General features: G+C 47.3%; 6 protein-coding genes, 2 long non-coding RNA genes and 2 pseudogenes across 33 annotated transcripts; 7 read left to right on the top strand and 3 right to left on the bottom strand.

Annotated features, from left to right (window-relative positions):
- Window positions 1-5,289: 5,289 nt before the first annotated feature.
- ZNF84 (zinc finger protein 84) lies at window positions 5,290-50,122 on the bottom strand. 12 transcript variants are annotated; one of them, XM_079149431.1, is made up of 7 exons: window positions 49,093-49,865; window positions 48,562-48,716; window positions 44,167-44,364; window positions 34,237-34,363; window positions 33,271-33,366; window positions 17,986-18,138; window positions 5,290-7,157 (listed from the first exon to the last, which is right to left on the bottom strand). In XM_079149431.1, the coding sequence occupies exons 3-7, from the start codon at window positions 44,179-44,181 to the stop codon at window positions 6,019-6,021; spliced, it is 1,530 nt and encodes a 509-aa protein (XP_079005557.1). In that variant the 5' UTR covers window positions 44,182-44,364; window positions 48,562-48,716; window positions 49,093-49,865; the 3' UTR covers window positions 5,290-6,018. The 12 variants fall into 12 exon arrangements, with proteins under 12 accessions (XP_079005557.1, XP_079005558.1, XP_079005550.1 ...); XM_079149425.1 differs by lacking the exons at window positions 5,290-7,157; window positions 17,986-18,138 and adding exons at window positions 26,088-28,403; window positions 49,968-50,122 and having other exon boundaries at window positions 49,093-49,258; XM_079149430.1 differs by lacking the exons at window positions 5,290-7,157; window positions 17,986-18,138 and adding exons at window positions 26,088-28,403; window positions 34,967-35,130 and having other exon boundaries at window positions 49,093-49,855.
- Window positions 50,123-65,047: 14,925 nt separating this feature from the next.
- Window positions 65,048-127,487, top strand: LOC306667122. Its single transcript, XR_013765451.1, has 2 exons — window positions 65,048-66,153; window positions 125,134-127,487. It is a non-coding gene; the product is annotated as an uncharacterized lncRNA (long non-coding RNA).
- Window positions 66,176-94,437, bottom strand: ZNF26 (zinc finger protein 26). 2 transcript variants are annotated; one of them, XM_079149440.1, is made up of 4 exons: window positions 94,182-94,437; window positions 73,652-73,778; window positions 73,291-73,386; window positions 66,176-68,291 (listed from the first exon to the last, which is right to left on the bottom strand). In XM_079149440.1, the coding sequence occupies exons 1-4, from the start codon at window positions 94,212-94,214 to the stop codon at window positions 67,594-67,596; spliced, it is 954 nt and encodes a 317-aa protein (XP_079005566.1). In that variant the 5' UTR covers window positions 94,215-94,437; the 3' UTR covers window positions 66,176-67,593. The 2 variants fall into 2 exon arrangements, with proteins under 2 accessions (XP_079005566.1, XP_079005565.1); XM_079149439.1 differs by having other exon boundaries at window positions 66,176-68,295; window positions 73,292-73,386; window positions 94,182-94,436.
- LOC306668923 (mucolipin-1-like) lies at window positions 75,943-78,080 on the top strand (annotated as a pseudogene). The gene is made up of 2 exons: window positions 75,943-75,987; window positions 76,087-78,080. The product of its transcript is annotated as a mucolipin-1-like (transcript).
- Window positions 85,422-87,546, bottom strand: LOC306668350. Its single transcript, XR_013765850.1, has 3 exons — window positions 87,233-87,546; window positions 86,999-87,037; window positions 85,422-86,961 (listed from the first exon to the last, which is right to left on the bottom strand). It is a non-coding gene; the product is annotated as an uncharacterized lncRNA (long non-coding RNA).
- On the top strand, window positions 99,495-119,818 carry ZNF605 (zinc finger protein 605). 2 transcript variants are annotated; one of them, XM_079149434.1, is made up of 7 exons: window positions 99,495-99,716; window positions 100,042-100,231; window positions 103,513-103,631; window positions 103,899-104,075; window positions 111,288-111,408; window positions 111,620-111,712; window positions 116,322-119,818. In XM_079149434.1, the coding sequence occupies exons 4-7, from the start codon at window positions 104,061-104,063 to the stop codon at window positions 118,100-118,102; spliced, it is 2,010 nt and encodes a 669-aa protein (XP_079005560.1). In that variant the 5' UTR covers window positions 99,495-99,716; window positions 100,042-100,231; window positions 103,513-103,631; window positions 103,899-104,060; the 3' UTR covers window positions 118,103-119,818. The 2 variants fall into 2 exon arrangements, with proteins under 2 accessions (XP_079005560.1, XP_079005559.1); XM_079149433.1 differs by having other exon boundaries at window positions 116,190-119,818.
- A 3,200-nt stretch (window positions 127,488-130,687) lies between the features above and the next one.
- Window positions 130,688-159,232, top strand: CHFR (checkpoint with forkhead and ring finger domains). 5 transcript variants are annotated; one of them, XM_079149418.1, is made up of 18 exons: window positions 130,688-130,823; window positions 130,945-131,085; window positions 136,758-136,857; window positions 138,953-139,062; window positions 139,890-139,949; window positions 140,120-140,293; window positions 142,672-142,839; window positions 145,247-145,406; window positions 146,078-146,232; window positions 146,354-146,516; window positions 148,293-148,438; window positions 149,992-150,111; window positions 152,225-152,308; window positions 152,832-152,902; window positions 153,702-153,789; window positions 155,898-156,005; window positions 156,427-156,499; window positions 158,138-159,232. In XM_079149418.1, exons 2-18 carry the CDS (start codon window positions 130,956-130,958, stop codon window positions 158,178-158,180), a joined length of 1,953 nt encoding a protein of 650 aa, XP_079005544.1. In that variant the 5' UTR covers window positions 130,688-130,823; window positions 130,945-130,955; the 3' UTR covers window positions 158,181-159,232. The 5 variants fall into 5 exon arrangements, with proteins under 5 accessions (XP_079005544.1, XP_079005543.1, XP_079005541.1 ...); XM_079149417.1 differs by having other exon boundaries at window positions 140,084-140,293; window positions 148,221-148,438; XM_079149415.1 differs by lacking the exon at window positions 130,688-130,823 and having other exon boundaries at window positions 130,836-131,085; window positions 140,084-140,293; window positions 148,221-148,438.
- A 5,035-nt stretch (window positions 159,233-164,267) lies between these two features.
- Window positions 164,268-206,390, top strand: GOLGA3 (golgin A3). Of its 7 annotated transcripts, none has more exons than XM_079149410.1 (25): window positions 164,299-164,401; window positions 169,055-169,115; window positions 169,657-169,968; window positions 172,297-172,575; window positions 175,620-175,732; window positions 179,887-180,536; window positions 180,899-181,010; window positions 182,653-182,959; window positions 185,308-185,510; window positions 187,078-187,215; window positions 188,870-189,031; window positions 189,342-189,710; window positions 191,389-191,466; window positions 192,372-192,635; window positions 193,657-193,751; window positions 194,714-194,930; window positions 197,025-197,168; window positions 197,967-198,164; window positions 198,956-199,072; window positions 200,994-201,133; window positions 201,775-201,907; window positions 202,222-202,344; window positions 202,812-202,973; window positions 203,757-203,920; window positions 204,524-206,390. In XM_079149410.1, the coding sequence occupies exons 3-25, from the start codon at window positions 169,764-169,766 to the stop codon at window positions 204,693-204,695; spliced, it is 4,545 nt and encodes a 1,514-aa protein (XP_079005536.1). In that variant the 5' UTR covers window positions 164,299-164,401; window positions 169,055-169,115; window positions 169,657-169,763; the 3' UTR covers window positions 204,696-206,390. The 7 variants fall into 7 exon arrangements, with proteins under 7 accessions (XP_079005535.1, XP_079005536.1, XP_079005537.1 ...); XM_079149412.1 differs by lacking the exon at window positions 164,299-164,401 and adding an exon at window positions 164,910-166,359; XM_079149409.1 differs by lacking the exon at window positions 169,055-169,115 and having other exon boundaries at window positions 164,268-164,401.
- Window positions 206,391-212,900: 6,510 nt separating this feature from the next.
- On the top strand, window positions 212,901-243,927 carry ANKLE2 (ankyrin repeat and LEM domain containing 2). Its single transcript, XM_079151790.1, has 13 exons — window positions 212,901-213,116; window positions 218,409-218,882; window positions 220,991-221,197; window positions 222,183-222,376; window positions 222,477-222,665; window positions 225,382-225,504; window positions 228,607-228,673; window positions 237,671-237,843; window positions 238,896-239,002; window positions 240,057-240,223; window positions 241,750-242,389; window positions 243,215-243,346; window positions 243,702-243,927. The coding sequence occupies exons 1-13, from the start codon at window positions 212,936-212,938 to the stop codon at window positions 243,922-243,924; spliced, it is 2,877 nt and encodes a 958-aa protein (XP_079007916.1). The 5' UTR covers window positions 212,901-212,935; the 3' UTR covers window positions 243,925-243,927.
- LOC306668922 (heterogeneous nuclear ribonucleoprotein A1-like) lies at window positions 235,808-236,884 on the top strand (annotated as a pseudogene). Its single transcript has one exon. The product of its transcript is annotated as a heterogeneous nuclear ribonucleoprotein A1-like (transcript).
- Window positions 243,928-245,709: the final 1,782 nt, after the last annotated feature.

Here is a 245,709-nt window from a genome sequence, read left to right as displayed (position 1 = left end):
TGACTCAGGAGGCAGAGGCAGAAGCGTCATAAATTGGAAGCCAGCTTGGCAAATAAGTCTCAAAATAAAAAATAAAAGGGCTGGGGGATGTAGCTCTTACAGCCATAGCATTTGTTCCTAAGAAGGGAATGGAGGTATTTTGAGCACAAATAGAGAATTGGTGTTTGCTACCAGAAAGGCCACTTCCATAAAGGAGGCATGTGGCGCCTGGGTTCGACTACCTGTTTACTCGTATCTAAGTTAAATGCTGGGCTGGGGATATAGCTCAGCTGGTTGAGTGCTTGCCTCCTAAGCACATAGGCCCTGGGTTCAAATCCCCAGCACCACACACACAAAAAATGCTCTGTATTTGGAGTATTTAAGTATATATAATGCTGGTTTTGTTGTTCATTTTTTTGTTTGTTTCATTTTGGGGGATGCTTTACCACTTAATTACATCCCCACTCACCTACCCCCTTGTTTGAAACAGGTCTGAGTTGCTTAGGGCCTTGCAAAATTGCTGAAGTTGGCCTCAAACTTGCAATCCTCCTGTCTCAGCCTCCTGAGTCTCCAGGTTTACAGATGTGAGCCATCCCTCCCAGCTCATTCATCATATGAGTACTTTCTAGCCCCTGTGTCAGAAACTAGTAGTTGCTAACTGAAAATATACTTCCTCCTCCTCTTTTAGTGGTGGAACACTGTTTTGTTTACAGTCGCATTGTGTGCAGTCCCAAAACTCTATCCAAGCTTCCTTGTGGCCAGGAGAGGCCTTGTGCCCTCTTCCTGGCTGAAGAACATAAGCATGGGGTAGTAGGTTTCCTGGAACAATTATCTGCCAAAAGCAAGGAATGAAATACGAGAGAGCAGCCAGGAAGAGGAGAAAGTGGTATCGCCAGAGGCATGCACTCCAAAGTGGATTCTGTAAAGCTGCAATGCTCAGAAACAACGTCCGGAGGAAGGACACTGACCCCTTCTGGTGAAGCTACAGACACACGAAACATATGGGAATGTGGACGGCCTTTGGGCGTGGTGGTCACCAGGTTGCGTCATCTTTCTCACGGGAGACAGCCGATGAGGAAATGACAGGAAAGCAGTTGACATTACGGGGAATGTCAAACACCGTGGCCAGCCTCCAGAAGGGCTGAAGACTGATGAGGCCAGAGGGGAGTGTGCCAGTGAAAACAGGATTTAGAGGGAGGAGACATAAGACCCCGGCAGCTTGTAAGGTTGTGGACACTTGGGTCTAACAGGACTCATACACAGCTTGGAAGGAGAGCCTGCAAGCATCTTGTGAGATCATGCTTTCCTTTGTTCATGAGGGTTAGCAGCCTGGTGGGTGCAGCAGCAGCCGTTGGTATTTAGCAGATGACCCAAATGCATGCGGTCCGTGGGTACGGCTGTCTCTAGTTCTCAGCAAGGGCTGTGCTCTGCTTGGTTGGGAGTTTGTACACCAATTCTGGCCCAGTGACCTCGGTGCGGCTGCAGCTAGACGCACCCAGCACGGCTCACCTGAATTTCATTACAGCCTCGTAACTAGGTTCCCTGGCTACAGTTCTACTTTGTCCCACTGTTTTCGACACAGCTGCCATGGTGTACTTCTATTGTTAAAATAAATAAAACTGGCCTGGGGTTGTGGCTCAGTGGCAGAGCGCTTATCTAGCACATGTGAGACCCTGGGTTCGATCCTCAGCACCACACAAAAATAAATAAATAAAATAAAGGCATTGTGTCTGTCTACAACTAAACAATAAATATCAAAAATATTTTAAAGAAAATAAATAAAACTTCTCCAGTAGTTTTTAATTATAAAAGTAATACATGCATGAGACAAAAATGTAAACCTCTACCTTAACAGAGAAATGAAAGCTTTTCTTCCTCAGATTTAAAAGAAAAAAATTTTTTTGTAGTTACAGATGGACAGTATGCCTTTGTTTATCTCTATGTGGTGCCTCACACAGGCCGGGCAAGCACTCGGAGCTACAGCCCCAGCCCCTCTTCCTCAGATTCTAATGCCCTGGAAACCAAACACTGTAGGCGTGTACTGTCAGACCTTATTGTATGTACATGACGTTCTCTTGATAAAAACTGAGCATCTATTATTCCATGTTTTTAAAGCATGTGGTTCTAGGTTATCCTACAGCACACCGCACTGCAGCACACACAGTGTGCATCTTCCTCCTTCGCTGGTTTGGTGCACTGCTCCCAGGCGATCCGTCTGAGGTGCTAATCTGATCATATCCCATTTCCCTTTTAAATCCTCCACTGACTTCTCATCAGATAAACTCCTCGGGCAAGACCTGGCCCAGAGGCCCACCTACCTTTTCAGCCTCCGTTTTCACCCTCCTCCTCTCTGCGCTATCACCCTTCCCCAACCCTGGCCCCAGGTCCTCTAGATGTTGTCTCTCCAACAGCTCGCCATTGCCTGCTCAGTTATCTTGCCCTCTATTCTGTAAGTCATGGTAAGACAGGAACTTTGTGCAACTTGTCCACTGCTTAACTCTTACATCTTGACCAAAGTAAGTGTTCAATTAAACATTTAGGGTTTTGTTTTACTTACTACTGTAGCAGTCTAGCTTCACCTTTTAAGTGAATGTCTGAGGTAAAATCGTATGGAATTGTTATCACTTCCTAAGCACTAGAGTCACACTCCACACAGCAAGATGTCCCACCATGACAGGCAAACGGAAACCAAGACAGTCAGAAAAGTTCAGTGGTTTTCCCCCTTTCCTAGCTCCTCTTCTCTTCCATCACCCCACTCACCCCTACACTGGGTTCTGCAGTTTATTTTTCATTGGTCACGTTGCTGTGTTATGTATTATGATATTAGAAGGAATGAGCTGACCAGCACTGGCAAATGCAGTGTCCTCCTTTAGGGTGTCAACGGAAGCATAAATTAATCCAATACTCCTCCTTTACTTGCAGCTTTGGTTACCTGCATTCATCTGTGGTCTGAAAATGTCATGTGGAAAATTATGGAAATAAACAATTAAAGGTTCTGTTCTAGGTTTTCTCTTGTCACAGTTGCATGCTGGGGGGGAGCCTAGGGCACTACCACTGATCCACACCCTGATCCTTGTTCATAGGTGTTGAATCGCAGTGTTGAGTGGCCTGATCCAGCCTGGGACGTGAATCGCTCCTCGTCCAGCACGTCCATGCTGTGTGCGCCCACCCCTTAGCTGCTTTAGCCCTCTTGGTTATCAGGTGAACTGTCATGGTAATATTCAAGAAACCCGCATTTTCCTCAGTAAATGGTACGCAAACACAAGAGCCATAATGCTGGCAATTTTATTATGGCTGTAGCTCAGTGGTTGTGTGCCCCTGCCTTCAACACCCACTACAAAAACGGGTGAGGGCAGTGGTAGTGAGAATAAGCCAAGTCTGGCCTGCAATCCCAGCTCCTTGGGAGGCTAAGGCAGAAGCATGGCAAGTTCAAGGCCAGCCTCAGCAACTTAGCTCAGCCTTAAGCAACTCAGCGATACTGTCACAAAATAAAGAATAAAAAGGGCCAGGGAGGTGGCTCAGTGGTTAAGTGCCTCTTTGCTCTGATACTTCTTCCATCTCTTCAGAGGGATTTCACGGTTTTCCTGTCCTTGGCTGCACATTTGACTGATGAAAGCTCTTTTAGGCATACCTAAGCAACAAAATTTATCCCACTTTCATGTTTGTGGGTTTTTCAGGTCCCCTAAAACATTTGGTTGCTGCTTTCCAAGAAAACATAGAAACTGGGTCATTACCACACCACCAGCATTTACTTCACTCACTGGATACATTGTTGCTCTCTCCCCTTATCCTCCTGCTTTCAGAGTAACTTCCTGTTTCAGTGCTGAAGCTTAGTTTAATCTTCTTTTGGAAGACTTGTAAAAACTAAAACACAGTAACACAGGGCAAAGTGTAGTGTCTGTGAATTTTCTCCAATAGGACACACCTACTCACACTGCCCCCAGATGAGCAGAGAACCCAGTCAACACATGCTCCACTTCCCTGGCACAGCAAGGACCCCACGCTCTTTATTTAGCACCCTCCTCCTTGTGCTGTCCCATGCTTCTTTTGTTTCACTTACATTCTAAACTCCATATTGAGAACCAAATATAATTATTAGTATCATTAATATCAGAATTGACAAGTTTTTTATGAAGGTTCAGATACTAAACATTTTAAACTTCACAGGGCATATATAGTCTCTATTGCATATTCTTTATCCTTTCAAAAATAAAAAAAATAATAATAAACAGACATTTAAAAGTGTGAAAACCATTCTTAGTTCACAGGCCCTGATCAGGCCATGGGCCACAGTTCCCAGCATTTGACTATATTTCGTACAAGTCAGATCCCACTAAGCAGAGAGAGCAGGGTGGATCCTGGATCTGGATGAGACAATGGAATATATTTAGTATACCCTTAAATAAATAAAACATCGACTTAAATAATGTGCTTTCACGTTCTCCCTAATACTGACACCTCGGGTAACCTGATTTTCATCCTATTTCAGAATACCAACTACCTTAGAAACCAAGTACAATGCTGGGCACCCATTTCTGTCCAGGCATGCTTCTCTCAGTGTTTGAGCCACACTACAGTTAAGATCAGTATCAGCCTCTCCTAAACAAATCTTATGCAAAGCTTTGGGAAACTTCGAAATGTGTATACAAAAATGGCACACCTGACAAAACCTTCCAGAAAATGCAGCCCTTCCGAAAATGCACACTAAAGTGTAGTGGCATGTATAAATAAATAAATACTTATTTATAATAAGAGCCTTATTTAAGGCTCTTCAGGACCAGAATTATTCCAGGTTTCAGCTCCTAAAAAATGACTCTGAACTGAGATATCGAAATGTGTCCCTGACAGTACCTCCTACAGACGTGTGCTCGCTGCAGCCACTGCAGCCTCCGTGCTCCAGGAGGTCCCTCCTGCTCACTGACTCCTTCTACGAACCCGCTTACCTTGCTGATCGAAGCAAACTTACCCTGAAGGGTGAGCTGTGCCGGCTGGGCAGCTGATAACGCCAAAAGGGTCTCACACGCACCTGCAAGAGAACTGTGCTCTCTGAAGAGGAACCAGAAAGGAAACTGCCTGGGCAATCTGCTGTGTGCACCTTCCACGTCAGACTGTCTTCATCAGATTCGAGGATAAACATGAATCCGCATGACTTTAAACCCACTCTCTCTCTTATCTCAGAGTTACCACCAGAAGACGCCTCAGGCTTCTGTTTGTAGGTGTTCCTATGAGAGCACAGCACTCTTCCTTGCGAATGTCAATACTGCAGCAGTTATACTTTCAGATTCACACACACCGTGGAAGACGAGCAGGTACAAGATGAGTCAGTATAAGACAAAAGGTTTATTCATTCTCTTGAGTTCACTTTTTTAAAAATCCCATCTCCCCCAAAATGAGACCCTTTCCCACACTGATTCTATCCAAGATGACTCTGCTCACTATAATGGTAGTTTTTCAGCATAAGTCCCTCATCTGAGTTTCAGATATTGCATCAAGTCACCCCACAGTCACTGCAGAGTTGCTTTCTCTCCTTCAAGAGTATTTAAAATTTCAATAAATAAATATTGCATAGAAAATACAGGAATTCCCAATCACTGTGTTTCTATGCATCACTTCATTTTATGTATTTTCTGATGTCCAAAGTGCCCTTTTCTAAAGCTCTTTTCCTACCATACATCTGTCCTGGCTGAACTAAGATGAAGAATGAGGACTGATAGCTCAAATAAAAGCTTCCTCATATCTTAATAGGAAGGAACTTATAAATGTGGAGTAAGAGACTCTTACCGAATGAAGAGCTTTCTCAGTGTAATCAAAACTATCTCCTCAATAGTGATTTAGTCTTCTGATGTTAGAAAGAGAACGAGCAGCTAGAATGGCTTTCCCACATATTCCTGGGACTTTTCTTCAGGATGGTGAACAAAGCGTGGACCACATCTTCACATGCATGTAACGTTTCTTTCCAAGGTGTCGGAAGTGACAGTGAGGCATTACCTTTTGCTGTTTACGGATGCGTAAGTTCTCAGGTTTTCTTCACAGTGTGATTCACTGGTGTTCAGAAAGAAAAGAGAGGTAATCACACGAATTCTCATGATCACTGGGGCTGTCCAGTGGGTGTGTTCTCTGATGCGTAGCAAGGTTCGAGCTCCAGCTGAAGGGCTTGCTGCACACTTTGCAGACATATGGCTTCTCTCCGGTGTGAGTCACCTGATGCAGGATGAGGGAGAAGCTCCTGCTTTGTCCTCCTTTGTCGCACTGGGCGCAGGCACAGGGCTTCTCTCCAGTGTGGGTTTTCACGTGCTGCATGAGGGACGCGGGCCAAGTGAAGACCTTACCGCTCTCGTCGCACTCGAGCTTGCCTGCAGCGTGGACTCTCTGGTGTCTCCTGAGGAAGGAGTGGCAGCGGAACGCCCTCCTACACTCGGGACACTCAAAGGGGGTCTTGGTGGTGTGGACGCTGTGATGCCGAGCGAGGTGCGAGGAACGCCGGAATGCCTTCCCGCATTCGGCGCACTCGTGAGGCTTCTCAGCAGTGTGCGCGAGCTGGTGGCGAACAAGCTCAGATCCACTGCCAAAGGCTTTCCCACACTTCCGACAAAGACGCTGCTTCTCTCCTGCGTGGACGCGCTGATGACGGGTGAGGTTCGAGGCTCGGCTAAAGGCCTTTCCGCACTCGGCGCATCCGAAAGGCTTCTCCCCAGTGTGTGTCCTCTGGTGCTCCACCAGGAAGGAAAGGTAGCTGAAGGTCTTGCTGCAGTCCTTGCACTCGTGGGGCTTCTTTCCAGAGTGGGTCATCTGATGCTTCACCAGATTTGAGATCTGGCTGAAGGTCCTGCCGCAGTCCTTGCACGCGTAGGGCTTCTCTCCGGTGTGCGTCCTCTGATGCAACACGAGGGAGAAGCGCCGGCTGAAGGCTTTCCCGCACGCGTGGCACCCGTAGGGCCTTTCCACCACGCTGATGCGCAGGGGTCGCGGCGGGGCTTCCCGGGGAGGGCCTGCCGCTCTGCGGGCCCGTCCCTGACGTCCCTGCAGCACGCCAGCACCACCCCCGCACTCCCAGCGTCCTGGGACGCTGGGACGCCCGGGGCCCTGGCTGAGCATCCCTCCCACCACCCAGCACTGAGAGGAGTTGTCCTGAGTGACTTCTGGAGGAACCTCTCGAACCTCTCCACTTGACTCTGACTCTGAAAGACATAAAAACAAAGCAAATAAAGCACTTTTTTTCTGTTTTGAGTAAATTTAAAAGCCATCCCTTTTATTTATTTACTTATTGTGAGATAGGGTCTTACTAGGTTGCCCAAGCTGGGCTTGAACTCATGATCCTGCCTCAGCCTCCCAAGTAGCTGGGATTGCAGGCCAGACTTGGCTGGTTCTCACCACCACTGCCCCCACCTGTTTTTGTACTGGGGACTGAACCCAAGGGCATACGACCACTGAGCTACAGCCCCAGCCCTTTCTATTTCTTATTTTGAGACAGGATCTCACTAAGTTGACAAGGCTGGCCTCAAACCTGCAATCCTGCCTCAGCCTTCCTTTCGTGCCACCAAACCCAAATCTGCCATTCCTCCCTTTTGATGAGAGAATTGCAGGGGTGGGGGGGTGAGTAAAAACAAACTCAGCAATTCCATGGTTTTCATAGAGGCCACACTTAACTGTGAAGTCTGAGCGGTATGCCCAGAAATTTGGAAGAGGCATAAAAAGAGAGATGTAGTTGCACAAGGGGAAAGACTGCATGTAAGTAACAAAGGAGAGGGGAACACAGACACGACTGTCAAGGGGACAGGTGATCACGAAGGACAGGGTTCGGCTCCTCTTCTCTATTCAGACTGCATTTGCTGCCAGAATTGTCTGAAAAGTGGCAAGTTCATAATGCTGCTAATAAACACTGCAAGTGCTCTTCAGGTCCCACGGGACGCCCAACAGTTAGGTTAGTGCCTTTTGGAACATCACACAATAGTTATGCTAAGTGGAAGGAAAGAAGAGGTTTCTCTGAGAACTGCTGTCTCTGATCCTCACTCTGACTCTGCATTCTGAACCGATGGGAGGCTCAATTTGGGCGCAATAGTCTTTCCATCCAATACCTTTCACAGACTAGCACAGGCTTTGATTTCCTCAAGGCTGAATTTTAGGAAGTGACTTCATTTTTCATTTGGAACAAAATTTTATAACATAAAATTGTGTCTGTTATGTTCTTTGCAGTCCTAGGGACTGAACCAAGAGATGCTTTACCACTGAGCTGCATCCCCAGTCCTTTTTATTGTTTGAGACTCATTATGTTGCCCACACTGGCCTTGAACTCACCATCATCCTGCCTCAGACTCCCAGGCTTCTGGGATTACAGATATGCACTACCAGGTTCAGCTGAAGGGGTTTTTAAACAGTACATTCAAATCTTCACTGGGCATGGTGGTACACGCCTATAATCCCAGTGTCTCTGAAGCAGGAGGATCACAAGTTCAAGACCGCCTCAGCAACTTAGTGAGACCCTGTCTCAAAATAAAAAACAAAGAAGACTGAGGACATGGTTGAGTAGTTAAGCACCCCTAGGTTCAATCCCTGACACCCAAATAAATATGTGTGTGTGCATGTGTATATACATATACATACATATACATTCAAATTCTCATTCTTAGGAAATACACAATTATGTAAGACTGTGATATGTACAATTTATTCTCAAATGTTTCAGGAAAAATCGTAAACCCAATGATAAGGCAAGTGTGGTCATATGTGAGCAGTGTAGGCCAAGGGCATGCGGGCATTCTTGGTATTATTCTTACAACTTTTCTGTAATTTTAACATTACTTCTCAATAATACAACAACTTTTCTGTAATTTTAACATTACTTCTCAATAATACGATTAAAAATGCATCATTCTCCAGGGCTGAGGCTATAGCTCAGAGGTAGACCACATGCCTATCATCAAGCATGAGGCCCTAGGCTCTATCCCAGCACCACAAAAAACAAAACCAATTCATTTTTCTTTTGAACACAGTTTGATACACTTTGTTTGGGAAGGAATGCTATTCCATATTATCACTCTAAACTTTTAGGGAAAAGTAAACAGACATATGTCTTTAATACCTACGTTAGTAATGAATCAAGATCTGCACCTATGCAGTAAGCCCACAGAAATACAGGATGATTAGAACAGGGCGACAGTGATATAGCTGCTAGAATAATGACCTCAATAAAGAGAAAATTAAATTCCTTTCCTGCCTCTCTCATAAGCCAATTTCATATCTTCTGAGCATCTGAGTAAGAGCCCTAGGCTTATTAACAAATTCTCTTCAGGAGCCGAGAATATCAGTAAAGAGAACACAGAAAAAAACATTAGCTAATGATATAAGACCACTGCCACAGAAAAGGAAGCCTTCATCAAGGAGACTAGTTGGAGCCGAAATTCCAGAATAAATCTGCACATTTAACAACACTGGAAAAAGCTGTGGGTGTTAATTGCATAGATCTAGGATCATTTTTGCCTTATGATTCCCCAGAACATTGAGTAAAAAACACAACCAAGAACACCAGGTTCAAGATATCAACAATATTATTGAGGCAGGGTAATCCCAGCTACTCAGGAGGCTGTGGCAGGAGCACCTCAAATTCCAGGCCAGCCTAGGCAACTAAGCAAGACCTTGCCTCAAGAAACAGAAAGGGCTGTGACTGTAGCTCAGTGGTGAAGAGCCCCTGGGTGCAATCGCTAGTACCAGGGGAAGGGGAAGTGTCAAAGAAAAGAAAAAGAAGAATGCGGAAAGAAAAACCACGCTAACACTAACCAGATGAAAGCAAGAGAAGTTACAATAATTTCAGATAAAGCAGACATCTAAAGGACAGTGCATAGGGATGAACAGTCCTCGAGGCTCGGGTGTAGGCAGAGCACTTATCTAGAATGACGAGGCCCTGGGTTCCGGCCCTGGGACCTTAAAAAATCGTTAAACGACAAAAAACAATACTCCTAGAAAACATAACAATTCTCACTGTGTAGTCACATTACAACAGAAAATCAAAATAGGCGAGGAGTTTTAGAACCAAAAGGAGAAATAGAAACAGATGAATCCACTATCACAGTTGGAGACATCAACACCTCCCTATCAGAAATGTACAGATCCACAGGCAGAAACTAAATAAGCACACACACTCAACGACACACACTCGACCATACCTTTAACATACTAAATATAACTGTTATACCGTTCATGCAAAAACAGAGTACCATTTTCTCAAGCTTATGTGGAACATTCACCAAGGCAGATCACAATCCGGATCATAAAACACACAATGCATTTGAAAGGATGGAAACCACAAAATGTATCCTCCCAAGACCACAGCAGAATTAAATGGAACAAAAATCAGCGGAACAAGAAATAAATAACAAGGGTTAAATGGAAAATTCCCAAATACATGGAGACTAAACAATAAACTTCTATAAAAACACAGGGGTTAAAGGAAAAAAATCTCAAAAAAACTTCAAAATATTTTGGAACAAATGAAAGTAAAAATAGAACCTACCAAAATCAGTGGAATACTGTGAAAACAGTGTTGGAGGGAAATACATAGCAATGAATGCAAACATGTATTTAAAAAGAAAGATCTAAAATCAATCCACCTTAAGAAGCTAGAAAAAGAACAATATAATCCAAAGTAAGCAAGAGAAATAAAAATTGGAGCAGAAATCAATGAAATCGAAAATAGGATAGTGGATAGGGAAAATAAAAAAGATAAATAGAAAGATTCTAGCCATGCTAACCAAGAAAAAGAGATATGATACAAATGACTAATTCCAGTGGTGAGAGGGCCACTTCAGGTCCCTGAACATCACAAGAACAGTGAAGACTATCGTGAGCAACTCTGTGTCGATGGATTTGATCAACCCACATGAGACGTCCCAATCGCTTAAAAGACACAAACTGTCAAAACTCACACAACTTGAATAGGCCTTTATCAGTTAAAGAACTACATCAATAATAACCTTCCCAAACAGAAAGCACCATATTCAAATGGGCTCACTGAAGAATTTTTGCCAAATTCTATACAGTCTATTTCAGAAGATAGAAGCAAAGGAAATGTTTCCTAACTCATTCAGGAAAGTCAACGTTACCCTAAAACCAAAGATGTTAGAAGAAAAGAAAACCATAAGCCAGTGAACATAATGTAGAAATCTTCCAAAGTAGTTGGCTCTCTGAATCCATTAGTTCCACATCAATAGATTCAACCACACATCAAAACATTCAGGAAAAAATTACTGAACACATACAGACTTGTCATTATTGCCTGAAAACAGTACAACAAAGGTTCACATAGAATTTGTATTGTATTAGGTATTATAAATAACTTAGAGATGATTTAAAATATACAGGAGGATGTGCACAGTTCAAACACGATGCCATTTTATCGTAACAGCCTTAAAAGCATCTGCAGGCAGTTCCTGGAACCAGCCCTCCATGTGTCTGAAGGGATAACTATATCAGCAAATCAAATCCAACAATGCATAAAAAAGAACCGCACCCCAGCACCAAGTGGGATCGACTGCAGACATGCAGGGCGGGTTCAGCATTTGAAAATCAATTACTTTAACCTAACACATGAAGCAGACATCACACATCAATACATACTAAAAAGCATCTGCAGAATCCAAGACTCATTCAGGATAAAAAATCTTGGCAAAACAGGAATAAAGGGGAACTTCTTCTGCTTGATTATAAATAATCCACAAGACCCTATCGCTGACATCACACATAAGCAACGGTGTACCTCCGCACCACCACTGTCCAACAGGACACTGGACGTCCTAGCCAAGACAAAGAGACAAAAACAGAGTGCAGTCACCAGAGTCCACAGGACACTGGCTCCAGGACACGCTCTGGACAATAAGATCCACGGCAGCTCAAGTGCCTTCACATACAATGTACCAGTGGAGCAAGGGATGCCACCACAGGGGAAGCTGTGTGTGAGGGGACAGCGGGATGGGACGATTGTATGTTCCATGTTCCACTCGATTTTGTGAACCTAAAGCCATCCTAAAATACAGCTTATTATTTTCAAAAAATCCTTTCAGTATTTACAAGAAAAAAATCAGTCTAGAAAGGTTTGGGGTGTTTTTATTTCTACAACAAAGTTTAAGTGATATAAATGCACAAACTCACTGGCTTTCCTGTAGAGAAGCAATATAACTTGGTAGAAAAGAATCAGGAAAACTGGTTAAGGAAAAAAACTCAGTAATAAGCACACAGGGAAGGCTGGGGATATGGCTCAGTTGGTAGAGTGTTTGCCTCCCATGCACAAGGCCCTGGGTTCAATCCCACAGGGATTTTACAAAGAAAATTCAAAACTTTAAAAAGCTCTCCAGGTAACTCCTAAGTATCCAGTTTAGCTCAACATCAGCAGCACCTGGTAATTTGTTAGAAGTGAAATCTGGCACTCTACCACAAACCTAGTAACAGAATTTGTGAGTGATGCCCAGGAAAATGGGTTTGATAGTTCTGCAGATGGCTTTTGTGCAGACTAAACCTTGAGAAGTATTATAATACCTTTCTCCAGCTCCAGAAGTGATACTCAGTTGCCCAGTGGATTTATACACTCACTATCTCACAGAAAACCAAAACACAAACCGATACACCCTTTAACCCCCTTCACAAACTTGCTCATCATTCCTTCTTAGGAGATAGTAATACCAAGCAAATGAGTGATATCAACCTTCTTCATGTCCAGTCATGCTCATCTAGTCAGTTACTATGTCCTCTGGGTTCTACATCCTTAATTTGTGACCAATCTGTCTGCCTCCCTCTACTACCTAGACATCCTGTTATCATCTTATTAAAGCTAGACTAGGTTATGGCAAAAACTTCTAAATGTAAAGTGTTTACTTTAGCCAGCTGTGGTGGTGCTTGTCTGTAATCCCAGTGTCTCAGGAGGCTGAGGCAGGAGGATCTTGAGTTCAAAGCCAGCCTCAGCAACTTAGCGAGGCCCAAAGCAACTTAGCGAGACCCTGAAAAGGGCTGGGGATATGGATCAGGGTTAAGCGCCCCTGGGTTCAATCCCGGTACAAAAAAAAAAAGAATGTTTACAATTATACATTATTACTGTGTGTGATATTTCACAATAAAGGGTTTCCAAAAAAAGATATAGAGCCAGGCATGGTGGTGTACACCTATAAATCCTAGTGGCTCAGGAGGCTGAGGCATGAGGATCCCAAGTTCAAAGCCAGCCCAGCAACTAGTGAGGCCCTAAGCAACTAAATATAGGGAGACCTTGTCTCAAAATAAAAAATAAAAAGGGTTGGGGATGTGGCTCAGTGATTAAGCACCCCTGAGTCAATCGCCCCACAAAAAAATATATACCGGAAAAGCCAAATATGGTGATGCACACCTGTAATCCAGATCACTCAGGAGAATGAGGCAGGAGAATCACAAGTTCAAGGCCAGTCTAGCCAACTTTAGTGAGACCCTGTCTCAAAATAAAAAATAAAATAAAAGACGGGGTGTAGATCAGTGGTAGAGGACTTGCCTAGCATGCTCAAAAACAGGGGTTCAATCCCCAGTACTGGAAAAAAAGACAAAGTTCCCAGGAGCTGTACTTCAGTAGTAAAATTGGAGCAATTCCCCCATGCTTTCCCTTTTTCTTACTTCCCTAATACATGATCCTATTGGTTTTGGTTTTTCTGTTTGTTTTTATTGCAGAAAAGAAGACAGACCGGCACATGCCTGTCATCCCAGCCGCACAGGAGGCTGAGGCGGGAGGACTGCTAAAGCCCAGGATTTCCAGATGAGCCTGGGTAACAGCAAGACCCTATGTTAACAAATAACTAAAAGAATGAAATCTTAGAAAAGGACAGCTTTACAGTTCAACTTGAACTTGAATAGTCTCCTCTGCCTGGTCACCTCTTGGCTTCACACACCGGTCCCTCCTCCTAAGGCCTTCTCTGTGCCTCAGGCACTGACCCCACCCTCCTCACAGCCAGAGCTGTTTACTACTGCTTCCTAAACAGATGTTCTTCCTTTTTCCTCAACAGGAAAATTCTCTAAAGGTCACTGTGCCTCTAGTAGACCTGATTCAGCACCAGCTACAGAGGTCACAGAACTTTTTCTAAACATATACAAATATAGATTCATAGATTTTTTTCCACAATGAATTTTCAGAGTGGGGCATGGCCATAGTTATTTTTAAAGAGTTCATCAGTCGGGTATGGTAGCACATGTCTATAATCCCCGTAGCTCGGGAGGCTGAAGCAAAAAGAATCACAAGTTCAAAGCCAGCCTCAGCAACTAGTGAGGCCCTAAGCAACTCAGTGAGATCCTATCTCAAAATAAAAAATAAAAAGGGCTGGGAAATTTGGCTCAGTGGGTATGCACCTCTGGGTCCAATCCCTGGTACTAAAAAAACAAAAACTAAAAAAGAGTTTGATAGCAATTGCACTGTCATCCAAAGGTGAAGAAGGTTTTCAGATCAATTCTCAGTTGATTTTATGGCTTCGATTTTTGCTTCTTAATGTAAGATGCCTACATCTACATCTCTAACCTGAACTTTTTTCTAAGATACATTCCAACATCCTGTTGCTAGACACCTTCACTTGAAAATACACCCTCTAATAACATCAAGTGTATTTAAATTTATTTGTCATCTTTTTTTCTACAACCAGCCATTTTCCTGTCTTTTGTTTTTATTTCTATCCCTACCCAAATTATTCAGGCCTAAAATACCAACTGAAATTCTTTTTCCCTCATTGTGGAATTGCTAATCTGTAACTAAAATTCTTTAAAAATACACAAAGGCCATAAATTCTATGGTAGTTACTACAATTTTGTATGTCCTTTAGTCTCTGTATTGCCTAAGAGAAAGTCTTGACATGATTTCAGTAAACATTAAGATGAAACATAAATAAATGAATAGATCATCAACTAGCCAAAGAAAGATGAATCAATCTTTCTAAGATGATCAAAAAGAGCAGCACTAAAAACTATACGTGGCATTTAGGCAACAGAAACATGCACTAATTTGAAGAGAGGAGAAACCGACATGGAACCACTGAGCTAACCATGTGGATCTGTGAGGGGGTGGGAGAGAGCACGGGAGAACTGGGGCTGGGCCTGTGGGCAGGCCCGGGACCCTAGCGGCCCAGCAGGCAGAGGCAGAGGAGGGTGAGTTGGAAGCCAGCCTCAGCAACTTACCAAGACCCTGTCTCTAAATAAAATTTTAACAATAAAAAAGGGCTGAAGATGTGGCTCAGTGGTTAAGTGCCCTTGGGTTCCACCCCTGGTACCAAAAAATAAAAATTAAAAAATATGTATATACATAGAAGAATGGGTCCCTGTGGCGTTGTGAGCAAGACCTCATTGTGGCCACACCTCTGGTATGTTTGTGCAGGTTCCCACGAGCACGTGGAAGTATCTCCTTCTCACTGGCTCGCCAATGCCCTTTGAGGAACTCTCCCTGTCCGTCTCTACCTCGCTCACCTGAAGGGAGATCTCTGCTCACGTCTCCTTCTCCCAGCCAGGGCTCTTTCCCTTGTTCCAATAAGGAAACCACATCTGGCTTAGAAATGGAAAGACCTGCTTACAGAAAACAAAATAAATGCAAAATCAGTCCTTAAACACCAAGAAAAAAGTGGCCACTAAAATAAATATCAGGGTTGGGCTCATGGCTCAGTTGGTAGAGTGTCTGCCTACCATGTGTTGAGGCACTGAGTTTGATTCTCAGCAGCACATAAAAATAAATAAAATAAAGGTACTGTGTCTGTCTACAACTAAAAAAAATTAAAATTAAAATAAGTAAATATTAGATTGCAGTATGAAAAATTTCTGAAGATTCAACTATGTTCACTCCCCATCTTAAGAACTAATTTTTAGGGCTGGGGAGATAGCTCAGCTGGTAGAGTGCTTGCCTCGCAAGCACAAGGCCCTGAGTTTGATCCCCAGTACCGCAAAACAAAACAAAACAAAAAAACTAATTTTTAAAACCCATTTCCAACATCCATCCTAAAGATAAAATCACGACTTGATGGCGACCCGAAGAACACTCACCCAGGGAAGACAGATGGCGGTAGTTCTCCAGCATGACACATCTATACAGATCTCTCTGAGTAGGCTGAAGCCAGCTCCACTCCTCCTGGGAAAAGTCTATGGCTACGTCTCTGAATGTCACCGATCCCTGAAATGACATACAGATATCTGCATACCAGGACCTATGCCTCTGAAGTCCCTGATCACAGAGTGAAATGAGCCTCGGTGTGGAGAATGAGCAACATGCACAAGTAGTGACAAGGAGAGATTCCAATTCTAAGCAAGTACTACACAACGAACAATCTGGCCCCCCACCCCACGCGAGGGATCCAACCCAGGCTTGAGCATGCCAGGCACAAGCTGCACCATTGAGCTATGTCTCTCAGACCTTGTTACTTTGAGAAAGGGTGTTGCTAAGCTGCCCACGCTGACATCAAACTTAGGATCCTCCTCGGGTTCAGCTTCCTGAGTAGCTGGGATTATGGGTAATGTCTGACTGTGCCGAGCTTATGTATTGTTTTGTTCAAAAGAAGAAAAACCGTAAGTGATTTGTCCTAAGATGATTTAATTTTGTTCAAGATTTAGGGCTATACATGTGAACAATGAGATTCTAGTTGAAAAAAATTCTTAAGATATTACATTTTATGCTGGGCACAGTAGAACACACCTGTAATCCCAGTGACTCAGGAGGCTGCAGCAGAAGTATCACAAGTTCAAAACCAGTCTCAGCAACTAGTGAGTCCCTGTGCAACTAGCAAGACCCTGTCAAAAAAAAAAAAAAAAAAAAATTTTTTTAAAGGGGGCCTGAGATGTAGGGAAGTGGTTAAGTATCCCTGGGTAAAATTTCTGCCTCCCCCACCCCCACAAAAAAAAGACATTACATTTCACGCAGAGTATCAAATAAACAATGTATGTTTTCCTTAATAACAGCCTGTATTTTAAGATGTTGTGGTCAGCTTCCTGGTAATAACTGGCTGTAGCACATAGCCGCAACACTTTTGATATGGGACATGTGCACTCACAAGTTGTGAAGCATAACAGCAGTCTTAACAACATCACAGAACAAGCAAGATAAGCAATGTACAAAGAGTTCCAGGAAGGAGCCTAAATTCCTTCCCTCGGGGTTGGGAGAATAATACACAAGCCTCTCTTTAGAGGCTGGTTTCACACTACTTAAGTGATCCACATAACTACAAAGTATGAATGAGAATTTAAAACATCCCAAACTAAGGGCTTGAAATGGAGGTCAGTGGTAGAGCAGGGCCCTAATATGCGGCAGGGCCTTAGGTTGAATCTCTAACATAGCCATAAATAAATAAATAGATTCGAGAACTACTGGCAGCACCAGATTTATGGCAGTTATTTCTTAGCTTTAAAGTTTTAAAGAGTGATAAAAGGTTAACTCATAAAGGAAACAGTAACATCTGCCAGATGGCCTCTGGATTCGGAGCAAATATAACGAAAAGTAGGACAGACACGTGGGAGCGAAGCCTGGTGCACTCATTTGGAATGGCTGACCCTGTTGTGCCCACCCCTGTGAAACGCAATAACCAGACAAACGTTTGGCCCAAATGAAATCAAAGTAATCAGTGTTTTTTGACAAAGACACTTAATGTCAAATCTGAGAAATGAGTTCCGTGGCTTCAGGAATTTTGCTCACTGCTCCATCCTCAAGGCAGGAGGGGTCGTGCGTTAGAATCGCAGACCCGGGTTCCTGATGCCGAAGGGAGAAGGAGACGTGAAGGAGACGTCCCTCCAGCAAGTACCGGGTCCCACCGGAGCCACTGACGAGCTGCTGAAGACGTTCGCTGATGACATGGGGGCACCCGGGCGAGCAGCCGCTGCAGGGCTGCCCCAAGGCACGCGCTCCTGCGCCAGCTCCTGCCTCTCCCCGCCGCCCCGCCTGCAGTGCAGGAGCCCGCCAGGGCACAGCTGCCGGTGCTTCTCCGACTCTCCGCAGGCGACCCGAGTGTGAGCCCGTTGCGCACCCGAAGGAAATGGGCGTCAGCTTACCACAGACATGGTTCAAGAAGGGCCGGGAAGAGCGGTAGAGCGCGGAGCGGATCCGGTCGCTGGCCGCGGGCCTGAGGCCGGCGGGTGCTCCTTCTGCGCAGCAGCCTAGCCAGGACACTGCTCCCTCCGCTGCGGCGCAGCGCAGTCTTCCGCCTGGAAACAAGGCCAAGGGGACGGGTCTCCAGCAGGACAGCTTTGCAACAACCAAACATCGGCCTTTCCAGCACCAGCACAACCACAATCAAGTCTCGGCTTAGAGCCCACCTCTTAGAAGCTCTACTACGACTCCCAGCCTGCCCCGGGCCCTACCAGGAAACAGGAGCCCAGAGGCCCCGCCTCCCATACGCCCTACTACGACTCCCAGCCTGCCCCGGGCCCTACCAGGAAACAGGAGCCCAGAGGCCCCGCCTCCCATGCGCCCTCCTACAACTCCCAGCCTGCCCCGGGCCCTACCAGGAAACAGGAGCCCAGAGGCCCCGCCTCCCATGCGCCCTCCTACAACTCCCAGCCTGCCCCGGGCCCTGACAAGAATGGAGACCCAAGAAGCATCCTCTCTGAGGCCCCCTCCTGACCCGGGGACCGAAAGCCAGAGCCCAGAGGACCACCCGCTGAGGCCCTGCCACAGCCGCCGCCTGCCCGGGGCCGACAGGAGGCGCGGCAGTGAAATCTGCTTCGCCCTCGGGAGTGCAGAAGCGGCAGACTCAGGCAGAAGACAGGCTGCGTGCGACCTGAGCGGCAGGGTGAGTCGGCATCGAGGAAGCTAGCGGCGGCCCGCGCCCTTCTCTTCCTGGACGCTTACGCCGCGGAGCAGGCGTCCGCCTCCAGAGCTGCCTCCCGGCCACCTCCTCCTTCCAGGAGGGAGTTTTAAATTACACACAGGAGGCGATAAAAGGGAGGACATGCACCTCGTTCAGAGCACGCACAAAGAGAAAGACCTCGAAGCACAAATGGCTCAGGCAGTGAAGGAAGACCCAGCTCGCGCAGGACCGGTCGGTGCCACGACCTAAGCGCTGGGAGAGAAACACGGCACAGCTGGACTGTGAATGCGACGACATTTTTGATGTTTCTGCGTCAGTGAAGAAAGCAGGACTTGACCCTGCACAGCTGGGGAAAATGGAACTGTATCCGCCAAACAAGTTTAATTATACAGAGAGAGAACTAAAGTATCAAGTGGAACGTGACTATTTTAAAATGAATTGAAAATTTCCAAAGCACCATCAATCTGTCACTAAGTACAGATGGTCACACTTAATCTCTTCTGACGTTCAGTGGTGTTTGCTTATGTTCTTGTAATATTTTTTTAGTTGTAAATGGACACCTTTATTTATTTATTTGTTTGTTTATTTATATGTGAGGCTGAGGCTCAAACCCAGTGCCTCATCACATGCTAGGCAAGCGCTTTACCACTGAGATATGACTCCAGCCCCTGTATTCTTGTAATTTTAAGTGACAGGATAGTGGAATGAAAGTTTTTTATTCAGAAAAAAAAAAAAAAAAAAAAAAAACCTGGAGGAGTGCTTGTGGCTCTGTACTCAGGGTCAGGCAAGAGGACTGAAACAGGAAATTGCATAGAGAGAAGTTTAGTGATTTGAGGGCTGGGCTGTGGCTCAGTGGCAGAGCACTGGCCTAGCACATGCAAGGCACTGGGTTCAATTCTCAACACCACATATAATTAAATAAATAAATAGATGTCCATTGCCAACTAAAAATTACGAGCTCGATACTCAGATGCTCCTGGAGAAAAGAAAAAGGTGACAGAGTGGGAAAAGTTGAAGTGCTAAAATCTTTGTGGAAGATGGGGTAGGAGGGAGGACAGCCCCCTGGGAGTGACCAAATTCTCCTGGGGTGTCCTCAGGGCCTGACAGACATGAAATGCCCCACCACAATACACCAAGTGACTTGGCTACGACTGCCCGTGAGGGGCTGAGCCAGGCTGAGCTACACTGAGCCCACAACGTCCACAGCTGCACTCTTGTGTCACTGATGGCCGTTTGTTGCCCTGTGCAACTGGTCAGACAGGACAGCCTCAGTTCTGCATAGAAGTGAGGCAGCTCACTTAAGGGTGCCTTGACAACCTGACAGGACAGCACTCCTGGAGATGCACGTAGCTCTCCACCTGTGGAAGGAGAAGCGGCCCAAGGCGTGAACACACATGGACTTGGGTACACAGTCTAGCTGGCTGGCACAGGGCCTGGAAGGGAAAGGGCCGACTGGGGCTGCAGTCAACAGACCACATAGGTGGACATGCGTGGAGGTCTTCATGTCACACACAGATGCTGATCGGAGAGCACATCATGGAAGAGGCACCAGAAAGCCCTGAGAACAAGATCTGGCCAGGGGCCTGCCACCATAGCACTGGCCCAGCTGGCTCACAAAGAGGCAGCTATGGGGCAAAGATAGGGCTTTTGTGCTGGTGCACCAGCAGAGTCCTGCTTTCCAGGGCTGTTTTAGCCACTGTCAGCAATGAACATCCACCAGAGACCATGGCTGTGCCCTCAGAGGCACCAATCCTCAAGGACACCAGTGGACAGCAGCCTCAGGTTGGCTGTTTTGGTTGAGAAAAACCAGTAGTTTGTTCTTATAGGTCAGATTCCAGGGAAAGGTTTTCTTCCCTGAACACTGGGCCAATTACAAAGCCTTACAGAGTGCTCCATCACCATTTTGGGGACCCAAATAACAGTGCATCAGATGAGGGGATCCATGTTGAGCAAAGGAAATGCAAGACTATGCTCAAGACCCAGAGTCCACTGGACACAGCACACTCTCACAGCAGCTGCCAGTGTTCTGGAGTGGTCTGTGGAGGTGTGCCCACAGCAACGGGGCAGGCCAAGGACAGCGTGGTACTGCACTCTCAGAAAGAATGCACAGGTCCCCACACACTTGGCTGAGAGGAGGACACCTGCCTCTGTGACCACGGACCCTCTGGGGAGTGTTGTACTTCAGTGACAACTGTGGGCTTGTGGGGCTCAAGTTCCTGACTCCCTTGCACCACAGGTCAGAGCAAGTATCGAAACCATGAACTACAGAAACAGTGGGAAGTCTGTGCTCCTTGTGACCAGGACAGGCAAGTCTTGCAGGGCTGCTTGACACTGATCATCAGGAGGTTCAGCAGCTGTCACAACACAGCAGGAGCAACAAGACTGGATCAGGACCCCCCGGAAACCTCTTGGGGCTTCCTAGCTAAACTAAAATGGTAAATGGCCAGAGACAGCAGCTTGGGTCAGAGAAGGGCATGGCTCAGACCCTGCAGGGATTAGGTCATGCCAGAGGCCATCATGGAGCGCGTAACAGAGACAGCAACCACAGCAGGAGGAACTGTGGCTTGCCTACTCATCCTCCTCAGTCTGGGGTCAGGGCCCCACTGGAACCCTCGAGCACTTGCTTCCAGAGCTGACTTAAGATAGGGGGTCTAAGCAGAGGAAGGACAGACTGCAGTCCCCAGAACCCTCAAGGAAGAATGTGCTGTCGAGTGGCAGAGGGTGCTGTCAGCCAACATTCTACCACCTTGTCCAGGTCACCTGAGGGCACTAGGGCAGCCTGCCCCTCATGAGGGCGCTGAGCTAGGCCTGCCCACCTTGGCCCACGAGGACATTCTGCTGGACATTTACTCTAGGTTCCATGGGCTTGGGACAACCTAAAGTGCAGTTTGACTTTTTCCTCTATTTAATCCTTTCTTACTCTGTAATTTTGCAGCTGTTAATCTCAGTGAACACCTTGTACCCCAAACTCAGTGCCTGCCTCCAGAGAACCCACCTTATGACAGCCTGACCTCCTGTTAGTGGGAATATTTGGATGTAAGGAAAAACACAACATGAACCAGCTAAAGCAAACATGAGGATTTATTAGAATACTTGGATTATCTCAACACTCAAAGCATGGAAAGGGCAGAATGGATCTGGACATCAAGGCAAGGAGAAGCAGGTACCAGACACAATCAGGACGCTTTCTGGGCCGTGCTTCCAGGCAGCTTCATTCTTCTCTACTGCAGAGCACATTTCTCCATGGAACAGACAACAGCCACTGTTAAATATTATAGCTCCAGCAGCTAAATGTGTATAGACAAGAGTCATAGCTTTCCAGAAGCCTTCTAATGGAAAAGATAAAACATACAATGATTACATTGTCACAGTAAGAAATACCTGAACAGGTTCATAAGCATATGCATGGGATACTGGATACGCATTAACAAGGAACAACAGCATTTTGTTTGCAATATATTTGCAAAAACAAAAAAGAAAACAGAATACGGAAACCTCAAGGAACTGCACATGGTTCAACAAGACCAGAAAAGATTGCATAGTAGGAAAACAGATGCTCAGAAAGGATAAAAAAGATAGGCATGGGTTTGTATAAAAGTCCTGGCATGCTTTAATAGGCATGGGTTTGTATAAAAGTCCTGGCATGCTTTTATGACACCATGAGCCCACAATAAGACACGCACTATTTCAACACGGGAATATGTAACCAAATTTGCATTAAAATAATCACTACATCTAAGTGTGAAAATGAACTAAAAAGAATGAAAGCAAGGTGCAGAAAATACGCATGCAACTGCAAGGGCTCTGGATAAATTAACGAGCACTTAGAACAGTATTTTCAGGAGCTATGCACCTGAAAGCCTGCTGGTACCATACGTGTAGACTAGCAAGCCCACTGAGATTGACAACCTGGACACATACTGCTGTAATAAATAACCAAATGACTGAAGAAGTCTTGAGGGTGGATGCCAAACGCCCAGTGTTCTGTACTCTGCTATTCATGATAAAGGCATTGCTAGATAAATACATGTAGTATTTCGTCTCAGGCAATGATCTTCCAATCAGCATCAAGAACTTATGGTTCCTCAGATAACTGTGGCAAAGCCCACCAAAAAAGTGCCAAACAGAAGGCACACCCAGGATAGGTCTCAAAATGCAGACTGGCCCTCCAAAGAGCCCCATTCCTTAGCAAAAAGAGTACAGTATAAATCGTTTTTGTAGAACTGCATACAATTCCAGGTCTGAGGAAGAACCTGGTGACCAAAGAGGATAAGAACAAGCAATGCGGGACTGGGGTTGTGGCTCAGTGGTAAAGTGCTTGCCTAGCATGTGTGAGGCACTGGGTTCAATTCTCAGAACCTTATATAAGTGAATAAAAATAAATAAGTAAAGGTCTGTCAACACTTAAAAAAAAGAACAAGTGATGCTTTCCTATATTTAGTATTCTCCATCAGTATTGCTTATTGTGTTCCATGAAATCACAAGTATAATCAGTTTAACATTATTATTACTTATTATTGTTTTGAGCTGGGGATAGAACCCAGGGGTGCTTTATCACTATGCTACATCACTAGTCCTTTTTTGAGACAGGGTCTAGCAAAGTTTCTGAGGCTGGCCTCAAATTTTCAATTCTCCTATTACAATCTCCCAAGTAGCTGAAATACCGGCCTCTGCAACCATGCCCAGCAAAATTTCCTTTTTTTAATAGCTTTGTTTTATTTATTTTTTTATGTAGTGCTGAGGATCGAACCCAGTGCCTCACCCATGCTAGTCTCCCAGATTTCCTTCGTGATGTGGGGTCTACAGTAGGAGTCAATGAGGGAAATGTAGAGTGATGTTTTTGTAGTTAAAGCATTGGAAACATACACTAAAATCTCTAATTCCAGAACTGGAGCTCCACAGGGACACAGAGAACGTGAAGTGCCCCAAAGAGGCCTCACAAAGTTAACTGGGCACACACCGGTGTCCTGCGGACCTGGGTCAGCATCAGCCCTCCCAATGACTGCAGCCTGACTCTTAAAAAGCTGCGGGGTTGTTCTGGTTTTGGACCGTCAATCAACCGGCTAGTGCTGAAGTTCCACTACCGAGTGAAGGGTTAACTGCTTAATAGTTTATTAACTATTATGGTTAACTACTGAATAGTTAATGGAATGATCTAGAAGTAAAATAAACAAACTTAGGACAGACTGCTGACTCAGTCGAAGACCTAATGAGCCAATTCCTATGAGTAGGAGAGACCAAGGGGGATGTAAGGGAAAAGAGGGAAAATCACAAAGCAGAACATCATTCTGTTATTATTTGTCTATTTACAAAGGTTTGTCTCTCTCCTCTGGCAAAATAACTTTCAGGCATTAAAGAGAAAAGTAAGAATGACATAAACTAGAGGAAGAATAAATCAGGAAATTAGATACTTTAAAAATTACTATCGACCAGGAATGGTGGTACCTGCCTGTAATCCCAGTGGCTCAGGAGGCTGAGGCGGGAGGATTGCAAGTTCAAGGCCAGCCTCAGCAACTTAGTGCCCTTGCAACTCAGCAAGATCACGTCTCTAAATAAAAAATAACAAGGGCTGGGGACATGGCTCAGTGGTTAAGCGCCCCTGGATTCAATCCCTGCCCAAAACACACACACACACGAGAGGGACTGAGGTCAGTATAGCTGAATGAAAGAACATCTGCCTCTCATGCCAAAGGCCTTGTGTGTCAATCCCCAGCATCACCAAAAAACAAACAAACAAACAAAAAATTACTATGAGAAAAGAGTGGGGACTATTTGGATGTTGAAATTCTGTTATGTTGGTTTAGAAATTTACTCTCATTTATCTAATGTCTTAACTTCCCAACCACATTGCAAAATTGGTAATTAAAAAAAATATGATTAGAATTGAAAGCACATAAACTATACTGATAAAAACAATTTCTGTGTAAGAGAAGTCTTGAATTTCCCAAGTTTGGAATCAAGCTCCACGTCAGACTTTTCTGAACATTACAAAGAGAATGCACTACAAATTCTAATTTAGCTAAGGGATGCTAAGTTCCCACAGGAAGTTCCCACAGAAATAATGGAGCTGGTGAAAGAAGGTGAAACACAAGTATGGCAAATGCAGAAGTCACAGAAATCTTGTTTCCTAATACTTGTCCAGTCGTCACAGAAACATGCAGGAAGGCAAAGGCGGCTTCCCTGAATGTTAACAGAATATTTCACCACAAAATTCTTTGTATTTTACATCTTCTCAACTCTCACTCTTAAATAATTATTTCTCCAACTAATTTTTTAAAAATATTTCTTTAGCTGTAAATGGACATGGCATTTTTATGCATTTACTGTACGTGGTGCTGAGGATCGAACCCAGTAGGCAAGTGCCCCACCACTGAGCGACAGCCCCAGCCAAGCACCTCACGAGGTGTCCTGTGAAACACCAAGCACAGCCGCAGCACAGCAGCCATGTGTCATCACAGCGGGCTGAAGGCACGTTGTGCCTGGGCTTTGCAGCACTAAGCAGGAAGAAGGGTGGCATCCCACCAGCACTGGGCAGAGCCTGACACAGCCGTCCTTCAGGAGCCTGCGTGCCCAGGACTACAGCTCACCACCCTTTCTTCAGCATCTTGTGCCACTACCGCCACTCTTGGTTGCTGCCTCTGCATGTGCACTGACGGGATTTCATATGAACTGTTTCTCAGATGACGAGGGCACTGGAGACCAATGAGATATCCACTTGCTACTGAAGAGGGAGGTCAGTATTAACAACAGATCCCTGCAGATGCCAACAAACAGTAAAAAATAAGTGTATTATTGCTGCCCAATCTATTGATTCTAGCAAAAAGCCATGTTAAATCAGTTATCCTTTTCACAGTGTTCAGAAAAAAAAGCCAGGGATATGTAGTGTCTTGACACACATCAGAGGCACTATAAGCTATGATGCTTCATGCCTCCAATTACATAAAACGACTACCTGCAATGCCCAAGTACAAAGTGTCACATGACAGGACAATGAGTCATGAACACCACTAAGAAACCTCCTATTCAGATGTTTCAATGATTCAATTTATTCACATATTTTTAAAACTTCCTACTTCAGAGGAAACACCTGTCATCCACTTAGAACTGGGACTGTTCATTCCCATGTCGTAAGTGTGAGGTTTCATAACAACATTACTCCAAGGGCGCACGTTTCCAAGGTCATTCTCGGGCTTATCTACAACATGGACTCTCTGAAGTACACACTGTGTGGGTGCGTGCCCCACAGACAGTGATGTCACAGAAATCCATTCCTGGGGGCATATTCTCGTGCACAACAAGCTCTTGTTCCTCCATGAAAGTACTGCCTCGCTTGCTGTACCCCAGTGGACTGTTGAACAGCTGATGAGATCTGACCTCTGGAAGGCTTTCTGATATCATGGGATTTCCCTTGCTGGGATTTTCCACTGCACAAGGCTTGAGCACTGTTTGGGAGGTTTTTGTGACTCACTGCATTCGTAGGTTCATTCTGCTCCATGAAGGCTGGTGTGCAGGCACGCTCGCCTGCTTCCTGCTGAGGCCTTTCTCTACGTGGCTTCGTTTACAGAGTTCTGATCTGAAGGACACTCTGATGCATAATGTGATGTGCCTGTCATCTGAAAAATCACTATAACTGCATTTTCTGAAGTACAATGAGGTGAGATCTGGGGCAGGGGCACACCTAGGTCATCCTCACTGTGTGAGTTCTCTGATGATTAATGAGCTGGGACTTCTGTGGGAAGGCCTTCCCACACTGACTGCACTGGTAAGGCTTCTCTCCCGTGTGGATTCGCTGATGATTAACGAGCTGTGACTTCTGAGAGAAGGCTTTCCTACATTCAGTGCATCCATAGGGCTTCTCACCCGTGTGTGTCCTCTGATGTGGGATGAGGTGTGACTTCCGAGAGAAGGCTTTGCCACATTCCCTGCACTCGAAGGGCTTCTCTCCTGTGTGTATTCTCTGGTGGTTAATGAGACTGGACTTCTCCCTGAAGGCTTTTCCACAGTCACTGCATTCGTAAGGCTTCTCTCCTGTGTGAGTTCTCTGATGTCTGATTAGCTCGGATTTCTCAAAGAACGCTCGCGTACACAGACTGCACGCGTAGGGCTTCTCTCCTGTGTGAGTTCGCTGGTGCGTGTTCAACTGAGACTTCTGGGAGAAGGCCTTTTCGCAGTCTCTGCACTCGTAGGGCTTCTCTCCCGTGTGAGTTCTCTGGTGAGTTGCAAGACTGGACTTCTCACCGAAGGCTTTCCCACATTCTGTGCACTCGTAGGGCTTCTCTCCTGTGTGTGTCCTCTGATGTGAAATGAGATGGGACTTCTGACAAAAGGCTTTCCCACAGTCGCTGCACACGTACGGCTTTTCTCCAGTATGAATTCTCTGATGATTGGTGAGACTTAACTTTTCACTGAAGGCTTTCCCACATTCGCTGCACTCATAGGGCTTTTCTCCAGTATGAGTCCTCTGGTGCCTAACGAGCTGGGATTTCCTGCTGAAGGCTTTCCCACATTTACTGCATGCAAAAGGTTTCTCCCCTGTGTGTGTCATCTGGTGTGATATGAGGTGTGACTTTTGGGAGAAGGCCTTCCCACACTGGACGCATCCATGTGGCTTCTCTCCAGTATGGGTTCTCTGATGGTTAATGAGGCTTGACCTCTCTCGAAAGGCTTTCCTACATTCACTGCATTCATAGGGTTTCTCTCCAGTGTGCACAGTCTGATGTCTGATGAGTTCTGATTTCTCAAAGAACGCCTTCCTGCAATCAGCACACCCATAGGGCTTGGTTCCCGTGTGAGTCCTGTGATGGGTGACCAGCTGCGACTTCCTGCTGAAGGCTCTCCCACACTCCCTGCATCCGAAGGGCTTCTCTCCCGTATGGATCCTCTGGTGGTTGATGAGGTTTGACTTTTCGCTGAAGGCCCGCCCACACTCGCTGCACCCATAGGGCTTCTCTCCCGTGTGCGTCCTCCAGTGAGAGATGAGGTGCGACTTCCGGGAGAACGCTTTCCCGCACTTGCCACACTCGTAGGGCTTCTCTCCTGTGTGTGTCCTCTGGTGGGACGTGAGCTGAGACTTCTGGGAGAAGGCCTTCCCACACTGGCTGCAGCCGTAAGGTTTTTCTCCTGTGCTGGTTCTGTGATGTGTGACAAGCTGTGCCTTCTGGGGAGAGGTCTTGCCGCAGTCGCCACAGCCGCAGGCGGCCTCTCTCACGTGTCTGCTCTGATGTTTAATGAGGCTGGATTTTTTACTGAAGCGTCTCCTACATTCACTGCATTCATAGAGTTTCTCCCCTAAACGAGTTCTATGGAAAATGACAATCTGCGACTTTTTAAAGCTATCATTACCACATTTATCACATTCATAGTATTTCAACCAAGAATCAGCTTCCTCAGGTTCAGCGCTGAGAAACAATTTATCAAATACGTGAAAGTCATCTGATTCCATTCTTCCATAATCTGCTTTTGGAATAAGCAAATCTAAATGATGTCTTAAAATCAATCCATCTAAGTCACTTCCATTGTTTGATTTACTTAAAGGAACAAAGTTCATGCTTGGATTGAAATGTTTTCCAAATGCATCCCATTCGTGACCTCTTTTCACATTTCTGAGCTTGTCTTGGTCGTCCTGGTGCCACACCATGTGCCCACCTACGTGCCAGACTTCTATAAAGGAAACAAAACACCCGTTTGGTTGTGCTTGACCAAAAAACACCAAAAATGTTGTGCTGACTGCTTTGTAAGGCTGAGCTTCTGAGTATGAGATGACTCCCCAAATGGAATGCTTACCCTCCAGGTACTGAAAAATACAGGAAGCAGTGAAAACAGAACAGACCTACACTTACCTTTGGCTCTTGCCAGGCGTAAGTTTATCAAAGAAAAACGTGAAAAGTGCAGGAAGACCCAGGCGTGGTGGCGCACGCCTGTGATCCCAGCAACCTGGGAGGCAGGAGGATCACAAGTGTGGGGCCAGCCTCAGCAATTCAGCAAGGCCTAAACAGCTTAATGCGACTCCAAAGTAAAAAACAGAAGAAGTGTGGCTCAGTGCTCAAGCACCCCTGGGTTCAAACTCTAGTACCCCACCACCACCAAAGAAACATGCAGGAAGAGCAATCAGAAGTAAAGACGGGAGGCTGGAAGAAGCACCTCACTCAGTGCTCACTCATTGCACACCGTGGGACTGCAACCCAGAAGAACCATTAGCAGGAAAGACAGGGAACAGATGATACAAAACACAACCAATGATGAATGAACTGGAGTGACTGCCTACAGCCACTTCAGGCTTTAAGAATGGGAAATACTGCGTGTATTTTCCCCCTCTGCAGGTGCTCTGGAAGTTTGATTTAAATTTGCCACACACATCTCCCACATTACTACCAACAGACACTTGTTCCATTCACCACATTTCAAAACACGCCCACTTTCAGGCAAACTCTCAGGCACAGAGCTTTGAAATCCACACGACAGCTCGCTGATATTGCCCCAAGACCTGAGTTCCCATTTTTTAGAATGTTCCGAGTTGGACAATAACTTTTTATGTCGCTCTATTTCCCTTATCCTCATAATACAACCACATAATGTAACACTCATTGCTGTAAGTGCTCTTCAAAAGGCCTGCATTTCAATAAAAACTCAGAATTTCTGTGAGGTCAATTGAGTCGTGAAACACAATCAGTAATGTGAAAACTTTGGTTTTTTTTGTTGTTTGTTTGTTTGTTTTGGTACTGGTAACTGAACCCAGAGGCACTTTACCAGAGTCACATTCCCAGCCCTTTCTGTGTATTTTATTTTGAGAGGGCCTTGCTAAATTGCTGAGGCTGGCCTCAACACTCTGATCCTCCTGTGGGATCACAGGCATGCACCACCAGCAGGTTTTACCATCTTCTAAACACATCTTCATCTCATTACATCTTCCAATCTGTGCACGGACTGAACTTTCAAAAGTGTAATGAGGTAATTTTATTTTCATTTAAAATTATGAATCAATCCTAACTCCTCTTGAGTGCGTGTGGTCCTGGGAGCTAACCCAGAGCCTGCCACAGAGCAGGCGAGCACCCCACCTCTAGGTCACATGCCAGCCCTCCCAGCTCCTTTATCGTGCCTGAGTGGGCTGGCTGCAACTCAGTGGCAGAGCTCTGCCTGGCATGCTTTATCCTTGATTCCACCCAGGATTGTAAAGAGAAAGACAAAGAATCACTGGAGAAAAAACTTTCACGATCACTGCCTCTAGGTAGACATAGGCCCTGGTCTCTGCCCTCCCGGTCACTCTAGGGCTCCCAGAACACTGGCCTCCAGCCACACGGGCTTCCATGCTGTTCCTTAAAGTCATTACGCCTCTTCCTCACCTCCGACATTCCTATCTGTCATTCCTTTTGGGGTCAGTTTCCCAGTCTTCACACAGCTTGCTCATTTCACAGTGCTCTTGTCTAGACCCAGCTTCTCCACATTCGTTATTCTGTCATGGACTACAAGTTATTCCCTCAAAAATCATATGTGAAGCCCCCGCTGTGTCTGCATTTGGAAAAGATGAAGGTCAAAGGGGCCAAGAGAATGGAACCCTGAACTGACAGGATCAGTGTCTCCATAAGAGACACCTGAGGGCTGGGGCTGGGGCTCAGTGGCAGAGCGCTCACCGAGCACATGTGAGGCACTGGGTTTGACCCTCAGCACCACATAAAGATAAATAAATAAAAGTGTTGTGTCCATCTACAACTAAAACAATATTTTTTAAAAAGAAAGAGCAGAGAGCACTGTCTCCCCACCAGCATGCACTGAAGAAAGGTCATATGCAGCAGACGGCAGGTGTCTGCAAGCCAGAAAGACAGCCCTTGCCAGAGAGCTGGCCCCAGGATCTTGGATTCCCCACCCTCCAAACTGAGAAATGAACTTTTTTTTTTTTTTTTCGGTATTAGGGATTGAACCCAGGGGTGCTTAACCACTAAGTGGCGTCCTCAGCTCTGTATTTATTTTTTATTTTGAGACAGGGCCTCTCTAAGTTGCTGAAGCTGGCTGCAGTCCTCCTACCTCAGCTCCCAAAGTTGGTAGGATTACAGGCATGCACCATCACACCTGGCCCAAGAAATAAACTTCCAATGTTTAAGTCGTGGCATTTAATGTGGCAGCCTGAGGAGACTGATACATTCTCTATTGTGAAATGTAACTGACTTCCACAGCAGCCATGCCAGGGTCTGAACTTGACCTGGGTTATTTGCTCTCCTGTTCTTTCACCTTTCCACTACAAAGTGAGCATTATGCAAGGAGGAAAAGCATCCCTACTGCCCCTACTGTGCCCAGGGCATCTGGCTCAGTGCTTAAAAAGCGGCAGAGACCAGCAGGTATTCAACGCAGAAAAGCGAGTGCTCTCCAGAGAAAGCCTGCCTACACAGTTGGCCCTCGGCTACTGACTGAGACCGGGCTTGAAGAGTGTTCCCACCATCTGTAACTGGCAAGAGGCTCACGTGCCTGGACACACACCTGGAGTTAAGACTTCTGGGTCTGTGGCAGAGGGCGTCAGAGCAGTGCCTGCCAGCTCACAGGAGACCACACGCAGTGAGGCCCTCAGGGCTGCCCTAGGCGGACAAACTGGACAGTGCGATGTATGATCACCATGGGGGTCATGGACGCTAGTACACTGGTCCCTTCAGACTGCCTGGGCCTCTTCCTGTGATCCAGTCTCAGTAAGGTAGAGAAATAAACCACAACCATAGGACAACTACAAGCTGGGTCCCTGGAGCCCTTCTTATGACTGAACACGGGAGTGGTCTGTGGACACCTGTAACCAATCACTGTTTGCATAATTAATCTTGACAATTAACTTTGCACTGCACTGCAAAACATGAACATTCAATGTTTAAATGCTGAACAAAAAATTAAGAAAACAAAAGCCAACTGCAAATGTCTCATCTTCTTAACTAAGGGTATGGCTTGGATCTGGAATGCCCCCAGTCTTGTGATGGAAGCATGGTCCCCAGTGTTCAGAGGTGGGGCTTTGTGGAGTGACTCTGACGTCATCAGTGGAGTAACCGCTGGGCGGTGGCCCTGGCTGAGAAAGGAGGTCTCGGGTGCCCTGAGCTCACCTTCTCCTCAGCCCCATCCCCGTCTCTGCTCCCAGCTGCCACGAGCAGAGCTGCTTTCCTCTGCACACCTGGCACCATGACGTTCTCCCTCACCTCAGTTCAGAGCAATGGAGCCAGCCCACCATGGACTCATTCTGGAACCCTGAGCCAAATAAACCAGTCTGGGGTTGGCTTGTAGCTCAGCGGTGGAGTGCTCACCTGGCACTGGGTTCCAGCCTCAGCACCACATAAAAATTAAAAAATAAATAAATAAAGGTACTGTGTCCATCTAAGATTTAAAACATAAAAATAAATAAATAAAATAAATCTTTCCTCCTCTTATTTTTCTCGAGCATTTGTCACAGCAGTGCCAACTGACCAACACACTAAGCTCTACGTTCTGGAATTGTTTCCAGTGATCATTAAAGTAGTGGGTCTCAACTAGACGTGGCAATAAAAACTGCAAGAGATCTCTCAACTTACAAATACTGATCCTACCACACCAGATTTAAACACTCAACTGAATGCTTTTGATATAGATTCATGATACCAACAGCTGGAAAAAATATCCAGATAATGTGCCAGTCTTTCCTCTGTATTAAAATAATGCTTGTGGGATAGAATGAATGGATACTGTGCATTAGTAAAGCAGAGAAACAAAATTACAGATCTTTGCATATACATGTACAAAAAAACCTCAGGAACCAACCAAATAAAAAATATTGCAATACTGGGACCAAGTCTGGGATGGGACTTCAGAAAAGGGTGAGAACAATGTAGGCTGGAGTCCAGGAGCATTTTGCATGAGGAGAGTACACACTGTTCCTGCAGAGGACAAAGACAGCTAGCACAGCACAATCCAGAGTTCAGATACAGAGAACAGACGTTACAAGTCTGCAAACACTAAGGAGTGTTTCAATGGGGCTGCCATAAATTTGCAGGAAAAGGAGAAAACAGACCAATGACAACATGCTGTCCTACTGGGGAGGCCCTCAGAAGTCTGTGGGAAATGCTACTACTGCCTCACCCACGCTCCTCGGCCAGGTTCAGAAACACCTGCGGGGTGATGGCTCCATTGTTTAGTACAGTGATTCTGAACTCGGGGCTTCACAGGGTGCACCCATGTTGAAGGAAAAATTAAAGCGCTGCAATGCACAAGCAGGTGTCTTTGACCACAGGGGAAGGAAGAAAAGATCCCATGTACGAGGGGAGAGCAGATCAAACGAGTAAAGACCTGCGTTCAAAGGCAGGGCATAACACCAGGGCTCTGAGGAGGAAGACAGGTCTGATCCTAAGCTGCAAACCAAGAAGCCACTTCTGACTGCCATTCACCTGAGCAGCTGATGTCAACTGCTCCCAAGCACCATGCCAGTGTAGTGATTTTGAAAAGAGCAGGTTTCGAAGATGCCCAAGCCAGCACTGCTCAGCTGAGGCTGGACTTCTACTTCTACCTGTCCTCCTGGCTCTCTCACGCTCACCTGGAGAGTCTGGATGAGCAGTGTCTCCATCTCCCACCCACGGCTCTTCGCCCTGCTCCAACTTGAAGATGACATCTGGTTTCACAACTTCATAGCCTGTTGGGGGAAATCATGAAGGCCATGGGTCTGGCTCCTGGGCTTTAGAGCCTCTGGAGAAGCAGCAGGGCTTAACAGAGAGTCTGCATCTCAGAGCAGGCAATTCTCAAAGTCAGTGGCAGCCCTGCAGCTAACAGGCCTAAGGATCTTTGATTTCTATGATCCAAGTTCAAACCATTCAACAGTCTTGGGAGCCACAATGCAGGGTTCAACTCCAGCCTCTTTTGACTACTAGCTCTCAGTCCCTGGGACAGTTAATTAACTTCTCAACTTCCCTTTGTCTCAATTTTCTTTTTCTTTTTTCTTTTTTTTTTTTTTTTTTTTTGGTGGGGGGCGGGTAACTAGGGATTAAACTTAGGGGCACTCAACCACTGAGCCACGTCCCTAGCCATATTTTGTATTTTATTTAGAGGCAGGGTCTCACTGAGTTGCTTAGTGCCTCTCTTTTGCTGAGGCTGGCCTTGAACTTGCAATACTCCTGCCTCAACCTCCCGAGCTGCTGGGATAACAGGCGTGAACCACCTCACCCGGCTGCCTCAATTTTCTTATCAGGAAAAAAGGATCCTCATGGTATCTGCCACACAGGACTGCTCTGACGACAAAGTGGATGGGCTCCCTGCAAAGCACACGGGGCCTGTGCGGTGTGCACTGCAGCCCACCCAACGATGTCAGCACTTAGGTTCGGAGGCTGGTAACGAACTCAAGGTTTCATTAGAGGGATCCAGACACTTTCTTGCTGTCATAGCCCCAGAACTTTAACTTCTCAAATTCTGGTCCAAAATCATTGAAAATTTCAGAAGTTTATACCATTAAGAAAAAAGAGAAGAAAAGGCTTGGACATACTCTGAGGTCCCTGAGGAAGCTTCTTACCCAGTGACACGAGGATGCTGTAGTTCTCCAGCATGACGTCCTTGTACAAGTCCTTCTGATGGGGACCCAGCAATAGCCATTCCTTTTGGGTGAAGGCCACAGACAAATCTTCAAAGGAGAACGATTCCTGAAAGAGCACGATCCTAGTAAAACAGAGCGGCCATCACCGCCTGATACAGGAAGGATGTGCCGAGGCCCTGCACGCTGCTCTCATGGCTGCGTGTCATACAGACAACAATGGCTTTTTTCTTTTTCTTTTGGAGGTGGCAGGTGGACAGGAATGATACCTAAGACTGCAGTCAGATCCATGCATTCTAGGCAACTGCTCCACCACTGAGCTGTATCCCCGCTCATTATTATTTTACTTTGAGACAGGGTCTTGCTAAGTTGCTGAGGCTGGCCTTCAACTTATACTCCTCCTCCCTCAGCCTCCTGAGTTGCTGGGATCACAGGCCTGTGCCACCACAAAAACCGTTCCCTCTGCCTCGTATCTTCTGCGATCAACGTCATCAATGAACATGCACCCTTTCATCTACATGGCACAGGCAAACTAGAGAGGCGACCATTATTTATTTATTTTTTGTGATGCTGGGAATCGAACCCAAGGCCTCCCACATGCTAGGCATGGAACAGGTGACTTTAAATTACCAGAACCACACATCTTATGTGAACCTCAAATGTGGCACTGGATGAGGTGGCAGCAAGCGACAACAGCACCCTCAAATACTGCCTCACTGTACAGAGGGCTGCAGCACCTTCACCTGCGATGGAACAAGCTGTCCTCATAGTGAAGCAGAGACAGAAGGGTTCACGCCAAGTAGAGCAGGAGGTGCCTCTACTGACTGCCAACCTGGCTCCCTGGAGCAGGTGAAGCTTCACACCCATTTCAGGAAACTAGTAAGTGTCCCCAAAAGACAGGGGTACAGAGGCATCTTTGGAGGCAGCAGCCCCCACACAGGAGAAAGCACTGCCTGGGCCCAGCTGTGGGGTAAGCTCAGGTAGAGCACCTGCTTTGAATGTGAGGCCCTGGGGTCGATGCTCAGCACAGCCAAAAAACAAAAACCAAACCAACCACTGGAGTTGAGGAGCAGACACTTCAGCAGAGTGGGAGGCGGGCACAGGACAGTGACTGGAGGCCGCAGTGGAAGGGGCACCAGGGTCAATAGGAATGTGTGGTCTTGCCACTGACAGTTAGCCATGAAAGACTTTACAGGAAGGGAGGTGACACTGTCAGAGGCAGGCTTTCAAAAGGTGACTGATACTGTACCAAGATGAATTTGTCCCAGTCTCCTGAGAGCAAAAGAAAACACAAATTTTAAAAATAAAGAGTCGCATCAGAAAAAAAAAATTTAAAACCCGAGAAGAGTATCGCCAAATGCACACTGTTCACCTTGAGAGTATCAGTGAATCTGAAGACAGATCAACAAGAACCAATCATTCTGAACAACAGATGGAAAAGGACTTAAAAATTAACAGAGCTTGCCAGGTGCAGGGGGCATGCCGTGATCCCAGCTACTCGGGAGGCTGAGACAGGAGGATCAAATATTCAAGGCCAGCCTGGACAACTCAGCTAGACCCTTTCAAAAAAAAAAAAAGGGACTGGGGATGCCCTCAGGGTAGAGGACCCCTGGGTTCAGGCCCGGCGCCACTCTGCCCGCTACACTGGCAGAGCCTGGGAAGCAGTATGAGTGCCACCGGAGTCCCAGAAACAGAAAAGAGCACCACAGATGAGAATTTCCAGAGACGACAGCCACATGCTCCCTAAAACCAGCCAAAGGTGTAGGCCTAGATTGAAGCAGCTCAGTGGACTCCAAAACAGGTAAACACAAACAATTTCATGAAAGAAAAATGTGGAACCATTCACAGGGAACAGCAATTCCAGTAGCTGCAAGTTTGTCTTAGAAAGCTGAGGCCAGAAGGAAGTGGAATATTTCTTTCTTTTGAGGAGTGGGGGTGGGGTGGGAGCACTGGGGCTTGAGCCCAGGGGCACTTAACCACTGAACCACATCCCCAACCCTTTTAATCTTTTATTTTGAGATGAGGTCTTGCTAAATTGCTGAGGCTGGCCTTGAACTTGCAATCCTCCTGCCAGCCTCCTGAGCTGCTGGGATTACAGGCGTGAGCCCCACCACACCCGGCCGGAAGTGGAATGTTTCTAAATGCAAAAAGGAGAGATCTATAAGCACAGAATTCTATCCCTAGCTTAAATACTCAACAGGAATAAGGATGAAACAACTTTTATGAAAGAAAGTAAAAGAATTCAAACCCAACAAGCCTGTTCTGCAAGAATTAGCAGTGAGAGATGCTCAGAAGAAAGGAAAGGGTACCAGTGTGACTTGGAAAAACCACACCTGGCAGAGATCTGGGTGAATACAATCCACTGTTCTTTCAAGTTCTTTAGCATTCACAGATGACTGGAGGGGAGACTTCAACATCCTGACAGCGCTGCTCACACACAGACGCGACGTGTGGAGCGCCTTGTGTAAGAGGGAAAGCAAAGGGACTAAACCATGGCAAGACCCTAACTTCCCACAACGGCAGTGAAACAAGATGTACAACATTTACACATCAGAAGACACAAGTTCAAGCAATTTAGTGAGACACTTCTCGAAATAAAAAAAATTTATTTTTAAAGGGCTTGGGGTACAGGTCAATGGTAAAGTGCCCAAGTTCAACTGCCAGAACCCTCTTTCCCTAAAAAGAGAGAAGAAAAGACAGAAATGACAAGACACAGTCTCCAGGGGAGTTGGCACACAGATTTCTAACAAAGAACCTGACCCAAGCAATTCTTAAACGACAATCCCATTAACAGAGAGGCAGAATGTCCAAATACAATTCATCAAAAATATGCGGGAATGGCTACTAAACACACAAAGCAGTCATAAGGGAAATGCAAAGCAAAAAACCCTAATAAGACACCCTCACATTCCCTAGAATGGCGGTAATCAGACACCAAGTCAGGGACAGGATGTGGAGAAACACCACGGACCATGGGCTGGCGGAATGGAGGATGCCAGGACATGAGGAGCCAGGCTGCTTCCCACGAGGTACGGGGATTCTGCTGCAGGACTCAGTGCTACTCTCGGGCCTGAACACAGGAGAATGAGGACATATGTCGACACAGACACCTACACATGCTGCTCATGGCAGCACACGCACAACAAGAGCTGAAAGCAACACAAATACCCACCAAATGGTGAATGGATAAAACTATGTAAGACGCTACCACCCGTCAATTAAGAGATGAATTTCTAACATGCTAAAACATGGGTAAACCACAAAAGCATTAAGCTAAGACACCAGACACAAAGACTACACATTATGTAAATCCATTTACATGAGCTGCCCTAAAAAGGCAAATCTATGTAGAGAGTAAGCAAATTAGTAGCTGCCTAAGGTTGTGGAGAGGAATGGAAACTGCTAAAAATGTACTCAGAGTCTCTGGGGTAATGGAAAACTTCTAGAACTGAAGTGTGATAACGGTTATACAACACAAATTTACTTAAAAATCACTCAACTGCACACTAAAGTGACTAGATGCTACTGAGGTCATAGATCAGCTGTTAAGAAGATATTATGAATAAAGCTATACTTCCCAAGAAACAATGCACCCAAAATGACACACAAAGAAACAAAATCTGAATTAAGCCTTTAATTGTTAAAGAAATTGACCCCACAATTTAGAACCTTCCTTCAAAGGAAACTCAAGATCTAGATGGCTCCCATGGCGAATTCTTTCAAACATTTAAAGGATATATTGATCTTATTTTTTTCAGAGAACATAGAAAGTACAAACTTCTCAACCATTTCATAAGGTCAGCAGACCCTGGCTCCCAAACCTGATGAAGACACAAGAAAGCAGCATTACAGGTTAGTAACAGAATAAAAGTTCCTAACAGAACAGGCACTGCAGAGCACAGAGCTGCACAAGGCTGAAATGGGAGGATCTTTGAGCCCAGGAATTTAAGACCAGCCTGGGCAACAGCACAAGATCACCTCACAGACAATGGAGAGCAACAACAACATATACAAAAACTGTATTCAAAAAGCACAATGTGGTCTAAGCAGACAACCACCAGGACCCAGCAGAGGGTCGGGTACACCAGAGTCCCTGCTCTCACACAGCCATCAGGACCCAGCAGAGGGGCGGGTACACCAGAATCCCTGCTCCCACAGACATGCCACCAGGACCCGGCAGAGGGGTGGGTACACCAGAGTCCCTGCTCTCACACAGCCACCAGGACCAGGCAGAGGGGCGGGTACACCAGAGTCCCTGCTCCCACAGACATGCCACCAGGACCTGGCAGAGGGGCGGGTACACCAGAGTCCCTGCTCTCACACAGCCACCAGGACCAGGCAGAGGGGCAGGTACACCAGAGTCCCTGCTCTCACACAGCCACCAGGACCAGGCAGAGGGGTGGGTACACCAGAGTCCCTGCTCCCACAGACATGCCACCAGGACCCGGCAGAGGGGTGGGTACACCAGAGTCCCTGCTCCCACAGAAAAGCCACCAGGACCCGGCAGAGGGGCGGGTACACCAGAGTCCCTGCTCCCACAGACATGCCACCAGGACCCGGCAGAGGGGCGGGTACACCAGAGTCCCTGCTCCCACAGAAAAGCCACCAGGACCCGGCAGAGGGGCGGGTACACCAGAGTCCCTGCTCCCACGCAGCCACCAGGACCGGCAGAGGGGCGGGTACACCAGAGTCCCTGCTCCCACAGACATGCCACCAGGACCCGGCAGAGGGGCGGGTACACCAGAGTCCCTGCTCTCACACAGCCACCAGGACCAGGCAGAGGGGCGGGTACACCAGAGTCCCTGCTCCCACAGACATGCCACCAGGACCTGGCAGAGGGGCGGGTACACCAGAGTCCCTGCTCTCACACAGCCACCAGGACCAGGCAGAGGGGCGGGTACACCAGAGTCCCTGCTCTCACACAGCCACCAGGACCAGGCAGAGGGGCGGGTACACCAGAGTCCCTGCTCTCACACAGCCACCAGGACCAGGCAGAGGGGTGGGTACACCAGAGTCCCTGCTCCCACAGACATGCCACCAGGACCCGGCAGAGGGGCGGGTACACCAGAGTCCCTGCTCCCACAGAAAAGCCACCAGGACCCAGCAGAGGGGCAGGTACACCAGAGTCCCTGCTCCCACAGACATGCCACCAGGACCCGGCAGAGGGGCGGGTACACCAGAGTCCCTGCTCCCACGCAGCCACCAGGACCGGCAGAGGGGCGGGTACACCAGAGTCCCCGCTCCCACAGAAAAGCCACCAGGACCCGGCAGAGGGGCGGGTACACCAGAGTCCCTGCTCCCACAGAAAAGCCACCAGGACCCGGCAGAGGGGCGGGTACACCAGAGTCCCTGCTCCCACACAGCCATCAGAACCTGGCCAAGGGGCGGGTACACTGGTGACCCATAACAAACACAGGCATTCCAGAGCCTCATTCTGAACTTCCGTGATGTTGGAATCAGCCAACCCACAACACTGCGCCCTCGGAGCTTGGACAACTCTGAAGTCAACTTGGATCATATAAACAACTCTTGAACAGAATGGTGACTGTCAACCCAGAAGCCCACACTGTCCCCCAATGCACCTGAGGCCTCCATCCAAGGGTTCCAGGCATAACCTGGAACCCGTCCTCCCCTCACTGCTCTCCTGGCTCTGCTGCACTTGCTTCTCTTGCCCTGCTCACCTCCAGCACTGTCAGCTACTCCCTCTCCCACAGCTTTCACCTCCTCCCCCCACCTCAGGGAACTGCCCTCACTGCCCACCGGCCCCTCCCCTCTCCCAGCCTCCTTCCTTCATCTCTGTCCTTCTTCCCCACTCCCCCATATGTCCGAACTCTCTCCCTTCTCTCTTTTAGCACTCACTCAAGGACACAGTAAGTTTACTAAATTTAACTACTAATTTTTTGACCTGTTCCAGAACATTATTATGTTCTGGATTCAAGGAACCCCAGAGAACAACGCGGCAGGTTTTTGTTTTTACAAAGTTTAAGTGCGAAGTGCGAGGCTTGATCAGAAGTGGGTACAGTAAGTAGGGCTCAGTGGTATCTCTTCAAGTGGAGCCGATATTGGGATCAGCCAAGGTCACACACTGAATTAAAATATCATTATCCAGACAGCCACCCAACCCAGGGCTCTTAACCCAAAGAAGTTCACATAGTAATCCTTCATTTAAAAGAAGTCCGAACTACACTGACAGATGGACAAACACACAAAAATGTGAAAAAGCAGGGAACAGACTATCCCAAACACTCCACAACGCTTCAGCAACAGGCTTCACTGACACCACAGTGCAGGAAATGTCAGAGAAGGAATTAGAAAATTCATAGTTAAACGGTTCTATGAGCTAAAAGATGATCTAAGGAGTAAAATCAGACAGGAAAACACAGGAAGCAAAAGATCACCTCAATAAAGGGAAAGTGATTCTGAAAAGGAATCAGACAGAAAGCCTGATGAATACAAATGCAGAAATTCTTTTTTTTTTTAATTTTTTTGTGGTTATAGATGGACAGCATACTTTTATTTTATTTTATTTATTTTTATGTGTTGCTGAGGTTGGAGCCCAGTGCCTCACACATGCTAGGCAAGTCCTCTGCCACTGAGCTACAGCCTCAGCCCCAGATGCAAAAATTCTTAACAAAATACTGGCAAACTGCACACAAAAACACATCAAAAAGATAGTGGACCATGATCAAGTCCACTTGGTTCATCCCAGAGATGCAAAGTTGGTTCAACATACAGAAATCAATAAACAGACTGAAAGACATGATTATCTTGATAGATGCAGAAAAAAGCATTTGACAAAGTATAGCACCCATTCATGTTTAAAACCCTAGAAAAATCAGAGATAGAAGGACTTACCTCAACATTGTAAAGACTATATACAACAAATCCAAGGCCAACATCACTCTGAATGGAGAAAAACTGAAAGCGCCCCCTCTAAAAACAGGAACACGATAAGGATATCCATTGTCACCACTCCTGTTCAACATAATTCTGGAACCTCTAGCCAAGTCAATCAGGCAAGAGAAAGAAATTAAACGGATATGAATAGGAAAAGAAGACCTCAAATTATGTGTTTGCAAATGACATTATCCTATATTTAGAAGAAACAAAAAATGCCACCAAAAGACTTCTAGAGTTCACAAATGAATTTAGCAAAGTAGCAGGATATAAAATTCACACCCAGTAAATCAAACATGTTCCTATACTCCAATCATAAATCTGCTGAAAAAGATATTTAAAAATCTATCCCACTCATAATAGCCTCAAAAGATAAATACAATATTTGGGAATCAATCTAACAAAAGAGGCAAAAGATGTCTACAATGAAAATTATAGAACACTAAAAAAAGAAATTGAAAAAGACCTTAGAAGATGGAAAGACCTCCCATGTTCTTGGATAGGCAGAATTGATATAGTCAAAATGGCCATACTACCACAATTGCTATACAGATTCAATGCAATTTTCATCAAAATTCCAGTGACGTTCTTCACAGAAACAGAAAAAGCAGTCATGAAATTCACTTGAAAAAACAAGAGGCCCAGACTAATCACAGCATTCCTTGGCAAGAAAAGCAAAGCAGGAAGCATCATAATACCAGACCTCAAATTATACTACAGAGCTACAGTAACAAAAACAGCACCAAAACAGGCATGAAGACACAGACAAACCCACACAGAGTTATCACATTCTACACAAAGGTGCCAAAAACATACCTTGGAAAAGATAGCTTTGTAACAAATGGTGCTGGGAAAGCTGGAAATCCATATGTAATAGAATGAAATTTAACCTGTCTCTAATCCTGCATAAAACTCAACCCAAAAAGTATCAAAGACCTAGGAATTAGAACAGAAGCCCTGTGCCTGCTAGAAGAAAATGTAGGTGGAACACTCTAACACTCCAACTCTGACTTAGCTGACTCTGAAGTCAGCTCAGGAACTGTCTTCCTTACAAGACTCCTAAAGTGTAAGAAGTAAAATAAAAAATCAGCAAATGGGATGACAAATCAAAAAGCTTCCTCACTGCAACGGAAACAAACAAGATTGCAAAGAGAGAACCTACAGAATGTGAGACAGTTTTTACACCAGCTCCTCAGAGAGAGCATTAATAACCAGGGTATATAAAGAGCTCAAAAAGTTAACACCAAAAAAGCCCCCAAAATAATCAATAAATGGGCAAAGGAACTAAACAGACATTTCTCAAAAGAAGAAATACAAATGGTCCAAAACTATATGAAAAAATGTTCAACATCTCTAGCAATTAGAGAAATCCAAATTAAAACTACACTGAGATTTCACCTCACTCCAATCAGAATGGCAATTATCAAGAATACAAGTAACCATAAATGTTGATAAGGATATGGAGAAAAGGGTACATTGTTGGTGGGACTGCAAATTGGTGCAACCACTCTGGAGAACAGTATGGAAATTCCTCAAAAAACTAAGAATGGAACCACCATATGACCCAGCTATCCCACTGCTCAGTATATATCCAAAGGATTTTAAATCAGCACAATTCACAATAGCTAAGCTATGAAGTCAGACTAGATGCCCTTCAACAGATGAACAGATAAAGAAAATGTGGTATATTTATACAATGGAGTTTTACTCAGACATATAGAAGAATGACTTTGTGGCATTTGCAAGTAAATGGATAGAACTGGAGACTATCATGCTAAGTGAAATAAGCCAGCACAGAAAGGTCAAATGTTTTCTCTGATATGCAGAAGCTAATCCAGAATAAGCAGGAGGGGGTGCTTATAAAGAAAGAAGATCATAGGAGTAGACAAAGCGGAACAAAAGGAGGGAGGAGGGACAGAATAGGGAAAAACCTTGGAATGAATCTGATCTAACTTTCCTGTGTACATATATGAATATACCACCGTGAATCTCACCATCATGTTCATCCACAAGACACTAACAAAAATAAGTAAATAGGGGCTGGGGTTGTGGCTCAGTGGCAGAGTGCTTGCCTAGCACATGTGGGGCACTGAGTTCCATCCTCAGTACCTCGTAAAAATAAAATAAAGTAATTCATTAAACAGTTTTATATTTATATTTTTTTATATGAATTGGGCTTCATAATTTAAACAGGCAAATGAACAAAAAAAAAAAAAAACCACAGTTGGCTGGGGATGCAGCTACAAGTACAGTACTTGCCTAGCAGGCCCAGCCAGGGCTGGACCTTAGCAATCACTAGTCCTGCTTTGGCACTCTTCCCTCAGATCATACTCTGAGCAATACTATGAGAAAATACCCCTGGTCAGTGAATGCTGGGTGGGGGCTGTAGCTCTGCAAAAGGCCCTGGGTTTAATTCCCAGTCCTCAGAACAAAACAAAACACCCCCATGCATTTATTACACTGTTTCTATTGGGAACATTACCTAGGATATTATTTATTTAAATACTTCATCAAGGAAAAACAAACAAAAAAATAGAAACCTAATGATCGAGAAATACTTTCTATGTAGCATCTGTTTACTTTTTCCTTTGAATTGTGCAACTTATATAAACAATCATAAATCTTTACAACTGTCAAAAATTTGAGAGCCAATTTTGCAATTCAAATGCAATAATCATACAGGGCACTACAGTGTATAAATATTAAAACCTTAAGACCTTCTGAAGGCCCTACAGTTACTATAGCACTGCTCCAATTTTACCCCATCCTGATCTTCTATCCTAAGACTACTTCCCCCCTGATTTCTTACCACTATTTTTTTTTTTTTTTTTTTGCAGTGCTGGGGATTGAACCCAAGGCCTTGTGCTTGTGAGACAAGCACTCTACCAATTGAGCTATCTCCCCAGGCCCCCCCACCCCGATTTCTTAACAATTCATACTTCTCTTTTTACTGGAAGACTTGTACATCTCTTCTAATCCCCTGGAAAAACAATGAGGAATGAATAAACAACCCACCTGTACTGTGGTCATTTTCTTTTGCCTGTGGAAGAGGATTCACAAGTGTGAGATCTGTTCTGTTCTGGTCTCTTCTTCCTCTGCCCCAAAACTCTGGGGTGAGTTCTTGGCTAGGACTTCTACACTGTGAGTGATTTCTGGCTCCAGGAACTCCTCTCTTAGCTCACATGAGCAGGCTTAATGGTGGGGACCCGGGATCTGTGGATGCAAAGACAAATGCGCTTCAACTGGAATGTTCACCAAATGCATTCTTTTGGTTAGTCTACATCATACTTTATGCAAATATGTTCTTCCTCTGCTAGGAACTAGGAATAGATGACCATGTAAGGCCAGGTATGTTTGCTGTACAGTTTAAACTGGTCTCTCAGGAACACAAGCAGCACACAGTAAAATATATCAGAAGTCTGTGTTTCTGCAAACAGACAAGAAATATCATAAATAAAATAATTCTGAGATTCATTCAAAATTCACTTGGACACCAAAGTGCAAATCACATTCAAAGATGCTATTAAAAAAAAAAAAAAAGAACGGGGCTGGGGAGATAGCTCAGTTGGTAGAGTGCTTGCCTTGTAAGCACAAGGCCCTGAGTTCAACCCCCAGCACCCAAAAAAAAAAAAGACAACTCTGTTTTAGGCAGATAGAAATTTTCAAAGCTTATGTGATTTGAATTAAAACAGATCTGACTCTTAATCAACTCTTTCCCTTTACTGGTTATGAGAGTTTTACAAAAGAAAACTTCACCTGAGCCTTGGTTCCCCTGAAAATCCTCTATATTCTTCCTGCACTCCTGTTTTTGTCTGTAACTGGTATCAATGTCTGAAAAAAATGTGTTACAATCTCCAAATATGGTAACTGGCCAGCTTCTCCTAGTGATTCTGCTGATGTCTGAGTGCTGTGCTTAAGGCTATCATCTGATGCAGAGGCCGTGCTTCTGGGAGACACTACTTCTACCCGTCATGACACTCCATGTCCCAGATGTGCTCTGCCTGGTCATTTACGTCACTGGCAGCATCATCATTCTTTTGGTGAGTCTACATCACCCTTCACGCAACTACATGTAAGATCTCAGCACCATCTGTTCCAGCAGCGCAGAGCTCAAATTTGTTGTTTGATCCAAACAAATAATCTTTTTTCCTGATAAATTCGACACATATTTATCATGGTTATACTTCCTATTCCTTCGTTTTTTTCCTTCTGAGCCTGCCTGGTGAGGACAGAGCAGATGTGGACTGACAAAGGAGATAGTAAAATGAAGATGAGGGCTGGTGTGACAGTAACGGCTAATACACTGTTGCCTCCTACGCATGAGACAACACACAGGGCAGTTTTCAGCTCTCACAGACGCCCCCATAGGGAGTTTAACACAGTCCCCATTTTATACAAAGTTGAGACTTAGTGATTTGGAGCATGCCCATGATTACAGAGCTATCAGGAAGCAAAATCAGGGGCTAGGGCTGTAGCTCAGAGGCACTGGGTTTAATCCTTTGCACCATATATAAATAAACAAATAAAATAAAGGCATTGTGTCCATCTACAACTACACATTTTTTTTTTTTTTTTTCCAAAAAGGGAGCAAAATGAGACCAGGTACAGTGGCCACACCTGTAATCTCAGTGGCTCAGGAGGTAGAGACAGGAGGATTTCAAGTTCAGGGTCAGCTTCAACAACTTAGCAAGGCCCTCAGCAACTTAGCAGGACCCTGTCTCAAAATAAAAGCCAAAATGGGCTGTGGATGTGGCTCAGTGGTAAAGCATCCCTGGGTTCAATCCCCAGTACCAAAGTTTAAAAAAAAGCAGAATCAGAATGTCTTCTCTCCTTCCTGTTGTGTCCAAGGCATGTACCACCAAGAAAGTTCATCACAATATTTGTCACTTGTATATTTTATGTACACGTACATACACACACACACACAACACACACCATAAATTCTGGAATTAGCTCTTATTTCCAAGCATACATTGTCACTTATTTCTACAAAAAAACAAATGAGAAATAGCTTGCATCATCCCTAAACCATCTTAAAAATCAGCACTTAAAAAAAAAAAAACACTTAAAAAACTTGGTGGGCACAGTGAAGCACTTCTATAATCCCAGTGCCTCAGGAGGCTGAGGCAGGAAGATGGAGAGTTCAAAGCCAGCCTAAGCAATGCTAAGCAACTCAGTTAGACCCTGTCTTTAAATAAAAAATACGAAATAGGGCTGGAGCTGTGGCTCAGTGGTTGAGTGCCCCTGAGTTCAATCTCCAGGACCCCCCAAAAAACCAAGCTTTTGTCTGGAATCCCAGAGGCTTGGGAGGCTCATGAAGGAGGATCACAAGTTCAAAGCCAACCTCAACAATTTAGCAAGACCCTGAACAACTTAGTGAGACCCTGTCTCAAAAAACTGTAAAATAAAAAACAAATAAAAGCGAGCTGGGGATGGGGGTCAGTGGTTAAGGGCCCCTGGGTTCAATCCCAAACAACAAAAAGCTCTTTCTTTACACATCTTTTTGTGACTCCAATTTAAGTGCCACCTCAGAAAGACAGGTTTGTCTGTTATACAAGTTACTTCTTCATACCCTAAACTGTGATAATACATGCATTTGAGACCAGCAGCTGTTAGTTACCATTACACAAATACTAGAAGAAACTCTTCTTACAAAAGTAAAATGAGGACATTTTCAAATGTATATAAGAAAAACTTTACAAGGAACTCTGACTGCTAATCCACGGTTTAATTTTTCCCCCCCCTGGTGGTACTAGAGACTGAACCCAGGTATGTTCCACCTCTGAACTAATTTTGAGACTGTGTCTCACCAAGTTGCTGAGGCGAACTTCAAACTTAGAATCTTCCTGCCTCAGCTGCCCCACCCCCAACCCAACAGCTGGAATTACAGACATTTGCCACCACAGTGGCTACTGATTAACATTCTTTTTTTTTTTGGTACTGGGGATCTAACCCAGGGACCCTTTACCACTGAGCTACATCCCCATTTCTATTTTTTTTTTTTTTTTTTTTTTTTTTGTGCCAGGAATTGAACCCAGGGGCACTCAACCACTGAGCCACATACCTAGACCTTTTCATATTTTACTTTGAGACAAGGTCTCACTAAGTTACTTAGGGCCTCACTAAGTTGCTGAGGCTGGCTTTGAACTTGTGATCCTCCTGCCTCAGACTCCTGAGCTGTTGCGATTACAGGTATGCACCACGTGACTCAAAATTTTTTGAGACAAGATCTCACTAAATTGCTAATGGTCTTGCTAAATGGCGAGGGTGGCTTTTAACTTGCAATCCTCCTGTCTCAGCCTCTGGAGTTGCTAAGATTACAGTCATGTGCCACCACACCCCACACAGATAACATTCTTAAGAGACTCAGGAAGCTAGGGATATAGCTTGGTAGTAGAGGGTTTGCCTAGCATGTGAGTAGCATTGGGCTCATCTCCATATCACAAGGGGTGGGGAAAGGATGGAGGAAGGTTAGGGGAAGGAGGAAGAGGGGAAGAAAAGGAAGAGAAGAGGAAGAAGAAGAAAACACCTGTAATCCCAACTATTTGGGAAGCTAAGAAAGGAAGATCATAAATTCAAAACCAGCCTGAGCAACTTAGTAAGACCCTGTCTCAAATAGAATAGAGTGCTAATGCACGTGGTCCCAGATTCAATCCCGAGTACAAAAATAGGTAAAACCTCTGCAATTAGAAAATTATAGTCCACGTCACATGTGTACACACATACAGATCTAACACAATCCAAGAAAACACACAACAAACATATAATTTTCTTTGCATTATGTTTTCACTTCATTTTACAGAATAAAAATTATTACACTGTAAACAATAAAGCTCTTTATCATTCAAATCATTTCCTTCAGCAAATAGCTGAATTCACAGTGTAACTTCAGTTTCCTTCATAATGTTGTAGAAGACTACTTGGTAAGGGTTAATCAGGTTCCATTGAGAACTTGTCAAAAGGAGAGATATGTGAACATAAGTTAGATTTATTGCAAAGAATATCAAAGGTTGAGAATTTCAGGTGAAAGGGATGTGATAAGTAATCTGTGTAGTTTTAAAATATTTCTAAAGCTAGGTGTGGTCACACACCTGTACTCCCAGCTTCTCAGGAGGCTGAGGCAAGATGATCACAAGTTTGAGGCAGCTGGACAACTCAGCAATATGCTGTCTCAAAATAACAACTAAAAAGGGCAGGGATGCAGCTCAGTGCACGAGGCTCTGGGTTCAGGTCCCCTAGTATGGGGACAGGGGATCTGATATTTGCTATTCTGCAGACTCCAGATCTGCTTTCACTCATCGGAACAAATATTTACTATGTTGGACCTTGAGGAAGGAGTTACCCCTAAACTAGTTCTATGATAGTCAGCCCTCACTTAACCCCTCAGCAAAAGAAGTTTAAGCCCCTCACTGTAGAATTTGACTCCTTTAACTTCACCGGCTTCATTTTTTCACTGAGGCAATTTCCTGTGCAACACTGCACCTCTCTCTGCCACAGAGCTCTCAATGTATCTGTGGAAGGGACAACTTGCCTTTTCATCCTACAGTTCCATGCTTCCTCTAGTTCTAAAAGAATATCAAAGAACAGCAAAGAAAAAAAATAATTTATTTGCTATGTACCAGATGTTTATTCCCCATAAAACCCAGTCCAGAAAAACAGCAAGTAGACAGGCACTTTTAATGCCAAGGATCTGGGACTCAGAAGACGGAGGCAGGAGCTTTGATTGTAAGTTTGACACCGGTTTCATCAACCTGGTGAGACCCTATGTCAAAACAAAAAAAGGACTGGCACAAAAAAAAAAAAAAAAAAAAAAAAAAAAAAAAAAGGGCGGGGGGAGAGAGAGGAGAGAGAGAGAGAGAGAGAGAGAGAGAGAGAGAGAGAGAGAGAGAGAGAGAGAGAGAGAGAAACAGAAAGGAGGTTTGCCTCTTGCCCAACATGTACCACAATGCCAGGAAGGGTCAGAGCTGGGGCCTGGACCTCTGCAGTTGGCCTCAGAGCCTGTGACCACAAGCCTCTGCAAGTCGGCAAAGGCGTCCAGTGTTCTGCTTACATTCAGGGTAAAGGTGAAACACAGTCCTCTATACAGAACTGTTATCTCCAAGACACGCTGGGAATAAAAGCAAGAGAAACACAAGTTATCAGGAGCCAGATAAGAAAACTCTCCGGATAAGTTTAAATTCTTCACTTGGAACAAAATATTTTAAGGAAAGACAGTAATGATATACTGTAACGCCTTAAAGCAACATTTCTCAATTTTTTAAAGGTAAATATGAAAAACATGCATTAAAAGGCGTCCACACATTTGCTGACTAAAAGGCACCAGATGAGACTATCCTGTCCTGTCCTGCATCACGAATAATGCTCATTTTAATCTGCTTAGTAAAATGCTGGAGACTCATCACCCGCTTCACATTTATAAGACAGAGTACACATCCTCAGGCACGTGCTCGACCCACAGACACCCCCGCCAGCAGAGCGGTCGCGGACCCGCACCACCGGCAGGAACAAAGGGACACAGCATGTTTCAAGGCCGGAAAGGCCTCCTCCTCTTCGAGGAAGCCGCTTCTGAAACCAGAGACGACTTCAGGCCAGGAAGGGCCCGCCACGGTCAGGCTCTGTCCAGGGCACCGACGGAGCGCAGCGACCGGCGTGCCGCGGAGCAGAGGGCCGCCGGGGACCGAGCCCGGCGACCGAGCCCGGGCCCCGCGCCCGCCCGCCGCGCGCCCCCGCGCTCTCGCCCCGCCCCGCCGCGCGCCCCCGGACTCTCGCCCGCGCTACCGCCCCGCCCTGCCGCGGACGCGGGTCGTAGACACCACCTCCCCTCAGCCAGCTCGTCGCCCGGATCCCCGAGCATCGTCGCGCAGCCCAACCAGACGCGGGAAAACGCCGCCCCGCGCCGGCGGCCGCGGCCCCGCGGAGACAGCGGCCAGCCCGCTCGCCTCCGGGCAGCGAAGGACAAAGAGCGGGGCGGGGCGGGCCGAGAGCGCGTGCGCGACGGAGTGGCGCGCAGAACTACTGCTCCCAGCGTGCCCAGCGGGACGCGCGCCCCGCCCGAAACGCTGACGCCCGACAGGAGCGCGCGCGGGGGCAGCCCGTAGGAGAAACCCGGGAGGAGGGGGGCCGTGGATCCGCCCGTGGGTGGAGCCGTGGGAGGAGCCCTGGGGAGGAGGGGCCGTGGGAGCCGCCCATGGGTGGAGCCGTAGGAGGAGACCTGGGGAGGAGGGGCCGTGGGAGCCGCCCATGGGTGGAGCTGTGGGAGGAGCCCTGGGGGGAGGGGCTGTGGGTGGAGCCATGGGAGGAGTCCTGGGAAGGAGGGGCCGTGGGAGCCGCCCATGGGTGGAGCCTGTGGGTAGGTGGGGAAGCGGTGGGAGGCTCCTTTAATAAAAATTACCTCCTGGGGCTGGAGTTGTGGCTCAGTGGTAGGGTGCTTGCCTAGCATGTGTGAGGCACTAGGTTCGATTCTCAGCACCACATATAAATAGATGAATAAAATAAAGGTCTGTCAACATCTAAAATATATTTAAAAAAAAAAATTACCTCCTGATTAATGTTTCTGTGCATTGGGCTCAGTGAGCTTTTAGTAGAGGTAAAACACGCAGCAGCTCTCACTAAGGATGTAGCTCAGCGGTAGAGCACTTGTCTAGCATGCAGAAGGCCCTAGGATGCCATGCCCTGCACCAAAAAAATTTTCTTTTAAATTCCTGTCGACGCTGTCCTTTGCAAGAGGTTCCACAGAAGCATGCCCTCAGAAGTCCTGTTTGTTTGAAGGGATTCATTACGCAACTTTAGATCTTTCTGATATCGCACCTAATGATATTATAGCCTGCCCTGCATTTCATCTTCTCTTCAAGGACCTTGCTTATGCTGAGAATGTTATTAGAAAGCCATTTCCTCCATGGAACAGCTCATTTGTAGTTCTTCATTGCTCTCATTTTGTTATATGCATTGAGAAGCTAGGTAGAATCTACATTTTTAGAGGTCGGTAAGTAAGTTTTCCATTTTATATCTACAGAACAAAGTCCCATTTTCTCCATGTTGTATAGCACTTCACTCATGTTCCTTCAAAGCCCTCACCAGCAAGCTCCTTCATGAAGATTCTGCCAAGACCCTCTCCAACTCCCTTCCGGCTTTATTAATATTTTCCTTGAGGTCCTGGCAGATTCTGGGTGGTAACACCCAGTGCCATGTTTTAAGTTTTTATTGCAGTAGCATCCCACCCCTGGTACCAAATTTTTATTCCCATCACTTCTGCTTTTTAAAATATCACCCAAAACTTTGTAACACACGTGACTATGAAGATATTATTTTTCACGGTTGAACTACTTGAAGTTTCTTAACATTGCAGACTCTCAAGAACTGCTTTAGTGACATAAGCCTGTAATCCCAGTGACTTTGGAGACTGAAGCAGGAGGACTGAAAGTTCAAAACCAGCCTGGGCAACTTAGCAGAACTGTTCCTCAAAAACTAATAAAAAGGCTGGGGATGTAACTCAGTGGTAGAGTGCCCAGGGTTCAATTTTGGGGAGTGTGGAGAAGGGGAGGAACTTCTTACATGATAAATGAGGTCTTCAAGAACAAGTATTCCAGGAAGCAAGGAAGAAGCACGTTGCTTTTTATTTCCTGAAAAGTGTTGCACCACAGTTCTGTGAGTTCTTGTTCTGGACAAACAAGAGGGCAGGGAAGGGGTCGGCCTGACCAGTGGAGAGGGAACAGCAAGTTGCGTGTGTGTCAGAATGCATTCACCCCAAGAAAGCTTTCCCCACAAGAGGACAAAGGGAGGTGGGGACAACTTTAACCCCATAGGAGACATTAAAGCCTAGGCGACTTCAGAAAGACTGTGCACCCCTTAGAACTCAGCCAGCGAGGAACCAGGGGAAGGGCCTTGCCCTCTAGGGGATGAAATGCTGGTTGTACCCAATCTGCACATCTCTGACCACCACACACTGGGTCTTGCAAGACCATCATTAGTAAGGCCACTGTTTTTGTTATACCTTGTATTTCTTAGTTCATTCTTTGGGTCTGAGCAGGTGAGCAGATTTCTCACAGCTCCACCACATTCTTTTGGCTTAAAGTAAGTTACAAAACTCAAAGAAGATGAGACTTTCAATGGGAGGAACAGGTAGACCATATTATAAAAGATATGAAATGACAGATACTGTTAGCACCATCATTGGAAAAGAAAATATGCCAGCTATGTAAAAAATGGTCAATCACCGAAATTTCACATGGCCACTCTAATACAGGCATTTACAAATGTGTAAAAGAGACCTGGATTCCATTGATTCTGAAAATCTCATCTAATAGACTACCCTATGACATTTTCTTCTGCTGTCTCTATACTGATTTGGTGTAAAGGTTTTACTACGATTGTAAAGTGAATTTAGAAATAGTTTATCCTTTACATTTTTTCTAATACTTCCTAACTCACATAATGATAAAGTCCTCAATGTTTGGTAAACTTACCTGGACAATCATCTAGTCTTCTTATTGTTCACTTAAATTTCATTATTGATTTTTTCAGTATTGCTTCTTCTGCTTGGTCTATTTTGGCAATGTATAATTTCCTAGAAAATCTAAAAATGTTATCTAATATTGAAAGGTTATCTAAGATAACAAATTTAGAGATCTGAGGTTTATTCTTTGTATTCTCTTAGTTTTCAAAACTCTAAACTATCTGACTATATATCCTTATTTACAGGTACTTTATCATGAATGCCCATGAATCTATCCCCCAGTCCAAGAAATAGGAAATAAATAATTTGCAACTTCAGTTTACTTCTCCCTCTTCCTCACTCACTGCTTCCTCCACAGAGATAGAAGCTATCTTTTTGGTTATCATTTCATAGCTTTTTTTCTGGGTATGGGGGTGTACCAGGAATTGAACCTGGGACCACTTAACCACTGAGCCACATCCCCAGACCTTTTTTATATTTTATTTAGAGATAGTGTCTCACTGAGTTGCTTAGCCTCGATAAGTTGCTGAGACTGGCTTTCAACTCTTGATCCTTCTGCCTCAGTCTCCTGAGCCTCTGGGATTACAGGCATGTGCACCACACCCAGCTCCTAGATTTTAATTTCATTGTTTGATCACATCAGCATATGTGTCTAAACTACACATAATTCCATTTCACTTTATTTTGGTTTTTAACCCTGGTATTTCTCTACCTGTAGCCTTTGGGGAGTTACCCTCATCATCTAGTGTTATAAGTCTAAACTTGAACATGTTGTTTATTCTATTGCAATTTATTTTGCAGTATACATATGTATATATTCATTTGTGGGGGTCCTCTCTGCCACATCCCACGTGGAGGAGAAAAGGGTTAACTGCCAGAGGAGGATGTTGGTGGTTTTTCTATCTATTACCCCAAAAACTTATCTACTCAATAAACACACAAGAGCCAATACTCTTTTTATAGGAGAGGGGGCATGATGGGTCTGGCCATACCAGCTCTGGTCTCTCTCAACAACAACTCGCCCAACTCTCGTTTATTTATAACATACAGTTATAAGGGGGCCAAGACCAGGAGGAGCTTCTTCTGTGATGGACAGGATAGGGTGGAGTTAGGGAAGCCATTCTCTTAGGGGGAAAATTCCAGATGGAGACAGGGAACCACTCCCATGCTTCCTGGCAGTTCCTAGAAGCCAGGCCTCTGAGTTCCATGGCTCAACCTAGTCTGATTCTGCCAAATAAGGATGGCTTCCCACATTCATTGACTGAATAGTTTATTCATTTTTATTCTATATCTGTATTAGATTTTTCATCTTCACTGAAAGTTTTTTGAGATAATTATTAATTTACCTACAGTTGCTGGATATAGTGGCACATGCCAGTAGTCCCAGGTATTCATAGCGACTGAAGCAGGAGATCCATTGAGCCCGGGAGTTCAAGACCAGCCTGAACAACATAGAGAGATCCCATCTTAAATTATATCTGTAAGGCATATATATATATATTTAACTGTAGTGCAAAAAATTAATAGGGAAATCCTTTCTACACTTGGGCAAAATTTCTCACTGTTAAATTTTTTTTTAATTTTTAAATATAATTTTTAGTTGTCAATGGACCTTTATTTTATTTATTTATATGGTACTGAGAATTGAACCCAGTGCCTCACATATGGTAGGCAAGCTCTCTGCCACTAAGCCACAACTCCAGCTCCCCCAGTTAACATTTTAACAAAATTATTACAGTATCACAGCCTTTAATAAAATATGCAATGCTTAAAAATTTCCCAGATTCACAAATTCGTGGGTGTGTATTAAGATCTATTTAACTATTACTTGGGTAAGTTCATGTATCAAAAACCAGAGTCAAGATATTTGAGTTCCAACACCACAAGCAAATCTATTTTTATATATTTTGTCCTTGATGCTATTAAACATGGATTCATGAGGTGCAGGAGGAGAATTATGTTCTAGTGGCATGCTCTCTATAAGGCTATATGATCTAGTAAGTTTATACTGTTAATTTGAATTGTCTATTTACTTGTTTATAGTTATAGGTTAAATGGTATCTCCTTTCATAAAAAATGACTGTTGGAATCTTAACTCCCATTCCTCAGAGTATGGTCTTATTTGGAGATAGGATCTTTACAAAGCTAATCTTGCTAAAATGAGGTCATTAGTGTTGCACCCTAAGCCAGTATGACTAGTGTCCTTATAAATAGGGATGTCTAGACACAGACACATAGAAGAGGAGGTAGACATAAGAAGACCCCCATCAGCAAACAAGGGAGAGGCCTAGAACAGGTCCATCCCTCACAGCCTCAGAAGGAGGCCAGACAGCCTCCAGAGCCGCCTATCTGGTGGCTTTCTTGTGGAAACCCTAGGAAATTGAGGCACTGACCTGCTGCCTGGTCACTCTGGGCATTCCTGGAGGTGCCATGATGAGTCTCTAGCTACGACTGTCATCTGTTTCCTTAGTTCTGTGAGAGTTTGCCTCATATATTTTGGTTCTCTTTTAGGTACGTGTAAATTATTAATTGCTATATCATCTTGATGTATTCACTCTTATCTTTATAAAATGTGGCTCTATAAGTGAAAATTTTGTTTTAAAGGCTATTTTGGGGGATGGGAGTGTGGCTTAGCTTGTACAGCATGCATGAGTCTCTGAGTGCAATTTCCAGTACAGTAATATAATAGAATTATAGTTTATTTGGTCTGACATTAGGATAATTGCTTAAGTTCTATTATGGCTACTGTTTGTATGATGGATGTTTTTCTGTTCTTTTACTTCTAGTCTATTTATATATTGAATCTAAAACAGGTCTCCTATAGAGAGCTCATAGTTAGATCTTACCTTATTATCCTGTTTGACAATCCAAACCTTTTGATTTAGCTAATTTCCATTTGTTATTGATATAATTGGATTATAGTTGCTGTTTTCCCTTTCATTTATTTTGTCTTATGTTGCTCATGTCCCACGTGGGCAAAGGCATGGGTACCCATGGGGAGATGGGCTGGCCGTGAAATAAAAGCAATGAAAGTAATGTATCAGAAAATAAAGGCAGGGGCTGGGGATTTAGCTGAGGGGCAGAGCGCTTGCCCAGCATGCCCAAGGCCCTGAGTTCGGTCCTCGGCCCTGAAAAAAAAGAAAAAAGCGAGAAAATAAAGGCAAAAAGCAAGAATGCTTTTTAACAGGGGCATGACCAGTTGCGCCAACCAGAAGGGTCTGGCTCTAACACAGAAGCAGCCCACTGCACAGACCCAATGGCAGACACGAGGTCTCAGTGTGGGAGGAGTCTTGTTGAGGGGCTTGCTTCTTGGTGTGGCAAAGGTTTTGCAGTGAACAGGTTATTTGGCATTTGGCTCTGGTGGGTTGCTTCCATCCTGGGCTGTGTGAACTTCAGCTGTGAGCTAGAACAAGGTGAGAACATGAGTTGGGTGTTTTTGCACCAGGGGGTTCTGCCTGGGAGTTCCCAAAATAGGGCCTCCCTGTCTAAAGTCTTGAACGTCACTCATTTCACGCATGGCTCATAAATGACTCCTCACAATGTCTCATGTTTTTGTCTCTATTATTCCTTCACTACTTTCTTTTGCACTAAATGAATATTTTCTAAGGTAAATTAGGCTGGCCCCAAACTTGTGAGCCTCCTGCCTTAGCCTCCCAAGTAGGTGGGATGATAGGCATGCACCACTGCACATGGCTGCAATGTTTGTGTTTTATTTTTGCTGTACTGGGGATTGGTCCCAGAGCCTTGCACTTGCTAGGCAACGTTCCACCACTGAGTTACACCTCAAGAGTGTTCCGTCCAGCGGAACCGGCGCGGAGAAAGGAGACATCACCAATCTTTAGTTGACGAGATTTATTGCATCCTGTTTCTCTGTCTCCTTTGTTCTCCTCTATCTTCCTTCTACCTCCCTCTCCCTTTCTCCTCCCCCAGGCTCCTAGCTTATCAGCCAATTATAGCAAAGCTTTCTCTCACGCAGGAGAGCATGCAGAGGAATGCCAGCATAACACTATATGAATCACGAGCTGTCCACGCGCTAGATAGATAGCCAATCCTTGAGCCTGGCGTTAACATGTCATAAGTCTCCAAGGAACTAGTAGGCAAGCAGCCTTTTTGGGTACTTCCTTATTTTGGTAGCCAGTGCCCTTTGGCTCACTGCCAGGCGCCATCTTGTTCAAGATGGCCCTCAACAGGCTCCCCCTTTTTATTGTTAAAAGAAAAGGACAGCGACTGTGCCTGTCTTAGGTGCCAGAGTCAGACTTTATCCTTACCCGTCATTGGGAGTCAAAGAGCTGTTGGCATGCTTTGATCCCTGTCTTAGGTTGGTATAAAGTCCACCCTGTGCTTACCTGTCTTTGACTACCAGTCCTGTAATTGGGGCAGCCAAATCTGCGGATCAGAGCCTTGGTCCATGGCCATAAGGGCTTGCCATACTAAGGCTTGCCGTCTTTGATGACTCCTTAGAGACAACAGATATTTGAGCAGTAATAATAATAGCAAGAACAACAATCCCATCATAGCAAAACTTCCCATCCATTGTTTACCAAATTGTAACGCTGACTGTAAGAAACTAATGGCTTCTGGCATACGCGGGACCTTGACCTGAGTACTATTTACCACAAATATAGAATTTCTTAATAGGTTAGTCAAATTAGTAAACTCTTTAGTCCATGTCCCATTAAGCATGCTTCTAAGCTGTTTGGACAGATTTGCAGCAGCAGTAATATTAGAATAGGGTATAGGGGTAACACATAGTGCTTGGGCATGCACTAGACAGCCCGTCTGTGAGGTAACAGTCAACATGTCCACTTGTTCTTGTAGTAAGTCCACTCTTTGGTTTAGGATCAGGATTCCTGTGGTGAGATGTGCATTGATGTTTTCCTGGGCTGTCAATGCTTTGGCAGTGGCTTGTGACAGATTGTTGAGCGTGTGAGCAGTAGGAATAGCAGTTCCTAGGGCAAGTCCAGCAGCAGTGGCAACAGCCGCAGCAGCCACCGCAGCAACAGCGATGGCTATAATGGCTGAGATACCAAAATCTCTTTTTGCTCTCACGGGCAGGAAATTCCACTCACTATGATTTAAGGTCACTAGGACTGGAATAAATTTAGGAATCCTGGCAATCACAGCCAGAGGAAATAATGAAGCATCCCAACAACTAGACACATAACACTCTTGGTTAGCGCAGTTAAGGACCTCAGTATCATTATCATTGTTATTAGTAATATGAATATTAAACTTAGAACTGTTAGAATGAACAGGAACGGAGACGTGACACATACGGGAGTCGGGGGGAACGACTGATAAAAGGAGGAGTGATTGGCCTTGCACCTTGTATAACTATAAGCAGGGGTATCGACTCCCTTTATATAGGCTTGCATTATTCTGCACCTTTGTGAAGAGCTAGAAAGACTGCCTCCCTGTATCATACTAATCGGACTAATGTCCATACAAGCAGACACACTACAAAGAGACCACACGGAAAGAGGAGAATAGTCATTGGTAGCAAAATTAGCATCTACAGCGGCATATCTATATGATGCATTTGTATTTTTTAATATTTTATTAATAGTTTCCCAATCTATGGCAAGCGGCCCAAAGGAAAAGTAAGGAGTCACCTTAGAACCTGTAACATCTCCTTGACACCTATCTCATTTAATAGATCCAACATTGCCATAAGAAATTGGTGTACAAGTGGGACCCCATCTAGGCTGTTGTGTATAATTTACACTACCAATGGCCTTGGTTATATTTAAAGCAAGGCCATAGTATTGCTTTCCTTGATAATACCCATAAGAAAGATTCCAATCGGAAGCAAGCTGCACACAGGGCAAGATACCATTGGCAGTTTTTAAGGTGACTAGCCAGAGGAAGCAAAGACTACCCCTTAACTTGAAGTTTAGACTAGTAATAAGTGGCTTTACAGTGGAACCAGCTGGTAGGTAAGGGATACCTAGAAGTTCTGTACTAGGAAATAATTGAGGGAAAACTTGTGTGCATGAGTGATATATCCCCAAGAGTTTTAGGAAGAGCTAACACAGCAGGCTTACCACCATCACCATCATTCTGTGTTTCGGTGCCATTTTCTTTCTTATGGATAGTTCTTACCAAGGGCTCTGGACCCAGATAGGTGGTTGTTGGTCCTGAGGAAAAACACAAACAGATCCTCGCCCCCAAATTAATACTGGGTCAGGTCCTTTACAGGACCCAGTCAAGATGTCTTTCCACATTGCTTGTGGATGGCCACCAGACTTTCCACTAAAATGTCATCAGCCGCAGTACAGCCCACAGCATCCAAATTTTAAAAATCGAGGGTGAATGAAGCAAGGTTAAGTCTGTCCTTGGGGGGGGCTAATGCCCCTATTCCCCCTTTTTGTTTAGTTAAGCAGACTTTCAATGTTTGATTAGCCCTTTCCACGATAGCTTGACCTTGTGGATTGTAGGGCAATCCTGTAGAATGACAGATTTTAAACTTTTTTTTTATTGTAAACAAGTGGGATACATGTTGTTTCTCTGTTTGTACATGGAGTAAAGGCGTACCATTTGTGTAATCATAAATTTACATAGGGTAATGTTGTTTGATTCATTCTGTTATTTTTTCCCTTCCCCCCACCCCTCCTGATATTAAACTTTGAGCAAAACTGTTGAAATGAAGAAGAAGTATACGCAGGCCCATTATCTGTTCTAAATGATTTTGGCTTTCCCATAGTAGCAAAGGCTTGAAGGCAATGACTGATTACATCTTTTGTCTTTTCTCCTGTATGGGCAGTAGCAAATATATATCCTGAGTAGGTATCTACAGTTAAATGTACAAATCTTAAAGTACCAAATTCAGGGATATGGGTGACATCCATCTGCCATAGATGATTTGGAAGGAGTCCTCTAGGATTGACTCCAAAATGAGGAACAGATAAATGAAGCACACAGGCAGGGCACTGTTTTACTATATTTCTGGCTTGTTCTTTTGTAATGTTATATTTTATTTTGAGAGTAGTAGCATTGACATGAAAATCTTTATGGAAATTAATTGCTTCTTGTACAATATTAAACACATGAGGATCTCGAGTAGCTGAGTCAGCAGTAGAATTTCCTTGAGCTAAAGGCCCAGGTAAGCCTGAATGTGCCCTGATATGGCCTATATATAAAGGTTCTTTGCGAGCCCACAGAAGAGTCTGTACTTGATAAAAGCATTATTGTAAGGTAGATTGAGGACTAATGGGTCCAGCTGTCTCAAGCCGTGGCACAAGCTGGGCAATACAGAGACTGTCAGTATAAATATTTAAAGGTTCCCCAGGAAATGTTTGTAAGGCAGTTATTATTGCTTCTAGCTCAATTTTTTGAGCAGACTTATGAGAAGTAATAATAGTCTGTACTTTATCAGAAACTACTGTAGCTGTGCCGGAGGAGGAGCCATCTGTAAGGACTGTATTTGCTGCTGGGATAGGTCGGGCCTTAACAACCTGGGGGAAGATAACAGGATGTCTTCTGAAGAAGCTGACAACAGGTGAACCTGGCAAGTGATCATCAAATGTGGCCCTGGTGGAACAACAGATAGCTGCCAATCTTCACTATTGTTAACTAGTACATCAATCTGTTTTGCCGTATATGGGACAATAACTGTCTGAGAATGAACTCCAAAATCTCGAAGGGCTGTCTTAAGTCCTAATGCAACTAGATTTGCCACCATCACAGGATACGGGGAAACAACATTTTTGGGGGACACTGGCAAATGAATCCATATCAGGGGTCCAGTTCGCCACAATAGACCTGTAGGAGTATATTCAGAATCCAACACTATGAGGCTAAAAGGCAAGGGTAGATCAACTCTATCACTATGAGCATTTTCTAAAGCTTGTTCTACTAACCTCAAGGCTTTTCTACCTTCAGGAGTTAAATTTCTGGGGGATGTAGGGTCTGAATCTCCTTGGAGAATACCAAACAAAGGCTTAAGTTGACCAGTGGTGATTCCCAAATTTGGCCTTATCCAATTTATATCACCTAATAATTTTTGGAAATCATTTAGAGTCTTAAGCTTTTCCATGGCTAATTGAAATTTTTGTGGCCTAACACAGGTATCTAATATTTGATGTCCTGGAACGGTAATAGGGCTGTGGGTTTGCACCTTTTCTGGGGCCACATGTAACCCCCATTTTCCTAGGGTTTCAATAATATTGTCAAATACCGTTAATAAAGTCTCCTGTTCCCCATGAGCCAAAAGAATATCATCCATATAATGGAGACAATAAAGTCCTTTACAATTTTGTCTAATCTGTGATATAGCCTGGCCAACATATATTTGACACATAGTGGGACTATTTGTCATTCCCTGGGGAAGGACCACACATTGGTATCTAGTATTAGGCCCTTCATTATTTAAAGAAGGAACGGAAAAGGCAAATCGAGGGCTATCCTCAGGATGCACAGGAATGGAAAAGAAACGGTCTTTTATGTCTATAGAGATAATATGATAATGTTTTGGAATAGCAGCTAATGAGGGGAGACCCAGTTGCACTGGGCCCATAACCTGCATACTAGAATTTATGGCTCTCAGATCTTGCAAGAGTCGCCATTTCCCAGACTTCTTTTTTATGATAAAAATGGGTGTATTCCAAGGGGAAGTGGAAGGAATGATATGGTTTTCCTTCAATTGTTGATTAACTATTTCCTGGGCTGCCTCTATCTTTTCTTTAGAAAGGGGCCACTGGGGGACCCAAATAGGATTATTGGATTTCCATGTTATCTTTAATGGGTCAGTGGCCCCTCCGAAAAACCCAGCCCCTTAGTCCCTGTTTTTCCTTCGGCTTGAATGGGGCAGGCAACACCTTGTAAATTTTTGCCTAGTCCTTTTCCAATCTTCCGGCACTAGATTTAGCCCTGCTACCAATTCCAACATACTAATTGTAAATGGGGCCTGTGGATCGTACATAGCCACTGCCTCCTTAAAACTTTCTACTGTTTTGAAATCCAGAGGTTGGTGCAGTCTCTGTCCACTTTGGTCCTCTAGCACGGGAAGGGTCGTGGGACTGCCAAGGTTTCCTGAAGGGGGCTTCTTCTCCCCGCGGTGAAAACCCATCTGATTCATAGCACGAGCCAACTCCTCCCAGGGGTACCTTGGGGGATACATGGGGGCAGGCTGCCTGGGGGGAGCTGCTGCCTCCAGGAAGGGATTGGTGTTCCTTCCTGACATAACTGGTGGGGGCGACCGTGTCCCTGATGCTCTTTCTAATTCCTCCCCGGTAAGCCTCTCCTCCTCTTCTTCCTCCTTATGAGAAGTTACACTTGGTTGTTCCTTTATCTCTTCCAGACACACATTTCCTTCTACTAAAGTTTTTATCCTACCTTTCTCAGATGTCAGACATTCCTTAATGAGCTGCCACATGGGAAAAGTACCTCTAGGTACCAGGGATTGCTTTTCTGCTTTGATAAGATTCTCTTTATGATGTTCCCATGGAATATTTAGGACTCCCTCTTCCAAAAACCAAGGACTAACCTTGGCCAGTGTGGTTACATATGCTGTTACAGTAGATTGTTTTACGGCAGTTCGTAGGCCTTAAGTACATCTTGTATGATTCCTATCATTTGATTTTTTGACACTTGTGGCCCCATCCTGGAGTTATGAGACCTCCCTTTACCAGGGTTATGTAGACTCCCTTTACCGGGGTTATGTGGCCTCCCTTTACCGGGGTTATGCAGACTCCCTTTACCGGGGTTATCCTACAGTTTTCCTATAGCTTGCCTTAAGTTACTTAGTTTTCCTATAGCTTACCTCGAGTTACTTATCTGGGAGGACGCAGAAGGAGAAAGAAGTTCCCCATACGGGCCACCACTTGTTCCGTCCAGCGGAACCGGCGCGGAGAAAGGAGACATCACCAATCTTTAGTTGACGAGATTTATTGCATCCTGTTTCTCTGTCTCCTTTGTTCTCCTCTATCTTCCTTCTACCTCCCTCTCCCTCTCCTCCCCCAGGCTCCTAGCTTATCAGCCAATTATAGCAAAGCTTTCTCTCATGCAGGAGAGCATGCAGAGGAATGCCAGCATAACACTGTATGAATCGTGAGCTGTCCATGCGCGGCATGATATTAGATAGCCAATCCTTGAGCCTGGCGTTAACACGTCATAAGTCTCCAAGGAACTAGTAAGCAAGCAGCCTTTTTGGGTACTTCCTTATTTTGGTAGCCAGTCCCTTTGGCTCACTGCCAGGTGCCATCTTGTCCAAGATGGCCCTCAACACAAGAGCCCATTTTTATCATTTTATTTTAAGACAGGTTCTTGCTATGTGGTAGGGACTTTCTCAGAACAAAGGAAAGATAATAAGGCACCATCAGTATCAGTGTGCACATTCCACAAGTCTGTTGTAACACTGTGGCAACTCTATAGTACAGAAATGCAATTCCCAATCAGAATGCATATTACGTTACATGGGAGCTGGCATGAACAGAGGAACTCACAAGAGGTACATAAGACTATGACTCTTGCATTGAATGCTCTGCCTTGAATAAGAATCTGATAGCTCTAGTAAACATGCCTCCTTCTGAAGACCCAGTGTCCTGTCTCTCTATGCAAGAACCCTGCAACAGCTAAGGTGCCCAGGCTGGCCTTGAAATTGCCATCCTCGGGACTGTAGGTATGTGTCACCACGCTTAAAACTTATCATGTTTTTTTCTTAGAGATTTTTTTCACCATATTTTTTGAGTTATTTCCTCCAGGAATAGTCACTACTAATTTATACTATCTTGATTCCAACCACGTTAAAAACCTATTATTTATTGTTGTTATTATTGGGGAGGGTACTGGAGATTGAGAACAGCCCCGGCCCTATTTTTGTTGCAGATGGACACCATATATTTTATATGCGGTGCTGAGGCTCAAACCCAGTACCTCACACATACTAGGCAAGCACTGTGCCACTAAGCTACAACCCCAGCCCAGCCCAGCCCCAGCTCTTTTAAATTTATTTTGAGTCAGTCTTGCTGAGTTGCCCAGCCTGGCATTGAACTTGCAATCCTCCTGCCTCAGCCTCCCAAACTGCTGGGATTACAGCATGTACCTCCATGCCCAGCTAATTTTATATCTTTTAAAGAAGCTGAGGGAAGAACAGAAGCATATGTGTACAGTTTTTGTCATTTTTGCCATGTTTTCTCTTTCTGGTTCTCTGTTCCCTTCATTTGTTCTGCTGGCCTGAAGTCGCCATCTGGAGCCCTTTCCCTGGCTTGGTACAGTGTGCTCCCACCTTCCTTCCTGTGGTGTTGACAGGTTCCACTTCTACATGTGGGGTGGGGAGGTGGGCAGCGGAGCTTTACCAGGCCTCAGATTCTTGGTTGGCACACTAGTTCCCCTTGAATACTAGATTCCATTTCCTGCTGCCCTCCACTGTTTCTGAAGAGATGTTAGCCATTGATCGTAATGGATTTCCCTTGTGATCCATTTCTCTTTTCTGCTCTCAACATTTTCTTCTTTTCAGATTTCAGTATTTTTAGTATTAGGTATTAGATAATATTCTTTCTTTGCATGTATTCAGTCTGGAGTTCACTGAGCTTTTTGAATGTATAAATGAGAACTTTTCATCAAAGTCGGGAAGTTTTTAGCTATTATGTCCGACTGCCTTCTTTGCTTCTTTTTCTCTCTCCCTTCCTGCAGTACTTCCATTATGCCCACGTGGGTATGCTTGATTTTGCCCCACACTAATCTGAGCAAGTTAGGAAGAGCCAGTGTGCTTATTTTTATTGGATGTTAGGATATAAAGCAAGAAGTATGCACATCTATGCCTATGTCGCTACACAGCTGTGAGTTCATACTCATACTTCCCACCCCAAACCAACACCAGAGGACCTCCTCTTCAACATTTCTGACTTCCTTTACCAATGGTGAAAGACCTGGTTCTCATTTTCCATACTATAGTTACTTGCTTGGTCAGAACTGCCTATCCATATCTCTATGAAAAGTTCCTAACTAGAATCCACTAATTCCTCATAGTTCTTAAGGATGAGGACATTAGTTGAAGTTCTGTATTTAGGAAATATACATAGGGAGGGCAGATACTATCTCAGTACATTATATGCATGTATGCATATTATATGCAAAGAAACCCATTCTTTGGTACAATTAATATGTACTAATAATGAAAAATACAAAAAGACAACTCAGGTAATTGTCCCACCCCCTTACTCTAGTCTCACAACCCATAGGTAGTCGATCTGTTTCTAGTTTATTCACCCAGAAATATGCAGTTACATGATACTGTATATTTCTTCTTTTGATTTTTAAAATTATTTTTTGGTACTGGAGACTGAACCCAGGGGTACTTAACCACTGAGCCACATCCTTAGCCCTTTCCTTAAAAATATATTTTTTTAGTTGCAGATGGCACAATACTTTTATTTTTATGTGGTGCTGAGGATCAAACCAGTGCTTCCCACGTGCCAGGCAAGAGCTCTACCACTGAGCTACAACCCTAGATCCCCAGCCCTTTTTATTCTTTATTTTGTGACAGGGTCTTGCTGAGTTGTTTAGGGCCGTGCTAAGTTGCTGAAGTTGGCCTTCAACTTGCCATGCTTTTGCTGCAGCCACCCAAGTAGCTGGGATTACAGGCATGTGCCACTGTGCCCATGTTGCATTTCTTCTTCTATCGCAACTTAAGTTCTCCAGGAATGCCACATCTATTTCCTACCACTCCAACCCTTGACACAGTTCTGTTGATCAAACCTACCAACCCGTCTCTGGTCACAACTTCCTTATCATTTAAGATTTTTCCATGGCAACAGTTTCTCAATGTCCCAACATCTCACTGGCAGAAGTCACAGATTCTAGTTGTACACAGCCAATAATACTATTTAACATGAAGGGTCAAAAAGTTCTTATTTTAGGATATAAACAGGAATCTAATTTTCTTCTCATGTCAGGAAAACACCATATAACCCACTTTTCTCTAAAAATGTGTCACCATACAGCACCCCAGGCAACGGCTTTCCATTAAAGCCTTTACATTGTAAGAAAGAGAAATTCATTATCTTAATCAAGACTCCTGCACCACACACACATATACTGTTGTATGTAAGCACACAAAAGGCCCAAGCAGAAGAACATGCAAACTTACTCGGGGAACCAATTTAGCACAACTAATGACCTCAACAGAATCCTGAGATAAGAACGAATGAGTTCCCACACTCATTCCTGTTCACGTGAGAGTGAATTTTAGAATCCTGAGAAAGAGGTCATCCTTGTCCAGCAAGGGGGCATAATGCTCTCCTGTTGGCCAGTGGGAAGGACATCCTGACAGCACAGGACAGAGGAGGTGTTTCTCCAGAGAAAACAAGCCAGCTCCTACCAGTCAGTGAACAGACAGACCTGCTCACAGGGAAGGTATGTGCCACGATGTGCTTTTTTTTTCTTTTGGTGGGGGAGGTACTATGGATTGAACCAGGGGTGCTCTTACTACTGAGCTACATTCTAGCCCTTTTTATCTGTTACTTAGAGATATGTCTCACTAAGTTGCTGAGGGCCTTGCTAAGTTACTGAGGCTGGCCTTGAACTTGCCATCCTCCTGCCTCAGCTCCCAAGTCACTGGAATTATAGGCGTGGCCACCAGCCTGGCATAATGTGTTCTCTCGAGGAGCAGCCCTGCAGCCTGTTCTGATCTGCTCCTGGACATGACTACTCAGGAAGCGATGCAGGTGCGGGCAGGACTCTACGCTTCCAATCATAAGCCAAAAAGTTCTCAGTTCTAGTGCTAAGAAATAAAGAGACAATGCTGGTACTTAGCATTTAATATGGAGAATACTGGGGGTGTTATGTCACAAACTATCAAATATATATAACAAGTTACATTAAAAAATAAAATATCAAAGTCTTGAAAAATGCCACTCAGTGTTCATTAAGGAAAGTCACACAAAATATTCCTTAACCTTCAGAACAAGTACCTTGTGATTTTAGTTTATCTACATATTAAAAAGAAATGAAAGACTTTAGACTCCCCCATGAAAAAGTCCACTGTTTATAATAAGATTTTTTTTTATTTTATGAAATCATAGCTTCAAATTTGGAATGTGGCTTTCCATGCAACACAGTTCCTATGGAAAATGGTTCTGTGACTGAGTAAACTTGCAAGGTGTTCTCAGTGCGAATGCCCCACATCTTACTTGGTACACTGCCTGCCTCCCATCCCTTCAGTCCTTCTGAGACTGACTCCTGAGGGCTTCTCATGCTCTTTCCAGCTGCACTGGTCTCTCCCACGACTTGTTGATGCAAGTGCACTTTCAAGACCTCTGGTCATCACTCTGGTCCTCTGAGGTCTGCAGAGCATCAGCACCCGCGAGAAAGCCCCTCACGTTCACTTCATTACTCGGATGTCCCCCCTGTGCGTTTTCCTATGTATGCGGAGCCCTGAATTCCAACAGAAGGCTTTCCCACACTCGGAGCACTTCCATGGCTTCTCTCCTGTGTGGACTCTCTGGTGCTCACTGAGGGAGGACTTCTGAGTGAAGGCTTTCCCACACTTGGTGCACTGGAAAGGTCTCTCTCCTGAGTGGGTTTTCTGGTGGATCTGAAGGGACGCCTTCCTGGGGTAGGCTTTCTCACACTCGCTGCACTCGTAGGGCTTCTCTGAGGAGTGAGTCCTCTGATGGATGATGAGCTGTGACTTCCCACAGAACGCCCTCTCACACAGGCTGCACTCGTAGGGCCTCTCTCCTGTGTGTGTCCTCCTGTGGACGACCAGGTACGACTTGCTGCTGAAGGCCTTTCCGCACTTGCTGCACCTGTAGAGCTTCTCCCTGGTGTGGGCACGAAGGTGAGCGGTGAGCTGCTCCTTCCTGCCGAAGTCCTTCCCACACTGGCTGCACTGGTGAGGGCTGCTCCCTGTGTGAGCACCCTGGTGCGCTGCAAGCTGAGCCTTCATGCTGAAAGCCTTCCCACAGTCGCCGCACCGGTAGGGCTTCTCTCCTGTGTACATTCTGGTGTGAACCAGGAGGTAGGACTTACTCCTAAAGGCTTTCCCACACTCACTGCACTTGAGGCTTCACTCCTGTGAGAGCCCTCTGGTGTACAACGAATGGGGACTTCAAACTGAAGGCCTTCCCAAACTCATTGCATTCATAGGGTTTCACGCCCATGTGGCTTCTCTGGTGCAAAATGAGCTGAGACTTCCAACTGTAGGCCTTCCCGCATTCACTGCAACCAAAGGGCTTCCCTCCTGTGTGGACCTCCTGGTGGACAATGAGCTGCGACCTGAAAGAGAAGACCTTCCCGCACTTGACACACAAGTAGGGCTTCTCTCCAGTGTGGACTCTCTGGTGGGAGTTCAGGTTGGACTTGGCACTGAAGGCTCTTTCACATTTGGTGCACTCGTAAGGCCCCTCACCCGTGTGGATCCTGACGTGCACGATGAGCTGTGACCTACAACAAAAGGCTTTCCCACATTCGTTACACACACAGTTTTTTCCTATGCTATGAATTCTTTGATGTTCAAGAAAATATGATTCCTCACAACCATAAAAACCATCAGGAATCTTTCTTACATAACTTCTGTTTGAACTCAAATTTTGTGTCCAGCTTTCCCCAAGTGTGTTACACTTATGAAATCTCTGTCTTGAAGAAATGTGCATTTTGCTTACATGAAGTTTTCTGAACATATTACAAGCATAACTTCTCTCAACACGTTTAAGCTCATCTTGATTTTTCTGGTACCATTCTTCCAAGACTTCAAAGAAAAAATAAAACAGAACAAAATGCAGTTCTTAAAATTCTAATATGGAATTAATTAAAGAGCTTAAAAATGCTCGTAGTAGCTGGGAGAGTAGCACTTGCTTCACATGCACGAAGCCCTGGCCTCAGTCCCAGGACAACCACAAAAAAACCAAAAACCAAAAGCAAACAAACAAAAAAACCAGAGTCTATTTCTTTCTTTCTTTCTCTCTCTTTTTTTTTTAATATTTTTTAGTTGGCAATGGACCTTTATTTTATTTATTTATATGTGGTGCTGAGAATCGAACCCAGTGCCTTGCATGTGCTAGGCAAGTGCTGGGCTGCTTGGTCAAAACCCCAGCCCCCAAAGACTCTTTTTCTTGTGTTACTAGGCCTGTGACACTGGTTCAAACAAAATACTGGCCAAGCACAGGGGGGGAGTGGGCAAGGGGGAACTGGAATCAAGCCAAACCAAACCCTCAGGAAACTGGCAGTGAATTAGCAGTGATCGAAAAAAGTTTTCTAAAAGGGCTTAAAAAACTTACCCTGCACTTAGGGCCCAATTCCTACTTATTTTATATCTGAATTTTATTACTGTGATATTTTACTTAATTAAAAAGTGAATTCAGAGGACACAAGGTTCCTGGGGCAAGACGTTCAGGTCTGTGACAATGAGACCTCAGGAAGGAGGATGAAGCCAGGAGGAATGGCATGCCTGCCATCCCAGGACATAGGAGGCTAAGGAGGAGGCTGCAAGCCCCAGGTCAGCCTCAGCAACTCAGGAGGCCCTGTCTCAGAATAAAATAAAAGATTTGGGCTGTGGCCCAGTGGTAGAGCTTGCCCGGCATGTGTGAAGGCTTGGGTTCCATCCCCAGTACTGCAAAAAATACAACCGAAAAGGGAGGATGAGGGGCTGGGGCTGGGGCGGGGGCTGAGTGGTGGAGTGCCTGCCTCACACATGCACTGGGTTTAATCCTCAGCACCACATTATGTAAATACATAAAGTAAAGATATAAAAATACAATTATTAATTTTAAAAGGAGGATGAATGAGTCACAAAGCCTAACACTCCAAACAGAAGAAATGCCAAGTACAAAATTCCTGAGGAGGAGAACTGCTTGGCATGGAAACAGGAAAGGACTAGCACAGCCAAGACCTACTGGTGCGGGGAGCCACCCATGGCTTGTTTGTGAACCAAGCTTGGTTGAGCTATTAGACAGGAGGATCTGGCCTCAGGAACTGCCTGGGCAATGTGGTTATCTTGTGTTGGTTCACTGCTGAAATTCAAATGCAAGCCCTGGGTGTGGGAGTGACCCACTAGAGCCAAATGGCTTGCTTAACTCTACCCCCATCCTGTTTTTCCCTGAGGAAGCACCTACCTGTCTCCTTTTGATCTGTACTGCTATAAATAAACCAAGCAGGAGCTCCTTCCTTTGTTAGAGCCAGACCCTTATGGATGGTCAATTGGTCATGCCCCGCCTTTAAGATAATTCTGTCTTTTGTCTTTATTTCTGATGAATAAATTTCATAGCTTTTATTTCACAGCCAGCCCATTCCTCCTACAGGAACCTTTTCCCTCATCCACACAGGACATGTAGCAAGACACCAGGAAACAGAGCAGAGAGCAAGAAGCAGTTTGCTTTCAACCAAAGGTGTTTGTCAGTGGAGACTGTCATTAGTATTCCTCCTTAAAAAGGTGTGTCTGATTGTGATGTAAAAAATGAGAAAGAAAAGGACAGAGAAGCACATTTGCAAGTGGTCCAGGATGGCTGACAGGGGCTTGGACCACACTGAGGAACTTGCTGGAGGGAGAACCAGAGCATCTGCTGAGGGACTGCTGCAGGAACCGAGGGAAGGGGAGTGGGTGACAGAGGCAACAAGGTGCTGGTGCTCCTCGGAGATGGCAGAGCGTGGTGCCTGGCAGGGCCCGCTCTGGGCCCAGCTGCATCTGAGATCAGTGCACATGCAACCACACGAGTCAGCGGTCGGACCTGAGTTCTGTATGCAGGAAAAGTTCACAGCATGTCCAAGTAACACAAGGCAGAGATCACCAGGGAACCAGGGCTGCAGGTGATAGCCCAGCTACAGGCTAATACACTATCTGTTGCTGCTGGTAATGACCAGACCAGGCGCAGGTGGAGGCCTGGGGCACCACTCAGGACCACAGCTGACCAGCACAGGCAAGACACTGCGTGGGCCTTGGCACTCTTTATGCTCCAGAGCTCTACCTACACAGTCGCACTCCAAGTGGAAAGCCCAAGTTAGGGTTTGTTTCAGGAAGTGAGGCAGTGGACCCACCACGAGGGAAACAACTAAGTGGCCAGAAGAAAGGAAAGCCTAGGTTTGCAGACCACCTTTGCACAGTAATCTACTGTTGTTGAATTACTACTTAACAGAATTAGTCAGAAAACAACAACAGAACCCCCCCCAAAATCACAGACTGGAAGCCTGAAAGGTCTGGAAAGGAACCCCAAGTTGGTCTGTTAACAGCCTGATTCTTTAATCTTTAATACTCCAAGACTCACTGCAACAGGGGTGGGCACTGACCAAACTACTGAAACAGCCCCTAGAATGGGCATTCTCTCAAAAGTTCATCCGAGCTAAGTTCACAGAGCATGACAGAAAGATGCCCTCAATGGAAGTGCCAGGGCACAGAGCCTTCCCTGACCTTTCTCTAAAGGTGAATGTGCAGTGGTCAACAAAGGCTGCTGTCTGCCCTTCTAGAGGAGGCATTTCTCTTATAATTTCCTAATTACTTCCCCATGACTAGGCCTGCCTGGAGCAGACAATATCTTCTAACTCATTGATCAGATCACGAGGGACACACGTATTTATGCAACAGCCCTGCACACACCCTACGGTATCCTGGACCACTATCTAGGCTCAGGTCTAGGCACTGCCTCCCTTTGGGAAGGGGTGACTATGCATCACATCAACAGGAGCAGGTCTGAAGAGGAGTGGAGAAAAGGGCATGCTGTGCTGGATGCCACAGGTGGGATGGCCACACAATTCCTCTGACATCCAAGGCAGGTCCCTTCCTCCATATAGCAGTCCTGCGTGAGGACACTGCCCTTCTTCTGTCTGCTTGGGCTGATCACAGGGGCAGGGACTCTGCTCCTAGAGCCTGTGCTACCCACCGTGACCAGTTCAGGCACTGCCACGTGACCTTTTTCTGGTGGTGCTGGGGACTGAACTCTGGGCCTTGCACATGCTAGGCAAGCATGCCACTGCTAAGCCATATCCCCAGTCCTTTCTGCAACTTTTGAGATAGGATTTTGCTAAGTTACCCAGGCCAGCCTTGAACTCATGTCCTCCTGCTTACTGAGTAGGTGGGATCACAGGCATGGCCTGTGCTGGCCTGGCATGGGAATTTAAAACAATGTACTGGAATTGTCTGGTTTCTGAAGACTCTGGGGCACCTATGAAGAGATCCTGCTACAGGAGACAGGACTTGGTCCAGCAGTTCCTGGTGACATCTGGCATGGAGGAGCTACTTGATGACGCTGGAGAGTTCACCCCAGGATGACAAGGGAGACAGGTGGACGCCCAAGCACTATGTCACCAGGCTTCTGAGTGGAGTTGCTCTATGGAAGACGGCTTGCCATTGGAGGCTGCAGACTCCTTATTGTTTTATTCTGGTTAAATCAGGGATTGGAGATGGATGTTTATTTTCACAGACTAATGACAGGATGCTTATGAAAACAAACCAGCAATACCAGCTAAGACGATGAAAGCTCCTGAATATGGCTATCAACTGAGCTTCTGGCACACGACAAAATGATCAAGGTGGGTGACAACTGGGGATACAAGGGTTAACAAGGTAGTTTTTCAAAGGATGAGACAGTAACAGACACAGAAGCAGCTGAAATACTGTCAAAGGAGAAAGGAAATGGAATTCCCAAGTGAGCCGAGTCCAGGGTGCAACAGGGGCTGGGAAGTAACCTCGGCACTGGACAGTGCAAGGGCTGGGAGCCAGGGTGTCCCTGGAGACTCCTGTGTGGAAGGCTTGGTCCCCACTGCAGCATGTTAAGAGCTGGGCTCTAGGGAAGCACCTGAATCCCAAGGGCTCTGAGCTCATCACTGGCTTAGACCTCTGAGGGACTCACAGTGCAACGGCATTCCTAGGAGGTGGTGGACACTAGAGGAGGTGGACCCAGTGGAGAAGGCAGGCCATGGGGTACACCCAGAAGGGCTTACCTTTGCCCAAGACCACCCTCTCTCTCCCTGGTTCTCGACTGCCATGAGGTGAACAGCTCTGCTCCACTTGACCCTCTCTGCCACAATGCTCTGCCTCAAACTGGCCCATCACAAGGGGGTCAAGCAGCCACAGACGGAAACCTCTGCAACCATGAACCAAAACAACCCTCTCCTTCTTTCAGCTGTTTCTGTCAGGCATTCTGTCACAACAACAGAGGGGGAAACGGGAAGAATGCTGATTTTTGGAAGGAAGTTCCTTCCCACTTCTGACACCAAAATGAAGCCTGGAAAAGAGCACAGGGAGCTCCCCTGCAGAAACATACGCCCCAGCACCACGTGCAGGAGAGTTGCGGGAAGGTGGCAATGCTGGTGTTACAACAGTGGGGAGAAAAGCCTAGCCCTTCAGAATGGAAGGAAGCTGAACTGGGGAGAAGGCCCCTTGGGAAGGTGTGTGAAACCACTCAGTGATACATGTGAGAGCAGGCGTGGGGCTCTGGGTGGAGTCTAAGCCATCCACCCACAGGAAGAAGAGGGACACGGGTCACACCAAGCAAGAGGAAGCAGGTCTGGTCAACTGTAGGAAGGAAGGAAACCAACCCAGGAGGCACACCGTGAGGCAGGTCAGAAGAGGGCATGCCAGTGGAGGAAGAAGGCCCAGTGTGTCGGGGACTGCTGGCCTGAGGCGCTCCTGTCTCATCATGATCCGCTGCAAGGACTCAAGGACGCCCAGGACTTCTGTGGACAACACCCAGCAGGGCCAGGCCCTCAAGCACAGCCAGTTCACCTCCACACCTCCCACCTTTCTAGTGCTCACCCACCTGGAAAGTTCTGAGTGGACATTTTGGCATTTAGTATCCACGGCTCTTCTCCTTGCTCCAATTTGAAGACTAAATCAGGTTTGGCACCATGATATCCTGTTAATGGAAAATCACAAATTATGTAGGCCAAACTGATGGAGATGAAATTAATGGCTCAGAAGCTACAAAACACAACTGCTCATCTGCATTTTGGGAAACACTGCAACTGGGAGGTGAGGGCCAAAGAGGGACCAGGAACATCTCACTTCTAAAGTTCAAGTTCATAGTCATTAAGTACTTCAGAGGTCCTGGGGTAGGTCAATGAGACAGGAATGGTGATTGATGACTCATGGTCTGAGCTGAACAGGGTTGCTATACTCACCCACTGACAATAGGTTGCTGTAGTTTTCCAGGATCACCTCTCTGTACAAGTACCTCTGTGTAGAATCCAGTAGCTGCCATTCTTCCCATGAGAACTCCATGGACACATCCTTGAAGGACAATAGGCCCTGTAATAATACATACCCATTCGATCAGATGCGATTGCAGTAGGCAACATGGGAAAGCCACAGAGCAACTAGAAAAGTAGACAAAGTAGACCTACTCCTCAATGTATGGAATCCTGAGCTGAGTTTAGCACTAACTTTGTAGAAGTAAAAATCAATCATCAGCCTGACACAATGTGCACGCTTGCAGTTCCAGCAGCTCAGGAGACTGAGGCAGGAAGATCGCAAGTTCAAAGCCAGCCTCAGCAACTTAACAAGACCCTGCCTCAAAATAAAATATAAAAAATGGGCTAGGGATGTGGCTCTGAGATTAAGTGCCCCTGGGCTCAATCTCAGGTACAAAAAAAAAAAAAAAAAAAAAAAAAAGAAAAAAGAAAAAAGAAAAAAGAAAAGAAAGAAAATAAGGTTAAGAGAGATATGGAGATAAAAGTGATTTGAGACTATTAATAACTTATCTGAGAATCACTGAAATCACCCTAAGAACATACAGACAAACATCCACAAGAATAAGGAAAATAAAAGTAAAGGGAAGGTATTAAGATATTTTAGCAGATTTTTAGAAAACACAAAGCCCAAAATAAGTGACTCCAGGAGAGAAGCTAGTCCAGAGACAAGCAGAGGGGCTGCTGTTGAAGAGTAAACCATCTGCCCACAGAAACCCCAAAACCCCTGGGACCAAGATCAGAAAACCAGAAATGAATGTGAGCTGGAAACAGAGAAAGGCTCCCACATGCACCCACCCGGGGTCTTGGCAGCGGCTGTCATTCAGTGAGTGCCAAGCCACACAACGTGCTGTTGCCAGCCACACAGGCAGGGAGCAGAGCCAGGTGGTCAGGCAGAGGTGCTGCAATAGAGACAGGGTGCAGGCAGCTCTCTGCTGAGAATGTGGAAGCACAGTTGGCCTACAGGGCCCAAAGGACATGGTAAGGTCATTCCAAGTCAATGCGAAGCCACCAGAGGCTTTGAAGAGGAGGGACAGGCTCTAACTCATATTCTGAAGAGATGTTCTCATTGCTGTGGAGAAGGCAGAGGATCATGTAGGAGGCGGCACCAGGGAGGCCAGGGAGCAACTGCTTCAGCCTCAGCCTGGGCCGGCAGGATCATGGTGGAGAGCAGAGGCTGCACCTGGCTGTGGCCTGAGGACACAGCCAAGGCATCTCCTGATGGCAAAGGTGGTGTGGAGAGAAAGGGTCCAAGCAAGACACTAAGGGTCTGGCCATGTGAATTCAAGAAGCTGCCCTGTGTCCAGGGAAACCACAGAGTCGGTGACCAGAGAGTGTGGAAGGGGCTGGAGACAGTGGAGATCCCACTAGAGAAGGGTTCCCCAGGGGTCACTGAGGGAGGACTGTGCTTGTCAGAACAGCCGTGGGGACAAAAGGGCATCACCTTTCCACCTTGGGAGAGGGGTGCTATCAACAGGAGGCTGTTGGAAGAGGTGAGTGTCATACCCAGGCTGGTGTCTACAGAGGAGATATGGACCAGGGTTGAGTCTGGGCAGTTTTCAGGAAGAACTGATGTGGGCAGACAAAACTTGACATCTGTCTTACTCTGAGAAATTCTGAAGACGCTGCTGAATGCCCTGCCAAGGTAGGTGACTTTGACGGGTGGTCCCCTGACTCCAGGGAATGCCTACAGGACCCCTGAACAACACACCTGCAGGGAGGGATACCGAGAGGGAGAGACGTGGAGGGAACTCTGGGCAGACTTACAAGGGGTGAGGGAAAAGAACCGATCACAGGATGGCACATGGAAAAAGCCTGTCCAAGGCTGCAATCCCCATAACGTTGGAATTATCAGGGAGTTTTAAAAAGCCAGGATTAATATGCTAAGGACTGAAGAGCAAAGTGCACAGCATGCTAGAACAGATGGGTACTATAGGCAGACGGGTGAAAATCTCAAGAAAAAAGAAAGAAAAGCTAGAGATCAAAACACTGAAAGATAAATGAAGAATGCCTTTGATGGGCTTATCAGTAAACCCAACAAGGCAAAGGGAGAAAGTCTCTAAGCCTGAGGACATATCAACAGAAACCATCACTGAAGGAAAACCTGTAACATAGATTAAAAGTAAATGAGGGGCCGCAAGGCAGCGAGGCCGCAGTGACAGCAGCGGGCGCTCAAACCCTGGCTGCCCTGCAGCTCGCCCGTGCCCCGTGCCCCGCGCGCCGGCATGGCAGCTCCGGCAGGCCAGCACGGCTCAGGACCGGCACCCTTGGTGAGGATGGAGTGAGTGGTCTGCAGATGTGTTCCAGAGTTGTTACCGTCATTATAGAGCACCCTTCCCCAGGCCTGTGGCTTGTGACGGTGTCAGCAGGACAGCCTAGAGACTGAGCAACTCTTGACCCCCAACCCTGGGTATGGGACCCAGGCAGGGACTTTGCCAGTCCCTTCGACTCCCCCCAGAGGAGGAAGACCTCTGCCGCTGGCTCAAGTACTTTTTCACGAGTCCCTGTGACAAGTTCCAGGCTAAGGCCGGAAGCCTTGCAAGTTGATGCCACAGGTGGTCAAGATCCTGGTGGTCACTATGCAGCTCATCCTGTTTGGGCTCAGTAACCAGCTGGTGGTGACATTCTGGGAGAATACCGCCGTCCCGCACCTCTTCCTGTAGGGCTACTTGGACTGAGCGGATGACACCTTTGCAGCCTATACGAGGAAGCCGCTCTACCAGGCCATCTTCCAAGCCATGGGCCAGTACCTGATGCTGCCTGAGGTGTCGCTGGGCGGGTACACCTATGTTCAGGGTGGGGGTGGCCCTTAGGCCAACGGCTCCGCGCTGGCTCTCTGCCGAGGTACTACCACCGGGCCATGTGGACCCAGCCAACACCACCTTTGACATTGACCCAGTGGTTGTCACTGACTGCATCCAGGTAGATCCCCCTGAAAGACCCTGCGCCCCCCAGTGACGCTCTTGCCCTCTCCGACGGCAGCTCCAGTTACAAGAACCTCACGCTCAGATTCCACAAGCTGATCAACATCACCATCCACTTCCAGCTGAAGACCATCAACCTCCAGAGCCTCATCAACGAGATCCCTGACTCTACACCTTCAGTGTCCTGGTCACATTTCACAACAAGGCACACAACGGGCGGATTCCCATCTGCCTGGACACCCAGGCCCACATCCAGGAATGTAAGCACCCCAGTGTCTCCAGACATGAAGACAACAGCTTCTAACTCCTGTTTGACGTGGTGGTCATCCTCACTTGCTCTCTGTTCTTCTTGCTGTGTGCTTGCTCACTGCTCCATGGCTTCCTGCTGCAGAATGAGTTTGTCGGGTTCAAGTGGCGGCAACGCAGACGAGTGATCAGCCTGTGGGAGCGGCTAGAATTTGTGAATGGCTGGTACATCTTGCTGGTCACCAGCGATGTGCTCACCATCTCAGGCACCATCATGAAGATCGGTGTCAGGCGAAGAACCTGGTGAGCCATGACGTCTGCAGCATCCTCCTGGGCACCTCCACGCTGCTTGTCTGGGTCGGCATCATCCGCTACATGATCTTCTTCCACAAGTACAATATCCTCATTGCCACGTTGCGGGTGGCTCTGCCCAGCGTCATGCACTTCTGCTGCCACATGGCTGTCATCTACCTGGGCTATTGCTTCTGCGGCTGGATCGTGTTGGGGCCCTACCACGTGAAGTTCCACTCACTGTTGATGGTGTCTGAGTGCCTGTTTTCGCTCATCAACGGGGACAACATGTTCGTGACGTTTGCGGTGATGTAAGAGTAGCAGGGCCGCAGTAGCCTAGGGTGGCTCTTCTCCCAGCTCTACCTCTACTCCTTCATCAGCCTCTTCAACGCACTCAACAACACCATCAAGCACCGGATGTTGCTGGTGCAGAAAAGAGTGAGCTCCAGACTTACATGGCACACTGCCAGGACAGCCCCACCTCTGGCAAGTTCCGCTTTGGGAGTGGCTCAGCCTGCAGCCTGCTCTGCTGCTGTGCAAGGGATGCCTCGGAGGACCATTCGCTGCTGGTGAACTGACTCCACCACAACTGCCCCTGGACTTTATCCTGCACTGTGGGAACCCCTGCTTATTTATTTTTAGAATTTGTTTTTAAGAATTGGCTCCCTGTCACGCCCTGTGAGGGCCTGGGTCAGTCAGGTTGGACACCAGGAAGGGGAGGGAAGAGGGTGATGTAAAATAAATGGGAAAATCCAAAGGAAAAAAAAAAAGTAAATGAAAGGTGAAAGGTAACTTGTGGTAGTACTACTTACATGAAAGCAGAGGGGCTGGGGTTGTGACTCAGTGCTAGAGGGCTTGTCTCACATGTGTGAACCACTGGGTTCAATCCTCAGCCCCACATAAATAAATAAAATAAAGGTATCGTGTCCATCTATAACTAAAAATATATATAATGAAAAAAATTTTAAAAAGAAAGCAAGAGTAGATAATACAGGTATTTCTTTTCTTCTTTCCTGCAATACTCAGGAAAGAACCTGTTAGAACAAAAGGATCTAGCCAGATGCAAATTTCACGAATCATCTCAGCTTTTTATTCAGGAATGGGATTACACCTCCAATGGACCCACTCTCTTGGTGGAAAATGGGCCACTGGCCAGAGGGGAAGTTTGCGCTTATATAGGTTATACTGAGAGGTAACCTAATTATTGCCAGAGCGTGTCTAATGGTCACCAGTCAGTGAGCCAGATAGAAGGTCATGTCAGTATTTATCTCTTTCCCTCTGGGGTCTCATTGTACTGTCACTGAGAAAGGACTTATTTTGGGAAGGGTCAATACTTTGGTTTCTTCCCAGAGACTGCCAGTCTAGGCTTGTATGGATATTTTCTCCTCAGGGCTTGTCTTGTCATTGGGAATGAATGCATTGTGAAAGGATCGATGCTATCAATGCAGGGCTTTCTTTTTTCACTCCCTTTTTTAGGCCACACTATTTTTGGATTTGTCATTTTCCATATCTAGTAGAAGCTAGGAACACTCTACCACTGAGCTGCACCCCCAACCCTTTCTGTATTTTTTTTTTTTTTTTTTGAGACAAGGTCTTGTTAAGTTGCCCAGGCTGGCCTTGAACTTGTGATCCTCCTGCCTCTGCTTCCAAAGTCACTGGGATTATAGATGTGTACCACCATGCCCAATTAGACACAGTAATTTCAGATAGAGCCCACTTCAGAGTAAGGGAGATTATCAGGTACAAAGAACTGCATTGCATAAGGATAAAAGAAATAACAATTCTTAATATATACGTGTACAATGACGGAGTGTCAACATAGGTGAACCAAAACTGATTGGTTCTGAACCAAAGGAGAAACAGATAAATCCACTATCACAGTTGGAGACTTCAACACCTGTCTAGCAGAAATGCACAGATCCAGCAGGCAAAAAATCAGTAAGGACACAGTTGAACTCAACAGTACCTTCAACCATCTGAATATAACTGCTGTCTATAACCTTCATACAAAAACAAAGTACACGTTTTCTCAAACTCATGTGGAATATTCACCCAAGACAGGACAGATTCTAGGCCTTAAAACACATCTTAACACATATGAAAGAAATGAACCCATACAACGTATGCTCTCCGATCACAGAAGAATTAAATAGAACAAGAAATCAATTTAACTAGAAATCAATAGCAAGAGTTAATTGAAAAATCCCCCAAATGCATAGAGATTAAACAACACATTACTAAATAACAAAATAGGGCAAATAAAAAGTCTCCAGAGAAACTTTAAAATATTTCAAACCAAACCAGAATGAAAGTACAACTTACCAAAATGTATGTAATGCAATGAAAGAAGTGTTTAGTGAGGAATTTAAGTCACTGAATGCATATATTAGAAAAACCAATCATCCCCACTACCACCTTAAGAAATTAAGAAAATGAGAAAAAAAGGAAAGAATAAAAAGAAAAGAAAACCAAATTAACTCCAAAGTAAGCAGGAAAAAAAAAATAATAAATCAGCAAAGAATCTTTAAAAAACCGTAGGCTGGTTTTATGAAAAGATGGATAAAATGTAAGCCTGTAGCCGGGCTAAGAAAACAAGAGAAGTCACAAATCACTCATGAATACAATAGTACAATGGAGAAATGAGTCTGTGTTATGGTTTGGATGTGAGGTGTTCCCCAAAAGCTCATATGTGAGACAATGCAAGAAAGTTTAGAGGTGAAATGATTATTAACCCAATCAGTGTCGGGTGTGGCTGAAGAAGGTGGGTCACTGGGGGGAGTGCCTTTGGGGTATATAGTTTGTACCTGGCCAGTGAAGTCTCTCTGATTTCTGATCATCATGTGAGCTGCTTTCCTCCACCACACTTCCACCATGATGTTCTGCTCACCTGGAGTCCCAAGGAATGGAGCCAGCTGTCTATGGACTAGAACCTCTGAAACGTTGAGACCGCAAATAAATGTTTTCCCCTCTAAAATTGTTCTGGTCATGTCTTTTAGTCAGAGCAGCAAAAAAGTTGACTAAAACAGTCTGCAACAAAAGGTGCTAGAACTAGATTTCAAAACAAAACAAAAAACACCTAGACACAGACATCACAAAGGGCTGGGGTTGTGGCTCAGTGGTAGAGCACTTGCCTAGCACGTGTGAGGCACTGGGTTTGATTTTCAACACCACATTAAAATAAATAAATAAAATAAAGGTATATGTCCATCTACAACTAAAAATACACGTGTGTATGTGTGTGTGTGTGTGTATGTTTGTGTGTATCTCAAAATCAATCACAGACATAAATGTGAGCTGCAAACCCAAAAACTTCTTAACGATAACATAGGAGAAACTCTGGATGACATTGGGTTTAGCTGTGACATTTTAGACATGGCACTCTAAGTACGATCCAAGAAAGATGAATAAGCTGGGACTGGGGATGTGGCTCAGTGGTACTGAGCTTGCCTAGCATGCATGAAGCCCTGGGTGTGACCTGCCAGAACCACAGAGGAAAAAAAAAGAATTAATAAGCTGGACTTCATTAAAATGAAAAATGGCCACAATATGGAACAGTGATATTACCAAAAGCTGGCAAGGACAAAGCAAACATAAATTTTCACTCAGTGCTAAGGGGAATACAAAATGCTAGAGCCATGTTGGAACACATTTTGCATGTTGTTTTATAAAAACTAAACATATTCTTACCGTAAGATCTGGCAAATGCCAGGCAGTGGCTATGCCTATAAACCCAGCAACTCAGGAGGCTGAGGCAGGAGAATTGAAAGTTCAAGGCCAGTCTGGGTAACTTGGTAAGACCCTGTCTTGAAATAAAAAGTAAAAAAAGGGTTGGGGGTGTAGCTCAGTGGTAGAGTACCCCTGGGTTCAATCCCCAAGTACTACAAGGGATAAAAAAGAGATCCTTCGAATTTACCCAAAGGAGAAAACTTAAGTACATACAAAAACCTGCAAATGAATGTTTGTAGCAACTTTATTTATAATTGCCCAGACTTGGAAGCAACCAATGTGCTGTTCAATGTGAATGAGTGAATTTATTGTGGTATATCTAGACAAAGGAATATTATTCAGCACGAAAAGAAATGTGCAACCAAGCCACAAAATTCTGTGGAGAAGACTTAAATGCATGCAACTAAGTGAAAAAAACCATTCTAAATGGAATACATACAAACAGGACTCCAACTCTGACATTCTGGGAAGGGCAAAAGTGCAGAGAGAGTAAAAGGATCAGTAGTTACCAGGGCTGAAGGATAAGAAAGGAGGGAATGGGGAATTTTCAGGGTGGTGAAACTATTTTTTTTAATTTTAATTTATTTTTATTGTAAACAAATGGGATATATGTTGTTTCTGTTTGTACATGGAGTAACAGCATACCATTTGCTTAATTATACATTTACATAGGGTAATGATGTTTGATTCATTCTGTTATTTTCCTTCCCCCTACCAATCCCACCTCTCTTTTCCCTCTATACAGTCCCTCCTTCCTCCATTCTTGCCCCCCTCCCACCCCCATTATGTGTCATCATCCGCTTATCAGTGAGATCATTCGTCTTTTGGATTTTTGAGATTGGCTTATCTCTCTTAGCATGATATTCTCCAATTTCATCCATTTGCCTGCAAATGCCATAATTTTATTATTCTTTATAGCTGAGTAATATTCCACTGTATATATATATACCAGTTTCTTTATCCATTCATCAATTGAAGGACATCTAGGTTGGCTATTGTGAATTGAGCAGCTATGAACATTGATGTGGCTGTATCTCTGTAGTATGCTGATTTTAAGTCCTTTGGGTATAGGCCAAGGAGTGGAATAGCTGGGTCAAATGGTGGTTCCATTCCAAGTTTTCTAAGGAATCTCCACACTGCTTTCCAGAGTGGCTGCACTAATTTGCATCCCCACCAGCAATGTATGAGTGTACCTTTTTCCCCACATCCTCCCCAACACCTATTGTTGCTTGTATTCTTGATAATCGCCATTCTAATTGGGGTGAGATGGAATCTTAGTGTAGTTTTGATTTGCATTTCTCTTATTACTAAAGATGGTGAACATTTTTTCATGTTTATGTTTGTTTAATTTATTTTTATTGTAAAAAATGGGATACATGTTTCTGTTTGTACATGGAGTAACAGCATACCATTTGCATATTCATAAATTTACATAGAGTAATGATGTTTGATTCATTCCATTATTTTTTTCTTTCCCCCCCACCCCTCCTACCTCTCTTTTCCAACCATACAGTCCCTCCTTCCTTCATTCTTGTCCCCCTCCCACCCCCCATTAAGTGTCATCATCTGCTTATCAGTGAGATCATTCCTCTTTTGGATTTTTGAGATTGGCTTATCTCACTTAACATGATATTCTCCAATTTCATCCATTTGCCTGCAAATGCCATAATTTTATTATTCTTTATAGCTGAGTAATATTCCATTGTATACATATACCACAGTTTCTTTATCTATTCATCAATTGAAGGGCATCTAGGTTGGTTCCATAGTCTGGCTATTGTGAATTGAGCCGCTATGAACATTGATGTGGCTGTATCTCTGTAGTATGCTGATTTTAAGTCCCTTTGGGTATAGGACGAGGAGTGGGATAGGTGGGTCAAATGGTAGGTCCATTCCAAGTTTTCTAAGGAATCTCCACACTGCTTTCCAGAGCGGCTGCACTAATTTGCATCCCCACCAGCAATGCATGAGTGTACCTTTTTCCCCACATCCTCTCCAACACCTATTGTTGCTTGTGTTCTTGATAATCGCCATTCTAATTGGGATGAGATGGAATCTTAGTGTAGTTTTGATTTGCATTTCTCTTATTACTAAAAATGGTGAACATTTTTTCATACGTTTATTGATTGCTTGTAGATCTTCTTCTGTGAAGTGTCTGTTCATTTCCTTAGCCCATTTGTTGATTGGGTTATTTGTATTCTTGGTGTAGTTTTTTGAGTTCTTTATATATTCTGGAAATTAGTGCTCTATCTGAAGTATGAGAGGCAAAGATATTCTCCCACTCTGCAGGCTCTCTCTTCGCATTGCTGATAGTTTCCTTTGCTGAGAGAAAGCTATTTAGTTTGAATCTATCCCAGTTATTGATTCTTGCTTTTATTTCTTGTGCTATGGGAGTCCTGTTAAGGAAGTCTGATCCTAAGCCAACAAGGTGAACATTTGGACCTACATTTTCTTCTATAAGATGCAGGGTCTCTGTTCTGATTTCAAGGTCCTTGATCCATTGTGAGTTGAGTTTTATGCAGAGTGAGAGATAGGGGTTTAGTTTCATTCTGTTGCATATGGACTTCCAGTTTTCCCAGCACCATTTGTTGAAGAGGCTATCTTTTCTCCATTGCATATTTTTGGTACCTTTGTCTAGTATGAGAAAATTGTATTTATTTGGGTTTGTGTCTGTGTCCTCTATTCTGTACCATTGATCTACCTGTCTATTTTGGTGCCAATACCATGCCGTTTTTGTTACTATTGCTTTGTAGTGTAGTTGAAGTTCTGGTATTGCGATACCCCCTGTTTCATTCTTCCTGCTAAGGATTGCTTTAGCTATTCTGGGTTTCTTATTCTTCCAGATGAATTTCATGATTGCTTGCTCTATTTCTGTAAGGTACATCATTGGGATTTTAATTGGAATTGCATTGAATTTGTATAGCACTTTTGGTAGTATGGCCATTCTGACAATGTTAATTCTGCCTATCCAAGAACATGGGAGATCTTTCCATTTTCTAAGGTCTTCCTCAATTTCTTTCTTCAATGTTTTGTAGTTTTCATTGTAGAGATCTTTTACCTCTTTGGTTAGATTGATGCCCAAGTATTTTATATTTTTTGAGGCTATTGCAAATGGAGTTGTTTTCCTCATTGGTGAAACCATTTTGTATGAGACTACCAGAGTAGACACCTGTCATCATACATGAATCTAGAATCACAGGACAAACAGTACTGAAAGTGAAGCCCAAGGTCAAAGCAGGTCCACTGGGGAGGCTACTGCATGTGTGGGGCAATATATGGGCTATCTCTGTGCTATTCTCTCAACTTTCCCGTGAAGCTGAAAAATCTCTAAATTCTTTAAAAAATTACTGAAATAGGAAATATTCATCTATGTGTAGAGCTGTTCAATGTTTCAAAGTTTGGAACAATGACAGACTGAACAACATAAATTTCTGATAGGAGACTAGTCAATACAAATAAGGCACATTCATTCTGTGGAGACATTTTTGCGAACTGCAGAAAGACCACACACAGCATGATGGCACTTTTATATAAACAATGACTTTGTGTGTGTGTGTGTGTGTGTGTGTGTGTGTAGTTCTGGGGATTGAATCCATCAGTGTTCCACCACCGAGCTACATCCCAGTCCTTTTATTCTTTTATTTTAAGACAGGGTCTTGCTAAGTTGTTGAAGCTGGCCTCAAACTTGTGAGCCTCCTATCTAAAAGCAAAACATTTAAATTTAAATTTGTTTTACTTATTGTTTTTGTTGCTGCAGTTGTTATTTTGAGGTAGGGTCTTGCTATGTTGACTGGATTGGCCAAGAACTGCAGGGTTCATGTAATCCAAGAACATGTAATCAAGTAGTTGGGACAACAGGTGAAAGAATGGACATTTTTTAAAGCTGTCTGAGGTCACCCTCCCAGTTATCTCAACTCCCTGAGGTCTCCTTCCCAGTAATGGGAACAAAGCCCTTAAAGCTGTTCCAAGAAACAGCCCCAAACAGAGAATAAAAGGGTAAATTGAGGCAGATAGCCAGATAGTGCTCAAACAGTAGGATTACCAGAAACTACTGACCAGAATCTACGCCCTGTTGTAAAACATTGGGAAACATGTTGTATGTTATCAGCAAACTCAGGCCCCCTTTGAAATTTCCCGGCAGGTTTGTCCCCCTTTTCCCTTTCATGTGCGACCCCTCCCGATGTGTGGTTTCTGCCTTTATAAACCTACAAGATTTTCTGCTAGGGACTCGACTCCTTGAGTTGGGTCCCAGCGCGCTGGAATAAACACCTCTTGCGGTTTGCATCAAGTGACGCCTCCTGCGGTTGATTGGGGTTGCCGTCAATCCATGGGACAGAGTTGGGGTTTCCTTTCTGGGGGCCTTACACAGGCAATGGCCCTGGCCCAAAATAATCTATTACCATGGGGCCAGGATCAAACCTAGAGCGTCATGCGTACTAGGCAAGCACTCTACTACTGAGCCATATTCCAGCATCCCAAATCTTTTTTAAATGTTGAATTAAGCAAATCTGAAAGTCCAGCCCATCACAAATTAAATTCATAACTGTAATAAAAATATAAATACATATATTTATTTTTAAAATATAAAACATTTATCTATCAAAAGAATTCAAAATTTCAGAAAGTCAAAAGTTGAGAGTTGTATAAGAGCAGACAGGTAAACTTCCCTGGTGGTTAACAATTGGGGATTTCTCAAAGCCAGAACACAGAGAGATCGGTTTGTAACAATGACTTAGATACTATTTTTACTAAAAACAGGGACTCTTTAAATGGGCCTGTACATATAGCAGGCATCTGTCTTCATTTTGCATCTATGTCCTTTATTCTGAGCCAGTCATTGCCTTAGCTTTTTTTAAGTTGTTATTGTGACAAAATATCTGAGGGAAAAAACTTAAAGAAGGATAAATTAATTTTGGCTCACAGTTTTAGAGGTTTCAGTCTATGGTCAGCCAGCTACATTGCTTTGGGTGAGGAAGAACATTATGGTAGGAGGTCTTGGCAGAGGAAAGCTGCTCACCTTATAGTAACCAAGCCGCAGAGAGAGAGAAAAGGCCAGGACAAAACACAGTTACCAAAGTGTGCCCCCAGGACCCACAGCCTTCAGCTAGGTCCCACTTCCTACATGGTGCCCCTCCCAGTTGCCCACTTAGCTGTGGACCATGATCAGGTGAGGTCAGAGCCCTTGCGATCCACTCACTTCCCAAAAGCCCCTTCTCTGAACGTTGCTGCGTGGGGACATCCAGTGACCTTGGATTCCAGAACGATAGGTCTGGTCAATGAACATTTTGTGTGAGTTAGAAACTACGCCCAGGAACCTCCACCAACAAGGCCCTATACGGCCAATCCTGAAATAACGATCAATCAGACCAGTCTGACCCAGGCTGTGCAAGTGTGCGCACCTCCGTTCCTTTGTCATTGTGATCTGGAACTCATGTCTTCCCAAAGGCAGGGCTGGGAACAGTGTCCCCTTTTCTACTGGTATGGTCATGCTGATTAAATTCCTTTCCTGCTTTTCACTATTACTTTTTCCATTTGGTTTTTGGGTGAGGGGCCAGGTCTTATTTGTTGGACACCCAGAGAAAGACTTCTGGTCTACAACTCTGGTATCAGGTATCAAAGATGTAAATCCCTATCAGTAAAGAAACAGCTCAATAAAATGAGGCCCACTTATATTGTAGGATATAAAACTGAGTTATTAAAAGCAATGTGCCTGAGCTCTTTGTAGCACCAAAATAAATTTACAGGGAAAAAGCAACATTAATACCTCATGTTTCTTGGGAACGATGTCTAGATGGAAACCCTCAAAGCTGCTGAATACTTAAGAGGACAGAAGCAATGGTCAACAGAGTTCCAGGTGCTATTTACAACAACACTTCCTAAAGAGAGAATGTAATTAGAATGATACCAAACAGGAAGATCTATAAAACTGTTTTCACAGTAAAACACAAAACAGATACGTGATCCTACAGGCAAAGACAAAGCAGACACCAAGTAAGTGATCCTTCAGGCAAAGACAAAACAGACACCCACATCCTACTGATCCTACTGTACAGATAACTGTACGTGATCCTACAGGCAAAGACAAAACAGATACCTGTGTACATGATCCTACAGGCAAAGACAAAACAGATACCTGTGTACATGATCCTACAGACAAAGACAAAACGGATACCTGTATACATGATCCTACAGGCAAAGACAAAACGGATACCTGTGTACATGATCCTACAGGCAAAGACAAAACGGATACCTGTGTACATGATCCTACAGGCAAAGACAAAACGGATACCTGTGTACATGATCCTACAGGCAAAGACAAAACGGATACCTGTGTACATGATCCTACAGGCAAAGACAAAACAGATAACTGTGTACATGATCCTACAGACAAAGACAAAACAGATAACTGTGTACATGATCCTACAGGCAAAGACAAAACAGATACCTGTGTACATGATCCTACAGACAAAGACAAAACGGATACCTGTATACATGATCCTACAGGCAAAGACAAAACGGATACCTGTGTACATGATCCTACAGGCAAAGACAAAACAGATACCTGTGTACATGATCCTACAGACAAAGACAAAACGGATACCTGTATACATGATCCTACAGGCAAAGACAAAACGGATACCTGTGTACATGATCCTACAGGCAAAGACAAAACGGATACCTGTGTACATGATCCTATAGGCAAAGACAAAACAGATACCTGTGTACATGATCTTACAGGCAAAGACAAAACATAACTGTGTACATGATCCTGTAGGCAAAGACAAAACAGGTAACTGTGTACATGATCCTATAGGCAAACACAAAACAAATAACTGTGTACATGATCCTACAGGCAAAGCAGACAAAAACATACAAAGAAGGTTGCACAATAAAAAGGATGTGGCAGAACAGGGCTGTGGCTCAGTGGCAGAACACCTGCCTAGCACATGTGAGGCCCTGGGTTCATCCTCAGCACCACATAATATAAATAAAATAAAGGTTAAAAAAAAAGCATGTGGCAATTTTTTTCTGTGAAGTAGAATAGGGGGAAAGAAGCATTCTTTTATACAGCATTTGCGTCCATAAAAATGAGAGGGAAAGAGGAGGGGGAGGGGAGGGAGAAAGAGGGAGAGAAAGAAAAAGTTTGTAAGGAGGGCTGGGGCTGTGGCTCAGTGGTAGAGTGCTTGCCTAGTATGTGTGAGGCTCTGGGTTTGATCCTTAGCACCACATAAAGATAAATAAATAAAGATATGTCCATCTACAAGTTAAAAAAAGAGTTTGTAGGGGAAAAAAATGAAGTAGGAAAGCAAGAGGGCTTTTCAAGGCAGAGAGGACAATGTGTGTGCACATGTACATACATACATATAAACATACATACATGGATACATAAATAGAGAATGATAAAGCTAACAGTGACAAAATTGCAACAACCGAGGAATCTAGATGAAGGTGCACAGAAAGTTTTTTATGTATGTGGTACCACAGACTGAATCCAGTAATTCACCACTGAGTTACACCCCCAGTCCTTTTTTATTTTTTAATTTGAGAAGGCGTCTCACTAAGTTGCTGAGGCTGGGCTTGAACTTGTGATCCTCCTGCCTTAGCCTCCCAACTCACTGAGATTACAGGTGTGCATCACAGTACCCAGCTTGGAAAGTTGTTTTTATTATACAACAAAGAAATTGAAATTGTTTTGTGTAGATGGACACAATACCTTTATTTTATTTATGTATTTTTATGTGGTGCTAAAGATCAAATCCAGTGCCTCACATGTGCTAGGCAAGCGCTCTACCACTGAGCCACAACCCCAGTCCCAGCAACATAGGAATTTTTTAAATACTACTCTTTCGATTTCTCTGTAGTTTTAAAATTACTTCAAAACAAAACAACTCCAAGGTTTTCCAACATGATTCTTCGCTTTAAAGGCCTGATAATCCGGTCCTCACTTTCTATACCCCACACACCCACATCTCATCACTTGGGCCACAGGCTTGTTTTCCACCTGAGAGAGGAACCACGCTGGTTCTCTTGACCTTGGCTTCTTCCTCCAAGGCTGAAATGCTGCTCTTCTGCCCACCCACATCTTCCCATGATGATCATGTTATTCAGACTGCTTAACTGCTGCCTCAGGAGCGTTTCCTGTGTGCCCTCTGAAGTAGCTGCCCAGCCCTCTTGTACACATGACATTCACAGCTGTAAAAGTGATGCTCCTCTAAGCGCAGAACATTTCCCTCATGGTCATGGACTCGACTTCCTCACTTCTGCATGTTCTGGAAAAGTGCCTGGCAAACAGTCGCATTAGTAACGTTCCCATTAATGTATCAAATAACTAAGACAATTAACTTTTTTTTAAAACATTTTTTAGTTGGCAATGGGCCTTTATTATTATTATTTTTTTTAATTTATTTCCATGTGGTGCTGAGAGTCAAACCCAGTGCCTCACACATGCTAGGCAAGCGCTCTACCACTGAGCCACAACCCCAGCCCGACAATTAACTTTTAAAGTAGAAAATGAATCCACCGCAAGAGAAATTAAGGAAACTGCCCCACTCACAATAGCCTCAAAAAAAAAAAAAAAAAAAAAAAAAAAAAAACTCGGGAGCTGGGGATATAGCTCAGTTGATAGAGTGTGTGCGTTGCACGCACAAGACCCTGGGTTCAATCCCCAGCACCACAAAAAAATAAAAATAAAAAAATAACAAAATACTCGGGATTCAATCTAACAAAAGAGGTAAAAAAAAAAGACCTCTACAATGAAAACTACAGAATACTAAAGAAAGAAATCAAAGAAGACCTTGGAAGACAGAAAGATCTCCCATGCTCCTGGATAGGCAGAATTGATATTGTCAAAATGGTCATACTAGGGCTGGAAATATAGCTCAGTTGGTAGAGTGCTTGCCTCGTAAACACAAGGCCCTGGGTTCAACACCCAGTACCACACACATACACACAAAAATGGCCATACTACCAAAAGTGTTATACAGTTTTAATGCAATCCCAATTAAAATCCCAATGACATTCTTCATAGAAATAGAAAAATCAATCACAAAATTCATTTGGAAAACTAAGAGACCCAAAATAGCCAAAGCAATCCTTAGTAAGAAGAGTGAAGCAGGAGGCATCACAATACCATACCTTAAACTATACTACAGAGCAACAGTAAGAAGAATGGCATGATACTGGGACCAAAATAGACGTGTAGACCAATGGTACAAAATAGAAGACACAGAGACATACCCACATAAATACAGTTATCTCATAATAGACAAAGGTGCCAAAAATATACATTGGAGAAAAGATAGCCTCTTCAACAAATGGTGCTGGGAAAACTGGAAATTCATATGTAACAAAATGAAATTAAACCTCTATCTCTCACCTTACACAAAAATCAACTCAAAGTGGATCAAAGACTCAGGCACAAGAAAAGAGACCCTGTGCCTAATAAAAGAAAAAGTAGGCCCAAATATTCATTGTCGCTGGCTCTTTGCAGTTCCAAAATCCGTGGATATTTGTCACCGCTTGCAGCAACAACTTGCATGGGTCTTATGGGTGGTGGAGTGGAAACTGAGGCACTTCTATCTTTCTCTTTAGTGCGCTGCTTTCTTGTTTGCTTGTTCATAGAGGATAGAGGAAATGAGGTTTACTTGCTTTGAGAGGAGAGAGAGACTTTGCTTATCAGAGAGAAAGAGACTTTGCTTAAGAGAGACTTTGAGAGAAGGACAGGCTTTGCTTAGAGCTTAGAGGAAGAGAGACTTGCTACGCCTCACTTAAGTTCTGCTGCTTCCCACTGGTGCGTCCTGCATCCTGTGAACTAAGGGTGTGTCTACCTAAGGTGCCCTAGTGATGCGTCTCAGTTCTCTGTTCTGCGGTCTGCCTTCCGCCGCTTTTCCCTACTAGCTGCTGCCACACATGTTTTTCCTTTCTTCTGGCTGCTGTTGCGTGTCTAGCTGCTTCCGCACGTGTGTCTTCTTCTACTGCTTTTCTGCTAATGGCTGCTGCTGTGCGTGTGTCCCTACTAGCTGCTGCCGCGTGTCTAGCTGCTTTTTTTCTGTCTCCCTCCGCCTATGCTTATATCACCTCCAGGAGGCGGAGCAGGGCCACGCCTCTTACGCAAAGATCAGGCACAATTAGGAGTGCTTGAGAACACATGCGCATACATTGTGTGCGTGGACGATAAAATCACCTGAGTGTGCTTATGTCAATTAACCTCCTCGCTGCCGATGTGATCAACATGGCACAGCCCCCAACATTCATCATGTTGGTTTAGGACCTGACTTCCTCAATAAGACTCCTAAAGCACAAGAGGTAAAATTAAGAATCAATGAACAGGATGGATTCAAACTAAAAAACTTCTCAGCAAAGGAAACAATCAATAACATGAAGAGAGAGCCTACAGAATGGGAAAAAAATCTTTACCACACACACCTCATATAGAGTACTAATCTCCAGGATATATAAAGAACTCAAAAAACTTAACACCAAAAAACCAATAACGCAATCAATAAATGGGCTAAGTAACTGAACAGACACTTCACAGAAGAAATAACAATCAATCAACAAACATGAAAAAATGTTCATCATCTCTTGTAATTAGAGAAATGCAAATCAAAACTACTCTAAGATTTCATCTCACTCCAGTCAGAATGGCAATTATCAAGAATACAAGCAATAATAAGTGTTGGTGAGGTGGTAAGGAAAGAGGTACACTCATACATTGTTGGTGAAATTGCAGATTGGTGCAACCACTTTGGAAAGCAGTATGGAGAATCCTCAAACAACTTGGAATGGAACCACCATTTGACCCAGCTACCCCACTCCTGAGTTTATACCCAAAGGACTTAAAATACTACAGTGACGCAGCTACATCAATGTTTATAGCAGCTCGATTCACAATAGTTAAACTATGGAATGAAGCTAGATGCCCTTTGACAGATGAATGGATAAAGAAAATGTGGTACATATACACAATAGAATATTACTCAGCCTTAAAGAAGAATGAAATCATGGCATTTGCAGGTAAATGGATAGAACTAGAAAATATCATGCTAAGTGAAATAAGTCAATCGCAAAAAAACAAAGGCCAAGTGTCTTTTCTGATAAGGCGATGCTGATTCATAGTGTGGGGTGGGTAAGGAAAAATGAAGGAACTTTGGATTATGCAGAGGGAGTGAGGGGATTATGCACAGGGGTGCTGGGGATAGGAGGACAGTAAATGAGATAGACATTATTACCCTATATGCATACGTGAAAAAGTTAAAATATAGTAATAATATAAATGCGCATTAGTATTACATGGTACTGCTTAATATGTACAATGTTTATGTTTTCATGTAATAAAAAAGAATAAAAAAAAGGAGCACAGAACAATAAAAAACAAACCTCTGGGTGCTGAGAAGCTGGGAGAGCACGTACTGCAGAGGAACTGTCTGGTGTGAAGCTTGGCTTTGCCATCCCACCTCCCTGTGCTCCTCAGCAGCGTGTTTCCCACCCACCTTCCTGGTGCTCCTCAGCAGTGTGTTTCCCACCCACCTCCCTGTGCTCCTCAGCAGCGTGTTTCCCACCCACCTCCCTGGTGCTCCTCAGCAGAGTGTTTCCCACCCACCTCCCTGGTGCTCCTCAGCAGAGTGTTTCCCACCCACCTCCCTGGTGCTCCTCAGCAGCGTGTTTCCCACCCACCTCCCTGGTGCTCCTCAACAGTGTGTTTCCCACCCACCTCCCTGTGCTCCTCAGCAGTGTGTTTCCCATCCCACCTCCCTGGTGCTCCTCAGCAGCGTGTTTCCCACCCACCTCCCTGGTGCTCCTCAGCAGCGTGTTTCCTACCCACCTCCCTGGTGCTCCTCAACAGCGTGTTTCCCACCCACCTCCCTGTGCTCCTCAGCAGTGTGTTTCCCATCCCACCTCCCTGGTGCTCCTCAGCAGCGTGTTTCCCACCCACCTCCCTGGTGCTCCTCAGCAGCGTGTTTCCCACCCACCTCCCTGGTGCTCCTCAACAGTGTGTTTCCCACCCACCTCCCTGTGCTCCTCAGCAGTGTGTTTCCCATCCCACCTCCCTGGTGCTCCTCAGCGGCGTGTTTCCCACCCACCTCCCTGGTGCTCCTCAGCAGAGTGTTTCCCACCCACCTCCCTGTGCTCCTCAGCAGTGTGTTTCCCACCCACCTCCCTGTGCTCCTCAGCAGCGTGTTTCCCACCCACCTCCCTGTGCTCCTCAGCAGCGTGTTTCCCATCCCACCTCCCTGGTGCTCCTCAGCAGCGTGTTTCCCACCCACCTCCCTGGTGCTCCTCAGCAGCGTGTTTCCCACCCACCTCCCTGTGCTCCTCAGCAGCGTGTTTCCCATCCCACCTCCCTGGTGCTCCTCAGCAGCGTGTTTCCCACCCACCTCCCTGTGCTCCTCAACAGTGTGTTTCCCACCCACCTCCCTGGTGCACCTCAGCAGCATGTTTCCCACCCACCTCCCTGTACTCCTCAACAGTGTGTTTCCCATCCCACCTCCCTGGTGCTCCCCAGCAGTTTGTCTGCAATCCCACTCTCCTCAGTCCTCAACTTGGTGCTCTTCAGGGTTCTACTCGGTCACACTCTTAGTTTCTTCCAATAAATGGGTCTTGAATCTGCGTGTTTCCAGTATACTCTGCCCACAGGCACTGCATACTCAATACTTGAGAGTCTTTGTGGGGTTACATCTTCTAACAGTGATCCTTGTCTCAGGAAATGCCATAACCATCCTCGTAGTGCAACAGGTCCAGCAATCAAATCACTGAAATGTCTCCTATTCACTCCAACAGAACAAAGTCCAAAAGATCCACTATCCCCTTTCTCCTAAAACACAAAACTCCTGCTCCTTCCTCCTTTGTACTTTCCAGCCAACCTCTCTTCCTCCTTCCTCGCTGTTCACATGATTTCCCTTCCCATTAGACCACAGATTCTCTGAAACACGAAATAGTCTACCTTCGCACTGCAAGCACCAACCCTGGGGAACGCACGCCAAAAGTCGCTTAATGAATAAGCATGTGCACAAACGAAGGAAGAAAGTAATTTTCCCCAAAGAATTCTTACAGCTCTGCATAAAAAGGCAAACGGATGATATTTCCTTAAACAAGATATCTAGCTATCAGGGCCCACGGCTGGCAACGAAGGATGATTGCCAAAGACGAAGTCGGACGCAAAATTGCAGAAGGAGCGCTTCTGGAGCCCAGAGGCTGCCGGGCGTCAGGTCCTGCATGTGACAGCAGGGATGAAAGTGCCAGGTCGCTTTTCAAAGGCGTGAGAAAGCCCTGCTTACCCAGTACGGCGCCGTCCGGACCCTGGTGGTCATCTCCACCGGCTGCGGTGGGCCCGGCGCCCCTCGGAGCCTCCCCTCTGGCGACCCGGCGGCGCGGCGGCCTCCGGCAGGTGAAGGGGCGGGTGGATCGCACCCTCCTGGCGGCGTCCTGGCGTTGCCAGCGACCAGAGCCCGGGCAGCTTCCCGCCCCGCCTCTGCTCCTGCCCCTACCCCTGCTCCTGCCCAGCACCAGCCCCGCCCACCGCCCGCTTCCCCGCAGAGCGCGGCGCAGGAGGAAGTGCGTCACGACGCGACCTGCGAGGGCGGGGAGCGCAAGGGAGGCCGGAGTCCGGTTTGGGCGCGCCCCGCCCCCGCCCCCGCCCCCCCCCGCCCCCCCCCCCCCCGCCAGCGCCAGCCCCGCCCACCGCCTGCTTCCCCGCAGAGCGCGGCGCAGAAGGAAGTGCGTCTCGGCGCGACCTGCGAGGGCGTGGAGCGCAAGGGAGGCCGGAGTCCGGTTTGGGCGCCCCCCGCCCCCGCCCCCGCCCCCTCCAGCGCCAGCCCCGCCCACCGCCTGCTTCCCCGCAGAGCGCGGCGCAGAAGGAAGTGCGTCACGACGCGACCTGCGAGGGCGGGGAGCGGAAGGGAGGCCGAAGCGTGGGCTCCCAGGATCCTCCGCGAAGGGCGCTGGGAGTACAGGTGGTGCACGGCTCCAAGTGCGACGCTGAGTGACACTACGCCTTGTTTGCGCAAGTCAGCAACTACCACCTGCTAACTCATTCGTGCCAGGACCATCTGAACATGCGGACAGCGGGGCAGGGCTTATCAACCTCACCAGAAGCAAGCCCCTCACCTAAGACCCATAAAAGGTGGAGCTCCCTGGGAAGCCGTAGGCCTGGGGGCACCCTGACCTCATCCCTTGATCATTTGTCACAGCCTTGCCCAGGAAAATCACCACAGTAATGAATTTCAAATTCCCTGTTTCCCATCTTCAGCTTAGTGCAGTTTTTGTCGTTGTTACAAATGAAGACATTTATTTGCATTGAAAAGGCACTTAAATTATTTCTGATATAAACCTTGGGAAAATAGTAATATAAACAACTTATTTAACATTTTAAAATTATACCATACTATTAACTAACGTCGTATACTCGTAAAGTAGCAGTACTTAAATGGGCAAAGGTGTCCAAATTCACAATTATCATCACCAAAGTTTATATAGAATAAATGAGAAAGGTAAAATCTTTTTCTATCTTTATTTTTATGTGGTGCTGAGGATCGAACCCAGTGCCACATGCTTGCTAGGCCACTGAGATACAAAAGGTTTCGTTAAAAAATTTTTTTTCACACATGTATATAGGGTAATAATGTCTGCCTCAGTCTACCATCCTTCCCATCCTCAGCCCCTGACCCCTTCCCTCACTCCCCTTTGCATAATCCAAAATTCCTTCATCCCCACCCACCCCCCACTATGGATCAGCATTGCCTTATCAGAAAAGACATTCAGCCTTTGCTTATTTTGCTTAGCATGATATTCTCTAGTTCTATCCATTTACCTGCAAATGCCATAATTTCATTCTTCTTTAAGGCTGAGTAATAGTCTATTGTTTATATGTACCACATTTTCTTTATCCAGTCATCTGTCAAAGGGCATCTAGGTTGCTTCCATAGTTTAGCTATTGTGAATTGAAAGTGCAATTTCTCTTGCCAATAACAAAAACATAAAACCCACTCCAACTTGGTACCTCAAGCTGACACTCTGAAACTTTCTCTTTCAAAACTCAACGGAGGGGTGGGGAGATAGCTCAGTTGGTAAAGTGCTTGCCTTGCAAGCACAGGGCCCTGGGTTTGATCCCCAGCACCGCAAAAAGAAAACAAAAACAAAAAAAACCTCAACAGAACTAATTCTTTAAAACTAGTATTTGACAACCTACAGTGACTGCTTTAGCTCCCTGCCTTTTTCCTCGGCACAGCATTCCATAGCCCCGTGGCTGCCTTAATACTTGTACTTCTGTAATGTGGGCGCATGCATGCATGCTTGTGCACACGCACACAAAGTATGATGTGTGACTTGAGTTATAGATGTTAACAATTAAGACTGGAATAAAAAATTTTTCAAAAAATAAAAGAACTTGTGATTGATTGCCATAACCACCCAAGTGACCCACTAATACTCTGTAAACTGTGACCAATGAAAGCAGTGTAGCTTGTGAATTTGTTATTCAAAAAATTCTGAAATAATGGAAAGACATAAACATGCTTGTTCTGTGTTAACGGCATAAACTGTTCACGACGGGCATACAAAAATAATGCTTTGTAAGGCTGAGCTGTGAGTCACGGAGTTATATAGTAGTATTGACCATCAATGCACCAAATAATATGCTGACCAACTTCATAAAGGAGAAAACACATAGATGTAGAGAAATGGTAAAGATAAAGAGCCCGCACCTGTGTAAACAAAAGCCTCTTCCCTAACTGCCCTCAGCCCCTCATAATAACCGCAGCCTGTGTAAATATGAAGCTCTTCCCTAATTGCCCTCAACCCCTCACAAAAGCTGCAAAGAATCTTCACCTCTTATCCATAAAGACCAGGTGGCTGACCTTGCTGGTGCAAAAGCAAACTTAAAAGATAATGATAACCCTCATTTCGGAGACTCAACTTAAAATAACATTGTATACAATTTTATGTCAGCCAATTAAAAAGAACACTGTAAAACTGTTTGCCTTTCATTATAAAAAGGCCTGTTGAACAAAGGCTCGGGGCCTCTTAGCGTCACCGGGTTACTGAGTGCGCAGAGGACCAGGCTCGAGCTTGCCAATAAATGACTCTTTGTTGCTTGCATTGATCGTGGTCTCTGGTGGTCTTTGTGGGGTCTCGAGCCGCAGGGCACAACGAATAACTAGAAGCACGTCAATAATAGCAGCTACGTGAGTTCTTAGTCCAAAACAGATGAAACAATACTGTCCAATAACAATGCAATAAGACTATAAATATAACTGAAGAGACTTTTCTGCCTGAAAATCTTTTCTAAAAGTGTTCTGTTAAATATTGAATGAAGTAGGGGAATACAGATAAAACTGTACACAAAGTTTTTAAGAATTTCTAGAAGCTGCTTTTTTCAAATAACCACTTCAGACCCGGGAACTCACATAAGGGGGTTTATTAAGCAAACAGATAGTGTCTCCCTGCAAGGTAAGAGAGGAAATGAGAGGAAAAGAGAGAGAGTGTGTGCAAGAAAGAATGTGAAAAGTGAGGAGAGAGAAAGCATGAATGTGGTGAGAAGACAGAGAAAATGGTGGGGAGCTATCCTCAAGCAGTCAAATTCCACGGACTAACGGGACCAGTAATGGAGAAGGATACTTGCGAGCTGACTGATGAACCAATAGCTAGGTAGGATGTTCACAGACTGACAAGAAGTTGGGAGGTGGGGAAGTGACTGCAGCGTAAAGGGCAGGGGAGCAGCTTTATATTATATTACAGTGATCACAGGTAATTTCATAATCTTAAATAATTACTGTAAGGCAGCTTGGGACCCGCGGCGATAGCTGCTGCTGCGCGATCCCGCTGAACTGCCACCCGCTCACTTGGCTTGCCAATAGCTCCCAGAAAAATGCACCGCAGACATGAGGTCTCACGCAAGAGACTTTATTATGCAGATGACTAACACGTCCACTCAGGGCGAAAAGAAAGGAAAAAAGAGAAAGATGGCTTCTCCCAGATACTGGAATCTCGCGGGCTGGAAGGAACCAGTAGTGGAGGAGAATACTTGCAAGCTGACTGATGAACCAAGAGCTATTTAGCATGTTAGGACATAAGTGGGAAGCAGGAAAATGGCGACAGCGGAAGCCGGAAATTCCTGCAACGTTAGAAGCGGGCAGAGCGCAGATTGGCAAGTGGTTGGGAGGCGGAGTATCGGCTTTATATTACAATTACCAAACAAGTGAATTAGAGATACTGCAGTTAAAAGTACATTATAACAATGTAGACAATGTAGTAAAGAAATGGAAACTCCTGGACTCTGCTGTAGGTAGTGATAATTGATATAACCATTCTGTTGACCTATTTGATGAAATCTAGTAAAGCTGAAGCTACTCATAACTTACAATCTGCCTTTGGATCTACTGATTCTATATATCTCTTAGAGAAAATTTGCACGTGAAATCAAGACACATAAGAACACTCCGTGCATCATTTATAAAAGAAAAAAGATTAAAAGATTTGATAAATTATATATGAATATATTCATAAGATAATACACTACACAGCAGTTTAAATGAATAAATTAGATGTATACTAGTCAATGATAAAAATCCCCAAATTAAAATGTGGAGTTAATGCAAGTTGCAATGTCTAAACTCAATGTCTAAACACTGGAAACAGACCTACAGACTGACAAAATCAGGTTATTGGCCCATGGCAATGAAGGAGACTTCATACCACAGAAATCATGGGTTGTGTCATCAAATAAAGTTTTTTTTAAAAGGCATTAAGATCTTCAGTTATTCACATAACTGATGTTGCTTTATAGTTGTTTTTTTATATACTGCTTTTAAATGTAGAATAAGTATTTTGCTAGGTTGGTATTAAGACAGTACACGTGTGTGTGTATGCATACAGGTGCACCAAGGACTGAACCCAAAGACTGCAGCACTCTGAGCATGAGCTCTCCCAATGGAGTTACACCTCCCAACTCAGGGGCTCTTTCGGTTAGATTTTTAAGGAGACATTTTTGAGAAAGAATTCCATTCTTTTGAAAGTGTAGAGTATTTATCAATTTGAACGTGTGCCTGCAGCTGACAATGTTTTTAAATTTAATAACGACTTAGATCTAAAAGAATATTTTCTTCTGTTAACGAACTGTTCCCTTAAATCACCTACTTCATTTGATTCGAATTTATTTTGAGCAAGACATTGCACAAATAATTTTAATTTGTTTTATGGCCAGTTTCATATTTCATCATTATGCAATTTCTTGTTGCTTCGATTTTGATTAAAATTTTAGTATACTTTTTAAAAAAGTGTACTAATCAAGTTTGATATTGTTCTACTTTAATTCCTTAATTCCTGCTTCTTCATTCAGCAATTTTCTTCTTCCATGGCTATATCTTACTTCGCCTAAACTCTCCTCTTATTCCCGCTCCTGTTGCTCTGCACAGCTGAACTGCACTAACCCGCGCCCGTGCCGGTCTCCAGGCTCCATCAGACACCCCGCAGACCTGCGCCACCCAGCGCTTGGATCCCAGAGGGGCGTGGCCTCCGGAGCCGCAAGGCCCCCTGGGAAGCACAGTCCCGAGCGCGCGAGCGGGACTCTGGGAAATGTAGTTCTGCGCGGACACTTCCGCTGTCGGGCCGCGTCCACCTCGGCGCTGGGGGCCTGAGGTCAGGGTGAACCGAGCGGGGGCGGGTGGCGAGGAGGCTGAGCGTGGGGTGGCCTCGGCGTCTGACCTGCTTTCGACGTGACCCCTCGCACAGAAACAGTTCTGATTCAGGCGCGCGGAAGCCGCGGGAGGCCCCCAGCGCTTGCTCAGCCAGGGCTCGGATTCCGGAGAGGCCCTGAGGTGGGCGTCGCGGGGCGGGGCGGGGCGGAGGACGGCTGGGCTCTCTGCCATGGCTGCCTGTTGAGTGAGTGTGGATGGTTGACTAGGAGACACCTGAGGGTTGGACACAGGTGCATCTGAAAACCACCGTCTGTTACTTAGGGGTGAGTGTTCGAGCCCCGCGGAAGACTCGTGGGCGACTCCTTGGACAGCCGTTGGGGGTCACTCGTTGGGGCTGGGGTCCAGTGCATCTGCGGCCTGGCGACTGTGTCCATTAGGTTTCTTTGTAGGTTAACCAAGACTCTGGTGGTCAATGATTTGCATGCCTCTGGGTGCTTGTTTGCAGGCCGGATGGGATGCATTCTACGGCTTTTCTGATGGATCTCTTTTGGATGTTTCATTAAGTGAAAGTCCTGTTGGTTGTGAAGACATTGGGTTTTACTTGAGCTCTGTGCTCCTGAAAAACACCAGAGGTTAAGAAATCTCCAGGAAAAGGCTCACTGCAAAGAAGCTCCTTTCGCACACGTCCTACCTAGGTAAGTCTTGAGGGTGCCCTTGTTTGCCTGTGATAAACCAGACACGGATCCTCTGCATTTTCATTCTTTGCCTCAGCAGTGATTAGTGATTTCCCCATGGATCAGGGAGCACAAAAAGCTGGTTAGCAAACATGGATTGTTCTTTCCTCCCATTCCATGAACTTTGGCCCTCATCCAGCCACTCCTGACAGCAGGCAGAGTCTCTGATTTGCATCCTGTTCACCTAATCCTTTCATCCTACTTTGCCTCACCTGGTTCTTTCTAACTTCCTTTACTCCTTGCTGTAAAAGAAACTGCTTTGTAAAGATGCTTCTAGATCTGAGGACCTCAGTATTCTCTCTATTGTGGTCCCCATTTCCTCTTCCTATCCCGCAATAATCACTTGGAGTTAAGTGTCCTTACTCTGGATTTGTTTATCTTCCAGTGATTGCTGTTTTAGGGGAGGTGAGTGACTGGGTTTCTTCTCTAGGCTGTGTTTGAGGATTCTTTGATGGAGGCATCAGGAATCTAGACAGTGTGTGGATATAAGTCAGTGTTGGTTTGGTGGGGGTTGTAAGTGGACAGTGGGGGTTGGAGCATCTTAGTGTCAGTTGTGTGCAAGGTGGCCATCAGAAGAGCCTGTGAAGCTGCCAGTGAATGGTGAGTGAACATGGAATGAATTGGAATGTGCAGGAGAGTGCTTGTGGACCCTGTAGGATAAGGGGTTGGGTGTCCCTTGGGGGTTCAATGACTGGAGACTGGTGGCAATAAAAGCTAGCAAGGCTGAGGGTGTCAGTGATGAGGGGCTCTGTGAGAACCACACTAAGGCAACTGTCAGGGCAGGTGAGTGGGTCCTGGAGGAGAGTGGTTGGAGTTCTTGGAGACCCTTGAGACTTACCGAGACAGGGATTTGACTAACTTGGTTCTAGTCAGTGAATGGACAAAGTCGGCAGAGATTATCAAGTGAGTCCTGGGTAACCCTATAATTGGAGCCTCGGTGTTGTAGGGATTACTCTGGGTCTGCCATGGAACCAAGTGATTGAGAGCCCAGTGTGACTTAAAAATGACTGACACACCAGCCAGGTGTGGTGGCACATACCTGCTGTAATCCCAGCAGCTTGGGAGGCTGAGGCAGGAGGATCACAAGTTCAGTGCCAGCCTGAGCAACTTAGCAAACCCCTGTCTCAAAAGAAATGGTGGGGGGGCTAAGGATATAGCTCAGTGACAGAGCACCCCTGGGTTCAGTTCCCAGGTCCACAAAAAATAAAAATTAAAGATAAGGGAATGGCCAAAACCAGGGAGTGAGTGAGTAGGGGCATGGGTACTCTGCTTGAGCATGTGCTGGAGGATCAGGAATGAAGCTTCAGTCCTGTGCATGTCATCACTTGGGGGAGGGCAGAGAAGTTTTGAGTCCCATTGATTTATGCCCTGTGGATCAGTGGTGTTACTTGAGGGGGTGGAAGTTGAGTGCTGAGGAGTTTGTGACAAGGGTGCTAGAGGTGATTGGTACCTGACAGGTGAGTAATGAGGGTCTGTAAGGAGGAACAAGGAAAGTTTGTGGGGTTTTGTATTTGGGTGGCCGTGGGAGCATATGACTAATGTGCCTGTAGGTGCCTGTGATAGGTGTGGGCTGGGTGGAGTGAAAAGTTGGGCCTGGGTGTGTCGGTGAGAGGGAAGGTTGGGGAACTTACAGGCTTGTTTGTCACTGGAGTGAGCCATCGCAGAATTGGAAGCAGTGATCTCTGGTCATGTGTGATACATGATGCCACTCCTGTGCCAGTTGCAGTTCAGCGATTGTTTTAGATACTGGCTATTTTAAGGCCACTGAGAGTCATTGAAGAACTTATAATACATGTCATTGAAGGCCCTGGAAGGGTGAGAGAATATGGGGCTATGCAATTAATAATTGTTGGTCTGTGGGGGTTGAGGGGACACTGGGGCAAGTGATAGTGAAATTTATGGGTTCAGTGGTTGTATGATCTAGAGGTTTGCAGAGGGGCCTGTTGGGTTGAGTGATTTGCAGAGCTCTTGGGATGTAGAAATGGAGGATTCTCAGGTGGTCACTAAGGAGGGATGTGTGGGATCCCATGTTTGTGGTTTGGAGGCAGGGCCATGTGGGCATTGGTCATGTGTGGGCCCAGGCAAGCCTCTCACAGGTAACTTCTGTTAAATAACCATACTTTTTTTTTGTACTCTGGCCCCTCATTGCAGCTTGTGACTGTTGACCAGGAACTACTTTGACTTGACTCTTTCCTTGTTAATAGTTGTAGTGACTCCATTGGCTTCAGGGTCTTGCCTTCTGTGACTTGTACCTTGCTAGTTATACCCCCTTGTCTGTTCTATCCATGGCTACTTCCAACTCCAGCCCTCTGCATTGAGGACCTTGGTTGGTGTGGTCTTCCCACGGCATTCCACAGCTGCCTCTCTGGAGGGAGATATGTGGGGACTTCGGCCACAGCCTTCTCTGTGTTATTTGAGGCACAAACAGGACAGAGAGCCCATGCTGTAAGTCTTCTTGCTTAGTTTAACCTGTTTTATGGAAAGGTGCCTGCTGACCTCTTGGTGTGTGGTCATCCCCGCTAGACTGCACTCTTCTTGCTTGTGGAGAGTGAGCTGTGGGCTTGCTGTGGACTGCTTCTGCATGGGAGCTTTGGGTATGGTCACCATCATGCCTGGACCACCAGAGCACACAGCAGGTGTCGACTGCAAGTGCTGGACAGTTTTGGTGGCAGGTTTGTTATGTGAGGTAAAGTTCTGACCCTCTTTTCCCCAAGCTTATGGGGTAGGGCTTTTTTCAACATTGTCTTTCAGGTTTATTCTTCTGAAGAAAGTGACTTCCCTGCACAGCCCTGAGCCCTTGAAGTCTTTGATTCTGATGTCACATCTGGTTGAACATAAGTGACTTGGTCCACGGTAGTAAAGAAACTTAAACTCTGTTTGTCTGCATCAGGATGTGGGGGATTTTTTATTAATTTGTTTAGTTTATTGTGCTTATTTTAAATCTTGGTCTCTCTTTTCCAGTAGTTTTGCCTAAACTGATATGAGATGTGTAACTTGTGATCTTTTATAAAGTAGTTTTTGGTTTTGTTTTTTGTATTTGTTTTGCAATAATGAGGATTGAACCCAAGGCCTCATGCATGTTGGAGAAGCACTTTACCACTGAGCTACATCCCTAGCTCATCTTGAACTAATAGCCACTTTCTGAGTACCATCCTGCCTGTCTGTAAATGAGTTGCACTTTACCTTATAGCATCTAGGGCAAATAATTTCATTTAAATTAATGAATTATTTCCTGCCCCTAGGAAACACTGCTGCAGAAAGAGTGAGTCTTCCTCTTTGTATTTCCAGAATCCCTTCATATCTTGCTGACCAGTTTCCTGTAGTGCTGCTCCTGCTGGGGGTGTTTGCTTGGACAAAGGAGGTAAGCAGCTTCATTCTGGCACTTACAGGTGAGCACCAGGGCTGTTATATGCAGTGTGGTAGAGATGTGACCCAGATGCAGGCCAAGCTTAGAAGACATGCCAGAAGCCCAGGCTCCCTCCTGTTTCTTAGCCCACAACCCTGATTGTGTCTTCCAAATACCTAGTCTGAGATTTTATAAGATCTGAGTTCCCAGAAAGAGAAAACTAAGATTTAGGTGCCCAGACTGATGACCTCATCTAAAATAACGTTTCTGCTGCATCCACAGGCCATTCCTCTTAGAAACAAGACTATTCATGTGAGATAAGCAGACAGAGACTTCAAGAATGAGAATACATTCTTAGTTTCCAGACCTTTCACCAAAGGCCTCTCTCCAGAGTCAGAATAGACAGAAGTCAAAAACAACAGGTTTTCCTGAGAGCAGCAGAAAATGATTGAGTCACAGGTGAGTTATTGTTTATCTTTAGCAGTTTTTTTCTGTGGATGTGATGAGGCTTACAGGAATCTTTGCAACAAACAAAAGAAGTAAATACATTTAAATCATAATTAAAAACAAATTACAAACTTGGGAAAGATGTCAAAAAGCAGCACAAAGTTGATTATAGAGTCATACAGAAGTCTAAAGTTGGAAGATAGGTAAATAAGACACAGGTTCCTCAGTTGACATAGAGGTAAGCAGCAGGCTTTTCTCAGATATTCCCAAAAGCCACAGCAGAAAGGGAACCAGGAGTAGTGACAGTGCTCTCCATGGGAAGGAATAGGCAGACCAAGTTCTTGAGAAGCACACACTTCCTAATGACTACAATGAGCAAGCACTCTGATAACTCTTTAAATAAGTGGCTTGGTGGAGAGCAATCTGTAATAGCATATTTTCCAGGATGGTTCCTTACAAGTTCCTTGGTATAAGCTAAGGGCATGAACCTAAGGAATGCAGGACACCGTTGCTCAGAGACTGAAGCAGGGACACGTCCTAGCTAGATGCTGGTTTCGGGAAGGATGCTGAGTCACTTGGCAGAGTTGACTTGCAGACCTTCACTGGGTCGCTGTAAGTACTTTGGCAGTTGTAACATTTGTGCTACTGTTGGCAGAAGTGTAGGCCAGCCGTTTCTAGTTCTTGGCCACCTCGCCTTCCTTTCACTTTCATTCTTTCCCTTCCTTCTTTTCTTTATTTTTCTTAAAAATTTTATAATTCAAATAAAAGTGCAAGAAGGTTCACGTTTTCTTACTTTTGAAGTTCATTTGTGTGCTGGGAGCTCAGCTAAGGTGCCCTAGCTGAGCTGCTGGGCATCGGAGTCATCAGAGAAAGCCACAGGCTTCACAGAGAGTAAGAGCAGCGCCATCCCTCACCTCTGAGGTGGTAGACAGGAGCCCAAGCAAGTGCCCCTTCCCCTGAGGTGGCATGCAAGTCAGGTCAGGTTTGTGCACACAGATGTGGGGTCTTCTTAAGCCACTGCTGAGGGAGCCCTGAACCGAAGGCTCCCTATGCTGTTCCTTTGCCAAAAGGCACCCCTTGCCTTGTGTATTCCTCAATCCTGGATCAGTTGGTCCATCTGTTGTATACAGTCTGATGCATCGCGTAGTTTTACCTTTTTCAGAGTGTCACGTCAGTGATATGCATGTGTGTGTGTGTGTATATATATATATTTATTTTATTTTATTTTATTTTTTGGTGGTGCTGGGATTGAACCCAGGGTCTTGTGCATGCAAGGCAGGCACTTTACCAACTGAGCTATATTCCCAGCCCCTATGTAAGTGATATTGAAAGTATGTAATTGAGCCGGGGATTGGGGAGCATGCCTGTAGTCCTGGTGGCTTGGGAGGTTGAGGTGGGAGGATCACTTCTGTCTACGAGTTCAAGACCAGCCTGGGTAGCATAGCAAGAACTCTCTCAAAAGAAACAAAACAGAAACAGCACATAGCCATTCCACACTGCCTCTTCAATCATGGCACCTGGGACTGGCTGGCCTGCCCCTCAGCCCCAAGTGCTATCCTTGGGCAGTGTCTGCCATGTGACATACCAGGCTGTTTAAGCACCTGCTTTTTGAAGGGCTCTGTGATTGCTGATGCCTGTTGACAGTTAGGAATAATGCATTCTTCTGCATGTAGGTTTGAATGTGAGTGTTCTGTTCACCTGGGCAAACACCAAGGAGTGTGACTTTGGGGTTCTGTGACAAATGTGTTCATCTCAATGAGCTGCTACCAAAGTCTCCAACATGTTTCCAGGGTTGCTGTGCATTTTACATTCCAACCATGGCAAGTGGGAATTCCTGTTGCTCACATCCTCACCAGCATTCATCATTTTTTTTTTTAACATGTTGCCTTTTATGCATACTAGTCTCTTGCTATGATTTTAATTTGCATTTTTTCTTGACAAATGGCATCAACCATCTTTTCATGACTGGGCCTACATGAAATCTGTGATGTGTTCAGGGAGAGGTGGTCTTCATGCACGGAGCACGTGTCTGTCCATTATGTCATGCTCTTTGGTTTCTCTCATCTCCACTTGGTAACACACAGATCCTGCTCCTGTGTTGCCATGTCTGTAGTTTGGTATCTGACTGTTCTGGGTGCTGTTGTAAATGGCCCTTTAAGACCTGCTCTATTCCCATTGTTCACTGATGGTGTGCGGGGAGCCACTGGCTTAGGTGAAATACACTCTTGTTTTCTAGCATCAGTGAGTTCACTAGTCTGTTCCAGGAGGTGGTACGTATACAGACAGGCATGACAGATTTTTTTGGTGTTTTATACATGGACAAACATGTCATCTATGAATAGGGGTTTTGTTTTTTGTTTGTTTGTTTTTTTACTTTTTGTTTCTTTTTCTACACTGGACTATCTATGGCTCAGTACAGTGTTGAACAGGAACTGTGCAAGACACCTTTCCTGCTGTCTTCTGATCCCGAGCATTCAGTCTCACCATCAGATATGTTGTTAGCTGTATGTTTTCCATATATCATTTATTTGGTTATGGAATTTCCTTTACAGTCCTTGGTTGTTGATTTGTGTATGTGTGTACATGTGTATGGGTGTGTGGTGTGGGGGATCAAACCCTGGCCTTCATGCATGCTAAGCATACCCTTTACCACCAGTCTATACCCCCAGTCCCTGATTGATTGATTTCTTGTTGTTCTGTGCCCTACAGACATTAAGGTACATCCCCATCCTTTTTAATATTTTGGTTTGATTTGGTTACATTAGGTTACAGGGTCTTGCTGAGTTGCTGAGGATGGCCTAGAACTTGTGATCCTCCTGCCTCAATCTCTCCAGTAGCTGGAGTTACAGGTGTACACCACCATACCCAGCATTTCTAGTTTTTGTTGGTTTTGTTTTGTTATTGGGGATTGAATTTAAGAGTGCTCTACCACTAAGCTATACCCCTAGCCCTTTGCACTTTTTATTTTGAGACAGTCTTAAGTTGCTCAGGGCCATGCTGAATTACTGAAGCTGGCTTCAAACTTGTGATCCTCCTGCCTGCTCCTTCTTCTGAGTTGCTGGGGTTACAGTCATGCACTACTATGCCCAACACTGCTAATTTTTTAAGGTAAATTTTGGGGATATTGATTTTAGATCTTTTTCTTTTCAAATATATGAGTATTTTTCTTACCTAATTTTCTTTAAGCATTGTTTTAACTATGTCACACAATATTTGACATGTTATCTTTTCATTCAGTTTAATTTTGTGATATTCCTATGATTTCCCATTTTACCTGTGGCTTACTCACATTTATGTGGCTTTGGAGACGTTCCAGATACATGTTATTGATTTTCAGTTAATTTTATCATAGTCCAAGAATGCACTTTGTTTGATTTCTTTTAAGACAGTTATGGGTTGTCTTATGGCAACATATACACTGGGGGGTGCTTGCTTAGCTCTTGTGGACTGAGTGTTCTGTACAAGTCACTTAGGTCAAGTCGGCCCAACTGCAGGCTATCTGCATCCTTTTTGATTTTCTGACTGCATGTTTTTTCCATTCCTGAGAAAGGAGAGCTGACTTCTGTTGTTGTGACTGTTCTTGCCTTGTGTGTTTTGAGGTTCTGTTGTTAGGTGTATACACAGTCAGAGTCAATGTGTGTTCTTTCAGAATCAACCCTTTTATCATTTGAAGTTTTCTTTATCCCTGATAATCCTCCTTTTTCTTTGGCATTTAATAATGTTTTTCTTGAGGTCTACTGCCTAATGTTTAAAAAATGTGCCAGCTGCTTATTTTTTATATGTTATGACCTTTTTATATCTTTTATATTCAAACTGGTTTTGTCATTAATGGGTATCACTTGTAGACAGCATATAGTTGGAGTTGCTTTATATATTCCTTTTCTGTGACTTTGTTTCACTATGCATTTCTTCTAATATATTTTCCAGCTCCCTCTTCCCCCATGCATCTTTGCATCTGGTGTACTCTAAGTTGATTCTTCATTTCATGTCCATTTCACATCCATATTTTATTTTTTGGAGTTCTGTTTGGTTCTTCATCAAATCTGCTTACTCAATTGTATACTCTTTTCTTTTCTTTCTTTCTTTTTTTCCTTTTGGTTCTGGGGATTGAACCCAAGGGTGCTCTACCACCAAGCTTCATCCACAGTCTGTTTTATTTTTTTGTTTTGAGACAGGATCTCAAACTTGTGATCCTCCTGCCTCTCAGCCTCCCGGGTTGCTGGGATCACCGGTGTGTGTCAACCGTTTTGGTCCTGTTTCACATTTTCATTGACCTCTTTTATTTCTCTGAATATACTATGGAAATATATTTCATGTTCTTTTCTGATATTTCAAACACTCACATCCTAATGGATTTCAACTCTTGTTTTTAAGATGGGTCTCAGTCATGATACTTTGTTTCTCTGTGCATTCTGGTTCCTGCTTTACTCTGCACTCATTTTTCTTGATGCTTTGTTTCAAGAAGTACCTGGATACCTTTCTCTACATAGAATGTGCATTCCTTGGAGACTCTCACCCTTTTCTCATGCCAACAACCAATTTCTTTTAATTCCGCTTTCACTATTCCTATGACATAGTACCTCTATGGACTCACTAACATTTTATCTCATTAACATTACATCCTACACCCTTCCCCATCCTCTTTGTCCACCATTAGAAATTGTGGTTGTTATTGCACACCTATTGTTTATGCTATAGCTAATAATCGAACTCATCTCTGTTTATTAAGACGTACTATTAATATCTTAATAGGGACTATATGGGTTAAGGATGCATATTGTTTGTATCGTGTGCTGCTAATATTCATCTCCCACTTTAAGGTGAGGTGTTGGAACCCTGCAGGGTCACTGTAAGTCTAAAGAGGGGAACTGCAATACCTAAGTTTGTCGCCGCCCATGGCAACAATCCCGTGGATATTTGTCACCGCCTGCAGCAACAGTTGCGCAGGTATTTATCGGAGGTGGACTGGAAATAAACTACTTCTATTTCTGTGCTGCTTCCTTGCTTGCTTGCTTATTCCCTAGCTTATTGAGGAAAAAGAGGCTTGCTTGATTTTAGAGGAAGAGAAACTTTGAAAGAAAGATAGGCTTTGCTTATAGAGGAAGTTTTAGAGAAAGAGAGGCTTGCTACGCTTATCAGAGATCTATTTCTTCTTAGAGTTCTGCTGCTGCTTCTTAGAGGTAGTTCCCACATCCTGTGAACTAAAGGTGCATACTATCTGAGGTGCTTCTTAGTGGTGCATCCTGCGTACTGCAATCTGTGGTCTATGACCTAGAGGTGTGTTCTCAGTTCTCAGCTCTACGATCTGCCTTCTGCCGCTGCCTGCTGCTTACTGCTTGCTGCTTCTTCTCTCTGCTAGCTTCTTCTTCTCTCTGCTAGCTGCTTCTTCTTTCCTTCTACCTACTGCCTGCTTATATTCCCTCCAGGAGGCGGAGGGCGGGGCCACGCCAGTTGAGATCAGGTGAGGAGCCAGCTGCCCTTCACGGCAAAGGTTAAAAGGAGCAGGCCCGAGCAGGAGCACTCTGGAGCGTTGTGTGCATGGACTTAATTGAATACGGCCAATGATAAATCACCTGGGTGTGCTTATATTAATCAACCTCCTCACTGCCGATGTAATCAAAACAAGCTCCGGCTGGCCGCCAGGCGCCATCCTGGCACAGCCCACATGGCACAGCCCCCAACAAGATTCGCACTGCTAGAGGGGAAGATACACAAGCAACATGAAATAACAAGGGAAGAAATTGTCCCAAACAAACCTAAATAGAATGTGCCTTTGGCTCTGCAGATGCCTGATGTACTTCCTAAGCCACTTTCTCTGTTGAGGTTTTTGCAAAGTACATCTGTTCTGTGCACTTAGTCTACACTCCCACGTAGGTCTAGCTCGTTGCTGGACGTTCTCAGGAGACAGTTTTTCACCCTTCCCTGTAGCAAGAAATCAATTTGCTTTGATGTTAATTTCTTCAGTCCAAAGCTAAGTGACCCTTTCCTTGCTCCGCCTCACTGGGGAAGGCATGCTCTCAGGTCTGTTCTTGGGGCTTGCTCTCAGCTTTTCTCTTTCTTCTCGTCCTTCGTAGCTGCATTCCCATTCCCCTTCCCCTCAGTCAGACCCAGGTGGCTCTGCCTGCTCTGGCTCACCATCCTCCAGGACCCTCCCTGTGTTCCTGCACACTCCTGGCAGCCCGTGAAACACTCTTGTTTTCATGACCTCACTCCTGCCGCTGCCCCTGGGATGTCCCCTCCAATCACATGCTCGACCTTTCTGAGACCTGTGGTCCATGGGGAGCCTCACCTGCCAGTGTCCTCACGCCGTGCTTGTGCCCTGTTGTGTCCCCTCCCCTGCATGCTTGTTTCATAGCCCTGTGCACCTCGCTGCCTCTGCTGAGAGTCTAAAAGGGTTGGAAACAGGACTTTTCCCCACTTGCCTTCATATTTTAGTGCCTGCTACAGTTCGTAGCTGCTCAACATTTATGTTTACAAGATACCTATAAGAGCTGACTGGTTGTTCTTACTTGGGAGCAGAACTGCCTCTAGAAGGAGGACTGGTTTGGTCTTCACAGAGGCTGAAGTGTGACTGTCACTCAGCAGGGAGGCCAGGCACCAGGTCTGACAGCCCTGGGGCATTTCTGCTCAGTTGACAGTCTTCTCCAATACCCATGGCACTTCTTTGAGAACCACTGTACTTGTTTAGAGACAACCTATTCCAATTTATGATTCCTTGATAGGTAGATGGATGAATGAATTCACCATGATGAATAGTTGAATAACATTTTTCTTTCTAATATCCTATTAGTTATCCATTGCTGATAACAAATCACCCCAAACCTCAGTGACTGAAACTATCAAGCATTCACCTGGTAGTGCTGTGGCTTGTGGATCTGCCAGGGCTCTGGAGGTGCTGGGGGAGATGATCCCTTCCAGGCACACCACGTTGATCTCGCCACATGGCTGCCTCACAGCCTGGCTGCTAGACACCCCCAACCCTTAGGGAGCAGAGGAGAGAACTCCCAGGAGGGAATCACATTCTCTTAGGGAATCACCTAATCTGGAAGTGGCATCCACCTCTGTGCCTTCTGTTCAGTGGAAGTGAGTCAGGAGGGGAAGATGCACAAAGCACTATGCCTGGTGTCACTGGGCCACTCCATGGCTGCTGTCACATAGAAGAGGGCCTGTGTTCTGCACAGCCTCATGGGACCACTGCAGACTTGCAGGGATTGTGCTTTTCAGATATCATTTGAGGACGTGACTGTGGACTTCACGTTGGAGGAGTGGCAGCTGCTTACCCCCACTCAGAGGAGCCTGTACAGAGATGTGATGCTGGAGAACTACAGCAGCCTGGTCTTCCTGGGTGAGAGTCTTTTCTGGAATTAGCTGTGTCTAGCTGGGCCTCTGTATTTGCTGATTTGATATGCATTTCAGATGCCAACGACTCCTTGATTCCAATACCAAATTGAAAGGTGTTTAGTCCCTTGCTTTATTTCAGAGCATTTGTAATAAGATGTTCCAAGGCACCCTCAACTCAAGCATCTGGGTCCAAGTCCTTTGTTTCCGATCTCCAGGTTACCACGTCATTAAACCTGATGCCATTTTCAAGCTGAACCAAGAGGAGCCCTGGACAGTATATGAAGAAATCTTATACCCAAACTTTTCAGGTGAGAAATCATGAGGTATATTGGAAACAATAAAAATTAAATCTCAGGGTTTTGGCAATAAGTATGTACTTTTGAAATGTTGCTTGTAAACTGTTCGAAGTTCCTAAATCTTTAGAGTTGACTCAAGACTAGTGACATGAGTTCCTCACAATTTTTACTTCTCATGTTCTGCACCCTGGCCTGCTGTGTGTAGTTTAGATGGAACACACCTCCCGTACAGTGACACGTACTTGTGGCCACGCATTGAGGACCTGTTTCCTTGGGTGAAGAGTTCTTCCCATCCTCCTTTTTCTCCTTTTCCTTCTTCCCACCTCCAGGCCACCCTGTGGCAGTGGGCTTTGATCCTCCTCCTTAAGAATTTGTGACTTTTAGCCAGGTGTGGTGGTGCATGCCTGTAATCCCAGCAGCTCAGGAGACTGAGGCAGGAGAATCACAAATTCAAAGCCAGCCTCAGCCATGTAGCGAGTCTCTAAGAAACCCATTAAGAACCTGTCTCTAAAAGAAAAGGACCGGGGATGTGCCAAAGTGGTTAAGTACCCCTGAGTTCAATCCTCAGTACCAAAAAAAAAAGAGAGAAAAAAAAGAAAAAAAAAAACAATTCATAACATCTTTTCATTTTAAATAGCATGGACACTTTCAAGTCCATTTTAATCTAGAACTCCTTTTGAGTTATTACTTTCCTTCCTCTAATTTGACAGATTTGGGCTTTTTTCCCTTTGGAAATTCAATTGGTATGTCATTATTGACTTTACAAGATTTCTCATTTAATTTACCAGTATGAGGGAAACTTGAACTAACGAATGACATTACTGCTCTCCCAGATGCCAGACACCATTGCCTAGGTGATCTTCATTTATGTGCTCTTCCAACCGAGAGTCTCCCACCTTTCTGAGTCCTGCTCAAAGCATGCACACTGCCTCAGCTTATAATTCAGTAAAAACGTGCCCATGCAGACGCAGCACAATTGAAAACAGGAAAATAAGATCCACAGGGGTTTCAGAGAAACTAACTTAAAGTGGGCCAAGCATCATATACAGAGCTGATCAGGCTCAGTATGCTCAGACCTGGGTAAGGTTCTGTTGTGTTTTTCAAACCAGAGAGTGGAAGGCTGTGAGAGTGGGTGTAGAACAGAACTGAACACTGACGCATGAGAAGACCGCCTCCTCCTTCCTTGGCAGCCCTGCCTTCGAGGCTGGCCTCTCACACACCTCGCTTGTCCCCTGGCAGGCTGGCAGGATCAGCCCTGCTCTCCTGTGTGAGGCTAAGCTCCATGGGCACTGGAGAGCAGCAGCACACAGCAGTGCCTCCCTGAGCCCCTCTTCTGTGCCGGGAGCATTTGGACGCATCTCTTCCTCAGTGCCGCCCACACGTTTCTCCTGCCTGTGGGCCTTTGCTGGGGGTGCTCTCCCCAGGGGGACACTGCCCCTCGGGTTGCTGGTTGAGCTCTTCTTTCTCCCCCCAGTGGATGCTCCTTGACTCCTAGCCTTATCTGAAACCTTGGCCTGCTGAGCACCCATGTTATAGGACTCAGGTTGTTCAGACTCGATTGGGAACTCCTGAAACAGTCAGGTCCTAAGGTTAGGGAGATGGCCAGGAGCTTACTGATCTGTCCTATGTGAGATTTGTGATATAATTGTTAATAATTGTGAAATATTATGGAGGCAGGTGAGGCAGGATCTTCCTTTTTCTTTTCTTTTCTTTTTTTTTTTAGTACTGGGGATTGAACCTAGGGATTCTCTACCACTGAACCACATCCCCAGCCCTTTTTTATATTTTATTAGAGACAGGGTCTCACTGAGTTGCTTAGGGCCTTGCTGAGTTGCTAAGGTTATCTTGAAACCCATGATCTTCCTGCCTCAGCCTCCCAAGGTGCTAGGATTACAGATGTGCACTGCTGCACCAGGCTCCTTGTATTTATTTTTTGAGATAGGATTTTGCTAAGTTGCCCTCACATTGGTGATCTTCCTACCTCAGCCTCCCCAGGCACTGAGATCACAGGGTGTGCCATCATCCCAGTGAGGATCTTTCTTTTTCTCTTTTTTTTCTTTTTTCTGGTATGGGGATTCAACCCAAGGTTGCTTTACCACTGAGCCACATCCCCAGCCGTTTTTTATTGTTTTTATTTTGAGACAGGGTCTTGCTAAGTTGCTTAGGGCCTCACCAAGTTGCTGAGTCTGGCTTTGAACTTGGAATCTTCCAGACTTAGCCTCCCTGGGGTTACAGATGTGTGCCACTGTGCCCAATGGGATCTTTCTTATTGATCAAGTATCTGTTCAATACAAGGATTAACCTTGTATTAACCTACCCTGGAAAGAACTTCAAATCACAGATGTCTAGGTCTAGGCCCACTCCTGTGGGGTCTAGCAGGTCTGGGTATGTATAGTCTGGGAAAGCTGCAGTGGTAGATTTTATGTTCCCCCATTAATTTAGAACCACCACTGTTATATGGAATGACAGGACTTGGAAGAATATAAGAGTCATAAAACAACCATCCAGGAGCATAGAATTTAGCATAAAAGAAAATACAAAACTATATGGTATTCATAATTGAGTACAGAGTTCATGATCAGAATCAGTACTACAAGAAGGAGCTGCTTTAGAAGCTCAGTGAGTGGACTGTTTATCCACACACACTGAGGCTTGTTATGTGCTGTGCAGCGGCGCACTAGGGAAATACCAGTGAGAACTACCACCTACCCCAACCTGCATGGGGTTGACGTTCTACAGGGAGATACAGAAGTAGAGGATCACCAATTTGATAAGTACCATGCATGAAATAAACAGGATATTTGTTAGTGTACTATCAAAGTGATGTTTACATCTGAATGAGCCAGGCCTGCTGGAAAACTGGGAAGAGCATGACAAATATAAGGAATGGAACATGCAAAGGACCTACAGACAGAAAATGTCTTTGCAATCAAAAAAGTGAGACTATTGTGAGATAGAATCGAAGAGGTTGAAGCAAACAAGTTGTACAGGACATGCATCAAAGGTTTCAAGCAGGGGATGAAAAGACCCAATTAAATTTTGTAAAGGCGACTGGATGCTGAGTAGAGGCGAGAATCAGAAGCTGGACTCCCATTTAGGAAATAGGTCATTTTGGAACCAGGATGTAATGAGCATCACATGGGGCAGTGTGTGACAGAAACAGAGGGAGAGATCCATGTATACCGCTGAATAACACTAGCAGCAGTCCACCTGTTTTCCCAAATGACATGTTTTTATTTATCTTAAGAATTTTTGAAAGGATTGAACTATTTAATATTGCTTGATATCAGGTAGCTCATTAATTTTAATAAATATATTTCTTAATATTGCTTTTGATTTTAATTTGAAATTATTATTTTTCTTCTTACATTTCACAAAACAACTTGTTTTAAACTGTTCAAGTGGATCTCTCCCTACATGTGTCTGCACCTGACTCTTCTGATCTCCAGAGTTCTTTCTGTTGTCTCTCATCTCATTGTACTGTGTGAATATCACTCATGCACAAAACATCAAGTGTTCCTCTTATTTTCCTCCACATCAGCAGCTCTAATTGACTCTTCCTCTGAAATTCTGATGTCTGAGAATTAGATGAGAAGCCCCACAAAAAAATATATTCTTAAGAAAAAAGAGTACTCTCTTTATATTTAGAACCTCACCAAATCTTTCATCTTGCCGAATACCTCCTAGGAATACTGCCTCCCAGTTGCTATAAAGAATGTCATCATCAGTAAGGAGACCTTTAAAAGATCACTTTAAATATTCAGTAAGCAGCCCTGTGATGGAATTCACAAGTACGTGTACCTGTAGGGTGAAAAAAGGTCGTACTAATGGTGTGCAAGACAGTTCTTGTGATTTGGGAATAATTTCCGTTTATAACGTTATATAGATTCCATGTGTAGATTATGATTCTGTTATAGATCCAACGTAAAAGGGCTGAATGTCAAGAAACGTTCATGTAGGCTCTGGAGGACTCTTGGGTAATTCCAGAGAGTGGTGCCAGTGGTGGAGGGGCCCGGAGGCGATGGCCGGTGGCTGTCTTGCATGCAGAGGTTTCCAGTGCAGCAGTGACACAGGTGTCAGTGCTTTCCAGAGTGAAGGACCTCCCACCTGTGCTCAGCGCTGGCTGAGTCCGTCTCTCGTGTGTTCAGCAGTGCCACCAACTCGTCCTTTATTTTGCTGTTCCCATTGCTGTTCCCATTTCCAGCACATTATGAGGCTCTCTGATGGTGGTGTTCTTGTCGTTTTCCATAACCTGCAGCTGACAAAGTTCCAGACATAAAGTAGAAAATCACAGATTATTGTACAATTTTGACATTTGTAATTCTAGCTAATTAGAATTTGTAATTCTAATTATAATGGAAACACCTGTTTCCATTTCCATTAAAGATCTCAGCGCCCAGTGCATAGACAGTAATTGTGGGTCTCACTGTGTTCATGAGGATGGTCACTGAGGAAGTGACACAGTGTGACTCTTTTTCCCCCTTTTTAGAAGTCTGGCTAGTCAGTGATTCTAAAATATGGCATCAAGATAATCAAGACAAGCTTGAAAGTATGGAGAAAGACCATGGATATGATGTTTTGGGGAAAGTATTTAATTCAGGCATGAACTTTGTTCACTTAGGAATGAGACTCCATAACAGTGGCAGAGGTGAAAAAAGTTTGAAACATCCTTTTGACTTTCTTATTCCGAAAACTAACTGTGGCAGAAATAAATTTGATAAACTCAGCAAGGAATTACTGTTCTGTGTAGAACCTGACAGAGCCTTCGGAGAAGTAAAATACTGTGATTACAGTAAACACAGAAGAACTAGTAGCAAGGAGGCAGGGCTTCTTACGGCTTGTAGGACACACATGGGAGTCTGTTTGTGCTTTGACTGTGGCAGAATTTTCAACAGGAAGTCACAGCTGACCATTCACCAGAGAACTCACACAGGAGAGAAGCCCTATCTGTGCAGTGAGTGTGGGAAGGCCTTCTCACAGAAGTCCCTGCTCACTGTGCACCAGCGGACACACTCCGGGGAAAGGCCATACGGGTGTGGCGAGTGTCAGAAGGCTTTCAGCAGGAAGTCCCTGCTTGTGCTGCATCAGAGAACTCACACTGGAGAGAAGCCCTACGGGTGCAGTGAGTGTGCAAAGGCTTTCAGCAGGAGGTCCCAGCTCAAAAGGCATCAGATGGTTCATGCGGTCGAAAAGCCCTATGGTTGCAGTGACTGTGGGAAGGCTTTTTCCCAGAAAGTGAAACTCATCACACACCAGAGGATGCACACAGGAGAAAAGCCCCATGAATGCAGTGACTGTGGGAGAGCCTTCTGTTGGAGGTCACAGCTCCTTACTCATCAGAGGGCTCATACTGGCAAGAAGCCATATGTGTGCAGTGAGTGTAAGAGAGCCTTCAGCAGGAACTCACTCCTCATTCGGCATCAGAGAATTCACACAGGAGAGAAGCCCTACGCGTGCAGGGAATGTGGTGAAGCCTTCATCAGAAAGCCACAGCTGATTAAGCACCAGATAACCCACACTGGAGAGAAGAGCCATCAGTGCCACAGTTGTGGAGAGGCCTTCTTCAAGAAGTCAGAGCTGGTTCGGCATCAGAAAGTCCACTCTGGAGAGAAGCCCTACAGATGTGTGGAATGTGGGAAGACCTTCTTTGGAAAGTCGCAGCTCCTAACCCACCAGAGAACACACACTGGGGAGAAACCGTATGGCTGCAGAGAGTGTGGGAAGGCCTTCACCCAGAAGTCAAGCCTGATATCTCATCAGAGAACACACACCGGCGAGAAGCCCTACAAGTGCAATGAGTGCGGGAAAACCTTCAGTGAGAAGTCCAGTCTCATTCATCATCAGAGAACCCATACTGGAGAAAAACCATTTGAATGCAGTGAGTGCAGGAAAGCATTTGCCTGGAAGCCACAGCTGCTCAGGCACCAGAGAATCCACACAGGGGAAAAGCCCTATGAATGCAGTGAATGTGGGAAAGCCTTTGTTCAGAAAGTGCAGCTCATTAAGCATCAGAGAAACCACACGGGAGAGAAAACCCACGGGTGCAGCGATTGTGCAAAAGCTTTCTTTGAGAAAGCACAGCTTATCATCCATCAGAGAATTCATACGGGAGAGAGGCCCTATGAGTGTGGCGAATGTGGGAAATCGTTCACCAGAAAGTCCCATCTCATGAGGCACCAGAGGAACCACACAGCAGGCAAAGGCTATGCACGCAGTGAGTGTGGAGGCATCTTCAGCAGCAGGTTGCAACTCATGACCCACCAGAGAGACCACATGGCCCCAACACCGCATGAGTGCTTCGAGGGCCGGCCCCTGCCTGCCATCGGATGTCCACACCGAGGACACATAGAAGAGACCCCTTTTGAGATAGCAGCTGCTGGAAGCACACTGGCAGGGAGTTGAGTCATGAGAGCTTTCCAGAAGAGTGTTTGAAAAACTGATGGTGTGGAAAAACCTTCTCCCAGAGGACCCTGTGGGGCACACTGCAAGGATGAGCCCCGCTGGAAGTGGGTTGGCAGCAGCCTCTGTTGGAGGTATCGAGGATTCACGTTTAGAGACTTCAACAGGGAAAACTATGGAAGCAAACCCGCAGGAGGCAGAGGTATCATCAGAAAGGACACTCACAGGAAGGAGGTGCTGGAGGTTGCGTCTTGGAGATCCCACATGAGGAGTTCTGGTGTCTAAGAGGCACGACCCTACTAAAGTAATTCTGCCAGGAGGCTGTGTTCATTGTCTAGGAATTATCACAAAAAGCTATCAGTTTTAAACAGGTGTGTCTGCTGAAGTGTGAAGACTTCTTTCTTTTCAGTGTGTGGTTCAGTAACTAGTCTCAGATTAATGCTCCTGACTTAAACAGCTATTTGTACAGTAGCCTTTTCTTCTTTTAATTTATGTTTTTAATTGATACGTAGTAATCGTATGTATTTGTGGGTTACAGTATGGCTTTACAATACATGGATACAATGTGTAATGAGTAATCAGATCAAGTGTATCTGTAATTAGCATCTGTTACCTCAGACTTTATATTTCTTGTGCTGGGAACATTCAGTATCCTGTTTATTTGTTATTTTGAAATATTCAAATTGCTGATTGTTGCCAGGTGCAATGGTGCACACCTGTTACCCAGCAACACAGAAGGCCGAGGCAAGACGATCACAAGCTTGAGGCCAAATTGGATCTCACAATTAAAAATGGAAAAGGGAGGGTGTGGCTCTGTGGTAGAGTGCCCCTGGTTTCCATCCACAATTCTGCAGAGATGGCTAATCATCGTCACCATAGTCAACCTCCTGTGCTCCAGAACATCAGCAGTTAGTCCTCCTGTCCAGCTACACACCTGGGCCCATTAGCCACCCTCTCTCTGCTTCCCCACCTCCACACTTTGCGGCTCTGGTAACCTATTCTGGTCTCTGCTCCCTTGACATTAAACTTGGCTTCTGCGTGTGGTGTTGTCTCTCAGCGCCTGACTTTTTCACTTAGCATGACGATCTGCAGTTCTAACCCTGTTGCTGCAAACAACAGCAGTGTTTTCGTTCTCTTATGCCTGAATGATATCCTGTTGTGCACACATTTTCTTTCAGTGATGGACACCTACATTGATTCCACATCTTAGTCAGTGATGATTTTGGACATATGACAAGTGCGCCTGTGGTCTCTGGCATAACTAGACAGATGGAGAGCAGCCCGTGATTGCCCAACCTGCCGCCAATGGCCATTTCCAGGTTGCTGCACAGGGAAGGGGCCAAGTACAGTCTTGCTGACATGAAGGGAAGGATTCCCACGGGGGCCACAGTAGCTGGAGTTTGCAGGTGAATAGTGGGAGGGGTGCTTTGCAGAGAGGGGCTCTGAATATCTGAAGGGATCCCTGACTCCTTAGGCTTAGTCAGGATTTGCACATCTGTAGGAAATCTGGGAACAGCTGGAGCCGTGCAAGGCAGGGGCAGTTCAGGATTCCAGTGGCCAGAGAGAAATGGCTGGTGACACTCGGGCAGCAGGTGGGCTCACAGAAGAACCTTGTTTAGTAGAGGACTGACTAGCCCTATCTTACAAGCTACCCTGGACCCATAAAATCTGCCACACAAGGAAACAAGAAAATGTGACTCATAACCAAAAGAAACCTCAATAGAACACACCTGGGTATGGTCGAGCACACCTGTAGTTCCAGCTGTTTGGGAGACTGAGACAGAGGACAGCAAATCTGAGACATCCTAGCAACCTAGAATGACACTTTCTGATAGTAAAATTGAGTGAAGGGCTGGGTTGTATCTCAGTGGTAGAGTTTGCCTAATGTGTGAGGCCCTGGAGTCCCTCCTAGCACTGCAATTCAAAGGGAAATCATTCACAGGAACAAAGCAGAGCAGGGTGTGTGGTCAGGGCTGTAATGCTGGAAAACAAGGAAGCAGAAACTTACATTACTGAAAGGGAGCACAGCAGCAAACTCTGCAACCTAGAATTCTGGTTCTATCAAAAACATCTATGAAATATGGAGACAACACGAAGCCGCCTCAGTCAGAAGACTGTACCACAGGTTGACTATCCATAGGAGACACTGAGGGAAGCTCTGGGCAGCAGGGAACGGTACAGAGTGGACATGTAGATCTGTGCAGGGAACATAATTCCTGGGAATGGTGAAGAGTGGGCAGATGAAGTACTTCAGAATGCTCTGAGAGGAGAGTTGACTCAGCCTGCGTAGTGACAGTGACTCAGCGTGTGAGATGGTGAGAAGTGACGTGTTTCGTGACATAGCACTTGGATGACCCTTAAGGACAGTTGAACACAGCTGAGCACAGCAGCCACGCCTGTGCTCCTGGCTATGCGGGAGGCTGAGGCAGGGGAGCAGAAACTCAAAGAAGAGAAAGGGCTCAGTCCCCAGTGCTGCTGGGGCCCACATCAGCCGAGCCGGGAGCTGTTCCTGGGCTCTGGTGGGTCATGTTCAGCAGCCACACTCAGGAGTCCTAGGTATTGTACGTCGTTCACGCGCTGATTGCTTTCTGCCTCTCCACGTCCATTTTCTCCTCTCGTTTGCACCCCAGAGTTTGTCTTCTAGGGATGACTTTGCTGGTTTTTCTTCTCAGGTTCGAACAATGTGAGGTCCCGGGAGTCGATCAGGGTGGAGGGCTGAGACCACAGGTGCCCCTCCTGCTCCCTGCTTGGTTTCGTGGTTCATGGCCTTTGTAGCTGTGGTCCTTCTTTGGCTGAAGATTTCCCCACCTCTCCTTCTCCTTGCCCTCAGACTTAGCGTGAATACTGCCCTGGGTGCCCATGACTGGTTCGGTTTGAGTTTGGACACTTCTGTGGATCGTCCCTCTATCAGACATCCTCGGGTTGGTATTGAGTGGGTGTATGTGGTCCTGGGGCACTCTACCTAGGGAGCTCTACCACTGAGCTACATCACCAGCCCTTATTGGCTGGCCTTGTGATCCTCCTGCCTCAGCCTCTTAACATAGCAGGAGGCCTGTGCCACTCTGCCCAGCCTTGAGTTGGTTTTTCTGCATTGTGTCAAATAATGAGCACTAAGATTGTGAGAGCATTAGATCTGCTACCTGTGCCTCAAGGAAACAGACTGGCATCTGTCAAGATTTCATACTCCAGATTATCAGTATTTTCTATTTGTATTTCAACAGTGCAGTAAAAATTATAACATGTGAAAAAAAATTTTTTTTTTTTGCATACATTTATGGCTCTGGAGACTGTTACCAATATAAACAGGCTTGCAGTTATTACTGAACCCCTCTTTGGTAACAGAAAACAAAACATTTATAAAGTCTTACACTACCTCTGGGCTAGCCACACCTACAGGAAGTCCTGCTACTTGGCTGCATGAGCCTGGACTAGGAGCAAGATCCGCTGTCACCCAGGTTCTGGAAGTCACCCAGTATGGCTAGAAGGCCCTGTCTGCATTCTGCTGTTCCTTATGTGCAGCTCATGTGGTCTCTGCCAGTCCTCAGTTACCATCTTCCCCTCTCACATGCTGCCAGAAAGAATCCCATCTTCTCTGAGAGTGAACTGGGGTTGCTTCGCTCACGGTCCCTGGGGCTTACTGCTGGGCTAACATAGACTGCCAGTGAGTACCTCCCTGCGTGGCATCCCTTCCCTCGACTCCATGTCCTCTCCAGCCCTGAGGCACCTGAGCTCCCTTCCCCCTGGACTCCCACGGCTAAGCTTCTAAAGCAGACTGACATAGGCCTCCTGTCGGACAGCACCAGGAAGTGCAGGCAGTCTATGTTCATGAACTTGTGTGTCACTCTGTTCTGTTTCTGAGGGATTAAAGAAACGTTTTTTGAGTTTTGGGCATGTGTAGAACACAGCATTGAGTTACCTGTAATTGAGCTTTGTAGTCCATGTTACAATCTGTGTAGGGGGTTTCATCAGGATTCTCCCATGGCCGCCTTCCTTTACAGCGAAGTGGAGTCCCCTCCCATCATCTTAACCAGTTCTATCTCTTGAAGTCTGTCAAGACTTCAAGTAGGCAGATAGTCAGTATGATTTTTTTCTTTTTTCTTTCCCCTTTTTTTTTTTTGGTACTGGGAATTGAACCCAGGGGCACTGTGCCACTGAGCTACATCCACAGCTCATTTTATTTTTTATTCTGAGATAGAGTCTCACTGATTTTCTGAGGATGGCCTTGAACTTACAAACCTCCTGCCTCAGCCTCCCAAGTCACTAAGATTATAGGCATGTACCATCACACTCAGTAGTCAATATAACCTCTCATGGATATCTCAAAAGATAAAATTCAACCAAATTACACCCGAAGTCTGCTTTCCTCTGCAAATTCCCACCCAACATCACACACCCACTGCCAGATCAACTTGTGTGCTGTAGGAAGTATTGGGCTTGTTTTGAGACCAGGTCTAGGCATTTGGTGATGCTACTTAAAACTCTTTTCCTTATGAGCTCTTTGCACACAGTTTTACTTTACTGCATCCAGGTATCATCATTTTGTCATCAAAAATGTTACTTTCAGAAGGCAGAGAGTAAACTAGAACACCAAATGTATTTAAGCAACACCTAAGTTATTAGAGATGCCCAATTATTAGAGATGCTACGTTATTAGAGAATGTAACTATAGAAGCATTCACAGGAAAGAGGAAAGGAAAAGAGGAATACAAGGAAGTGACATTAGTAATTTGAGGTTCTCATTTAAAGCAGTCCTATTTTGAAAAATACTCCAAGGGCCAGGAGTGGAGCTCAGTGTTAGCGTGTACACTTAGCATGTGTGAGACTCTGGATTCAGTCCCCAGCACTGAAAATAAGTAAATAGTAAAATAAACATATTCACAAACCCAGATCAAGGACTGGGATGTAAGTGAGTGGTAGAGCACAAGGATCTAGTTCAATCCCCAGTATGGCAAAAATAAGAAATAAAAAAAAAAAAATTAAGATAAAAAATTCAAGATCAGACTCAGGATAAGGTGCAGTGGGATTGAATTAACTTTTCAGTGTCCATTGGAGGATCATCCTGTGCAGGAGCATTTAATCACTGCACTACCTGGGAGCAGTGGTGTAGCACCTGTAGTCCCAAAACTGAGGAGTCTGAGGCAAGAAGACCACTGGAGCCCAGAATTAGGGACCCGCCTAGGCACCACGTTGAGATCATCTCTAAAATAAACAGGACTGGGGATGTGGCTTAGTGGTAGAGCACTTGCCTTGCATGCATGAGGCCTTGGGTTGGATCTCCAGCATTGCAAAAATTAAAAATTAAACAAACAATGGACTGTTGCCATTACAGCCATCCATATGGTAGCGTGGGTCCATCCCCACGCTACCATATGCGACATGAGACAGCTCTCTGGGGCATGAGCAAGTGATGGCATTGTGTCTTCTAGTGTACAGCATGTTGTAGGAAGCAGGATGTGCCCACAGATGATGTCTGAGATCTGGGACTGGCTGCGCTTCTCATGCAAGTGCGGCAGTTAGCTGTGAGCCCTCCTTTCCACTGTGCTAGTGCAAACCTACTGCACACCCTCCTTCAGGGCCGTATTTGAAAAGAAGAGCTCGGTACCCTTGTGTTTCCTGAGAACCAGATAATGAATTAATGTGTGAGTGCGATCACTGGAAACAATCTGCAGATACACTGGCTTTCATTTTAGCTATTATCCCAAACTAAATCTGAATTCTCACCTGTTTCCAGCATGTTATGATCCAGGCACACCTAAGATAAAAAGAGAAAAGCACTCGTGCCTCAGGCACGAGGCATAGAATGAGGCATAGAAAGGCAGGAGGCATAGAACATTAGAAGGAGCACCTACCTCTACCCTGTGCCTTCTGCGGAGGAGGATCCACAAAGGATCAGAGACATGAAGTTGGAAACTTCATCCAAGATCACCTGACCCAAACCCCATTAAACAGATGGACTGAGTGTAGCAAAGACCACACCAAGCCTGGGTGATGCCAGAGCCGGCTCCAGGTCTCCACCTGGTGCTGTGCCTGGCTTCCTGCCTGTCACTCCTTCCCACACACCACCTGCAGTCCGGTCTCCGCCTTGATCAGTGCTGGAGTTCCGTGTGAAGCTGCTGCTGGTGCTTTGTGAGAGGTTTAGGAGTGGTGTGGATGAGCTGCATCTCTGGCAAGGCAGTGGCACCTTTTTGGCAGGCGTGGGGGTTATGGCAGGAAAGCTCTGTACTTGACACTACATGTTTTACTCTTCACATGCTTAGCTCAGCACTTAGCCAGAGCTACTTCCACACCTAGGTTACAGCCACCAGGTGGCAGGGATTGGGTTTGAGCCCAAGTCCATCTCTCTAGGAATGAAGCACTGGTCACCTCATAGTTACACTCTTGCTCCTGTGTAAAGCAGCTGATGTTCACAGGTAGCTTTAATCCTTACATTTTCCATAGACTGAGGCCAGAAAGATTGAGGGCATGCAAAGATCTGAAGACAAATGGCATACTCTTTTGTGTTGTTAGACACTTTACTAACGTGCGGGTGTTTGGAAGTCTCTCAAGCTTTGGGGCTGCATTTTCCTGTTCTTTAACAAATGTACTCCAAGAGGAGCAGGTGGGACAGAGAGTGAGTTGAACTGAGCTGGGAGTCTCAAGGTTGCAGCATCAGGTGTAGTGGTGTGGACTCTGCTCCTGAGAAATGAGTGATGGAGGTTGGTGGCATAGGAGGAGGGAGCTGCCAGTAACGACCCTGAAAATTTCTGCCCACAGTGATTTGAAATATTTCAGAACAGGACATGCATTAGCTAAGTGGAAAGAACAGAGGATAAATAATAGTATAGAAAAGCAAACATATAATAGGGATTATCAAGCTTAACAGATTTGATATATTTATTTTTTATTATTTTGGTACTGGGGGCTGAACCCAGGGATTCTCTACCTGAGCTACACCCTTTTTATTTTGAAACAGGGCCTCACTAAGTTGCTTAGGGCCTCACTAGGTTGCTGAAGCTGGCCTTGAACTTGTCATCTTCCTGCCTCAGCCTCTGGAGTCGCTGGGATCATGGGCATACACCATCCTGTCTGGCCATGTCTTCTTCAAGGCAACAACAAGTAAACACTTCTGGTGTCATGGGTTGGGTGGGAGCCAAGACTTGGAATGGCACTCCTAGGTGGAAGCTGAGACTTGGAATGGCTCCTAGGTGCCACACACAGGGCTTTCTTTCAGTGTGGAGATACTGAACTTAAAAGTATATGTTTCTGTTGTCTCTTCCTGGATCTCAGCTTCTAAGGCAGAAGCTTTGCCATTAAACAGCATTGACCCTGTTCCAGGTTCTTTGAGGGAACATGGTCGTTAATCTCAGCCAGTTATTAACTGAAGGTGGCATCTACTTCCATTTTCTCCAAGTTAGGTATCTCGTTCATGTCCTCATTCATAGTTAATACTAGCATTTTATTTTCACATATTTCCAAAATGTTTGCAAAGGGTTGTATTTTAGAACATGTAGCCAAAGATAAACCTCAGTACTAGAGAGAAGACACCAACTCTGAGTGTCCTGCCTTTGGGCAGGGTGTCCCTCCTTTGGGGTGTCTGATGTTGCCTGTGGGTATGCAGGGCACGTAGACCCTTTCTTTGTGGAATACTCCCTACAGGAAGCACTGGACTGCACATCAGATCACATTATTTAATTTCCATTTGAGCAGATTCTAGGTGGGTTAGAACTGATCAGAGTGGTCAGATTATAGAATACTGATCTCCCCCAATATAAAGTTGGGTTTTATCTTTATTATAGCAAGTAGTCTGTGGAGCAGTGATTTAGCACTCACTTACTATCCAGGTCCTCATGATCTTTTTTAAAAAAATGATTTTAGCATACATTTGTGTATGTGTATAAATCAATAGTCTCATAAGGAGCAGAAAAATTGTTCTTTTCCTAATTTTAAAATTTCTTCTACATTTAGTAGCTGACATTCTTCTATGAAGAAGAGTTTTCCCTCAGTTGGTATTATTTGGTAATTCTAAAATTCAGTTTCTATTGGAAATTGAGAGAAATACTCCAGTTTTCCCCTTTGCTCAATTTTTAAAATGTTGAACAGACAAGCAGTCTCAGGGTTAGGGGTGAAGCTGCGGGGTAGAGAGCTTGCCTAGGAGGCTCTGGTTTCAATCCCCAGCACAGCAGAACAAAACCAAACTACATATTAAAATGTATGGAATATACCTGAAGCAGTACTTAGGGAATCCCACAGCGTTCAATAGTTACATTAAAAATAAAGGAAGAGGGCTGGGGCTGTAGCTCAGGAGCAGAGAGCTTGCCTAGCATATTTGAGGCACTGAGTTTGATCCTCAGCACCACATAAAAATAAATAAAATAAAGGCATGCTGTGCACCTACAACCTCAAAATAAATAAATAAATAAATAAAATAATGAAGGTAGCCAGGCATGGTGGCGCATGCCTGAAATCCCAGCTACTGGGGAGGCTGAGGCATGAGGATCCCAAGTTTGAGGCCAGTCTCAGCAATTCAGTAAGACCCTGTCTCAAAATAAAAAATTAAAAGGGCTGGGGATGCATCTCAGTGGTAAAAACACCCCTGGGTATAATACATAGTACCAAAATAAAACAAAACCCAGCCAAGTTCTCCTTTAAAAAAAAAAAATTTAAAAATCAAACCCAAAGCAAGATAAAGATAGTAAATAATAAAGTAGTAATTAATTAATTTAAAGATTGAAAATCAGGACAGGCAGAGTGGCAGATGTCTGTAATTCCAAGGACTTAGGAGGCTGAGACAGGGGTGTTGCAGGTTCAAAGCCAGCAAGACCCTCTCTCAAAATAGAAAGGGCTGGGAGTGTAACTCAATTAAGAGTGTCTCTGGGTTCAATCCCCAATGCTGGAAAAAAAAATAGAGAAAATCAGAGATGAAAGATTCATAAAAGGATCAATTCCTGACAGAATGGACAGGGTAAAGAAGACAGCATTACTGGTGTGGCAGAATAGTCAGTATTACAAATTCTAGCACAGAGAAAGACAATAGTGGCTACTAAAATAGCTCTGTGTTCACTGAAGAAATCTAATTTACAGTTATCTCCCAAGAAGGAAAACTCCAGGTCAAGATGGCTCACCGATGGCATTTTCTTTCCCCACATCTTACTGGTGCTGGCACAGATGGCACCTGTGCATGAGGCGCAGCATGACGTGCCATCATCCCTGCTCCGCCCTTGCTTGACCCCCCTCGATTCCCTTGAGACCTTTCTTTCCCCTTTCCTCTCTAGCTGCCACACGGGAGAGAAAACATGCTTCTGAACTTGGCTTATTTTGCTTAACATAGTGGTCTCTAGTTCCATCTACTTTCCTGCAAATGACATAACTTCATTCTTCTTTATGGCTGAATAAAACTCCTTTGTGTATATATACCATGTTTTCTTTATTTATTCATCCATTGAGGGACACCAGGATGGTTCCATAGTTTGTCTACCGTGAATTCTGCTGCTATAAATACGAGTATGCACGTGTCTCTGTAGTAAGATGACTTTAATTCTTTAGGATAAATACTGAGGGGTGGCATGGCTGGGTCATGTGGTGGTTCCATGCCTAGTCTTCTGAGGAAGCTCCATACTGATTTCCATGGTGGTTGTACTAATTTACAGACCAATTAACAGTGTAAAAGTGTTCCTTTTGCTCCACTTCCTCTCCAGCATTTATTATTACTAATTTTTGTTGTCGTTGTTGTTGTTGAACCCAGGGGCACTTAACCACTGATCCATATCCCCGGACCTTTTTATTTTTTATTTTGAGACTGTCTCACTAAGTTGCCAAGGCTGACCTCAAACTTGCAGTCCTCCTGTCTCAGCCTCCTGAGTCACTGGGATTACAGGTGTACACCACCATGCCTGGTTGGTTTTGTTTTTAGCACTGAGGATTGAGCCTAGGGTGCTCTATCACTAGGCTACATCCCAGCCCTTTTTATTTTATCTCACTGACTCAAATGTTACTGAGGCTGGCCTTGAACTGACAATCCTCCTGCCTCTGCCTCCAGAGTAGTTGGAATTCAGGTGTGTGCCACCATGCCCAGCCTCTGCTTCAAAAAACATTTTTTTTAATCAATGTAAATCACATTAATAGACTAAAGAGCCAGAACTTGAATGTGATGATTTGTTGTTTCCTTTGACACTCCCCAGACAAGTCAACACTCTGGAGGTGATGTTCCTTATTTGGTGTGCTGCTTCAGCCTGTTTTTGATTTGCTCACTGTGGAGCTATGGATGGAGACCAGCCCCTCACATATGCCAAGTGCACTCTGCCTCTGAGCTGCAGTGCAGTCGAGCCCACTGACTGACTGTACTAGCAGGCAGTCAAGGTACAGAGATGCACAGCTGCGCTGCCACTCAAGCACACAGCCCAGCAGATTAAGTGATGCTTGAGGTGTTGGTGCACAGGGGGCTGCTGGACCCTCAAACAGGTCCCATAGGTGAACCACAATGCAGGCCCGTAGGACTTCAGAGCAAGGCCTGTGTTTTATGCAGGTAGGTAGTTTCCTTTTGAGAACCAGCTTTTGGCTTGCTCCTGGGGCCTATTAAGGGATGTTTTAGTTTAAGTTGGGGTTTTCCAAAGATACAGAACCAATAGAATATATGTGTATGCATATCCACGTGTGTATGCATATCCACGTGTGTATGTACAATTGGCTCCCCGTTCGAAAAAGTTACCCTACGGCTGCCTGCAAGCTGGAGAGGAGAGAAGCCTCGGAAGCAGGAAGGCCAATGGTGCAGCCCCAGGCTAAAGCCAAAAGGCCTATGAGCCCTGGAGGCCTGCTGGTACAAGTCCTAGAGTCCTGGACTCCATGTAGCCAAGGGACTACAAGAGGAAATGTGCCCCTCAGGGAGGAAGAAACAGTCTTGTTTTGTGTTCCTGTTCTATCTGAGCCCCATGTGGGCTGGATGGTGGCTGCCCACATTGAGGAGGAGTCTGCTACACTGTTTGCTCACTGACATGCCCATTGTCTTTGGGAACATCCTCACAGACACGTTCAGAATGATCCAGTTCTCGCTAAGCATCCTTCAATCTAGTCAGGTTGATACCCAAAGTTAGCCGTCACAGGGACTGAATGTTATCAGAATCCTAGCCAAAGATCTGACTCTGGGGGCTCTAAAAAATCAGGTCTGGCTACTAGCCCTGAATAGTAGATGGAAAAAGTAATGGTGATAAGCAGTGATCAGTGACACTATCCTGGGAAGCTAGACCTCTGTCATCAGCCCTGTCTTCCAGGGGCTGGCAGTGGCTTTGAGGCCTAATAGATGTGGGAATGAGGGCAAGGGCTACCACGGTCACAGTTGCCCACAGTATTTAATATAGTAACATGCTCCAAAGGTTTGTGGCCTAAGAGCAATGGTCTAATAGTGTGCACCCCATGCCCAGCATGCTCCACAACCAGGCTTTGCAGGCGTACCCTGACAGGCATACAACACTGGCTAGTGAGGCCTTTCTCAGACCACATCCCCATCTTGAAGAGAGGCAGGGCTGTACGTGGTGACAGATGTTTCATTACTCTCTCCACAAGTCCATGTCCCAGAGACAGTGACTGCTCTTCCCTTGTGCATCCTTTTGGGGAACTTTAGGGAAAGGGAGGGTGTTGTGCAGGGGAGAAGGGTACATTTGGAATCTATCCCGGGGCCTTGCACATACTATGCAACAGCTCTACTATTAAGTTGCATCCCAGACCCTTTTGTTTTGAGACAGGGTCTCTGCTAAGTTGCCAGGCTAGCCTTCAACTTGTTGTCCTCCTGCCTCAGCCTTCCGAGTCCCTGGCCTTAGCACTGTGACTCAGATGTTCTTCTATTTGCAAATATAGGTAGAGATGCATTTGCCCACCTATATTTACAAATTTTATATATGTATATGTAATTTTTTTTTTTTTTTTTTTTTTTTTTTTTTTTTTTTTTTTACAAAAATTGATGCCTACCTCACACTTTTAACACTAAATTGGGAGGTCTTTATCAGTGCAGACAGCTGCTTGGCTCCTGAGCTGCCCGCAGGCATCTGCACGGACGTGCCTCACCGTCTATTCGGGTCTGGGTCCTGGACAGAGGGTCCTCCCCTCTTTCACCTCGACCAGGGCAGTGCACGCGGTTCTTTGGACCACGCACGGAGTGCCGCGTCGAGGCAAAGGCGCTTCGCGTGGAAGGACACCGCAGACCCGCCTCGGAGCTGGGCTCCCAGCCGTGGCTCCCGCCGACCCGCCCCTCACGGGCGAGCGCTAGCCCGGGCCGCCAAGCTCCCCAGCCCGGTAACCCAGGTGTGACGACGGGTACGAAAGTCGTTTCCATTTCCGTTCATCTCACTACAGGTTAAGCGCACCGCCGCTTCCTTCGCCGAAGGGCGTGCCCATTTCTAGTAAGGCTTTAAGAACCGTCCGACGTCCAATCCAGAAGTCACTTCGTGCTCTTTGCCCCAACGTAACATGGCGCCCACCTCAGCTACTTCCGTGGAACTCCGACGATGAAATCGTCCCGCCAGCGCCAAAGATGGCGGTCTGGGCCGCAGCCTCGCGTCTGCGCACGCCCCGCTGGCCCCGCACGCCGGCTTTCGGCGGCCGCTGCACAGGCCGCTCTAGCCGCCGCTCTCGGTGTGTGTCGCTGCCGGCCAATCGCAGGGCGCGCCGGCCGGCCCCGCCCGCGGATCAGCTGAGGGCCGCGATGTCTGTTGACAGCGGCGGCGCGGCCGGTTCCGGGGCCGGCGCGCGGCGCGGGGTGAGTGGCGATGGCGGCTGCGGGCCGGGGGCGGCGGGCGGCGGGCGGTGGCGGGGCGCGAGCCTCGCGCGCCCGCGGGCGGGCGCGGCCTCCTTCAGCTGGCGTTTCCGGGTCTCGGTAGGCGTGAGTCCGATGGAGCCGCCCGGGGGAGGCGAGCAGCCGCCGCAGCAGCCCTGGGGGAGGCTTCTCCGCCTGGGCGCCGAGGAGAGCGAGCCGCACGTCCTCCTGTGGAAGCGCGAGTGGACCATCGGGCGGAGGAGAGGTGCGCGGCCCGGGGCGGCGGAGCGGAGCCCGGGGATCGGGGATCGACCCGGGATTGGGACCCAGGGGAGGACGGGTGGCGAGCGACGGGACCGGAGGCGGGGACCCGGAAGGACGAGGACTGGGACTGGGGTGGGCGGGGAGCAGGGACGGGAGACGGGACCGGGCTGGGCGTACCGAGCCCGCCCGGCCGCTGGCGGCGGGGGTGCAGGGTGCTTCCACTTCCAGGAAATGCGCTGGTGTGAGACCTGCCGTTTACCCATCTGTTTGCCCAGTTGCAATTTTGAATGCTTCATGGAGTTCAGTTATTCCTCGTTATGGCTTTTAGAGTAGTTTCACTGATGTCCTCCAGAAGACAATTTCTCAGGCTCGTTACTATGCAAACTTTTTTCTCTGATCATGATGGAATGAAATTGGCAAATTCACAGTTATATGGGAATTAAACACAACTCTTAAATGATGGGGGGTCAAAGAAGAAGCCACAGGGGACATTAAAAGATACCTTGAAACAAATGAAAACATTATGTAATGCAGGTAAAGCATTGCTGGAGGGCAGTTTACATTGGAGTGCCTACATATAACAAGATCTAGGTCCCAGCTCCTAGAATAAGTATTGGTTTATTGCACATAGGAAGCTAAGGACTTGAACAAAGTCGCACAACTAGGGAGAGAAAGTACTTCCACCTTCTACACTTCTTTCCTTTAGTCTCCTAAGTTATCATCTGGTGATTTGACCTCCCTTGTAGCTTTCCTACATGGAGAGAAGTGTGCTAGTCAGGTCCACAACACATTTAGTTTGTACGAAAATAAATAAATCAGCACTCTGACTTCATAGCTTATGTTTGGTTTTTTGTTGTTGTTGGTTGGTTGGTACTGGGGCTTGAACCCAGGAGCGCTTATCCACTGAGCCACATCCCCAGCCCTTTATAAAATTTTTTAAATTTTCAGAAAAGTTTTTATTAAGTTGCTTAGGGCCTCACTAAGTTGCTGAGGCCCTCATGCCTTAGCCTCCTGTCGCTGGGATCACAGGCATGTGCTCCCACGCCCAGCTGACTTCATGCTTTAAAAAGGAAGAATGAGCCTGGTGCCTTGGAACATGCCTATAATTCCAGCTAATTGAAAGACTAAAGCAGGAGGATTACAAGTTCTAGGCCAGCCTGGGAAATTTAGTGAAACCCTGTCTTAAAATAGAAAGGACTGGGGATGTAGCTCAGTTCAGTGGCAGAGCACCTCTGAGTTCAACCTCCAATACTGTAAGAAAAAAAAAAAAAAATAGAGAATGAGAAAGATTGCTATTCAGAAGCAAATGTTTTTGGTTAGTTTCACCTCTTACAATGTGCCTGCACCTATCTTTTTTGTTTTGTTCCGTTTTATTGTGGTTTTAGTATAGTTGAATACCAATATTGTTAAGTTTTGTTTTGTTTATGATTTTGAAAGTATACATCATTAGGCACTTGAAAAATGTGTTGTCATTAACTGATATACTAAGGTTTGGTGAAGAGTAGAGGCCTTGGAGACAGACTTTGTGATGTCCAACCTGTCACTACCACATAACTTGTTTTGGGCTAACAACCCACCTTTCCAAGTCTTTGTGTCTCCTTCGTAGAGTTGCTGTGAGTATTAAATGAAATCATCTGTGAACTACTGGAACGACCCTGGCTTATAGTAAGCACTTACATCAGTTACTGTTATAGCACATTATGAGTACTATTACATGTCAAAACATTAAATTTCATGTTGAAACAGGGAGGAAAAATCCGCTCCTTAGGAGAAGTACTTTCAGTGACTGCATTAATAATGGTGCTACCAAAAACATAAAGGTGCTGTATTAGTCTGTTCATACTGCTGTAATGAAATACTACAGTCTTGAGTGGCTTAAGCAACAGAAAGCTATTTCTCAGAAACTTCTGGAAAGTCCACGTCATGTCCATGCTGGCCACTTTAGTTCCTGGTGAGGATGGTATTCCTGGCCTGTGGGGGCTCCCTTCTAGCTGTGTCCTCACATGGTTGAGAGAGCACATGCTGGTCTCTTTCTCTCTTCTTAAAAGAGCACTAACCAGGGCTGGGATTGTGGCTTAGTGGTAGAGCACATGCCTAGCATGTATGAAGCACTGGGTTGGATCCTCCGCACCACAAAAAATAAAATAAAGGTATTGTGTCCACCTGCAACTAAAAAAAGAGCACTAATCACATGCCTGTGATTCCAGCAACTCAGAAGGCTGAGACAGCAGAATAGCAAGTTCAAAGCCAGCTTTGGCAGCTTAACGAGACTCAAGGCAACTTGGCAAGACGGTGTCTCAAATAAAAAGGGCTGAGGACGTTGCTCAGTGGTTAAGCACCCCTGAGTTCAATTCCTGGTACCCCCCCACCACCAAAAAAAAAAAAAAAAAAAGAAAAAGAAAAAGAGAGCAACACCTGTATCAGATCAGAGCCATGCCTTATAATCCACTTGGACTTTGCTGCCTCCTCACAGGCCCCGCCTCCAGATAGCCACTTTGGGGCCTCTGTGTTAGAGTTGTAGAGGACACAGCTGTGGGTCCTGAGAGTTGTGTGACTGGATATTTGCCTAAGAGGAATGCTTGACTGCAGCAGGTAAGGCACTGGGGAGGATCACTGAGTTGCATCTAGGAAGGAGTGCAAGAACCTCACCCACAGTGGCAAGCAGGGCAGGTCATTGTGGTTCCAAGCTAGAATGTGCAAGTGCTGGCATGGGGAATCCTCTCTTGAAACCCATATTGGTGATGCAGTCGGTGCCTGCAGTTTGGCTGTGAGAGGATTGTCCTGATGGTTATGCTTGGTGGAATGGGAGTATCTTGACCACAGGTGATATTCACCTTGGATAAATGTAACAAAGTACTTCCAAAAATATATGAAGTTCATGCAAGTAAGATTTTTTTTTTTTTTGGTACTGGAAATTGAACCCAGTAAGTAGTGCTTTACCACTGAGCTATATCCCCAGCCCTTTTTATTTTTTATTTTGAGACAGTCTCACTAAGTTGTTGAGGCTGGCCTCAAATTTGCATCTCTCCTGCCTCAGCCACCATTTACTGGGATCACAGGTATGTACCACTGTGCCCCCAAAAATAATATTTTCGGATCCACTTTTATAGAGATATTTATGTATGGTAAAATTCATCTCTTTTGGTGTTCAGTTGCATGAGTTCGATTCTAATCAAGAGGCAGACTATTTCCAGCACTCAGAAAGTCCCCCAGGGACCATGAAGAGCACACCCCCTTCCCTTGGTCTGGCTCCCGGAACCACCCATGTGTCTGCTTTGTATTCCTGTGGCTCTGGCATTCTGGGGTGCCATCCAGGTGGAGCCATAGCACCCCTACAGACCTGTGCTCACTTTGCCTCTCTCCTTGGAGGGGTGCTCTGGTGGTGGTTCTTCTTCCTTGTATCCATGATTGTTCCTTTTGTGCTGGATAGTATTCTGTTTGGATGTGCTGAATTTTGTTTGTTAACCACCAGTGGATGGACATTAGTTTGTTTTCTTGTTTTATCAGAAGTAAAGCTATTGTACACATCAGTTTGCTGGTCTTTTTTGGACATACACGTTTGTTTATTTCTCTTAGCTAAATACTTAAGAGTGGAATTATTTTGTCATTTTTTAAGTGTATGCTTACCTTTATCAGAAGCTCCCAAACTTTTTCCAGAATGGTTTGCTGTTTTGCATTCTCATTAGCAGTGCATGAGTGGTCCAGTTTTTCTACTTGCTCCTGGTTAGCACTGGCTGTGGTCAGTCTTAATTTGAGCCAGTTCTCTTTTGGTGTGGTGGTTTTAGAAGGCTTTCACTTCTATTTCTCTGACTAATGGTGTTGGACATTTTTCTTGTGCTTATTTGCCATCCACATCTCTTTGATAAAGTATTTGAATTTTTTAAATTGCATTATTGACTTTCTTGTTATTGAGTTGCCAGTGTCTGCTGTAAATTCTGGATACAAGGCCTTATCAGATGAGTATCCTACAAATATTTTCACTAGTCTGTGACTTGTTCATCTTCATAGGCAGTGTCTTTTGAAGAACAGATGTTTAATTTTGTTTGTTTTTTATGGTGCTGTGGATCAAACCTGGGGCTTTGCAGATGATACACAAGTGCTCTATCATTGAGCTACATCCCCAGTAGCGCCTCCCCCCACCCCTTTTTTGAGACAGGGTCCTGCTTAATTGCCAGACTGACCTCAAACTTGTGATCCTCTTGTCCTAACCTCCTATAGACAGGTACCACCACCACGTCTAGCTAGATACATACTTTGTATAAACTTCATATTATCAGTGTTTTTCTTTCTGGTTTGTACTTTTTGTGTCCTAAGCAATTCTCATCAGAGCCAGCATCAATAAAATTTTTTCCCTGTATTTTCCACCACAAACTTCATAGTTTCAGGTTTTGCATTTCTCTATGACTGGCCATCCTTACACCATTATAACACTGTCTTTCATTCTAAGTCAGTTAAGATATCTGAATCTTCCCACTTTGTTCTTTTTTAAAATTTCTTTGGATATTCTAAATTTTTTCCTATGAACTTTAAAATCAACTTGACGTTTCTACAAACCTTCTGGGATCTTGGTTGGAATTGCCTCAAATATATGAAATAATCCAGGAGAGAACCTCAGACTCCTGTCCTCCATATCTCCTTAGCCCAGTGTTGCCCACATCCTCTACCTTGCCATGACCTCTTAAAGCTATCTCCGTTCTTGGCCACTTCATCCTCGGAGGCCAGTGTGGTGGCTCAGAGTGCTTTGGGCTTGGGGGCACCTTCCTCAAACCAGCATTCATGGGGTCTTAGATGGGCTGTGGCATGTTTGTGTCTTCCCCTGCTTTGTCTGGGGATGTGATGGTGAGGGCCATGTGGACCGTTGTCTGGGTGTACTGGGCTACTGGTGGGTAGTGAAATTCACCATGCAGAATCTCAAAGACTGTTGGGCCTCCTACCTGGACAAGGTGTGAACCCAGCAGCAGGGTCTCACTAAGTTGCTGAGGCTGACCTTGAACTTGTAATCCTCCCGCTTCAGCCTCCCGAATCAGGAATTACAGGTGTGTGCCACCATGCCTGACATCAATTCATTTTTTAATTGCCCTTAATTCTTTAGTATCATTATGTATCATCATAGACTACTCTTACAAGCACTGGTAGTTAGTGATTAGACATTTTAAAGTTTCTGAAATGATTCTTTTGATTTAAAGTGAGAGTGATTAAGTAGTTGAAGATGTACCCTCTTGTATTTATTGAAGACATAACTATATTCAGCTATGGACACACCCCCCTTCTGTTTTATATTTTCTTGTACACATGTCTATGATAATTTGGTTTCATATATTCCGTAACTGTCATTGCTTCAGTTTTATGATGATTTATAAAACCTAAGATTACATAGAGAAGAAGTCAAGGAGTAGATAAAGATACTGAAGAGAAAATTAAGTTTTTTAAAACTTCTGATAATTTTTATCGGACTAGATGTGCATGTGGGCATACTGTAAAATTGTCTGGAAGAAGCTGTTGAGGTGGTGATGGGGGTGGGAGACCAGAATCTGTCCCTTTGGGTTCACACTTAAGCATGAGTGCTGTTTCTATGAGTGTGTGCTGTTGGCACATGCTTTGGTGAAGCAAAGGCAGTAGTGTTTGCTGAACCCAAGAGTCTTGTTCAATGTTCTGATACTCTCTGTGTTTTAGGTTGTGACCTCTCATTCCCTAGCAATAAACTGGTCTCTGGAGATCACTGTAAAATACTTGTGGATGAGAAGTCTGGCCAGGCAACACTGGAAGATACCAGGTAAGCAAACCCGCGCGCTCTCCTGTCTGCTCCTGCGTCTCAGGAGGCTGAGGGCATTGTTTCAGGGCACCCCTGTGGCTCCCTTCCCCTAGCTCAGTGTAGCAGATGTATTCTCAGGCTTCCATCATGGAATCCTGGGTGATGCATGGTGTCTGTGGCCCTGGCATTCATATTAAGTCAAATATGGCTCAGAAATAAAACTTAAAAGCAATGGATGCATTTTTGGTTTGAATACAGGGGTGCCCAGTCACACCTGGTAGATCTCATAGTTGTGTAGTTCTGAAGTCCAACATGAGTCTAATTAGGCTAACTTCGAGATCTGGAACAATATTGACCAAATTATAATGTTATATCATGTACACGTACATGGAATACATAACAACGAATCCCACCATTATGTGTATTATAATGCACCAATAAAGTGCAAGAAAAAAACAAAATAAAATCAAGGTCTGAGCCAGTGGTTCCTTCTGGAGGCTCCAGGGAGAATCCACTACCTCCTTTTTCTAGTGTACAGAGTTGCCATGCGCCTGGGCAGAGGCAGGCTGCGGAGGAAGGGGCAGCCCAGACAGGAGGCACTGTATGGCCAAGGCCCAAAGGTACAGGAACATGTGGTCAGAGCGAATGGTGCATGGACAGCCACTCCAGGGAGTGTGGGCTCCAGCCTAATCGCAGTGGGAAGTCATTGCAGGGGTTGGAGAGGAGGAATGTCAGACTTCTGTGCAGGAGAGCGTGCAGACGAGCTGTGGGAGCGACCTGGGAGCCCAGGGCCTGCCGCACTGCGTGGTCGAGGTTAGCCTACTGGTGCACCGCCTGTCTTGTAGGGATTTTTTTCTTTCTTCTTTTCTCCCCAGTACTGGTGATTGAACCAAAGAGTGCTTTACCAGTGAGTTACATCTACAAATTTTCTTTTGAGACCGGGTCTTGCCAAGTTGCTGAGGCTGGACTTCAACTTGCGACCCTCCTGCCTTGGCCTTCAGAGTAGGTGGGATTACAAGTGTGCACCACCACAATCCAGCTTTTTTTTTTTGGTACCAGGAATTGAATCCAGAGGTGCTTAACCACTGAGTCACATCCCTAACCCATTTTATTTTTTATTTTGAGACAAGGTTTCACTAAGTTGTGTGGGACCTCGCTAAGTTGTTGAGATTGGCTTTGAACTGGTGATCCTCCTGCCTCAGCCTCCTGAGCCTCTGGGATTACAGGCGTGTGCCCCTGTGCCAGCTCACATCCGGTTTTTGTTGTGTGTTTTACTGGGTGTGTCTGTGACTGTTTATATCCTGTCTTCTGCTGCTTTCACACCATAGTGGCAGACCTGAGTAGTTGGACAGAGACTTTGTGACAACAGAACTTGAACTCTTATTGTCTGGCCCTGTACAGAAATGGTTCCTGCTCCCTGACCTCAGTGAACTGCTCAGATGTAAACCCCTCCTCCTAGTGAGCCTGCAAAGCTAAGGCATGTGGTGGTTCAGGTGCTGAATTGTGTGTTGTGTGTGCTATTCTCGTTGTGTGACTCCTGATGCTCCATTAGATCTTCACCTAGCAGTCTCTCCCTGGGGAGCACTTCCTGTTCCATCTGATCTGGTCTTCCCCTTACACCCTGGGCCTTGCTCTCTCCCATCCAGCAGTGTGACCACTGCTGTTCCAAATGTGTGTTCTGAGTACAGAGGCCAAGTCACTTTCCGAGAGCCAGCACCCATCTCTAAGAAGGGAGAGTGCTTATCTGGGGGATGCACTGCTGGGGCGGGCCTGTGGACAGTGTTGCCCACAGCTCAGGAGAGGCTGGAAATGGAAGCACAGTGCTGCTGAGGGACCTTGGGACCCATGGAGGCACACGAAGGGAGTCTGGCATTGGAGAAGCAGAATCGTTAAAACGCTTGATGAGATGGTTAGGTTGCGAGGTAGGTTGTCAGTAAGGGAGTAACAGGCAAGCTTTTCTCAAGAGAATTTTAAGATGGTACTTGCATACGTGCCTTGTAAAATAGTTATTATGAGTATTTTATCAAAAATGATAATATTGAGCTAGTTTCCTAGAAAAATAATTTAAGCCCAAGTTACTTTGGGAAAGATAAATTGCACTTTGTTTTCTTTACAGCACCAATGGAACAGTGATCAATAAGCTGAAGGTTGTTAAGAAGCAGACTTGTCCTCTACAGACTGGGGATGTCATTTACTTGGTGTACAGGAAGAATGAGCCTGAACACAGTAAGAGGAAAACTTACTGGGGCTATACTCAAGCCCAGCGCCGTGCTAAGGGAGTGACCAGCTGAGGCTGGGGCTCATCTTTAGAAAGTCTGTGGCACACGTGTCTCCTGGAGAACGTTCCAGTTGCCTACATTCCCTTGCTGTATGTGAACTCCTGGTGTGAACAGTTGGAGGAGGGTAGTGTGGACCGCAGTCGGAGCCTTTCTTCAAGAACACCGCTGTGGTTGTGAGCAGTGCCTCAACACAGCAGCTGTGGAGGAGCGAGTGGGGCTGGGTTAGGCTGTGCAGAAGAGGAACTTGGGCTGTGGGAGCAGAACCTAGGAAGAGACCTGGAGCCGTTGTTGGCTGCTCGTGGAGAGTTCACAGGGGCGTGAAGGTTAGCTCCAGGGCTGTGCGAGAACCATGTTGGATCAGGAGTGCTCGGGGAGCTCTGTGACTCAGAGGTATTCTAGAGACGTGCAGACAGGAAGATCTTCCTTGGTAAGGAAGAGGAAGTGGGGGGCAGAGGTTTCTCAGGGCATGGTGGGCTTAACAAGCCCCTTGCCACTTGGAAGAATCTTGAGTTCATTCCTTTCTTGCCTTTGCTTATGTGCAAGGTGTATTATTCACCTTCGTCTGCCTCCTGCGGTCATTCCCTGAGGCTTGCTTGTTCTGCGGTTGGCACAGATATTGTAGGCCAGTTGTGTTAGAATCTCTTACACGGTTAACATGGTTACTGGCTGGTAAGTGAAGACAATCAACAGGAAGATGGGCTAGAGGGAAGAGGAGAGAGATGAGGTCTCCCTTCCTATGTGGCCACTGCTCTGATAGGATTACTTTCCTCTTAGACGTGGCATATCTCTACGAATCTCTACGTGAAAAGCAAGGCATGACACAAGAATCCTTTGGTGAGTGATCTTTGGTGAAGACATGTATGGGTGGAGGGCTGTTAAATTCTAGGACAGTATCCTTTTGCTTCACCCCCTGCAGTGTCTTCCTGGGCTCTCAGTGTGTGTTCCTCATGCTCCTTTTGTGCTTGCAGAAGCCAATAAAGAAAATGTGTTCCATGTGACCAAAGATTCCTCAGGTCCAGGGCGGGGTGACGACCCCCAGGTCCCACCAGCGTCGCCCACCACTCAGGCATGCTTGGAGGAACCACAGCCATCAACATCGACGTCAGACCTCTTCCCCAGGGCCTCCACCTCTTCCACAGAGACGGCTGCTGTAGGGCGAGAGCATGCCTTCAACTCTGGTGAGAGGGAGGTCTCGGTGGCAGGCCCGTGCTTTGCTCCCTAATCTTCACCCACGTTGTCAGACAGAAGAGCCCTGACAGGCTCTCATTAGCAGGAGTTCTGTAGTGGAAAGTATTGGCCTATCCTGTCCCCAAGGAAATGCTGAAGGTCAAGGAATATGGTGCCATGGTATTTCTATATTCTCTCATGTCTCATTGAAGTATGCTTCATATAACATAAGTGTCACCCAGTTACAGTGTACACATCAGTTGGTTTTAGTGCATTCACAGAATTTGTGCCCATCACCACTGATGCTGGAACATTGCATCACCTGAAAGGAAACTCTTACGTTGCTACAGATTGGCCTGTTTTCGACATTTCATGTCTATGGAATCATACAATATGTGGTCTTTTGTGATCAGCATCTTTCACTTAGTGTATTATTTCAGGGTTTACCTGGGGTAGTATATGTTAAAAAAAAAAATGTGGTACTGGGGATGGAACCCAGGGCATTGTGCATGCTATACAAGTGCTCGACCACTGAACTGCACCCCTACTTTTCATTTTATTTTGAGACAGGGTTTCATTAAGTTGCTGAGGCTCTCTTCCAGTTTGCAATCCTCTTGCCTTAGCCTCCTGAGTCACTGGGATTACAGGCATGCACCACTAAGCTCAGCAAAGAAGTGTATAGTTTAAAACCAGTTTTCCATCCCTGTTCCTGATTGCTTAGTTCTTTCTGGCTTTTCCTATAGTCATTGGGAGAAAATCAGAACATCCAGGTGCAGTGTGATGTGAACATCTCCTTGCAGGTGGTATACACATGTGTTCCCTAATTAGACCATATTCTGTGTTTCTACTTTTTTAGTTTACTTTTTCGGTTATTGCCCTGTGTTTTTCATCTAGATTAGCTTTAGAATTAGCTTTTCAAGTTAAAAGAAATCTTTTTGAGATATTGATTTGGGGAGAATTGATATTTTTACAATACCCAGGAAAATGGTATTTCTCATTGATTATTTTTTTTAATTTATTTTTCTTTTTGGGGTGCTGGGGATTGAACTCAGGACCTTGTACTTGCAAGGCAAGCACTCTACCAACTGAGCTATCTCCCCAGCCCTCTCATTGGTTATTAAAGTCTTTGATTTTTTTTTTTTTTTTTTTTTTTTTTTTTTTTTTTTTGGTACTGAGGATTGAACCCAGGAGCACTTAACCACTGAGCCACCTCCCCAGCCTTTTTTATTTTGAGACAGGGTCTTGTCAAGTTGCTTATGACCTTGTTGAGTTGCTGAGGCTGACTTTGAACTTTTGATTCTCCTGCCTCAGCCTCCCAGGCTTCTGGGATTATACGTGTGTGCCATGGCGCCTGATGCTGTTTGATTTTTCAGTGAAGTGGGTTTCTTTCCCCCTAATACAAGGGTTGAATCCAGCCAGGGGCACTGTACCATTGAGCTACATTTCCAGCTTTTTGAAAAGTTTTTGTTCTGAGACAGGGTTGGCTAGCCTGTCCTTGAACTTGTGGTCCTCCTGCTCAGCCACCTGAGTGGTTGGGATCACAGGCATTGCCAACATGCCCAGCCATGTAAACTTCTAAACTAAAGCCCCAGCTTCTGGTTTGGTTAAGTCCTCTTTGTTGGGGCCAGTCAGGGAGGTGCTGTTACCATTACCTTCCTGCAGGAGATAAGATGCACAGCTGAGCACAGAAGCCTCTCTCAGTTGTAGGTGAGTGAGTGGTGTGGGCAGGAGCCAGCCCTTGGAGCTGCTAGCCTTTTCTTCCCTCAGTGTGGGAGCTAATTTGTTCCCACAGTCATTCTTTTTCTCCTCAGCTACTCCAGGCCAGTTCCTTTTATCACGTGATGACACGGTTTGAATATTAGAAACAACATACGTATTGTGCTGTAATGTTGCAGACTCAATCTGGATGAAGACAGGGTGTAGTGAACTGCCAGGCTCCTTCTAGTTTTGCTCATGTCAAGCAGAACTCGGCCTGCCAGTGCCACCCTTGCCCTTCCTGAGACCACACCCCTGCTCCACTCCTGCTGAAGGTCTCTGCCTTAAGTGGGGCTGTTTGGAACATTCACCATCATGTGCACTGTGCAGTGGTTGGCATGTGGGTTCATACCTGGTCAACCAGTGCTCAGGGCTGATCCCATCACAGACATATCTGCATTTCTTCCCTTGAGAATGTACTTTTGCCCCCAGCCTCACTCCCGCAGCAACAGGCCCAAGTGCATGTAAGACGTGGGATTTGTATGGTAATAGCGTACTGTAAGTGGTGTGTCCTCGTCAAGCTATTACATCTTAGACTGCAGATTGCCCTTGGTTTAAATCAGTGATACTTGGTCAGCATGTTCTCTCCTGAAGTGGAGAAATCAGAACCTGTCTTGTTTGTCTCCTCTCACAGGGGCCGGGGGTACAGGCTTCTCTGTAAAAGGATATGGTCCATCTGTGGGAAATGGTGAACTCTCCAGCCCTGCTTCAGCTCCCCCAGACAGAGAGGGAGCACAGTTTTCTTTGCTGGAACCCCAGAACCAGGAGAATTTGGAACCCGTGAAAAAGAAAATAAAAGCAGGTTGGTCTTACAGCTGCAGGCATCCTCTGCCCTCTCAGGAGTGGCTGGGGATACTGTGTGTGTGGTGGCCATGGCCTTGCATGGGACCTCCTTTGTGCTGACCCATGGGGATCCCCCTCAGCTTATACTTGGAGCACCTCACATTTTCTGAATGAAATTGAGTTCTTTTCTTTCCCATTCGTGTGATCCGGATGGGCTAAAGTCTTGGTCTAGAGATAGCACATTCTGGATTGGATCTTCCATGCCAGAGTCCTCTGTCTTGATTTTTTTGAGGGGTGCCAGGAACTGGGATAGAACCAGGGCCTCGTGCATGCTGGGCAGTGCTCTGCCACTGAGCTACAGCCACAACTCTTTTTATTTTTATTTTGAGACAGAGTCTCACTAAATTGCCCAGACTGGCCTTGAACTTGCAGTCCTCCTGCCTTAGCCTCCTGAGGATCATAGGTGTGCACCACAGTGCCCTGCTTAGACGTTGTCTTAAGTGATAGTGAGCCTTCACATTGAAGATGGTTTAGAGAAAGAATGTCTGTATTTCAAAAGCCAAAGTTTAAGAGCATATGTTTAAAACATGTGGAGATGTGGTGGGTAATGCTGGCTGGCAGTGCGGGACCCAAGAAGCTGGTCCTTGGGAGAAACAGGGCTATCTGAATATTGGGGGACTTGGTTAACGGACTTGAGGAGGGCACAGGAAGCATCAGCAGCAGTTACATAGAAAAAACACACACATATAAGAACGAGGCAATTTTAATTCCAGAAAAGATGAAAAAATGTGTTAATCACAAAAGGTGATTTTGGTATATTACTTTGGCTCAGCAGAGAATGCTTACATAAACACAGTGAAAACCATTTGCTGTAATTAACCCACAGTTGTGTTAGATAATATTGGGAAGGAAGTTTCAGGGGCCAAAATACTTTTCTGTGTTGGTAGACGTCAGGTGATGGTTTCTAAAATTGGTGAATCAAGACTGGGAATTTAGCTCAGTGGTAGAGCATTTGCCTGATGTGTGCAGCTCAGAGTTTAATTCCTAGCACTAAATAAAACTAATAAATAAAATGTAGTATTATAATTCACATACATGGAAATAAATACCAAAAGGAACAGCAAAATGACATGGAAGTGGCTTCCTCACAGGAGTAAAATTGGAGTGAAGGCACACTGGGCAGAGGTGCCTGTGTTTGTTTTCTTCTATATGACTTAAATTGCTTGTTTAATATTTCTTTAAAAATAAATGTTACCAGGCGTGGTGGCACACAGACCCTATAATCCCAGCAACTCTGGAGACTGAGGCAGGAGGGTCACAAGTTCAAGGCCAACCTGGGCAATTTAGTGAGACCCTGTTGCAAAATTAAAATTTAAAAAGGTCTGGGAGTGTAGCTCAGTGGTAGATGACCCCTGGGGTTAAACCTCAGTACCAAAATAAATATACTGATCTGTGATGACGAACACCTGAGTTTACACCTGAGCAATAGAAACATACCAGGAAAAAACTTCTTGAAGCTCATGGTGCCATCTTAGTCTCTGCTTTCTAGCATGTTCCTGGGTACTTGGGGGTCATACTTTCTCATTTGTTTAAAAAAATTACATTTACACAAATACTATTTAACAACTGCCCCATCTCTCTCTGTCTTCCTCTCTTTTTGGTACTGGAAATTGAATCTGGGGCACTTAACCACTGAGCCACATCCCCAGTCTTTTTTATTTTTATTTTGAGACAGGGTCTGGCTAAGCTGCTTAGAGCCTCGCTAAGTTGCTGAGGCTGACTTTGAATTTGCAATCCTTCTGCCTCCCAAGTTGCTGGAATTACAGGTGTGTGCCCCTGCCCCCAGCCTCTTAGTCTCTCTCTCTCTCCTCCTCCCTCCTTCCTTCCCCCACCTCTCCCCCTCTCCCCCAACCAACCTATCTCTCTCTCTCTCTCTCTCTCTCTCTCTCTCTCTCTCTCTCTCTCTCTCTCTCTCTCTCTCTCTCTCTCTCTCTCTTTCTCTTTCTCTTTCTCTTTCTCTCTCTCTCTTTTTGAGGGAGAGGATCTTACTGTGCTGTCCTGGCTGGCTTCAGTTTCCTGAGTTCACGTGATCCTCCTGATTCAGCCTCCCAAGGAGCCAGGACTACAGGCATGCACCTTGGCACCCAGCTTATCCTTTCTCTCTTAGCTATACATCCTGTGTGTCATTTTATGACAGGAACTGTTCTACAACAGAATGTAAACATACTGGTACATGAGCCTTATCTGGAACCACCTTCAAATGGTTTTTGTAGATAACAAATGTAAGGCCAGCACTACATTTTCTGCTTCTGGCCGACTGCAGCAGCCTGAGGGTCCCTTGTCTCCAAGCTGGGCTCTGTAACACCAGGCTGGGCACCAAGTTCCACCCTGGTGTGCCCGTCAGAACATGTCCCTTTCTCTCCCAGGTGAGGTGCTTGACCTGAACGTGCAGCAGTTGGTTGCAGACCAGGGTAGAAACACCCAAACCTCCCGTGAGGATGTCAGAGCTGCTGCTGTGAAGCCGGACAAGATGGAGGAGACGCTCACGTGCATCATCTGCCAGGACCTGCTGCATGACTGTGTGAGGTATGCTGCCTGATACCCTCGCTGGCTCACTGGTGGACCCTTGGCCCTGGGAGGAGAGGCTGCAAGGGAAACAAGCTCTTCGGTCCTCCTTGTTGTGGAGTCTGCTGAAGTGCCATTCTCATCGCACTTGAAGAGCCACCCAGGAGACTGGGGCTGTAGAATCCACAAGGTTTTGGTAGCATTGGTTTTGACTGACGTGCGTCATGGGTAACCCAGTGAACCCAATTTCTAGCTTGCAGACAGATCACTATACCAAGTCTTAAATGTTTCCTGGTTAAAGAAATGTAACATTGTCATAGAATAAATGTCCCAGGAGCAGCCCCAGACAAGCCTTCTCCTTACCATAGTGTCAGAACTTAGGAGGTATAGCCTAATGAACTTCCAGTCCTGAAACACTGAGTTCCTGTTGGTCATTTCTGCAGTCGTAATCTGCTCTCCTCTGTCCCTTTTGATGACACAGAAGCCGTGTGACCTCTAGTTTCTTTTTATCAACCAAGACTGATTAAAGTGTTCTCCGCCTGGGAGATGGCTGGGCCCCACAGTCGGCCTGTGGCTCTGATCAGCTTGCTCTTCTGCCTGGGAAGGCCAACTGCAGATCTTGCTCCAGGGGTCCCAGTGACCGGTCTTTGGAGGTCTGTCTGGAGAGGGGTTCCTTCCTCCTGTTCTTCCAGCTTGCAGCCCTGCATGCACACGTTCTGCGCGGCTTGCTACTCCGGCTGGATGGAGCGTTCCTCCCTGTGCCCTACCTGCCGCTGTCCAGTGGAGCGGATCTGTAAGAACCACATCCTCAACAACCTTGTGGAAGCGTACCTCATCCAGCACCCAGGCAAGTGGGCCACCACCCAGGCTCTCCCTTCCTCAGGTGGGAGTTCAGCTCTGAGGAGAGCAGTCTCTATCTCCCTGGGCCTGTCTCGCTGCCAGCGAGCGCTGCTGTTATTTGAATCTAGACAAGAGTCGCAGTGAAGAAGACGTGCGAAGTATGGACGCCAGGAACAAAATCACCCAGGACATGCTGCAGCCCAAAGTCAAGAGGTCTTTTTCTGATGAAGAGGGTAGTTCAGAGGACCTGTTGGAGCTGTCAGATGTTGACAGCGAGTCCTCAGACGTCAGGTAAGCCCTGTTTCCACCTGGGAGCAGGGTCTTGGAGCCAGAGGTGCAGTCAGTTCTCCAGTAAAGAGTTTGCAGTGGGGTGGGCAGTCGGTGCCTTGTGGTCTGACACTGGAACTGGGTCAAGTGGCAGAGAGTAGGTGTGTACCTCAGGTAGTAGAGACAGCTCTGTACTCTCTTCCAGTGGAACTAGTCACTCCCCAGGTGCCTTACATGGGTCCTGACTCACTGGTCGTAATAGTGTTATGATTGTTACTTTTTCTCCATGTAAGCACACTTTTCCCTGTAGTTTATCTAGTGACTGTGTTGTCTTCCACCATAAATGGCAGTATTGATCATCAGGTAGTGTCACAGAAAAGGTACTGTCCCCTGCTAAGAGGACATAGCCCTAGGAGGCCTCGCCAACTCTGAAGTCCAGAGTCTTCATTTTGGGCCAAGGCCATGATATTTAAAAAGACAATAAACAAAACCCAGAACTTTTATTATCTTTATTTCTTTTTGCAAAATTTAGTGGTGATGATTACACAAAAGGAAGAAGACCAAGAATCACTTTAGTGTTAACATTTTATTTCCCTTTCCTTCTTTTTTTCTTCCTGTGATACTGGGTATTGAGCCCAGGACCTTGTACATGCTAGGCAAGCTGACCACCACCAGCCTACACCCTCAGTCTGAGTGTCAGCTTTTATTATATCCATCTGGTATTTGTGTATTCACACATGTACATCTCTACAAAATAGAACATAACATACTAATAAGTATTTTGTGAAGATGGGATCGAATTGCACTCAGGATTCTGAAACCTTCCAGTCTGCCTTGGGAAGCAATGCTGCAGGGCCATCCTGCTTGTCTTTCTGCACATGGTCAGCAGCTTCACTAAGATGACCCGAGATGCATATGGCCAGGAATTTTACCTTTCTGGACTTTTGATATGTGTGTGATCCAGTGCCCATCAGAAAGGTCACTTTAATGCCACTCTGTGAGGTACACATGAAGGATATTCTTTACCAGCCTATATGAGAAAACGGTAATATGCTTTTCATTTGCATTTTCCTTATGAATGAGCATCTTTTCACTCTGGTATTTTTATCTGTTCATCTTATCCATTCCTCACCCTTGTTGGTTCCTGTCCCTGGTTTCAGGCTCAGAAAGGCATTCTCTGAGATGAGTCTCATACTTTTTCTGTGAATTCTTTTTACAGTCTGCGTTTTTGTCTAGTAGTTTCTGAGGTGCCGTAAAGACAAGCATGCATGGCAGCACAGGCCGTGATGAGTGGTGTGGGGCCCCCATTGTCCAGTTGGAAAGCCCCTGGAGGAGGGTGTCTTTCCATGTGGCACCCGAGTCTGGCTTTAACATGGGAGACCTGAGGGCTCTGGGCAAGGCAGCAGTACCTGAGCCCAGGGCCCCCCCCAGCTGAGAATGGCCCCAGGGGCTGGTGTGCTGAAGCCTGGGGGTGAGGAGTGGCACAGGGTGGTGGCCCATGTGGTGGGTGGGTGTTCACCCCCAAATCCTGTTGGGGTGGTTCTAGGCAGTGCCCTCTGCAGCACCTGGGGTTGGGCAGAAAAGAGGGGCCAAGCCTGTCCTTCACACTGAGGTGGGGGTGAAGCTGAGCAGGGCGGGAGCTGAGGGGTAAAGAACCGAGGCCCGCAAAGGGAGCCAGCTGCCGATCAGCATGGTAAGGTGCTGCCCGGAGGTCTGTCCTTGTCTCAGATGCAGAGCTGCCCCAGTGCCTGGGGGCCTGCTCCTCTGTGGCTCCAGCTCTGCCACGTGCTCTTCCTGCAGTCAGCCATACATCGTGTGCAGACAGTGCCCCGAGTACAGAAGGCAAGCGGTGCAGCCCCTTCCCTGCCCAGCACCCGACAGTGAGCCGGGGGCCCAGCAGGCCCTTAGTGGGGATGCACCATCAGCATCCGCCAGCTTCACAGCAGGTGAGACAGCGGCATCTAGCCCCGTGTCTTGTTGTGACCCCTGTTGTTCTGGCCTCCTACACTGTTTCCTCTTGGGGGGGCTTCTGTCCTCCAATCCTTGGCCTCCATGGCCACTGCCTCTCAGATCCTCTTAGTTTTCATAATCTATCTCAATGAGAATCATATAAATAACTGTTCACGTGTGGGTCTTCCCTGCTGGACTTGCCTGGGAAGTACCAGTCCTGGTGTTAACACTTAATCTGTCCCCAGCCCTCTGCTTCGGGGCAGGTGTTTCAGTGGGTTTTCAAAAACCAAAAGGAGATCCCACATATGTCCCTCAAATGAGAGACTTCTCCCTAGTAGTGGGTGCTGAATCCTCAGAAACAGGCACACATCTCCAGAGCCACCCCAAGCTCTCTTCTGTCAGTTGCCCATTTCCAATAGGTGGGTCCCCAGATGCTATCCAAAAAAGCAAGGGAGGGGCTGGGGGTCTAGCTCAGTCATAGAGCACATAATTAGTTTGTGTAAGGCCCTGGGATCAAATCCCAACACGAGAAAAAGAAAGGGAGCACTCTTGCCTCCATCCATTCCATGGTCCCTGTCTGATGTAAAGATGGCCTGAAGGCCCTACCCTCTCAGCCAGGGCTCAGCTTGAACATGTCATGAGGCCACCAGCCCCAACCCGTGCCTCAGAGTCATGTCATTGACCACCCTGCTGCAACATGGCCACACTTCTCCAGGTGACTTCTAGGACCCATGGACAGGACATGTAAGACTGTTCTCTGCCATTGGCAAGGGTACTCAGCACCCAGTAACTTTCCCACTCTGCACATTCCTTCTTTCATAACAGGACCCACCAACATCTACCCTTGGGCTGTCAAATTACTAATTAGGATCACACAAGTAGAATATGTATCATGCATGGAGAGAGCCTGAGTGCTGTAGGTGCCCAGTGACCCTTAGAATGAATTGAGTCGTGATGGTTGGCATGGTGACCTCCCCATGTTCTCCCCCACGTGGGTGGTAAGTGTCCAGAGAACATACCATGTGGCCATAGAGCTCCTAATGCCAGATCAGTTGGTCTTGCCCACCATCTGCCTTTTGTTATTAGAAGGATATAGCTGTTCTCTTGCCTCAGCAGAAATTAAATATGTAGCCTGTTTTGTTGTTTTATAATATGCCTGCTCTTCCTTTGTAGGAAATAGTAGAAAATCTCTGACTAATCTTTGAAATCCTGCTTCAACCCCTGAACCAAAAGACAGTTTTTTTTTTTTTTTTAATTTATATTTATTTATTTTTCTTTTTTCTTTTTGGTGCTAGGGATAGAAGCAGGACCTCATGCATGCTAGGCAGGTGCTCTACCACTAAGCCAGACCCCATTTTTGGTTATTTTTCAATCTACTTAAAATCCCTTAGTTTACGAGACAGGATATCATCTGACTCCTGAGGGACCAGTCTGCATTCTCTGTGTCCTCTCTCAAGCCTGTGTCTCTCCTGTGTGCTAACTGCCTTTCCAGATGCAAACCTCTAATCTGCTGTCTTTATGCCTGTGTCCCAACATGCTTGTGCTTCAGCAACCCAGGATTATGTGTGCCCTCTACAAGGAAGCCACGCCATCTGCACCTGCTGCTTCCAGCCCATGCCTGACCGGAGAGCAGAGCGGGAGCAGGACCCAAGAGTGGCCCCTCAGCAGTGTGAGTAGGCCGGGCTGCCTGAGGTGCCCTGAGCTCATGTTTCAAATGTGCTGACCTTGTGTGGATGTGAAGCAAGATGTAATGTCCTCCCCTTTTTTTGGAGGGTGGGTATTGGGAATTGAACTCAGACACTTGATCACTAAGCCACATCCCTAGTCCTATTTTGTATTTTATTTAGAGATAGAGTCTCACTGAGTTACTTAGTGCCTTGCTTATGCTTAGGCTGACTTTGAATTGTGATCCTCCTGCCTCAGCCTCTGGAACTGCTGGGATCTTTTTTTATTTTTTCCAATACTGGAGATTGAACCCAGGAGCTTGCACATGCTAGGCAAACGGTCTACCACTGAGCTGCATCCCCAGCCCCTTTTATGTTTTATTTGAAGGCACAGTCTCACTAAACTGCTGAGGCTGACCTTAAGCTTGGGACCCTCCTGTCATAGCCTCTCAAGCTGCTGGGATCACATGCTTATCATGTTCAGTTGACCCCATGTGACCATGTTGAACTGTTCTAACACTGCCCTGTGGAGACCAGGTTTCCACATGAGGGTCATCCTCTTGGGTTCTAGATCTGCAGCCATCCCCCATCAGCACCAGTCACCGTATGAGGTGTCACTTACAGATCTAACAGATGAAATAGGATGTTTTTAGTTTACAGTTCTTGCCATTAAATCAAAGCATGTCTTTTATTTGATGGTCATTTGAATGTACTCCTGATTGAAATGTCTGTCCATGTGCATAGCCTTCTTTTAAAATACTTCCCAATCATGCAAGCTCTGCATGTGTTAAGCTGTTGCTGTTGAATGAAGAGAAGCATGGACCCAAGTGAGCATCAGTGAGTCTCTGCTGGGTGCAAGCCACTATCCTGGATGCCATGGGCACAGTGCCAGGATGGCATCCGAAGTGGCCCTTGAAAGGCGCTGCTCTTGCCCCTGAGTTTTCAGGCTGGAGGCGCCTGGGAGGGCGGTGGGCTGTGGGTTCCAGGTACGACAGCAGGGCACCAGGGTATCTTCTGGACAGTCACTGCCCACTGCATGGTGTGTGAGAAGCCATGGAGAATGCTCACTTTGTGCCTGAGACACACAAGGTGGCCAGCAAGCTGCAGCCCAGGGAATAGCTCTATAAACTGTCAAAATGCCAGCTCTGCCAGACAGTGACCACGCCTGCAGTCCCAATGACTTGGGAGGCTGAGGCAAGAGGATTGAGAGTTGAAAGCCAACCTCAGCAACTTGGCAAGGCCCTAAGCAACTCAGTGAGACCTGTCTCTAAATAAAATACAAAAAAAATGCTGGGGATGTGGCCCAGTGGTTAAGTGCCCCTGGATTCAGTTCCCAGTAACTCCCCCCCACAAAAAAAAAGAAAACCAGCTTTTCCACTTTTTCCAAAAGTAAAGTGATCTTTACTTTTTCTCTTATTTCATATATAATGCCTTTATTCATAGAGACATTTATGAACTGATTACAAACTTAAAAAGATGTCAGTATTCAACCCTGGGTAATTTTAGCTAGGGTTTACCTAATACCACATTCCAGGGAATTGTGATTTTTTTTTTGTTTTGTTTTGTTTGTTTTGGGCATTGAGAATTGAACTAATGGGTTCCTTAAAGTTTGAAACAAGGTCTGGCTACATTATTGAGGCTGCCCTTGGGTTTGTGATCTTCTTACCTCAGCCTCCTGAGTCACTGGGATTACAGGTGTGGCCACAATGTCTGGTTAGAGAATTGTTCTAAAGAATATTAAACATTAAAACAACGTTGACAAAGGCCACAGTGACACAGCACTCCTGTCAGGCAGAAGAGAGCTGTCTATCAGATATCAGTGCTGTTTTCACAAGGGCAGGACGTGCGCAGAGCTGGGGGAGGGAGTACCTGCAGGCTCTTGGTTGGCGGGGCCATGGGTCATGGGTCTGGCTTTTTTCTCAGGGCTTAGTCATTGCAATTTAGTCAGCTCTGATGCTGGGCTTTGACTAGAATGTCACCCCTGTGCCCACTTCCTTGGAAACCCTTTCTATGTGGTTTTCAAAGCATTGAGCCCCTGAATTTGGTGCTAAGTGTTCTTGTGCCTGAGACCAGTTGCAGCATTTGGAGCCTGACTGACTGCCTGTCCTCTGTCCACAGGTTCAGTCTGCCTGCAGCCCTTCTGCCACCTGTACTGGGGCTGTACCCGCACCGGTTGCTTTGGCTGCCTTGCCCCTTTCTGTGGTAGGATGGCCTCTTCAGCCCTGTGTGTGTTTGCTTGGTGACCTTAGAGCAGGTGATGGTGTTGTTTGTGGTCTGCTGTGTGCAGGGGCAGGGATAGGCCCTGTCACTTTCCAAGTACTCACCTGCCTTCTCCTGCTGAGCTGCAGAGGTTGGCCATGTGGGAAGTGTGGAATTCATGTTGACTCACAGCCAAGCCATGTGGACGGTTAGGGAGATACAATTTCTAATGCAGGAGGGTGTGTGTATGCATATAGAATCACCTCTCCTGAGAGTCTTCCTCAGTGGTCCAGATTTTATGATGCCAGGCCAGGTGTTCACTGATTCAGATCTTATCATTTTAAGGAGGGAGGGCAATGGAAATTATTTTTCTTGTTCTTTATTTAAAATTGCATTTTATTATGGGATTTTTAGTCTTTCTGTAATCTATAATGAAAAGAAATTTGGTTATTCTGTCAGGTAAACAATTCTTTGATGCAATGTTGTCTTTATAAAACAGATAACTCTGCTTCCCTTCCCCTGGCAGAGCTCAACCTGGGGGACAAGTGTCTGGATGGAGTGCTGAACAGCAACATCTACGAGTCAGACATCCTGAAGGTGCTGTCATGCCTGCCTGGTTCAGGGCTAGCCAGAGGACTCCCCCGTGCCTTTGTAGTTGCTTTCAGGAATTCTTGTAAATGTTATGACTAGTGATCTGCTTAGCTCTCTGTATCCCTTTGGTATATGTGTTTCTCTACGTATTTCAAACATAGGCGTTTCCTTTATTCCATCCTGTCACGAATCCATAGGAATCGATTCCCGCAGTTCAGAGAGGATTTCTGGGAAGTGCTGGCTCTCCTATCTGAATGTGTTCCTTCCATTTCACATGCTTAATGTGCACCTGTGCCCTCCTGCTGGGACCTGGCCTCCCTCCTGCTGTGTCCAGCACTGTGGACAGCACAGCCAGAGCAGGGCTTCTTGTTTGCCATGGATACCGACAGGCCTGCCCCTCTCAGCTGCACCTGATTTGGGTCTACGAGGGTGCTTTTCTGTAGGCTTCCATGTACAGGGCCTGCAGCTGCATGTTGGCAGAGAGCAGATGCCAGGTCCTCAGATTCTCTTGTCACAGGACGATGACAATGTTTTTCAGCTGTACCTGTGCTATGAATGCCTTTGCAGGGTTTTGAGAGACTCTGGTGCCTCTCCCACCTGGGGTTCAAAGGCTAGCCTTCTTTGAAGCCCAGAGAGGCTCTCAGCAGCAACCTGTGAGCACTGTGGGAGTGGGAGCAGCCATGGCCCGGGCTGTGCCATGGTTCAGCCACCTCGGGGCTCTTCAGGAAGTGTTTCCTTTCTTGTCATTTAGTATTTCTGCCTCTAGGTTAGTATTTCTTCTTATTGCCTTTTTTTCCCATTGCAGAATTATCTGGCAACCAGGGGTCTGACATGGAAAAACATGTTGACAGAGAGTCTTGTGGCTCTCCAGCGAGGAGTGTTTTTACTGTCTGGTGAGTTTTGTGTCACTTGCCTTGTTCCACGTTGCCCTCTGTACAATGGAGATGATTTCTAGGGTGCCTCATCCTCCTGCACAACAGAGAGCACCTGGCAGGTCACCCTGGGTAGTACTACTTGTCTGCTTTCCTACATGTGTGACTTTGACCCCCACCACCCTAGCACAGAGAGAGCGAAAGGTCTTGATACTTCTGGATTTGATAAACACGGTGCTTACACCTGCAGGGCATATTCCAGAACCATCTCTCCCTGTATGGGAGGAGAGGAGCATCGCTTGGGAGACTACCACTCACTGACACCAAGTTCTAGAATGGTTGTTCCCAGACCCTTGTTTGTCCCTTGGTGTGTGGGTCCCTCAGTGGAGGCTATTCCCCCTCCCAGGGGAGCACATGCACCTTGTAGGGTATGACTTTTGTCACCCAGGGAGGCTTCAGAAATATTAACAAGCAATTTTTTTTCCTGAGACAAATTATTATGAGAGAAAGATTTATAAAGTTTGCTTAAAATCCCATTGAGGGGCTGGGGATGTGGCTCAGTGGTAGAGCCCTTGTCTAGCATGCACCAGGCCCTGGCTTTGATCCCCAGCACCACAAAAAATAAATAAAAATACGCAGAGATGGTATTTTTGTGACCACTTTCCTAGGCCCTTCTAAATACCTGTTTGTGGATAGCTCTCCAGATGACACCTCCCGTGCATGCTGTTTGTGTCTGGTTTCTCTCAGCAATGTATCAGGCACTCCTTTCTGCCAAGCAAGGTCTGTACCCTGGTTTGCTTGTGTGCGTGTGGTACTGAGGGTCTAGCCTGGGCCTCGTGTATGCCAAGCAGGCGCTCCACTGCTGAGCTGAAGGCCCATCCCTATCTTGAGTTTTATTATCCTGTAGTACTCTAACACCATAGTCTGTTTAGTTGATTCATTAGTAAAGGATATTCAAATTATTTCCAGTTTTTCACTACTTTAAACAACTCTACGTTTGTTGAGCACGCACTGTAGGTCTGGGAAGTTGTCACCTTAGAGTAAATAAGCAGGACTCAGGGCAGCGATGCATAGGGTTGAGACTCTTGTCACATGAGTACACTGTCCTTCCCAAGGCTGCGTAGGCCCCCACCAGTGCCTCAGAGCATGAAGGGAGGGTCTCCCTGCCTGTGGACTCTGCATGCATCTGTAAGTCTCATGAACACCAGTGAGGCCACAGCAACATGGTATTGTTTTATTTGCCCATATTTGGTTATTATCGACAATAACTACCAATCTTTTTGCATGTATATGACATTTACTTGTCTGTGATCTTGGTCTGTATTTATACCAGGTTATTTAGGGGTTTGTTTTGATATGGATTTGTATGATATCTTTGCTAAGTAAGTACATAACATTGCCATTTGTGTTTTAAATATGTTGCCACTATATTATTAGTATTTCACATTTGTCATATATGTTTCAGTTTTGATGTAGATTTACAAATTCTCTTCTTATATACCTGTTGGTTTTTATAACATACAGGTTGAGCACCCCTAGGTTCAATTCCCAGTGTTACAAAAAAGAAAAGAAAAAAGAATAGCTCAAAAAAAAAAAAAAAAATTCCAGTTTTCTTCTTAGTACTTTCCTGGATTTTTTTATTGCATGGTACTTGAACCCAGAGATTCTTGCGTGCTAGGCAAACACTCTATCACTAAGCTACACCCCCAGCCATTTTTGAATTTTAATATTGAGACAGGATCTCTCTAAGTTGCCCAGGTTGGCCTTCAACTTGGGATCTTCTTGCCTCGGCCTCCCAAGCAGCTGGGATTACAGGTGTGCACCAAGCCAGGCTGGATTTTTTAATATACGTGGGATTATTTTTCTAGAAAAAAATAAATTGGGGGCTGGAGAGGAAGCTCAGTGGTAGAGCACTTGCCTAGCATGCATGAGACTCTAGGTTTGATCCCCAACTTTGAAAAAAAGAGAGAGAAAACTAAATTGTAAGCTAGATTGGTTCTGATGTTCCTTTTCAGTTTCTCTGTCTCATTGTTTGAATCAATGTTGTTAGCCTCCCAGTAGTTTGAAGTGCTGCATCTGTTCTGTTGTCTGGAAAATGCCTTTGCCTGATAACTGACTGACCTCTGCAGATTACAGAATCACTGGGAACACTGTACTATGTTATTGCTGTGGCCTGCGCAGCTTCCGGGAGCTGACCTATCAGTATCGGCAGAACATTCCTGCTTCTGAGCTGCCAGGTAAAGAACTCCACAAACCCCAATTCTGTCCAATCCAATTCAGGATTGGCTTCTCTGTCCTTCTTAACAGATGCTTGGTTTGGGCCTCAGTGCTGTGTTCTTGACAGAAGTCCACAGCAGCCAGGGGGAAGAGAGTCACCCAGGTTGCGGGAGGCCATGTTTGCCTCCCCAGTCCAGGCAGTGTGTGTTGCTGAAGGACAGGTGTGTGAAGACCTGGGTAGACTGTTAGAGCACTTCATTTCCTGATGTGTCTTTCCTTCCAAGTTTGTTTCCTTTCCTGAAATCCTGGCCCAGCCATATACTGATGATGAAGAGCGACAGGGCCTTTTGTGCTCTGTGGTGGCTTCCTTGGGTCCCGACTTAAATGCAGCAGCTGAGTGGGGATGTTGCCTTAATGGTTGTGCACTGTCTTCTTTTCTAGTGGCTGTAGCATCCCGTCCTGATTGTTACTGGGGCCGTAACTGCCGCACTCAGGTGAAAGCCCACCATGCGATGTGAGTGAGATGGTGGTACCAGGCTTGGGGAGGTGGGCTGCAGTTGGTTCCCTGTCTGCTAAAAAATATACAAATTTTGGTGGGGTAGAGTGTCACCTTTCTGTAATCCCATCTAAGTGGGAGACTGAGGCAGGGGGATGGCAAGTTCAAGTCTAGCCTGAGCAGCTTAGTGAGACCATCTCAAAATGAAAAATAGAAAGTGTTGTTTGTGTTTTTTAGTAGTAAGGCGCCCCTGGGTTTGATCTCCTTATACAAACAACAGTTGTGGGTGTGTGGATGTGTACGTATGTAAATATGCATACACATACACACTAATTTATGGGGCTGGATTGTAGCTCAGTGACCTTCAGGTATATAAATAAAGATTCTATTATTGCCTGTGTGACCTTGAAAAAATCCCCAGAGTGCATGCTTAATATGTGTAAGGCCATGGGTTCCATCCTCATCACCACCAAAAAAATGTGTGTGTACGTATGTGTATAATAAGAGTTGTCATGCTTCCGTAAAGTCACACAGCTTGTAAAATAGCATCTTTATGGAGAGATTCTACCTCTATTTTGATATCTCATTTCCTGATTTTTTTCTGATGGGAGGTGGTGCTGGGGATTGAACCCAGGACCTTGTGCCTGTGAAGCACCACTGAGTATATCCCCAGCCCTCATATCTTGAAATTTCTCTATGCAGATGTTCATTTCCTCTGTCTTCTTGGCTGGAGTCACCTCTGACAGCTTCCAGAGCACAGCAGACATGGGAGGTTTAGCACTGTCTGAATCAGGGGCTGTGGTCATGGAGACCATCTGTCGGAAGCCACAGGCCCACTTACATAATGCTGTGGCAGTTGGGTGTCTTCCATACTGTACATGGGTGTTTGTGATCACTATCACTTGGTCACCCCACCCCCTTGCCTCCCGTGGTGTCTTCAGTGTGGTCTTTAAAGGTCATGCTCAGAATTTAGGACTAATCTCTCTGCCACCCCTTAAACAATGGAGTGAGATGATCGCTCTCAGTCAATCCTTTGCCCAGTATGTAATCCCCAAACAGGCATTTGTTTTTCAAATTGAAGTCATTGAGCCAGTGTTCTCTGTATGAGAGATGTGGACTCAAAGACATCTTAGGAATTTTGTGGGATAAAATCCTTGTGTTTTATTTGAACTTAAACAGCATATGGAAGAGACCGTTTTTTCATAAGAAAGGAGATTTCCCTAGTAACCAACCTTTCCTGAAAGTAGGGATTCGGTAGCACAGGCACATCCTCTCTTCTTCTGTGGATGTCTCTGCTCTTGCCCATGGTTTGTGGAGAGGTGGGGTGCCACCATCACCTGCCTGGGCCCCTGTCTCCATCCTGTCAGGTGATATGCAGGGCTGCAGGCTCTCTCTGAAGAGGCACAGCTCTTATGCTTTTCTCTAAGAAGATTACCCCAAGAAGTTTTCACCTCTATTTTTAAGTTTGAAAAAGGAAAAAGCAGGCTACTTTGGGGTTTCATTTCTTTGATGTTATTAAAAGTATACTGCTGTGCGTCTACAAACACATGCACACACAATCCTCATGTAGTTCCTCCAGTTTGTGGTTTCAGAATCTGTTTATTTGAACACTTCTCTGATGTTATCTTGTGTGATGTGACCATTTTCTCTCTGCAGGAAATTCAATCACATCTGTGAGCAGACAAGGTTCAAGAACTGAACATCAAGGGGACACACGGGCAGTTTGGAGTGCTGGAGGCAGGGACACTGCGGTTAAGAATTCTGAATACCCAACATTTTAAGGGCATTTTTACAGTTTCCCCTAAGCAGTGCTGGGTCTGGTCAGATTCTGTTGTGTGGCTTTTTCTTTTATGGAATTTTACCCCCAAGCAGCCTCTGGCCACCGCCATCCTCCTGGTGAGTGGTGGGAGCAAATGGCTGAGGCCTCCTGCCAGAGCACAGCTGCCCCTCCCGTGGAGGTGGGGTAGTCCGGTTTTGCTCTTTTTGTACCTTTTCCATAACTGCAGTTAAATGGAAATCTCTTTTCAGGAAAAGTTTCATGGGAAAAAGAGAAGTTTAATCAGAAGCATTCTGTTTAAGGAAAGGGAGAGTAAATTTACAGCCTACAGGACGTACAGAATATGACACTGTTGAGAAAACCACACCTTTTATATATTTTTAATGGGTTTGGTGCTTATCTTCTAATAAGATTAAAATATCACAAACTGTAGCACAAATAATATAATTTGCAAATTTACTAAAATCGGGGATAGTATGATATCTCAAAGAATGAGCATATGTTTCTGTTTGTTGAAACAATCATCAGATTTCACAACAGCTAACCCTGGACAAGAATGTCAGGTTCAGCTCCTTACTAAAGTGTGTGAGTTGCATCCGTTGTCCCCAGAGCAGGGCTGGCAGGTCCTTTTGTGGAGTGAGGGTAAGGCTGCCAGCCCTGCTGCGTTCCCTCTGCAGCTGGGTGGGGCGTGGGGCCACTGCTTCCTGATCTCTTTCCTCCTCTGTTAGGTTTGCCAGGTCATCTGGAATAATACTTGAAATTTTGGTTTTCGTTTAAAAAAGGAAAAAGTTTTTTATCTTTTGTCGAAATCACCTGTTAAGTTTGTTCGCAAACTGGTAACTTTTTGCTTCTTCTCAGGAATACAATTTTCAACTGTTGTCTTGCTCTTGAAACAAATTGAGAGGCAGCACTCTGTATTTGTGGGAGAAAGTTCTCTTTTTTGATTCTAATAAACAAGCTGTGTTTGTTTCTCCTCTCTGTGTGGGGTTCTGTGTGGGGCTGCCACATGCTCCCCGTCTCATGGAGATAGGCTTCATGCAGGTTTACTAGCTCTTCACTACTTGTCCTCTGGCCGTCTGGTGTTTCCACCAGCATACTGACAACCACTTGGAGGGTGCCGGGGTCCAGCCCTAGCAGGGGTCGTGGTGGTCACCGGTGATGGAGGAGGCGTCAGCAAGGTGGAGAACTAACTAAGCAACACAAACTCAAGGAATGGATGCTAGGTTCTAAATTTTATTTTTCCCAGCCAGCTTTTTATACATTAAAAGGTTGACAGTTACATATGTTTGTCCAGAACAGAAAAAGATCACAAGGAAAAGTAACAAAAATATCTTGTATAATCATTACTAGACCAGGCATGGAAGTATTCTAATTATTTTTAGTAGTTGCTTACTTGTGATAACCTATAACTAAACAATATGACATATTAATATTGCTTAACTAACCATAAAGGTTAAAGCAAGTTCAGCAGGGTTGAGTAAATGTCAGTTGTGTGGCTATTGCTGTGGTTAATAAGTGCTAGACAGTTTAAACTAACAGTAATATGACATCATCTTCCACTGTGTGAACTTAACATTGAGGAACTTTTCCTCCAGGGGATAGGTGACCAATAATATTTACAGCATTTAGTAATTCCTAATCTTTAAGAAATGGAATATCTTGCACTCTTGTATGTATACTTTCAAACCAGATTATAACATCCTGATTTTACATCTAAATATCCCATGGGAGATAAAGGAGGGTCTAAATCCAGGGGCTTAAGAGGCGTCCCTCTGTAAGGATGTCATGGCTTTCCATTAATTAAATAAGCATTGTCATAAGGTGTTTTAACCGTAGGAACTCTATTTTCTTTATTTCTTCGGTTCCTGTTAATCATTCCTTATGGGGTTGGAGTTATTTGCCTACATACTTCAGGTCATCTGTGAGTAGTCAACAGGGGATTGGCAGCTAGAGTCTATTTTTGTATTTTCTCATAACATTCTTGGTTACTCAAAGTTTCATTACAAATGACTAAATCTGAAATCACTGTACCATTAGAAGTCTGTTTTTTATGTTTTAACCCTGGTTCTGTTAAGACCCCTGTTTTCAGGGAAAACACATAAAATATTAATAGTAAACCTACACATATTAAGCAAGCAAGGAAGGAAAGTCCGCCACCCAATTCCCAACATGATGAGACTTTGCAAACACCTTTATTACTCAGCGGAATCCTTGTCAAGCACTGAGGGGAATTGCAGGTGGTGTAACAGGAGTGGCTCATCTCTGGAGTCACACAGGACCTGGGGTTGGGCCTGAGGGCTAAGCATGGGGAAGCAGCGTGGGGTCTTTTCACCTCTCTAGCGCCAGGAGCCACTGCCTTCTGTCCAGGGTAGGTGCTTTCTCTTCAGCTGGGCAGAGAGTGTTGCCATGGTCTGTGCTGTAGAGAGATGATAGAGCTTTCACTTCTCTCCCTTCCCTACTCCCAAGGATTAAAATGGAAATGCAGACCTTATAGAGGATACAAAACAGTTTCGTTGTTTTTTTGATGCTGCTGTGACTCAGACCCAGGGCTGTTGTGCAGAGGCATGTGCTCTACCACCAAGTTGCCTCCCAACCCGACAGCAGCTCTTCATGCCCAGGGTTAGGTAGGACCAGTGCCTTTGCTGTGGTCTCAGTGGACCTAGGAGGGAGGGGTGGCCCCAGAGCATTGGGAGCACTGAGCTTACTCAGTCCTTCAAGGAACTGGACACCTCACGCTGAGGGGACTCCAGTAGACTTGTGGTGAGCATGTGACAGTCAGAACAACCTTGCATCCTGTTCTAACTTGAGGGGCCCCAGGCCAGCATGGTCACTTCTGGGACATGACCTGATCTGTTGACAGAGGCAGGTGGGCAGTACTCATGCAGTGTTTTTGTTTTTCTGTACTTCTCTTTAAAGGTCTATCCACCACACCAAGAGCCATGCAGTCTTCAGTTGTCATGGATCCTTGCTGACCCACGGGTGGATGTGCAGCTTTCCACACAGGCTTGCCTTGCAGGGGGTGGCCATACAGCAGCTGTGATGCCCAGTACTTCTATATGGCTCTTGCGCCCAGTCTTGGAGCAGACCCAGAGCTAGGCTTCAGCTGCCTGCTACACTCCTGTGCTCCTGGTGCCCTAAAACTCTCAGTGACCCCACCTAGTGCTAGGTGGGCACCGCCTACCCAGATATACACCCTCCAGTATGCTACCTCAAGAGCCCTCTGGCCTGAAGGGTCTGAGCTCCAAGTCAGGGGAAGAGGGCCTCAGGGGCTCTGGAGGCCAGGTACACCCCAGTTTGAGCCAGCTTGTCAGGGCTCCAGATGGCAATGAGAAAAATGGCTTAGCCAGTTCTGCTGTGTTACTGTAATCCCAGCAACACAGAAAGCTGAAACAGAAGCATCAGAAGTTCCAGGCCAGTGTGGGTAGCTCGGCAAGATTCTCAAAAAAATTTTAAAAGGCCTGGGAATGTGGCTCAGTGGTAAAGGGTCCCTGATTTCAATCCCCAGTACTGCAAAAAAGAAAAAAATAAAGAAGAAGAAAATTAGCATAAAAGACTAGGGAATTGGGCCAACCTTCTACCAAGGTCAACTAAAATGACTAGTTGATAAAAGTTTTTAATCTTGATCACCAGAGATCAGCAGGTTGGTGTGAGTGATGGTAGTCCATCAGGGTGCTCCCAGCCTTGAGCTAGTTTTTTTTAAAATTTTTTATTTATTTATTTTTTGGGTGCTGGGGATCGAACCCAGGGTCTTGTGCTTACAAGGCAAGCACTCTACCAACTGAGCTATTTCCCCAGCCCCCTGAGCTAGTTTTTGACTCAAGATTGTGGCCACACCATAGAGGCAGCTGTGGGCCTGAAATGGGTTTCTGCCATCTGGGGGGACTCTGATGACAGTCTACCCCTTGTTTTGGTCTGGCAACCCAGGAAAGGGTGGACATAGCCTGTAGCTGGGCTCAGAGAAGAGACCCAGAAACTGGGTCACCGTAGGAAACTAGACTCAGGAGAAAGAAAGCAAAAGGAAAAATTTGCTGAATTCAGAGTGCCCAGGGTAGATCTGACCTCAAGGGGGCTTGATGGAGGAACCTGGACATGTCCTTGTTCATTCTCCCTCTGCCCTCTCTACTTCGGCTCTGATTTTGTCCTGAATAATTTTTTTTTTTCTCTCAGAGGCTATCCTGGCTGCAGAGAGAAGCTAGTCTTGCTTCCCTGAGAACAGAGTCCCACATGGAGGGCAGAAGCCCAGTCCTGTGAGTAGCAGCATAGGTGAATCCAGGTGATCTGGCAGGACCACCTCTCAGGAACCAGTGCTGTTGAACACAGTATTTCAGAAATCATATGAACTTAGAATTAAATCAGCTGTATTAAAAAAAGGTCTTGGGGCTGGGGTTGTGGCTCAGTGGTAAGAGTTCTCACCTAGTACATGTGAGGCACTGGGTTCAATCCTCAGCACCACATAAAAATAAAAAAGGTATTGTGTACATCTATGACTAAAAAAGAAAAAAAGGGTCCTAAGCACTTGGCCCCACCACTTCCTAGTTGGGCTGGAATGACTGCAAGTGAACAAAGGGGTCACATGAAGAGGTGGACAGCTCTGGGATCTTCCTGATGCAATCATGGACTACAAGCAGGCACAAAATGTATTTTTTTTCCCATGTGGACACGCAATTTAGCATAATTCGGTTCATTCCTTTGCATTTAAATTTAGTGACTGTCACATTTCCTTTGCTGATTAAGAATTGCCCCAAGGCTAAGGCAGGAGGATGTCAAGTTTAAAGCCAGCCTCAGCAAGTGAGGGCTAAGCAACTCAGCGAGACCCTGTCTCTAAATAAAACAAAATAGGGCTGGGGTGTGACTCCGTGGTCCAGTGCCCCTGAGTTCAGTCCCCGTTACTCCCCCCAATTGCCCCAGTTCCCCACACATCTTACTTCTCGAGGTACATTGCACCAAGCAGGAAGCTGACACTGGCCTTAAGCGAGCGTATAGTTCCGTGTCGTTCTGTCACATGCAGATCCAGTGACACCATCACAGGAGACACATTTCCATCTGAAGACCTCCCTCTTGCTGCCCTTTCCCGGCCCCGTCCTTACTAACTCCTGGCACCCAGTGGTTTGTCTTCCATCCAACTCGTCACGCCCACGGGAAGCGTGTGCGTGGCGCTCCCTGGGCACCGGCCTCCAGAGCGCCTCCGCGGAACGCCCTTGCGATTCCCGGTGGTCGGCGCTTCTCACCGCGGACCGGCGGGCGGGTCGCCGCCCACGCACGGACTCGCGGCTGTTACCAGCGATGCTGCCAGGAGCGGTTACGGGCAGGTTTCTGCGCGGGAACGAGCTTCTTTGAGATACGTGTCCAGGAACGTGGATGCTGGGCCACACGATCAAGTGCAATTGGGAGGCGGGTACTGAGCTCGGAACCTCGGACTACTCTCCCGGCCCCGAGCCCTTCATTTTTTATTTTGATACAGGATCTCACCAGGGTGCCCAGGCTGACCTCGAATTTGCCATCCTCCTGCCTCAGCCTCTCGAGTCGCTGGGGGCACAGCCGTGTGCCACAGCGCCCAGTCGTGTGTTTAATTTTTTTAAGAAATCGCCGAATCATATTCCAGAGCGGCGGCGCACCTATGCTTCCCGCCCGCTAGACGTCAGCGTGCTGGAAACCGGACCCTGCCTCCTATTTTCCGCCTTCGGGCGTGGCCCAGGTGCCTAGCGGGCCTTGGGTCTGGCAGGCGGTGACGCGAGAGTGCCACGCCCACCAGGGGTGGGCTCGGTGCCGGCCACGCCCGTCAGCAGCCCCTGGGGAGGGGCGGGAACGCGGGGAAGCCCTGGCCACGCCACTTCCGCCGGAAGCGCAGTTGTCCGGCTTTCTGTCGGAGTTACTCCTGCTAGTCTGGAAGTTTTTTCTGCGAGGAAAAGAGCCACAGAACCTCGAAGTCCCTTTCTGAAGTCTGTCTCGGCCCTGTGCGAGTCAGTCCAACACCGCCTCGGCCCTACGGCGGCTGTAGGCGAACAGAGAAAGACATTCTTTATTCCGGAACGGAGGCCGCGCGCGCAGGCTGTTTCCGGGGGCTCGAGGCGTCGCACCGCCGCGCCCCGCCCCGCCCCTCGCGCGGCCACGTCTAGCCAAAACCGCAGGGTCGGCTGTGCCGGGTGAGGTTCGCGGCAGGGGCCCGGGAGCGTGAGGGGCGAATGTCCCGGGCCGCGTAGGGCGCACGGGGGTGAGGGTCTGGGGCCGCGTCGCGGGAGCATTAGGGTGAGGGTCGCGGGCCGTGTCCGGGCAGCACGGGGGTCGAGTGTCTGGTTCCACGTCGCGGAAGCCTAGGAATGAGGGTCCGGGGCCGCGTCGGGGAAGCCTGGGGCTGCGTCCGGGCGCTTGGGGGCCAGGGCCGGGGTGGCCGAGGGGAGGGGCGGGGGAGGCGCTGGTCAGCGGTGGTCCGCTCCAGTCAACCCTCCTCTGCGTCCCGGCCTGGACACCTCCAGTGGTCTCGGCACTATAAACATGGAGGTTCCTTCTCCATTTCGTGGATGCCTCGATTTGCCCAGAAGACGTCTGCTGCTGCCGCCGCTGCCGTTGCCACTGGGCCAGCGTATTCGAAGTCTGGTCCTTTTACAGCTGATGACAAACGTGACATGGTAGCGGGTACTTCCTCGTTTGCGTCAGTCCTTGGCGGACTTACTGTCTTGATTCTGATGCTTAGGTGTGCTGCACCATTTAGTGCTACGGTCCAGACGGAGCAGGACAAGTCACTGTCCCCAGCTTTAGCCAAGCCAACAGCTCACCTCTTTGCCCAAGTGCTTAATAAGTGCCAGTGGAGTAACGAACCTTGGTTGCAGATGCTGGGATATAGTAGTGAGGTCCCTACCCTCACCCTGCTCACCTTCTAGTGGAGGGACAGGGTTGTCTAATAGGGCCATTACCAAGAGGATTGGATGGTGGTTGGGTGGCGTCCGCCTGGGGGAGAGATGATCAAGTCCAGGCCTCCATGTCAGGAAACTACTGTGCAAAATTGTCAGAGAAGTGTTTCAGGCAGAATGAATGGGAAATGCGGAGACCCTCTGGAAAGCAAGTTCGGTGTGTCTGGGTATGGAAAGTGGCTGAAGTGTAATGAAAAAGGAGGAAAGCAGTAGCAGTAAGGGTGTGGATGTAGGCAGGAGCCACATGGAATGTGTCTTTACAGTTCATGGTGAGAGGTTCATATTTTATTGTCAGTAGGACATTGTAAACCATTTACAGGTTCCTCATGGCCTTTACCTTTATGATCCTTTAGCTTTCAGTTACAGGAAACCTTGACTGGCAAGAACAGAAAATGAAATGAAAATCATCTTACATTATTCAGATTCTAAAGTAACTCAGTGGTAGAGCACTTGCCTAGCATGGTCAAGGCCTTGAGCTTGATCCCCAGGACTACAGAAAAACAGACAACCAAAAATGACTATTTTTTTGGCAGTTGCTTTAAGAAGTTGTATATTTTGTCAAGTGAGAATATCTTTAGTTGGCCTTTACTATCAGTTTTGACAAGCAGTAGTTGAAGGGAGAATAATACTAATCATCGCACCAATTTATTGAGGGCATGAGACAGTACTTGATTTTATTTGGCAAAGTTTTATATTCATTTTCTCTTTTATTGATGAGGAAACAGACCAAGAGCGGTTCAGAAATCCATCCATGATCTTACAGCTGTGTTGGAAGAGGTGGGAGTTGAGGCAGATGTGTCCAGTTTGTAAGCCTATCCTTACATCCCCATTGTAGAGTGATCTGAGGCTGGCCTTTGGTTTTTATTTGCATATATCCTGTTTATATTTGGCTACTAGTGTGGCATCAGCCACGTTTTGTTTTTGGCAATATTCTGTTTCTAAATCCTGATAGGAACAATCTCAGTATGGAGGTTGGAGCTGTTGATGAGTGTATACTGAGTTCATGTATTCTGCTGAACAGGGGAACTGGAAGTTCTCTAGGTACCTGAGGTGATTGTTTCCCAGTATGAAGTCCCTTGTTGTCAGGTGGGAGTGAACCTGGAGCTCTGTGTACCTTCTAGAGTTCTTGGTGCAGCTTTGCCCAGTCTACTATCTAGGAAACACAGGAATGCAAGTGGTCAAATGAGAATACGGTGAGTTTGGCCTCATTTTAATTTAAAACAAACAAACACAGACACACACAAACGAAATGGAGTGCACATTACTAATTAAAGCTTCCATGTGACACATCCCTGACTGTCTGATCCTCTGTGTTGCCCAGAGATTTGCCTTCATCAGCAATCTGAGGTGCTGGGACCCTGACTGACTGAGTCATGCTAACTAAAATTCAAGGAAGACCAAGGCTGGACAAAGCATGCAGTTTATTGCCTTTCAGGGAGAAGGACACTGCCCCAGATTCTGTACTGGGCACAGTCAGGGAATTCTGTCTCTGATTGCTGAAGGAGCTGAGTGAGCAGGGGCTGTTTCACAGGTTTCCAGAGTCAGTCTCGGTCTGGGGTTCTATGTTCTGGAGGTCCGTAGCATCCTGGCTTAGGAATATAAAGGTGTCTTTCTCAGTAAGAAATCAAGGAAGGGAAGTTGCAGGTGGAGTATGTGATGGCGGTGGGCCCGCACAGTTGTCACCGTGTTTGTCATCACTGATGGAACGTGAGCATCCTTGCTGGTGTTCTTCCTGGACAGTGTTAGATGTGGGCACTGTTATTACTTGCTCTGAAGCACATTCTTTCTGGGACTCCTGGCTGCCCTCTTTTACATACTCATCTTTGTAGAGAAGTGTGGTCCCCTGGAGTCCTGCTCCTCACTAAGGTACAGGGCTTCTCTGGACTGTCCCCCTTGTGTGCTGCTCTTCAGTTTCTAACTTAGTAGCCATTCTCTGGCCCTCTTTGAAATTGGAGTTCCCAGGTATTTTCAGTTTGGATAGGTAAGAGTTTTTTTGTACTGAAAAGACAGTGTTGATACTCAAGCATTCAGATACTTTGTAACTTTGATCTGGAACCATTAGCGTAGCTACAAGGTGGAACTTGACAGCCACAGGTTAGGTCAGAGAGGTGTGTTGAGCACTTCTCTGAGTGGGGAGTGTATGTGTAGTGGGGAGGCTGACTTGGAGCATTGGCGTCTGCTCCCAAGGACCTCAGTGTGCAGAGAGGCAGTTGGGATGTGTTGCAGTGCGAGTGCTGTAGTGGGGCCTGGGGGAGGGATGGTGATAGCAGGAAGAGTGGATGTGGCATTTTGTCTGTGTTCACAGCAGAGGGGCTGGCTTCTGCAGCCACACTTTCCATCTGACAGATGCAGTGCACGTGGGCATTGTGGGAACATGGGGTGATTTGGACATCATCACCCCCACTCAGGGCAGAGATAAAGACATTTCAAAGATAAATGCAAAAGTTTTCTTTTGCTAAGAAATTTTGCAAAAATGACCATACCTGCATTGTACTTGTATTCAGTGATAGAGTGGATTCTGCAGTCCACAGTATTTTTTCTTACATGTCTGTGTATCATTCATCTGTCCTTTAAATGGCAAGCTGTGATGGGGGGTCACCTGGGCATCATTTTCATGATGCGCCTTACTTGCTTTGGGGTATCTTCACTGTGTGGTGTTCCAGCTAGACCAACTCACACGACTGCATCTGGGATCATAGCTGTGGTGCAGCGTAGCGGGTGCTCAGTTGTTTTCCATGGATGGGAGCCTGTGAAGTGGCAGTGTTCAGAGAGATCTGTGGGGTGGAGGTGGACAGGTGTGTAGCTCAGATCCTGACCAGGCTTCGAGGACCTCACCCCAGACCCAGCTCAGAAGTCTCCAGTGGTGATCGGTGTCACTGATGACAGAGACCAGAGGGAGGTGAGAACTCATTGCACATGGGACCTCAGTGACTGCCTTCATTTCTGTGACTCAGACATGCTTTTAGTTGACGTGTAGATGTGACGAGCTAGGCACCGCGAGTGAGGCAGACTCCCTGGATATGTTGTTTATGTACTCTTGATTAGCTGCCCTGGCTTTCTAGTTCCTGTTGCTTTCACTCGGTCTTATCAGCAGTGCCTTCTAGTCACAAGCTCGTAAGCTGGTTTCACTTAAGAGGTCTTTTCATGTTTGCTTTTTTTTTTGTGCTGGGGATTGAACCCAGGGCCTTGTGCATGCAAGGCAGGCACTCTACCAACTGAGCTCTATCCCCAGCGCATGTTTGCTTTTTTTAAGTTGTCAATGGACCTTTATTTTTTTTTAAGGTTTTCTTTTTTTTTTTAAATTGGTAATGGACCTTTATTTTATCTATTCATATGTGGTGCTGAGAATCAAACCCAGTGCCTCACACATACTAGGCAAGTGCTCTACCACTGAGCTGCAGCCCCAGTCCCCTTTTCATGTTCTGAACACCACTGTTATTAACTCGTTGTCTGTGGCCCATAGGTGCAGAGAGGAATAATTGTCATTACTTATGAGCAATAGGTTCGCACAGGCGGCACTTCAGTACTAGCCGTGGATTTTGTCAATAGGTGGGTTTTGCCCACCTCCAGGGGTGCCTTCTTTCACAGGTGAATAGTGATGGAGGACCGGTGGAGTCAGGTGCACCTGCAGTATAGGCTTACTGTGTGTCAGCTCTTTTTTTGAGAACCACCTACTTGGGCTCCTTGCTTGTAGTTTCTGTATGGGATTTGTAAGGTAGGAATGAAGGTTATGTAACCTTTTTATACAGAAACACATTAAACACAGAACAAAATGTAGAATAATGTGATTTTTTGGTTTTTTTTCTTGGTGATACTGGGGATTGAACCTAAGGATGCTCTACCACTGAGGTATGCCCCCAGCCTTTTTTATTTTTTATTTCGAGACAGGATCTTGCTGAGTTGCTGAGGCTGACTTGGAACTTGCCATCCTCCTGCCTTAACTTTCCAGGTAGCTGAGATCATTGGCATGTACCACCACACCTAGCAGGAAACTTATTTTAAAGGAAATAAATGCCAGAATTTCTGCAGAATACCTGTTAGCTCATATGTGTACCTTATGTGTTGATAAGGAAAGAATTAATCATTTTATCAGTACACTTCAGAGTTGATAAACAAGCGTAGGGTGAGGTTTTGCACTTAAATTTAGCTTAGGAGGATGGGTCAGAATCCTAAGCTTGTGATTATGGAAGTTGCTCCAACAGAACTCTCTTCAGGTAGCACTGCAGAGACATGAGGTGCCTTCAGGAAAGAGTCCATGTGTGGCTGGTTTAGCATTTTGTCCTCGATACCCAAAATGTTGGCGGGGCTCATGCATTGCTTGTTGATACCCAGGATGTTGTAGGTACTCAAGAAATTACTTGTTGAATGAGTAAATCTGTACTTGTTGGCAATACAAAGGCAAAGTGGGAACCAAATGCTAATTTTGTAATTTTTACTTGAAATATATCAAATGAGTTTTCATAATACATTTTGTTTTTTCTCCCTATCAGGTATCATGATACTGTTTGGTTTGCCTTCAAGCCATTTATAAGACTTTAAATCACCCCAAAATGGTAAACAGAGTGAGGTCCTTCCCAAGAACTCTGGACTGTTGCTGATGGCAGAAACCGAATGCACCGCAGGGTCACTTGTAGCCCTCGGTGTCAGCTCAGCTTGGGCTGTCCTGACCATGGACAATACGTCGGCCAAGCAAGACAGGCTTCTGGAGGACAGTGCCAACAGTGGCACCTCAGCTTGCCCCAAGGCCCTCCTGCAGCCCCTGGGCTTGCTAGAGCCACCTGACCAGCGGGACAGAGCTCAATGTAAGTCAGCGGCTTACCCCCGTGCCTAGTGCTGTGCCTCTGAGCACAGTGTGGTCAGCTTGTGTTTGGAGAAGGATACAGACATTTATTCATTCAGAGTGTGTATAAGTAATCCAACAAGTGTTGTTTTCAGTTGGTGCTAACTTTAAATGAAACACCATCTGTAGTCAACCACCTGGTTTTGCACCTGTAGTCCCTGGTAGCTTCTGTCGGTCTTCACTGATATGTTTGTGTTCCACGCCTGGAATTCTGCCATTTTGGTTGATTGGTCGCCCTCTCTTTTTCTTTTTCTTTTTCTTTCCCCTTCCTCCCTTTCTCTCTTTCTGTCCCTCAGGATTGGACCCAGGGGCCCTCTACCTCTGAGCCACATCTCCAGCACTTTTTACTTTTTATTTTGAGTCAGGGTATTGCTGAGTTTCTTAGGGCCTTGCTCAGTTGCTGAGGCTGGCCTTGAACTTGCAATCCTCCTGCCACAGTGTCTTGAGCCGCTGGGATTGTAGGTGTGCACCATTATGCATGGCCAGTTGGTAAAATTTTAAGAGCCGCCGGAATCCACAAGTGGTTGAGCAGAGATCTCAGGATTCTTGCATCACATTTTTAGTTAGCTGCTGCATCAGAAAGGAAAGGTGAATTATGTACTTGGTTCCCATGCCCCTTTGGTCAGAGACTGTTGATGCAGTTTGTACTTTAAAATTATAGATTATATATATACTTACTATGTATGTATATGTAACTTACTAGCAAACATTTCGTTCTAATATGGTTCAGTTGGTTATTGTTACCTAAATGCCAGGTGAGGCAGATAATTGCATTCATACTGAGACAGTGGCTTCTGAGTTGGACAGATGTAGAATCACTTCTTAGGTCTGCTGCTCTTGCAGACTCATGGAACCTATTACATAGAGGATTGTGAGCATTACAGGATGCACAACATGCCAAGGCGGGGCTAGGGTGTGGCTCCGTAGTCGGGCACTGTGTAGCCTGTGGGAGGCTCTGGGATCCATCCCCATACTTGGCGAGCAACCAGTAAGTGGCTGGGGCTGTTTTTGTCATCTATTCTTCATCCTTAATGTTTATCCATAAATGGTCTTGTGTTAGGAAAGAATTAAGTCAATATTTTTTCTTTTTTAATAAAGTCTTAGTGTTTAATAGACCTTTAATAAAGTCTTAGTATTTCTTGGACCTTTTACTTTTAGACTTTTTAACAAGTACTGTGTGATGCTTAAAACTTACTTTGTTATATAAACAGAAAGTTTAGAAACTCATCGAAAGTGGTGTTAACCCAAGTAATGTGAGTATGAAATGCAGACCCCAGTGGAGCTGGTGTGGGGTGTATAACAACAGACAGTTTTGTGGGTGTTGGCAGGACACTGCTCTGCTCCTGTTCTGGCATCCCTGTGTGTTCTCTGACTTTTCTTTCAGGGAGGCATAGCTGTGAGTACTGTGTTAGCAGAGACTCACATCTGCACGTGATAAGCTCACAACTGATTGACTTGGGCAAGACGTTTCCTGGGTGCATCCTGGGCAGCTCATAGGGCCCAGTAAGGATTCCAGGGAGAGGTTGGGGTCTCTGGGCCTCCTTCCTCCTCCTCCTCTTCTAACCTGTTTGCAGTTGGACTTTCAGCAAACAGGTGGTCATCAAGCACAGAGCAGTTCTTTGCAGAATTGTTCTGTTCAGCTTATCTACCTCTTTACTATAGGTTTTTCTTTTATTGAGGGGGGGATGGTATGGGGTTTGAACTCAGGGGCACTGAACCACTGAGCCACATCTCCAGCACCCACCTTCTTTTTTTTAAATTAGAGACAGGGTCTCACTGAGTTGCTTAGCCCTTCCATTGCTGAGGCTGACTTTGAACTCAAGATCCTCCTGCCTCAGTCTCTCAAGCTACTGGGATTACTGGCATGCACCCCTGCTCCTGGCATGTTTCTCATTTTTTAGGATAACGTGCTTTGAATTGACTTTGGAACCAGCCCTTGAAAAAGTGAGCAGGGACACTGCCAGTTAGAATAATTCTCAGCTTTAGTTCAAGCTTTTGTTTCCTTTTCTTATTTTTAAAAAAACAGATTCTTATGAAATTCTCATTCTTCTTGTTTAAATGGAAAGAAAGTACCTTAAATTCTATAGCCATGGTATGAAAGGTGAGGTAACTTACAGGGGAGGCCATGGAGGCCCAGTGTGTGGCTTGCCCCAGGAAGGAGTTATGGGCTGTCTCTTCTCACAGGGCTTAGTTGTAGCATGTGGAGATCTCTGGCTCCTACACAGCTCCCTATCTGAGATGAGGTGATCTTGAGAAAACCATGGTGGTCCAACATGTTCTCTCTTTTCAGGTACCAGCATCAAGGCTGGCAAAGCTTCTGAGGAAGGGAGAAGCCTTGGTGGGCCCGACCAGGGGACCCTCTGTCAGAATGGGCCTGTACCACAGCTCCCAGACCCTCTGCTGCCTCTCGCCCCCACCACCTCATCAGTGGGTCCTGATGCCTCTCCAGGTGTGGCTGGTTTCCATGACAACCTAAGGAAGTCTCAGGGAGCTAGTGCTGAGGGCAGTGTTAGAAAAGAAGCTTTGCAGTCTCTCAGACTCAGTCTTCCCATGCAAGAAACGCAACTGTGTAAGCATCCGCTCCCACCGGGCCCTTCACCACCCTCTAGAGCAGGTGCCTGACTCTCCCTTGTTGGCAGTGCGCCTTGCCCTGTGCCATCTTGTTACTGGGGTGGGGGTGGGGGGTTGTCTCATAAATAGCTTCATTTTTTTTAATAACTTTATTTCATTTAGTTTTGTATGTTGTGCTGAGGATCGAACCCAGTGTCTCATGCATGCTAGGCAATCACTCCACTACTGAGCCACAATCTCAACCCTGAATAGCTTCATTTTAAAGAGTGAAAATACCAGTGGGTATTGGAACTTCTCTGCCATCTGGTATTGGTGATGGTTCTAGAGTCCCTGTCAATCAGGCCCACTCTAATGTCCTTTATCACCCATGTGTCCAAAAAGCAGACAGGGATGAGTCTTGAGATGCTCCTAGTTACACTCGAACGAAGGTGTTCTTTTTATGTCTTTTTTGGCGGAGCCACTGGGTATGGAACACAGGGTCTTGTGCATGCTAAGCAAGCGCTGTACCACTGAGCTACAGACCCAGCCCTTTTTATTTTTTATTTTGAGACTGGGTCTTGCTAAGTTGCCACAGTAGCAAGGATGGAACTTGCTGTCCTCCTGCCTCAGCCCCCTGAGCAGCTGGGAACATGGTTATGGCCACTGCACCTAGCTTTTTTGCATTATTTCCATCAGTGTTTACTTTCTGCGGGTCTGTGGGGGTTCAAAGTGGAACAAGTTCCACACTGGCGACCTTAGAGCCCTAGAAACCTCAAGACCTTTTCCTGAGCCTTGCTTTTCGTATGTGCACATACATAAAATTTCACACAATGAGATTGTGTCCCTCGGCTCCCTCATCATCTTCTTGCACCCCAGGCAAGCCGTATTTTTACATGGTTCTTTGTAGGCCCCTGTAAACATGCTGAGGGCTTGGCTATTGTGTTGATGCTGAGAGTGAGTGCTGCTCATGTGTTGCAGTTGTTCCCACCGGGCTCTGTCACATGACATGGCCCCTACCACCAGGAATCTGTTGGTCCCAGCACAACCAGGTCAGCCCTGGCCTCTGCTGCCTGCTGCGTTCCTCTCTGTGGCTATGGTTGACCTTGCTGTCGCCAGCCTCCTGGCACGAGTGTCCTTGGGCCTTTGACTCCCTCTCTGTGGGCCATGCCTGTGTTGGGTGCTGTCCCGCATGGTCAGATGCCAGGCCATCAGGGACTTGTGTGGACACCTGCTCCCACATGCCTTCAGCAGGTGGACACTGTCTCTCTGGGTTTTGTTTTTGAGACAAAGTCTCTACAGTGCCCAGTCTGGCCTCAAAGTCCTGGGCTCAAGTCATCCCTCCATGTCAGCCTTCCAGGTAGCTGGAACTGCAGGTTTGCTCTGTCCACCAAGCCAGGGCCTCTTTCCTCTTAATGTGCAGGGGTGCTGTGGTGAGTAATGTCCTTTACTTGCCAGAGGTCTGGGTTCCTTGCTATGAGGGTTGCCCTGGGGCACTCTTGTGTGCAAATCGTCTCTTCTCACCTTTGGCCTTTCTTCTCACAGGCGGCCTGTTTATTAAGATTTTTGAAAACAGGTTGCCAGCACTTAAGTCAAGCAGTGTCACAGAAAGCCTGGGTTCTTCATCCTATAGATTTGCACTCTGGCCTCAGGTGCCCACATGGCAGCACCTGCCCATCTGTGCTGCCTTGTTGCGGGGAGTACACACCTTCCCTCCCGCCATCACCCTGACCTGAAGCTCTATCTGGGATAGCTTATCATTGAGCTCTGGTTTTGTTTAATTTACAGCTGTCCCGTTTTACTAATTGATAGCACCTTCCTGGTGACCAGGAGCCTTAAGTGGGCCACTCAGATGAACTGGTCATCTGGGCTACACAGCCTTGTGAAAGTTACTAGAGATCTGTTCAGTGATAAAGTACACAGATCACTAACGACAGCAGTCAGTTCTAGTGCACTGGGCACTGCCTCAGTTCTAGGGATTTTTAAAAACTATGTTGCTTCCTTATAATCCAATCATGTCTGAAAAGGGCATAAAAAGTTGTTAAAATACTGCATTGATCTACTTTGGTCAATAGCTGGGCCATCTGGTGGAATTCCACCTGCAGGGCTGCTGATACTAAAGAAGAATGAAGCTCAGACCCAGTACTGGGGAGAGCAGCCCCCAGGTGTGAAGCTGTAATACCTTTGCACTTTACATTCAACCTTTTAAGTCCCCAAAGTAGGAAGTTTGGTTTTTAATATTTTGAATTTTGTTTTTGGCTACAAAGTTATATCCCATTCTGTTCCTGAGCACAGCCTCTGGATTGGAGTCTGTTAGGAAGTGAGTTGGCCAGCCCACCTCTGCTGGTAGACATTCTCGGGCCTTCATGGGCAGTGCCCCGGAGCCAGTCATCAGTCATTCCTGTCCTTGGAGTGGTGCATGAGTACTCTGGCTTGTTTAAGTACTGTTCTGATTTTGCAAAGCCTTATAAGGTGGCTTGTTACTGCAAGAAATGAAACAAGCTGTGGACCAGACATATCCCCAGGTGTGACTGCTTGGGGGGAATGTGTCTCATGTCGTCACTGACCCCGTGGTGACTCCTTGTGTTGGCTGTCATTGAGCGTGACCCCATTGTGACTGCATTTGGGTCGTGTGCTCCATCCACAACACCCCCAAGGTGATGAGTGCCTTCAGTAGTGCCAGAGCAGTCGCGGCCCATACCAGTGGAGGGTCTTGTACCTGTGAGCACCCGGCTCTGGAACTGGCTTTAAATTCACCTCTTTGTGGTACTAGAAGGCACTTGTCTCCTGTCTCCTATTTTGGTAGCCAGCCACCTGTCTTAAGCAGCAAGGAATGACCAACTCTTGGTGGTGTGTCTCCTGTAGGATGGACTCTGGTCTGTGGTCAGTGGACCAAGGCTTACAGTTTTCTCTCAATCTAAAAATTGTCCTGAAACTAGATGGTTGTACATTGTTTAGGAACTAAAACATTGGTAACTAAATACAAAACAATCAGGCTGTGGTTACCAATTTGTTTCCTGTGCCCTGTTCCCTTATGAGCCTCTCAATGAACATTTCCCCCTGAAGGCTCCTCGACATCTTCACTGCCACTGGAGGAAGAGGAGCAGGTTCGACTTCAGGCCCAGAAGCAGCTGGAAGAGCAACTCAGACAATACCGAGTGAAGCGCCAGCAAGAGAGGGTGAGTCTCCTGAGCCATCTCAGAAAAGCTCTGTGCATATAGCTGGGCGTGGTAGTTCATACCTGTAATCCCAGCAACTCGGGAGGCCGAGGCAGGAGAATCAAGTTTGAGGCCAGCCTCAGCAATTTAGCAAGACCATAAGCAACTTAGCGAGACCCTGTCTCAAAAAATTAAAGGGGTTGGGGATGTGGCTCAGTGGCTAAGTGCCCCTGGGTTAAATCCCTGATACCCCCCCACCCAAAAAAAGCGCTCTGTATGTGCCCAGTGTGGTGGTGCATGCCTACAATCCCAGCAACTCAGGAAATGAGGCAGGAGGATCACAAGTTCCAGGCCAGCCTAGGCAACTTGGTGAGACTATCTCAAACAACTAAAAAGATCTTGGGATATGGCTCAGTGGTACAGCACTCCTGGGTTCAGTCCCCAGTACCAAAAAAAAAAAAAGGAGAGCAAGCTGCCCCGTGCTATGCACGATGAGCAGTCAGTGCTGCCTCTGGCCCGCTGACGGGCAGGGGTCTCATAGCTGTCGCTGTGCACACTCCCCTTGGGAGACTCCACCAGGGTCATTGAGGTCTGGTCCTTTGGAAGGAGTGCATTTTATCTTGTATGTCCCTTTGCTCTCTGACCTGAGCCACCAGGCTCAGGTTCCCACTTCTTCACGAGTGACAGTCACAGTGAACCTCACTGCTGTATGCAGTTACCCCTTCTGCGGGCCAGGCCTGGAGCTTCTGCCAGGATCACTTAGGGTGGTCTCTTGAAGTCCATTGCCTGGCTGTAGGCAAGGATACATGAGTGCTTCTTTCTTAGTTCTTCCAACTTTTTTTTTTTTTTAAATATTTTTTTAGTTGTTGATGGACTTTTATTTTATTTATATGTGGTGCTAAGACTCAACCGAGTGCCTCACATGCTCTAGGTAAGTGCTCTGCCACTGAGTGACAACCCCAGTTCCTCTTCCAACTTTTCTGTGGGGTCGAAAAATTTTCCAATGAAGTTATTTAAAATTTAAAGTAAACTCACTTAAAAATGGGTTCAGTGAGAGATTTCATAGAGACAGTCTCTACCGGGGTTAGTGCTGTTTTCAGGGTGCTTCTGCTCTGTAGGGGATGGGGCTTTGCATAGCCAGGCCCCTCTAAAAGCTGCCCTGCCAGCAGCAGTTACAGTGCAGGATGCTGACGTTGTGTTAGTTCCCTGTGGACTTCCCATGGACCGGTGAAAGAGGCGACACTCAGGAGGAAAAGCAGACTGTTAGGGAACTTGCTGGAGGTCACTCAGCTGTGATGCAGGAACTTCCTGTGAGGTGTGCCCACACGGCCTCCCAGAGCCTGTTTGGGAGTTCTAGATCTGCCCAAATCTTCTGGCATTAGTTGATGAGTGTGTCAGTAGTAGTATAACACTCCAAATGTGAAAATTTAGGACTGTTCCTCATCTTAAAAAAATAGATATCTTACAATAACAACTAAAAAAAATTGCAACTAATAGTGTAAAAGAGAGGTACTTCCTTAATCCTGGACAGTGTCTGTGACTGGCTCACCATGTAAGGTCTGACTGACAGCTCAATTCACTCTCAGCCACCCCAGAGCTCGGGGAGGACTGGAAGAGACCATCCTTCCTGCCTCAAAGATCATTCCCTCTTGTTTACCTCCCCACAATCTGGTGTGGGAGCCAGAGCTCAGGGTGAAGTAGTGCTCTGGGTCAGCGTGCCCCTGTCCCCACAGGATAGAGGCCATGTGAGCGTGGTGCTGTGCTTCCTGCTGGTTCAGAGAGCAAACACAGAGTTCACAGGAGGTTCCCTTTGAGACCGAGGTTAGTTCAGTGTGGGAAGTCACATAATGGGTCCCCACGAAGAGTCCTACAGTCGTGTCAGGTGGAGTTGGGAGCACAGCATGAGTGAGCAGAAAAGGCCTCGACAGGAGTGAAGCCTGCAATCTGAGCTGTGCCTCAGGAGCCCTACCCAGGGGTGGTGTGGCAGGGCACACTGCCAGGTCTGCCAGGACCCTGTCCTGCAGGCTCTCCACTGGTGCAGGCAGCTGAGATCTACCCTTCCTCATAAAATCTGTCTGCCAGCATTTAATTAGCCAGCGCACAGTGACACTTTGATTGGTTTCTAATTTTTGGACTTAGAAACAGGAGTGCAGTGAGTGTTTTGTATCTTGTTGTATCTTGGATGGTAAATCTTTGATTATAAAATCAGGGTAAGAGGTTGTGTGTATGTGTTATTTTGGTATTTATTGCCCTTCATGTAGGCTGAACTAGTTTACACTCTGGTTAGTGTGTAAGACTGTCAGTTTCTTACCCTTGGCAACTTTGGAAACAAAAGTTGAGTTCTGCCCTTCTGACGGTTCCTAACGCTGACTTTCCATGTGGGCTTTCAGGTTCTCTATCCTCTCTTTCAAGGTTGTCTCCGCTGTGTACCTGCTGCATATGCCAGGAAACGATTTCTTCATAGTGTATGTTGAAAGTGTTTTTTCCCAGCCTTCCATGTCATTTGACTTCTGGCAGTTTTTTTTATCTGACTGAAAAGCAGTTTTAAGTAGTCATTATCAAAATCTTCTGCTCTTACTTCTTTTGGGGTCTGTGTCATATTTCAAGAAGCTCTCCTTATTGGGAGACTATAAATAAATTTTATATTCCAATATTTTCTTCTTATACTTCTAAAATTTTCTTTCTTACTGTAGTGGGGTCAAACCCAGGGCTGCACACACACTAGGCATCTCTGTCACTGAGGTACACCTCAGCCCAGATTATGTTTCACAGTGTTTAAATCTAACCCTTCTGGGATGTTCTGGCACAGGGAAAGAGGAGGGAATGGGGATCCTTGGGCATAGCTGGTCAGTTGCCAGCCTGGTCACTCCTGTCCATCTTCCTGGGTCACAGGATCCCACCACTGCGCTGCACACATCGTACCTGTCAGGCTGGTGTTGGTCCCTCACCATCTATCATTGCCTGTCTGCTGCTGGTCGAGTTTGTGGCCCGGTGGCCCTTGTCCACATCTGTAGGGTTCAGGCCCTCCGTGGCCCACCCTGCCCTTCTTGTTCTTGTCCAGCTGCATGCCAGTGCCCCTTGATGTTTCTCGTCCTCCCCTGCCCCAGGGTTCTTGTCTGCAGAGTAACAGGATCAGACGTGTCTCTGTAAGAGGAAGTCAGGTCAATGTGGAAGGAAGGGCTTTTCTTTCACCCTCGTCTTTGTCAGGGCCAATGTGAAAGTTCTGGCCGCACAATAACACAAGAGAAAGAAGTGAAGGGAACAGTGACCCAAGAGAAGTGCTGCTGGTGTATGCAGGTGTCAGCGACTGTGATGACTACTTAGAAAACTTGAGAGTCAACCAGAAATGGTTTGATCTAATGTGGGTTAGGAAATTGTGTTAATACAGATACAAAAAATCAGCAGTTACTTTGCCACAATCAGTTATATCAGTAGGAAAAATAACATTTATAGCAGAAATAAAAAAGAATTAAAGAAAAATAACAACAAATGATATATGAGAGTTAAAGAAAAACACCATTTATAACACAAACATTGAACAAGAATCAGAGGGTTTAGTATCTAGATGAGAATCCCACATCACTTCTTTGTTGAGGGATATGCCAGCAGATACGAATCCAGGGGTCAGCTCTAATTCAACAGGACTCTTGATGTGTGTGTGTGTGGGGGGGGGAGGTATTGGGGGTTGAACCCAGGGCGTTCTGTCACTTGGCCACATACCTAGTCATTTCTAAATTGCCCAGGCTGTAGTCCTCCTGCCTCAGCCTCCAGAGTTGCTGGGATTACAACTGTGTGCCACCGCACCCAGCTAGGACTAAATTTTTTTTTAACCTTAAAAATGTTACATGTATTAGGAAAAATTAAACACAGAATCAACAGAAAAGTTTTATAAAGGAGGCATGGTGAGGAGGGACCTACTCTCATGCCTGTTTAAAGTATTCTAACATTCCAGTAAAGCCTGTACCTCTGGCCTCAGACTGCTCAGATTGATCATGGAGCCCCACCCTGAAGCAGTGCACACCTGAGGACTAGCAGGCTGGCCACACCTGTACAACAGGTGCCTGGCAGGCCCTGGTCATCAGTCAAGGGGACGCCAGTGAGTGCAGCTACGTGGGTGATGTTCTAGAATGTTACTTGCTGATTTTAAACATTTGTGTACTTTTGTTTCCTTTCAGTCTAGTCAACCTGCAACAAAAATGAGACCTTTCAGCACACTGGATCCTGAGCTCATGTTAAACCCAGAGCACTTGCCAAGGGCCAGTCCTGTGGCTCTGACAACAGAGTACTCCTTCCTGCGCACTAGTGTCCCTCGGGGACCCAAGGTGGGCAGCTTAGGTATGCTGGCACATCCAAAGGAGAAAAAAAGTTCCAAATTAAGCAGAATCCGGTCCCTGGCTGATTATAGGACTGAAGGTTCAGGTGACGCTGGTGGCCTGGGTCCCGCTGCTGACTCTAGCAGGGGCTCCCTGAAGCAGAGCAGAAGGAGTACCTCCATTGTGTCCGAGGTCAGTCTGTCTCCTGAGGCTGATGGCCACCTCGAGAACGCCTCCCTGACTGGGGACAGTGTGTCAGAGGCTGACGGAAACGACAGCGACAGCTCCTCACACAGCAGCCTCTCCGCTCGTGGGACTGGTGGTGTTCTGGGGAATGAGGCGGGCACCCGGGGAGCTGCCTATGTGGTTGGTGGCCAGGAGATTGCTGTGGAGGCCCTGGGCCAGTTCCCCTCCATCAAGGATGTGCTCCAGGCCGCGGCAGCTGAGTGCCAAGACCAGGGGCAGGAAGTCAGTGGGGACGTGCGGAGCCGCAGAGACAGCGTCTGCAGCAGGTGGGCAGCAGCTCAGCCTTGGGCACTGTGCTCTGGGCAGGCCCCTTGGTGTTTCCTTCCTATGCCCCCTCCAGTCTTTGCCCGGCATTGCACTCACGCACAGTGTGTTGCTGGTGAGCAGTAGAATATTGGGTCTAACCAGTGACTCTCTGGCTGGGAAGACCTGTGGCCAAGACTGCACAGGTGTTCCATGGGGCTCTCTAGCAGCTGACAGCTGAGGCCTGTAGGGGAGGCCACACAGTCTGAGCATTGCTCATGACTTACAGAGGAAAGGAGCAGGGGGTGTGGAGAATGTGGGGAAGCATGAAGGAGAAATAACCATTGACCTGTTCTCTAGTTGACCCTCTGCCTTTGTTCTCCAGTGTATCCATGGACAGCTCTCTTGCAGAGACACAGGATGAAATGTTGCAGGTTCTGAAAGAGAAAATGAGACTTGAAGGACAGCTGGAGGCTTTATCACTAGAAGCAACTCAGGTAGGCACTGTCCGACTGGTGTGTCTTCAAGAGTAGGCTGTGTTCCCAGCATTTGTCCGCTTGGTTTGTCAGCCCTCTTGCTGCTTGTGTGAGTTCCCTCCCTCTGCATCTCCTTCAGGATCTGCCCAGAGTACCTCCCAGGTGTTGGGTCCCTCACAGTCCTTAACGGTTGGCTTCTTGTGGAGGTCGTGCCTTTTTCTGGAATGGTGGGGTTTTATCTTTGCCCCTCCATTCTTTTTGCAGTGGGCTATTTTGTCTGATGTTGATTCCGCTGTGTCTGCTTAGGGTTTGCCCGAAGACGCTTCTCCATTCCTTGACTTTGAGCTTTCTTCTGTGGTGTGTGGTGTGTACTTGATCAATGGAGAAAGCTTGTGGTTCTCTTCTTGTCCACAGTTAGAGCAAGTCCACGGAGTGGGATTCACCTGTGCACTTTCAGCATCAGAAAGGGAAAACACCTTGGGGTCAAGAGCCCCTGTTTCCAGTGGGCCTGTGCTGTGGGGTGAAGGGCGACAGGACAGTACCATGCTAGGTGCACGTGGAGAGGTCAGCTTGCCTAGCTGACCATGGGTATCAAGCCGATGAGGGCTTCATGATACAACAGAGTAGCCTCATGGCAGCACGTACACTGTCCACTGGAGAGGTGGTCTCGCTTCATGTACTGCTTCAGAATGCAGCCATCTAGCCCCGTGCATGTCCACTTCTGTGTGTGTGATCCCTGCACAATCTAAAAACTTTATCATGCTTTCTTACCTCCTGGGATGGCGCATGTGTGCTTTGGTATGTCAAAGCCAGATCGTGTCAGTTGTGTGTGTTCTCTGCAGATACCAGGTGCACTTGTTCTGAAGACCATTGAGTTCACTCAGCTTGATTTCTTTGGGTGTTTGTTGACTGTTGTCCTGGCAGTGTAGTTTTCCCCTGTGTGAGTTTTGAATTCCCACAGATACCTTTAGATAGATCTGGGGACGAGCAGGATGTGCTGGTGGATGGGTGGGGCATGTGTCCCTCGCGCTCTCGTTCTCATGGGGAAGAGCGTGCTGGTGTTAGGATCCATGGCCCTCCACGTCCGAGGCGCCACCCTCAGCCCACTTGTCTTCTTCCTTGGGGCTATTCTCAGCAGCTGCTGGGGCCAGTCCTCTCTCCCTCCTCTGTCCAGCTTCAACCGGTGCTCCTTTGTCCAGGCTAGAGCCCTGGGGGCCTCCCTCACAGCACCAGCAGCAGCCTTTCCCTGCAGATGTGTGTGCCATTCGCCCTGGATCTGAGCCCCAGAGTGCCTTTGCCTCGGGGGTCCCTGTGTGTGGTGTCCTCACTGTGTCAGGGTGTGCATAGTGTGGGAACAAGTGTGCTTTCCAGCATCCTCCATGGGGAGTGGGCTCCCACAGCTCCACCTGAGTGCTGCCCTCTTAGGTGTGGCTGCTCCCAAGTTGGAGTAGACTGCTCACCTGCCTCCTGCTTTCTGGACCTGTTTGGAGAATTGTCTTCTTTTGGGATAATGGTCATGGTGGAGTGACCGGATGCCTAGGGATCTAGGAGTTCCTGTGAAGCTCACCTTTCTCTGCCTCACACTTGTTCCAGCAGTCTTGTTAATACTCTGGATGGAAGCCAGCCATTTTTCTGAAGCTGTTGTGGTTGGGGGTATTTTCAGGCACTTCAGGAGAAGGCTGAGCTGCAGGCCCAGCTGGCTGCCCTGAGCACAAGACTGCAGGCACAGGTGGAGCAGACCCACAGCAGCCAGCAGAAGCAGGACTCCCTTAGCTCTGAAGTGGACACTTTGAAGCAGTCTTGCTGGGACTTGGAACGAGCCATGACTGACCTACAGAACATGCTGGAAGCCAAAAATGCCAGCCTGGCATCCTCAAACAATGACCTGCAGGTGGCAGAGGAGCAGTACCAGAGGCTGATGGCCAAGGTGGAGGACATGCAGAGGAACATGCTTAGCAAGGACAACACGGGTGAGCCACACCACCCTGCTCCCGTGTCCTGGCCACTGTGGCATGGCTGTGGCCATGGGACAGGTTATCTTAGAGTTGACATCTGGGGTGTCAGTTTGTGGATGAATTCAGGATTCTCTGCATTTTTGTGTGAGCATCCAGGATGGTGGGTTAGGTCTCAGAAATTGAGTTTGGTCACTTGATGGTCAGGAGTTATCATTGCACCCATTGCCTCTCGAGCCTCCTAAGCCAGCGTCACTGGGGGAGGAGGGCTGCCTGCGTATCTCATGCTTAGTCCTCGTATTTCAGACCTAGACTGGTGGTTAGTGACCCTCCTTCCAGTGTTAAGTTCAGTGTTTTGGTTTGCGGGTCACATAGAAAGCCTCTGGCCTCAATCCACGTTCCTGTGGGCGCTGAGAAGACTGGTCTGTGATCGTAGCGCATGGTGTGAACGGGATGGGCAGGAGAGTGAGGTGGAGTGGGAGCCTGCGGAGCAGAGCCTGAGGGACACAGAAGGATGCAGGCTGCTCCCCTGCAGCCCTTGGCCAGAGTTGTGAGGGTTTCAGTGTGGGCTGTGAGCCTGGCTGCCGTCTCCTGATCCTGAGGAGAAGAGCCACCAGAGACAGACGGGGCCTGTGGAGCCACAAAGTGCTCTTGATTGCTGTTAATTTTTCAGCTCTTGAGCATTTTTGATACTCAGCCCCTTGAGAAAAGTAAAATCCAAAAATTCCTGAACACCAAGCTAGTTTTGTACCTCTTGGGGTTGCAAGGCCTCACTGGACAGTGCTCCTGGGGCCAGTGACTCAGTCGTGGTCAGCAGCCCAGCGGAAGGTCCTGCCTGAGCTGCAGGCCTCCCTGCTATGTGTGTGGTGGGCAGAGTGAGGCAGGTACTTCTGTGGCCTTTCTAAGGTGTCTCCACTTAGAACTCTGAAGCACTGCACATGGGGTCATGGGCCCTCCTGAATAATCCTGTTCATCTTTCTTCAAAAGTTTTGGAAAATATCTTCATTAAAAACTAATGCTTTCTTAAATTTGGAGTGTAATTTAATTTTAAAATGTGAGGCTTTTTTTTTTTTTTTTTTTTTTTTTAAATACTGGGGATTGAACCCAGGGACACTTAACCATTTTTTATTTTTTATTTCAAGACAGAACCTCACTAAGTTGCTGAGGCTGGCCTTGAACTTACAGTCCTCTTGCCTCAGCCTCTGAGTCATTGGGATTACAGGCATGCACTACTGTGGGCGGCCTGACTTATTGTATTTGTACTGGGATTTTGGTTGATGTGGCTTCATCGCCCCTCCTTGCCCTTCTGCCACCCTCCCTGGCTAGTGTTGAGTTGGCTATATGCGCAAACCAGCAGGTGCTGGTGTGGAACCAGCCACGTGTTGCCCTTGCCCAGTGTATATGGCTGATGGACTCCAGGTGGTTCGGAGATGACAGGCATGGTGTCCACACCAGTTTCATGAACACAGTTGATTCTCAGCAGCACTCAACTTCCATACTTGCTGAAATTCATTTGTAATCCCCAAATCAAGGTTCAGGGCACTTCTGTGGTTATCACTCTAAATATGAGAGTGAAAAAGAAATTTTTTTTTGGTACTAGAAATTGAACCCAGGAATGCTTTTATTTTTTATTTTGAGATAGGGTCTTGCTAAGTTGCTGAGACTGGCTTTGAACTTGCAACCCTCCTGCCTGCTCAGAGTGGCAGGACATTTGAAGTTCAAAATGCGTACACTCCCAACTGAGACATTAGGAGCAACTCGCATCCTCTTGCTTGCCCTCAGCTCAGACTGTGAACAAGTATTCATTCTGTGGTCTGTGTAGTGTCCCCTGTGCATTTTGTGCTTTTTGCAGGGTGGTTTTGCTGTTTAAAATGGTCCCACAGGGGCCAAATGCGAGGAGGCTGAACTGCTTCGTGGAGACATTGGCTACAGATGTTTTCTGAAGCCTGCTGGCTGGTGGATAGAGCAGCTGACTTTGAACTGTGTTCATGAGTAAACAGATATTAAAGAAGTGTCTTTAGGGCTGGGGAGATAGCTCAGTTGGTAGAGTGCTTGCCTTGCAAGCACAAGGCCCTGGGTTCAATCCCCAGCACTGCAAAAAAACAAACAAAAAAAGAAGTGTCTTTAAATAGAATCACACGTAAATGAGCCTTTATGTTGATGGGGTGATGCAAGTGTGATTGAGTCTCAGAATGTAGCCCTGTGCCCAGGAACAATGCCAGTGCGGTGTTCGTGGGACTTCACAGAACGCAACCGCTGAGGGTGGCAACTTCACCTGCAGAGCTTGGCTCTTGTCAAGTGTCCATGCAGGGCCAGGGCTCCTGGGCTACTAGGTGGCCCAACCGACTGTGCTTATTCACTTTCAGTGCACGACCTTCGGCAGCAGATGGTGGCCCTGCAGAGCCAGCTACAGCAGGTGCAACTGGAGCGCACGACACTGACCAGCAAGCTGCAGGCCTCCCAGGCGGAAATTGCATCTCTGCAGCATGCCCGGCAGTGGTACCAGCAGCAGCTTGCCCTGGCTCAGGAGGCCCGGGTCAGGCTGCAGGGTGAGGTGGCCCACATCCAGGTATGGCCCTGGGGCTCCCTTCAGAGAGAAGGCATGTGACCTGCAGACACACTTCCCACCTCCTGAGGAAGAATGCTTGCACTGAATTAGAAAGATGCCCTTTTGGATTTTCATTCTGAAGTGCCTGCTCTGGGACGTCCAACACTCCTGGTCTAGCCAGCCTCTTCCTGCCTCCTTGTCCTCATGTTCATGTCTGCTGGATCTTAGGCTGTCCCTCCCTGGCTCTGAATCCCCTCCCCTGACATTCTCTGTCAGGCACTGAATGTGACATGTGCTCCTTCCCTGCTCACCTTTCTCACCTTTCTCTGGCTGCTTGAACTTAGGGATATGCAGTTACCAGACCTTTCTGTGTGGACACTGCTCTCCATGTCCTATGGGGGACACTCTCTCTTTCCTGTCCACTTTATTAGCGGTTGTAGACTGTCAGCTGTTGATGCCGTGTATGTGGGTGTGTGCGTTGGTCAGTGTGTTTGTGGGGTTCAGGCAGCACTGGTGCAGAGCTTCAGCATGAGGCCTGGCTCTTGGCCCATGGCAGCCTTTCTTTGTGTTTGGTTTTGGTGCTGCCGATTGAACCCAGGGGAGCTCTACCTCTGAGCCACTTCCTCAGCCCTTTTATTTTTTATTTTGACACAGGGCCTTACTAAGATGCTGAGGTTGGGCTTGAACTTGTGATCCTCAGCCTCCTGAGTCTGACTAGTTATAAAATTTAATGCGCTCTCCAGGCTACTGTGCATGTATGAGGCATGAACTATTTAACATCTTAAGGTATAAATAAATGAGATGCATTTTGGAAGGTGAAAGCAGAGGAGTGGAAGTGAGTGGCAGTCCTCCCGCTTCCCTGGTGCCTCTGGTGCAGCCCAGGCTCTGAGTTAGGTTTCCATGCTGCTCCTGTCACCAGCTCCCCTGGGTTATGGTGGAGAATGCAGGACAGGCTGTCTGCTTCCGCTCTCGTGAGACACTGTCCTCCCTTGCTGCACAGCTCCTCTTGAGCCCTGCAGCCCATCACTGTCACACCTTACATCTCGTCAGTCCAGGAAGGCCCACCAGGGCTAGCTGTGAGGTAGGGAGGTCCAGCTGCAGGCTCTGCCCTTACCTGTCTTCAGCCCTTGCTTTCCTTTGCTCCTGTCCCCTTGGGGTCCTGGCACCAGGCTCCTCTCAAGTAGATGGTCAGCTGAGGTAGGCCATGACTATCCATGAAGCCTGTATGTGTCCAGCTGGGCTTGGTCAGTTCAGATGAGCTGCTCACTGGGACTCAGGTGCCATTTGGTGGGAATGCCTGTGTAGGTCCCCCATGCCTCAGTTTGATGACCTGCCTTCTGGGTGTCCTGCTTCCCCACATAGGCACACAGGATCCATAGTTTGGCACAAAGTTTGAGGTGGGATGACCTGTGGTGGACATTGGGAGCTGTGTAGGTGAGTCCCAGGGCAGAAGAAAGGCACGCAGGAGCTATCTTTGCTGCTGGGCATGTTGAGAGGGGCAGCCAGGGACCACTGGTGGCTTGGGATGGTCTAATCTGCACTTGTGGCCTGAAAACGAACACCTGGTACCTTGGGCCTCTCTCTGCAGGTTGGGCAGATGACCCAAGCTGGTCTGCTGGAACACCTGAAGCTGGAGAATGTGTCCCTGTCCCACCAGCTGACAGAAACACAGCACAGGTCCATCAAGGAGAAGGAGCGCATAGCTGTCCAACTGCAGAGCATTGAGGTGAGGGCGTTGCTGGTTGCCAGTTTTCCTCTGGCTTTGGGTCATGTTTGGAAGTGTCAGAAGCAACACGCAGGTGTTTGTACCCGTGATGTGGGCTTGAGAGTGTGCATGTGTGTGGAGACACTTGCAGCACTTGGATGTGGATAGTATTTAAGAATGTTTTGAAACATTGTTTTGAGCAGCCTGCAGTGGCAGCTGTGCAGGTTTGGTGATCACATCCCTCCTGGCCTACAGGTCAACGGTACCTTGGAGCCCTTTTGCTCCAGTCCCTAGCCATGGGTCCTTGTCACTTGGGAACAGAGCTGGGCACAAAGTGTCACTGTGTGGAGAATGTTTCAAAGCAGGGTGATGATAGGCATTCCCACCTGCTGCACCCCCATGGCCGTGCCTCCCTAGGTGTGGGAAATGCACTGGCTGTGGTCTTGACCAGATTCCTTACTTGTGAGAATCTAGGGTGTGCTCTGACTTCTGTGAGCCTAGTTTCCTTTGTATAAAACAGGTAGTAACGCCTGCTCGAGTTCCTTATTAGAAAACCTAAAGCAGGAGAACAGCGTGCGCCATCTGGTCATTTTGTGCCGAAAATATCACCAGGTTGCCTCGGTTCTGACCCTTTGTGGTCATGCAGGAAGCAGCTGCTGTGGCTCATCCAGCTTCTCCTCTTCTTCTTATTGGGCATCCACCCTTTTCCCTGTGGACCACATGCCCATTCACCTTGGATGATGGAAGAGAACCCTATCAAGTTAGCCATAATATTTAAGGACTTAGTGTAAAAGAACCAAAAGCATTTTTGAGTCATGAATTGATGTCTTTTTTTTTTTCCCCTAAAAATCGTGCTAGGATGTCAGGTCTTGTCAGTCCAATCTGAATGTCGTACTTGGGGCATGGTTCCTGCTCTCTCCCTCTGTTGTTGAGTTGTGTCAAGCAGCCATCTTGCCAAAGAGAACATCCTGCAAGGCACTCCAGAGGAGGGGTGTGCCACCCACCTGTCCCCCTGAGAGAAGCAACTGGGAGGCTCACCCAACACTTGATCCCAGTTCTTTTTCTTTTTTTGAGATGTTGAGGGGGGTGGTCTTGCTGTTTTGCTCAGGCTGATCTTGAATTCCTAGGCTTAAGCTATCCTCCTACCTTAGTCTCCTGAGTATCTGGGACTTATGTGCTGCCACCACAACCAGCTGATCCCATGTCTTTTTTTTTCTTTTTTGGTACCAGGGATTGAACCCAGGGGCACTTAACCACTGAGCTGCATTCCCAGCCCTTTTTTTCATATTTTATTTTGAGACAAAGTCTCGCCAAGTTGCTTAGGGCCTCACTAAGCTGCTAAGGCTGGCTTTGAACTTGTGTCCTGCCTCAGCCTCCTGAGTCGCTAGAATTATAGGCATGTGCCAACACACCCAGCTCTGATCCCAGTTCTTAAAACTGGGTTGTTTGCCTGTTTCTCTCAAGTCAGTCTGGGCCAGCTGGGATAGGAGCCTTTTGCCTCATGGGGAGGGCCAGTGTGTTAACCTCTCAGTTTGTAGCGTGTAGACAGGACAGAGATGTAAATGAGAGGCCTTTCATGGGGCAGTGGGTTTTCCTGTAAAGTGTGGGGCTTCTGGTCTGCTGCTGATGATCAGGTTTTCCTGCTCTCTAAAATGCAACTGTTTCCTGGGTCCAGGCCGACATGTTGGATCAAGAAGCAGCCTTCGTGCAGATTCAGGAGGCAAAGACGATGGTGGAGGAAGACCTGCAGAGGAGACTTGAGGAGTTTGAAGGAGAGCGGGAGCAGCTGCAGAAGGTGGCAGATGCAGCAGCATCTCTGGAGCAGCAGCTGGAGCAGGCAAGTAGTGGCCGCCACCCTGGGCCCCAGGCCTAGAGAGACCTCCCACAGGGCCCAGCCTCACACAGTGGCCGTGGGGTCGCACTGGCAACAGGTTTGAGTTGTCTGTTGAGTGTGTGGGAAGGGCCATCACCAGACCATTGCTGCTGCCTGCGTGGCCGTGGGTCTGCTTCTGCTCATGTTCTTCACCAGAGTTTTCCATAAAAAGCGCCCTTCAAGGAGACCACCAGAATTAAGTCCTTCCAGGGAAGAAGTGTAAGTTCTTGGAGCAGGACGAAGAGAGCCATCACATCTGCCTCCCGTTTTGCAGGTGAAATTGACTCTGCACCAGCGGGACCAGCAGCTGGCAGCCCTGCAGCAAGAGCACTTGGAGCTGATGGGGCAGCTCACCTCCACACAGGAGGCTCTGCAGGCCCGGGGGCAGTCCCTTGATGACCTGCACACGCGCTATGACGAGCTGCAGGTGCGGCTGGAGGAGCTGCAGGGGGAGGCTGCCTCCAGGGAGGACGAGATCCACTTCCTGCAGAAAGAGAAGATTGTCTTGGAGGTGGCTCTGCAGGCGGCCAGGAGTGGCAAGGAGGGTCTGGACCGGGAAGCAAGACGCTTAGAGGAAGGTACTGAAGAGACCTCGGGACACCTAGAGCAGTTGAGACAGGAGCTGGCCGTGAAATCCAGTCAGGTAACCCAGTCCACTGCCGTCATGTCCTGAGCTGATGTTGACTACTTGGTCCTTTCTTTGGATGTGTTCTTTCATAAATGTGGGTGAATGGCATGTGAAAGAATGCCAGTAGCTTGTTCTCTGCCTGCTCTTGGTCTCGCTGCTGAGCATGGAGAAGCTGGATCTGGGCACCTGAGTTTTGTTTGGGGCTGATGAAGGTAGTCTACCAAGAACCTCCATTTCTGCTGAGTCGTGAACTTGGGCTCAAGGAGAAGCTGCAGGAAACATGGTTTCTTTGCATGAGATAGTGTGTGGGGAGGGACAGGCAGTAGTATGACTGACTTAGGCCTGGGTCTTCTACCATGCTGTACTGGTGGGTGAGAGCAGTCTGGTGGGCAGGACATACCTGGGGCATCTAGTGCTGGGACTAGGCACAGAGGGGATAGCTAGGAGGTCAGGTCAGCTCAGGATAACTCTCTTTGGATTAGTGCGGAAGGTTTGCGGATGAGAGGGCATCCCTGGTACCTTTCCCTCAAGGGTGACAGAATTCTTCATTGTCAGCTGGTAACGTGACTTGAGCTAGCATGAGACAAGATTTCCTCATGCTGGGACTCTACCTGCATTGCTACTGAGAGCTGCCTGTGGCTGCCCTTGGATGGTGATGAATTCCCAGAGGCTGGTGCTGCCGGCACAGTGGGAAGCTGCTCTCAAGTCTCCTTACTGACTTAGGGGACCCCAGGCAGCCCAACTGGGAAACAGAGCTTCCTCCCAGCCACTGCCTGCCCAGGAGCTGGCCATCCCTTTGGCCTCTGGTACAACTCTGTCCACATGGGGCTTTGAGGCTTGTGGACTCTGACTCCCCCCCCCTGTGCCTACTTCCAGTCCTTTACTGCTGCAGGGCCATAGGCATGTGATCACAGTAGAGAAGTGACGTTTCTGAGCAGCTGGGGGTACCTGGGGATAAACTCACGACCTCCCATGACAGGGAAGAGTGGCTGCAGGGAATGGAGCACATCCCTGAGCCCGTTACCCCAGACTGGTCCTCCATCATCGGTCTCAGTCACGTGCCAGCCACAGGAGCCTTCCTGCCATGTCACGTGGCTGCTTCAGGAGCATTTGTTGTGGTGGCTTGTGGCCTGGCGGTGGCGTGCTCACCTGGCCTTCCCAAGGCCCTGGGCTCCATTCCAGCACTGTGCTGGTTTCTGAATCCTGGGGATCTCCATGTGCACATCTGAGAGGGCGGGTCTAGCTCCTGAAAGTACAGTCCTGAGAAGCCCCCCGGTGGTGAGGGTAGGCTAGTCCTGGGGCCTGGGGGCCTTAGAACCCTGCCGTAAAACCCACCTGCCATTCATTTTGTAAGTTGAGGCTCACTGGAATAAGCCTTGCTCATTCCTTTATGCACTGTCTGTGGCTTTTTTCATGTTGCCAGACCAGAGCTGAGAAGCTATGGCAGTCTCATGACCACAAAGCTGAAGATGTTTCCTCTCTGGCCACTCCAGAAAGGGCCCACAGACACCTGGGCTAGAGCATCCCCTCGTGCCCCTTCCCTCACCTCCTATTTAGGTGCCAAACCTTCTGAGCGACCCTTGGGCCATCAGCCCTTGGTTGCAAAGCCTTCTCTGCGGGGAGCTGGCTCTTAGGAGATGCAGCTGGACGCAGGTCCTGGAGCCACAGGCCACTCTGCAAACCTGTCCCACAGGTAGAGACCCTGCAGCAGGAGATGGCCTCCCTGAGGAAGCAGATGCAGAAGGTGAAGGAGCAGTTTCTTCAGCAGAAGGTGAGACTCGGGTCTCCTCAGGGGAGACCAGCATCAACCACAGTCCTTGAGACCTGTGTGCTTCAGGGCGGGAGGGAGGCTCCAGGTCCTCCTCGTCTTCTGCAGTGCCTGCTACCTCTGAGTGCACTTCTCTCCACTATTAGTCTCTTGAGAGTCAGCCTGGCCTGTGGTGAGGTGGGTCTGATCCCCGCAGGTCACCTGTGGTGCCTGTCATCGCCGTGCGGCCAGGGTGCCCTGTTACATCATTCAGAGAATGGTGTGTGCTCTGCGATACCACCAGGTTGCATTTGCTGTCTTGGATAGCTCTGAAAAATTCACACCATGTCCAGCATTAAAACAAGTCGAGGGGCTGGGGAGATAGCTCAGCCGGTAGAGTGCTTGCCTTGCAAGCACACGGCCCCGGGTTCGATCCCCAGCACCCAAAAAAAAACAAGTCAAGTGTACCTGATAGGCACGGGACACAAACTCTGTCAGAGCCCGCACCCCTGCTGGAGGGGCGGCTCTGACTCCACGCTTCCCTGCGGAGCACCAGACACCCCAAGGGGTCTGAGAAAGGAAGACCCCTCAGAGCAGCGTTGTAAGCGGTGTCACAAAGAGATGCCTGTCAGAAACCAGGCACACAACCAAAGGGAGAAGAACTTGCCAGCGTCCCGGAGATACACGAGCTGTCCAGGAAGCCCACAGAATGCCTCATGTTGCCCACGTTTGTCAGGGCTTGGGCATCGCCTGGTGCTTAAAGCAGTGGCGTGCCTCAGTTAGCAGTGTCTTCCTGAGCACAGCATGTTGTCTCCAGCTCAGAGGAGTTATTCCCTACGTAAATGGCAAGCGTTTTTATTTAAGCCAGTTTGACCCCTGGAGAAGACCCCATCTGATTGCTGGCGTATAGCTGGAGTCTCATCTGGCAGGTAATGGTGGAGGCTTACCGGCGGGACGCCACCTCCAAAGACCAGCTCATCAGTGAACTAAAGGCCACAAGGAAGCGGCTGGATGCAGAGATGAAGGAACTGAGGCAGGAACTCATCAGGGTGCACGGGGAGAAGAAGGCTGTGGAGGTGGAGCACTCCCGTTTGCAGAAGGAGGCCGCCCAGGCCCACCAGCAGATGGCAGGTCTCCAGGAGCACCTCCAGGCAGTGCAGAAGGAGCGCGACGAGATGGAGGTGCACTTGCAGGTGTGCAGAGTTGGTCAGGCAGCTTCTGTTGAGTGGTGGAGGTGCAGCTGAATGTGCGTGTGCATGGGGGTTGGGGTGCTGGCCCAGAAGGTCTTTTAGATAAATAGTCTGGAGCAAGTTCCACCTCCGAGAGTTCTTGCCATCATCCTGGCAGGGCAGACAGGTGAGTCCAGGTAAGGCCAAGCTGTGCTGTCACATGAAGGGGACAGGCAAGGTACACTGCATGAGTCCCATTGGTGCAGGATGAGGTGACAGACAGGATGTGGGTAGCTATTGTCTGAGCCAAGAGCTGCACAAAGTCAGGGCTCGGTAGAAAGATGGGAGGGAGCCCTTGTAGAGATCCTGAGTTCTGGCAGGGCAAGGATTGAAGGTGTCCTGGAGTGGCCCCTTCTTCATGGCTGTCTCCTGAGCGATGGTGTTGGTGAGTGAGGGTGACTGGGTGGTGGGACAGGCGAGCCTGGAGGCAGGGGTCAGCAGGGCGTGGCCTGAGGACCTCACTGCACACTGTCCAGGTGTGAGCTGGACGATACTTCCTGAGATGACAAGTCAGTTTGGGGGCGTGGCAGGCAGGATGTAAAGGCCTAAGACCAGGGTGCCTGATGTGTCCCTTTACTGTTGAGTCAGTCGTGTCTTGTGCATCAGAAAGCACAGGTGGAGTGGGGTCTGACCCAGGGCACAGTAGCAGCTTCGGCCAGCTAGGGTCTGGTGGAGGGTGAGGTGGGTCGAGGCCAGGATCAAGCCCAGGTCTGGGTGGAGCTTGTTCCCTGTGTTGCCGTGGCTGAGCCAGTCCTGGAAGACGCGCCCTTGCAGAACAGACCAAAAGGGCCAACCAAGGAGAGGCTAGGAGGCCATACAAAGAGCAGTTCCTGGTTGGGCCTGGGGATGGGTCCTGGGGCCTTCCCCTTCCTGCCCTGGTGCACTGGACTTGGCAGCCAGGCACCTTGGGCCTATTGAGCCTCACTTATCAAAGGCAGACCTACAGAGCAACTGTGCCCTCCTCACATGCTTTCTGTTCTTGAAGTCCTTGCAGTTCGACAAAGAGCAGATGGCTGCTCTGTCAGAGGCCAATGAGGAGCTGAAGAAACAAGTAGAAGAGCTCCAGCAAGAGGCCAAGAAGTAAGTCTGCGAGTGGCAGCAGTGCACGTGAGCACAGGCAGTCCACGTGTGGCTGGGTGCCCTGACGCCCTGGCCCATAAGTCTCCTGGGTCCCGTAAAGGCTGCCTGGACTGTTCAGTTCCAAATCTGAAGTTCTGCTGTGATCTGGCACTTGCCTTTTCTGCAGAGCAGTCCCAGAACTTGAATGTTATAGATGTTCAAGCATCTATAACAAAAGCTCCCCTTTTTAATTCATGAGCATTTCTGTGCTGCTGGGATGGTGCCCAGGGCCTTGTTCGTGTCCAGCCGGCCCTCACACTACCACTGAGCCACACCCAGCCTAAAGTTTCTCCTTTTGCGTTTGTGTTCCACCTTCTGTGTGCGCTCCTGTGACAGCGTCTTCCATCCTGTGCCCTCCCCGGGGATGGTGCCTGGCGGTCGTCCCTTGCACCTTGGTGCTCATGTCACCTAAGCACTCAGACCTCCAGGCAGCCTGTGCGGCCTCCTGCTCCATGCATGTCCTGTGCCATGTGTCTTATTGGCTGGTAGTGTCCTCATGAAACCTTGAGTTTCTTGGTGATCTTTGGGAAGGACTTTGGGCACATTTCTGTTTGGTAGGAGTGGGCTGTTTCTTTGCCCTCACAAGATCATTTTAAAACTACTCAGGTGGGGGCAGGTCTGACAGTGGTGGATGTGGATCCCACCAGGGGGCTCTTGCTACCTCTCTGGCTCCGTAGGGCCTTCCTGGTGCAGGTGTCCCTTCCCTCACCGTAGCTGCACCAGGACTGGCACATGCTTGCCTGGGCCTTCCCACAGGAGCCAAGTGGTGGGTTGAGCTAAGGTAGCCTCTCCAAGTCCCCAGGTCCGCTTCCTTGCCCGCATGTGAGGGTTGACGGGAATGCACTTTGCTCACACCTGCTGAGCCAGAAAGTTGGCAGAGGTTAATTCAATTTCCTTCTCTGCCTCTCTTTGGTGATGTCCAGGGCCATCACAGAGCAGAAGCAGAAGATGAAAAGGCTGGGCTTGGACCTGACCAGTGCCCAGAAGGAGATGAAGACCAAGTATAAGGCCTACGAGAACGCTGTGAGCATCCTTAGCCGCCGCCTGCAGGAGGCCCTGGCTGCCAAGGAGTCCGCAGATGCAGAGCTGAGCCAGCTCAGAGCCCAGAGCAGTGGTGGCGGCAGTGACCCTGCGCTACATGTAGGTAAACAGCACATCCCTCCCTGTTGTTCAGAGTGCTAAAGACCAAGTATAGGGAAAGGACATTCCGTAAACATCTTCCTCCTCTGAAACCCACTCTGGGGTGCTCCTCTTCTGCACGTACTCCCAGCCCATTTTCCTTCTTTTTTCTTGGTACCTGGGATTGAACCCGGGGGTGTGTCACCACAGGGCTACATCCCCAGTTCTTTTCATTTTCTATGTTGAGACAAGGTGTAGCTAGGTTGGGAGGGGATCTCAGTAAGTAACTGAGCCTGGCTTGAGCTGGTTGGTGACCCTCCTGCCTCAGCCTCCTAGGTCTGAGATCACAGGCATGCACCACCACACCTGCTTACATTTTTTATTTTGAGGCAGGGTCTTGCTAGTTGCCTTCATCTTGTGATCCTCCTTCCTCAGCCTTCAGGGTTCCTGGGATTATAGCTCTGTACTAGGGTTTTAAAGAAGGTGGCCATCTCCCACTTGTCACTCAGCCCCCTCAGGGTTGTGTTTGCCTGTGCACGTTGCTGCAAATGGCTTGGTGGCTGGACCTGGGTCTCTGCGTCATCTGCCCTCCGTCCGCCCTGAGTGGTCCTGCAGACCTCCTTGCCTAGTGCTTTCCTACTGGCAGAGGAGACCAGTAGCTGGGGAAGAGAAGGCTCAGGTGGTGGAGCCCAGCCTGCCTCCCATGTTCTGACCTTCGTCTCGGCTGTGGCGGTGGTCCAACTGCCACTCAGTCCCCCTCCTCTGGGTGAGCCTGCCTTGCCCACCCCTTTGTCTTCATTTCAACCTCAGGGCAGGGGAAGTTCTGGCCAGAGGTTGAGGGGAAGGGGTGTGAGGCTTTGGTGCTGTCTCCATAGGACAGAGCCCTGACTCTGTCACCTTCCTCAGTTCTGTTCCTTCTCACTCGTGCCAGGACTGCACTTGGGCTTGGCAGGGGGAGTCATTGGGCCAGACCTGCTCCTGAGTTCCTCTCCTCCTGGACACTGACTCTTACTGTCTTTCGCTTTTTCTGGCAGGTGTTCTGTTCTGGCTGAGTGAATCCCTACTTGCATTACATTTGGTATCTTGTCTTCATCATGATGTCTCTTCCTCCTGCAGTTTTTCCCCATCTCCCATTCTCCTGTCCACCTGGGAGTTGATGAGTTGGAAGTGACTTCACATAATCTGGTGCTTTCTTATCCAGTTGAATGAAGTAAACACTCCTCCTAGTTATTCTATAAAATATCAAGGGGCGTCTGTTCAATCGTATGCTCCTTTCTTCTGTAAAATGTGTCCGCCTCGTCTGCCCGTGGGGTCACCTGGTGAGGGCAGCAGGGCTCAGTGTCTCTGGAGCCTGTGGCTGAGGGCAGGCACAGCTTGCAGCTCAGGATCTGCTTCAGTCTGTGGTTCCACCACCCTCGAGGTGCTGCCTGGGGCAGGTTGTGTGCCTTCCGATTCTCAGTATAATGAAGGCAGAACTAGCACAGCAGCCACACCTGCACTCAGGAGGCTGAGGCAGGAGGACTCGAGTTCAAGGCAGCGAGGCAACTTAGTGAGACGTTGTCTCAAAACATAAAAGGGACTGAGGTGAACCTCAGTGGTGGAGTGCTTCCCACATGCCTAAAGCCCTGCGTCAGTCCAGCACAGCAGCAAAAAAAAAGTCAAGAGTAGAGTCTCCTCCTGAGGTGACCAAGTAACACCTGGAAAGTGCTTGAAACAGCCCATCACTGTGGTGGCTGTGGCGCTGTGCATGCATATGTGTGAGCAGTGTCTGCAGAGGTGTGTGCAGGAGCAAGCCTGTGTGCATTGTTTATCCTGCTGTGCCAAATGCTACTTACTGCTATATGGGATAATTTACAGCCTCTACTGCAGGTCAGTGTTTCTTGTTTTCAAAACATTTAACTCAAGAAGGTTTTTTCCTTTATCCTAGCGGCACCCTGGGGGTCATTAATACATGTGCTGTGGATAACGGTCTCACACCTTCTGAAAGGGAAGTATTGTGGGGGTGTGATTGGGCCTGTGGCCACACAGCTTCATGCCTGGAGGCGCTGCAGCAGGAGAGAGGGTGCAGGCCTGCCCTGGGCCAGGGACCAATGCACTTTCCCATCTGGCTCTTAGGAGAGGATCCAGGCCCTGGAGGTGGAGCTGCAAAGCGTTGGTCACAGCAAGATGCTACTGGAGAAGGAGCTGCAGGAGGTGATTGCCACAACTAGCCAGGAGCTAGAGGAGTCCCGGGAGAAGGTGCTGGAGCTGGAGGATGAGGTAACTGCTGCACGTCCGGGTGCCAAGGCCTGGTTGGTGCTTGATTGCTTTCCATGGGTGGAGCAGACTGTTCAGCACTCTGGCGACAGTGATGACAGTCACGGCCACTCATGTGCCAATAGAGTGGTCACTGGGATAACCGCCTCCTGGTTAGAATGCTGGTACCAGGGACCGAACCCAGCGGTGCTCCACCACTGAGCCACACCCCCAGCCCTTTTTATTTTTTGTTTTGAGACAGGGTCTGACTAAGTTGCTTAGGGCCTCACTAAGTTGCTCAGGCTTGCCTTGAACTTGCGTTCCTCCTGCCTCGTCCTGAGTCACTGGGATTTTTAAGTATGGCCACAACTCCTGACGAGAATGCATTGTTTGCACATTAGAAACCCAGCCTAACCTCTCAGATAACTCAGAACTGAGAGACAGTCCTGGCTGCCCCTGGCACTGTCACAGCTGCCTCCCTGGCCCCTCTGTCAGGGTCCAAGGGGGCTGTCAGCTTCTGGGGTTGAGCGCTTCGTTCAGACGTCCTGTCCTGTCCTGAAATGGGTGTGGCTACAGCTCGCTTGGTTCTGTGCCATGCTGAGTGGCTTGGCCTGGGCTGAGGCAGTACCAAACCAACTTCTGGAAGCCTGTGGTCCCAGGAGAGCAGCTCTCCTGGCCCCTGAGCCGTGTGGGCCACAAGTCGAGGGAAGGCCATCCTATTTCCTTATTGGCCCTTTCTGGTTGAAAGTACTTTCCTGTGTGGTGTGTGCAGTGGTTCCATCCAGCCACGCTTGTCATTTCACAGTGACTGATGTGTTTCAGCTTCAAGAGTCCAGAGGCTTCAGACGGAAGATAAAGCGCCTTGAAGAATCAAATAAGAAGCTGGCTCTTGAGTTAGAGCACGAAAGAGGGAAGCTCACAGGCCTTGGACAGTCCAGTGCTGCTCTGCGGGAGCACAACAGCATCTTAGAGACGGCGCTGGCCAAGAGAGAGGCCGACCTGGTCCAGCTGAATCTCCAGGTACGCACACTTTTCCGCCAGGATGCCGAGGGCTGCTGTGGCTGTGCACACCCAGGGTCTTGCTGCATCCAAGCATTGCAGCACCTCCAGGAGAGGCATGGCACTCACAGAGTGGTCATTGCATGGCCTGCGGGCAAACTGGGCTGTGCAGCTGGACCCTCCACTGGGCACCTGGTGGGTGTGCAGCTTCAGCAGTTCTGTGAGGCGCTCCTGTGGGCAGGCCAGACTGTTTCCCCGTCGTGAGTAGTAACGTGTGGTGGACACCACCCGGACTCTTCATGTGATTCAGAGCTGGATACCTGGAGCCCTGCCTGCATCTTGTGACAGACCCTGTTCTTGGCTCCCGTTGCATACTTGCTTTGGATTGGAGTGGTGTCTGAATGTCTCAGGGAAGTTTTCACATTGACTGCGGAGAGCCACTGTGCCCGGCCATCGAGCATGTAGAGTTTTGGGAGTTTGGTGACAACCTTCTGCCATGGCCTCACCCCTCCAGTCTTACTGTGCTTTCTTGCATTTGTGTTTATAGCCTGATTTCTGTGGCCTTTATGGTACCCACCGGTCTTGAATGTGTCCAGGTGACCGTACTCTGTGATTTCAGATTCCTGCTTTTGTAGCAGTGTTCTCCAGAGGCGGACTTCCCTCTCTTCCTCACACTACTGCCCCCTCTGGCCAGGCACTGTGGCCACGGTGTGTGTGCTGGCTGTAAGGGCCCCGCACTTCATCACAGGTTCTGTAGGTGGTGGGATTCCTGAGTCGTCTCTCACTGTGTATCCATGTGCAATGCAACCTAGGTGCAGGCAGTTCTGCAGCGTAAAGAAGAGGAGGATCGCCAGATGAAGCAGCTCGTCCAGGCTTTACAGATCTCATTAGAGAAAGAGAAGGTGGAGGTGAACAGCCTCAGGCAGCAGGTATGTGGCCATGCCCAACTACTTTCAGACTTGTATGGCCTCAGGTCTTCCCATGCCAGTCACCTGGGTGCTCTTCAGATCTGAGCTTCTCTTCCAGGACTTTGCTATGGGGAGAGGTGCTGTCATCACAGTGTTGTGGCAGGCTGCGGAGGACCTGGCACTGCTCAGTAGAAGGTGTGTCAGATTGAACGGCCATGCAGCCCTGCAGCCCTGCACCACGTGTAGATATGTGTGTTGATCTTTGCTAGAAAGAGTTTTTCTTATAGAATGATGAGTGTCAAAAAGCACACTTCCTGTTGGTGTTAAGGAGCAGACGGAGCTGTGCACGGTAGCGCACGCCTGTAATCCCAGCAGCTCAGGAGGCTTAGGCAGGAGAAGGTCGAGTTCAAACCCTAAGCAACTCAGTGAGACCCTTTCTCTAAATCAAATTCAAAAAAGGGCTGGAGATGTGGTTCAGTGGTTAAGCACCCCTGAGTTCAATCCATGGTATCAAAAAAAAAAAAAAGGAACAGATGGAAACATGGTTGTATATGACCTTTTTTCTGTAGGGAGTCAGCTTCTTGTGGCTGGCTCCTTTTCCTGCTCTGTGTGTTTGCTGGTGTGTCAGGTAAATCACATCACAGCGGCAGTGTGTGCTGACCACTGCTTGCTCCACTACAGGCCTGTGGTCACACCCTTCCTCTGCTGTTAGAACACGCGCTTTCTGACAATGCCCCGTGTGTCAGGACCTCTGGCCATGTATGTTCGTATCTGCTCTTCTCTCTCTTTTTTTTCCTCCCTGAGGTTCTGAGGATAGAACCCAGGGTCTGGCATATGCTAGGCAAGCACTGTGCCACTGAGCTACACCCCCAACCCTGCATGAGTACATCTCTGTGTTTACACAACAGAGGAAGTTCTTGGGAAGAACTGTGATAATCTCTGGAGAAATGTGTGGGAGAGGACACATCACTTTCCCTTTGAACTGTGAATCGTAGCCGTGTGTGTGGTGGTATGTGTCTGTCATCCCAGCTGTTCAGGAGGCTGAGGCAGGAGATCTCAAGTTCCAGGCCAGCCTGGGCAACTTAGACCCTGTTTCAAAATAAAAAGTGAGAAGGACTGGGGCTTTTGCCCAGCCCTTGGGTTTGAACAATCCCCAGTACCACAATCAATCAATCAATAAGTAAATAAGAAATCCATAACTAAACATGCTGGGGGAGATGATATATGCCTGGCTTTGATTTGTTTTTTCTTTGGTACCAGGGATTGACCCCAGGGGCACTTTACCACATCCCCAGCCCTTTTTATTTTTTATTTTCAGACAGGGTCTTGCTAAATTGCTGAGGCTGTCCTTGAACTTAGGATCCTTCTGTCTCAGCTTCCCAAGTCACTGGAATTAGAGGCATTTGCCACCATGCCCAACTATTATAAATGCTCTTATTAAACTTTATTTTAAAATAAAGTATTTGTAGTGCACTTCGACAAGGAAATTAAAATATTGGAAAAGAAAATATGAATTTTTGTGGTACTTGAGAATTTGCTCGTCTTTTTGGAAACATTGACTCTATTCTAAAAACAGAGAGATTTCAGAAAGAAGACTAGTTACATCATAAATAGAATTCGTAGCTGCATTATTGTTAGGTGGTATAATGCAAAAGTAGATTGATCTCAGAATGCATGAGCCTTGATAAACTTAACTAAAAACATGCGGATATGCTGGAAGAATATGCAAATGGTTTTACCAAGGGAACTGTGAATAGATTTGTAAATTCGACAGACACTAGTAACCTCTTCTGATCCACTCCCCATGTGCTGAGCCTTTCGACAGGCAGTGGGACAGGCGTGGGATTGGTGGGACTTCGGTGCTGGTGCTTGGGGCACCGCTGAGCTCTGGTTGTCCTGTGGTGTACCTTGTGGGTAACATTAACTTCCTGTCTTCTTCCAGGTGGCTGCTGCCAGGGCTGAAGCAGGACACAACCGCCGCCACTTCAGGGCTGCTGCCCTGGAGCTGAGTGAAGTGAAGAAGGAACTGCAGGCCAAGGAGCACCTGGTGCGGACACTGCAGGCCGAGGCTGACGAACTCCAGTGAGTGCCACACCTGTGCGGGGCCAGCTCCGCTGGTCTTGAGGGCCTGGGTGACCCAGGCATGCAGTGTATCCTGTGCAGGCAGAGCTGTCAGGGCCCCCACCCAAGTCTAATTCACACTCATATGGAGACGGACACCTGTCTTTTACCAAACTCCTAAGTATTGAGGGGTCAATCCCAGTGACCCGACCCCTGTCTGAGGAAGCCCAAGCTTGACTCTGGCTGCCTAGATCCTTACTACCTTGCTTGACCTTCCCAAGACAGAAGCTGTCCAGGGTCAGGACACACCCCTGGGACTGTGCCTTGGATACTGGGAAGATCACTGAGCTCCTCACTAGTGCAGTGTGGTCAGACATGTGGAGAGGCTTGCTGTGCCGTGCCCAGGGCTGCACACTGGCAGCTCTAGAGTTCCCTCTCACTATGTGGCTGGGAGCAGTCACTCAGCACCATAATCTGGATTATGTGGATAAAACATGTCTCTTGAAGGACTTTGGAGGGTTGGACAAATACCCAGCAGTCCATAGCCTTTGAGGAACACTCTGTGTCTCTCCAGGATAGCCATGATCCGCAGGCTTCATTTCAGAGTGGGGCGGCAAATTGGGAAGACGCTGTCATTTCATTCTTACCTTTTTTTATGCCAGGATTCGGGAGGGGCAACAGTCCCAGGAAATAGCACAGTTCCAGGCAGAGCTGGCAGAGGCCCGGACTCAGCTTCAGCTCCTGCAGAAGCAGCTGGACATGCAGCTGAGCCAGCAGCCCACAGAGAGTCAAGAGGTGACGGGCCCCATCTACTTGGAGAAGAGTTTTAATTTTTTTCTAAATATGATATTAAAAGATGTGCAGAAGCTGGACACAGTGATGCACACCTGTAATTCCAGTGACTTGGGAGGCTGAGGCAGGAGAATCACAAGTTCAAGACCAACCTAGGCAACTTAGTGAGACCCTGTTTCAAAATAAAATAAGAAGGGCTGGGAATGTAACTCAGTGGTAGAAGTGCCCTTGGGTTCAATCCTCAGAACCACCACAAACAGAAGAATGCCACTTCCACTCTAACATTCTCTTGATCGTGTGACTTTTCTCCCCTTTAGATGGAAAATCTCAAATGGGAGTTGGATCAGAAAGAGCGAGAAATCCAGTCCTTGAAGCAGCAGCTGGACTTGACAGAGCAGCAGGGCAGGAAGGAGCTGGAAGGGACACAGCAGTCATTACAGGTGGCCATCCCTGGACTCCAGGGGACAGTTGCTGTGGGTGGCTATTGTGCAGGTGGACTGCAGGCTCTGGAGTTTGGGTGAGAGTGTGCAGGGTGTGATCATCACCAGATCCTTCACAGCCTGGACAGTGGAGAGGAGACTGCTGAGATGAAACATCCTATAATTCACTCCATATCAATTAGGCCCTCGCCAGGCCCATTGGTGCATGCTTACAATCCCAGCAACTTGGGAGGCTGAGGCAGAAGGATTACAAGTTTAGCAAGGCCCTGTCTCAAAATAAAACAAGGTCTGGGGGTGTGACTCAGTGGTAGTGCACCCCTGGGTTACATCCATATTACCAGAAAACAAAAACAAACAAAAACCAAGCAAACAAAAAGAGAACGAGTCCTTCAGAACCAACGTAGAAACTGAGATCTTTTCAGTGTTTACAATCATTAGCTTTTCTGAGTCTGAATTTGCTTTTCTAGAATATCAAGTCTGAGTTGGAGATGGTGCAGGAAGACCTGTCCATGACCCAGAAGGATAAATTTATGCTTCAAGCCAAAGTGTCAGAACTGAAGAGCAATATGAAGACTCTGCTTCAGCAAAACCAGCAGCTGCAGTTGGACCTCCGCCACCGCATGGCCAAGGTGGTGTTCAGGCCCACTCTCCTTCAGGTTGACTGACGCATGCCCTAGATTTGCTTGGGCAAGAGGTCAGCAGACTTTCTAGCCGCATACACGTAGCAGATGCATTGGGACATACGGGGCATCTGCTGAGGTGGTCAACGAGGTGGAGGGTCCTGCCTGGACAGCAGGCCACATCATTCCAAAGGGTGGTGCCCTTTCCAGGAGAACGCCTGCTTCTTCACAGATGCAAATTCCACCGTGTAGTCGCATGCTCCGTCGGTCGGATGCGTGCAGGCTGTGCCCAGGGGCTGCGGACCCGGGCCTGAGCCCTGTACTCTCCTGCTGGGCTCCAGTGTCGGCACCTCTGGCAGAGCTGCCCTCTTTGTCGATGGCCTTTTGGGAAACTTGTTGTTGTGGTGGGGCAGTCGCAGAGACTCAGGCATCATGTGCTGTCTTGGAAGTTCCGTGTCCTCGAGAACCTGAGCAGCTGGGAAACGTACTTGATTTTCTGGGGAAGCTCAGTGTGGAGGCTGTGGGTTTGGGGAAGCTCCCAAGTGCGGCTCTAGGGCCTGGCTGGGTCCTCCTGAGGGTCTCAGCTCAGGTTGCCTGTGTGTAGCGTGTGCATTAGGAGCAAAGCTGTTTATTAGCCAGCCTTCTTTAACTTCTGGGATAGGCTGTGCTGACAAAAGGCTAGGACAGTCTCCTTTCTGGGGTCCCTGTCACGTGGGGGCCTTCTGACTCCTGTTGCAATACGCTGATTGACGGAGGGACATGGGGAAGCTAATGACATGTTTTTGTTAACAGAGGAAGGAGCCAAAAGGTGAGGCCAGCTCCCCGGGCCCTGCAACACCCATCAGGATCCCTGACTGCCCCGTCCCAGCCTCGCTGCTAGAGGAGCTGCTGAGACCTCCACCCGCTGTGAGCAAGGAGCCCCTCAAGAACCTCAACAGCTGTCTGCAGCAGCTCAAGTATGCTCCATATTCTGTGCCGTCTGCTGAGCTTTTAAAACAAACGACTTGTTTGTCTGGAGGAGTCCCTCCTGCTGTGTGGCATGCCACCGTGGGGTGGGCCTTCCCACAGTCCAGCAGACACTGCTCAGAGCAGACTGCCCTAATGTGCCTTCAGAAGTGGGAGGCCATCTATGTTGTGCCTGTTTGATGTGGGTTGAACCTCCTGGCTCAGGACAGCAGAGGCCAGTGTCAAAGAGTACAGCCGGGTGGGAACTCGTGATACTGGGTGTGCAAGTCAAGCAGCACTGGTCCTGGGACAGCTTCCACACAGCGGCTTGGCTGACCTTGGACCCTTAGGTCAGTGTTTTTCAAAGTCCCGGTGGAGGTAGGCTCCTGCCTGGAGCAGACCCTAAGCCAGACAGTGCGCTGGCTTCCTTACAGAATGGAGGACTGGGCTGAGTCTCGACCCAGCCATGTGACCATGGCTGGCTTTCTGGGATCATGGTAGAGATCCACTGTCACACAGACACAAGGAACCCTCTGCCTTGGTAGGGGCTGTGCTGTTGGCTCCTGCTTGGCTCTCCTGTGACTGGTTTCTCATGCTTCTTCCCATCACCCCAGGCAGGAGATGGACAGTCTGCAGCGCCAGATGGAGGAGCACGCCTTCACTGTGCACGAGTCCCTGTCCTCCTGGACACAGGCGGAAGGTCCCCCAGGGGAGCAGGTGAACCCCAAGGCAGACACGCAGCAACCAGTTGGAGGCCAGGCTCCCCCAGGAGGGCTGAACCAGTGACCACGCAGCCTGCACACAGTGCGGATGCGGCTGTTCCAGGGGACGCTCGTTTGATCATGTGCTCTATATTTTCTGAGTGAAATTTAAGTTTTGCTTTTGCCTTTGATGAGGACTGAAACAACAGAATGAGAGTCAAGGATTACAGAAATAGTCCTTTAAAATCACAACTGGCTTTCCCCACAAAATAAGCAAACCTTAAGCCTAGCTTTGGGCCCAGTAAGGAACCGTGAGTGTGTGTCCGATGGGTTATTTGCAGAAGGAGGCATCTTTGAGGGACAGGGACGCTGCTTGTGGAGGGCCATGCCAGTGGCCAGCTCCTGCAGAGACTGCTCAGTGGGGTCCTCAGGCAGCACACCTGGGCAGGCCGAGTGCAGGTTCTTACTGTCCTGTCCACTCAGTAAGAGCTCTCCTTTCTTGCAGAGTGAATTTTTTATTTGCACCTTTGGATTTTTATTTCATTTTTTTCAATAGCCATCCCATAATAGGATGTACATAGACATACTGAAAATGCTAATCTTTTAAAAGCATATGCCTATGTTATTTAAGAAGAAACTAATTGTCTTTTTGTTGATTGCCTTTTGGAAAAATTGCTTTTGGAAAATAATGTACACTTAGGATTAGGGATATCAGAAAACTATATTTTAAGAAGTATAGTTTTTTTATTTACTCTACCTTCTAAACCAAACATCCTTGCCCAGATGAGTCTCCTTGTTTAAATTTTACTTTTTTCTGAGAGTCTTTGCTTCCTGTCCAGTGTCTTCCTAGGTTTGTGACACAGGCCTGTCAGGTACTGGCCCTGTGTGGACCCACCCACTTTGGCTGGCCACCAGGCAGGAGCAGGTGGGACCCTCAGTCAGGCCCAGTGGTCCCCACAGTCCCCAGGGGAAGAGGGCCTAACTGGAGTGAGGGTCACAGGCCCCTCGCTGTGCCCTCTCCCCATGCCACGCTCATCATGCTCACTGGCGTTGCCAGTGTCACCTGGTCAGAGGCCACGTCTGGAAGAGATGTGGTGCCAGGGGAAGGGAGATGTGGTCTCCTGAGGAACAGGAGGTTCCAAGGCCACAGCTGCCGCCTCTACTGGGGCACGTGTTCCACCTAGGAGGCGACGCTGCCTACGCTGATGGGGAGAGTGTAGGTCTTTGATTATCCCTAGGTCACTAGGAAAATCTAAAACAGTATTTATTGTTATAAGGTGGGAAGGAGAAATAGGGGAAGTCCAGGTGGCCCTTGTTCAGATCTGCCGGTCTACACATGAAGTTCTGCACACGGACCGGCCCGGATTGGCTGTGTCAGCAGGTCCTGGCGTCTCGTGGAGAGAACAGCACAGAGTTTCAAGGAGTGTGTGTTCTCCCGTGGCATGTTGTTAGAGGTTAATTGATATAGCTAGAGTAGCATCACTACCGATATGTGTGGTGTTTAAAAAATATTCCCTAGCAAGTATTGGAACTTATAAAGTGTGTATATCGTCTGTACAGGGTTGATCTTGAAATACTTGAAAATTTCATTTTAAGAATGTCCTATTTTTTATCTTAAGTTGGAAATTGTTTCTGACTAAATTGTTCTTGCACCATTAGAAAAGAAAAATGGAAATTTATGTTCTTATTTATTTTGGCGGTTACCTTTTGTCTGGGCAGAGACAGGACATGTCCCTGGGCTTGCTCTGTGGCGGAGCCGTCTTCTGCCTCCATCTCAGCGGAGTCTGCACAAGCTTCCATGCTTTTCCTCCTAGGAGAGGATGTGCTCGTGTGCCATGCTGGGCACCATGTCTGTCCTTTTCCCGTTCCTCCTTGCTTGGCAGTCCTGGGCCTCACCTCCCCTTGGCCCTTGCTGCCCCTGCAGGGCCCTGGCCGGCCAAGAACCTGGCCTGTCTTGGCTCAGCCTTGTCCTCAGTGGCCAGTGCAGCTCTGGGCCTGAGGTGCTGCTGGAGCTGCACTGCCTTTAGGCTCCTTGAGGTCTCATGCTGCTGCTGCTGCTGCTGCTGCTACTTTTGAAGGTCAAGGGCGCTTTTCTGTCTCCTGGGGACCCACTGCACCTCCCCCTCCCGGAGCCAGGTTCTTGGGTGGACAAAGTTGGAACGACCGTTTCTCTGGGTGAAGTGCGAGTGACGGGATCCAGGCCTGAGCAGGGTTCTGCCGGGTGGCTCTGCGTGCAGTGTTCACCCAGGGTCCTGCCATTGCAGGGAGCTGTATGCAGCTGGGTAGTTCACCACGCCATTGCCTGTATCACAGGGGGTTTCCACTGATTTTCCCTGTGGTACCCATCAGACTGATGCCCACACATCTTACAAATTGATGTGGCTTTGTTCTACTCTTTGGAAGATGTTTTGATAGAATGTGCAGCCGACTACTTGGGCCTGGGTCAGGGAGAGTGCAGCCTGTGGGGCAGCCCTGGTGTTGGGATCAGGCGGCTCCTCGGCTCGCCCTAGGGGAAGGCTGGTTTTCTTGGTACGGGGCACTGCAAAAGCCATGGCCTACTGACTACCAGGGCACAGACCCCTATTTACTTTTTTTTTTTAAACAAAAATTGTCACGTGTAAAGGTTCTGGGAGTGTAAGGGACCAGCATATCTGAAAGGGAAATGTCCTGGAGGCTTCCTCCCGAGGACCCCAGCCATGCAGATACCTGTGGTGTGAGATCGCGGAGCCCCGTGTAACAAGCTTACTGACTCCACATTCCAAGTCTCAGGTTCTGACTGGATTCTTGAGGGTCAGTGTTGCAGAGGGTTTAGGAAATTTGGTTGTTCACTCACTCCTATTGTTCACTCATTTCTTATTTAGAGTTACTCATTTCTATAAAAAAATTCTCACAAAAGGAGTCATTAGGTTGGGGCTGTTTGCGCAAAAGGTGTCACTGTGTGTAACAGATTGTAACTTTAAAAAGCATGTTGATTTTTTTATAATATAAGCGTGCTTGGAGATTCCTTAAATTTTGTGCAATAAACTATTTTTGGTAAAGGTTTTCCTATTTCATTGGGGAGTCCTTGTGTATCTGCATTTTGTCATTGGGAGTGACTCCCATCTCCTCGTCACACACCCTGACGTCGTGTGTGTGAGGAGAAGCTGTGCTGCGGAGGTTTCTGGCAGGACGTGCAATCTAGCTCCACCTTGTTGGACCAGGTAAGAGAAGGAGGTCTGCACGTTCCCGTCTGTGGCCACAGTGGGAGAGAGGGTGTGTGGAGTCCATGTGCCGTGAGGATCTGCATGAGGCTTCCTGGCCAGTCAGTCACAAACGTGATTTTAATCAAAGTGTTGCTAGCCTGCCACATCAGCAGCAGGACAGCCCAGCACAGGTGGGGCACAGGTCAGGCACAGGCAGGTCAGCGGCAGGGAGCTCAGGTGCCCCCTCCTGGGCCGCTTCAAGATGCCGCCTCCATTTGGAACGGGTTCAGGCCAAAATCGGGAAAACAGCCTGTTGTTTTTCTGAATTATTCTAAAAATAAGACAAGCAGCTAGAAAAAACAGCGCACTGTGCAGCACGAAGGAAGCGGGAAGGACCCATGACCTGAGGAGGCTGCCGGCGGGTGTCCAGCACGAGGAGCTCAGGCCACGTGCAGGCCCCCGCGCTGGCTTCTGTTGACAGCTAGCAAATGTATCCCCGTAGTGTCCTCAAGACTGTACCGACAAGAACAGCCATGACAGAATTCACTACTCACTTCTTTTGCTCTACAAGGAACACAGAGGACACGGGGCAGTGAGCCAGCCCAGGGGGCGGGATGACCACCGCAAGTGGGGGCCACACTGCTTGGGCCCCGCACACGCCCCTCCCACACTCCGGGATGAGGTGCGCTCCCCAGGTGCCAGGGCTGCAGAGTCCCCATGGGCTACACGGGGCTACTCACGTGGTCTCCTTCCACCGCGTGCTTGACAGTTTGTGGCCAGTCTCACACCCCAGCCACAGCCTCTGCCGAGTGGTCCCCGATGACACGGGTATGACGCTCCCATCAGCAGGTGGCGCCCCGGTGTCTCTGGTCTTCTCTTCTTTGTATTGGGGAGTGAACCCAGGGGTGCTCCACCACGGAGCCACATTGAGACAGGCTCCTGTGAAGTTGGCCAGGCTGACCTGGAACTCACCACGCTCCTGCGCCTGCCTCCCAAGTAGCTAGGACTAGGGCACCGTGATGGTCCCACCCTTTTGGGGGCAGTGAATTCATCAGGGTAGCATTTTTGCTTGAATGTCACTGAGAGTAACCTGCACAGGTAAGTGCAGAAGCAGAGAGGGAAAGGGTCACAGGACTGAGGGCTGCTGGGTCTCTCTCCTGTGGCTGCACTCTGATCAGCTCCAGGAGCCCGGGTCTGCTGACTGCTGTGCTGCAGTCAGTCTGACAAAAGGGCTGCAGTCCAGCCCTTTTCTGTGCCTTAACGTCCCTAAGTAGGAAGGTTGCACTGTTTCTGTATGGAGTGGCATTGCGGGGTTTTATGTGTTCAGAACTGTTTCCTGTTGTGTACGAAGTCGACAAGCATTTGCAGCACAGGCTAGTTGGCATGTTTCTCTTTAAGCCCCCCTACTTTGTTACACAGCTGCTCTGTGCTCCACCCTCTTACACAGTGAAGACTGTGGGAGTGGGCTCTGGGGGGCTGATGGGTACTACTTGCTGGCTTACAGTGGTGGGGGGGACTGTCAGGGATGGCCACATCCTACATGCCTACAGCTGCTGCCCAGTTCATCCTTATCAGTGGATTAATCTACTGATCGAGTCACCCTGAAACCAATCATGTCACCTGTAGAGATTCTTAACTGTCATGCATACGATCCCTTGGGGGTACTTCACGTCCAAATGGTGAGCAAGGCAGATGCTGATGAGAAGTGTGCTTCGACAGATCCCTTGCTTCTGGAAGCAGTGGGTGCCGTCAACCGTGTTGTCAAGAGCTGGGGATGCCGCTCAGGGGTAGAGCGCTTGCCTGGCACGCACAAGGAACGGGATTCAATCTCTAATACCGGTTTTGTTTTGTTTTTAACTTGACAAGCCATCTGTGCTGTGCTGTGCGATACCCTGTCGATACTCGCTCTTTGTGCGAGAGGCCTGTCACCATCTCCATTCCTGCCCTCGTGACCCCTAGGATGGCACAGACTTGAGCCTGGTCCACCACACACTGGCTAGTGATACCACTGCTGGTCATCAGTGACAAGTTCTTCCTCAAATACTGAAGTTGGAACATTAGAGAAGCACGCTGAGACAAGCCTATAACGCAGACTTCTCTCTGGATGGAGAAGGGGCCATGGCTGGTGTCCTGGTATCCCCAGAAGTGAGAGCACCTGCCCCTTTTAAAGTTCCTTTGTTCTCCCACTCTCTTCCCCTTATCTTTCTCCTTCCTGCCTACTTGACCAGGCCCAGCAGATGCTGGTGGGATGGCCACAGGGGTTGAGCAGGTGGGCTGGAAGGGCCAAGGTGGAGTGCTGGGCAGGAAGGAGCAGCAGCCTAGGGGCACTGCTCACCACCGTGAGCTCTGCCTGCACGTGCACTCCTGTGTGGTCCTGCCATCAGGACAACTCCAAGTCTGTCTGTCCACCCATAGACGACATTCCAGGTGTTTCCGGCTTGAGGCTATTAGAATAACTTAGCTATGGACATTTTTAAATGATCCTCTGTTGACTTCTATTTTCCTCACGGGTAAGTAGCTAGGGCTGCACTGTTGAGCCACAGGGAGGTGATCTTGGTCCACTGGTTGAGGGTTGGGGACTATAACAAAGTACCATAAGGTGTGTGGCTTAAATACAATAGAAACTTCTCAGTTCCTTTGGCTGGAAGTCCAGTATCAAGGCACTGGTACATGCAGGATCTGCTGAGGGCTGGCCTGGCCTGGTGGGAAAGGCTAGGGGTCTCAGGCTTCTTTTCTAAGGGCTTTAATCCTATTCATGAGGGCTCTGTCCTAGGATGTGATCACCTTCACTGGCCTAACATCCTAATACCATTAACATGGGGGTTAGGGTTTCAACATATTAAGTTGGGGGGATCTGAATATTCAGACAAAAGTGGAGTGGCATCTTTAAAGATTCTGCAAAGTGGCGATCTTGTTTTACACTCCCACTAGCAATGTCTGGGAATTCCAGACCTTTCATATCCTTATGAAATTTGATATTGTCATTCTATTAATTTTAGCTATTCTTGTAGGTATAAAGCAGTATCCACTGTTGTTTGTGTTTGGCAGTACCGGGAGTTACCAGGGATACTTTACCACTAAGCTACATCCCCAGTTTTTTGATTTTTCATTTTGGAACTGTTGGTGAGTTGCCCAGGCTGGCCTCAAACTTTGGATCCTTCAGTCTGAGCCTCTGCCCAAGTGGCTGGAACTACAGATATGCACAGAAGCACCTGGTTTCATTGTAGCTTTAAATCATGTTTCACTGTTTTCAAATTTACTGACTCTTTCTTCTTTGCTGTTCAATCAACTGTTAGTATGGTCCAGTGATTTTTTTTTTTTTTTAAATGTTTGTGCGCTACTCAGAATTGAACCCAGGGGGCTTCATTCCCAGGGTATTCCCCCCCAACTTTTTTTTTTTTTGCCGTGCAGGGGATTGAACCCAGGCAGGGCCTCGTGCTTGCAAGGCAAGCACTCTACCAACTGAGCTATATACCCAGCCCCCAACTTTTTTGTGAGACAGTATCTTGTCAAGCTGCTGAGGCTGGCCTTGAATTTGAGATCATGTCTCAGTCCACCCAGTTGCTGGAATTACAAGTGAGCATCACAGTGCCTGGCTCAGATTTTTTTTTTAATCAAGGACATCAATTACATTTAAATTTTCTTCCAGTAAACACACACACACACACACACACACACACACATATGCTGGGCATGATGGTACATGCCTGTAACCCAGCTAGTGAGGAGGCTGATATATACGCATATATGAAGTGAGGATGCAGCTCAGTAGTAAAGCACCCCTGGGTTGAATCCCCAGTAACACAGGCAAAAAAGTTGCTATATAAATCCTGCATGCACCTGAGCGGTTTGAGAAGCATGCAGTTGTGTGAACACTACAATGAGGATAAATGTTTCCACCAGGCCCCCCCAATTCCCTGTGCCCTCTGCTGCCACCTCTTCTGTTTTCTGCAATGGCGTGTCAGGCCCGCCCGGAGGCACGAGGGGCTGTCGGTGAACGGAAGCGACCGCAGCGGGGAGCGGCCTCTCCGCGCACGCACAGCGACGGGCATCTCCTTCGGAGCTCGCCGGAAAGTCTTCTCCACAACCGCGGGCTCCAGAGGCGGCCGTGGGGCGATGCCTGAGGGCCTGCACGCGGCTGTCCGCCCTCACGTGACCCGCCCTGGGGCGCAGGGACGCCGGGCCGTCCCGGTCCAGCCGTGAGCCGGGCCGGGCACCCTGCACGGCGGCCGCGGACGTCGCACCCGTCCCGCGAGCGTGGCCACTCACCCTTCCCCGCCGGCCCTCAGGTCGGGCTGCCACGTGGGCAGGGACCCCCGACGCCGCTCGCGCGCTCCCAGACCGGCGCCCAGACCGCTGGAGCGGCGCGAGGCTGGGTCGTCCCCCGGCGGCCGAGCGGGCGCTGCGTGCGGCCCCGCCCAGCCCGAGCGTGGCGGCCCGAGTCAGGCCCCGCCCAGCCCGAGCGCCGCGGCCCGAGTCAGGCCCCGCCCAGCCCGAGCGCCGCGGCCCGAGCCAGGCCCCGCCCAGCCCGAGCGCCGCGGCCCGAGCCAGGCCCCGCCCAGCCCGAGCGCCGCGGCCCGAGTCAGGCCCCGCCCAGTCCGAGCGCCGCGGCCCGAGTCAGGCCCCGCCCAGTCCGAGCGCCGCGGCCCGAGTCAGGCCCCGCCCAGCCCGAGCGCCGCGGCCCGAGTCAGGCCCCGCCCAGCCCGAGTCAGGCCCCGCGGCCGCCCGCACCGCTGCCCGAGTCAGGCCCCGCCCAGCCCGAGCGCCGCGGCCCGAGTCAGGCCCCGCCCAGCCCGAGCGCCGCGGCCCGAGCCAGGCCCCGCCCAGTCCGAGCGCCGCGGCCCGAGTCAGGCCCCGCCCAGCCCGAGCGCCGCGGCCCGAGTCAGGCCCCGCCCAGCCCGAGTCAGGCCCCGCGGCCGCCCGCACCGCTGCCCGAGTCAGGCCCGTGCCGCGACCCGACTCAGGTCCCGCGGCCGCCGGAGCGGGGGTCGCCACCCGGCTCCAGCCGCCCTGCGCGGGAGCCGCCGGCCGCGCGCAGCTCGCCCGCCTCCCGGAGCAGCGCGGCGCAGGCGGGGCGCGGACAGCCGGGGACCTAACTCGGCGCGGCGCCGCAGGACCCGCGCGGCTCGGCCGGGCGGTGGCGATGCTGTGGCCGCGGCTGGCGGCGGCCGAGTGGACGGCGCTGGCCTGGGAGCTGCTGGGCGCCTCGGTGCTGCTCCTCGCCGTGCGCTGGCTGGTGCGACGGCTGGAGAGGCGGCCGCGGGGCCTGGGCCCTGGCGCGACCCCTGCCCCGCCGCCCTGCGCGGCCGCGGCCCCGGGCCCAGGTGAGGCGCGTCGGACGGTGGGACGGCGGCCGGCGCGAACCGGGCGCTTCCCCGCGGGGCGGGACCCGTCGTGCCGACGCGCGGGGCCCTGCGTCCCGGGGGCGCGGCGCGGCCTGGGCCTTGCCGAGGCGGGCGCGGCGGGGCGGCCACCGGAGGCCCCGGTCCTCCGGGGCTGCGAGCGTGAAGCCGGACCAGGGTGCGGGCGCGGGACGAGGGCCTGCGGACCGGGGCCACGTACTGCGTGGGACGCTCTGTCGGGGTGGGGGTCCCGAACTAAGGGACCTAGGACGTTGGGGAGCAGCACTGACAGCGGCGCGGCGGCGCCGGGCTCCGGCCGGTGGGAGGCGATCCCGCTCGCCCCCTGCTGCAGCCACAGCGGGCGTCGGGTCGCGGGCTGGGGAAGCAACCGTGCTCAGGCACCAGGTGTGAGAGCTGGTGGACGGCCCGGGTGCTCGCCAGGTGTGAGAGCTGGTGGACGGCCCGGGTGCTCATTCAGGTATGAGAGCTGGTGGACGGCCCGGGTGCTCGCCAGGTGTGAGAGCTGGTGGACGGCCGGGTGCTCATTCAGGTGTGAGAGCTGGTGGACGGCCTGGGTGCTCACCAGGTGTGAGAGCTGGTGGACGGCCCGGGTGCTCACCAGGTGTGAGAGCTGGTGGACGGCCGGGTGCTCATTCAGGTGTGAGAGCTGGTGGACGGCCGGGTGCTCGCCAGGTGTGAGAGCTGGTGGACGGCCCGGGTGCTCATTCAGGTGTGAGAGCTGGTGGACGGCCGGGTGCTCACCAGGTGTGAGAGCTGGTGGACGGCCGGGTGCTCATTCAGGTGTGAGAGCTGGTGGACGGCCGGGTGCTCGCCAGGTGTGAGAGCTGGTGGACGGCCCGGGTGCTCATTCAGGTGTGAGAGCTGGTGGACGGCCCGGGCGCTCACCAGGTGTGAGAGCTGGTGGACGGCCGGGTGCTCGCCAGGTGTGAGAGCTGGTGGACGGCCTGGGCGCTCGCCAGGTGTGAGAGCTGGTGGACGGCTGGGTGCTCATTCAGGTGTGAGAGCTGGTGGACGGCCCGGGTGCTCACCAGGTGTGAGAGCTGGTGGACGGCCCGGGCGCTCATTCAGGTGTGAGAGCTGGTGGACGGCCCGGGTGCTCGCCAGGTGTGAGAGCTGGTGGACCGCTCGGGTGCTCATTCAGGTGTGAGAGCTGGTGGACCGCCCGGGTGCTCATTCAGGTGTGAGAGCTGGTGGACCGCCCGGGTGCTCATTCAGGTGTGAGAGCTGGTGGACCGCCCGGGTGCTCATTCAAGTGCGAGAGCTGGTGGACGGCCCAGGTGCTCACCAGGTGTGAGAGCTGGGTAGACTGCCCGGGTGCTCATTCAGGTGCGAGAGCTGGTGGACGGCCTGGGTGCTCGCCAGGTGTGAGAGCTGGTGGACGGCCCGGGTGCTCACCAGGTGTGAGAGCTGGTGGACGGCCCGGGTGCTCATTCAGGTGTGAGAGCTGGTGGACGGCCCGGGTGCTCATTCAGGTGCGAGAGCTGGTGGATGGCCCGGGTGCTCACCAGGTGTGAGAGCTGGTGGACCGCCCGGGTGCTCATTCAGGTGCGAGAACTGGTGGACGGCCCAGGTGCTCACCAGGTGTGAGAGCTGGGTGGACCGCCCGGGTGCTCATTCAGGTGCGAGAGCTGGTGGACGGCCTGGGTGCTCGCCAGGTGTGAGAGCTGGTGGACGGCCGGGTGCTCATTCAGGTGTGAGAGCTGGTGGACGGCCCGGGCGCTCGCCAGGTGTGAGAGCTGGTGGACGGCCTGGGCGCTCATTCAGGTGTGAGAGCTGGTGGACCGCCCGGGTGCTCATTCAGCTGTGAGAACTGGTGGACGGCCCGGGTGCTCGCCAGGTGTGAGAGCTGGTGGACCGCCTCCAGTTCTCGTTCAGCACTACCTAGTGCCCGAGTGAAGCTGTTGGGGAGGCTGTGCCAGGTCCTGATCTGCTTTTCCATGGGAAGATCTGGAGAAATCTCAAGTCCTGAGTGCATGCACAGTGGTCAGCTATAAGGCTGGATATTCCTGTCAGGTCCTCGACCAGGCTTGGGGGTTGTTTAGTGGAACACTCGCTTGGCCCTCTTGACCTGCTGCCTGTGTATATGACTTCTTTGCCTCTGCCTCCTCTCCTGCAGTCCAGTGCTAGCCAGGCTGTGCACTCTGCATTCATCAGGGTGGCATTTTACTCACATGCACACGCTGCCCCAGCCAAGTCTGATGTCTTCCTGAAAGATAAGAATTGCTTAAGTACTGATAGAAACTTGGCAGTAAATAGCTGATGACAGTCCACTTTAAAACCAGAGGGCTAAAGGGGTGCTGAGAGGTAATTTTTATTTCTCAGGTACTGGCTTTGCAATTGAAGAAAGAGGCCCCAGGAGGGTCAGGATCCTGCTGAGCAGTAACCAGATGGGATGCAGGCCTGTGGACACTGGAACCAGTGCCCTATATCCTGTTGAAACTTACCTTCTCTCATCCCCTTAAGGAGGTATCAGGGGCATCTTTAATAAGTGGAACCCTGATTATCCATTTACACTCTAAACTATCACAAAGACACAGCCTGATCAGGAACCAGATACTGAAGAGAATAGTATGTCTGGGTAGTAGGGTGTACAGCTAAGAGGTGGGAGTCTGAGTGTCTTTTTTTAAATTAAAAAAAAAAAATGGGGGCAGGGAAATTGTGCAGGTGCAGTGGTGAACATCTATAATCCCAGCAGTGGAGAGACTGAGGTAGGAGGACAAGGAGTTCAAAGTTTGTGTTTTTTTTGTTTGTTTGTTTTTTGTGATAAAGTAATGCACATGGTCTGTCCCACTGGATCTGACAGTGACAAATTAAATTTGTTTTAAAACGCCAGCTACAGTATTAAGATGTTAAGGAACATGGACTTAATCATTCAGAATGAGTACTTAATGTACTAGAGAGTCAGAATAGAAACAAAATGTACAGCTACTAACATTCCTACTTAGAGACACAGGGGTCTGCTTCTATGTATAGAGAAACTCAGGAACTGGCTACCAGTCAGGGTGAGGGGACCAGGTGGAAGGGAAGGTTTTTACTTTTAGAAACGTGTGTTGTTTTTAAAACTTTGTTTCATTTTGAAGTGTATCGGGTATATAAAAACTACAAAGATAGTACAAACCAACTAAACTCTTGTGAAAAGATGTTCAGCGGTGCTAGCTGGTTGGGAAATACAAGTTAAATCTGAAATGAGATATCACTACACACATAGTGGAATGGCTAAAATAAAAAAAATATGGGTAGTTCCAAAATGGCAGAGATGTGAAGAAGCTGGGTCCCCTGTGCTGCTGATGAGTATTCAGTAGTACGGTTCCTTTGGGGTAGACTGGCAGTTTCTCCAGAAAGTTAAACCTGCCCTGCACTCCTGAACATTTGTCCTAGAGAACTGAATACTTACTCTCACACAAAAATCCATATGTGATTTGTAATTGTCCAAGGCCAAAAAGAACCCAGATGTCCCTCAGGGGACGAATGGTCTAATAAACTGGCATGTTCACACCCAGGGGTGGGCCTCAGCAGGGCCACTGCATGATCTGGGTGGGCCTCGGCTGTGGTACTGAGTGAGGAAGGCCACTCTCAGAAGGTCTCTGCCGTGTGGTCTGCTACGTAACATTCTTAAAGTGCGATACTTGGTGATAGAGAGCAGCTGGTCGCCAGATCCTGGGACAATGGGCAAGACTGAATGTCACCAGGAGAGATCTTGGTGATCGAGGGGCAGGTTCTTATGGTGGTAATACACAAATCTATACATGTGGTAGACTTTTGTGACATTTTGCACCAAGACTCATTTAAAAAAAAAAAAAAAAAAAAAAAAAAACAGTGCCTGCAGAGTTGGTGAGGTCAGTTTCCTGGCGTTGATGCCCCGGAGTTATGCAAAGTGTCAGCCTTAGGGAGAAGCTGGGTGAGTGATGAGTCCACAGGATCTTCCTATATGATTCTTGTAACTTCTTATGAGTCTACGATTATTTGAAAATAAAAAGTGAAAATAACATTTAGATTCCTTAAATGTTAGTATCTTAGATGAGCAGATACAAGTATGAAAACCAGTAAATTAACGCTGATGGGTCACTATCATCCAATCTACAGACCTAGCTCAATTTCTCATGTCTTTGTCCAAGACCAGTGAGGTCATACTGCTTCCTCCAATTCCAGTGTAGCAACCCTGAGTCATTCTAGCCAAGGGTCAGCAAATCGTGGCCCCCACCTGTCTCATGAGTGAAGAGTCCCTGGAGCACAGTCTTGCCCTTTCCTTCGCTTGTCACCGTGGCTGTTCTTGACTGTTGGAGAGGCTCTATGGCTAGCACACCTTGGGTGCCTTCTCACTGGCCCTTCCAGGAGTGGTTGACTGCTCCCTCCCTTTCTCTGTCAGTAAGAAGCCTGTCTCTCATCAGCCACAGTCTGTTCCAAAGTGTACATAAAATAGTCCCACAGTGCCCCCTACACCACTGTGGAACACCCCCTGGCCACAGTGCCGCTTGTCTTTGGAGTTCATGGCCACCATGCTATCTTCAAGAGTTACCTGAGTTGGTTCCCCCCACTCTCACGTTATCCATTTGCAATATTAGGTTCATTTGATTTGTGTTCTATATGGGCATCTCCATCATCTTTTCATTTGTTTACTTAATTCTTGAGTGTGAGAATCACAGACATGTTTCTGAAAGTAAAAACCTTCCCTTCCACCTGGTCCCCTCACCCTGACTGGTAGCCAGTTCCTGAGTTTCTCTATACATAGAAGCAGACCCCTGTGTCTCTAAGTAGGAATGTTAGTAGCTGTACATTTTGTTTCTATTCTGACTCTCTATACATTAAGTACTCATTCTGAATGATTAAGTCCATGTTCCTTAACATCTTAATACTGTAGCTGGCGTTTTAAAACAAATTTAATTTGTCACTGTCAGATCCAGTGGGACAGACCATGTGCATTACTTTATCATATTCTCCTTATAGCCTAAGGACAGAGTTATTGTCACACCATTTTGTAGGTGAGGAAGCTGAGGCTAAGTGTCGTAGTGACTTGCCCAGGCTTGTGGCAGGTGGAGTAAGGAAGGTGGTGCAGTTCTGTCGAGGCTTACCTGCCTGCAGAGACCAAACCTCCCTCAGACCGTCAGTCAGCCCAAGTTTAAAATGTAGCTTTAGAGGTAAGGGCACATTGTGTGAAAAGTGGGACCTACTCAGGAATTGAGAGCATGCTAAGCATGCACTTTGCTACTGAGCTACCCCTCAGCCCAGCAAGTTGACTTGTTATTTTGGACCTAGGTGATGTGACAATGGATGCTGTGTTGGCTCAGTTAAAACTCCTGAGTCCAGATGACCTCAGAGAAGAAGTTATCAGAGCTGGATTGAAATGTGGCCCCATTACATCAACCACAAGGTTCATTTTTGAAAAGAAACTGGCTCAGGCTCTTCTAGAGCAACGTGGAGTGCTGCCTTCCTCTCTTCCGGACCTCAGAGGGACAGCCGCCGCAGCACTCAACCAGGACACACCGAGGACTCTGCCATCTGCTGGAGGAAGCCCGACGCTGCAGGCCAGTTTTTCTGAAGACAGAGATTTTGGTTACAGTGTGGGCTTGAATCCCCCAGAGGAGGAAGCTGTGGCATCCAAGGCACACCCAGAGCCCCTCAGTGCCTCCCTCAGGATTGACACCCATCAGGCTAGATTGACACCCTCTAAGGAGCCATCCCTGTACTATGGAGTGTGCCCAGTGTATGAGGACGGCCCAGTGAGAAATGGTAATGGGGCCATCATCATGGGGGTGCCCTGAAAATTCAGTTACAGATAAAAAAAAAAACTGCCCTACAACCTCAACACCCAAGGTTAACCATTGTTAGCATATGTTACCTGAGTTTTTTGCAAATGTGTGAAAGATTTTAAATGTTAGGAAAACAGGATTCTATGAGATATGCTTGACTAACAAGTGCTAATTGGCTTGCTACCTCTTGGTAGGAACTTGGATCCATCATCTTCCCCTGCTTTCTTAACCTGTTATAACCTCAGTGCCTTGTAAGTTAATGAATGTAAATGGCCAACAAGAGTTTAAATTTTTAAAATGAAAGAACAGTTATTTTAAACAAAACAAAACAGTGGAAAAAAACAAGAACTCAGTGTTAATTGGAACATCCAATTGCACACTATTGTTGTTGTTATTATGCAGTCATTTGTGGTGATACCCAAGAATAGGATATTAGTTAAATCTGTTTTGCACCTTGAGTAGAATGGAATGTTATTCAACTCTAAGATGTTTTGAAAGAAGACAGTAACATTGAGAGTGGTCATTATGCACTTTCTATTTATTTTTAATCCTGATTATTTAAAAGTTACTTGCAAAAAACCTCATAATGTATATATTATGTTTACAGTATGCATGGTAAAGGTGAAATTTCTCTCCTCCCCACCTAGATCTACTTGATAGACATACCACTGAACTGCTTTCCTGTGTTGCATCTGACCTTTTTCTAACATATTTTGATATATAAATTTATGTTTAATATAAACGTACATATATGTGTGTTATATATATATGTATATGCGTGTGTGTGTATATATATATATATATATATATTTTTTTTTTTTTTTTAATAAAAATGTGAAGTATAAATGCAGGCCAGAAGGTATGGGTTTGTGAAACTTAGAAAGCTTCTGCCCTCTGAGATTCATTATGCTGTCTCAAAAATGGAAAATGGGGTCTTGTTTTCATTCAGTCAGCTACACTGCATGCCACACTGAACCACACTGTATGCTCCTGAATGTTCCATGGTTTCTGAGGGAACCTGTCTTATTTAGGTTGCAGTCTACTTGTATTTGATGTTTGTTTGTCAAGTAAGTTGGCCATTTTCATCAAGCAGTGGGCATTCTTCTGTTTTATTGGTCATGAATTTTTTCTCCTGATCTGTCATTTGTATTTTATTTATTTATAATAGCCTCGTGCAAAACTTGATTATGGCGGTTTCCCTATAGAACTATATTTTCATGTAATTTGAATACCTTTCTTCATGATTTGGTTCTGTTTTTTCCTTTCTTTCTTGAGATTGATCCCAGAGGTGCTTCTTACTGAGCTGTACCCCGAGCCCTTTTTTTCATTTAAGGCAGGGTCTTGCCGAGTTGCTGACTCCAGCCCTGAGTTCGGGTCCTCCTGGCACAGCGTTCCTGGTTGCTGGGAAAGTAGGCGTGTGTCACCACACCCAGCTCCCTTTTCCTTCATGGGTTCCATTTTATGGATGGTTTCTTGGCATGCTCAGAAATGCATTTTCCATCCAAAATTATACTCAAATTCTCTTAGATTTTTGGATGATGTTTTCACAATTTTTTTCTTTTTTAAACACCAGGGATTGAACTCAAGGGCGCTTAACCTCTGAGACACATCCCCAGCCCTTTGTATTTATTTTTACTTTGAGACAGGCTCTTGCTAAGTTGCTTAGGACCTCACCAAGTTGCTGAGGGTGACCTTGAACTTGTAATCCTCCTGCCTCAGCCTCCTGAGCTGCTGGGATTGCAGGTGTGTGCCACTAGGCCCTGTCATTTTCATAATTTTTAAATTCTTTAATTTAGATCTTTAGTAGTGAAGTTCATATTTTGGAACAGCGTAGTATCTTTGGGTATGAAGTTACGTGACAGATGTACAGTATCATGTGGTTCATACAGATATGTATGACCAGACTCACTAGCTTGGCTCTCTTTGCTAGCTAAGGGTCTCTTTCAAGATTAGAAGTCTGAACTGTGAATGTGAGCGTGAATCAGGAGACTGGAAACAACCGTTGAGTCGACTGTTGGCCCAAGGTGCAGTCAAGCCACAGAGCTCCAGTTTCTTGTTGCTAATTGTCCTGTTGCTTTTCCCACCCAGAAAAGATCCATGTTTATGAAGATAAAAAGGAGGCATTGCAAGCTGTCAAAATGATCAAAGGGTCCCGATTTAAAGCTTTTCCAACCAGAGAAGATGCGGAGAAATTTGCTAAAGGGATTTGTGACTATTTCCCTTCTCCAAGCAGAGCCTCGTCACCACTGTCCCCCGTGCGGGCAGCACCGCTCTTCAGCAGTGGTGGGCTGAAAGGTAAACCATGTTACTGTCAGGATCCCCCAAGATGCCTCTCACCCTCTTTCTGGGGCACCTTACTCTTGCCATTTGTGGGAGAAGTCTGGTGTGAGCGGAGACCCTTGCAGTGGGGCAGCAAAGGGGGAGGGTCTCAGGGTTTGGTTTGGGAAGGGAGGGTGGGGTCTGGAGGCCCAGTGGACTGGGAAGCCACCTGGGGTCTGGAGTGGACAAGCCAGGACTTAGGCAAGAGGAGTGCAGTTGCCCCTCCCTTCTGTCCTTTGTCTCCACCTGCTGCGGGCTGGGTTCAGGGTCTCTCTAATGCTGAGATCAGTCTGCACACCCATCTAAAGCTTCCCCTGCTTCTAGGAGCTACAAGACAGGCTCCCCTGAGAGAGCCAGAAATCTGACCACCTACGCCCTGTTCAGAGATGGGATCTGTTTGAGAGGCCTGGCCTCAGCTCTCATTCCCTCCTTGGCTTTGGTCCTCTCTCCTGTGCATTTGTCTGGGCTTCCCCGCTGGCTGTATTGTGGAGGGAAGTAGCCCTGTCAGGGAGGGCAACTTCGATCCAGGACCTGTCTGCTGCCCATTCTCTGTTACCTTGCTTAGCCTTACACAGTCCCTTCCTCACAGTTGTGAAAGTTCAGCTGAAGGAAGTCACTTTGGACCATCTCAGGTGTTGTGATTAGACCCATGGAAACCACACATGGGGCCCCCTTTTTGGGAATTGTTGCGAGCTGGAGATCACAGCAGTGCAAGGATGCTGATCCCACTCCACCTGCCAGGCTGACCTGTTAGTCATTCACTGTGTGTCCAGAGTGCACTGCATGGTGCCTCCCTCACAGGGCCACTCCTGGCTGAGGGCAGAGCACCCACAGCTTACCTTGCTCCTCGCCCGTCTCTCCTGGGGGCTGCCATGCTGCCTGGGAGGTTGCGCCTCGGCACAGCAGACTGGTGAGGAGGTGTGGTGAGTAAGGGTCCTTCGCTTGTGTGTCCCGATGGCAGATGGTCTGTGCTTATCTGACTCAGAAACAGTGAACAAGGAGCGAGCCAACAGTTACAAAAACCCCCGCACACAGGACCTCACTGCCAAGCTGCGGAAAGCTGTGGAGAAGGGGGAAGAGGACACCTTCTCTGACCTCATCTGGAGCAACCCCCGGTATCTGATTGGCTCAGGAGACAACCCCACCATTGTGCAGGTGAGCGAGCGTTCATTTTCCCTCCTGCCGTGTGGTCACTGCGCTTGTGACCAAGACCGTGTGATGTGGATGGGGCTGGCAACGTGGAGTTTTCTTTCAGGAAGGGTGTAGGTACAATGTCATGCATGTTGCTGCCAAAGAGAATCAGGCTCCTGTCTGCCAGCTGACGTTGGAGACGCTGGAGAACCCCGAGTTCATGCGGCTCATGTACCCCGACGACGACCAGAGCATGCTGCAGAAGCGCATCCGCTACATCGTGGACCTGTATCTGAACACCCCAGACAAAGTGGTGAGTGCTCCTCAGCCTCAGGCAGACTTGCACTCCCCCGTGTGATGCTCCCTGTCTTTCTGCATTGCACCAGTGTGCTGGGCCTTGGAGAGCGAGCAGCAGGTACTTAGGAGGTGTGGTTGTGAAAGCAAGGCCCTTCCCACAGGAGCCTCCCAGAGGCGGGCGGTGGCATGGCCGGGTGTGCCTGCCATGGAGTGAAGGGAGCTTTCCGGCCTTGTGTTCTGGTGTCCTGTGTGTGTCCTCTGCGTTCTCACTGAATGTTGTGTGAGGAGTATTTCCTGTGGGGTCAAAAAATTCCAAAGGCACAAATTCTGCTGACCCTGTAAAGTGTAAGGAGAGTTCTTGAAATGAGTTTATCTACATGAGAACTCCAGTGGTAGGCTAGAGGCTGTAACTCAGCAAAGCCTGGTGGCGGGAGTGTCGAGGCTAGAGCGGCAGAAGTACGCCTTGTGCAGACTCTCCCCTGTCGCTGTTCCCGGAGTGATGCAGCGTGACAGCTGGTAATGTGTTTACATCGCCTTGGGTATCACAAGTGAGTAGAGATTGTGTGCTGTTTTATATAAGGACTTAGCATCTAAAGGTTCTGGTGTCTTTTGGGGAGGACCAATCTCATGAGGCCATCCAAGTCACACTACTCCAAGTCACAATATCATAGATAGTTACCAAAAAAGCAGTAGTAAACATGGAACAGGAAAGAATGGGTAGGACAAAAGTGTGTTGGTCTAGGAATAAACTGAGCAGTGGCATCATGTCTGGGTAGTGCCATCCACAAGCAAATCTTCACAGGTATGATTGGACTGTGTCCTACAGAAAATACCTATTAGTTTTTTTTATTTGTGATATTAGGAATCAAACACAGGACTCCACACAAGCATTGTGTCACTGAGTTACACTCCAGCCCTTTTACTTTAATTTAATTTTATTTTGGGACCGGATTTTCCTAAGTTGCTGAGGCTGACCTTGGACTTGGCGATCCTTCTGTTTCAGCCTCCCAGGTAGCTAGGGTTATAGGTGTGGCCACTGTGCTGAGCTACCTGTTTGTTTCTTAAGGGTTATGCAAAACTCATAGAAAATTTTTTATCTGTGTTACAACTAATAGTAAGAGCAAGCCGTGGTGGCACGTGGTAATAATCCCAATGACTAGGGAGGCTGAGGCAGGGGGATCACAAGTTCAAGGCCAGCCTCAGCAACTTAGCAAGACCCTAAGCAACTTAGTGATACCCTGTCTCAAAATAAAAAATAAAAAGGGCTGGGGTGTGGCTCAGTGGTTAAGCATCCCTGGGTTCAATGCCTAATACCAAAAAAAAAAAGGTAAGAAATTATTTCATAGTTTAGCAAGAAAGTTAGCTTGTTGAGTGTTGAAATTAGATGTTTCAGGGCGCAGTCTTTTAGCATGACCCTAAAAGTAGGAAAGGCCTGATTATTTAGAAAGTCATGAGCCTGCTAGCAAGCAGCTCACTGGGGACGTGGCAGTAACATGCAGAGCTCGGTGGGTCACAAGATGTGGGGAGAGCACGTAGCTGCAGCACCTGGCAGGGCAAGGGGAGAGCTGGGGATCCAGGGTAGAGAGCCTGTGTGGTCCCGTCATGCCCAGCTCCTCGGAAGGCAGCAGGAGGGACTGTCCTGTTGTGTGGCAGAGGTGAGGGGTCCTGGAACCAAGTGTTCTGGGTAGGTGTGAACCAGGAGAGGCCCAGGGGTTGGGAGGTGGCACCAACCCTCAGCTGCTTCTGGGACACTGTGTGCTCACCCGTTGACTGGCTGCTGCAGAGCCAGCACGGGGTGGCAGTGGCAGATGGTGGAGGGTCTGTGACTCTGGTCCTTGACTGAGAAAGCAGGCTAATTCCCACCAAGAAGACAGGGTGCCATGGAAGGGTGCCACGAGGACCAGGGGACTCTCCAGCAGGGGACAGGGTGTGTGGAGAGGTGCTGGTGAGGACTGTGCAGTCGTCCTGACCTTTGTAATAAATGAAGTGCTCTTAAGGAGTCTGTGTGGAGCTGACAGAGGATGTTTGCTCTTCTCATATCTCTCAGGTCTCACGTCCAGAGACAGAAGCTGAGTGTGTGCAGGGAGTGGGGCCCAGGAGCCTCTTGCACCCCGTGCCAGAAGCAAGGGCCTGGTGTTCTTGGGGGCGATGGGGACTGACACTTCAGAGCCAGCGCTGACCTCTGGTGATGCAGGGTCTGGAGAGGTGTGCGTTCGCTGCTTCTAGAGCTTCCTCTGCACATCCCAGAAGGGTGCCAGGAGACGCTTGGCCTTGTGCACCTCAGTTGGGGCATCGTGCTAGTCCTAGGCCCGCTGACCTGTGGGTGACCTAAAAAGTGCCTAGAGATAAGGGGTGGGGGCCGTGGAGCTGTGAGAGGGCAGGGCAGTGGGAGCCTGGCTTCCACCACAGCGGCATCGGAGCCTCAGGCGGCGTGGTGATGCTCGGTGGCCTGGAGGCAGTAGTAAGAGAGACTGTTTCCTGTGTAGTCCTCCAGCGGACAGCTGTCCTTGAGTGTAGGACACTCCACGGGCCTTGCTCTAATCTGGTCATGCCTTCCTGGCTCAGGATCTGGCATAGGGTGGGTGTGTATACTAGCATGCCAAGTGCTTGTCAACTTCAAGGGCGACGTCTTTTGTGGTCTCTGGTTTTGAGGCTTTTTTTTGGTAATACCTATTTCACCTAACAACTGTATTAAAAAGCTGAATAATTATACTTCTTTGCACTTCTTACAGGGCTATGATACACCTTTGCACTTTGCTTGTAAGTTTGGGAATGTGGATGTGGTCAATGTACTTTCTTCACACCCTTTGATTGTGAAAAACCCAAGAAATAAATATGGAAAAACACCTGAAGATGTAAGTAATTCTTAAAACACAATTACTCTGTAGTGCCAGAAATAAAATAAAATCTGGGTGTTTTGGTGCCCACCTGTAGTCCCAGTGACCCAAAGACTGAAGCAGGGAATAACAAATTCAAGACTGGCCTGAGCAATTTAGAGAGATCCTGTCAAAATAAAAACATACATAAAAAAAAATTAAAAATAGAAAAGGGTCTGGTGTGGTTGCTCACACCTATAATCCCAGCAGCTCAGGAGGCTGAGGCAAGAGGATGGCAAGTTCAAAGCCAGCCTCAGCAACTTGGTGAGACACTGTCTCGAAATAAAAAATAAAAAGGGCTGGGGATGCAGCTCAATGATTGAGCACCCCCGGGTTCAGACTCCAGTGTTGAATAAAAGAAAACACATAGATTTGCGTTCTGTGACCACAGCTGCATGAAGTCAGCATGAGTGTCAGCCTCTGGGAGCTTCTCAGACACTGCTGAGCGAGGTGCACTCTGAAGGCCGTTCCTCCCTAGAGCCAGGGAGGAAAGCTGACCCAGTTTGTTGATTTGGTCAGTTGTTCCACACATTTAACAGTCATTTGTCATATTCCTTCTCTCTCTCTCTCTCCACGTCTCCTTCCCTCCCCTCCTTCCTTTCTTTCTTCCTCTGGGAAGTGTACCTACGTACATACATAGTTCTTTTTCTTTTAATTTTGAGACAGGAGCTCACTAAGTTGCTGAGACTGACTTCAAACTTGGGAGGCATCCTGCCTCAGTCTTCCAAGTTGCTGGGATTAAGGTGTGTGCCACCTTGCCTGGCCGTGTTCTGTCTCTGAAGTCATTAGTTGACCAAGTTCAGAGTGAATACAAATGGCAGTGGTGCTGATGATCATGGTGGTGGTGGTGATGGTGGTGATGGTCATTATCATGATGATGGTGGTGATGATGATGGTGGTAATGATGGTGGTGGGGACCGTGGTGGTGATGGTGGTGATGACGATGGTGGTAATGATGGTGTGGGGACCGTGGTGGTGATGGTGGTGGTGAGATGGTGGTGGTGCTGCTGAAAGGAATCAACGTGTTCAGTTGGGTGTGCACCAGGCACTTGGCTAAACCCTCACATGTCCTCACATGATGCATTCAAGCTTTGTGAAGCAGGCTTCATGATCCTTAGTATTGAGCAAAACGTGGCACTCTGTACCTTGGGCCCTTGAAATGAAAGAGGGAATTGGAACTTAGGAGAACAGAAAGACCAACGAGAGGTCACGCCCTGTAGCTGTTAGCTGATCTGCACTGCCATTTAGAAATGAAACCTGGTAGTGCCTTCCCCAGGCCCTTAAATTGCTGTTATTATGTTAGTAATGCCCACTTTTTTGTTTTATTTTGTTTTGTTTTTTAGTTATCAATGGACACAATACCTTTTTATTTATTTTCATGTGGTGCTAAGGATCAAATCCAGTGCCTCACATGTGCAAGGCAAGCCACAACCCCGACCCAATGCCCACTTTTTGTAGAGTTTAGAATACATGTTGAAGAAAAAAAGAACTGGGCACGGTGGCGCAGGCCTGTGATCCCATCAGCTCAGGAGGCTGAGGTAGGAGGATCCCAAGTTCAAAACCAGCCTCAGCAACTTGGCAAGGCCCTAAGCAACTCAGTGAGACCCTGTCTCTAAATAAAATGCAGCTCTGTGGTTGATCACCACTGGGTTCAATCCCCAGTACCAAAAAAAAAAATTTTTTTTACAGAAAATTCTACAGCTGAGAAATTATCATTATTATGCATATGACTCGATTTTGTGTCTTTCTGTATTGTTTCAGTATAAAATGCTATTTGGTAACCAGCTTAAAACTCATGTTTATTTGTTTGAACCCCCTCCCATCCCCTGTACTGGGGATCTGGAACCCAGGGCTGCAATGTTGTAAGCAGGTACTTTCTACCTTGGCACTGTGTCCCCAGCCTAACTCATGACATTTTTAAAGCATTTTACTTCCATGTAGAATTAGTTATAGACTTAAAAGTACTTAGCAGCATTGACAAGTTTAGTTCTCAGGCTGATAGTTTCGTGGTTCCTTCTTTCCTTTTATTTGAAGACTATAGGACCTGGTATGGTGGCAACGACTGTGATCCCAGCTACTCCGGAGGTTAAGGCAAGAGGACCATAAATTCAGGGCCAGCTTCAGCAACTTAGTGAGACCCTGTCTCAAAGTGAAAAATAAAATGTGCTGGGGGTGTAGTTCAGTGGTGGAGCACCCTGGGGCTCAGTCCCCAGTACTGCAGAAGAAGAGTCAGACAGACAAAAAGGCTGTGGGTTTTCTGTTGTGTCCAGCGAGAGTATCTGTGCTGCTGTCATTCTCCCAGGGCTCGGAGTTGGCTTCCTAGTTGCAGAAATAGGCCTGCATCCCATGTTGCGTAGTGCTCTGCCTCACCTGGGCTCTGCAGCGGACACTCCCAGGCGTGGAGGAGGGGAGGGCACCACAGGTGCTGCTCATACCTGCAGTGCACTGCCCTGTGGTTCTGGGATCGAGCCCGGGGTTTCAGTGCTAGGCCCAGAGTGCAAGGCAGACCCTTGCCGCTGAGCCACACCGCCATCCCCATGGTGTAGCACACGTCTAAGTTTTCCTTTCCTTGCATAAAATAGAAAAATGGGGAGTTGCACAAAGAAAATAAAAATCTATCCGTATTCGTGGAGTGCTCTGTCCCCTTAAACTTTTATAAAAGTGTGTTAAAGGACAGAGTGCACATATTTTTAAGTGTGAACTTCATGAAATTTTTAGCTTTAAGATCTCATCCTATTTTGTTGACTTTAAAACTTGTTTTTAAGAAGTTATGGGTAAGGGGGCTGGGTTGTGGCTCAGTGGTAGAGTGCTTGCCTAGCATGCATGAGGCACTGGGTTCAATCCCCAGCACCATATAATAAAACTAAACAAACAAAATAAAGGTATTGTGTCCATCTAACAAAAAAAGAGTCATGGCTGAGGATGCAGTGGTAGGTAGAGCACTTGCCTAGCACATGTGAGGCCCTGGGTTGGATCCTGGGCACCACATGTAAGTGAGTAAAGTGACAGCCTGTGTCCCATCTACAAGGAAGCATTGTAACAAAAGGAGCTTAGTGTTCACTTACTGTTTCATTTAAATAGGTGATTTGTGAACGAAGCAAAAATAAGCCTGCACAACTGAAAGAGCGGATCAGAGAATACCTCAAGGGTAAGTCTGGGATCGAGGCCGAGGGAGCTTGAGCTGGCAGGCCTGTGTCCAGGTCAGCTCCGCGGCCTTCCTGTGCTCCGGACAGTGGTGCTGGGCCCTCCCCTCCGAGGCCTCTTCAGGAGCCGCCACCCTTTTCTGCCACTTCCCTTTTGTGTCTGTTCTTTGAGCTCATTTACAGAGTGCCTGTGATGTGCCTGTCACTGATAGCAGCACATGGCCCCTCCCTTGTCCCCGTGGGTCTCGTGACCACATGCTCCCTCCTGGTCGGGTGAATGGGTTTGGCTTTTGTTGGCTGGTTTGTTTCTAGGAGGGTCTGCATCGGGACCTGCTGTCCTCTTGACTCACCCTTTCAAGACCAGAACCCTGTCTTGAAAAATTAAAAATCGACCCATATTTCTAGGGTCCGTTCTCTTACTCTGTCCCCTGAGCTCTCACGAAGCATCTTACAGGACAGAATGCGCAGTGTTTGAGGGTGAGTGTCGTGGCGCCGTGGGCAGTCCCTCTGCGGGCTGGGAGCTGGCAGTCTGCTCTCGCAGCCGCCGCCTCTGGTGAGCAGCTGCAGCCGTGATGCCTGTGCTGGTGATCTGTGGGCCAGTGGGTGGGGAGAGGCTGGCTTCAGGAGGCCGCTATCTCCCTCAGAAGATGCCCAGGAAGCGCCTTTCCTTTGCAGTCTGTAACCAGTCTGAAGGTTTGCTTGTTGGGTGAGGTTGCAGCTTGCTGACACCTGTGTATGCCTGCTTTTCCTGTTTATGGGCACACAGCCATTGCCCTCCCTTAACATTTTGTCTCTGGGTACTTTCCCAGCTCGGTGACAGTGTGGCCTACACAGCCCAATTTCACTCTCTGGTCTTTTGTAGAAATAGGTGCCAACCCCAAAGAACTGGACCACTTGTCCTCTGATCTCCTCCAGTCCTGGGAATTTACGCTGATCATACTTTCTGTGTATGTTCCTGTACGTACAGGAAATGGACCCAGTGTGTGGTGGTAGCAACAGGTGCCTCCCTGGGCCAACTGGGCATGCCAGAGGCCCCAGGTGTGTTGCAGAACATCTTAAATAGCTGAACTGACTGACTGACCTCTGGCATTTTAGCCACCCTGACAGAAAGGCCTTGCAGCCTCAACACTAGCCTTACTCTGTTAGAGCAGTGAGATAGTTACTGTTTACTAATGCCTTTCCTGTTGGAGACCATAAAACCATCAGCCCTAAGATCTTATCCAGTTGTTTTCTAAGGAGAAAATCGTGCTTTGCTGCCCAGCCCTTCAGAGTCCCCACATATCTTCCTTGGTCCTGCTGAGGGCTCCTGCAAAGCTCAGGTGTTGGTCAGACTCACTGGCCAAGTTGTGGCTTTCTAGATTCTCACACCAGAGAGCATGCTACAGATGGACTGTGCTGTCTCACGCTGTCCCTGTGCCACTTGTAGAGAGATGGAGGAGGCCTGGGCCCAGCCCCACGTGGTACGGGGTGGGGCCCTGGGTGCCGCACCCCTGACTGAGCCTCCCCAGTGCTTCCAGTGTATTCCTCATTCTGAGACAGGGCCTTGCTAAATTGCTCAGGCTGGCCTGGAACTTGTAATCCTCCTGCTTCAGCCTCCCAAGTAGCTGGGATCACAGGTGTGGCCACCACTTTGGGCACAAATCAAGTTTTGTAGATAATAATTTTTCTTTTTCTTTCTTTTCTTTTTAGTTGTAAATGGACACAATACCTTTATTTTTTTATGAGATGCTGAGGATCAAATCCAGTGCCTCACACATGCTAGGAAAGTGCTATACCATTGAGCTGCACCCCCAATCCTAGATAAAATTTTTCTTTCCTCTGATGCCAGGGACAGAATACAAGACCTCGCACCAAGCTATAACCCCAGCCCTGTAGATAAACATTTTAAGAACTGAGAGTGTAGCTCAGTGGTAGAGTGTGTACCTAGCATGTGCAAGACCCTGAGTTTGATTTCCATCACCAAAGCATCCTACATCCAACATTTTTTAGAGGACTTGAATTATGCCCCCAAAATGAAATTAGTATTTTACAAGTAGTTAAGCTATAGGTAAATTTTACCATGTACTTTCCCCCTAAAAAACCCCACTATTTCATGTCCACTAAAAGAGAAAGACCTGTCAGTTACTTGTGAAGTACATGCATGATATATTCTGATCTTAGATATTCAAATATGAAATACAGTATTTCTTTCTTTTTTTTTTTTTTTTTTTCACATAAGGGAATTTATTAAGCAAACAGAGTGTCTCCCTACAGGGTAAGAGAGAAAATGAGAGGAGAGAGAAAGGGCACATGCTAGAGAGAGTGGAAAGCGAGGAGGAGGAAAAGCAAGCGTGTAGGAGAGAAAAACAAGAAGGGAAAGATGGCGGTTGAATTCCGCCAGGCTAATAGGGGACCAATAACAGAGAAGGATACTTGCAAGCTGACTGATGAACCAATAGTTACCTAGGATGTTCACAGATTGACAAGTGGTTGCGAGGCGGGGAAAATGGCTGCAGCGGAATGGGCGGGGGAGCAGCTTTATACATTACATTCCCCCATTTCTGTTTTTATAATAAAGTCTTTTGCTCTCCAGTTCTTTCCGCAGCCTTCTCTCTCCTTCCTGCCTAAGTGACTGGGGCTGGTTTTGCAGGTGAGATGTAAAAAGTTCATTCTCCTCCCAGGCTTCCAAAGGCAGATGGTTTTCATGGACTTCATTTCCTCGATTTGACTGATCCCCTATTTCTACACTAACTGCCTGTTCCCAATTCTGGCTTCATTCACCCCTCTAATTTTAGGAACTCCTTTGCTGTAGGGAAAGGGGGTCGATGACCGCTCTGGCTTCTTCGAGCTGGAAGAGGGCAGCATGGGGCAAGCAGTTTGGAGTTCCCTTTTTAGAAATCGGGTCAATCGAGGGGTCCATGGTAGAAGTCCGGTTGGGGAAGAGCAGGTTGTAAAGGCATCTGGGGTGGGTGCTTCTATGAGAGAAGAACAAAAAGACAGAGTACTGAAATGAGATTGATACAAAATAAATGTTGCAGCATCTGAAACATGCCAACGCATATCATAAAGATGACAGAAGTCAATAATTCCTCGCCATGGGGTGGAAGAACTGAGAAGTTGTTCCCATAACAAGGTCTAGCAAAGGCTAGAGAGGACAGGCCTTTATTTGGAAACTTTACCATTGTCCAGGTTATCAGGAATGTAAACACAACATTTAGTAGAGATCTCTATACTTCTGTTACTAGCAAACACAGATTAAGCCTACCTGTGTCTGTAGGCTTTAAACTGACTAAAACTTCTGACTCTGGCAGTCTCTCTTGATAGTTATCAGGCACATTTGCCTAAGAATCTCTTTTGTAGCTTTTAGTCTTTATTCTAGTGGGCTAACACAAGTGTACATCTTAAGTTACATTTAAGTCTTATTTCTTTTAAATGCCCAAGAATGGCTATATTTTGGTTTTAACTGTTTTGCTGGGTGTTTAAGATCAAGCTGATCAAAGTGATCTGTTCCTGTCTGAGTTAAAGACTCAGCTGAGTTCCCATAGAGGTCACTCATAGAGAACTTAAGAGCAGCTTCTTAGCTCCATTAGTGCCATTGGTTAGGCAGGGTCTCCTCGATGAGGTGGCTTCCCTTGAAAGCCAGGGATGTCTCCCTTTTTCCTTGACCCTCCTCTGCAGCAGGTGCACTGAGTGGCTTTTCCTCTAGTGGCCTCATCAATCTCCTTGATCAGGAGGTTGTGTGACCCACAGTTGCAAAGCTCCTTGGAGAAGTCCTCTTGTTCCCTGGGTTCAGGCTGACTTTAAGGGCAAGACCCAAATATGGACTTTTCTTGACCTCTGTATTTGATCTCAATCTCTAAATTTGATCTTAACCATCAAGCAAGTCAGTCTCACCAGTCATAAAGTAAGAGTACTGGGCTTTAACTTCAATGTCTATGACTTTACAGTCATTTACCCCCTTTTACCTAATTGGGGTTTACATTATCTGTCCTATAGGTGATGGCTTACTATTCCCAGTTAATTTACGGTGTTCACTCTTGAAGCAGTACTTCTGCACAATATTGATCAGGCAGCAATTAGAGTTTACAAGGAAAATACAAAATGGAATCACCAACAGTAAAACATTCAGTTTGTGCAATAGCTATCCTGAATTTTGGCTGAGTTCCCATTTGAGATCACAGTAATCTTTACAACAAACATCAAACTTTTGAACACAACTTTAAATGAGTTAAAGTCTGGCTTGCTTTGGAGCCATTCTGACGTGCAGCAGGGTTGTGAGGCAGAGCCTTATCTCAGGTAAGGCGGGGCTTTTCACAAATCTTAGGTAAAATGTTCTAATCCTAAAGCTAATTTTTCCTCTTTTGCCATGACCAGCATGACCAAATTCTCAAGTTCAGTGAGAGGGCAAAGGAGTATTAGAAAATAAAGGGTTATAAACACAGATTTTGAAGATTAAGCTGAGATCAGATGGAGCTCTGTTCTCTGATGGGAATGCAGATCTAAAGAGTTATGTCAGCAATCTTTATATATGTGCAATGTTAGGTTCCAAAGTTACTGTAAAGTGGGCAGGAACCAGAGAAGGGAGCTGATGAAACACTGGTTATCTAGCAAAAGAATTCCTTCCTGCCCAAGGGCTGTGTGCCTGAGATCAACGCACTGCCACAGCAGTTAGGCATCTTGTGCCCCTGCACAGGAGCACTCCCAGGCACCAGGCATGCCACAGCCACGAGGTCAGAGACTCCAAACTCAGTCACTGTTGTCCCTTTTTTGCTACTGCGCATTACACTCTTTCTTAAATGTCATTTTAAGAAGTTTACATATACTGACTCCTGAGTCTATATGAACATTAGTTAACATAATTTAACATTATATCTAAAACATGAATTAAAGAAAGGCTGAGAGAGCTTTTAAGTTTCCTTTTGTGTGGCAAAGTGGTAAAATGCTTTCATGCTTAACCTTTAAACAAATCAGGCTCTCAATAAGTTTTAGAAATACATTTAACAAATTTTACATATACCCTATTGATGACAGGTCCTATAATAGAACATTAAATGATAGGTTTACCATTACAGACAAGTTTAATTTGGAGAATAGCAGCTTGATAGATTTTCTGCTTTAAAGGCTCGTATACCTGGAAAATATGAACACATTTAATATACAAAGAATAATGTTTTTAAGTATGTTACTCCATGGAATAACTTTGTAAATTAATTAGATGTCTCTAACAAACACATTTGATTAATCCCATACATGTCGACTCTAATTCACTCATCTTATTGTAAAAAAACCAAGATATCAGACAAGTGTACCAACAGTATTTGCCGTCTCTTTCCTGTTGAAGAAAAGTCCTAGAAAAATTGATGTTAGACATTTTATAAACATCAATATTTTATTAGTGTGACCACCTAGAGACTTGTGAGTTAATTTTAAAGATATTTTACTTCTATTAGTTTACCCAATTTAAACTGAACCTCTTTAAATCACATGAATTAAAAATATTTGGATCCATTTTTAAAATTTTAATTTTTATGCGTGCTTATATTTAACACAAAAGCAAAAGCCTTGTAATGCTTATCTCCATTGCAATGTAACAGATGTTCAAAAATAACTCTAGGGTTGGATAAAAAGAACTGATCAAAAATTATCAACCTAGGTATGTAGGATCAAAATTGTGAGCTCAAAAATATAGCATTTAAGAAAAACAAAAGTCCTAGAAGAAAAATGATAATGGTCATTAATCATAGCATGAGAAAATGAGGAGGAGAGAAAAGATGAAAGGGAGAAAAATGTTCTGAATTGTAGCCCAGGAGAAATTTAAAATGGACACTTTTTTTCCCCTTGGGTTTGAGACTGGTCTCCCACGTGCCTTCCTCCATTTACATTTCAGTGTAAGCCTTGACTGGGATCTGAATCTGAAAGGGCTAAAATATTCTAGCAGAAACTTGGTGCTTAGGTCCTTTTAACCCTTTTTCCTGGTTAGTAATTAATTTAGGATTGGACGCAGAAAGTTGTCAATTATCTCCCACTACTTGTGGGGAAAGGGGCTGCTTATGTTACATGGGGGAGCAGGGGAAGACGGAGAGGCAGGGTCTGGAGGCACCTGAGCCTGCAGGAAGAGCCAAGAAGCAGGAAAGAAGAGACTTGAAGATAAGGAATCCCTTTCCATCTGCCCGCCCGCTCACGGGAGCTGTGTGCCGTTACACAGACGTTTTGACGACTTTAAGTACCACACCAGGGGTCGCGCGAAGGGTTCCCAGGGTGGAATCTGCCAGATTGGAGGACCCAGATTCCATGGTGGGGCCTGATACAACCGAGTCTGTGCCCCGGCGTCCCGAGGCCAGAGTACTGGGCGGAGATGAGGGGCAGCACATTGATTGTGTCGTCACACAAGCACCGATGTGTGTGCTGGGCAAAAGCTGAGAAGAGTCGAGGACCTGATAGCAGGGTTTTCAAGTGCGAGTGCACAAGCACGAGATGAGCCTCAACCCTGAGAGAATCTCCACCATAAGATCAGGAATCCACTCGGCAGATAAGACCGACTATAGGGGCCTGCTGTAATTCTAAAAGTTGTGGCTGGGGGTACCCCCACCCCTTGCCGCCTCGAGGGTCCCGGATAAATCGACCTAGGGGAATTGGCCTAGAGGACTCACCAACCTAAAGCCCAGTGATGAATGCAGAGCCGAGCGTCTGGGCAGAGTGGGAGGTGGGACCGTGTCCAGGGGCACTGGGGTGTCAGATGGGGTCCCACTCGCTTAGGAGACAGTGGAAGGTCCCATCCCAAGTCACGGCACCATTGTAAGGAATTCCACGGAAACCACGTCGGGCACGGGAAATCACATAGGGGAATTTATTAAGCAGTGTGTCTCCCTGCAGGGTAAGAGAAAATGAGAGGAAAAGAGAAAGGAAAAGAAAGGGTGTGCGCTAGAGAGAGTGGAAAGCCAGGAGGAGGAAAAGCAAGTGTCTGAAATACAGTGTTTCAATTGCTGGGGTCTTTGGTATATTCTATGTGGAAATTTCATACTTCTATAATGAAAAATACTGCAGGACACAAAAACTATCATGTGCATTTAAAATAAGCAGGGATCCGTTGGTTAGCTAACTCCCTTCTGCCCGGGGACGCTGAGGAGAAAGCATCGTTGAAGTCTGTTCCTGCTGCCGTCATGTCTAAATCAGGGTCCCCTAAAGAGCCCGAACAGCTGCGGAAGCTGTTCATCGGAGGGCTGAGCTTTGAAACAACTGATGAGAGTCTGAGAAGCCATTCTGAGCAATGGGGACACTCAGACTGTGTGGTAATGAGAGACCCAACACCAAGCGCTCCAGGGGCTTTGGGTTTGTCACTTATGCCACTGTGGAGGAAGTGGATGCAGCCATGAATGCAGGACCTCACAAGGTGGATGGAAGAGCTGTGGAACCAGAGAGAGACGTCTCGAGAGAAGGTTCTCAGAGACCAGGGGCCCACTTAACTGTGAAAAGATCTTTCTTGGTGGCATTAAAGAAGACACTGAAGAACATCATCTACGAGATTATTTTGAACAGTACGGGGAAATTGAAGTTATTGAAATCATGACTGACAGAGGCAGCGCAAAGAAGCGGGGCTTTGCTTTCGTAACTTTTGGCGACCACGACTCTGTGGATAAGACTGTCATTCAGAAATACTGTCCTGTGAAAGGCCACAACGGTGAAGTGAGGAAGCCCTGTCAAGGCAAGAGATGGCCAGTGCCTCATCTAGTCAGAGGTCGAAGTGCTTCTGGAAACTTTGGTGGTGGTCGTGGAGGTGCTTTTGGTGGAAATGACAGTTTTGGTCGTGGAGGAAACTTTAGTGGTCGTGGTGGCTTTGGTGGCAGCCATGGTGGTGGTGGACATGGTGGCAGCCGGGATGGCTACAATGGATTTGGTAATGATGGAAGCAGTTTTGGAGGTGGTGGAAGCTACAATGATTTTGGCAATTACAACAATCAAAATCATCAAATTTCGGACCCATGAAAGATGGAAACTTTGGAGGCAGAAGCTCTGGACCTTACGATGGTGGAGGCCAATACTTTGCCAAACCACAAAACCAAGGTGGCTGTGGCGGTTCCAGCAGCAGCAGTAGCTATGGCAGTGGCACAAGGTTACAAAGCTTAGCAGGAGAGGAGAGCCAGCGAAGTGACAGGGGAGCTACAGGTCACGACAGATCTGTGAACCCAGCCAGCACAGTGGTGGCAGGGCCTGGCTGCTACAAAGAAGACATGGTGTAGACAATGCTCATGTGTATGGGCAAAAAAAACTCGAGGACTGTATTTGTGACTAATTGTATAACAGGTTATTTTAGTTTCTGTTCTGTGGGAAATATAAAGCATTCCAACAAAGGGTTTTAATGTAGACTTTTTTTTTTTTTTTTTTTTGCACCCATGCTGTTGATTGCTAAATGTAATAGCTAAATGTAATATTCTGATCATGACGCTGAATAAATGTGTCTTTTTTAAAATGTGCTGTGTAAAGTTAGTCTACTCTGAAGCCATCTTGGTAAAACTTCCCCAACAGTGTGAAGTTAGAATTCATTCAGGATGATGCCAGGCTCAGAAACCTTGGTTGTAGTTCTTGTGACCTGAAGTTCACCATTGAAAGGGTCACCCAAGCACAGTTATGGAATTATTTGGTTATAAAAATGATTATTGGCACATCCTATGCAATACCTAAATTGAATAATGGTACCAAATAAATAATAGATGGGAATGAAGCTTGTATATCATCCATTATCATGTGTAATCAATAAACGATTTAATTCTCAAATAAATAAATAAATAAATGCATGCCCAGGTGACCGCTGGGTCACATGGGCAGGGCCCTGCTTGCCTCCTCTTCAGGGCTGGAGTGAGATACCAGCTCCTGCTGTACCCTCACCTGGCTCCCTCCCCACCACTTCTCAAGGAGGATGTGAGCCTTACTACATTGCCGTGTCCTGGCCAGAGCGCACGTGGACCTGGTCCCTCTGTCAGGCCAGGCAAGCAGGAGCCTGTGGCTGATGCCTGTTTCCTCCTCAGGACACTACTACGTGCCTCTTCTGAGAGCAGAAGATACTTCCTCTCCGGTCATCGGGGAGCTGTGGTCCTCAGACCAGACGGCTGAGGCCTCACACGCCAGCCACTGTGGAGGTGACCCCAGAGAACCTGTGCTGACCCTGAGAGCCTTCGCAGGGCCCCTGAGTCCGTCCAAGGTGAACTGCTCTTCTGGTTGTCGCCATTCGCAGTGCCGCCTGCTCCAGCTGTTCTTTGACCTGGTTGTAGGGACCTAGGCCTGTGGAACCCAGAGTCCCATCTGAATTTGTTACTAAAGGTGATGACTAGGCTCGCCTGTCAGCGGGGTGTGCACTGTGAGCCCGCCTCTCCGTTCAGCAGGGTTTGTCTGGCCAGCCCTCCTGCACCGTCCAGGGTGGTTCTTCCTGTCGCTGGGCCTTCCCGCTCACCTGCTGTGCCAGGCTGGTGTGGCTGCCCAGTGTCTCTCAGGGAGTCCCACCTTCTCCCTGTTGAACTCACACCCTTTGCCCCCAGAGCTCGAGCTCCTGGCTTTCCCTCCCGTTGCCCCTTTGCTGGAGGCTGCTGGTTTATACCCGTGCTCCTGATGTGCAGGTGAGTCCCTGACAAGTGGCGTTGCTAAGTCAAAGGGCAGGCACCACCGGTAGTCCTTTCTCAGTGAACTTTCCTGCACTGTCGTGCAGGTAATCTCTTGTTTAAAAACTTTCTAAATAAGCCATGTGGTGGTGCAGGCCTGTCATCCCAGCTGCTTGGGGGACACCTGAGAGCCCAACCAGACAAATTAGTAAAACACTGCCTCAAAATAAATAAATAAACCTTTCTAAATAATTAGTTGTTTACAACTGTTTTAAAAGTGTCTCCATGAAGAGTTAGATGAGCTGAATTAATCAGAGCTCTAGTGAAAGTGACGCAGGAGACAGTGTCTGTTGTCTTCTTGTGTGAGCCCAACCAGAGACAGGAAGACACGCACTGGGAAGGGCAGCTCCGCAGGCCTGCTGACCTCAGGACTGGCCTCACCCTCGGGCCCTCTGGGGCCAGGTCCAACCCTGCAGCCCCGAGCAGAGCAGGAGCAAGACCCTCTGTCGGGGCCAACTGTAGGCAGGGGGCTTCTGGCTGCAGGCACTGGAGGGTCTGGGCACAGCTGTGGCGATGGCTGTGGGGTCTGCATGACAGTGGCTCAGTTTCCAGGGTGAACAGCCAAGGTGCAGAGTGACCACACTTTTTCTCTTCACAGGCAGAAGATTTTCGCAGACTCTGGAAAACGCCACCTCGAGAGAAAGCAGGCTTCTTCTACAGTGTCAGGAAATCTGACCCGGAGAGAGGCGCTGAGAGAGTGGGAAGGTACTTGGGAGCCCCACCAGGCTGCAGGTGGAGCAGTGCGTGTGCTGGTATTGGTGTGCTGACTGACAGCAGGAGTCTGACTGCTTCCAGAGGACACTTTCTGGGAGCTATTAGGGTCTTTTCATCAAGGCCACATACGTTGCAGAACCAGATGCCATGGTGTATGCCCATGATTCCAGGGACTTGGGAGGCTGAAGCAGGAGGATCACAAGTTAAAGGCTAGCCTCAACACCTTAGTGACCCTATCTCAAAAAAACATGGATTGGGGGTGCAGCTCAGTGGTAGGACACTCCTGGGTTCAGTTCCTAGTACCTCCAAAAAGAAGGCAAAACTGCAAATGTTATACATGCTCCAGTTTGCTTTGCAGAACCATAAAACAGTCCCTTCCCAGTCTTTGAGCAATCCTACAACTTTTCCGTGAGATCTTAACATTTTGTATAAGGAACTCTGTGCATAGTGTTGCGTTTGGAGGGAAAAAAAAGCAGAATTAAACGCCTTCTGTTTAAAACACAAGAGGTGACTCATACAATGGCAAAGCTAAATTAAGGTGTAATTAAATAAAACTTCATTGGATTGTTGAGAACCTTTTTTCAAAATAAGCGCCCAACTTGAACCTGCAAAGGACCTCTAGATTTTATGTACCTGGCTAAAAAAAAGCGAATGTGTTGGTGGGCTCTTGCTGTGAAGTGTGGTAGTGTGAGGGCACCTGGGGCTTTGGACTGTTTGGTCCACTCCATCACCAGCAGCACCTTGAGGGACACTGCTGGGTCTCACCCAGGTGGAGAAGTGCTAGAAAATGCAAAATTAATTTTAGTCCCAAGTTTAGGATAAAATACACATAGCCTGCCCCAGTACCAGGCAGTGTTGTGCATAGTAGTGAGCACTCCACCCCACACCGCACCCCAGACCAGGGATAGCACAAGGGCATGTCCCCGACCATAGACACTGGTTTTGGCACCTTGGACATTAGGCAGCTATTCTGTGCATTTCGTTCCCTGAGTGTTTTTTCTGTTTCTCAACCAGTATACTTGTTTTTTTTTTTTTTTTTTTACAGGGAGCTAGCTCATGAGCTGGGGTATCCCTGGGTTGAATACTGGGAATTTCTGGGCTGTTTTGTGAACCTGTCGTCCCAGGAGGGCCTGCAGAGACTGGAGGAGTATCTTGCTCAGCAGGAAACGGGCAGAAATGAGGCCTGTCCCCAAGACCGAGCCCCAGCCTCTGGTGAGCAAGCACACTGGGAGGCTGCGGCCCCTCGGGGAGTGTCCATCTGTCCCTCGTGTCTGTATTGTGAAGATGAGCGCTTTCCTCCGGCTCTCGACAGGGCATCTGTGTGCAGGCGTGTGTTAAAACATGCCATCGCACCAAGCAGTGCGCCCTGGTTCTTGTCCTGACGGAGTCGAGGGACGCTTCCCTCTGAGCTGCTTTTCCAGAACAGAGTAGTGCCTGATGTTTTAGATGTGGTGTTGCTTAGGTAGTTTTTCTAAACATAGTTTTATCCTTATGCAGATTGCATAACTCTAGGGAAAAAGACCAGTGGGACACATTGCAGAACGCTGGCCCGCTTACCAGACATCAGGGCACAGAGTGGCCCAGACATCGGCAGCAACGTCAGCACGGAAGTCGGGTTCGCGTATAGCTTGGAGTGGAGGACATGCTTAGCTTGTGGGGGGGTCCCAGGTTCAGTCCCAGTAAAACATTCTTTAAATATTAGAGAAAAGTTTTAAAATACCTCAAAAATGAAATGGACAAAGAAGAAATTTTCCAATGGAAACAAAAGCATGCCTCTCTTTAGTGAGCACACAGAGCTTTAAAGCACCCGCGTGGGGTGGCGCCCTGTGTCTCTAGTGAGCACAGCCCTTTAAGAGCACCCGCGTGGGGTGGCGCCCTCACAGGTGGAGACGCCGCAGGGGAAGGTTCTGCCATCTGGTCTGCAGGTGGCGGTCTGCTTGGCCGTCTCTTACAAGGAGAGGAAATGCTCGCGTGCCCTGGCCGGCTTGGCTCCTTGCAAGACTGGCTGAATACTGTTCCGTCCTGTGCGGAACTTAAAATTGTGCTTCCAAGAGTGATGAATGACGTGTGAACAGTGGTGACAGTCAGTGGGGCCTCCCATGCAGCTGTGGCAGCCGCTGAGTCAGACCAGCTCCCTCCTGAGCAGCATGGGCCACGTGCAGGGCCACCGCCTGGACACAGCATTTCCGTCCTGGAGCCATGCTGCCTTCGGGCAGTGCTTCTGCACATCGTCCACAGGCCAGAGGACTCTGGCGGGTTTTTTTTTCTTTTTTTTTTTTAAGTTGTAGGTGGACACAATACCTTTATTTATTTATTTATTTATTTATTTATTTGTATTTAGAGGTGCTGAGGATGGAGCCCAGTGCCCCTCACATGCCAGGCAGGGCTCTACCACCGAGCCACAACCCCAGCCTGTGGCTGTTCTTATGGGATTGCTCTGGAGGCTGTTTCAGGGCCCAGTAGGGTCTCAGCCCCTGCAGGTGTGAGCTCAGGGGCTGGTGTCCACTGTGGCCATTCCTGCCTTTGAGGGAGGATGGCCCCGGAGCTCATGTCTGCTGTGGTGACTTGCTTCCCTTTTTCCCACGGTAGCACAGGTGGTTTCTGCCTCGAAAGCAGGAGAGGTCGTGAGTTAAAGGTGATTTCTGGTGTGGGTCCTAGATCTGAGGTACGTTTGAGAGGCATGCTCTGTTTTGGGTTCCCGTCCTCATCTCTGAAGTGCTGCTCTGTCACCCTCACAGGCAGTGGGAAGAAGTGCAGCAATTCCATTTCTGTGGGGGCATTTCTAGATGAGGACGATGACGTGAGCTTGGAAGAAATTAAAAATCGAAAGAATACAACTCACAATCAGAGCCAGCCCACAATCGATGGTTCTCGAAACACAGAGCACTGCGGCCTTCCCCTGGGTGAGAAGGCAGACCCAGGAGAAGCCTCCGACCAGCACCACCCCCACGTGAGCAGGAATGGGCTCTGCAGGATCCCAGGTGTGGAGAGGCCAGAGACCCTCAGCAGAGAGGAGGCCCTTTCGTCACCTGTCTCCAGTATGACTCTTGAGTTTGATAAAATGAATTTGCAAAATCTAGGAGGTAGCCTTTCAAAGACAGCAAATAAAAATATGAAAACTAAAGATAAGATCCTGGTTTCAGGAGAGGCCACAGTAGGAAGTGACTTGGTGACACCACCTGCTGCTGCGGTCAGGCTCGGAAATAACCAGGTAAGGACAGACAGTGAGATGTCAACTGGACTGGCGAAGATGTCCCTGGACCCCAGCACTCCTGAGCAGGGGACCCAGCAGAGGTGCGAACCTCAGTCCCAGCCCACAGCCTCGTCTGCATCCTCCCCCTCCACAAGGGACTGCGCCAGGAGACTCTTCCTTTTTGGGTAAGCGTGTGACGTTGCCAGGCGGCATGGTTGGTAGTTCCTCCCCAGCCTTCCCCGCGGTCTGACTGATGTACTCTGGTTCCCGTCTTTGAGTTCGTAGCTCTTCTGTTCTTTAATGGGTACTCACGCAGAGGCCACCCGGTGCTGTCAGGGAGCGCAGCCAGCCCTCTTATCATTCACTCTCAGACAAGGTCTCACCAAGCTGTCAGGCTGGCCAGGACCTGGCCTCCCTTGTGGCCAGGCTCACAGGGTAAGCAGCTGCCCTGGCGTCAGGATCTTGCAGGGTCTTCTTTCAGAAAGCTGGACTGGCTGAATCTGGAGTCTGCTTTGTGTTCCTGGGAGGTAAATGCCAGGGACTAGGTCTGCCCTAAGAATTGGTTTGTTTTACTAGGCAGAGCTTCGTGTCCATAGCAGGGCTGGCTATTTCTGGGTGACCTCCCTACCCTCCTGCATTCTCAGCATAGGATGGCCAGGCTGCCTGGCCCTGTTGACCAGCCTATTACTCCCTCTAGCTGATCCCTGAAGGTAGAGGGTGACTGAGTGGTTCAGCGTACCTGGGTCAGTTTGGTTCTCGCACACCATTCTGGAGTTTGACTTTAATGATATTTTGAAAGTCTGTTTTTATTTTGCAGTCCTGGGGATCAAACCCAGGAGCACTACCTCAGAGCTGCACTCCCAGCCCTTTTAATTTTTTATTTTGAGTTGGGGGGCCTCACTAAGTTGCCCAGGTTGGCCTTGCACTTGCAGTCCTCCTGCCTCAGCCTCCTGAGTTGCTGGAGTCACAGGTGTTTCTGCTTTTTCTTGTATCCTTGTGTTACATTCTAGAGAGGAGCCATCAAAGCTAGATCGGGATGTCTTGGCAGCTCTGGAACATGCAGATGTCGACCCACATCAGTACCCAGCTGTGCACAGGTGGAAGAGCGCCGTCCTGTGCTACTCTGCCTCAGACAGACAGAGGTAAGGAGGGTCTGCTGTGGTCGCTGTTGGCCGTGGCTGCAGGTGGTGGTCCTGCCCCACTGCAGTTCCACGTGTCCGTGACTCACACGGGACATGCCTACAGCCGGGTGGAAACGAGAACAGGCTGCTGAGTGTTGTGGGTGGTAGCAGCCAGGCTCACAGCCAGGTCACAGGGCTCTGTCTGGAACATCCACATGCACTCCTCATCTTCCGGTGCCCAGAGCCCTGGGTTCAGGAGTGCCTTCTCACTGTGATGGCTCCTGTCCAGGGCACGGTGTGGGGGCCACTCCTGCAGCCTTGAACTGTGCTCTGCGCGTGCCCACTGAGGTAACGGGTCTCATTCTGGTTTCCGTAGTTGGCCAAGCCCTGCCCTGAAAGGAAGGCTCAAGTCTCAGCTGCCGGGTCTTGGCTGCCCGCACGGCTCCAGTCCAGCGCGAAGTGGTACAGCTGGCAGCAGCCCTGGAAAACTCAGCCATGCCTCCTGCTCCCCTGGCCTGGGCAGCCCCGGGCGCTACAGCCCTGCACGTGGGAACCAGCTCCGCAGGGTGGCACACGTGGCCCAGCTCACAGCCCTGTAGGCTTGGGTTTCCTACGGTTATTGGTCAAATTTCACAAAGGAATATATCCTGAATAATTCATTAATCCTCTCTTTGAGGTTATAATTCTAGAAATGCAAATGTTCTAAATAAAATTTACATTTCTGATATTTTGGAAGAAGTTAATAAAAGTAAACTCAGACACGTTTCAGGTGGTAGTCCTAGGTTTGTTGTTGGGCAAACAGCAGGTGGCCACCACTTCCCAAACTCAACAGGTGTCGTGGCGCAGAGGCTGGCCCCGGGGTCAGCATCAGCCTGCAAGCAGCTGCACTTGCCTCCACTCCATTTCCAAGTCAAGGATGAACCATCTGTTGTCTTGCCTTTCCTGGGGCAGCAGCATTTGGGTGCAGGGTGCTGGCCAACATGCATGGTCTGCGTGACTTCCTGGACTTGAGCAGACAAGGAGGAGGGCAGCAGGGAGCCAGTGAGCTTGCCTCTCAGGTACGCAGTGGTGTTCAGGACACTGCTGAGCATGGGAGCAGGTGAAAGTAGCTTTTTCTTGGAAAAAAACATTCTAACCATGGGCATTCATGAAGATAGAACACTCACCAGCTGTAACCAAAAGGTCTTCTCACCAGCACCGAGCTCCCTGTTCACCTTAGTTACAAGCATAGTAGTGATCATTAATCTGTAAGCTGTTCCCTAGCTTTGAAATTTGTCCTGAGAATTAGATAAGCATCAATTTTTCTGTTAGATTATACAGGTAGAATTCATTTCAATTGGATTTCTTTTTGAAAAGAGCATTACGCTACAGTACAGAAACCAAAATTTGAGTCCATTCCAGTTACTTGTGGTGTTGACCTAGGCTTTTCCCTTGGCACCAGCCTGGGGAGGGTCTGTCCCTAGAGCATGTGGGGAGCAGGAAGCACCGCCAGCTGCCTAGGTGCCTGAGGCAAGATGGCCTTGCAACGGGCTGGTCTGCTCCCGGTGTCGGGACAGTGGTTCCCACACAGCAGTTCTGTGGACACGTCCAGCGTTTGATCCAAAATGAAAACTGCTGCTGCTCTTGCCAACCTCAGTGCCTTCTGTAAATCAGTTTTAATTTTCCTGATTTAACTTTTTGAGACTGTACAATAATATTAAGTAGGTATTCTTTTTCATATGTAAAATTGCTGAAATGAACTGTGTAAAGAGAAAAGTTTATTTCATGTGATAAACATGTCGGTTGGGAATATTGGAATTAATATTTAGGTCTTAAATTCAGGTTTGTTACATGGGGTGTGTCATTTGTCATGCACAGACAAGCTCTGGGCACAGGACAGAAATGGTAGTCTAAACAGTGCATTTAAAAAAGGCATCTTTGTTCTCAACAAAATCAAAACACGGATGTTACACTCACAGTGATGATCTGTTTTCTTTAAAGGCTTACCTTATTCTATATATTGTTGTAAATATGCAAATTGAAATTAAAATAGCTTTTGCTCTAATTTTGCAGACTCCTGTTTTCTGTAGTTTTAGGCTGCCTTTGACTATTTCTCCATTTGTTTGAACCTGTTTTAGTAAATGCTTTGCTTCCTGGGTGATTCTGTGTCCTTTTCAAAACTACTGAGTAAAGTAAATTATTTTTACACCGTGCTTTCAGAAATCTCTCACCTGTGACTGGACAGCATGCTGGTTTTTAGTAAAACCTTCAACAGTGTTTCGATGGAACAGTACATTAACCTGAGAGTGATAGGTTTAGTTGCTCTTTTCATTTTGGGTGTTTTGTTTTGTTTTAAGACAGAGTCTCCCTGTGTTGCCCGTGATGTCCTCTTGGACTTCTGTGCT

This window comes from Sciurus vulgaris (assembly GCF_902686455.1).
Source record: "Sciurus vulgaris genome assembly, chromosome: 8".
In the NCBI taxonomy this organism is placed as follows: Eukaryota; Metazoa; Chordata; class Mammalia; order Rodentia; family Sciuridae; genus Sciurus; species Sciurus vulgaris.
This window is presented reverse-complemented; position numbering and strand designations above follow the sequence as displayed.

Coding starts and splice junctions, on each gene's coding strand:
- ZNF84 (XM_079149425.1), bottom strand. Junction 33,367..34,236: donor CAGCATCCTCGTGTCACTGG/GTAAGAAGCTTC, acceptor TTCCCCCAACAG/GCTATGAAGTTGTGAAACCA. Junction 28,404..33,270: donor TGCTCATCCAGACTCTCCAG/GTGAGCGTGAGA, acceptor TTTCCTTTATAG/AAGTCTGGCACGTAGGTGGG.
- ZNF26 (XM_079149439.1), bottom strand. CDS start 94,214: ATGACCACCAGGGTCCGGACGGCGCCGTACTGG. Junction 73,779..94,181: donor TCCGGACGGCGCCGTACTGG/GTAAGCAGGGCT, acceptor GTATTATTACAG/GGCCTATTGTCCTTCAAGGA. Junction 68,296..73,291: donor TGTCCACTCAGAACTTTCCA/GGTGGGTGAGCA, acceptor TATTTTTTCTTT/GAAGTCTTGGAAGAATGGTA.
- ZNF605 (XM_079149433.1), top strand. Junction 111,409..111,619: donor CAGCAGCCTGGTCTTCCTGG/GTGAGAGTCTTT, acceptor TCCGATCTCCAG/GTTACCACGTCATTAAACCT. Junction 111,713..116,189: donor CTTATACCCAAACTTTTCAG/GTGAGAAATCAT, acceptor CCCCCTTTTTAG/AAGTCTGGCTAGTCAGTGAT.
- CHFR (XM_079149417.1), top strand. CDS start 130,956: ATGGAGCCGCCCGGGGGAGGCGAGCAGCCGCCGCAGCAGCCCTGGGGG. Junction 145,407..146,077: donor CTGCTGCATGACTGTGTGAG/GTATGCTGCCTG, acceptor CTGTTCTTCCAG/CTTGCAGCCCTGCATGCACA. Junction 156,006..156,426: donor TCCTGCTTCTGAGCTGCCAG/GTAAAGAACTCC, acceptor CTTCTTTTCTAG/TGGCTGTAGCATCCCGTCCT.
- GOLGA3 (XM_079149409.1), top strand. CDS start 169,764: ATGGCAGAAACCGAATGCACCGCAGGGTCACTTGTAGCCCTCGGTGTC. Junction 175,733..179,886: donor TGAAGCGCCAGCAAGAGAGG/GTGAGTCTCCTG, acceptor GTTTCCTTTCAG/TCTAGTCAACCTGCAACAAA. Junction 192,636..193,656: donor AGATGGAGGTGCACTTGCAG/GTGTGCAGAGTT, acceptor CTGTTCTTGAAG/TCCTTGCAGTTCGACAAAGA.
- ANKLE2 (XM_079151790.1), top strand. CDS start 212,936: ATGCTGTGGCCGCGGCTGGCGGCGGCCGAGTGGACGGCGCTGGCCTGG. Junction 218,883..220,990: donor GGACGGCCCAGTGAGAAATG/GTAATGGGGCCA, acceptor TTTCCCACCCAG/AAAAGATCCATGTTTATGAA. Junction 237,844..238,895: donor GGCCCCTGAGTCCGTCCAAG/GTGAACTGCTCT, acceptor TTCTCTTCACAG/GCAGAAGATTTTCGCAGACT.